The 288,358-nt window shown below is 47.9% G+C and overlaps 2 protein-coding genes and 1 long non-coding RNA gene across 9 annotated transcripts; all 3 read right to left on the reverse strand.

Annotated features, from left to right (window-relative positions):
• Positions 1 to 789: 789 nt before the first annotated feature.
• LOC130679447 (uncharacterized) lies at positions 790 to 4,939 on the reverse strand. The gene is made up of 3 exons (XR_008992388.1): positions 4,515 to 4,939; positions 2,408 to 3,876; positions 790 to 1,454 (listed from the first exon to the last, which is right to left on the reverse strand). It is a non-coding gene; the product is annotated as an uncharacterized LOC130679447 (long non-coding RNA).
• A 639-nt stretch (positions 4,940 to 5,578) lies between these two features.
• On the reverse strand, positions 5,579 to 128,998 carry PPP2R5C (protein phosphatase 2 regulatory subunit B'gamma). 7 transcript variants are annotated; one of them, XM_036882446.2, is made up of 16 exons: positions 128,844 to 128,998; positions 127,936 to 127,998; positions 114,984 to 115,146; positions 60,769 to 60,968; positions 43,738 to 43,848; positions 42,629 to 42,721; positions 42,413 to 42,543; positions 39,745 to 39,804; positions 37,822 to 37,930; positions 36,515 to 36,568; positions 29,719 to 29,889; positions 28,316 to 28,443; positions 26,419 to 26,520; positions 24,731 to 24,803; positions 13,452 to 13,568; positions 5,579 to 8,289 (listed from the first exon to the last, which is right to left on the reverse strand). In XM_036882446.2, exons 1-16 carry the CDS (start codon positions 128,868 to 128,870, stop codon positions 8,158 to 8,160), a joined length of 1,734 nt encoding a protein of 577 aa, XP_036738341.2. In that variant the 5' UTR covers positions 128,871 to 128,998; the 3' UTR covers positions 5,579 to 8,157. The 7 variants fall into 7 exon arrangements, with proteins under 7 accessions (XP_036738341.2, XP_036738338.1, XP_036738342.2 ...); XM_036882443.2 differs by lacking the exon at positions 13,452 to 13,568 and having other exon boundaries at positions 5,809 to 8,289; positions 128,844 to 128,997; XM_036882447.2 differs by lacking the exons at positions 114,984 to 115,146; positions 127,936 to 127,998; positions 128,844 to 128,998 and adding exons at positions 10,396 to 10,453; positions 101,136 to 101,990 and having other exon boundaries at positions 5,809 to 8,289; positions 13,444 to 13,568.
• A 139,844-nt stretch (positions 128,999 to 268,842) lies between these two features.
• DIO3 (iodothyronine deiodinase 3) lies at positions 268,843 to 271,240 on the reverse strand. The gene has a single exon (XM_036882435.2). The coding sequence runs from the start codon at positions 270,817 to 270,819 to the stop codon at positions 269,905 to 269,907; it is 915 nt and encodes a 304-aa protein (XP_036738330.2). The 5' UTR covers positions 270,820 to 271,240; the 3' UTR covers positions 268,843 to 269,904.
• Between the last annotated feature and the right edge of the window lie 17,118 nt (positions 271,241 to 288,358).

A 288,358-nucleotide genomic window follows, 5' to 3' on the forward strand; every position in this document is an offset into this window, starting at 1 on the left:
TTTCACTTAGAACGAAGAAGTTTTTGAGATTCATGCACATTGAATGTATCAGTTCATTTTTTTTAACTACTGAGAATTGTATGGATTTAACCAATTAGTTTATCCATTCACAGGTGATGGATATTTGGGTTCAGTTTTTGGCAATTAAAGCTGTTATAAACATTCTGATAAGACTTAAAAAAAACCCAAATACTTTCATTTCTGTTGGATAATGATTCATTTCTAATGGGACTAGGAGGTGGCAAGCGGTGTGGCCACCCTGCTAGCACTGGGCCCTCCATGAACCAGGTCTAACAGTGTCCCAGGCATTCTGAGGTCCCGGATGCCCACACACACAGAGATGTCTGTTGGTTGGAGTTCTTTTCACTCTAGGGGGTGGATTTGATTTTGATTTTTTATACTCAAGTTTTGGAAGGTCAACTGGCGAAAAATGCAGGCATTAAAAAAAAAAAAAAGGAAAATGTGTAGCTATAAATGACAGCATTTCTGGTATATCCTGTACAATGTCCATCACAAAGATGATTCTAAAAGGCTGTTTCTAAATGTTATAAGCTTAGATTTTAATATGAATATAATTCATATTAAAAATTAAAAATTTTATTTTTGAACTAAATGTTAAAAATTCCTGAATAAAAACTTTTTCTATTCAGGAAATAGCTACATTTTTATGTGGTAAACTAAAGACATTTCCATATGAGGCTCATTACCTATCTCAAATAAGTCTTTCTAGCATGCATTTCCTAAAGACATAAAAAAAAATTCACTTGTATCCTAGGATACAAGTGGCAGGCAACATAAAGGCCTACCCACAAATACATAACTCCTGAGGTTAAACACGCGCAGCCTGCTGGGGCCCAGCGTTCCCGAGCGACGGGCTTTCCTTTCTCTGAGCCTATCTGATTTTCTGTAAAACAAGGGATTTGAACTAGACCACAGGTCCCTAGATTTCCTGATCTCACAGGTCAGGAGGCAGATCAATTTTATTATCTTAGTATTAAAATTTCTGGGAGGTGGGGCACAGTATCAGCAACTATTTTTAAGTAGGAAATTGTAAAAAAAAAATACTATTTGTTCTTCATTTCATGAAGGTATATTTCAGTACCGAAAGTGGAGGAAAAGCATGGCTGTTAAAGGATAGCGCTTTAACTGCATCAGTTTTCTGAGGAAGCAGCTCCGTTGCCCTTTTCTGTTGCCTGATGAAGATGTGGAGGCACTTTGTCGCGCAGGCTGGCGGTAGGGATGCGCGCACCGTCACTGGAGACCCGCCGCTGGCCCTGGTGTCTGTTCAGGTGGAGACTCGGTCTCACCGTGGTACCACGTGGATGTAGGCATGGGGCCAGGGCTTGGGCGATATGGTTCTGCCTGGGCACTGCTGTTTGCTGAGCCTCCGTGGTCCAGAGGCTCCTCACCAACCAAGCAACTTGCTATGACATGAAGTTGTGCCAGTCTACAGGCTGCAGGAAACATGCAAGGGGTGGGTAGCTGTGAGTTACGGCTCCTCGCCTACCTCTGGTGCGGACAGTGGGCCCACGGTGTCATGGATGAATGAATGAAGTAAGTCACGGAGTTTCTTTTGCCTGAGATTCCTGCCCTCTAGGCTCCTTGCCTCCTTGCCTGCCCTCTCCAGCTGCTGGATAATGTAGGAAGAGTCTGCTAACCTAAACCTCCTATTCCACTACTCAGTACCAACACCTCCTTTGCCAGCCAGACCACACTGGACACCAGTGGAGCAATGAGCACATTTACTCCACAATTGGACCCGAGTTGAAGGGGAAAATGTACAGCAAGATATATTTTCTGCACTTATTTACTGCTGATGTGAAATTCAGCCACCTCTTGGCTATTTCCAGGTGGTGAGCTCTTTCCTCTCAGTTACCGAGAATGGCCCACATTCTGCAGGTTCTGTTGTTTCTTACAGCTGTTTTTTGTGGTCTCTGGAAGCCGCTGCTTTCTCAGATGGATTGACTGGAAAGCAGGCCTCCCATCTAGCTGGAAGTCCCGTGCTCTCACTGCTCACACATGGCCACGCGGTGGGAAGAGCTCCTGGTCAGAGACCCCATGTGGACTGCCAGCCTCCGGCTCTTCGCCAGGTAACAGGCCTCTCTGCACGAATGGCTGTGCTGGGGCTTCACCCTGCCCACAGAGGGTTCTGGCTGGTGACCTCTAAGCCCGAGGAATGTTCTGCCTGGTAAGAGCCTGTCTGATAAGGGGTGGGGGTCTTGGTCCACACCGTGTTAGCTCTACCTTTGGAGGGGCGGGACCAACCCCTAGTAAAACACCGACTCTCGTCTCCCATGCCGTCTTCCCCTGTACTGATTTTCTTCTGTTCCCCTTCACTGTCACTAACTGTGACCGTGAGTACAGCAGCTTTGCTCACGTCTCAGAGTCCTTCCTGGGAGTTACCGACCTGAGGTGGTCTCGGGGGCATCCGGAACCTGGCAAGAGCCCTTCCATCAAGTCAGGAAGCCATCAGGCCCAGCGTGGGCTCCGCGTAATCCTCCTTCTCTTCTCTGCCCATCATGCTGGTTTACACCGACCTGCTCTAGTGTTTGGGCTTCATTCCCTATTTCATTCTAAGTAGCAGGCTTTCCCTCCAGTTTTGTTGAAGCTCATGAAGAAACAATTCTGGAAGAAGCAGCCTCAAGGTTTCCCAGCAGAAATCATCACTGCAGAATCAATGACAACATTGACAAACAGAAAACAATTCATTCAATAGTGGCACTTGCTATATGCATTTGCTTTCAGCTCAAGAGCAGCAGACATGTGGCCCTGGGGGTCAGCCTAGATTTCATGGGCTCCTGGCAAAGCTCACAATGGTGCCCAACATTCGGGTCTGCAAGAGGCTCCAGCCACAGGACCGGCTCCTGTTCAGGTGACCCTGCTCTGGTGTCAGCCTTAGGCAGAGTGCTCACTGTGGGTGACCTCTCGGTTGAGGAACCCACTTTCAGCAAGGTCTGCACACCCTTCACACCCTGTGTGTGTGTGAACAGGCCCCTCTCTGCCCTGTGGTCGTGGAGGAGGCCTGGGCTCACACGAAGCCACTCGGGGAACATGTGGCTTCAGGAGGAAACCCTGTGAAGGGATCCGAAGACCTACCCGGTGCTCTCACAGCCGGAAGGTGCCTTCAGTTTACAGTTAATTTGAGACCAATTTCTATAAGACGCGTTCTGGACACAGCAATGAGGATTCTAAGGAGGTCACACCTGAGAGAGAAGCTTCTCAATGTTACCTTTCAGCGCCAGGATCCACCTGATCTGCCCCTTCCCCAAAGCCGTCATCCATATCCTGACTCTGTGTTGTGTGTGTGTGTGTGTGTGTGTGTGTGTGTGAGAGAGAGAGACAGAGAGGGAGAGAGGCAGAGAAGAGAGAAAATTCTGGGATGCAGACCCATTTGATGAAAGCAATTTCCTTCAGGGAAACGGTACGTAATTCCAGGGGGTGTTGAAGCCCTACCCAGTCCTGGGGTCAAGAACCTCACTCCTTACCTGCTGCTCTTTCTCCACCACAGTTGTGCTGAGTGTCCGCCCAAAGGTCTGTTACTGGCTGCATTTACTATCGGTATTAAAGACATTTTTTTTGGCAACTAACCAAGGAGATGGATGTTAACTAAACTTACTGTGGTAACCCCTTCACAGCACATGTATGCCACGTCAGTATGCCGTAGCCCCTAAACTCATGCAGGACTGTCATGTTGATTATATCTCAATAAAAGTGGGAAAAAAAGATGGGTCAAAACACTCCTGCCACTGGCCCATAATCAGTCACACATCACCCGATAAACAAACCATAAAGCCTCGTTCTCGAGCTGACACTTATTTCACTGAATGTATCTAAAAGCCCCACAGGCGCCACCTGAGCTGGATACATCAGCACAACCTGGGGAGAGAGAGAGCTGAGTTAGTTTCTTCCCCCTCTCCTGCCAAGTTCTGTGCCATCTGCAGAGTGGTTTTGTAAAGAGCAGAAAGCTGTTAAGAGAACCGGTGTGGGGAGACGCTTAGCCATGAAAGAGGCTGGGCACACCCTTCAGCCCTGGGCATGGGAGTAAATCCTAGCGGGTCCTTCTCTACAAAGGAGTGAATCCTAGCGGATTTCCAACTGTTTGATAGTTCAATCTGTTCTTTTCCCTCAAACAAAGCTTTATGTAAAATCACATTTATTAAAGAGCTGAATTTTGGATGAACTTTTAGGTCCATGCAGCAGAGCGGAAGTGTTGAAATCTGGCACGTCATGGTTGAGTGTTTTTCAAGTAGTTCTAGTTCAGGAATGCTGCGCTCGGGCCGGCCCTCCTGCGCGCACGGCCACCCTCAGCCGTGGGTCCCGCGGGTTTGCCAGGGATCCTGGGCCCCCATCAGTGTCCCCGCCTCCCGCTAGGCGATCTGGGCATCCCGTGGGGTGAGGCAGCGGCGGGGTCTCGGGCTGGAACCCGGCTCCGCTCAGTGCTGGCGACCTTGGGCAAGTGGCGGCCTGTGTGCCTCGCTTTCCTCATCTGTCAGTGAGGATGCCAGGGCGGATACCTCGGTGGGTGCCGAGAGCCAAGGAAACCCAGGTGAGCGGTGCACCGCAGCCTCCGCGAGCGCCGTGACTGGTCGTTCATTGCCCACTTCTCACAGGGAGACAAAGCCGCTTCGGTTTTGCTCCTGGGCCTCTTGCTACCCTGAGACAGGAGCAGAACGAATGGACTCAAGTCTCAGAGGGCATCTGTTCTGGAAGTTCCCTCAAGCGCTCTGGCGCGGCGGGAGGTTACCCAGCCCCGGAGCTTCCCCGGGCCCCCAGCTGGGGGACGAGGGGCAGCTAGTTAGAGGAGTCAGTTTCAGGTGCTGCGCCAGATCCAGTGTCTTCTGACCAGCACGTCTGCTCCTGGGTGGAAGTGGGGGGTGTGTGGTTCTCCCAACACTCCACGGAGTTACCCGATGCTCAGGTCATAGACGCTGGAGGCCACAAGGCCGCACGGTGCGGGGGGCTTGGCCTCTCCAGGGCACTGCTGCTCCAAGAGTGAGGTCTGCACCCCGTCCGCGGGCAGGGCACTGGGAACCCTGGAGGGATAAGGAAGTGAAGGGGCAGGGTGGCAACCAGCCCAGCCCCCAAGGAGAGGCGAGGCCTGTCGCAGTGCCTCAGGGGAGTAGCTTTATCCCAGGCCTACTCTCCTGGACTTTTCAGGACAGCATCATGAGGGGCATGCGCTCCCCATGAGGGCAGAGTTGGGAAGATGCCAAGTTCACGTATGCTCATTGATTCTACTGTTCTCAGGCGTTAATTTCCTCTCAGGCATCATTGTGAACATCCTGCTTAGGGCTCCACTAGCTACGTTTCTGTAAACTGTATTCTGATTCACATTTGCCTACTCAGAAAATGAGCGGTGTCAATAAAGTCGCCTCCACTAGGGCAGCAAACATGGAGTTTACAAAATGCTTGGAAAAGCCTGGGCTGGAGCAAGTAGCAGAGGTGCCCACAGACTCCTGGTCCCCGCCTCGCACAGCGTCCCTGGCGTGGCTGTGCTCAACCTAACGGGTAACTGGATAACAATGATCAGAGCCAGCTTGCCCAGCAACGTGGCTAAATTTAGTTTCATGATGAGCGATAAAATTCACATGTTCTTTATTTAGTCCATATAATACACCATTTTTAGAGTTTTTAAAACTAGATAAAAGAGCATATTAAATGGTAAGTGTATGAAGTTTCTCTTCATAAACAATGTCAAAACCAAAAGGTTTGAATTACAAAATGTTAAAAAATATGTAGGTACTTAACATTTCACTAAAGCATAAAGTTACAGATATTTTCTAAAGAAAAATAATTGTGCCACTTACCTATTCTTGATGTTTCTATGAACTTTTTTAATTCTGTACATAGGACATTTTGTACAAAATATGAAGTCTACATTTTTATTACTTATTACCATAAAACAAAGATACAATGTATGTACAATATTAAAAGGAAGCCATACTAAAGCCACACTAAAAAGACACTCAGAATAGTGACATTTCTGATGCACAGTTACGTTTTGGAAAGAGTGAAGATGCCAAACTCAGAACTTTATGAAGAAAAACAGTCACCAGTTTATTTTTAATGTAGTACTTTTGAAATCGGTTTGGTACAGAATAAGCAGTGTATCTATATAATAATATATAAGTGAACGATTAGCACAGGGAATCTGAGTACTAACTAGGAAAACTTTAATAGGCCAAAATATTAAATAATACTCATGTCAAAGAAAATTAGTTTCTCTCAAAAGTTTTTTTTTTCCCCTTTTTGGTGAATGTTTGTCTTCAATAAAGAGCAGAAATAAAACCTAGACAAAAAAGATGTTCTTATACATTGAGCTTTACACAATCACCCGAACACTGGTATTTTGCTTTTTCCCTAGGGCGAAAGAGAGCCTTCCCAGAAATCTCTCACAAACATACTGAACATCCAAAAAATCAAGGATATTTGAGAATCTATCAGCTAAAGATGGAAGTTCAAACAATGGTATATCAAAATACATAAGACACTGCTTTATACAATAAAAAGCACCCTTTTTCCCTCAGAAGGAGAAGGCATCTAAACTTGTTTAAATTATAAATTTCATAATGGTAAAATGGATACTTGTCAAGTTTCTCAGGAAGCGTTTCTTCTCGCAAAATAGGCCTTTCCACTTTCCGTGGGGGCAGCCTTTCAATTTAGAACTTGCTCTAACCCAAGAAACCCCCTCCCCACCGGGACGCAGGAAGCACACACTGTCAGCGGGTCTCCGTGAAGCCCGCGGGCAGCGGGTGCCCAGCGCCCCATCGGAGTGACGTCTGCTTTTCACAGCGTTCTGACGGATGGATGCCCAAGACCTCGACTGAAAATCAGATCCTAAAAGAAGCCACGTTGTAACTTTTATGCATCAAGACATTTAACATCAAGTTATCTAATCTTCTGCCTGAGACAAGAGAAACTAGAATCGCTTGTCTAGAATAGCTGTGCACATCTCAGATAGCTCTCAGCAGGACAAATCAGTCAAAATACTGGCCACCCTGAGAGAAATGAAGACCAGAGAAAGCACTAAGTTTAAGGACTTCCCTCCTCGTGCTGTTCCATCGAAAACAAAGAGCTCAGTACGTGCAAGAAGTCCGAAACACATAGCAGCATTCGAAGGCCGGCAAAAACCCAGACACCGTACTTTCCTGAAGAGGTGTTTGTAACGTGCGCTCTTTTCACCAGAAACGGATTCATTGGAGGTCACCCCCGCTGTTGCTTCCTCTAGGCTCTCAGAACCACGTGACAGCTCTGGGCCAGGGGCCCGGCGGCGCGCACACAGGGCTGTTCTGTTACCGATGCCTAAAGGCATTGATTGCACCGGCCGCGAACTGGCCTATCTCAAAACGATCTCGTTCTAACTTTCTACAAAATGTGGAATTCTTGGAGACTATGATTTTATTAACACAAGAGCCTTGTTAAAGGGCAACAATGTGAAAGTAGAGAAAAAAAATCGGCAAACAAAAAAATTCACACGTACATCACTTTAAAATTCCAATTCCAGTCAAGGCAGACAGAGGAAGCTCTTTTCAAAATAAATTTCTCCTTTGAGCTTTCTCCTGGAACCCTGGGGCTGGACCACAGACTGGGAAATATGGCTTTAGCTACACACGAGGGAAGCGACATGGGGCCAAAGAAAAGAGACAACTTGGGGAGAAACGGTGGCTGAGGATTGTCGTGTCACTATTCCCAGAAAGCTGTTAGAACAATGGCGGCAAAGAACCATTTCAATGAGATAAACTAACAAACAAACAAACCCCCCCACCCCCCGAAACTGCTGGCATAACGATCACATGGAAACAATTCCAAAGGTTGTAAAGTCTTAAAAAATAGGTAATACTTGGTTAAGGTGTTCCTTTGATTTGGAAAACATTGATATTCTCAGAGAACCACCTGTTTCAAATTTAAATGGGCATGGGTCCACCTGGGGAGAACGCGAGGACGGTGCCCGGGCGCGTTCCTCGGCTGGTCCGGGCAGCGGCGGGGTCTGCGAAGTCACCATTGTTTGAACTCCGGGTCTCGAGCTGAGGCCGGGGCGTTATTGCCTACAGACGGGGTACAAGAGAGCTTTGACTTGAGTGTAACTGATCGGTATGGCACAAAAGTATGCATTTCCTACAGAGTCCAGGGAGGGGCCGGCGGCCGGCCCGCGGGGGGCTAGCGCCCGTCCTGGGGGCCCAGCTCGTCGGCCCGGCAGCGGGCCTCCAAGGCGCTCCTGGTGTGGGGGTCCTGCGGGGGCTCCGCCCGGCGGCGCGCGGGGGTCCGGTCCTTCTTCACGTCCTTCTGCGCCTGCAAGCAGAGAGGCCGGGCGTTGGCTGCGGGCGAGCTGGCCGGCCCTCGCCGCTGCCCCACAAGGCCGGAGGGCGGCCGCGAGCCGGGCATGCAGTGCGCAACCGCGGCTGCCCGCAGGGCCCCACCGCAGGGGGCCTGGCATCTACCACCTCCGTCATTAGCCCGGAACGTCACCTCTGTTAAAAATCGCCCGGTGACCAGCGTGCAGCGCTGTGTGTATGGCACTGGCACGCTGGGCCTCCAAAATGTACAGCTTTGTACCGAGTACTCAGCCCCTCTGTTTTGCAAATCCACCAGTTTTAGTAAATCTAAATAGCAACTCCCGCCCTCCAATTTCATAAAATGTTACCAAAGCTATTTTATGGCCATTTCAGAAAGTTGAAATTTTCTTTGGAGGAATGCATGAAAAACATTGAGGCCAACACAAAGTCTAAACTTCTATTGAATTTGAGAAAAGATACTTAAAATAATAAGTATTAGATGGGTCATTTGTGGGGAAAAAGTTCCCTAGAACTTAGAAAAACTGTAATTATTTACATAACGTTTCTTAATATTAAGAAATAAAATACCCCCTTCTCCACCCCACCCTCTTCCTGAAGTTCAGGACATTTGGGTTTTACTTAAAAAAAAAAAAAAATTAAATGAATCCCACTTTTGTATGAAGATTTGGAGAAGTGTGTCTGCAAAGAAAGGGGGGCTTGATATGGGGAGTTTATACACCCAAAGCACCCATTTCCATTCAGTTTTGAAGTAGGGCCATTGTGTTAATACCAGTACTTTTGAGACAAAACAACAAAGCCTCTTCAATCATCTAGAGACTGTTACTGAAAATGTTAACCAGAGCCAAGGATTCCTTTCTGTTCAGGGTCTCCATCAAAAAAGAGACCTTATTTACAGAGTAAGGTTACTTCTGTGGTGGTGACCTATTGTCCAGCGGAGAAAATGTAAGTCAAACACTTAATAGCAGAAAGAACAAAACTGCAACAACTGCTCACAGTTTCCAGGTGTCTGACTTGGGTAGGATAAAGTTCACGTTACTTTGCTTTGAAATGAAAAAGTCAAGGACCCACAGAAGTCATACATGAAAAGTTCTCATTTTTTGCAGAGCTACTATTTCTTAAGAGTTCTTTGCAAATTTATCTGTGGAAACAGCAGTAAGGGCAGGTTTTAGAAAGAATTTTGCATGACATCATTTTAAGATCACGTCTAGAAATGTTGAGATGTTATATTCATCCATGGTAAGGGCAGGAACTGTTTTAGTGTGAGATGCCTTGGGAGACTGAAGGGGGATGTGCTGCCACAGTCACCACACACGAGAGTGCTCTCAGGCGGGCAGTGTGTTTGCCTGAGAGCCATGAGAAACTTGGGGAAATTCGACCCTGGATTCTATGTCCCTTCCATATTGAGCTATAAAGCAAAGCAAAGCACAGCTAAGTTTTTTACATTATTGAAGTATTTAATCACTGTTCACATAGGCATGAGACCTAAATGACTGGACACCCTGGGGCTGGACCCAACGACTGCAAACTGAGGAAACAAACATGACCCCGGAGCTTCAGGAAGGGCCAAAAGCTGGAGGGCACACCTGAGTGTTGGAACTTGGTGTGTAAAGAAGACAATAATTTCACTAACCATGAAGGGAAAAAAATCAGAAAAACAGGAGGCAGGAAAGGATGAGAAAATCACGTACACGGTCACCCTGAATGGACAGCACTTGGAGGGATGTGCTGCGAACATGCTGGCACTGGGGGTGCCGAAGGGACCGACGGAAAGCAAAGCCCTGAGACATCCCTGCTGGGGAGGTGTAAGCTGGGAAGAAACGGCCTCTGCTGGCAGAATGACAGACCTTAAATTTGTACAGTAAAGAGTCAAAGAACATCACGGGTTGGACATGCATAATTGTGTGTGTTTTTACTACTTAATTTAGGACATGGCCAATCAGAGTTTCTTTAGGGACCAAATCTGTCTCCACCACCACATGCTGGGAAGACCGGGAGAAAAGGCAAATACTTCATGAACACAATGCTAATGTCAAGTCTTTTCCTAAATATAAAAGCCATAAGCACACTCTACACTTGAGTAATGAATACCTTCCCTTCCCACCTTTTGTCTTTCTACACCTTCCTTATCTGCGTGGTTGACACGGCTTTTCTCCCGACCATTAAAAATGAGAATTGTAAACATTTTAAATGTCTCTGATATAAACATCATTCACATGAAATTTGCTAGTTTTCTTTGGGTGTTCTACATAGGGTTATGGGTGTTTCTCAAAAGAAATGCAAATTATGGTTCTGACCAGTCAGTAGAGTTGAATTTCCGCACACAATTCCCATCACCTACATACACTACCATTAGGATTTCCTGTCCCCTCTTCTACTGCCATGTTACCGTTTACCTCTCACATGCCTACCATCCCGAGCCAACATTCCAATCAGTTTAAAGAAATGTGGAATTATTTTGGAAAAATAAAATGAGCCAAAAATAGAAAGGGCACTGGAAATAGTCCATGTTTAGTTGCTAGCTCTAACTTACGTTGATGTGGTCTCTACAGCACGCACATAAATGTTCCTGCATCTCGGCTGGTATATTCTCTTTGCTTTAACAACACTGTTTTTGAGAATTCCAGGAATAAAACCCCAAACATTTTCAAATTAAGAAATCTATTGTCCCAGATATTATAGCTAAGAGATTGCACTTTAAATATCTCTACCTAGACAGGTTGAGATTTAGGGGGAAGTCCAACTGATCCATAGAAACCTCTACGTCTCGAAATTGGTAGTGTTAGCCTTCCAATTTTATTCTTTTTCAGAGTTGTTTTGGACCCATTCTAGGTCTTTTGCTTTCCATATGAGTTTTAGAATCAACTCGTTATTTACAAAAAATAGCCTGACGGGATTTTGCAATTATGTTAATTTGGGGAGAACTCATATAGCGGCATTGATTCTTCCTACCCAGGAATGGGAGCTATGGTAACCTATAGGAAGGGCAGGGAAAGAATTTTTGTAAGAGTATCAATTACACCGAAAGCTCAGTTACATGACCTGATTTCAAGAGTCATGAACACATGCTGTGAGTCGGCCAAGAACTACCCTAAGTGTCTATCACTCAGGACCAAACGAGTAGACGGCTCCGTGCCCGCTTTTCGGGCGCTCCTCCCAGGACGGAGGCTGCCCTTTTCTAGGGCGGGGGAAAGGCAACCCGTTGGAAGGCCCTAAATACTAAATATGACCATGTTTTACACGTTCCTTACATTTTGGGCATAGTTTACTCTTTTCCTAGCTTTCACGATGGCATAAGACAAAGGATGTACCAAAAAGAAAAAAAACTTCCTACCCTAAAATATTTATTGCATAAGAAACGGCTTGTAAATCATTAATTTCCTTCCAATTTTGCATGGCCCAAGTGACTTAAAAACTAACGTGTGGTCACCAATTCACAGGCAGGTCTCCTGGCGGGAGGAACACTGATCTTGATTTCCCGTTTGCAGTTAACAAGGTCGCTCCTGTGTCTTTGGCACACTGTAAGCTGTAATATCAACATGGTAATCAAAGAGGTGACCTCGAATTTCTTTCCAAGTTAAAAGAAATCAAGAAGTAGGAAAATTAATATCCCCACAGAGAAAAATAAAATGTCCTGTTTTTTATTAAATCAGGATTGCTAAGAATATTGACTGAAAGGAAATTATGGAATCCAATTGAATTAAGTATAAAATGAGTTACTGCTGGTCACCAGGAGTATACCAAATATTTCCACTGTTTAGTATTTTCAAGTTTGGATGGGCTGAAAGACGCATGCCTTCACCTGCTTATTGTAACCTAAGGCTAGGAACTGGCTGGGCATGCATGTGGATGGCACTGGTGCCTTCCTTCTGCAGGGCTATGAAGAACAAGCCCAGACCAGAGCTGTTCAGCTGGAAAAATAATGCCAGCTGTGTTACATAATTGCAAATTTTCTAGTTGCCACATTAAAAAAGTCAAAAGCAATAGGTGAAATTAATTTTAGTATTTTTAATTTAACCCAGTATATCCAAAATATTATCATTTCAATGTATAGTTAATAACAAAAAATCATGAACGAATTGTTTTTACATTCTTTTCTCTAGATAAAGCCTGGGCATCCCTGTGTTTTAGACAGACTACGGCTCTGTGCAGGTGGCCCCATTTCCAGTGCTCAGCAGCCGTGTGAGGCTTGTGGCTGCCGTGCGTGGGCTCCTGGTAACACCTGATCCTGTCTGATCAGCTGGGGAATACAATTTACTTGAATTAAAAACAAGTAGATTAAAAAAAACCCCAAACTCTATTTAATTGAGCTCTGAATGACACTAGTATCTGTACACAGTATACAGAATAATTTTAGCCACTCTTTTTACATTTCAGAGTTTTAGCACTAGATGTCTTTAGGAATTCTTAAACTGGCTGAAGGAAACTATAGTTTCGAAGACAGAAAAGCCCCTGTCCCCAGATCCAGTTAGGATCATGTCCATTTACATGGACTGAAAACGGAGGCATGTTTGGAGACACACAGCAATAGAAAGACACTCACACACAGGCAGGGACTCAGCACAGCACCCTCTTTAAAGCCTAAATTCCCTATTTCATAGTGAACTGTCTTTGGATCCACGGTGATCTAGGTATGTACTTCCGCCACCAGGGAAGCAAAGCCACCTGAGCAGGAGTACTGCATGAGGCGGTCCTGACAGAGCCCCGAGCCCAGGACGTCCCCAGCAGAGCCCTGGGCCTACAGGCGGTGAGTCCGTGGCTGGACGGGAAACAAGGGCTCCACCTGGTGTCCAGGGCCGAGGGGGTCGACAGCAAACGCTTCGCAGAACTGGGGGGGCCAAAGCACAAGTCGGAGGGATACGGAGGGAAGAGTGGTAAGACATTACTGCGAAGCTTCTGACTTTTCACTCAGGCCGACATATAAAGATTAGTTAAGCTTTGAGATTATTACTGGTAAGTGAAGAAACAAATCTCAGGCCTGTGGTTAAATCTTAGAGAACGGTTCTAGTAACCTGACCACCAAGACACCGTAAAATGTGTATTCCCTCCACCTAATTTTTAACTCCAGTGCACACAGGATGGTGCACCACATCACCTACTCGTTGCACATCTCTAAGCAAATCTACCACGAGCGTCCGGCTTAGCTCTGTGCACGTTTACCTGGCGGGCCTCTTCATTCACTGTCTTTCTCAGCATCTGCACATCTTCAAACAAAGGCCCCTCTGTCTCCACTGCAAGCGGAACGCTCACGGCGCTCGCTGGACTACACACCGTGTACTGCAATCAATGCAAGGCGCGGAATCACTCCGTTAGCGCGGTTCTAGCTCCGGGGGCTCATCCTGGCCAGGGCCACAACTTACACCGACGCCTCCCCATGGCCGGAGCCCGTCAAGAGGGCACACAGGCCCTCGCTTGCCGTGTCCCGATGCCAGGGGCTGGCCCTTCTCCCACGATCAGGTGGGGCCTGGCAGAGACAGCGAAGCAGGCCCCACGGATCACTTCCAGAGGCTCCGGGCCCTCGGTGCGTCCCGGCCGTCGGTGTGGACTCCGCAAGAGCAACACGGTGGGTACACCCTGGATCCGGCCACCAGGGGCGGTCTGAGCCGAAACCTCCCCTTCTTCCCCGCACCCTGCTAGTGGGACGGCTCCTTTGGCCCATTTTCTCAGCACTTCCCTGACTTGCTCAAGCCCCACTGCTGACCGCACCCTTGGGAGCCACCCCTCGGTGCCTCTGGTCTCTCCCCAAACTATGCCACCAGCTTAGGCCACAGCGCTTGCCCCTCTTGGGCTGGGCACCGTGACCTGTGGGTCCGGGTCTCCTGTGTCAGCCTGGGTGCCCCCGCCTTCCCTACGGGGTGACCCTGGGCCTCCCCACCCCTCAGGCTCCGGGGTGGGGAGGAGCTGCATCCGGGCCTCGTCCCTGGCTGTGTCTGCGTGACGTGGGCTCACTTCAGGGGTTTGCCCTGATGGTCAGAGCTGTGTGTGCGAGGGCCTGCTTAGTATTAGGGCTTCGTGTCTACTTCCTCTGCCAGGCGGAGGACAAGGGGAAGGAAGACCCCTGTGTGTGCCTGCGGGGGGCTAGGCCAAGTATTCATAAGTCTGGCAACAAACCTATGGTGTGCGCTATGACCTCATCAGGCTGTTGGGGGCACAGAGGCAAGGGTGGGGGTAACTTGCCTGACGCCCCAGGGACTGTAAGGGGGGCGTCGGGACCCACGCGCTGTCTTCCAGCGCGCTCTCCACTCTGCCCACCACAGGCGCCACCCACACTGCCCGCCCTCCTGCCGCCCTCGCCACCTCCCTCCAGCCCAGGCAGCTGTGGTGCCTCCTCCCAACCCCCCAGCTGCCTCCAGCTCGCTTCACTGGCGGGACCACAGGTCCCGGAGCGTCGGCGACTTCTCAACTGCAGAGCCGGTTTTTGGTTTTTATCCTCCCAGGTCTTCCCATACATGATGATGGAACACAGCCACCCCCGGTACGTGACCCTCCCTGGCCTTTCCTGGTTCCGCTCCACCGCTGGCCCTCCTCAGGTCCCGTCCCCTGCCCATCCCTCGGAGGACAATCTGCCCGTGCGCACACGCCCCGTGGGATCTCACTGACCAACGCCCACAGCCACTTCTGCTCCCCCGCGGCTCCCACGCCTCAGCTCTGGGCCCAGCCGGTGCCCCGGGTACAGTCCCTGCAAACAGGCTGCAGGAGCCACATCCTCCGCCCCATGGGGCACCCATTCCCTCCGCACCCTCTGCCTGCCATTCTGTGCACTGCACCACCCCTCCCATACGCGCCCCCAGGGCTCAGACCCTCTGGTCGCCATCCCTGCCGTTGCCCAGAAGAGCTTCTGAAATGCAAGTCTGACAAGGCTATTTGCTCTGGGACACTTTTAACACCTGGACACATTTTGGAGGATAAAGCCCACCCTTCTCCCTCCCCAGCTTCGCCCCCAAACAGATCACAGCCCTCCTCTGTACCTGTGCGTCCCACTGTCCCCTCTCTCTGCCTTGAGCCCCTTGCCCTGAATTCAGACTGGTTAAGTTCCCCTAGTTGAGACTTCACCTTGAAGGGTGAAGCCCTTTGCTGGGCTGAGGTCCCTGGTGCCGAGGACACCTTGACTGTGGCCTTCCCGTAACTGCAGTGTTTCTTTGCGTACTTCTCTAGAGGCATGGACCCGTCAGTCCTGTTATCTGCAGCACACCGTTCCAATGTCTGTTATAATCTGACCACCTGAACTGCACTCTCTCTGCTTCAGTCAGCCTCCCCTCATGGATCGTAAGCTCCATGAAGCCAGGGCTGCATCTTGTTCTCATCTCTGTATCCCAGGGAAGTCCCAGGATTCAGGACACACAGCTGGTACCCACCTGCCAGGTGAGGTGGCTCCCTGCTCGATGCAGGCAGATGGGGAGAAGGGGGCATGGCACAGGGCTTCGTGCTCGTGGGGCTCACAGCCATGTGGGACAGACGGAGCAGAAGTACTGCAACGGCACAGGCACTGTTTTAACCATCATTTTGGCCTTTGGCTACTCCGAGAGGAAAACAGAGTCCTTTCCATGGGACCTGCCAATGGCCCCTGCTTAGAGCAGTGTGGGCCTCTTAGTCTTGGGGATCAAAGCAAACGGGAGTGCTACAAAATGTTCACAGGAAAATAAATGTCACGTGGCAGGCCCTGGCAAGAGAGGACTATTACCAGCAATAAAACCCTTTGCAGAGGCTGGGGTCCCAAGTGGGGGAAAGGCATGCACACCTCCCCCCCGACCCCGAAGCTCATCTCTCAAAACAAAGGCATCTGGCAGAGCAGGGCCCTGGCCTCCCAGGCATCTCTTCGGTTGCTGTGGAGGAACCTCCCAAATTGCCTGACTTTATCTCACACGATTTTCACGAACGTCGGGAGGAAGTAAGTCATAAAATGTTATGTAGCCTCTTTTGGTGGATTAGAAAAAGCACATTTATGTTAGAAATCTTCAATATTTCCTGATTCTAAAAAATTCATCCATGTATGACATTAACAAACCCCAATGAAGCTGCCACTGCTCTAAAGCAAACATGCCTGAAAATTGGTTTTCCCAAATCCCAGTGGACTTTCTGGGGACGTGCTTTCATGTCTTTGAGGAGGAGAAACACTTGGTTTGTACAAAAGCAAGGGTGGCACCAGGAAGCCATCCAGACACACGTCGGTGAGCAGCTGGTGAATCCCTGGGACTCGGCCCTAGAAAAGGAAGCGATTCATTCCCAAAAAGGCAGATTTGAGATAGAAAACCAAGCCTCCAAAACCCAGCTATTTTTGATACAGAAATAAGAAACAAATCACAGTGATAAACAGAGTTAATTACTTTTTGTTGTCCAATGGCAAGCAGTGATTAGAACTCAGAGCAGCTCTCGAGAGAACGATAAGCGAGCGCGGGGGCCCGTTTCCAGCCCCGGGACGCTGGCCGAGGGGCGCCCTCCACCTCACAGACGCTGCACCAGGGCCGCGGCACGTGCACAGGGCACCCATTCCCCTCCACGCCTTCTGCGGGGGCACACACAGCTCCACACGGGGGCCAACCAGGACGGTGCTCGGACCGCAGCATCGTCACAGCCCACCCCACACCTTTGTGCTCTTACCGGAGTCACTGGGAAAGAGCAGCCAAATGAATAAAAACATAACTGAAGAAAACTCAGGGAAGTACAGAAAAAGGGAAACGAGAGCAGGAAACGTCTCAGCTGGAACAGTGTCACAGCACCAGGGTGACCGGGTCGTGTTTGTTCTGTCAATAGCTCTTCTGCATTTTATTTATTTTTCTATCTATCTGTCTATCTGTCTGTCTATCTATCTATCTATCTATTTATCCAACTTTAATGTCCAATTACTTGAACATTATGGTTACTAGACTCCCCCCATCACCAAGTCCCCCCCACATACCCCATTACAGTCACTGTCCATCAGCGTAGTAAGATGCCTTAGAATCACTAGTTGTCTTCGCTGGTATATTGCCTTCCCTGTGTGCCCCCCTACATTATGTGTGCTAATCGAAATGCCCCTTTTCCCCCCTTATCCCTTCCTTCCCACCCATCCTCCCCAGTCCCTTTCCCTTTGGTAACTGTTAGTCCATTCTTGGGTTCTGTGATTCTGCTGCTGCTTTGTTCCTTCAGTCTTTCTTTGTTCTTATACTCCACAGATGAGTGAAATCATTTGGTACTTGTTTCTCTCCGCCTGGCTTATTTCACTGAGCATAATACCCTCTAGCTCCATCCATGTTGTTGCAAATGGTAGGATTTGTTTTCTTCTTATGGCTGAATAATATTCCATTGTGTATATGTACCACCTCTTCTTTATCCATTCATCTACTCTTGGACACTCAGGTTGCTTTCATTTCTTGGCTATTGTAAATAGTGCTGCGATAAACATAGGGGTGCATATGTCTTTTTCAAACTAGGCTCTTGCATTCTTAGGGTAAATTCCTAGGAGTGGAATTCCTGGGTCAAATGGTATTTCTATTTTGAGTTTTTTGAGGAACCTCCATACTGCTTTCCACAGTGGTTGAACTAGTTTACATTCCTACCAGCAGTGTAGGAGGGTTCCCCTTTCTCCACAACCTCGCCAACATTTGCTGTTGTTTGTCTTTTGGATGGTGGTGATCCTTACTGGTGTGAGGTGATATCTCATTGTGGTTTTAATTTGCATTTCTCTGATGACAAGCGATGTGGAGCATCTTTTCATGTGCCTGTTGGTCATCTGATTTTCTTCTTTGGAGAAGTGTCTGTTCAGCTCCTCTGCCCATTTTTTAATCGGCTTATTTGCTTTTTGTTTGTTGAGGTGCATGAGCTCTTTATAAAATTTGGATGTCAACCCCTTATCAGATGTCATTTATGAATATGTTCTCCCATACTGTAGGATGTCTTTTTGGTCTACTGATGGTGTCCTTTACTGTACAGAAGATTTTTAGTTTGATATAGTCTAACTTGCTCATTTTTGCATTTGTTTCCCTTGCCCGGGGAGAAATGTTCATGAAGAAGTTGCTCATGTTTATGTCCAAGAGATTTTTGCCTATATTTTTTTCTAAGACTTTTATGGTTTCATAACTTACATTCAGGTCTTTGATCCATTTTAAGTTTACTTTTGTGTATGGGGTTAGACAATAATCCAGTTTCATTCTCTTACATGTAGCTGTCCAGTTTTGCTAACACCACCTGTTGAAGAGGCTGTTATTTCCCCATTGTACATCTATGGTTCCTTTATTGTATATTAATTGACCATATATGCTTGGGTTTATATCTGGGCTCTCTATTCTGTTCCACTGGTCTATGGGTCTGTTCTTGTGCCAGTACCAAATTGTCTTGATTACTGTGGCTTTGTAGTAGGGCTTGAAGTCAGGGACCATAATTCCCCCATGCTTTATTCTTCCTTCTCAGATTGCTTTGGCTATTCGGGGTCTTTTGTGGTTCCATATGAATTTTAGAACTATTTGTTACAGTTCATTGAAGAATGCTGTAGGTATTTTGATAGGGATTGCTTGAATCTGTGATTGCTTTAGACAGGATGGCCATTTTGACAATATTAATTCTTCCTAGCCAAGAGCATGGGATGAATTTCCATTTATTAGTGTCCTCTTTCATTTCTGTTAAGAGTGTCTTGTAGTTTTTAGGGTATAGGTCTTTCACTTCCTTGGTTAGGTTTATTCCTTGTTATTTTATTCTTTTTGATGCAATTGTGAATGGAATTGTTTTCCTGATGTCTCTTTCTGCTAGTTCCTCGTTAGTGTATAGGAATGAAACAGATTTCTGTGCATTAATTTTGTATTCCACAACTTTGCTGAATTCAGATATTAGATCTTGGAGTAGTTTTGGAGTGGATTCTTCATGGTTTTTTATGTACAATATCATGTCATCTGCAAACAGTGACAGTTTAACTTCTTCCTTGCCAATCTAGATGCCTTTTATTTCTTTGTGTTGTCTGATTGCCGTGGCTAGGACCTCCAGTACATGTTGAATAAAAGTGGGGAGAGTGGGCATCCTTGTCTTGTTCCCGATCTTAAAGGACAAGCTTTCAGCTTCTCGCTGTTAAGTTTAATGTTGGTTGTGGGTTTGTCATATATGGCCTTTATTATGTTGAGGTACTTGCCCTCTATACCCATTTTGTTGAGAGTTTTTATCATGAATGGATGTTGAATTTTGTCGAATGCTTTTTCAGCATCTATGGAGATGATCATGTGGTTTTTGTCCTTTTTGTTGATGTGGTGGATGATGTTGATGGATTTTCAAATGTTGTACCATCCTTGCATCCCTGGGATGAATCCCACTTGGTCATGATGGATGATCTTTTTGATGTATTTTTGAATTTGGTTTGCTAATATTTTGTTGAGGATTTTTGCATCTATGTTCATCAGAGATATTGGTCTGTAATTTTCTTTTTTGTGGTGTTTTTGCCTGGTTTTGGTGTTAGAGTGATGTTGGCCTTGTAGAATGAATTTGGGAGTATTTCCTCCTCTTCTACTTTTTGGAAAACTTTAAGGAGGATGGGTATTAGGTCTTCACTAAATGTCTGATAAAATTCAGCAGTGAAACCATCTGGTTCAGGCATTTTTTTCTTAGGTAGTTTTTTGATTACCAATTCAATTTCTTTGCTGGTAATTGGTCTATTCAGATTTTCTGTTTCTTCCTGGGTCAGCCTTGGAAGGTTGTATTTTTCTATAAAGTTGTCCATTTCTTCTAGGTTATCCATTTTCCTAGCATATAATTTTTCATAGTATTCTCTCATAATTCTTTGTATTCTGTGGTGTCTGTAGTGATTTTTCCTTTCTCATTTCTGATTCTGCTTATGTGTGAAGACTCTCTTTTTTTCTTGATAAGTCTGGCTAGGGGTTTATCTATTTTGTTTATTTTCTTGAATAACCAGCTCCTGCTTTCATTGATTCTTTCTATTGTTTTATTCTTCTCAATTTTATTTACTTCTGCTCTAATCTTTATTATGTCCCTCCTCCTACTGACTTTGGGCCTCATTTGTTCTTCCTTTTCTAGTTTCATTAATTGTGAGTTTAGACTGTTCATTTGGGATTGTTCTTTCCTGAGGTAGGCCTGTATTGCAATATATTTCCCCCTTAGCACGGCCTTTGCTGCATCTCACAGATTTTGTGTTGTTGAATTATTGTTATTTGTCTCTTTATATTGCTTGATCTGTTTTTATTTGGTCATTGATCCATTGATTATTTAGGAGCATGTTATTAAGCCTCCATGTGTTTGTGGGCTTTTTCATTTTTTTTTTCTTGGCAGTTTATTTCTAGTTTCATACCTTTTGATCTGAGAAGCTGGTTGGTACAATTTCAATATTTTTGAATTTACTGAGGTTCTTTTTGTTGCCTAGTATGATTTATTCTTGAAAATGTTCCATGTGCACTTGAGAAGAATGTGTACCCTGTTTCTCTTGGATGGAGTGTTCTGTAGATGTCTGTTAGGTCCATCTGTTCTAATATGTTGTTCAGTGCCTCTCTTTACTAATTTTCTGTCTGGTTGATCTGTCGTTTGGAGTGATTGGTGTGTTAATGCCTCCTAAAATGAATGCATTGCATTCTATTTCCCCCTTTAATTCTGTTAGTATTTGTTTCACATATGTAGATGATCCTGTCTTGGGTGCATAGATATTTATAATAGTTATATCCTCTTGTTGGACTGATCCCTTTATCATTATGTAATGTCCTTTGTCTCTTGTTACTTTCTTTGTTTTGAAGTCTATTTTGTCTGACACAAGTACTGCAACTCCTGCTTTTTCCTCACTATTAGTTGCATGAAATATCTTTTTCCATCCATTTACTTTCAGTCTATGTATATCTTTGGGTTTGAAGTGAGTCTCTTGTAGGCAGCAAATAGATGGGTCTTGTTTTTTTATCCATTCAGTGACTCTATGTCTTTTGATTGGTGCATTCAGTCTTTACATTTAGGGTGGTTATCGATAGGTATGTACTTAGTGACATTGCAGGCTTTAGATTCGTGGTTACCAAAGGTTCAAGGGTAATTCCCTTACTATCTAACACTCTAATTTAACTCACTTAGTATGCCATTACAAACACTACCTTAAAGGTTCTTTTTTTTCTTCTTCTTCCTTTTTCTTCCTCCTCCATTCTATGTTATGAATTATATTCTGTACTCTTTGTCTATCCCTTGAGTGACATCTATTTAGCCTTAGGAACACTTCCATCTATAGGAGTATCTCTGAAATGCACTGTACAGGTGGTTTGTGGGAAGTAAATTATCTCAGCTTTTGCTTATCTGAAAATTGCTTAATCTCTCCTTCAAATTTAAATGATAATCTTGCCAGGTAGAGTATTCTTGGTTCCAGGCCCTTCTGCTTCATTGCATTAAATACATCATGCCACTCCCTTCTGGCCTGTGAGGTTTCTGTTGAGAAGTCTTAACAATAGCCTGATGGGTTTTCCTTTGTATGTGATCTTTTTTCTCTCTCTAGCTGCTTTAAAAAGTCTGTCTTTATCCTTGATCTTTGCCACTTTAATTATTACATGTCTTGATCTTGTCTTCCTTGGGCACCTTCTGTTGGGGGATCTGTGCACCTCCACGGCTTGAGAGACCATCTCCTTCCCCAGATTGGGGAAGTTTTCAGCAATTACCTCCTCAATGACACTTTCTATCCATTTTTCTCTGTCTTCTTCTTCTGGTGCACCTATAATGCAAATATTGTTCTGTTTGGATTGGTCACACAGTTCTCTCAATATTCTTTCATTCTTGGAGATTCTCTTTTCTCTCTGTGCTTCAGCTTCTTTGTATTCCTCTTCTCTCATTTCTATTCCATGTACCATCTCTTGTACTACCATCTAATCTGCTTTTAAATCCCTCTATTGTATGTTTGATTTCATATATGGAATTTCTTAATGATTGAATCTCCGACTTAAATTCATTCCTGAGTTCTTGAATATTTTTCTGTACCTCCATAGCATGCTTATAATTTTTATTTTGAACTCTCTTTCAGGAAGATTGGTGAGTTCAGTTTCATTTGGTCCTTTTTCTGGGCTTTGTGAGATTTTGGCCTGAACCATGTTCTTTTGATGTTTCATATTTCTGTGTGGTGCCCTCTAGTGCCCAGAAGCTCCAGTCTCTGGAGCTGCTCAGCCCCTAGAGTGAGGTTGGGGGTTGTAGGGGAGCGGAGCTGGTGCCTGGGGGGAGGAAAGATCTGTTTCCTAATTCCCATCTGCGGTGCCTGACTCCAGTGTCAGAGCCAGTGGGCCGAGCACACAGGTGTAAGCCTCTGCGCTGTGCGTCTCTAGCTGTTGTAGGCAGGGCCTCCCTGTGGCTGGCCTGACACCAGTACAGTGACTGCCGATTTGCAAACTGGTGCTGTCAGGCCAGGAGGGAGGTGCAGCAGGCTGAGTGTCACGGTGGGGGGCCTCGGAGCTGAGTAGGCAGCCAGGGGGATGGAGCACTTGAAGCTCCTCAAAGTTCCCAACCAGCTGGGCAGAGCCCGCCCAGACAACCTTGTTCTGCTCTCCCTTCCCCCACAGAGCAAGCCCCGTGCAAACCCTGCCCCTTGCTGCTAGGAAGCCTCTCAGACTGCCTGCCTTTCCTCTGACACAGTGTGGATCCCCTCGTCCACAAACAGCCAGAGTCCCAGTCTCTCAAGCACTCCACCTGTCCGAGCTCCCCAGTGTCCAGAGCACCACACAGTGTAGGTTTCTGCTCCCAAAGCAGACCTCCAGGGCTGGGTGTTCAGCAGTTCTAGGCTTCCCCCCACTCCCTGCTCCGTTTCTCTTCCTCCCGCCGGTGAGCTGGGGCGGGGGAAGGGCCTGGGTCCCGCCGGATCAAGGCTTTCTATGTTACCCTGTTTCGTGAGGTCTGCTCTGTTCATGAAGTCCGTATGCAGTCTGGTTCAGCCTTCTTTCTTGTTGCTGTTTTAGGATTAGTTGTATTAATTAACTATATGTTTGTACTATTTGTGGTTTTGGGAGGAGTTCTGTGTCTCACCTCTCAGACCGACATCTTGAATCCTCTCAGCTCTTCTGCATTTTTAAGTAAAGCTTTATGCACCTTTTCATGAAGTTATTTCTATATTCCAGGTAACATAAAACCAGACCCTTTGATTTGGATGAATTTTCTGTGTTTTTCTCAGGTGTTGATTCTGGGTGCATGTGTGACAGGGTCCCTGGACATCCTAAAGGGGAACCTGCCTGCCCTTTGCGTGGGGCCAACACGCAGGCCCCGGCACCAAAACTTCCCCAGATTTATGGTTTTACAGTGTTTTAAAACAAATGTCAGTATTTAACTTCACTTTCAACACAAATTCTATTCTTTAGAGACCTGTGGTTGTCCACCTAAATTAAGGGCTGCACAGTTTCACAGTAATCTTAAAAAGCATTCCTATGTACAAACATGGAATAAATACTGTCAGAAAAATGCTGGTTACTTATTTTAGGTGGAGTCAAGGACAGTCACTTAAGAACATCAGTTTTTCTATGGTTTATATTTTTGACTGGTTTGATCAAAGGGAACACAAATCATTATGTGATTATACAGGAAAAATATATACTTTCAACTTCATACTCATGTATCTTTTTTAAAATTACATGCCAGAGATGTGAAAACCTACATATAAACTTAGATAATAATTATTTATCTATACTTCTTACAAAAGGAGATAGACTGCTTATAATCTAGTCTACTTTATTGAACCTTCTAGGATTTCGGGGGTAGCTAAGTAGTTCTCATAGAGTAAAATCTTCTCTTTTCTGTGGAGTTGAGGGCAGCCTGCAGGTTTGTGTGGCAAAGATTCACACAGGCGACTCTTGGTGAGCAGCTGGCAGACAGGCACACAGACCAGAGGGAAGGTCCGCAAGACGGCGCACGGGCCACCTATAGCAACAAACGGCCCCAACGCAAACCCCCCTGCAGCCTGGGAATCAGCCAGGTAACGCCTCGCGGGACGCGGCAGCTCCAGAGGACGAGGCGGTGTTCGTGCCACCGGCCAGGGCACTGGGTCCGCCTCGTTAGGACAGGAGGGGGGACAAGCTGCTAACACGGCAGAATTTTTTTCAGTCAGTTTTTCATGATAAAAGGCTCAGCTTATAGAAACCTAATTTAGGATGAGGACATCAACTTCACACATAATAGATTTTAAATCTAATTTCTTTTCTTTTAGAATTACTTGATATTGGAAGGAAGGGAAATATCCTTTGAGTTACAGCATCTACCACATTGGCCCAAAACAGAGACGGTACCTTGGTTTTCTTTTTACTACAGTATGTTTGTAAGGTTCATATCTTAAAAAGCAGAGGAAAGAAAGGTCAATTCTGTGGTAAAAACTTTGTGGGGCAAAATAAGTCCTTGTACAAAAGCTGAAAAGTAGTTGTATTGCAGGTATTTCATATGCCATGTTAGTGGGTTCGGGCCCCCCTCCCACACTCCTGTCTTATAAAAACATTCAAACAACACCATTGACATTCTCACGCGACTCTCCTTTTGAGTACCTGGGGGTTTGCTTTGGCTAGATTTTCTATTTTAACCCACGCTTCTTCTCGTTCTTTCATTTTTAGCTTCTCTCTGAAAAACAGTAAAATGTCATTGGTATTAGCGAGACAAATCAATTTTCTAGGCCTGAGAAAAATAAAAAGTTTTCCTAAGAAAAAGTGAAAGGGGAGAGCCCTGATATGGCCTGCAGCATGGCCACCCACTCTTCTGTTACTTTCTGGTCTCATTCCACATGCTTCACAGTGGTGATCACGATGCGCACAACATGAAAAACGAAATGGAAAAAACAACCAAAACTTAGAAGAAAAGAAAAAGAAAAAGCTAAAATTTTAACATGTCTAAGAATTTATGTTCATAAAAACACTTAAAGAAGTGCATCTTATGTCTCCGTCCTTCCCTGTTTAGCGGCTTCTTCACAGGACCTACACAATTTTTTTGACGAGACGCTTATGTACCCACGAACAGTGAGATTACACGTGGTGTGAAGGAGCCAGGCAGGGAGCACCTACACCGGCGACACGGGGAGAAAGAGTCTTCAGAGCCGGGGGGCTCAGGTCCCAGCTGATGCCACCGCTGAGTCACATGACCTTCAGCAGGTCACTTCTTCTGGGCTTGGCTTTTAAAAAAAAAATCCAGAAAACGTGCCACACCTCCCTCGAGGTCCAGTCAGAAAACTGAGGTACGCTATGAGCGGAGGACTTGCATCGGAGGCCCGGTGGTCACATACCTCACATTGGACACCACGTTCAGCTCTGAGGTTAGAATGGCTGGGGAGCTTGCAGATCTGGTTTAAAGAAACCATCTGCCTGTCCCCCTGACCCATCCTGCTATTTACCACCACACTACAACTTACTCGTCTGCATTGTGCTTTCTTTTTCCACACCGCCCAGGCTATAAATGCCACGAGGCGAGGGCTTTTGTCTGTTTTATTCACTGCCTCGTTGCCAGAACTTGGAACTGGCTTGGCACACAGGGAAACACTTACACATTGACTGAAGAATGGGCATGACAGCAGGTTACATATATTCTCTAATTTGAATTACATTCATTCAAAGTTTATCCACTTCAACTGGCTTTAAGACACAAGCAAAGAATAAAATCTGCCCAAGCTTGACTCTGAAAATACATTTCCTTTTCCTAACTAATCACATTATTACTAGCGCTGCCTGGGGACAGAGTGCCTTGTCACCGAGACCATCCCTGGACAGATGTGGGCTCTGAAGTCCTCCGAGCATGGCAGTGGGGCCCTGTTTGTGAAGCTCACGGGTGGGCTCCAGAGAGTGCCCACGTTCAATTAGAACAGTAAGACTACATTGAGATGAAGATTCTTGCTCTCTCGTCTATCTTACTGGACACAATTCAAACTCCTGCCTATAAATATGAAAAATTATGACATTTCACAGCCTCTAACTGTCCCCTGAGAAAAGCAAAAATTCTGAGAATTAAATTCCTGACTACACACACTTTTTGCAGACATGATTAAATTAGTAGCAATACAGAACAGCTAACTTCAAACACATGTTCTTTAAACATAAGTTGTCAGAACAAGGTTTTAATTTGTTTTCAAGCATGAAAGTGACTTTGCTTCTAAGTGAAGAGGAGTGTTTTAGGACAAACCAATGGGAGAGGTTTATTCAGGAGTAAGAAGAAAACCCCTGACAGAGTAACTTCTGGAAGAGGCACTTACTTCAGCTTCTCTGCTTTGAACTGTTGGGTGCAATCATCAAACAGCTTCTGGTTCATCTCCATGAAGAGTTTCAGCGCATTGTAGATCAAGCCATGTATTGTCCTGTAAAGAAAACTTCGTGATCAGACCCAGAATGCTTACTTTTTTATCTGTCTCCCTCCCCTCCTCGGCCACTCTGTTTCCTCTCCAAACTTAGGCTGTTTCAACAGTCCTCTATCTTATAAATCTAAACTTTAAAATTAAAAGCCTGTATTTTTGATTCATTCATTTGTTTCCTTCGAGTCAGCCACAGACTGCGGAGTTTCACTTAGCACCCGAGGCCTCGCAGTTTATAGTCCTGGACAGCAGCAACTAAAAGCCACCTTACATAACTGAATGGAAAATGTTGAAACATGAACAAATTAAGACAAACTTCATTATATGGAAGGCAGTAACAAACATTTTATTTCCTGTAAGTATCAGTTTCCTTCCAATCCTATTGAGGACAGAAAAATTAATTTTAACAATGCCAAAGAAGAGCTTTGGAAGGTAGAAAATAAAATTACCACAGAACAGCTCAATCCAACTTGGCTCCTAGGCTCTGACATGTGTGGGAGGGAGGGAGGGAGGCCTGGCAGCCCCACGTCCCTGTGGAGCCCAAGAGCCTGGTCCTGCCGGCTCCCCAGCTGCAGCCATGACAGGGTCCCCAGGGAGACGGCAGAGAAGCTGCCTAGCAGAGCCTGGTTGAACCGCAGAGCTGTGAACAACAGAAAACCTGACTCCTAAATCACAGCTACTTTTTAAGTCACTCTGTAATAAAACCCCAATCACATTTAATATGTTTACTGAAAGGAACATTTCTTTTCTGTGGCCGTCAGGAGTTCTCAGTCAGCCATCACTGCTGATGTCCGTGTCGTCCTAAACTACCCGCAGAACCATGGCGAAGCCCCGGGGCCTTCACTTCACCTGCTGAGCTCAGTAAAAGAACGGGTGCTACACACGGAAGGCAGGCCTGAGCCTGTGTACCAGCCACAGCCGCTGCTCCTACTGTCAGCCCCACTGTGCGCCCTGCTGTGGTGGCACTGGCCCCAACGCTTCCTGAAGCCTGTTGGGTGCCAGGGACCTTGTATTACCTCCATGTTAACATTCACAACACAGTCAAGGCAACTGCAAAGCAAGATGCTTTATGTACATCGACATTCTCTCCTGGATGGGTCATCACAAAACACTAAGGTGGGTGCCAACATTTTCTCTATCAGATGAGAAAACCGCGGCTGAGAGTGAGGGGTGGCCTGGAGCAAGACGGTGGAGCCGGGACAGCAGGGGGTACGGGGGCCTGAGCCAGGGCCGCTCCCGCCTGCGAACCCGAGCCAGCACCATGCGTCACCTCCCGTTTGAGGGCCTTACCAAGGGAAGAAGTGGGCGAGGGCGGGGTGCATGGGCCTCTGACACCCACACCCTGTGAACAGCACGTGTTCTGCGGCTCTCTGGCCCGGAGTACCTGGAGCCCCGCGCCCCTGTGAAGGGAGCGGAGCAGGCGGGGTGCCGCCTCTCGGCCCTGCGCTCCAGGGAGCTCGGCAGGGCAGCCTGTGGTCACAGAGGGTCTCACCAGGGAGTGGGACTCGAGCCCCCAGGGGCGAGTGGCCCCCGAGCCCAGCGGCCACCTTGGGCTCCTCTGGCCGCTGCTGAGGCAAGGGCAGCAGTGTGAGCCCCCAGGCCCCGACTTCCTCTGGAATGGTGAGGTGGCAAATAGGGGGCCCCAGACACACCCACACTGCTGCTTAAGTCCACAAAGAAACCATTTCTTTTTTTAACTGATATTTCAGACTTGGATTTCCATCCTATTTCACTCTAAGTATCACCAAAAAATTCAAAATTTAGAAACGCCTGGACCCAGGGCTGCTCGGCGCTTTCTTACTTGTTCCAGTGGGTCTTGGAGTTTCGGTACAAAGATGGAAACATGATGGGCAGAATCTTGGCCGCATTGTCGCTGATCAGACTCATGATGTACTCATTATTCCAGTAATACAGGGCCCGCTCTGCTACCTGCAAGACAGGGATGCGCAGCGTCGTTGGATCGCCATCAAAAATACTCGGCGAATATCCTTCCTTCTACACCGTGAAAAGGATAATGAAGTACACTGATTAGAAAAGCATCTCACAGATTCAGAATACTTCAGACTGTGACCCTGAACAGCCTTCAGCAAAAGAGGCCAATGACTTCCGGCCCATCAGGAACATTGCCCCTCGTTTCTCCATTTACTCAATGAACATCTACACCAGGCTCTGCGCCAAACGCTGAGGACACACAAGCCACAGGAGCCCACCCACCGCCTGCCACCCACGTGGCCAGTTGGCCTCAGCACCTGGGCAGTGCCGCGTGGCGCTGAGAAGCCAGCAGTGGAGAAGGTGAGCGGAGACCCTTGCATTCCTGGAGCTTCCCTAACAGTGGGGAGGAGATACATTCATTTCAAGTGGTGAGTCATGTGATGAGCAGCGGCAGGAATGGGGGGTGCTGGCGTGTGTGTGTGGGACATGTGGCTTCAGTTTTAAACTGGGTGGTGGTGCACCTCGGGAGGAGGGCATGCGAGGACAGCAGGTGGCGGGCTGAGGACTGACAGCGAGGGAGCAGGGAGAGCAGCCGGGCTGGGAAGGGGGTCTGAGGCCCTGGCCTGGAGCAGGCCCGGCAGCCACGCGGGCCCAGTGGGCCAGGTCTGAAATCGTTGGCAACATGTGCATGGGTCATGGGGGCTGTGCCCATATATCATCCGCCTTTGCTGGGTCACCAACTCCCTCAAGACAGAGGTTTTGCTCATACTGTGCCTAGATTTTTGCCTTGCTTGTGAGTTCACAATAAATACCCCTCATGACATAGAAGGATGGGGTCCCCAAGGAGTGAAATGGAGGCCGGATAGAGCCCGTGGGACACTCGGAGAGAGGCTTAAAGGGCTTAAGGAGGAAACTGGTTAGAGCAAGCAGGAGGCAGCCTGACCGAGGTGCCCGGTCAGACAGGAACGTGGCGGTGACAGAACCAGGATGGTAAGAATGGGAGACGGATTTGTGTACGTCAGAAACAAGAGCTATGGAAGGAGAATTCCAGAGCCAAAGGTTTATTCTCACTGAGAAATGTTTTCAGTGACGGGGACAAGATGCTGTGGTCTATTTTGTAGAATTAAAGTCTCAGCATCTTATTTTGAAGTACATTTAAACTAAAACCTTGAAGTTTACCCTCAAGTCACACGACAAGCTAACCATGACCAGCCCCCGCTGAATCCTGGTGCTCCCCGGGCGCAGGAGGCACTCCCCACCCGGCCCGCGCACCTGGAAGTGGGGGCTGGAGACACACTTGGCCAACTGCCGGAAGAGGGGCTCCATGATCTTCACGAATTCTGACGGTTCAATTACATCTAGAATTTCTTCTAGTTCATTTAAGAACATTACTTCTTTTGGACTGTGAGTCTTTGGCCAGTATTTGAGAAGTGCCATCACCACCTAAAAGAAGAAGACACGCAGTGTGAAGCCCACAGGCCCCGACATCTGTGACTGAAGAGGTTTTCACACGAAGGTGTCCCTGTTGTAAAGCAATAAACTAAGGTGCCTTTTTCCTTGCAGAAGGAACAGTGAGTCAGTAAATTAGTACATGGATTTTTTATGGTTAGAGAAATAGAAAATAAATTTATATACTTAAGAATCACACTTTTAATTTATGGGACCCACTCTCTGATTAACCACCATTTCAGTAAAAGTTGGTTCCTTAAAAAAAAAAAAAAGAAAAAAATAGGCAGTTAGGAAAGTTTGGAGAGAAAAAGACCAATGGAGAAACACAGAGCAAATGAATTCACATACACGTTTTAGGGAAGAAGTGGTCAGTCCTGACCCTGGTGGCAACATATACACATATGGACAATCATTTCTTTCTCAAATTAATTGACCATTCCTATATATTTATACACAAACATACACGTTATGTGTGCATACACAGTGCTTTCAGTTGTGCTAAAACATATCAAAAAGGGAGACATGAAATAAGCTGAGGTCATCAGCCCATGCCACAGGGGGCTGTGGCGGCACCTGGGCTCAGCCTGTTCTGCCGCTCTGGGTGTGTGAGCTTGGGTGGGTCACTACCCCTTTGTGCCTCGACCTCTCACTGGAGACCAGGGGCAGAACAGTCCCCACTTCCTGGGGCTGCCATGAGAACTTTACTAAATCCACAAACTGCCTGCATGCGTGCAGGAAGCCTGGTCGTGTGGCCTTAGCCAGGACCCTCCTGAGAGCGTTTGTGTGGCCTGCCCCGGCCCACTCCCCGCAAGGCCCATCCAGTGGGATGGCAACAGCTTTCTGATTTTTGGGTGATGGCTGTTACATCCAAGTCAGGTAGAAAGAGTTTCTGTGGGTAACTTTTATCATATTCCTGTAGTTTCCAGATTTATTAATACCATAAAGATTATCCACCCAAAATAACAGATTTGACTCAGTGCAGATTAATAGTATTTCTAGAGTGTAGCTATCTCGAGTCTAAAATAGTACAGTGGTCCAAATACGCATATGTAAGTCCAGGTGAAGACATGCGCACATGCGGCTGTACACCTGAGCCTGCTACGTTAAAGCAGCTGCTCAGCATTGTCACAGCCGTTTCTGTGACTGCTGCTGGTGTCAGTTCTCCCAGGCTGACTGGTGGCTTCCGCTCCCTGTCATCTCCCGCTCTGCAGGCCACACCAGCTCAGCACTTAGCAGGCCAGCCTGTTTGTTACTGTGGCTAAAAATAAGGTGAGCTTTGATGGCATCTATTAGAATGATCAGTTTTGATGCTTCTGGCAGTCAGGTTCCCAGATAATCTTTTATGATGTTATAGTTTATATAAAACTCCAAAAATACAAAAAAGAAAGTCCTCCTAGCTTTGAAGTCTGACATAAAAATTTATAACACAACTGTCTTTAAAAGGAACTATTTTAGAAATTGCATCATTTAATGACCTTCCCTCCTTTTTGCTCAAAATCACTTAGACATTTATCAAGTACCTGCTAAATATTCTGTATTAGAACAACTATTAAGAAGACAGCAGATGCAACCACTTCACAAATCCACTATTTGTTGTTGTCATTTGGAATGGAATTTTATTAGGAAAAATATAAAACACAACTCATTTAGCTATTCAGTGCCTCTGTAAAAGTTATTATTTTTAGAGTCTGATCACACATCGCACTCACTCTTCACACTATTTGGAACGGCCTACGATCAATAGCCAACTGGTTCTGAGTGGCGAGTACTCGGCCAGCAGGGCTCCTGCTCTGGGAAGGCTAACCTGGGGCGGCCACGACTGCCTGCTGCCGGGCGCGCGTCAGGACTGAGCTCTCCTCTGGAGGCCCGGGGGGCTGCCCGCTCTCTGGAGAGGGCTGGGAAGGGCGGGCAAGCCCCGTGTCCTGGGGAGCCACCTCTCCTGTCCTGGCATAACGGCGAAGGAGAGTCCCCATCAGGCCCACCAGGCCTCGTAGTAAAACCTGATTAGCTTAAAGACAGCAGGCCAGAGGGAAAGTGATCTTCCTTCTGTGTGCAGTCTGGGGGCTTCTGTTCTCCTCACAGCAGTACTGTGTGCGTTCTGTGTGCCCACACAGCTTTTGAGCACTGTATGGAGTTTGCAAATGAAAAGTATTAATTACAGATTATAAATGAGAGCAGTAACTGTCATTTAACAGATGGTGCTTTGAAATCCTGGCCTCGGCCATGCACGGACTTCAGGGTGCCTCAGGTGCAGGCTGCGTGCTGCCCAGGGCATGGGGACCCTCACTGGAGCCTATGCTTTCACCGCATCGTCGACAATCTTGCAGTGCTGAGGACAAATGGCCTTTGTATTCTTGTAATATGTGAATTTCACAGGAAGCAATTACTGAGGTAAGGGTCTGAACATTTTTTTTTTTTTTTTTGAGAGGGCATCTCTCATATTTATTGACCAAATGGTTGTTAACAACAATAAAATTCTGTATAGGGGACTCAATGCACAGTCATTAATCAACCCCAAGCCTATATCTCAACAGTGTCCAATCTTCTGAAGCATAACAAACAAGTTCTTACATGGAGAACAAGGTCTTACATAGTGAATAAGTTCTTACATGGTGAACAGTGCAAGGGCAGTCATCACAGAAACTTTCGGTTTTGATCACGCATCATGAACTATAAACAATCAAGTCAGATATGATTATTCGTTTGATTTTTATACATGATTTATATGTGAATCCCACATTTCTCCCTTATTATTATTATTATTATTTTTAAATAAAATGCTTAAGTGGTAGGTGGATGCAAGGTAAAGGTAGAAAACATAATTTAGTGCAGTAAGAGGGCAAATGTAGATGATCAGGTCTGTGCCTATAGAGTAAGTATTAATCCAAGCTAGACAAGGGCAACAAAACATCCACAGATGCAGAAGATTTCTCTCAAAACAGGGGGGGTGAGGTTCTAAGCCTCACCTCTGTTGGTCCCCAATTCCTCACCTGATGGCCCCCCTGCGACTGTGCCTGTCTTAGGTTGTTCCTCCCTTGAGGAATCTTACCCGTCTCTGGCTAACCAGTCATCTTCCGGGGCCATACAGGGAGATATAAAGTTGGTAAGTGAGAGAGAAGCCTTATTGTTTGAAAAGGTTAGCTTTTTACTTCTTTGCAGATTTATGCCCTGTGGCTTCTATGCCCAGCATTTGTCTTGAGGTATCTTTAGCACTTGGAGGAATTATGATACTCGGTAAATTCGATTTGAGGCACGAATTCTACTTAAGGGTTGTAATTAGGAAGGAAGAAGAAAAGCTATAGAAGTAGCAGGCGGAAGAAAACATGGGAAGATTGATTATTTCTTTGACATATCTTCTTGTAGAGTAACATAAGCATGTATAGGTTTTAAACTACTAATTAGATTGCGCACACACATTAACATAATAGGAATACAGCTACATAACCAAAGCAGACCTACAATTACCAGCCATCTCCAGTGAAACCAAGAAAACCAGTTAGGCACCCTAGGCATTTGTGAAAACTTATCTATGATATGGTGGATATTGTCCAACTGAACTTGAACAGTCTGAGAGAAATCAGACAAATTAAAACAACACATTCCTGGGAACTGTTCACAGCCCATGTGTTCTTTTAACAGTAGATAGTCTATAGTCGCACGATTTTGGAGCACTGCAACTTGCACTTCTCCTAATTCTTGGTTGAGTTCCGACAGTATAGATCCAGTCAAATTTGTTGTTTTACTGTATGCACAGGAAGGGTCTGAACATTTTTGATGTGCAGAAAATTATATCTTTCTATAGTTGAAGAATACTATTATCTGGGCTGCAGGAAACTAAGAAATGAAGAGATCCTAGGTGGAGACACTGGGGACTGGGCATGTGAATGTCTCTGTGCCCCTGCGAGTCGGGGTTTTCTGCCTGCGGCGCCCATGGGAGCCAGCCCATCCCGCCTTCCCTCACTCAGCTGACACTGAGGGCCCTCACCCCGCGGAGTTAGCCTTATCAGTGGGGATCAAAGACATTTACAAGACCTCCAAATGCAGACAGAGGAATTTAGGATGTGCCACCAGCAGAGAAATTATACCAAAGAAGGATTTTTTACTCTCAATGCTGCCTTAGTTTTCTTTCCCTGCCTGAACATGCCTTCGGTTTAGTTAAGAATAAAAGTAACACGTCCTCTTTTTAAATTGGAGTAAACACTTTGTATGTGATAAGATTTGGCACATTTTCTTGGGGGCTTCCAGAGCCTCAGGCAGAGCTGAGGCAGAGGCATGAGGGGACCCCAGGGAGGCAGGCACAGGTTTGGGCCACCCTGAAGCAGGGGCACCCCAGTGCCTGAGGTGGCAGCTGGGGGACGTGGTCAAGGGCTTTGCTGATTTTGTGGGTTAGATAGGGAGACCACACACAGAATTTAGAAGCTTAAAATACAGCAGAGATCAGAAGTCAGTTAACTGAGGGACACAGTATGAAGAATTCTCATGCGTTTACATGGTGGGAACTGTCATTGCTCAAGAAAACTGTGGTTGACTAAGGCATGGACAAGACTCAGGGGTACCATGTTTACCCTTCCTACTCCAATATAGTTTTTTTTTAATTATTATTTTGGGATCATTAATCTACAATTACATGTAAGACATTATGTTTACTAGGTTCCCCCCTTCACCAAGTCCCCCCCCCCACACCCCTTCACAGTCACTGTCCATCAGCGTAGTAAGATGCTGTAAAATCACTACTTGTCTTCTCTGTGTTGTACAGCCCTCCCCGTGCCCCCCATGCACTATACATGCTAACCGTAAGGCCCTTATCCCTCCCCTTTCTTTTTCCCGCCCTTATCCCTTCCTTCCCTCCCACCCTCCGCAATCCCTTTCCCTTTGGTAACTGTTAGTCCCTTCTTGGGTTCTGTGATTCTGCTGCTGTTTTGTTCCTTCAGTTTTCCTTTTTTCTTATACTCCACATATGAGTGAAATCATTTGGTACTTGTCTTTCTCCTCCTGGCTTATTTCACTGTCCAATAGTAGTTTTTAACAGGAAATTAAAGCATTTAAACTGGCACCTAATAGTTCTTACTTTGTTACTCAACAGTAAAAAAACAACCCAATTAAAAACTAGACAATGGATTTAAGGACCTTCGTCCAAAGAAGATACACGAATGGCCGGCAGGCACACGAAAAGCCCAACGTCTTTAGTCATTATGGAAATGCAAGTCAAAAAGCTGCAGGAGATCCCACTCACACTTACTAGGTTAGCAGCTACAATCAGGAAAATGGAAGATGGCAAGTGTTGCCGAGGACGTGGACACCTGGAAGCCTTGTGCCTTGGTGGTGGGAATGTGCAAAGGTACAGCTGCTGTGGAAAACACTGTGGAGGATCCTCAAAAAGCTAAACATAAGAGTTACTGTGTGATCCAGCAATTCCAGTTCTAGGCCTATACCCAAATACATTGAGAGTACGGTGGCAGAGAGGTATTTTGCACACCTGTGTCCTCAGCTGCACCATTTACAACAGCCAAAAGGTGGGAACAAGTCAAGTGTCACTGACAGGAGGATAGACAAAAGGTGGTATATTCATCAAATGGATTATATTCAGCCACAGTAAGGAATGAAGTTCTGACTCATGCTACCGTGGATGAACCCCGAGGACATGATTCCACATGAAGCCAGCCAGACACAGAAGGACAAACACTGTAAGATTCCACTTATGTGGGGTCCTAGAGGAGTTCAATTAGTGGAGACAGGCAGTAGATGGTGGGTGGGGGTGGGAATCACCGTGATGCGGGCAGTCTCTGTTTGGGATGCTAACAAAGTTTTAGAAACAATGTTGACAGCTGCACAAGTCTATGATGAAATTAAAGCCACTGAATTGTACATTTAAAATGGCAAATTTCATGTTATCTGCATTTTACCACAATCAACAAATTAATAGCATAATATACCAAAAACAATTGAACTGTACATTTCAGTGGGTGAATTGTGTGGTATGAGAATTATAGCTCAATACAGCTGTTAAAAAAATGCATTCAAATGCTTAAACCAACACCCGACAGGCCCAACTTTGTTAGTCTAGGGGCTACAATAGCTCCTTTTCTTTTTAATAAAGGTAAAATGCCAAGAAATCTAGAAATCTAAAAGCCGAATGGTAGCAACTTGACGTTCAGTCATGATGTAATAAAATAGTCACAACCTGACCTGGAAAGAATTTCCCAGGCATCAAACCTCATCAGCACGACAGACATTGTCTTTACCAAGGTTCCTCAGATGAAGTCAGTAATGTATGTTGTCAAACCAAGGATGGAACACGTTAAACTGCATACGACCCAGCAGCCACTAGCACTCAATGCCCTGTGTTTAAAGGGGCCGCGTGGGTGAGGCACAGGTTGGCAATGTTATCACATAAACGCACCGCAGTACGGGAACTTGTCATTAAAAGTGCTACACTCTGAAAACCCTAACACAGGGATGAAATCAGTCAGTTGATGAGTACTGTAACTTGAGGTGAAAAAGCTGTCTGCACAGCTATTGGCAAAGTCGACGTTTTGCAATACTCATGTTGTGACTACACGCATCCCATGACAAGGCGTGCAGTTAACGGGATTGAGGCCTGAGCAGAGAGCTCACTTACTGGTTCAGTGAGGGTGCTGTCCTTTTCTAAAAACTGCACGACACAGTATGCCAGCTAAAAAGCAAAAGGAGAAAAAGGATTAACATCCCATTTCGATGGAAATGCTCTGTGCTTCTTCTAGTATCACTGTTAAGCACCATCCTCCGGGGATACAGGGCCTGATATGATCAGGTGCTGCCCCTTGGGTGTGCCCCCCAGCTGGGCGGGTGTGGACTCCCCTCAACAGGCCCTGCGGGAGGCTGTGAGTGGGACTTGCAGGGAGGGACACCTGGACTGATACACAAAAGGTCATTCGCCCTGATCTACATTGGAGGGCACATCAGAAAGCTCAAAAAAATCGGGAAACAGTCTTTCAGACCAACATCAACAAGTCAGTTCAGTTTTGATGGTGATTTTTCTTATGATCTTTTTGGATTTGTGTAATGAACAAGTAATCTAATAGCTGGGGGAAACTAAATTAAACTCTGGTTCTGTCTTAAATCTCTGAACTATTAATCGCTTCTCTAGAACAACTGACAGGGTAAAACAACTTTCCACCCAGATGGAAGGAAATATATCACCAGGTAACAGAATTAGAGAAAAACTCTAAGCAAACTATTTCCCTGGAAGTCGATGTCATTAAATTCATCCGGAGACAGTTTTCTGTAATTTATCCCATGCTGCAAACTCACACGGTGAGGCCCTGTGGAAGGGGGTGGCTGCATCTTTCAATTCATACAGGCCTCCGCGGTGCCAGGCCCTGTGACCAGCTCTGCCTGTGAGCCTGCAGTGCCTGCAGCTGACACCGAACCTCCCCCAAATCTTCAGGTGTCATAATCAGCGCAGCTTAAGCTCTGGCTACACAGAACTTAGAATAAGAGTGAAGGAAAAACTGAATCTCCCGGTAAATGGAGACAACTAAGCAGTTAGTAACCTCTAGTTGTCATAACCCATAGCTTTTTAAAAAAAAAACCAACTTTCTCATAGGTCATTTCATTGACCACACTAGGCTTTTTCTTTAAAGTATGAGAGATTCAAATTGTGCTGTAGAAAACCTTCCTTGGGGGAGGCGTCCTTGACTCTGTCCCTCGAGTTGGCTGCTCCCTTTTCTATGCTTAGAGTGGATTTTGAATTCTCCATTCCTGCGACTTTTTTGACTTCCTTAAAAAACAATCCCTTTACCCCCTTGACCTTTCAGTGGTCACTAGAATCTAAATCAATAATGTGATAAAGGGATGAAAACACTCCCTTCTAAGGCTGGGATTCAGTATCTCGACTTCAACAACGTTCAAGGGGAGACCACTGTGCTAAAGGGGCCCCCCCCTTACCTGTGGATGGTAGACGCTCAGAGACTTCACTTTGTGCAAAGGTAGTAACACCTTCAGTAAGAAAATCTTGTGCTCTTCTTTCAGTGGTAAGGCAAATCCATTAATTATACTGTGAAACACAATTTACCCAAAATTTGAATGTATACAAATTCTTGATTTAAATAAATCTTTCTGCTTTTCTCCTTAGTTTTGTTTTCAGCATGAAAACCAGCAAGCAGAATATATGATTCAGAAAAGAAGAGGACATCAGAGGAAATTAAAAAGAAAATTAAACACCTACAAGGAAGCATAGTCATTTTCATCTGTGCAACTACAGCATAATTTTAAAGTTCTGGGTTTACAGGCCATTACCCAGAACAGCGGGCATCCCTACAGCTAAAACTTCCTTCCTTGGGCAGGCCGGGAAGATGGGGCAGCTCAGGGGGTTCCTGTGCTCCAAGTGTCGCCCACACCCAGCACATTCCCTCAGCCTTCACCTTTCTCTAAGAATTCACTCTTTCCTGTGGAAACCTGGGCTCTTTAGTGTAATGGAGGCAAAACAGAGTCCGAGTGCGTGGCACGGGTACCAGTTAACATCAGCAAGAAGGCTATTCCCTTCTTCAAAGAAAGGGGTCCTACTGTTGACCTGCAAACCAAAGTTTTTGTCTCTGATATCAAATAGTTTATCTACTTGGTTTTATAAATCAGGCAAGACCAGATTAATGTTACTGAGAGCAACAGCAGCAGTTAAAATGATTTCAAAAGTGGTCCTCCATCATTCATGCAGCTCGGGGCCTGTGAGAGAGCTGAGGGGTTAGTCTTAAACATTGCTGCTGTGCTCACTCATGTGTGGGGAGGACCCTCAGGATCACACATCTCTTTGGGAAGGACAGACTCTCACTCCTAGGACAGGGAGGGCACAGAGGCCCTGTGTGTGATGCGGCAGGCAGTGCGGAATGCTTCACATGGACCCCCAGCCCTGTAAACCCAGGGGGTGAATATGACTATCTTCCCATTTCATGGATTAGGAAACAGAGGCAAAGAGTGGTTAAGTAAGGTGGCACAACTAGGAAGGCCACCCACTTGACCGCTCACTACGCTCTACTCAGAGAGGGACACCTGCTGAGTGTGGCAAAACTAGTTTAAGTAGAATTCTCCATCAGGACTAACACTTTTTTCAAATTATACCTAAAACAGCAAGGATAGTTTTTCTCAGAACTACTGGATCACAGATGGACCAGATGACAGTATTCCTTGAGAAAAGCTTCCTGTGCTCATAGATTTGGGAATCACTAGATGAAACAGGAATACACCAGACTCTTCCTGCAGGGTCCCTCAGACCCCTTCACGCCCTGAATCCCAAGGGAGGTGCTGGAGAAAACGCACCTCCGAGCTTTTTCTGCTTCGGGATGCTGAGGGACACTGCTTGGGAAACAGTGGGTGAGGAAGTCGGACAGAACATCTGCAGGTCATCGGATTTTAAAAAATATTGGTAAGCAAGACTTGGATTAAGATGAAATTTTTGAAACATTTATTGTAAGTATACATGTGAATAATTTATAAAATCAAAGCAACTTGAAATAGTAGCATTTACTCACTACCCCAAAGTATAATAAATGATTTATTCTTCTGAGGGTCAAATATAAATCTTCTTAATGTGACTATTTTTAACGTTGCTCTTGAGGAAATAAAATTGAAATAGTGTTTCCACAGTAATGCTACTGAGGTGTATGAACAAGTACGTGAGCACCCATGCTAATGGGAGGTCTGCCATTTGGTGACTTACAATCCAAGAGCATTTTCAATTAAGTGAGATCTTACTTTTTTGGAGAACGGTTTAAGTTGCTTGCTTTGGCTGAGGGTGTGGGTGGCCTCCACAAACAGGCTCATCCTGCTATGAATTCCATCTATGGACATTATCTCCCCATAATGCAGACGACTTACCTCCCCAATATTTCCAGTAATTCTGCTATGCCATTGTGATGCTCTGTTTCATAAATAAACCTAGAAAAGGCAATTGTCATTTAGAATTAGTTAGACACTGAAATAATGTTTGGAAAGACTAAAATCCTCTGAAGAAAAAACAATGTTTTTAGGAGGAAAGCCATGCGGCCACATGACAAGCATTATCTACTTGTGAAAGCCATCCCGGGGCTCCGCTCACTGCCACCAGAGACTCCTTGAAGTGCGGACGTGTGGAAGTGTGGAGGGCAGAAAGCATGGGTCTGCTCACAATTTTCCTCAACATTTTATCTTTACACTTTTCAAACACAGAGAGAAGTCGGAGGACTTCCACCGTGAGCACCTGTACTTCATTCAGCCCCCTCCATCCCACAAGCACCAACCCGCGTCTGCCTCCCACACTCACATCCCACTGTCCGTCCCTAACCTGCCTTAGGTTTTGGCCGAGTTTCAGCACGGGTTGGCGTCTTCGAACTCTAAAATCCCCAGGGTTTCGCCCAGTCTCCGCGAAGGCAGAGGCTGCTTCCTCACCACTGGGGCCGCCCTGCCTGCTTCCTCCCCGACACCCCAGTGCATCCCCTAGGGCTTCATGCACCCCACCGGGTCCCCAGCAGCCAGCTCGCTCCCCCCGCGGGTGCACCCCAGGCCCACGCCGCCTGCGTCCTAGGCCCGAGCCTGGTATCGGCCCGGGGTGGGAAACTCGAGTGCTGAACACACTGGGGATGACAAGGGACAGGGACACCAAGCAGGAAACGCCTCTGCCCTCGGAAGCTGGGCGCCACTCCCGCGCCACGGCCCCGCTGCCGGCGTCCGTCCGAACCCGGGGTGCAGCGCTCTGCTGGAGGGGGCGTCTGCGAAGGGTCCGACCACAGCCCCGGCAGCTGCACACCAGACGCGGGGGTCTGCGCCCACTAAAGGGTCCGACTGAAGGGTCATTGGAACAAATGGGAGGGTTCCAGCCGCAGGAAGCGGCGTCCCGGTGATGCGCCTGGGCCTCCCGCGGGCACGGCTCAGGGTCCCGAGGGCTGGCACAGCGGCGGACAGACCTTCAGGGCGCAGGGGGTGGGCCGGGGACGAGCTGGGTGCAAAGGAAGGGCGACACTGCACCTAGGAAACACGGCGTCCTGTTCTGACTGCAGCCGCGTGCCCAGCCGGGACCCCCATTATGTAAACGGCCTGTGGGGAACTTGTTAGTTCAAAGGGAAGCCACGCACACTGCGGGGCTGCGCTGCGGGTGAGGACGGGCCGGGGCGGCCCCGGGGTGCTTCACACCAGCGCAGGCCGGCGGGGGCAGGACAGGGCCGGGTTTCGGGATTCCCAGCGGTCTCGGCTGTGGGGTCCGGCGCCCATCGGCCTCTGCCCCTCTCTCTCCTTCCTGGTCTGGCGACTAAGGAGGGATCCTCTGGCCTCTGTGGGGCGTGGGGGCACTTCCGGTCTCCATCTCCAGGCGATGGCCCGCACGCTGCCCTCACCCCGGAATTGCGGCTTGACCACTTGATCCGCCTGCCCGCTTATCCCAGAGGGACCGGCACACTGTGCCCGTCACTACTAGGATTCATCACTACCTCTGCCCATCCTGGGGCCCGAGGCGGTAAGAGGTAGGCTGTCCCGAGAAGCCAAAATCCACGGGATAAACCGCTCCTTTAGGGTATCTTCCAGGGTTGGTAAGAAACTACAGTTAACTGTTGCATCTCTAACATCCATTTGGTGCCACTATGGGCCAGGCACTGGGGGTGTGTGCTAAAGCCCCACAGCAGACTGACCTGTCCACCAAGCCAGGGAGGCTTCCTGGTGCAGGGATGTTTCTGGAAGCTGGCGGGTGGCGGGTGGCGGGGTTGAGAAGGGCTGGCAGAAAAGAACATTCTGGAGGATCAAAAGAGGTTGCCAGGGGCTGGTATGAGGGCCTGGAGTGTGCGCAGAGGCAGACACAAGGCCGCTGGGACCTGTGGCGCCCCAGGGCCTTACCCAGGGCCGACACATATGCACCCAAAGAGCATCAATGCTGGGCGACTTGGCGGCAGCAGAGATGAAGAGATGCAGTTAGTTCAGAGGGTGGTGTGAGGGGTCCGGGGCTCAAGGTGATCACGGGCCTTGGAATGTGACGGAAGGTTCTTCCTGAGCCATGGGGCTGTGCCCTCCTCCATGTGAACCCAAACTGGACAGCTTCTGCGACCAGATGACCAGCCCCGTGGTCCTGCAGGCCTACGGGAGGCCATGGCTGCTAAGAAGCCACGGGCCTCCACCTGCTGCTCCCAGCGGGGTCTGCAAGCCTCTGAGTGAGCTCCCAGACCTTCCGAGATTCGGTAAAGACGCTGCTTGGCTCCTCACGCCTCCCTTCCTTCACTGAGTTCATCAGAGAGGCCGAGGGAGCGGGAGGCGGGAGGCAGCAGCTGGCTCTGGACAGGTCGATCTGTCCGCGTTCCGGAGGGAACCACACCCGTGGGAGACGCAGGGGAGTGGGCGGCGGCAGCGGCGGCGGCGGGGCAGGCCCAGTGTGCGGCCTGGGGCCCCCTGTGCCCGGCGGCGGGCTGCTCAGAAACAGCCGCACACCCGCCAGTCACGTGTCAAAGGAAATGCTGAGGACAGTGGGAGCGTGGAAACCGACATCATCCAGAAAGGGAAGAAAGGTCACTCGCACACACGGACTTACCTATAAAATATATTATTTATCTGTTTTCTGATGTACGCTCTTAAGCCTAGGAATTTTCCATAGATTCTGTGGAGGGTAGTTTTAAGGAAATCTCTCTCCCGAGGATCTTCACTGTCAAAGAGCTCTAAAAGCTTCACGGAGAAAAAGATACTGAGTGAGCCAGTGTTCTCTCCTGCGCGTTAGGGGTTTTGTAGTTTCAGCTAATTTGTGCCTTACCTGCAATACAAACTTCTGATCAATATATTTCTTCGCTATATTAGGTTGGAAATCTGGAGACTCTAAAAACCTTAAGAAAAATTCATAAACAAGCTAGGAGAAAAGAAAAACAGTGAGTCAAATAACATGGTATTTTATTAGATGGAGATTAAAAATATACCATGAGCTCAATCTTTGTCTGCAAATATTAGCCTTTTAGGAAAAAGCCATTTATCTGTAGAACTATTGCCAAATTACATGGTGCAATTACAAATGATGAGGGTAATTGTTTTATTTAGCTAAGAACCACAGGCTATTCCCTTAAATGGCATTTAAACAAAATGATTTTCATGGCTGATGTCACCAGTGCTTAAATTATCCTGCTCGGAGACCACAGTGCACAGGAGCCACACGCTGGCTTTGACCAAGTCCTGGGTGGATTTGCAGCCTGTCACCTACAAGTGTTTTGGCAGAGAGCAGGTCACAGACGCAGTCGTGGAGGCTGGGATGTTCCTCCCCTTCCTGAGTGGGAGGCACGCCGCCATGGTCACACAGCAACCCAGACGCCCAGGGAGGGGTGGGGCGCTCTGTGGCTGCTTTTCCCTTTGCTCCCCACCTAGCTCCTCCCATGTTCTTCTCCTCTCCGTTTCCCTCCTACGGATGGCCCAGACCCCCGACCTAGCATGTGGGCACACACTCTGCTCGCACTAGGCCCTGCCTTCTCCTGGGTGTCCTGCCCAGTCAACCTTTCACCTTACAAAAAATGTGTGAGAAAAAGGTGTCAGTCAGCAGGTGGGCTTTGGGGCACACAGCGGGCACACATAAGTCTAAGTACCAAAACGGGGAAATGTCTGCATGCGTCCTCCAGACCTCCATTCAGTGGCTGTCATTTCCATTAAAAATGTATCGACAACTCCCTGTCTTTGTAGTTTGTGTAAAGTATTCAAACAAACTAAACACCATTATGTCTTCTCTCTTCTGCTAAAACACTTCTGACCTACGCACAGGCTTGTGGGTCTGTGGCCCACTTGTACACAGCCGGAGTGAGGCCCTGGGCCAGTGCATTTGCTTTGCAGAAAAACCCCACATGTAACCCACACCCGTTACTGGGCACTCCCAGAGCTCAGTACCTGTAGATGAGGCCAGGCTGCTTCTAACGTTGGCTCGTCTTCCTCTGGGTCAAATTCTGCTCCCGTAGGATTGGAGGAAGGTGGTAATGTTCGAAACATATTAACTGCAAACTAAAACCCACATATTCTAGAATTATAACCAGGACATTAAAAATATTTGCAGAGAACATTAAAAAAAATCTTATGTAATTCCAGTAATAGCTGCTTTGGGGTTATCTGGCTTGCCTTTATTCTAAAACCCAGAAGCCCAATAAGAACCTGGTCACTATGGTATTAGGAGGCACGGCCATGGACAGGTGGCCACAGAAGACTCCCGCTTGGCTCTGAGCTGCCAACCAGTGCTGACGGGCAGTGGTGGCTTCTAAGGTCTGTGTCACGTCTCGTAAGTAGAAAGCAAGGGGCATGTTCAAGGTGCTGGTAAGAAAAGGCTGAGATTGGGAAGGAAAAGCAGGGCTCCAGGAACTGAGAACGGGGGAGGCAGAAGAGGCTGCACTGCGCCGGGCCTCCTGGCCCTCGGCCACTGCGGCCCCCTGTGGCCACCGGACAGGACGGGAACAGTTGAGACAGAGCGACTTCTGAGCGGGCAGCTAGGGGATCGTGCCCAGAGAAAGAGCTGCACGTCAGCAGACAGCCTGGCTGTGTGTCCAGGATGGATGGCAAGGGTTTCTCTCTGGACTTAAAAACAAGTGACTCAGGAAGAAGAAATTTCTCAGGAGTTTGAATGATCCCCTTACATGCTCACTACCTTTTCTCTGATTTGCACCTTTCTGCTGCCCTTCACCACTGCCCCCAACCCCAGGCTCATTTATTTTCAACTGCAAAAAAATCAGTGCGTTTTACAACAGATATTTTCTACATAAAACTTAGAATCCTTTGATGCAAGGTACATTTTAATGCCCGTATGGTTAACATGAAAACTGAGATCTCTAATTAAAGCCCAACATACATTGAGAGATTTGTCTATAAATACAAAAGTAGTTTTCTTATATATCAATTTATGATCTATTTTTCTTTCACATAGTGACTTAACTACCACTTACCTGACCGAATCTTTGAACCCACCATGTGACACTTACAGAGCTGGGCTCCGGGCACGGCTCTGACGGACGACCGAAAGCCCCACCTCTGCTCCCAAAGCACAAAATCAAAACACCTGACCTATAAGATGAAGTCCGACTGCGATACGCAGAAGTTAAGTGCGGAAGGTCCAGGGGACAGACATGGTCTGGTAAAGACCAAGCTAAAGCTCAGAGACGCCCATTGTGTTTCTTCCTGCCTGCGTGGTTACAACTCCAAACCTCACCACCATCTTTCACGAAGAAAAAGACTCTCTCTTCAAAACTCTGCTGTTAGAGCCTGGACGTCCAGCGCCTGCTGTCTGCACGCATCTTCTGGGACAAGGAGCAATGGAACGGGACAGAGGCAGCACAGACGGAAGGGGCCTTCAGAAACCAGTGATTAAAAACATCTTCTAGTAGAAATATGAGTAATGCTCCTAAGACTTAAGTAGAAAAAAACTTTGGGACCTGTGAGTGGGCATGCGTCCTCCCAAACAGGTGACTGAGGACAGAGGCCGTGACGGGTGCTGCCAGGCAGACAGGGCAGCGAGGGGACTCCTCCCGGCGCCCTCTTCCCCAAGGAGACGCTAAGGGCCTGCCCACCAAGGAAAGGCCATGCCCGGGCTTGCGAGGGGCAGCAGAACCGGCCTGCCACCGCCAGCCACTGCCCTGTCCTTCCCTGAATAGGCTGTGGCGTTCCCGAGCTGGGGATTTCTACCCTCTCCCTCAAAGCCAAATGCTGGCAGGCTCCAAGAGGCACCCAGAGATGGAGGTGGGAGGTGCCTTAAAGAGGGAGGGGGCACCCTGCTCCAGGCAGGAGGCAGAGCCACAGTGCTCCTGGGTGGGGACATGTCCGAGCACTGTGCTCGCCTCTTCCGGGGACCTGTTGGAGCAGCTGTGACACTGGTGTGCAGTGCAGCTCCAGGGGAACGTGGGCCACCTCCTGCAAGGCTCCTGTGCCTTCACGTGAGGGACACAGAGGTCAGAGGGGACGGCAGCAGGGGCTGCCCAGGAACTGCCACGGGAGTGCTCGGCTTTCGGGGTGACGGTGGTGCGGCGGGGGGTCTCGTGGCGCTGTTGGCAATGCTGGAAGCCACACCCCCAGGCAGCTGCTCTCCCCTCTACCCAGGGCCAGCCCTTGCCTCCACACCCCAATTGCGGGAACCCCTGAGCCTGGCTGTCCCGGAGGAGGGGCAAAGACGAGGTTCTGGGTCTGGGATTCCAGCGTGAGCCTAGAGGGAAAAGCCACACCCAGAGGGGACTGCGAAGGGGCAGCAAAGTAAGCCTTAATAGATCACAGCTAAGCAATCACTGAAAAAAATAAAATGCCCCCAGCGTGGTGGCTAGCCTTAGAGTCATCCAGTCAGACAGTCATCTGAGTGTCCCTGCAAGGTGTTTAGGGGGTGTGGTTCACATCTCTAACAGCTGACTTTAAGTAAACGAGATCACCCTCCAGAACGTGGGTGGGCCACCCCACTCAGCCGAACGTCTTAAGAGCACAACTTGGTTTCCTTGAAGAAAAAATCCCGCTGTGGCCAGCAAGGCAGCCCCTGCCCATTTCCAGCCATGCCTGCCCACGGAGCTCGGGCTGCCCAGTCGGACCCCAGAAGCATGAGACAGTTGTGCCCGCTGGAATCTCTCTCTGGCTCTGTTTCTCTCTCTCCTGCTGGCCCCCCTCTCTGGCAGAACTCTGACTGACACACAAAGCAAGCGGGGACAGTCCAGTAACTTGGTCGTGTTCTACCGGCAGTAGAGCTAATGGTTCCAGCTTCCAGCTGAAGGCCCACCGCGCGGTGTCTGGTCCACTAGGGACGGTCCCTGTGCTGTGCACATTTACTGAATCCCAGATACTGAGTTAGGAGTCTGCAAGGGGATGCAGACTGACCTACTTTTAACCCAAATTCCTCTTTCCAGTGTCCTTGAGGGACCTACATCCTAGATCGAGGAAGTTTTATTACTGGCAGCGCTAATTAAAGAAGTTATTTCTTTCATGCAACAACAAAATTTCACTGTAATTTCTATTCACCTTTCCTTCTATATTACATTGAGTTAATTTAATGTCATCCCTAGAAAAGATTAAACACACTAAAAATAATATTTGGAAAAAAGAGCAGAAGGCAAATAGCATGCCATCTCAAATTATTCTTGGGCTTCCAACCTAGCAATGTTTCTCAGCACAAAAGCTTCGGGGGTTAAACCAGTCAAGTGCTGTGGTGCTGATATCCTTGGGTGCAGTGGGAGTGCCTGCTGACCAGACGCGTGGAATTCAGGCTGAGAACCACAGAAGGCGACCTCTGTCAGTACCATGCGATGGGCACAAAGGGAACCTTGCTTCCCTGTAGGTCTGGAGTCCCAGGTCTGATGTGGATCAGAAGGATTCGTCATCACCTCTCAGTAGAACCACACTGACTCAGAGGTTACACAGAGCACACAATTGAGTGGGGCAGCCTCTCAGCTCTCTTCTTAACCAGGAACAAGACCTCAGACCAAAAACCTGCACAAGCCTTGGTTTTCCCTTCAGTTGAAAGAGGGTAAATCCTTTCTTTGCATTGGGCATGTGTGAAACAGAAGAGTGGTATATATAAACAGCCACCATGCACATGGGCATGCGTGCATTGGTTCCACACAGCTACTGCATGTGGCATGGACTGACTCTGTAATATTGGGAAGCACCTGCTTTTATAGCTTTCCTGATTTTCCTACTTTCAGTATTAAAAACAGCCCTGCAGATGCTCTCCTCCCAAGTGCTCAATATACTCAGTTAGATGCAAACCCAGACGACTGGGACCAGTACCTTATGGAAAATTCTTACAATTCAGTGATATCTATCGCGAAGCCTTTCTGTACCTGGACTCCTCACACCAATGGGTGAGGTAATCAAACACTCATGCCGTGACACAGCTGCAGCACAGCAGAGCACATACAGGTGTAGGGGGTGAAGGCATGTGCTCCAAACCAGAAAACGGATGTCTAATTTCAGCGACAAAGAATAAAGAAAGATGAAGGTGAGCCAAGATGGCAGCGTGAGTAGGACAGTGGGAATCTCCTCCCAGAAACATATATATTTTTGAAAATACAACAAATACAACTATCCCTAAAAGAGAGACCAGAAGACATAGGACAACAGCCAGACCACGTCTATACCTGCAAGAACCCAGAGGCTGGCGAAGGGGGTAAGAAACAAGCCCTGGCCTGGCGGGACCCGGCGGGAGGAGAGGAGTCAGAGCGGGAGGGAGAGGGAGCCCAGGACTGCTGAACACCCAGCCCCAGCCATCCGCACCCAGAGCGCAGACATACAGTGCATGCGTGGGGTGCTGGATACAAGGGAAACAGGGCAGCAAGACCTGTGAGTGGGTCCCCGCAGCCGGTGCTCCTGGGACAAAGAAAGGTGAGAAAGTCTTAAAGGGACAGGGACCCCACAGCTGGACGGAAGCGTCCCGGGACACTCAGCCCAGCAGCTGGGGATCCTGGGGAACTCCGGGCACCCTAACCCCCTGGGCGGCAGATCTGAGACCTCTCATGGCGATAAACAGCCCCGGGCCCATTCCCCCTCCGGTGCAGCCCCGCCATAGCAGAGCAGCGGCCTGAGGCTGGCCACGCCCACAGCAAGGGAGCTTCATCCACAGCGGCCGGGTGAGAAACAGAGACCCAGTCTACATGCAACTGCCCAACACAAGCCACTAGGGGTCGCCGTTGTCCCAGTAAAGAAAGGCCAGGAGCAAGTGGGAAGGGTCTTAGCTCTCCCAGCTGACAGACGAGTCAACAGCATACCACTGCATCAATCAACATGAAAAGGCAAAAAAATTTGATCCAGACCAGACCAACTCAGACATCTTCCACATCCTCCCCTGAGAAGGAATCTGGGGAGATAGATTTAACCAATCTTCCTGAAAAAGAATTCAAAACAAAAGTCATAACCATGCAGAAGGGCTTGCAGAGAAATATGCAAGAACTAAGGAGGAAGAATACAGAAATAAAACAATCTCTGGAAGGACTTCAAAGCAGAATGGACGAGATGCAAGAGACCATTAATGGACTAGAAATCAGAGAACAGGAACGCAGAGAAGCTGATGCAGAGAGAGATACAAGGATCTTCAGGAATGAAACAATATTAAGAGAACTGTGTAACCAATCGAAATGGAACAATATTCGCATCATAGGAGTACCAGAAGAAGAAGAAGAGAGAAAAAGGGATAGAAAGTGTCTTTGAAGAAATAATTCCTGAAAACTTCCCCAAACTAGGGGAGGAAATGGCCTCTCAGACCACAGAAGCACACAGAACTCCCATGACAAGGGACCCAAGGAGGGCAACACCAAGACACATAATAATTAAAATGGCAAAGATCAAAGACGAGGACAGAGTATTAAAGGCAGCCAGAGAGAAAAAAAAGGTCACTTACAAAGGAAAACCCATCAGGCTATCATCAGACTTCTCAACAGAAATCTTACAGGCCAGAAGAGAATGGCATGATATATTTAATGCAATGAAACAGAAGGGCCTTGAACCAAGAATACTGTATCCAGCACGATTATCATTTAAATATGAAGGAGGGATTAAATAATTCCCAGACAAGCAAAAGTTGAGGGAATTTGCCTCGCACAAACCACCTCTACAGGGTATCTTAGAGGGACTGCTCTAGATGGGAGCACTCCTAAAAAGAGCACAGAACAAAACACCCAACATATGAAGAATGGAGGAGGAGGAATAAGAAGGGAGAGAAATAAAGAATCATCAAATAGTGTTTATAATAGCTCAATAAGCAAGTTAAGTTAGACAGTAAGATAGTAAAGAAGCTAACCTTGAACCTTTGGTAACCACAAACTTAAAGCCTGCAATGGCAATAAGTACATATCTTTCAATAATCACCCTAAATGTAAATGGACTGAATGCACCAATCAAAAGACACAGAGGAACAGAATGGATAAAAAAGCAAGACCCATCTATATGCTGCTTACAAGAGACTCAACTCAAACCCAAAGACATGCACAGATTAAAAGTCAAGGGATGGAAAAAGATATGTCAGGCAAACAACAGGGAGAAAAAAGCAGGTGTTGCAATACTAGCATCAGACAAAATAGACTTCAAAACAAAGAAAGTCACAAGAGATAAAGAAGGACATTACATAATGATAAAGGGGTCAGTCCAACAAGAGGATATAACCATTATAAATATATATGCACCCAATACAGGAGCACCAACATATGTGAAACAAATACTAATAGAATTAAAGGAGGAAATAGAATGCAATGCATTCATTTTGGGAGACTTCAACACACTACTCACTCCAAAGGACAGATCCACCAGACAGAAAATAAGTAAGGACACAGAGGCACTGAACAACACACTAGAACAGATGGACCTAATAGACATCTATAGAACTCTACATCCAAAAGCAACAGGATATACATTCTTCTCAAGTGCACATGGAACATTCTCCAGAATAGACCACATACTAGGCCACAAAAAGAGCCTCAGTAAATTCAAAAAGATTGAAATCCTACCAACCAACTTTTCATACCACAAAAGTATAAAACTAGAAATAAATTGTACAAAGAAAGCAAAAAGGCTCACAAACACATGGAGGCTTAACAACATGCTCCTAAATAATCAATGGATCAATGACCAAATCAAAATGGAGATCCAGCAATATATGGAAACAAATGACAACAACAACACTAAGCCCCAACTACTGTGGGACGCAGCGAAAGCAGTCTTAAGAGAAAAGTATATAGCAATCCAGGCATATTTAAAGAAGGAAGAACAATCCCAAATGAAGTCTAATGTCACAATTATCGAAATTGGAAAAGAAGAACAAATGAGGCCTAAGGTCAGCAGATGGAGGGACATAATAAAGATCAGAGAAGAAATATATAAAATTGAGAAGAATAAAACAACAGAAAAAAATCAATGAAACCAAGAGCTGGTTCTTTGAGAGAATAAACAAAATAGATAAGCCTCTAGCCAGACTTATTAAGAGAAAAAGAGAGTCAACACACATAACAGAATCAGAAACGAGAAAGGAAAAATCATGACGGACCCCACAGAAATACAAAGAATTATTAGAGACTACTATGAAAACCTATATGGTAACAAGCTGGGAAACCTAGGAGAAATGGACAACTTCCTAGAAAAATACAACCTTCCAAGACTGACCCAGAAAGAAAGAGAAAATCTAAACAGACCAATTACCAGCAAAGAAATTGAAGTGGTAATCAAAAAAGTACCCAAGAACAAAACCCCCGGGCCAGATGGATTTACCTCGGAATTTTATCAGACATACAGAGAAGACATAATACCCATTCTCCTTAAAATTTTCCAAAAAATAGAAGAAGAGGGAATACTTCCAACCTCACTATAGGAAGCCAGCGTCACTCTAATACCAAAACCAGGCAAAGACCTCACCAAAAAAGAAAATTACACACCAATATCCCTGATGAACATAGATGCAAATATACTCAACAAAATACTAGCAAACCAATTCAAAAATACATCTAGAAGATCATACACCATGATCAAGTGGGATTCATCTCAGGGATGCAAGGATGGAACATTCGAAAATCCATCAACATCATCCATCACATCAACAAAAAGAACAAAAACTACATGATCATCTCCATAGATGCTGAAAAAGCATTCGACAAAATTCAACATCCATTCATGATAAAACTCTCCACAAAATGGGTATAGAGGGAAAGTACCTCAACATAATAAAGGCCATCTAGGATAAACCCACAGCCAACATCATACTGAACAGCGAGAAGCTGAAAGCTTTTCACCTAAGATTGGAAACAAGACAGGGATGCCCACTCTCCCCACTGTTATTTAACATAGTACTGGAGGTCCTAGCCACGGCAATCAGACAACACAAAGATATACAAGGAATCCAGATCGGTAAAGAAGAAGTCAAACTGTCACTATTTGCAGATGACATGATATTGTACATAAAAAACCCTAAAGACTCCACTTCAAAACTACTAGAACTAATATCTGAATTCAGCAAAGTTGCAGGATACAAAATTAATATACAGAAATCTGTTGCTTTCCTATACACTGATGATAAACTAGCAGAAAGAGAAATCAGGAAAACAATTCCATTCACAATTGCATCAAAAAGAAAAAAATACCAAGGAATAAACCTAACCAAGGAAGTGAAAGACCTATACCCTGAAAACTACAAGACACTCTTAAGAAAAATTAAAGAGGACACTAGTAAATGGAAACTCATCCCATGCTCTTGGCTAGGAAGAACTAATATTGTCAAAATGGCCATCCTGCCTAAAACAATCTACAGATTCAAGGCAATCCTTATTAAAATACAAACAGCATTCTTCAACGAACTTGAACAAATAGTTCTAAAATTCATATGGAACAACAAAAGACCCCGAATAGCCAAAGCAAGCCTGAGGAGGAAGAATAAAGTGGGGGGATCTTGCTTCCCAACTTCAAGCTCTACTACAAAGCCACAGTAATCAAGACAATTTGGTACTGGTACAAGAACAGTGCCACAGACCAGTGGAACAGAATAGAGACCCCACATATTAACCCAAACATATATGGTCAATTAAATATACGATAAAGGAGCCATGGACATACAATGGGGAAATTACAGCCTCTTCAACAGCTGGTGTTGGCAAAACTGGACAGCTACATGTATGATAATGAAACTGGATTATTGTCTAACCCCATACACAAAAGTAAATTCAAAATGGATCAAAGACCTGAATGTAAGTTATGAAACCATAAAACTCTTAAGAAAAAAACATAGGCAAAAATCTGTTGGACATAAACATGAGCAACTTCTTCATAAGCATATCTCCCCGGGCAAGGGAATCAAAAGCAAAAACGAACAAGTGGGACTATATCAAGCTGAAAAGCTTCTGCACAGCAAAGGACACCATCAGTAGAACAAAAAGGCATCCTACAGTACGGGAGAATATATTCATAAATGACAGATCTGATAAAGGGTTGACATCCAAAATATACAAAGAGCTCACGTACCTCAACAAACAAAAAGCAAATAATCCAATTAAAAAATGGGCACAGGATCTGAAGAGACAGTTCTCCAAAGAAGAAATTCAGATGGCCAACAGGCACATGAAATGATGCTCCACATCGCTAATCATCAGAGAAATGCAAATTAAAACCACAATGAGGTATCACCTCACACCAGTAAGTATGGCCACCATCCAAAAGACAAACCACAACAAATGTTGGTGAGGTTGTTGAGAAAGGGGAACCCTCCTACACTGCTGGTGGGAATGTAAATTAGTTCAACCATTGTGGAAAGCAGTATGGAGGTTCCTCAAAAAACTCAAAATAGAAATACCATTTGACCCAGGAATTCCACTCCTAGGAATTTACCCTAAGAATGCAGGAGCCCAGTTTCAAAAAGACATATGCACCCTTATATTTATTGCAGCACTATTTACAATAGCTAAGAAATGGAAGCAACCTACATGTCCATCAGTAGATGAATGGATAAAGAAGATGTGGTACATATACACAATGGAATATTATTCAGCCATAGGAAGAAAACAAATCCTACCATTTGCAACAACATGGATGGAGCTAGAGGGTATTATGCTCAGTGAAATAAGCCAGGCAGAGAAAGACAAGTACCAAATGATTTCACTCATCTGTGGAGTATAAGAACAAAGAAAAAAACTGAAGGAACAAAACAGCAGCAGACTCACAGAACCCAAGTGTGGACTACCAGTTACCAAAGGGAAAGGGACTGGGGAGGATGGGTGGGAAGAGAGGGATAAGGGGGAAAAAAAGGGGCATTACTACTAGCAGACATAATGTAGGGTGGGGCATGGGGAGGGCTGTACAACTTAGAGAAGACAAGTAGTGATTCTATAGCAGCTTACTATGCTGAAGGACAGTGACTGTAATGGGGTATGTGGGGGGGACTTGACGATGGGGGAGTCTAGTAAACATAATGTTGCTCATGTACTTGTAGATTAGTGATACCAAAAAAACAAAACAAAAGAAAACAGAAATACCATACAACCCAGCAATTACGCTTTAAGAATTTACTCGAAGAAAACAAAATCACTAATTTGAAGGGCTATATGCACCCCTATGATCATTACAGCATTATTTACAACAGCCAAGATATGGAATAACCTAGTATCCAGTGACAGATGAATTGATACAGAAGACGTGGTGCACATACACAATGGAATATTACTTAGCCATAAAAAGGAATGAAGTCTTGCCATTTGCAACAACATGGGTGGACCTAGAGGCTATTATGCTAAGTGAAGTAAGCCAGAGAAAGACAAATACCATATGGTTTCACTTATCTGTGGAATCTAAAAAACAAATAAACAAAACAGAAATAGACTCATAAACACAGAACAGACTGGTGGGCGCTCTAGGGCAGGGGAGAGTGGTAGGTGGGGGAAATAAGGGTGGTGGAAAAAGATTAGTGAGAATGGTTGGTACATGAGTGTCTGGGTGATGGTTACATGAATATATATATATATAAATGCATTGATATATATATATCAAAATGCATTGAACTGTACACCAAGATTTGTGCATTTTATTGTATGTACCTCAAGAAAAAACTACACCTGAAAAAAAGAAAATCTTAGCTTTACTGCAGGATAGTTGATATAACTGTACATGCTTAAAGTGTAAAAGTTGATGTTTAATATGCATATGTCTGCAAAACCATCATACAATCAAGGTAACAAACATATCCCTCATCGTGAAAATTAAAAAAAAAGTAACATACACAAATTGTTTGGCTGGAGATGGTGTGGGCATATGTAGAATTGGGCAGGGGTGGAGTAAGGAAAAAGGTTAAGTTTTGCTTGCTGTTTTTCTGTTTATTTCACTTATTATAAAATGAACATGCATTTCTAATTTAAGAACAGCAAACCATATAAAGGGAAATTCAAAATAATAAGAGTCAATCTCCAAGAAATGGCTCACTGCTATTTAAAGTAGAAAAATCATTCTCTGATTTCAAAAAAGCACTTCATGTTTTAATCTCCCTTGAGCTCATCGCTGATGTCAGCGCATCTTTAACCACGTTACTGTGACTTGGAGAAATGACAGCTAAGCACAAAGGGGAATGTATGACTGAAATCATCACTGGAAAGAATCATCTATTTGAAGCTTTACAGATTAATATTCTACCTTCCTTAACTCAAAACATTCTTTCCTCTCCCATTTCCAAACTGCCTTCACCCTTACAACAAGCAATACTTTCCAGAACATACTGTAAATATCAGGTATAAAAATAGAAGGACAGTGTTCCATGTCAGTCCTTAAGTGGAACACAAGACAGTTACCCTGGGGATGTGGGCATGAAACCTCCCGCAAGGACCAAGGAAGACTCCTGTGCCCCTGGCAGAAAATGCTGAGGTGAACTCCAAGCATGAAAGAAAGAAAAATGTGTTAAGGCCCCATCTACAAGGTGGTACTGGCTAAAATACTGCGATGAGCTTGTTCTTGCAGGAAAAGCAGCATGGGGCCTGATAAGAACATTCTACTATATGTTGAGAGTTTGTTTCTCCTTCTTCTTTCCCTTTTTTGAAAAGAAAAACATATTTATTGATTTTTGATGATGACAATGTGGTACACAATTATTATTTAAACAATTTTAAATTACAAACATACAGTAAAAGGGAAAATTCAACTTAAATACACCACCCAAAGGCAGCTTTTGGTAAGAGTTTGCACTATATTCCTCTAGAATGAAGTCTCCCAGAAAAGTAAGGCTGGGCTGTGTAGGGGTGAACACTGTATCTCCCTGTCTTTTGCATTGCAATCCAGGCCAGCAGATGTTAGTAATTCCAGAGACGTCTGTTGTGACCTTTAGTACCTTTGAGCCATCCAACTCATTCAACCATCCATCTACCACTTCCTTCTCTGGTTTACAGGTTATATGCGTCTGTAACTACTAAGACTACACACCCTTGTCTATGCAGAAAGTTCTGTCCTGAGTAAACACTTACTGAGTTAAAAAAGGCACCATACTAAACTCAGCGGAGGAAGTGAGAGAGTATGCCAAGCCTTCCTCTTAGGCAACTGGGTCTAGGGAAGTTAGGGTTGTCACAGACACTAATCTCAGCACAGGAAGGTTATTCAGAAGTCATTCTTAAGCTCTTGGTAGCTTAAGCACACCTGGAAGAACATGTGAGCACAGAAGATGGCGCTGCAGAAAAGCCATTTCCCCCACTGGCTCCTGCTGCCTCTGACGAGCATTCTTACAGGAGTGGTGCATGAGCTCCTTGGTCTCGGGGCCCCGCTGAGCCTCCACAGATTACTAAAGATCCCAGAGAATTTTTGTTTATATCTATTGACCATATTAGAAATTAAACCAGAAAAAACTTAAAAATATTAATTCATTAAAAAACAATAAACCCATTATGTCTTAATATAAATAACATACACTTCTGAAAATAAACTGATTTTTCATAATACTAGTAAGCCCATAAAATAACTCATTAAGTAAAAGTATTTCTCCAAACAAAAATAAGTTCAGTGAGAGGAGTGGCATTTTTACATTTTTTCAAATCTCTTTGCTGTCTGGCTTAACAGAGAACAGCTGGATTTCTCTACTTACTTCTATGCTCAGAATGTTGGTCAGTGGAAATATGGAAAGAATACCCGTCTCCTACAGGTATGTAGTTGGAAACAGCAGTGGTAATTAATAGCCCTTGCAAGGAACTGTGGGTTTCTTTGATACTACACCAAAACTTGACAAGTGGTAGTTTATGTTAAAGGTCAGTTATTATGTGGAATCTGACATCTTATCAGTGATGGTTCTCTACTCTATTAAAATCCAGTGGTGTGTCTTGAACTTTGAAGAGCTCTGTGGTCCATGAATGATTCTGTAATACCATTTACTGGGCATTTGGAAAATACTGGTTCACTGAATCATGTAGACCTTCCAGTGGGGACTCATTTCACCTTTTTTGTTCAGTCCCACTGATCTGGGCAGGAGAGCCTGTGGCTACAGGAAGCTAAAACTCCTGCTGATGGATACAAATTTTTCAAAATTCTGATTTCACCTGAAGCTCAAATTTTATCATTAACAACAAATTTTGTCAGTTATTTTCCTTAAAGTGACATTCTCATTTTTTAATTTTTTGAGAAAATGCTTGCTAAATATTCAAGTTTGAGTAACCAGTTTGTCCAGTTATTCTTCAAGTAAAAATGGAATTCCATGAAAAATAAAAGTGTTTACACTATTACTTGGTTTTACTATCAGTGTTTTGACTATAAGAAAAATTCCAATGCCAAAAAGATAACTAGATAATTTTATTGAAAAGACAGATGGCTACTTATATTTAAAATATGACTGAAATTAAGAGATAATGGAGTCTATGTAATTTAGGCCTGGGTCTAGATTCCAGGAGTATTTTCCCTGGGCATTGCTCCTTTTTATCCTCATTGCCCAGAATCTAAATCTTTTTAAATCTGAAAAATAAAATGGTCAGGCAGGATGACCTGTAAGATTCTGTTAAGTTCTAGGACTAAGTCTATGGTGTATTAAAATACAGAGCACACATGAGAGGATGCTCACCATCATTAGTCGCTAGGGGAATGCAAGCCGAAACCACAGTGAGACCCCACCTCAGTGCAGCAGGACGGCTGCCCGTCAGAAGTGAGGGGCGGTGAAGACGAAGGGACCAGGGCGTGTGCACCAGGGTGGGACTGTGAAATGGTGCAGCCGCTTGGGAAGGCAGCCTGGTGGTTCTCTAAAACGCTGAACACACACAGTTCACCTGTGACCTAGCAGTATCTCTCCTAGGTAAATACCCAGGAGAAATGGAAACTATACGCATACCAAAGCTTGTACATGAGTGTTCTTGACAGCATTATTCATGGCTGAAGAAATAGGAGCAGAAATAACCCAAATGAATAGATAAATGAAATGTGGTACAGACCACCTAATGGAATACTATTTAGCAATACAAAGTAGCACCCACATAAGCTACAACATGGATGAACCCTGAAAACATGATGCTGAGCGACCGAAGGCCACACATTGAATAATTCCATTGTCCAGGTTTGGCAAATATATAGACAGAAAGTTGGCAAGTGTGACCTGGGGCTGGCGGTGAGGGGCTAGGGAAGAAAGGCAGTGACTGCTAATGGGCACAGGACTTCTTTTAGGGGGATGTTTGTAAAAGGGGGAACTTTGTAAAATATTACAAAGTTAGGTGTGATGACGATGTACAATCCTGTGAACAATAAAAGCCACTGACTGTATATTTCAAATGGGTGAATTTGTGACATGCGAATTATCTCTTAATAAATCTGTTGAAAGCCAAAGGGCAGTCTAGCCTAACAGGCCATATATTTAAAAGAAGTAGTGTACAGCACAGGCATAGAATGTCTGTAGAGCTCTGCATGCTTCAAAATGCAAATTAATGTCTTTAAAAATGCTATGACAAAGCCAAAGTGCACACAAACAAACTGATACTTCAAGCAAGCCGGCTCTGAGCTGCTCTGTGATCAGCACGGCAGGGGGTACTGGAGGGAGGCACCCAGAAGGCGGCATCTTCCCACCTGCCAGGCGGGGTGAGGGCACTGCTCCAGTTCTGCATCCCGCTCTGCCTGAGATGCCAGGAAGCACTGCCACGTGCCATCCCCGCCACTCTTTCTTCCTGCACTGTAATTGTCATCACATAAACCCGAAAATCCTACCTGCCCCCCGCCCCTCATTTCACCCCAGAGCTCCAGACAAATGCACAGGAAGGGGGCGCCATGCCCTCCCCAGCATGCGTTCCCGGCAGAGGAAAGACCGGCTGCCCCTGCTCTCAGTGACGCAGAACAGCACCTTGCGGTCGCAGATCTCCAGGCACCACTGAACCCCTCACGTACAAGGCTCCTCTGTACACCTTCCTGCATGTGGCAGTCTTGCAGCACCACCCACTCCCCCGCCGTACTGTCCTTGGGAGCAGCCCCATAAGCTACATGCCACATCACTGGTGTGCTTCCTTTATGCCTGTTCCCCATGGACAGGGAAGCTCTGGGAGGGCAGAAATCTCGTTCGTGACTCTATTTCCTCACCTAAAAAAGGGCCCAGTCCAAAGTGGACGCTCGGTAAGTGTGTGCAAAGTCTTCAGAGGGCAAGCTGCCCATGACTCTGAACACCGGCTTGAATTCCGGGGTGGGGAATCAAACCCAGGCAGCAGGAAGAACATCTGGTTAGGACGTGACTATCACAGGGAGAGGAGAAGTAATGATTACTTAATCTAAAAATACTCTCAAGGGCTTTAAGTATCCTAAGTGGCTCTTGGAAAGCACACTGCTACTGGGAAATGCAGGCAGGTCCACACGTGGTTCAGGGGCGGGCATCTGACCCAAACCAAGCTGACTCGGCCTTGCTCTCTGCACACTCTTTTCTTTTAGTTTAGGAGCAGGGCTCAGGCACTGCTGGCAGCCCAGGCTCCACAAATAGAGAAAACCTTCCTTCTACGTGATATAATACATACCAGACTGTGTATTTACAAATTCAATATATAATATATTAATACATTTAATTTTAAAATACATTTAATATATAATAAAGATGCATTTAAAATCAATGGGGAAAATGGAATACTTAATACATGATATAAGGACACATGATTTTTTCAATCATTTTAGAAGAAAATAAAGTTACATCCCTACCCTGCACCATAAAAAAAATTGACTGTTATAAATTATAAAATGTATTGTTAACAACAAAATTATGAAAGCATTAGAAGAAAATACTAGAGATTTTTCTTTGTGATTCTGGAGCCTGGGAGGTCTTCTAAAGTAATTGAGAGCTAAAATTAAGGAGAGAAAAAAAGGTATTCTCACACTTTCCTTAGTCTGAATGGGTAAGGTTTTAGGGTACTTCCTGCTCAGTATATGCACTGATTATTCCTTACATGTCAGTCTGGGGAAGGACCCCAAATGGCCCTCACAGTGCCAGGCTAACTACACACTGGTAAATTCTGAGCTTTAAGAGTCAACAATAAATCAAAATAATCAAGTTGATCTCAACTTCTGACATAACTGGTTGTGAACTACAGAAAAGAGCATTACTTTCATCTTTTTCCAATGCAAACTACTAAAGTAAGAAATAAACAAATTTTAGGTCAAGAAGGTTAGTCAGCTCTGAAATATATAGCTTTGGGGGGAAAAATAAGTAACTCTGAAGGAATTCAATGAAAATCAAGATTTAAAATTTTATATTAAGAAACAAGGACACCTTAATAACTGGGGAGTACTAATTTCAAAGGTGGATAAAATATCAACAATTCAAAAAAAAAACTCAACAGAAAACTGGAATTCAGTGTCAAACACTAAGAGTTTTAAAAGAAAATGGCATTACATGAAATGTTTCCAGGCAGTAGTGACTGAGGTGACAATGTGACCCGGCAGAGGACCTGCAAACAGGCTGTCGAGTATGAGACTAGAGAGAGGCTGAACCAGCCGTGAGCTGCAGGATGACAGAGGCCATCTCAGCCAATCACTGTGGACTGTCTTGACAGTGGAGGCTGTCAGCCAATCAAGGTGGACTGTCCTTACACCAGCTTCGCTCCATCACTATTTGAACTGTCCCATCATTAGAATTCTCTTGCACATGTATGGACAACATGCTTATTTCTATATTATATATGAGCACTATTACATTAATGTATATATGCTAAATAAATAAAACAAATTTAAAGAAGATAATAAATACAAATAAAAGTTCTACCAGATCAGCCCCTTAGGCAGTTGTAAGAATTATATGAGTGCAGGACACTGATCCCCAGCAGGCACCGAATTCCATCCCTGTTGCTATTACTGCAGTCCAAGACACATTACAAAGATTTTCATTCTTCAAGGTACAAGTACAAATTTAGAAGAGGTGGATTTTTTTGTGAGAGGTGTTATGTTAGGCTCAGACATCTTAGCTTATTCTAAGAATATGAGAGTCCTGTTTGTAACTCAGAGTTGGGACGTGGTCAATCTGTAATCACTTACCATATGGACTACTTCTGGGTAAATAGGCTCTGTGATCACATTCCGGTTATGGGTGATATATTCTACCATTTCACTTAGAGCAGCTCGTTTTACTTCCTTCCACTTTAGGTCACTTAGTGGATCAGAAACAAAGTCAAAGAGGACACAACACTGACGTAACTTCTGGATAAAAAGCTTCTCTTGATCAGCAGGAGGAGCATCTGAAAAGCAGAAAGCAAAGGATATTGATCACAAAGATGCTTAACTCAAAATTATTGTGGAACACTTGTAAGCCTTCTCCTATTTTTATTTCAAATTAATAGAGATTCAAGAAAAAAGAGATGGCGCAGGGGTGAACAGAGGTTAAACATTCCGAAAAGAAAAAAACAGCAGCTAGCCACTGCTCAGATCATGTCCTGCATACAAAGAAGTTTCTATACTTTTTAACTCTCCAAAACCATGTCAAAACTATGTTCAAAATAAATTCCCTCTAAATGCATTCATTCAACAAATATTATCCGAGTACCAATCATCACACACTGGCACCGTGCTGGGCAACGGAACCAGAGGCAAACCACAGACCCCCGGACTGGGGGGAGGGGCAAGGACACTGCTACGGCTGACAACTGCAAAGGCAGGCTGGGCAAGGTGAGAAAATGTCACAGGGGCAGGGTGCCCTCCCAGGTCTGCTGTGCTCTGAACTCATGAAAGGGGAAGCACTGGACTGTGGTCCACGGCTGGCAAACACAGAGCAAGCAGCATTAGCTGAAGCCTGTCAAAATGAGCTGCTACAAACACACAGCAAGTCACCACCCAGGCGCTCACAAAGCACATTTCATTCCTCATTCTGGGCTACGGTCAGTCAACACGCATCACACACCATGACTGATGTTCGTCCTGATGACAGCAATGTGGAAACAGGGCAAACAGCAGTAGCCACTAGGACTTGGCGCTTACCTGGCCAGGCACAGTTACACATATTTACACACATTTCTTTCCGTGTAATCTTTACACTGACACAGAAATAGAGAAACAGGTCTAGAGGGTCACTACAGGCTGGAGAGTGATGAGCTCTGTATGCCTTTCTAGTATTTCAGGAAGTGTGAAAAGGTTCTATCTGCCAGTGTGTGCTTGACAGCTTTCCTGGGGTGAAAAGATCAGTGGTGACACTCATGAATGGGACTTATCCACTGCAACGTGCCCCAGACTTGCAAACTGTCTCACGGTTTGCGTAACTCAGGGAACTGCTGTTTTCTAGGTGACCAAGAAATGGTGTCACGATATCATTCAAAGGCAAAGAGCCATTCAAAGTGCAAGCCAGCCCGCTGGACCCCAATGCAGTAAAGTGCATAGAGAAGCCCACTGATACGGTCTCAGATTCCACACTGCAGATTCCTTCAAGAAACTACCCATTTGTTAACTTTTGGTGTAATATCAAATAAAATGTCCCTAAATGTCTGAAAAGTGTATAAAATACCCCTCCTTTTCCCAAATACGTCTTCCCACATTTCAGCTAAAACATGTGGCTACAGCCTGAAAACCGCCGCAGACAGGGGGAGCTGGCTGTCTCCTATTAAGCCAAACATAAAAGTGATTTGCAAAAACAAAACAATGCCACTCTCTCACTAAATTTGTTGTTTTATAAAATATGGTTATTTTCATAAAAATATGTTTTCTGCTAACAGGGAACAGGTTTATTATTTTTTAAATTAATTAAATACATAAATTCTTTTTCTGGTTTACTTTCAAACACGGTTAAGATTGGTAGCTACCCCACATAAATAAGAGTTCTTTAGGGCCGTCCATCATTTTTCAGAGTGTGAAGGGGGCCCCTCTGCCATGGGCCATCCTGTGTTCCTCTACTCTTGCCATCTGCCCCTCTTCACAGTCCACTCCACTCTCTCTTTCCAACCCCTAACTGCCTGCTTCCTGTTGGGGTTTCTCCTCCTAGGACTTCCCTTACTTCCTAGTTAGATAAGACGCATCACACTGAGCCACTCGGTCAGCGCTTCCTATTGCTTTGGACAGTTAGCTCTCTGGCTGAGTATTTATTACTGCCCCAACTGAGGCCCTGGAGGGCAGGGGCCGGGTGCTTATGTTTTCTAGCTCCCTGTCTCCCTAATGCCCAATATCAGCATTGCAGACAGCAGGCACTTGGGTATTGCCCCCTGAATGGACCCATCTCGGAAACAGCACCGTGCCCAGCAGCTGTTCTGCACGCAGACATACACAGCACACAGCAGGGCGAGGGGTTAGGGGACACTGCCTGATGACATCTGGCAGACATGGACGCCAAAGCTGGATCCATAGACATTTTGAGTATTCAGCAACCACTTAATGGCTTTGCAGGAGCAAGGGGCATGACAAGTCAGTGCCTATTAACATTCAAATATCCAGCTTTTCTCAGTGAAAAGGTTCATTTTCTGATTTATCTGCTTGCTTGACTTCAATCCTCACTCAGTTCTACAGCTTTGTTCATCCTCCAGTTTGCCAGGATCACTGTGAGTTCGTCCCGTAGTCACAGCTTGTATATTTGGAACCCGTCGGCATCGTCACCTTCTCGGCCCTGATGAGAACTAAGAAGCCCACATTTACTTCTGAGAGCCACCTGACACCCCCATTCGGGGTCTGCTCACTTCTGAGAGCCACCTGACACCCCCACTCGGGGTCTGCTCACCCGTGGCCTTTGAGAGGTGGCCAGGCAAGCCCTCTGAGAACACCTCCCTCAGAACCCTTCCAAGGACAGGCAGGCCACACTGCTCTGCTCTGCCCATGTGGAGGGGGACACACACACCATGGCCCAAATGGCTTGCCTGAGGCCACAACTCCAGTGATGCAGCAGAATACAGGTAGGACAGTATAACGCACTCTGAAACAAGGGCATCGCACAGCAGGATGCTCGGACCATTCGGGCAGGCACCACTCACTCTTTAAACACCATACAGTAGCCGACTCTCAGAATAAAGACTAAGTTGTCCCCGAGACTGAAACAAAGCTGTTATGATTAAGAAGAGCAGAGTAAAATCTGAGCAAATAAAATTTCTATCTTCAATTCTTCTAAAAGGCAAGAAAATCTTAACATTATAGAAGTTATGTCAATTCTCCCAGGGTCACAGAGAGCCAGCTAAGGTGTTACTGTACTATTTTCATTTATAGTTTATAAAAAAGTTTGCGATTAAAATCTCATAAGCTCTTTAAAAATTTTTTAAAAAATTTCATTTGGCTATTTTTACAACTGTTTACAAAGTCTTTAAAAACTACTAAGCAAGCATTGTGATCTTGGAAGAAGAAAAAGGGTATCACAGAATATAGCTTGAACCTGATTTTGTCTTCTGACATCCATGTAATGTGAACCCAATGTTATAAAACCAGGTGTGACACTGCTGGTGCATCACACTGTAGTACTTGGTTTTCAAGACTGCCTGGCTCTCAAGTAATAAAACATGACCTGGATCTGACCCAAATCTTACAATTACTTCTGTGAAGCAGAATAAAAAGATTAATGGACTCTGAATTTTACCCATGAATGACAGTGGCTTACTTAAATTGTATACAGACTAGTAACGTTGACAAACTTGTTTCAGAGCATATTAATGAGCAGCCTTGAAGTCAACAGAGAATAGTAACTAACTAGCACAACATGGGACAAAACTCTGTTGCAGCCTGTGGGTGTCGCAGGACCCCAGTGACAAGGTTCCTTAACTATAAGAAAGGGTGTTACAGAGGATACCTGTGCAGGAAAATGTCCATGACACCACTGGGAAGTCCAGCACTAATCCTGAAATCGCTGCCCTCGGAGAAAGAGGAAAATCAAAGAGGCCATCACAGTTTTGCCTGGAGAACATTAATATTAATCAATGTTTCCTTTGATTTTTTTTTTTAAAGTTAAGAGCTATAACATTCTCCTACACAAATAGTATCACCTACACTTTATGTCCGTGTCACTCTCTCCGCCGCCCCACCCTGTCAAGTGTCCGCATTAGGTTGTTACTGTGAGCCTGGGATCCTTCCCGAGTACCTCAAGGCACATGCTAAGTGATGCCCAGAAGCAAAGGGCACAGGTGCACTCATGCAAACCTGCAGGGACAGAAGAGCGCAGCAAAACTGGCCCTTGGCATGTGACATAACCTAAAGAAGGTGGAGATAGGAATGTGCTATTCTTTGAAAAATGTATTTACTAAAGGGAAGGCTGTAATTTATAACTGATAGAGATGTTAACGAAGGTCACCATAGAGTGGGGTGGGAGTACCCCGTTTCCAGCTTCACAAACATTCCTGGTCCCCACAGTGAGGAGGGGAGGATTTCTCACATCAGCTGCCCTGGAGCGGCTATCAGGACTGGGTGATCCTGCTCGTCCCCAACCTCACTGAGCGACAACCACAGGGGCTCCCCAAGCCGGTAACAGTACAACTTCTAGTACTGGTATTTTCTTCTTTGGCAAAGAATAAAAAGCAAGATGTGCTAAAATTGAACATATAACTGACACACGCTGGAGGTATGTCCAAGGCTCCTCCACGGCCAGGCAGGCCGCTCGAGGGGCTGGATTCCACTGCCGGCAGCGAGGAGCTGCCGAGGGTTCGGAAGGGACCTCAAGCGGCTGATAACGGCGCAGCCACCTTCGCGGGGGGCCAGCGTGTTCCCCGGCTACGGAAGGGACTGACAGACACGCGCAGTACGTGAGGCCACCAAAAGGTAGGCTGGATATAAGGCTGATCGCTGAACGTAGGCACATGTGAAGAGGCATCATGGGGGCTGTTTGTGAATAGAAAAAGGATGAAAAAAAAGCCAAGTCCACCTCTACATAACAAGTCTTGGCGGTGAAAAAAAAAGAAACACTCGAGACACAATAAAGGACCAGCTGCACTGAGACAAGCAGAACCAGGCGCTTCTGGCGTGCAGACTACTGATGGCTTTTCCCGAAGAACGGGACCCCAGTGAAGCAAGCAAAGCTGCAAAACCACAAGCCTAGAGTCGTCAACTCAAGAGATGCCTCGGAAGGTACGTGCTCACGAGGTGCCAACTGCTTCCTGGCCACTCACATGCTATTTGCTAGGCAGCTGCAACAGCTCGACCCTCAAGGGAAGACCCCGCAGTGTAAGCACACGCCTCTCCGCTCTCACACTCCCTCCTGAGGCCTGTGCACAGGTCCCACGAGGGTCTATGAAGACACGCAAGTCGTGAGCCCGCGGCCAGCGAACATCCACGTACAGCAGAGGCAAACGAGCGCCTCCCGCAGAGCAAAGGGCCAGACCTGTCGGCTTTGGTGTCATCTTCCCTGATATATTTATTCTTAGTACACAGTGAGTATTGAAGCCAATTACTAAAAATTGGGAGTAAATTTGGGATTCTTTATTAATATGTACTGAATTCCACTTAGCTCTATTTCCCATATGAGGAAACTTAGCAGATGGCACATTTACCCCAAGAAAAAAAAAATTCAGCAATATGTTTTGTTTTCGAAAGAAAAAAACTCATGCACCATTTTCTGAAACGACCCCCTCCCCACCACTTCCTGTGTCCCCTCCGCCCAGGAGCATGTGTCCGAGGATGCGGAGGGCGCACCTGCTGTGTGTCCACTGTGCCGCACTGCCACCGCGGAGCCTGCGTGCCCGGGGCCTGCGGCGACACCCAGTACCTGTGAGATGGCGTTCCTTCACCGTGCCCTGCTTCACGTTTTGACTATTAATGGCCCTTTAAATTTTCTTTATTGATCTGGGGAGAATGAAAGTCTTCGCAATACTGAGTCTTCCAATCCGTGAATACAGGAGTATTTCTCCAATTACTCACATTTTCCTTAAAATGTCTTTCAATAAAGTTCTATAAATTCTCCTAAGATGTGCTAACACATAATTTTTAAGATATATTCTTAGGTATTTGTTGTTTTGATGATTCTGTAAACAATATTTTTAATGACTTAATTCTCTAACTGCGAATGTGATTATGGGATATCATTTTTGTAGTCAGCCACCTTGCTCGACTCTTCCTAATCTGCAGCGCATCTGTGGCCTCTCGTGTTTTTTGTGCACGCCATCCTTCCACCTACACATCACGGTGCTGCTCCTTTTCTTGCCTGAGCGATGCTGCACGAAGTGGTGGGCGCGGCCCCCTGCATCCCTCCCCATCTCAGAGTGGGTACAGTTCACCCATGGGCCTGCTGTTTGCACTAGGACTCTTGCAGATCACATTTGCCATATTAAGAAATTGATCCATAGATTCAGTGCTATCCAGTCCACACCCCAACAGACATTTATGGAACTGAATAAGTGGATTCCAGAACATATGTGGAAATGCAAAGGGTCAACACTCAGACCTCTGGAGAAGGAGGACAAGGTTGGGGTACTTGCTATTCCACAAATCTAGACTTGGTGTGAAGCTTCATTAATGAAAACAGCCAAGCCCTGTACACTAGCCAAGCCACAGAGAATAAAGCCCAGCAAGAAGCCTGTACACGTATGGCTCCTTGATGTATGACGGAACGGTACTGCAGAACAGCGATGCAAAGTCCATCCACAAACACATGGTGCTGGAGTAACCAGGTGCCCAGGGACAGAAGGGAAGGAGGGAGGGAAGGAAGGGGAAAGACAGGAAGAAATTGGATCACATTATATATAAAAATAAAAAATATGCTGCTGCTGGATTATGACTTAAATCTTAAAGACAAAAGTGTAACGCTTTTAGAAAGTAATACAGAAGACTATCTTAGGTCTAGAAAGAAGCAGAGAAGGACTTAGGACAAAAAGTAGTAAACATTAAAAGGTTGATAAATTGGACTACGCAAAATCAAACATTTTTTTCCATCAAGACACCACCAAGAATGAAAAGGCAAGCCACAGCGTAGGAGACTGTGAGGACCCAGAGCCAAGGGAGCGGCGCCCTGTGAGCCGGGAAGGGCACACCTGCCGCACAACCCGGGAGCCTCCTGCCCAGGGCCCCGCGGTGTACGTGAGGGGATGTTCACGCAGCATGGCCCGTCCGCAGGCAGCCCACGTCCGTCAGCAGTGGGAATCATGTAATATTCCCGAACTGTGGAGAGGAATGAAATGCAGCTCTGCACAATACAGATAAATCTTACAAAATGGAGTTGAGTGCAGAGATAAAAAGGATTTAATCATCATGATTTCACTTACATCAAACATAGAAACAGGCACCCCTAAAACCTACACAGGGTCCACAGGGGCTTTTGGGATACTTGGTCTGGGTGGTAGTTACACGAGTATTTGCTTATATTTATTCATTATACTTTATATGTTTCATATGCTTCTGTATGTGAGCTTATTTCAAATTTAAAAGACTACAAAGTATGTGCACGTGGCACAAAAGCCCCTCACAAGCACCTAAACCACACAGTGGGACGTGAGTTCCTTCCTCCACACCACCTCGACCTCCCTCTCCCCCTCCCCAAGGCAGCCGCGGTCCTCAGGCTGCGTGTCCCCCCAGAGCCCCTCGCTCCAGCTGTGTGGACACATGTAAGTCCCTACACGCCGGCTTGAGGTGAATCCCTGCTGACAACCTCTATACCTCCGTCTCTGTGGGACTGGAACACACACGGACACACTCCCAACACATTTTCTAGTGTTCCTCTACAGGGTGTCACATGTTGAAGAATTTAAGCTCTGGATATCTTTTTACAAAATTTCATGTATTTATTTATTTAGCCTATTCTTTTCCTTTTTTTAAAGTAAAAAAAAATAAAATTTTTTATTTAAAAAGTAGAAAAATAAAATTTTTAATTGAAGTTGACATTTTATTGGCTTCAGGTGTACGACACCGTGATTTGACATTTATATACCTTACAAAATGCTAACCTTGGTAAGTGTAGTTTGTCTGTCCTCACACAAAGACACTGCGATATTGACTGTATTCCCTGTGCTATACTTCTGTCCTCATGGCTTACTCTGCACTTGGGGATTTCTCTCTCTTTATCCGCTCCACCTGTCTCACCCACCCACCTCTCTCTGGCAACCACCAGTCTGTTCTCTGTATTTATGAGTCTGTTTCTGCTTCATTTGTTTTTTAGATTTCACATATAAGTGAAATCATATGGTATTTCTCTTTTTCTGGCTTATTTCACTTGGCAGAATACTCTACATGCACCATGTTGTCACAAATGGTAAGACTTAATTACTTTTTATGGCTGAGTGATATTCTATTGTGTATATGTACCACTTCTTCAGTATCCATTCATCTGTTGCTGGGTATGATTGCTCCTGTATCTTGGCTGTTGTAAATAATGCTGCAGTGAACACAGGAGTGCACACAGCTCTGTGAATTATGTTTTCTTTGAGTAAATTCCCAGAAGTGGAATTACTGGTTTGTTTGGTATTTCTATTTTTAATTTTTTGAGGAACCTCCATCCTGTTTTCCATAGTGGCTGCACCAATTTGCAATCCCACAAGCAGTGAGAAAGGGTTTCTTTTTCTCCACATCCTCACCAGCACTTGCTATTTCTTCTCCTGTTGATTTGAGTCATTCTTATTGGTGTGAGGAGGAATCTCATTGTGGTTTTGATTTGCATTTCCCTGATGATTAGTGTTGAGCATCTTTTCATGTGTCTGTTTGCCATCTGTATGTCTTCTTTAGAAAAATGTCTATTCCGATCCTATGCCCATTTTTAAATCAAATTATTTATGCTTTTGGTGTTGAGTTGCATGAGTTCATTATGTATTTTGGACATAAGCCCCTTGTCAGATATACCAGTTGCAAGTGAGTATCTTCTCCCATTCAGCAGGTTTCCTTTTTGTTTTATTGATGACTTCCTTTGCTGTGCAGAAGCTTTTCAGTTTGATATAGTCCTACTTGTTTATTTTTGCTTTTGTTCCCTTGCCTGACATTCAAGAGCATACCGCCTATATTATCTTTTGGGAGCTTTATGGTTTCAGGTCTTATACTTAGGCCTTTAATCCACTTTGAGTTATTTTTGTGTATGATACAAAAAGTGGTCCAGTTTTCCCAATATCATCTATTGGAGAGACTTGTCTTTTCCCCACTGTACATTGTTGCCTCCTTTGTCACAGATTAATTGACCATGTAAGTGTGGGTTTATTTCTGGGCTCTTTGTTATGTTCCATTGATCTATGTGTTTGTTTTTGTGCCAGTACCACACTGTTTTGATTACTATAGCTTTGTAGCATAATTTGAAATCAAAGAGTGTGATACCACCAGTTTTGTTTCTCGTTTCTCAGGATTGCTTTATTTGGTGTCTTTTGTGGTTCCATACAAATTTTAGGATTATTTTTCTAGTTGTGAAAAATGCCATTGGTATTTTGAGAGGGATTGCACTGAATTTGTAGATTGCTTTGGGCAGGACGGCCATTTTGCAACATTAATTCTTCCTATCCATGAGCACAGTATTTCTTTCCTTTATTTCTGTCATTTTCAGTTTCTTTCATCAATATCTTTGTTCTCAGAGTAAGGATATCTTTTTTTGATTGAGAAAACTTCTCAATCAAGATGCACTTCTAAGTGATCTCTAATTTTTTTCTAGTTATATAAACTTTCTCTCTCTCACTCTCCTGAAGAAAAGATCAGCAATTATGATCCCCAATGTGCAGTATAAAAATGGTGGCATGACTTGTTTATCAGATCTAAAGCATCTGATATGGGGGAACTGAGACATAGAAACTAATATCTCAGAGTAGCCCTGACCTTGACTATATTGCCTGTATAATAAGGAATTAATTAAAAAATTTATCTAACACATACAAGTCAGGCAGTCTACTAGGCACTGACAACACTGAGATCAATTAAAACATGACACTTGATTTACAATAAAAACAACCACTAAAACGGGAGAAGTGCTATGACAGGGACCTGTGAGGTACTATGGGGACCCGGGGTGGGGGGAATACAGGTTCAGGGAAGTGCTTCCTGGGGGTACCTGAGCTTGGCCTTGGAGGGAGAGGAGGAGCCATGTCAGTACGGGGAGGCCGAGGCCCACTGTCCCACTGTGCAGGGGCTGAGGCCACACCCAGCAGGGAAGACGATCCACAGGTACCCAAGTCTCAAATCAGAGGGCCCTGAAGTTACAGGATGAATTAAAAAGGGTGTATTTTCCTGGAAAATAAATTTTCCTCCAGAAGATATCCCCTAAAATGAGGATAATACTGACTACATTTCAAACCCTCAGTTAATCACACTGGATCCTTAATCATATATTTTCACAGAAGAGGGACTTTGCCTCATTTATTACTTTCTCCTCAGTGCCTGAAGCTGGCAGAACACACAGTGGGACCTCAGTTATTTGCTGAATGAACAGATAAACCTGAGGGAAACATACTCAGGTGATTTAATTGAGAGGTACTGTAATCTAAAACATGTACATAAAAATAATGCCACGTGCATCAGAGTAGAACACGAAGGGTACCTAAGTTTTTAAGATAAAACGAAGGCCTTCAAAGACACCATCTGCTTATAATAGGCATTTCAGTGCTGTGGGATCTCAGAGGTACTTGGACAAAAATGTGCAAAGCACTAAGTGGTAGATTAGAATCAGAGTGAGTTTTTAAGCAGAGGAACGAAACAACTTAATCTGGAAATAAGGGCAATGTCTTCAGAAGGGACATGGAAGGCCTGAGATCCAGCTTCTAGAGCAGGAGATCTGCTTTTCCAGGGACAGGCTGGGTCTGTGTCTGGGGGCCAATCTCTGTCTTCTCACGAGGCAGCCTGACTCGCAGGGTCTGGTTCCCTGGGGTGCTGGTCTGGGCAGCATCATTTTTGGTAACAATTATCTGTTACTCTAAGAATTCAAAATGAAGTTTTTCCTACAACTTGAAACCATGAGAAACAGGCTTAAGTGTATGGAATACTCGCTTCTATGTGGATGAAGTGATGGGTCTGACTTCTGTCCAGCCTTAGCACCCACATCATTTCAGAATCAAGTTAATCCTCTCAATCTGTTCTAACTCGATGATTTTCAAAAGCACAATCTTTCTCAATGTCAAAATGCAAGCACCATGGTTTACCCATTCTGATACATGCATCTTACAGGTGAACGCCCCCAAAGCAAGTTTCATCTTTCACTTGATGGCTGTTTCCTCTTCTTGGTGATCCTTAAGACATGGTTTGACCTACAATCAACAGGTTGTGTCTTAGATTTGACGAGATGGTGGTTTAATTCACCGTCTGTGCTGTGCCTCTGTGCACGTTCTCAGAGGTACTACTCCATCCAAACACAGCCAAGGTGCCTGCTCACTTTCTGTCACACAACTGAGTACAAAGGAGCAAAGCTGCGCGGGTACACGAAGCAGGCAGGACTGTGACAGCCGATGCCACCACCCCACATGTTGGTGTCTAATAATGCCCAACGTGTGTTTGGTGGTGCTCCAAGGTCAATGATTGAAAAGTAGGGAGCATTCTTCCCCGTTACCACACTGAAGCCATCCTTCCAGCCCTTCCGGAGGCATTCCAGAGCTTAGGTAAAACAAAACCACTGCTCTGAATATGAATTTGGTGACATCAGTCCGGCTAGCAGCTTCTGCATGGACACTTTAGCTTAAACTTGCTTTGTGAGAGACAGCCTGTAGCTCAAAACCCACTATGCATGTTCCCTTTTCAAACCCCAATTCTGTAGTTTATTCAGCTTTATTATACACAGTCAACAAGTTTATATCCTCCCTCCCAAAAGAAAAGGTCTGCTAAACCCAGCCCGTCTGGGGTAGAAATCCTCAGGACCAGCAGATCTCACACAAATCCCACAGCCACCAAATTCCACAGCCACGGGTTTACAAGTATGTGGCGCTCCTCCCTGCCTTTCGGTTTCTGCATTTGCATACAAAGAAAGGGGTATTGATCACTTTCCTTCATCTTTTCTCCTGCAACTCCCAACCTACCATGCCTTTCTCATGAAATTACAGCGTGATTTTACAAGGCAGATTATTTTCATTTTGAAATGCAGCGGCTGGAGCAAGGTTTGGTCCACTCACATTCCTTCCCTGAGAACTGGTGGCCTCTACAGGGAACCAGTGGGGGAGGCGAGGCCAGCCCGCAGGAAGGGTGCCACCAGCGCGCTCAGATGTCGGTAAGATAAAGGCCAGGAAAGACTGGTTTTCTCAGAAAAGCCCTTGTTTAAGGCAAGTGAGTATTTCAGTGAAGGAAGTCACACAAGAGAAACAAATTGACTTGTAGTCTAGACTCTACCAAAATAGGGACATGGTGAAGTCATGACACTATCCTAAGCCTCAGGTTCCTTAAGCTATAAAACCTCTGAGGACACACATGTACATTTAGGAATGTGTCCCTACTGCCTAGTACAGGTGACACGCAAGAGGAACTCAAGAAATGTTAGCTGATTAAGCCTTGGCTTTTTTTATAGGGAAAGATTAAGACAAGTCAAACTCCTAGGAATAAAGATGTAAATCCAAACAGTGTGATCTCTTGACACAAAGCCAAATTTCCTGCTTAACTTGGTTCTAGAATGCCTTGTATGGAACAAAGTTAGATACTTGCCATTTGTACAGATCAGTAAATGTTCAGCACCTCCAGTTGTATCATTAGCTTCCTCTGGTTTTATGACTTCATCTTACACTCGGACCAGCATTTTGATGAAATTTTAAACAATACTGCAGCACCTGGTGGCTGACAGCTCTAGCAATGTAGTAGCTCGTTTATCTGAAGCATAAAAGCAGTTTCATTCCAGAAAAAGGAACTGCTTTTACATTTGACAAATAAGAGACTGCCAAAGATTCCAGAATGCTCCATATGTTTACCAGCAGACAGAAGTGCAGAGTTGTGAGAAGGATATAGTGAAATACATGTCTATTTTTTTTTCACTTTTAATGTTCTCAACTTCCTTTCCCTGTGTCTCCAATAGATGTGCCTGGCTCTTCCTGGACTTCAGCTCTCTTACAATGAATTTTGGGCTCTTCACACATGAGGTCTGGCCCAGAGCGGCAGTAGGAGGCATCCGTGAAGGACACCATCAGCTAGGCCTGAGGGCTGTGTCCAGAGTCTGCACGGAGCACCCTGGGAATCAGGGCCCCCCAGAAATGCCAGCACCAGGACATGTATGGAGAGCCACAAGGCCGGGGCCGGATCACCTGCGTGCGTGTCTACCTCTGGGGAGGTGAAGCAGATAAAAATTGGGGCTCCACCCCTCTTGTTTCCCCTCCCCAGAGCTGCTGACCTCACCTCTGCACAAGCCCCTCCCCCCATTAGTGTTAATTGATTAGTGTAAATATGTACCTATGCTGGCATCGGGTCTTCACCTCACCTGGCCACCTGAAGCTCTGCTAAGAGGCCAATAGCATTAAAGATCTCAGCCAATAGAGGGATGACAGGGCCCAGTGGCACTCTGATGGCAGAGCGGCCTACACCCTCTGGGGACTGGACACTCCCTGGAGGCTTTCTGATGTGCCCCCAACACAAAATTGGCTTATCACTGAAACTGGGCTGTTCGGAGAGGAACGTGTAGGAGAGAAGGAGGCGCGGTATCCCCCACCTGCATCCCAGCAAACAACAGCGACTCTGCAACGTGTCCCCCAAACTGATGACCTGCCAAGGACAAAACCCCAGGTGCTCACAACCAATGACCCCCACGCTCCTGCGCGGGGCCACGCCGGGGGCGGGCGTTCCTCTGACACACGGTGCCCCTGGGCCGGATGGGTTACTCCGTGTGCAGGCACAAGAAAGAATTCTGAGGCACAAACTACACGGAAAACTTCTGCACGCTTACACCTGTCACTTTACCATCCTGAGGAACATCAGTTATTAAGAGAAGGATTAAGACTCAGGCTTGGACACAGGGAGACAGAAAAGCCGGAAGGCTGCTGATAGGAAGACAGGCCTGTGGCAGGCCTGTGCTTGCTGGCGCAGCCGGTGTGGCCTGGCCCCAGATCTGTGGGTTGGGAAGGCAATCCTGGTGACACGCAGCCCCGTGCGCATGCTCCCCTGCTCCCAGATGCTGGCCCCTTTACGGTGAGGTGGCAGGGGTAATTAGGGGTGACACTCGGCCCCACAGCACATCCACCATCACTCACAGCTGAGGCAGCAAGTCTAGGTGGGCACCTGGATGTAAGCCAGGTTCGTGGCCCGCTCCCATCTCTCCAGGACACTTTCCAGGGGCAGCTCACCACCTGTGCAAGGTAAGCAATCTAGAGCCTTGGCACCCCCACCCCTCTCCTTAGGGAGGCTGCATGCTCAGGGAACTCTGGCTGGATGACAAACACCACTCAATTCCTATTTTCTTGACATGGCAGGGTTTGGCAAGGGGGAAATTCTGTCGGTCCGGTGAGGGCTCTTCAGGGGCCCCTGGGGGCCCAGCAAAGGGGCGTTGCCAGCAAGAAGCACACACAGGAAGCGAATGGGGGAGCTGAGGCTTGCTGTCTCTGAGGCAAGACAGGCAGAGCCTGACCAGGTACAGGGAGCGTGCACCTCCTGCAGGGCTAAGCCTGAGCAGGCTGTGGGGACATCGGGGCCCTGCCCCCGGCCTGGCCTGTGGTCTCAGCCTCCAAGGACACTCGCCTCGCAGGCTCTTCCCACCCCTGCCTCCCAGGAACCTTTGCCCTGCTCTGTTTGCAACCAGAAGGGTTTTATTATCAAAGGAACACCACATTAATGGACCAGCGGAAGGGCCTGTCTGGCCACTAGGTGCAGTCGAGGGGGCTGCCAGGCTGTAGCCCCAAGATGAGCTCTCCAGCGTCTGATGATCTGAGCTGGTACCATTTGGGGAGACCTTGCTATGCAGTCCTTCCAGTTCTGTTTCTGTACAAAGTACCTCCAAAAACTTGCCGTTCAGTCAAAATAACTTATGCTCATGGCATTGTGAGCTCATCACTGAGTGCAGCTGCCCCTTGCTCCTAACTCTGAATCTTTTACTTAAGCCCCGGAGACACAGGACAGCACAGCAGAGGCGGGAAGAGCTTGGTGGGAAGCGGGAATACCTGGGTTGGAACATCTGTTAACCTGCCTTAGTGACCGTGAGCAGGATAGTGTATTCCTTTGGGCCTCAATTTTCTCAGCTGGCAAATGGGGAGCACTGTACCTAGCAAAGGGGCTGCTGTGATTTAAGAGTTGTGACAATGTTTAGAGTAATGCCCGAAATAAATTATATCCTTGATGAATGTTACGTGTTTGTATTTTTGGTAATGAGATGCGCTAACTTGTTAGCTCCTGTCACTCAATCTTGTTTATGCTCCTATCCTTCAAATACGTCTGTTTCGGAAGCAACATTTTTCATCCTTTCCAGACATTTGCAAGCAGGCCACTAATGCAGTGCACTCAGCAACTAGATTTGTACTTAACAAAAGGCAGAATCTCAATCTGCTGTTGTCTGGTTGTGCATAATACGATTACACGGAGGTCCTGGCGAACAGAGCCAGTGACAGCACTCCGCTCTTCTGGTTCTAAAAGCAGAGCAGGGCAAGAGCAGCTACCTGAATGTTGGCTGCAGGAGGCTGAATGAACTCCAAATCCAGCTGTCGCACAGGTGCCTGCAGGTCACAGAGGAACCAATCTCTCTGCCAAGTTCATGGACGTTTAATACTATCAATTTGTGGCATAACTAGATCTGAATGGAAAAATATGCTTAACATTTGATAGGTTTACAAAGGATTATGGTGGTGCTAGTTCTTTTTGGAGGTGCTGCAAGCTCACACGGGTAAGATGATAAACAAAACTGGGAAGTAGCAAGCAGACTAGGGTGGCAGGAGGACGTCGCTGTGAGCCGCCTGCGACCAGTTGCTTGTTATTTCTGGGCCTCAGTTTCCACATCTGAAAAGTAAGGTTCTTTCTGGCTCTACGAGGGTGTGAAAGAATGTTTCTCCGAGAGACACAAGGGCCAGCAGCAGTTCCTACAGGGGAAAAGGTGAAAATACAGCAGGGTCTCCAGATAGGGATGGGGAGACAGTAATTTTTTTTAATCCAGGAAGAGTAACTTGTACGTGGGTGCCATGAGGAGGAACACCAGAAACTCATACTTAGTATTTAGTTACTAACATGCAATGTATTGTGTATGACATATTAAAAAAAAATTTTTTTTTTTCAGAAAAATACGGGCTCATGTGACATAAAAGAACCCGAGCACGAGAATGGAAGACAGAGATAAGCAGAGCCAGCATCTGACGCGCGACCAAGGCCGGCTGCACCCACGTGTGCTGAAGTGCACGAGTGTGCAGCTGAGAACCACGCTCCGCGTGCTCCTGTGTTTGCCTCACCCCACCCTATGTCAAGAGTGCCTTACGGATCAATAAATAGTCACGCAGGTCAATAAGTAAGCCACTGTCATTTTAAACCACAATTTCACTGTCCGAGTGTGCCATAATTTAGTAACTTAAGCCAGTCTCTTCATGGAGTTCTTTAAAAAAAAAATTATAAATAATGCTTTATGATCGTAGATGGAAGATGGAAGACGTTTATCTCGCGACTCCCTTCTAAAACCTCACTAAAAAAACAGTGAGTTTCGTGAAGGACTTACACCTTGAAGGCAACAGGCTGGGCTGGGGAGCAGGAGGAGGAGGCAGCCGGCTGGCTGGCTGCCCCAGGAGAGAGGATGGTAGCACCCCAATGTGGCGGCGAAGTAACCTGGGATGCACAGGGGAGGCCCCAAAGGCCACGTGTGCCAAGGATGGCGCTGGCCCCGTGAAGCCAGGGACGGGAGGACAGGGGAAGGGGCTTCCTGCCAACCCCCGGAGGGCCCTGTGCGGCCCGATGACAGGGGCTGCAGAGCGCAGGCCTCTCCTCTGAAGGCTGGGCGCCGGCTCCTGTGACCCCTGGGACTGCGCTCTAGACACGCAGAGTTGGTCACAGCCAGCCTCCCATCGAGGCAGCAAGGAAAGCTTGAGAAAATGTCAAAGATGACATAGATGAGCTCAAAAACAGTGGGGATTTATAGGACCAAGAAGAACAGACAGGAGAAACCCAGAAATGAGCCCTCACCTGGGGTCTCTGCTCCCTTCCTGAAGTGGGGTGCAGCCTCCTGCGGGAAGCGAGGCGAAAAGGAGCCCAGGGCCCTGACGGTGGGGGGGGGGGGTGCTGCTGCCCCACACGAATGTAAAAGTGAGAGAAACGACAGTGCGAGTGTGGCAAGATGTTGGGAAATGGGTGAAACTTCATAAAGAAGATTCTTTATACCATTCTTCAACTTTCTGTAATTGTTTCAAATAGTTAAAAATGAATAACCACCATATTATGATTAGTACACATGATGTAGGGGGGTCACGGGAAGGCAGTGCAGCACAGAGAAGACAAGTAGTGACTCTGTGGCATCTTACTACGCTGACGGACAGTGACTGCAATGGAGTATGGGGGGGACTCAATAACATGGGTGAATGCAGATACCACAATGTTGCTCATGTGAAACCCTCATCAGAGTGTATATCAATGATACCTTAATAATAATAAAAAAAAGAATAACCACCAATCAGGAGTCGAGGTTGAATTTCACTAGATGCCACGTTCAGATCCTCAGATGTTCCGGTTGGTGGCCCTGTGGCCTGCGAACAGCTGCCGCGCTCTGGCTGCGCGCCCCTCAGCCCAGGACGGCTGGCTTCAGCCCCCCCTTCCTCTCCCTCTCCTTCCTTCCCTGCCCGCCCCTTCCCAAGCCCGCTCTCAGGTATCATCCTTTTTCTTTTCTCCCCCGTTTCCTGATCCATTCATTTCTGCTTTTGTCTTTACAGAATACAGTGATTCTTTATTTTGGTTCTTTTCTATCTCTAAGTATCTCCTCCCTCTTACTCAGTCAGCACGTCGCACGGCCGTCCTAAGCCTCCCCTGACCTCACTCACTCACAGGTGGCATCTGAGGGCGCAGCTCTCCTCCTCACCAGCTGTCAACTCCTGGGCAGCTCTGGAGCCCACACTTCGTCCCCCTGATCGTACACCGGGGCCATGACAGGTCCCCCTTCAAGGGGGAATGCCCAGAGTGCCGGAGCTGGCAGAGGGAGACGCCTGCGACAGCCCTACTGCGCAGCAGCTGTTTGCTTGGTAACCTCGCACCAAACCTACGAGCGCGGCGCAGCACCGCGGACGCTGAGGCCAGCTTCCAACGAGGCAGGGAGGTCCCTGCTTGTACAGAAGCTTCGCTCAACCCAGGGAGACGAGCAAGTACATCCCCACGCCAAACAGCCAATACACAAGATGATTTTAGGGAAGAAGAAACACTAGTGACAGGTTAGATGGGGCCAGGCGGCACATCCAGAGACAACCGTGGGCTGCAGTCACAGGGCCGTGCAGGCAGGCAGCCGCCCGGAGGCCGCCCCGAGGGGCTTCCGCCTCTGTGTTTATTCCAGTTTCTACTGCATCACGATGACAGAGCATGGCTTCTACTTATTTCAGGGCTTTGGACATTGCACAGGTTTTCTCTTCGGGCTATTTTATATTAAATTTAAAATAGGCACAGGCAGTTTCCTGGGTCCCGGCCTGCCGTCATAAGCTTGTCACCGTCAGGCCTGTGCAGGCCAGCGCTGCTCTGTGAAGGTGTGGCTCCCACCACCACTGGCCCATCAGTTCTGGTCCCCGAGCTCCTCCCACCGGATCGCCACCCCCGGGGTTGTGGCAGTTCCGCCACCTGACGGGCTGTGCCGCAGTCTGGCCACCGAACCTTTTGTGCCTGGAATTCAGCTTGCCCACTGCTGACGTCATGACCCCTGCTTCTCTTCTGCATCTGCCTAACCCTTATTCTCTCCGTTCTTGCCCTAATGCTCCCCTACATGTAACCATCTCGTTTTAGGATTTACAGCTGAAGTTACAAGAACTACATTTAAAAATGTGTTATATACTGTAATGCATGTACAAGGGTAAGTTAGCTTTTAAGATTATGTTAATAATCCCTAAATTTTGCTATCTTAGAATGACTTATGCAACACCCCAGCCAGACGGTTAACCCTGAGGTATTATATTTAAATAAATGTATTCACTTTACATAGCATCTTGACAAAGAACTATCTTCTGATCCAAAATAACAAAATGACTCCTTGACAATAATAACTGAACATCACAAAACTAGCTCTCCATGTGGATATGCCCCCAGAAGCTGTGATCCGGACTCCGGGGCTGGTGGGGCAGGAGTGGAGAAGGCAGGGGGTCAGGGAAGGTGTGGCCTTCCCCATGGCTGCCTTGGAGGTGGGGCCCCCCACTGCAGGTCAGGGAACTTCAGCCCCACAGCCCCACCCGTAGTTCAGCTGAAATCCCGCCTGGCTCCACTGTGGCACCAACTACATAGTGCATTTTAGCTGCTGTTTGCTGGAAATCTAAGGTTCTTATTTTGACTTGGGGATCAAAGAATTTCCTTAAAGAATTTTGAAAAACTAATTTTCTGTACAATTTTTACTTTTAGTTCCTTTAAGGAATACTAAGAGCTCACTATTACCGAGTACTTACTATGTACAAGTTTTATTGTGACTCCCCAAAGCCCACAAATCTTCACAAGAGTCACACCGAACGGCTACTATTCTCCTGTTAAACAGACGAGGCAAGGGATCCATCCATACGGAGGCCAAGGTGACAGGGCCAGGGTCTGAGGCCAGGCAGCATGAGAGCAAGAAGCACCCTGGTGAGGGGACAGCTCTGGCCCCACGATGGCACTGTTTGGCAGAGGCCCTCTCATAGCGGCCAGGGTGGCCACCATGTGCTACCTGCGTCTCCCAGGGAGAAGCCTGGCCTCGTAATTCCTGCTCAAGATAAAGGCTGTGTCTGTCCCCCAGGAGACCTCAGAGCCTTAATAAAAATACTACCTCTAGACCTTAAAAGACCTCAGTGAGGCAATCTGTGAATTACACTCCGTGGTGCCTAACATACATGACTTGGGTATAGGCCGAGTTCCCCACTGCGCACATAGATAAGCAGGTGGGGCTCACAAAGGAACCCTTAAACCACCCAATGTCTGGGGTTTTGCCCTAACCCCAAGTCTGATTTAATGACATCACCACAGACCAAATACTGGAATCATCTTGCAGGTACTAACTCTTGAGTACTCGGCTAACTGCAAGATGTGTGCCGAGCTGGAAGTCACTGGGATCCACCGGGTGTCAGTCCCTTGGCGAAACTGACCTATAGGGCCACTGCCTACTCCTCAAACCCGCCCTCTCCCCAGGCCACACTTCACCTGCGATCCTGCACCTGTCACACCGGCTTCCTTAGATGTCCCCGCCTTGCCCACAGAGCAGCGTGCTCTCGGCCCTGTAAGGGGCCATTCCGGGGCCAGGAGGCCATCAGCCAGGTTGGACCCAGAGACCCCAGGCCCAAAAGACAGAGGCTGCATTTCTTCCTTACTGTGCCTGTGCTCTGAGCACTTTCTTAAAATCAAATGCTTCTCCAGGAACCTGGCAAGGAAGGAAAGCAAAACAGAAGGTCCTGCCAGACCTTCTAACCTTACTCTGAGGTTTTTTAAAATCACGTGCTTAGAAGCATGCTGAATTTAAGAAAGTGACTCTCCAAGACTTGAGGACTTTTTCTCACAGCTTTTTGGCAGTCATGTTTGGAGAGGAAAGGATAGTGATAGTTAATTAGAGGGTTAACTTCTGATTTTCCCAGCATGTAATAAAGATTCACTCCTCTAATCCAGATTCCTGATAAGACCAAACTGGTAGCTTAATGCATAAGTTCTTGGTACAAAGCACCCTTGAGCATTAAGTATGTATACGTAAGTGAGTATAAGTATGTATGCGACCTGGTAATTTTAAGAGACTTGGATGCCAGGACTGGCCATGAGCCTCTCAAGTTTCACAGAGTCTGGGAAGAGAATTCTCCTCGAGCCACTTGTCCTGGAACAGCGCCAGAAGCAGAGAGGAAAATCCCTACTCAATTCAATGACCGGCCTGTGGACAGGAGCAGCCACACTCAGGGTCATTTAATGTCACGACCTTTCTTCACCTCCCTTCTTTGAGAAGACTGTTCTTTGTTTACATTGAAAACACCATTTCCTCTTGAAGCTGGCTGGGTGTCACTGTCACCGCTTCTACCCTCACAGACGACCTTGGGGGCAAGAGGCGTAGACCAGGGCGCCCGGGCACTGCTCGGACTCTCAAGGTGACCGGCGCGTGAGCCACCACAGTCAGATTGGACCGTGTGTGGTCAGAGGAACAGACCATTTTTAAACTTTGGATTCGGTGGGGACAGGAAGTCAAAACCAAAGCACTCCCAGCCACATGAGAGAAAGTTTAAAACAAAAGCATATTTACTGTGCTTTGATGTTTTATTTAGACGCTGTATTCACAAACATCATGCTGCAGACCCTTAGAACAGCGCCATGAGAAAACTCCACTTCGGACTGGTTGACCGACCCGACGGCCAGCTGGGAGGGGCGGGACTCGCAGGCAGGGCCTCTTACCCGCGAACACACTGGCCTCTCGGGAGGAAACTGAGAGAAGGGAGGGCTAGATGGGCAGAGCAAGAACTGGCACCGAACCAACACGAGCCTCCTCACCCCCGGAGGGCTGAGGTGTCTTGGAGCCGCACTCACGTCCTGGTTCACGCTAAAGGAAACCCCGCCCTCAGGCGGCTGGGGCCGGGGGTAAACAACCTGATCGCAGGGCAGTTCTGGCCCGGACAAAGTTTTCTCCTGAACACGGAAGCTGCCGACGGCCCCGTTTCACTAGCTGGACTCTGAATTTGGGGACGTGGGAAGAAGCAGGGGTCCAATCATCACGCTAACACGACTGAGTGTAGTATGTTCCATGCTCTGTGCCGAGGGCTCACAAATTCTCCACAGGGGAAAACATCATCTCCATTTTGCAAAGGAAGAAATAGCTTCTCAGCAGGTGGTGACTTTCTGGAGCTGTGCCACTGAGCAAAGGTGCACACGGGGGCGGTGGCCACGGAGGCGGCAGGCGAGGAATAACGACAGAGGAGTGGGCAGGGCTGCGGGGCCAGGGCTGCTGGGATCTGAGCCCTGCCCCCAGGGTCCAGCCCCGCTGCAGCTGCTCTGCTCTGGACCAGATGGAACAGTCTTCCTGGAATGGCCTCAGGGGGCCTCCCGGGGTCTCCCACCCTGCAGACACTCACCAACACCTTGATTTTGCCACATCTGTGCATAGTTATTATTTACTTGTTGTTTTCTTTAAATGGACACTTTTTAATAAGCCCTGCCCCAAGCAATATCCCAAGAAACCATGGATTTGCCATGCTAATTATATATTTTTATGTTCATCAATATATAATTATTAAAATAATTTTCAACTCTGAGTCACTTAAAATGATCTCCTATGCACCGATGGTGCCCTTCACACTCAGAGTCCAGGCTTCTCCACAGTATAAAGGGGAGAACCAGACAAGAAATCCCATTTCGCCTGATTTAACGATTTCTGCATGTAAAGTCTACCGACCGCCCTGAATGGGGAGCAGTCAGGGCATCTGCCCTTGTCGTATGTGCTGCCTCTTCCACTGACACAACACAGACACACAATTCCCCTTAGCTGTGCTGACCTCCTGCCATCCTTTGGTTCTATAAATGAAATGCTATTCGTGAAAATATTCGAGAACCCAGAGTTAGAATCTCTCCATCGATCCTGGGCTGTCCATTAGTTCTTTTAAGTTTTGCATTCAAGTTTACACCATAATATTAAGAATGCTCCTGGACAAATTAAATTCAAATTGAACCAGTGTAAATAACACACTAATTCTACTTAAGGAACAGACTATGATAAAGTGGCAGTCCCGTCGCACAAGTCAGCAGGGAGGGGGGCACCTCCCTGGGTGCCCCTGCAGGGCCTCGGCACCACGCACTGGACAGCACCGTTACGCTGGCCCGCTGTAACATAAATGCTTTTCCGAAATGACGCTGAGTCACTCTATTTGAAAGTTGAACTGACCCTCCAAACTGGCTTCTCATCAGTTTTTCCCTTTACATACATTGTTGTGCATATTTTCTAATATTTTAGGTGATATCAAATTCTTTAATGTAAGTAGCCAAAATAGAAATAATATACTGTCCAGTGTAAGTATGTGAGCTTTACACACATCACAGATACCAGCCAGAAGGACTGCATTTCATCGGTGGTCACACAAAGCAAGTGGCCACATCTCTTTCCCTGGAGCTGAGCCAGGCGCCCTGCCTCCGCCTCTGCTGCCATCCACATGCTGGTCCAATCCTGCACACACACATGGCACGGCTGACACAGGCACGTTGCTGCTGGGTGGGTGCATATGCAAGAAAGCCCCCAACACAGCCATGCACTCAGCCCCACCCACATCATTGGCACCCCTGCCACTCTCAGCATCTGTGCAGTCACCTCCGCCACTCACCCACCCCACCTTGGAGAGCTACTGCTGTCACACTCAGTGTCTCTCCACCCGGTGCCCCATGGCACCAGGCAGCTCGGTGCCCTTTCAGTTGACCTCCCAGCGTAGGTATTTCTATTCTCTAGGAACCATGCTCAGATGCAAGCTCCCTCGGGCAAGGCTCTCTTATCTCTGTACTCCTTGCCTAACAGATGTGAGTTTCCCATTCACACCTTTAAATCAAGTATCTGATGGCTATAATTTGACCCAACTTAATAGAAACTGTGATTTTTAAAGTAGGATAACACAGCTACGTTACATTTTAACTGAATGCCTTTGCTAGAAATGAGACGTTTCACAGGACGTTACTGGAGCAGACCTGTCTGCATGAGGAGCCTTGGCTCAGGGTGGATTCCTGCTGCTCTGGACCAGCCCGGCTGCCCCAGCCTCAAGGCGGCCTGAATCAGGGCAGGACTTTCCAAGCCACCACTGAGAATCTGTTCACGGCTTTGAGGTAACTCACCCATTGTTGCGTGAAGTGAAACCCTGGTCTCATTTCAAGAGAGTAGCATATAGTTCACAAACCCTACCTAATTCTACATGCCATGAAGATTTCATTGGAACAAAACGTGATGGGTTGTAAATGCGAATTCAGAGCAGGAATCTGAATGGAGGGGTTTTGAACCCTCAGCTTTTGCGGACTACAGCATACTGAGTCTTGAAGAAGGAGCGGAGAACAATTCAGCATTTTTAGGAATCACTCCCTGGTTCTTTGAGTCATAAAGCTAACTGACTAACAGCTGCCTTGGCGACAGGCCTGAATAATGCACACATTTTCTTTACAAAACGACACTCACAGAACCTGAGGTCCAGATACCACCACACATGTCCTGACTTCAGTTCTGGCTCTTACAAGGCAAGATCGCCGGGCAGTTGGCAGGGTCAGCCGAAGAATGAACAGAAACAGCTTCTGAAAACTTTCCTTTTTTTTCCCACTATGACCACTAACCCAGCATTCAGCATCCAGGAGTGTAATTTCAATACTACAAAAAGCTCCCAACAATGACAGGAACAACACAACAAAGTGAGGCGGAGTTGCTCTCTCCTGAAGAAAGGCAGTTTGCCAGCGCCACTCAGGGCTGGCGGGGTGTGGGGACTGGGGGTCAGGGCTGCCGCCTCCCGGAGCCACCTGGAGCTCGGGGTCTGGACTCCTCCCCGCACGAGCTGTGGGCTTGGACGGTCCCTCCGTGATCAGGGCCGATACAATACATGAGAAACCTCCTAAACACCGATGAAACACAACATGTTTATGAAGTTAAGAGGAAAAATCATCTTCCTTGAAAAAAACCCAAGCTCACGGGCTATTAGATCTTAATGTTCTACTGAAAGCAAAGCACTATCGTATTTCAGTATTTCACCTCACTGAAGTGAAGCACTTCAGTATTTCAACTGAAGTTAAGGCGACAAAGTCAGTTATCCCAGGGAACCAAGAGACCTGAAGAGGCGCGAGCGTCCAGGCGAGCGTCCAGGTTGCCCCAGCCCCCAGGCCAGGTGGGGCCCTAACCCGGTATTTATTTCCCGCTGTGGGTTTCCTTCTGGAAGCAGCAAAGAGACAAAGTCTAAAAAATGCTGTACTCAGAATTCATAATGACAGTTCTCCCTGAACAGTAACGTAGGGCTTCCTTTTCCCATCCTTTCTTCTTTGGGGAGAGGGGACAAATCTTATGCTTCCCTTTCCAGGGTTGCAGTGCAGAAGCCAGCCGGTGTCCTCCAGCCTGGTGTCCTGCATCCTGGTAAACTCCAAGGACAGAGCCACGAGACGGGGCACTAAGGGACACTTCATTCAGACTGCGCCTGAAGTGATTTCAAAATGTCAATTTTCCAGCTTCATGAACAGTTACAAAAAGTGGGTGAATGTGCATTGTTTCTGAGGTGAGAATAAAGAATATCTTTGAGTCTCTGGTGTTTAGAAAAAAACCTTTCTGCTGCCCCAAAGCAGAAAGCCTGTCTCCCTAATGAACTTAGAGTCATCACACTTAGAGATACAAACTAATAATATGTACTCAAGTGGGATGAGCATATATCCCATGCTCACCTGGATTCATATAACCTGATAGGACACCCCCACCCACCCACCTTCTGGCATTATAATTACACCACTGAATAAAATGGGCTTAAAAAAATGTAGGTGAAATTCAGATAACACACAGCTAACCTCGGTACAGCGCAGGCTCAGCAGCGTCTGGAACATTCACACTGCTGTGCAGCCCCCAAACCTCTCCACCACCCAGAACACTTGCACCCCTTTAGGCAGCCACTCCCCGAAGCCTTCAGCGGCCTTGAATCTGCTTTTGGTGTCTATGGGTTTGCCTATTCTGGGCATTTCCTATAGAAGAAATAAAAAATAGGCTTTTCAGTCATTTAAATTGTCTGAATATTATGTGGTAATTACAAATGTAAACAAGGTAAAAACCTGGGATTTGTGGCTTACAATGACATTCTGAGTTAGGATTTTACAGACTGGTAAAATTTCACAAAGAATCTTGAAGATTGAAAAGCTTCAGATTTTATTTTTTCCCTGACAAATAAGAACATGAAAAATAATCATAACATACTGCACTGACGGACAGTGACTGCAATGGGGTATGGGGGGGACTCGATAATAAGGGTGAATGTAATGACCACATAGTTTTTCTTGTGAAACCTTCATAAGAGTGTATATCAATGATATCTTAATAAAGAAATCATAACAGAAAAGATATTTTAATACCAAAAAGGACAACCTTAGAAAAAAGGATAGTTCTGTAAGTTGAATAAATTTAGCTTTATGAAAACCCATACTACTTCACCTTTATTTTTGCCTTGGACAGGTAAAAGCCTTGTCACACAGCAGCGCAGGCCTTTGGAAATGGCTATTAGGACCGCCACCTTTGGAAAATTGGGACCTAGAAAACTACGTTTGTTCCCTAAGAACTTCCAAAAAAAGGTAACTTAGGGACGAAATGGATTTCATCCTGTAAGAATTAAATCTTTTTGATGGCCGAGACTAACAAAAGCTAAATCTACCTAAAAAATGAACAGAAATGGGTCGCAGCTTTGCAAGAGCCACCAACACACTGCCCACCGGGCAGCATGCCTCCCCTGGCCCTGGCCTGGAGGGGTCAGATGGCAGGAGGACAAGCGCTTCTCCCCAGCACGGCCTTTTTAGCCGGGCCATGCTTCCTTGGGGGTGTGCAGAACCACAGGGCAAACTTGACATGCTCCTGGATTCAGTCAGGTACTGTTAACACTTTTACGTTAAACTGTGACTATTGTGGAGTTTAATACAAAATTCAAATAGCTTTTTATGACAAAACCGGAGACTTCAGAGACATTTTGGAGGTTCTCAGTAGCCCAGACCCCCAACAGGAGCGGGCCCTCCCCTCAGAGTCACAGGGGCTGCCCAGGAGGGTCGGGACCGCACTGTCCTGCTCTGATTCCAGCCCAGACAGGGCTGCCTGCACACACAGGCTGGGGCGCTGACAAGGGGTCCTGAAACTTAATGGAAACACATGGGAATACAAAACAATTCTGAAAAGGAACAAAGCTGGAGGACTCATGCTTCCTGATTTTAAAACTTCCTACGAAGCAATAGTAATCAAGGCTGTGGACAGACATACAGACCAATGGACCAGAACAGAGTCCAGAAATAAATCTTCAAATTTATGGTCCATTGATTTTCAACAAGTATGCCAACTCCATTCAATGGGGTAAGAACAGTCTTTTCGGCAAATGGTGCTGGGAAAACTGGATATCCACATGCAAAAGAATCAAGCTGGACCCTTACTCAACACCATAAACACCATAAAAAATTAATGCAAAATGGATCAAAGACCAAATGTAAGAGCTAAGATATAAAACTTGAAAGAAAACATAGGGGCAAATATTTAGATTAGGCAACGATTTCTTAGCTATGACACCAAAACATAAGCAACAAAAGACAGACAAACTGAACTTCATCCAAGTTAAAAACTCTTGTGCTGCAAATGATACCATCAAGAATGGGAAAAGACAACCCACGGACTGGGAAAAAATATTTGCAAAGCCTACCTGTGATGAGGGGCTGGCATCAGAGATGTGAAGTCTCTGCCCCGACAGTCATGCCCGCCACCCGCGGCCACACCTCCATCTGCCACCCATCTTCTATCAGCTCCCTCCTCATTCTGCACACTTCCCATCCCACTGCCCGCGCCAACCCCATTTCCTGCAGAGGCCTCCCCTCTTGTGCCACCAGGAAAACCAAAGCCATTAGGCCCTACCTTCCCCAACTCCCTTCTTAAATTCCCCTTCCTGCTCCAGAAATTTCTGAAAACCTTTTCTGTTGAAGAGGCCACTGAAGATTTTGGTTTTCAGCACACATCTGGTTCTGACAGCTTTACCACTTCCTAAGACAGGAACAGGGCTGACTGTTCAGTGACCATGTCAGAACGACAGCAGGGCGGGTTCATTTATCTCAGTGAAACGCAGCAAGGAAAGGTCTGTTCAACCAGAATGACACAGTCTGAGTAGGTCCTGGTTAGAGGGGCAAGGGGGGGCTGACCTGCACCCCGTGCTCTGGCCCTCACCAGTGAGGGTGTGCCCTAGAGCGGGCTGGGCAGGAGCTGGGAGTATGCGCCAGGGTAAGGCCCAGCAAAGGTAGTTTCTGGCTATGTCTTCAGTCTAAACCCATGATCTTGGCCTTTCAATACTGTGTCCCAGCCAGTCAACCGACTAAAAGCATAGCTGTCACTGCAGAGGTGCAGAAAGACCACACCCCAATTCTGACTAGGATGGGCGACTGGCATATGCCCCCCAGTTTTAATGTCACACCTGCCTTTCATTCTTTGAGTAGGTAACACACTCACACGGTGCAGACACACGGGCTCGCTGAGAACCCACACAGTCCCTCATCAAAGGCATCGCGTTAGCCTCCAGTCTGTCCCCTGAGGTTCGCTGCGGCCCCAGCACAAATGTGTTTTTCGTCCCGCTTGCAAAGGCGGCAGGCTGCGCCACTGCTCCGAGTCTTGCCTTTCCAATAATCACCCTCTGATGCTCTCCATTTCTCAGTCCGCAAAGAGATACAACTTGTTAGAAACCTTTCTCCATGATTTCTCTTGCCATCGCCACACCCCATCCCCACACGATCTTGAGGGCGGGTCGCCCTGGGTCCCTGACAGCATTTTGGGACCACCGAAGAGCTTATCAGCTATTGCTGTTCCTGTGCAGCCTCGCCCCACTCGCAGGGCCCGCCTCTCCTCCCGTGTCTGTCTGAAGCAGGTACAGACAGACGGGCACCCTCAGCGCTGAGCACAGCACCAACCACCGTGGGTGATGCCTAAGTATTTGTCAAAATGAAACAAAGCTTTAGGTGGTTTTAAGGCAGCAAGTCAAAACCAAATTTTGTTCTCCTTTCTGTGTTAGGTATATTCCATTAAGTTTTCCTTCCTTTTGAAATGAACTGTTAACTAAAATATTTTAGTCTTAATTTTAATCATATTTGATATAACAAAGTATGTAGGTTGCTATACCACCACCACTTTAATCAACAAGAGCACACGTACAGTACTTAAGAGCAAAGAATGAGGAAGGAAATGTACAGAGCTTTATGAAAGTCAGGGACATGAGTTCACAGACTTTTTTTGCTATAATGTAAACATTCCCTCAATTGTATACATCATCAAGAAATAGCTGTTTTTACTGCTGTTGTCCTTGGACAACTGCCTATACTAAAACAGTCAGTTTTCAGATAAAGAATGCCTTTCCCACCCTCCAAGAGCTCCACACCATATTACTGCCAACAGAACATCTGGTTTAGTACCAAATTCTAAGAACTATTCATGAAGAATCTTTACTAGTGGTAAATTTTTGCTTTGTAGCCAAAATACTTGTTCAGCTAGGTTGAAAAGGCAACTTCAGTGTGAATCTCTCAGGATGTACAAGGTCCTTAAACCAAGTGGAAAACAGAGTTTATGTTTCTTTAACAGGAGCTTCGGGCTCTGCTAAGGGGCAAGTGGGTGCAGCTTAAGGCTCTGCTGAATTAATTTCATCCATACCCACAAACCCCAGGGTACAGTCTTACCTTCGTGACCCAGAATCTGCATCTCTTATTTTTCTAGATGACACCATAAGATCAGCTAAGCTGGTTTCAGCAGCACTGCACTCTTCACCCCTGTACAAACCTGACAGCGGGCACTATGTAGACGGACCCCTGCGATAAAGGAGCCCACGGGGGCAGCTGTGGTGCTCGCTCAGAACTGTGCGCCACAAAACCCAAGTGCGCGTCCAGCCTCTCCCACCAGTTCCTTCTGGGACCTCAGGCAAGTCGGGAGACCTTTCTGCTTTGGTTTCCACAACTGTAAAAATGAACTAATAATACCTGTCTGCTACCTCGTAGGAAAGAGGATGGCTAATGAACACCTGCTTTGAAGATGAAAAAGGTTCCATGATACTAATGACAAGCAATCTCCTCAGGGACCTACCACCCTGTGGATGGGGAGTACCAGACTGCTCCAAGTAAACTGGTCTTTTGAAACTATTTGCTTAAGCCTGTATGATCTTGAGGAGCTCTGGAAGAAATGAGTGACAGTAATGCCCGGTGTACCAGGTGTTGTGCAAGGAAGCACCCACTGATGGCAGCCGCTGGAACCGCACAGCTCGTGGGCAGTCCCGCCTCAGTTCTGCACCCTCCGAACCCTTATAAATGTTTACACGGGCAGCATGTTTCAGTTGCTATGGAAGCCAGAGTCAAGGCTATCAACGGGCTGTCAGTCCTGTTTCCTGCCAAAGAACACTGTACTGACATGCTTCCTAAACTTCCCTTTATTATCATTAAAATAAAATTAAACACAAAGTACAGTATTAAAAATTTATTTTGGGGGCTCCAAGTTTAGCTTACACTTAAAGGCTCTCTGCTTTTTTGAAAACAGAGAAAAGGCTCAAATCAATAAATGATTAAGCCCATGTACTAAATAACAAGACTACAGGCTGAAATGGTTCTTAATTTTAAATTGACATTTGGCTTTACATAAACACATGTATCCATGCATGCAAACACACACACCCCAAAAGATATTTTTCCAGACCATGTAGGCAGGACAATCTATGTTCATTTAATTGGATACTAATAATTGCAACTCATGTCATAACTAAATGCAAACATTTGAGATTAGTATTTTGAATGTTTACATTTAACTGATGCACAAAACTTAAAAGTAAAAATGCAGGATTCATAGCCATTGATATCGTACTATTTGAGCAAGACAAGTCAATCCGAAGCAAGTTTACATCCCTAGAAAAGGTCAGTTTCAATGCCTGGAGGCCTCATCTGGAAAATACACGAGATAAAACAAGAAAGTTTAAGGCGGGGAAGTAGGGAGAGGGGAAGAAAAGGAGAAAATTCAGGACATCATAAGCTGAACTCGGCTTAAAGTGTAAATTTAAGTTAACCTTCGTTTAAGATTAATAATAACTTTGCAATATCATGTCATTTCTGACTTTATTGCAAAGAAAAAAAGCTTCTGGATTTATCACAGTCTGAAAAACCCTTTCTCACTGGACACTCACCCAGGTTTTCTACAGCATGGCACTCCTCTTAACTGAGGTTTTAGACAAGGAGAAATTTGCTCCTTCTCACTATGCGTTTCTTTGTTCTTGGGGATAATAGACTGGAATGTGGATCTAGGCTCCTTTCTTTCAATTCCCTTGAAAGTAACTTAATTAAACATATTTTTAAGCATAACGCATTCACAGGTTCAGGAAGGAATGGGTGCTTAATCAAGTAAGTGACACAGTTAGGCCTTAACCCTGGACCTGACAGCTCTGGATTTTGCTGTGACTGGATCTGATTCAGGAAGGGGTGTGTGGGAAGCCACCTCCTTATCCAAGAGTTTAAACCAAAATAACAGAAAGAGGCAGAGGCCCACACTTAGTTTCTGCAGTGTATGTATATCTAAGACAATACCAGATAATATCATGTAACAGCGTTAGCTCAGAGCATCACAGATCATTTTAGAGATCTATCAAGATACTAAATGTCTGTGAAAGGCTTAGGTTTCTAACTGTATTATTGTCAATTTTTTTTTCTTAAGAAATAAACAAAAAATCATATACTTTCTGTGACTAAATAAATGCACATTTATATTATTTATGTGAACACACACACACTGGAATGACACGCAGCAAATTCCAAACAATTCACTTGGGTTTAGGGGATAAGGCCGGGCAGAATTCTAGTTTTACTTATAATAAAAAAAAACACAAAAAAACCTAAACTTGAAGTGGCTACATTCACATCTGGACTTTTAAAGTAAATGAGGAAAAGCTAAGAGGAGGCCGGCCTAGGCAGCAAGGGAGGCTCTGGGTTCCAGGGTGATTACTGTCCACCGCACAGAAGCCTGGTGCCGTTTCCACCGCACACTGTGATCAGAGAGGCCTGTTTACATCATTGGCTAAGTAGCTGATTTGAGAATTTTTTTTGAGAGGGGAAGAGAAAATAGAGGCTTAATAAAAAACAGGGACAGGGTCAGACCCAGCCCACACTAGACAGATTCCCTAGGCCAAGGGCTTTCCACTCTTTCGGCGTCAGGACCCACGCACACCCTAAGGACTAGAGGGCCCGAACCATTTTGGACCATGTGAGTTACAGCCACTGATATTTGCCACATCAGAGAATGTTAAAATATTTACTTTTTAATTCATTCAAAATGACAAGAATAGGTCGATTTTGTGTTAAATATTATTATGAAAATAAATTTACCTCCCCTCGGCCCTGCAAAAAAAATGAGCAAGAAGAATAGCAGTGTTTTACACTTTTGCACAGCTCTTTAAAGTCTGACTTAACAGAGGACAGGGAAGTGTGTGCTTCTGCTTCTGTGTTCGATTCGTTCCATGTGTTTTGGCTGAAACGAATGAGAAAAAGCCCAGCCTCGTGCAGATATGTTTAGTTGAAAAGGGGAGGTATTTCAATGGCTTTAAAAAAAACTGTGGACATTCTTTGATTCTACACTAACATTCAACAAGTGATAGTTTCTTAAAGATTAGCTGCAATGTTGAATCTGAAACCATATATGGATGGATGTTTCTATTATACAAAATCCCACGGTGTGGTGTGTCCCACTGTCTTCTGCCCATGTTTTAAATACCATTTATTGTTCATTTGGGAGGTGGTGTCACTTGGGGTTATGCAGACCTTCTACTGTACACATAAAGAAGCCCTGTTTGTTAATATCACCAGGAGTCTTCAGCACTGGGAACTGTCAAGCTCATGCTAGCAGATTCAAGTTTTCCAAAATTCAGATTTTTGCTTGCAAGCTCAAATTTTATCTTTGGGCAACAAGTGGTACCAGTGTTGTTTGTTTCACTTGAATTGATAGGCTTGCTTCATTCCTTTTTGAGAAAATTGCCAAATATTTAAGTCTTCATAACCACAGTTTGTCTGCCTTTTGTTCTTTCAAGTAAAAGTGATGTTCTTGAAAAAGTGGCTAGTTTAGCTTGCAACTCAAACAATTACACAGTTTTTCTTGAGACAGCCACCATACTCTAGCATGCCAGAGAGATTTATGTGAACTTTGCGTTTCATCACAGGGATATTACAAGGTGTGTACACAAGGGGTGAAACTTAATAAAACTCATCATTTCATTCTTCATCAAGGACATTCATCAGGTCAGACTGGTGTGCATGTGGTAGAGCACACAGTGGCCTCTACTTTGACACCACTGCCTGTTCTATGGAAGGAGCTGTTTTGCCCATCACTGCCTTTGTACCATCAGGGCAGATGGCCACACAGGGCAAGGGGCAGACAGGCCTTGGTATTCTTATGAAGACGGATTTGACTTTGCAGACTCCCTGAAAGTATCTCTGGGCCTCCAGGGGTCCATGGACACTGCCTTATGCAAAACTGAGGACCCCTTCACAGGTGTCAAAGCCCTGAAAACATGGCTGGCACATGCCACCCCCTGAAAAGCTTGGCCTACTACATAAAGGTGAAAAAACAATTCCTAGTTGTATACGTTTTTGCCTATAAATGAAAATACACATGCATGCACACACCCTTTCCACCTCTTCCTTCTTGAAGCCTGCCAGGAATAAAGGGCCAAAAGTTTAGGAAGAATTGGACTTTCTTCCTACAGGAAACATCACTATTCTCAAAACTTCAGAAGTCAAAATACTGTAATTAGAATACACTGTTCATGAATAGTACAACCAGCTGACAAAAATCCAAATGTAATATAAAAAGTTCATATGTATCAGTGACAGAGACTGGAAAACCTAATCAGTGTTAGCTCAAGTTCTATTAAAAACACCACAATATTAAAACCTCAAACAATAAGATATATAGTTGAGATTTGCCGAGTTCAAACATTATCTCAATTAAAATATCCCTACATAAAAAAGAAATTCAGGTAAGTTTATTGGAATGGGTTTGGACAATAAGTAAACTTTTGGAAGTCAAAAGCTAAAGCATGAGAAAGCAACATCTGCATTTAAAACAAGTACAGGGAAGTGACAAGTGAAGTCACCCTATTTGGGATGAATTACAGATAGTGTATCTCTGACTGCTAAAAACAGAATTCCTTATGAATATTATGCTAAACTCTAATCTTCAAAAGAGTGAAAAATGTTGGGAGAAGAGTAATGCATATAAATGCTGATTTCTTCTTTTACTTAGCAAATGGGACCCATGAGAACTGAAGGACTGAGTGGGTCAGTAAGGATGCCAGCAGGGGAGCCTGGAGGTCGTGCCTGGGGGCTCTTAGGTAATTTCACACACCATCTACAGGTAGAGCAAGGAGCATGTGCCTGGATGACTGATGACGCGTTTCCTCCAGGCAGTGAAGTGACAAGTAAACTGCAAGAGGAGAGACGGTGTGGTAAGTGGGGGAGGGAGGAGAGATGAGCTTCAAGGTGAGCAGATACAGGTAATGCAGCGGTAGGAAAAGAAAACAGGCTGTGGCTAAGATTCGGGGCTCTGAAGTAGCACATATGACCCAGAACGGAAGTGAGGACACTTCTGGAGCCTTCTGCCCCCTGGGCACCCTCAGCACTTGTGTATTCACATCTTTAACCTCCCGAGATCCAGGCAGGCGGGCCATCTTGTTCCCATTTAATTCCCATTTCCCGGCATAGAGAATGAGTCAGCTTGCCCAGGATGGCTCAGTCCTGTTGCCTCAGACCCCTGTCCTGAATCACTAAGGAGGCAGCCTCTCAAGTTCAGAGGGAACCTGGGTCTTATTTTAGAGTGTGCCTTAAGGGTTCTTACACTTTAAAAGACCAGTAAAAGAGCCAATAAACACCAAAATAGGTGAACACCCCCAAAATATCATTTGGTAAGGTGGTGCAGCTGTGCATGCAGCCATATGAGCTAGCAATGAGGGAACCCAGCCAACTGGCAGGGGCACCCTGCTTTGGGGCTGGCAGCACTGAGGGAACACCAGCACCAAGGCGCTGGGCTGCAGGGTCTCAACCTGCCCAGCCCTGAATGGCCAAGCCCTCACTGGATTATTTCCATCAAGGCCACTATTTTAACAATGGAATAAAAGGGAAAAATATAGGAAAAGCCAAAACGCAGACATGAAAGGAATGTTCACCATTTAGGAAACAATTTCTAGGTAATTACATTTTCTCTGCACATTTTTTCTAAAGCAGAGTGTTTTAAAGATATTTCAAACATTATGAGAAAGTTTAAACCTACCTGGAAGTCCAGTGAGCACCTGCATACCCACTTCCCTAGATCCAGCAAACTATCCTATTTTAGCGTATTTTCTTTACAGTTACTTTTCTCTTTACTATTGGAAATAGCTGCAGAGATCATGACCCTCACTTCAGTCTGCAATCCCCGAGCCAAGGGCCATCCCGACAGCGCCCCGGCGCCCACGAGACCCCCGGAAGTTCCACATCATCCCTACTGTTCTGTGCACAGCTGCTCTGCGTGCCCCGCAGGGTCCTCCACAGGTTTCTGTGCTTTAGAACAAAGATCTGATAGAGAGTCACTCAGTGTGTTCGACTGTTACAGCTCTAGTTTTTTTGTTTTGTTTTTTGACTCGAAGGGTTTTGCTGTATGAACAATCCCAGGCCTAAACCAAAGCCATACTGCACTTGCTCTGGTGCTGGTCTGTCCTCACGCACTTCAGCCAATGTCTTTCCAAGATCAGAAAGAGACTTTTCTTTAAATACATTAGTTAGAGAAATGATCTACCCCATCTTTAAGAGTTCTCCATGACTCCATATCCTCGGTAGTACTATTTCCATCACAGGGGAGAGGAGATTTAGTCTGAAGCAAGGCCCTGAGCTGAGTGGTTAGCTGTGCCCACTTTCTCAACCACTTACTGTGTCCAGCTTCTCATGAGCCTGACAAGTACTTTTTGACTGATCGAGTAATTAGCTAAGGGGAACCGTTATATTAGCTGAGGGTTAACTGTTACTGACCGGCATTCAGAGAAAAACCTTTTATTTTCAATCCACTGACACGGACTGAGTGCCTGCGTTCCAGGAATGATGCTAGAAGATCATGAGAAATAACGTGCGCAGACCACCACCTTCCCTGGGATGCTTATCATGTGTGCAAGAGGTAAGAACAGTAAGCCAACAACTAACACCTGGCAGAGGTGGTAAGTGGAATAGGACAGGTGGGAAGGAGATGACCAACTCCACCTCTCTCCCTCCACACACACCGAGAACGTATGCATGGAGATGAACAAACACTCATTTAAACCTGAGATGAGCCTCGAACTTCAGACACTCAGATGCACTGTTACAAGAGAACAGTGACAATCAGAAGGGCCATGCGATGTGGACGCCGTTGCCCCAGCCCGCAGCACTCCGGGGTGGTGCAGAGGAGAGCCCGAGCTCAGGCTCTGGCTTCATCTGGCCTCTGTGGCCCTGAGCAGGGGGTTCCTTTCTCTTCTAGACCAAAACGGAAACATAATGCCTTCCAGCACCAGGTGGATTTGTTAGACGATACGGCCCTGCCTGCACACTTACTGTGCTCCATGAACATCACCTCTCCTGGACAGCCACCTGCAGGGCTTGGGGACATGCAGCTGGCAAAGGGGGCAGGAGGCCTGGATTCAGCCTTATAGGGCTGTGACCTTGGGGAGGAGAGACACTAGGCTATGTTAACATAGACAGTACGGTTAACAGAGACACTTTGCCATTAAACCTGACACATGGCACCTGAGGTAGGATGTCCCTGAACCACTCTGCCTGTGAGGAGCCTGCTCTCTGCCTAGGTTTAAAAACATATCCTTTTCTTGACTACCAACTGTACCTCTTAATTTTTTCCTCATTCTTCTACACAATTAATATAGTTGAATGAAAAAATTGGAGGAGCCTAGTTTTTGTTGCAAGGTGGGAGTCAGGGTCAGAAACCCCTGAGAATACATTACACCCAAGTTCAAGAGAAGACTAATTAACAAAAGGTGTGCAGGCTTCACACAAACATGCATCTCCCAGAGAGCTACCTGTTGCTTTGGTTACTTTCTACACCTCAGGAATACATAAGAAACCACCTTACATATGAGTGACAGGTATACAGCATTTAGATGCTTGTTAATTAAACATCTTGAGAGGAGCTGATGCACTATTCAGAAAGAAGGAATCACTGGTTTGATATTCTGAGGGGTCTTTTATGTATGGCCATCACCGAAACATTGTGGGGAGCAAGGATAACACCAGGTCCCCATGCTCCCCAAGTTGATGGCTTTCACCGGTGCCAGCGGGGTCTGCGCCGCTAGCCCCTGCATTGTGCGTGGGCAGCAGTATTACGGAGGCGGGACCACGTGATTGACCTCCACGTTGCCTTGTGCACGGTTTCCTCTAAGTGTTTAATGGGAAGATGAAGACAGACTTGCATTACACTGGTGCCTCACGGAACACTTGGGAGGAAACAGACTTTTCTACAGTCAGACCCCCACTTCTCAGGAAAAATGGGTTTACACGAAAAAAATAATTTGCTCTGCAGCTCCCACGGCCACGGCCACTTCTCAGTCTTTCAAAGATAGACTCACCAACCGAGTTTCCTAACAACCAGAACAAGATTAGAGCAGATTAAAAACTTTCTTGAGGCAGGAAGAGAAGCAGCTTGGAAAATGATGGAGATTGGTGTCCTCTCTGGCCATCAACACCTCTCTGGCTGGACTGTTCATTCCTGCCTTAAACCTGGCTCTGCAGTGACACGTACTTTACTACACTGCCAGGCAATTAAAAAATTTAGGGAATGGTCTAAAATAGGGGTCGGCAAACTATATCGCATGGGCCAAATCTGGTGTGCCACCAGGTTTTGTAAATAAAGCTTTATTGGAACATGGTCATACCTATTCATTTACTTACTATCTGTGGCTGCTTTCACAGCCAAAAATGTTTATTATCCATCCCTTTTCTGAAAGTTTGTCACTCCCAGCCTAGAACTGTGCTGTCCAAAAAAAAAAAAATCCAGAGTCTGAGTTGCACTAGCCACATTTTAAGTGCTGAACAGTCTCGTGTGGCTGGGGCCACTGCAGTGGCCAGCCCAGAGAACACTGCCACCACCACAGACAGCTCTCTTGGACAGCACTGGAGGTACAGGATTTAAGTCACCAAGCTAAATTTACAGCCTTCAAGTTCCAGGTGACCCTCTCTTCCTACAGAGAAGTTCTCACTGTTTCAACAATATGAATAACTCTGAACAAACTTCAAAGTCCCTTTCACACTTGAGTTCTTGGATATGCTAATTCACTAAGTTCATTGCAAACTATAGATCATTTAATAGAAGATAACTATCAACCCAATTGAGACTATTAATCGGTTTGATGATTGCATTGGTTTATTCATTTACTCGGCTGCCCCACCCCTCAGGGGACCCGTAAACCCCGGAACTGGGCAGAGTGCTTGCTTCATAGTCTCAGTTAGGAACCTGCTTGGCACATGGCAGCAGGGACTTGACAAATATTTGTAAAATGAATGAAGAAATTAACCCTGGGCACAAAACTGTCACACAAGAGGCCGCTGAAACAGATGGCTGCTGATAAGGCACTGGGAAAAACTGCTAGTATAACCCTGCGGCAAAAGGTTCTACAAATAGCCAAAATTTTTATTTTAAGATGAGTTAATTTTTTTAAAAAGATTCCAAACAAAACAAAACAACTGCCTGGGTTTGGATTCTGACCCCAATGCTTACGGGCTGGGTGACCTTGGCAGGGAGACTGCCCCTCCCCAGATGGGATCCCTCGTGCGGCCTCCTCCCGGCGTCACTGCATCACACCTGCTCCCCCAGCACCTGCCCAGTTAGCTCCTCCTGTGTCCCTCCTGCACAGGGCCCCGGAGTGGTCCTCGTCTGGGCGGGGCTGTGTCTCAGGCCTGTTTAATGACCCTGGACATACACAGAGCTGCTAGTTGATCAAGAATCTATAAGTCAATATAAATAAAACAAATTTTGCTAATCCACACATAAATATGCTTGTTCTAAAAAGTCCTTATGAGTAAATCAAGTGCTCTTCAAAGTTTTGAAATTAGAAATTAACCACACTGTTTGAATCAGAAGCTAGTCTTAGGCTCCTAAAGGGCACCCCTTCTTAAACACTCAGGTCTCTTTCAGGTTAACACACTTCCCTACTTTCTCCCTCCATAATTAGCAATCAACCAACCACTCAGCCGACAGCAATGAACTGGCCATAAGGTCTTGGAACAAAAATTAAAAAAAAATCAACGTGGTATAAAATACAAAATCAAGTTCTCCATTTCAGAATAAATCCACAGTTCAAAAAATGACTGTTCCACTTAAGTGTCTAATAAAATCAGGAAATTCACAAACCAAAAAAAATCTATGGTATTTATAAGAAGATACCTCAGCAGTATAAAAAATATTTTATATGTAATAAAATTACCTTTTTGCTAACTAGTTAGTCAGTACTTAAGAATTTATATTTGAACACAAACACATTTTGTTTTTGCCCAGTTAGTTCCTGCAATTAAAATAGCTAAGTGCTGTCTATGGACAACCCTTCCCTCGCTCTTTCCTGGGTGCACCACAGATGATAAATCCGGAGCCTGACCTACAAGTTGGTCACTGTGGACAGTAACTTCCGCCAGCTTCAATAACGAGGACTTGGAGAGAAAAGCAACACCCATTTTATTCCGACAGATTGGGGATTCATGCAGTTTTACCTTCCCTGGGTACACCCTAGGATCTGAAAAATCCTGTCCGGCATTTTAGTCATTCGGACTATTAGTCACCTGGAAATCCTGCCCCCACCCTTCCTTAACGTGGGCCCTTGAGGGAGACTCTGACAGGTATGACTGTTTTGTCAGGGCCTGGCTGTGCTACTGTAAATTTCAATGTGAGCTGATGAGGCTTCACATCCATTTTCTATTTCACCTGAATATGAACAAAAAATTTATATGACAAATTTTAAAGTACAAACTAAGAATAAAGTGTACCAGTACCCTGATGTCCATATTTGAATACTGTTGTTTATTACTATGTTAATTGTTTTTAAGCTAAATTTTGAACCCAAATTTTTATCAACTGTGAGGCAAACTGTAATTATTAAAAGTGATCTCTATGCACATTGAAAACTTGTTGCCATTTAAAAAGCTTAAGAGTCAAATGTCAACACAGAGGCTATTTAAATATAAAACGTTTCCTACTATTCCATGGAAATGCTAACATCTCAGGTATCATGACCCACAATGGATTTCAGTATTTCAAAGCACGAGCATATTTCTCTTAGGTTCCATGGCAAGATGAAAACAATCCTTTTAAAGGAAGTTCTTCTTTAATAATTTCTGCATACTTTTAATTGCAATACATTTTTAATTCGGAGATGAGTCCCTGATGAAACCTTTGCAGTGTCAAGCAACACAGATGTAACAGAAACTGCATACGGACAACTTGGCCAGGCGCTGCCGCCCGCCTCTCCTTCCTACCTCCACCCAATACCTTCCCCGGGCAGTGACTTCACATCCTTTGACATCAGCACAGCTCTGAAAGGGGGATGGGAGAGCGAGCAGAAAGCAGAAAAACCAGCTTTGAACTATGCATGCAAGGCCTCTCTCAAGACTCAAATTCTGTAAGTAGTTTCTAAAATGCCAAATTGCACTGACATAACCAGCCTCTTCTTGTTAAGGCTGCAGCAAAACAGAATGAATTCGGCTGGAGAGGACTTCCTGCTTTTCTTATCTGAAGCACAATAGCCATTTATTAACTAACCACAGAAGGTTCCGATTCAGTGAAACACACAATAACTTACCTCGAATATGGAGAAGGGCCACGGGCTGGAAAGGCCCATTGGAGTTGGCCGCATCCACCACCATCCTGCTGCCCGCTTTATTACATGTCAACATCTAGACTTCAGCGGGAAAGGCAATGTACTCCTTAAGGCAAGAAACCAGCCTCCATTTTAGTTAAAAAAAAAAGACAAACTGAAGCTCTGCAGCTGGAGGGAACTGGCTGCTTCGTGATGTCAGCAGGCATGGAGCTTGCTGATTGGCTGGAAGCTGCAACTTAAAATGACACTAAAAAAACTGCAAATGGAAAAGAGTGTTCGGTCTGGCTGTCAGTGTGCAGGAAACGCTTGGGCATTTTTCAGCTGTCTGCAGGCTCCGTTTCTTGATAACTTTTAGGCAGAGATCCCATCTCTTGGGGGGCCAGGCTGAGGCCACAACCCCGGGCAGAGGGGGAGAAGATGATTCTGAGAGCTACGGAAACAGCGCGTGCGTGGGCTCCGGGAAGTTTCCATCAGAGACTTTCCCTAGCCGGCACCCCAAATTCAGAGGGGCTTAATACCCACCCGGCCACCTTCTGTCTCCTGCTTCGAAGTACTTTACTATCTGCACCGTAGTTAGCAGGTGGGCAACAGGGGTTTTTTGGTTAAAGCAAATGGCTATTCGAATATTTTGGAATTTCAAGTCATTACTATGGACTCTTCCTCAGCCTCTCCTACTGCCAAGTTATGAGCTGATCCTTAAACACTGGTTTTTCTTCAGATTTTTTTTTACTGGAAAAATTAAGCTACAAATTACGTGGAAAATGAAAGCCTCAAATTTAATAGCTAGAATGTGCTACAAATGAAAGGTATTTATACCACCTGGCTGTGGGAATAAAAAAAAGCTATAAAATGAAAAATGCAGTGTTTATTTTTGTATCTTAAAGGTGTGAACACATTAGATATTTTTAAGTTTTAGATATTTTATATTAAAAATTTTTAAACTAAAAATGATATTTTACTTATTTTTATGGGGCTAGTATTAAAGGCTATCATTTAGATCTTAGTATACTATCTTCAAAAAAAGTTTAATGCAAAAAGTTTTTGCAAGCTAAAAGACACTATTTCTGATTTGAAATATGGGGAAGTTGGAGAGGTGCTCCCTACAAGAAATATTATTACTTGCTCCAAATGAAAATCAATAAACCATAAAAAAAAATCTCTGGCAGGTAGACCTGAAAAGAACTCCTCACTTCACACACACAACCAAGTCTGATCAAAACATGTCTTCTCTTTTTAAACTTTCTCACACAACTCCCTCACCCACTTACCCACTTGTGAACAAGAAAGAAAAGACTTCTGGTTCCTAAATACAACTCCCAACAGTCAGAAACACCTGACAGCCCTCTGGGGCTTGCTACTAGGGCTGTGGGCTGTCACTCAGTGAATGCATGCTCTGCTGCGTCCTTCAGGGGTTCAGGGAGTCCCTCTCCCTAGTAAGGATGTTGTTTTTACTATGTGTATCAAAAGCCATTAAAAAACAAACATGTATAAGCAAACCAAATCCCACCCATGCGCTGCTCTTTCCGCAGAGCTGAAGACTGGATCCCACAGCAAGCCTCGAAGGTATTTTGGACAGGAGGGCACTGTGTGCACGGGCCCTCCCCGTCTGACCACACCTGGCCTCACACCTGCCCAGCTCTTCTGCTATCTGAAGAGCAGACATGGTGTAACTAAAATAGCCTGTGCTTTGGGTCAGGTAAATGGATTTAAATTCTGGCTCCTGGTGCTCAGGGCTGTCAGATGCAGCCAGGATGGCTCTCCTGGGATTCACCAGCACCTTCTCACCCAAGAAGGGATGCCAGATGAACCCAGACCTGAGTGTAATTAGGAACATGGCATGCAGGGGGCTTGGGGAGGGGTCCAGGAGCATGATTACTGCAGATCTGTAGTTTAAAAAGAGAGAGACTTGCCCTCAAAAATTTTGGTATTTAATGTAAGATGAAATGGAGAAATGTGTCTGTCCCAAGACTGTGCCGATGAGTTGGAATGCAGAAATAAGGGGGAAAGACTCCTAGAATTTTTGTATAAAACATAAGATTAGATGTCAAGACAAAGTAAGACACTTCTTGGTATATTTTTCCCAAAGACCTCAAAGGATCTCAACTTTATTAGTGATTTTCCCCCATGCTCTTTTGAAGACTTAAGCATATAAAGCAGTTCTTAGAACAACTCAAAGACTGTGGTCTGGAAATCATTAATGAAACAAACTCTAAAATATAAATAAGCAAGCCAACAAATAATATGGAAAAAGGAAAAAAGACTTGAACAAATAAAGACAAGGTATGTTTCTGGACTGGAAGCATAAATACTATAAATATGCTGATGCTAATTTTTCCCCATAGTGATTTATAGTCTTAAAGCACTTCCAGTCACACTTTGGTTGGGGGTTTCTTTTTCTGGGTATTAGACAAAATAACTCTAAAATTCTGGAAAAATAAAGATGAATGAGAACACTTATTATAATAAAAGGCTAGTCCTACCCACTGTAAAGCGTATGAATTAATGACAGTGTGATATGGGCTTCAGAGGCAGGTCTGCGGGACAGAAGCAAGAGCCCCTAAACTGGGAAGTGTATTTATAATGGTGGAATATTACAACAAAGGTGGAACTCAAATCAATGGAAAGGGGAAGATTAAACAATTCGTTGGCTGTTGCTGGGGAACAGTCAATTTCAGTCTTCACACCAAACTAAAATCTGAGATGGGTTAAATAAAAACAGTTAAATCAATCAACTCCCCGTCCCCCAATCCCCACAGCTTTTGGAAGAAAAGGGAAGTGAATATCAATTCTTAAGCTAGAAAAGGACATATAAAAACACTGGACAAACCCCTAAGGAGATTACCCACATTAAAAAATTCACAAATTCCATATGTTCTCTCCAAAACACCAAAGGAAATATAAATGCTAAGAGTACAAGGACTTAAAAATATACTCTAACCGATTAGGAAAAAACTGAGACCTTAATATTGAAATGACTCAGCTCAACTGGAATTGATCGATAATTGTATGAAAAAGTATTTCTTCACCTATCAAATCAGCAATAATTTTAAATAACGGTAATTACTCAGTACTGGTAAAGGTGTGTTATAACCTTGCCAACAAATCTATGCTGTTCTGATCCTTTTGGAAAATAATTTGGCAATATGCAGTAAGGTTCTTTGCTTATACGGTTTTACTTCTGGGAATTGTTCTAGAAATGTAGTAGTCATACGTGAACATCACGTTTTAAAAATATTTATTTAAAAAATTGTGCTAAAATACAAATATAAAATTTGCCATCTTAACCATTTTGAAGCGTACAGTTCAGTGGCATTAAGCGCATTCACACTGTTGTACAATCATCACTACTGTCCAGCCACAGGCCTCTTTTCATCTTACAAAACTGGAACTCTGCCTCCATTAAACACTAGCTCCCCTTTGCCCTCCCCCCCAGCCCCTGGCACCCACCACTCTACTTTCTGTCTCCATGAATTTGACTCCTCTAGCGACCCCACATAAATGGAGTCATGCAGTATTTGTTTTTCTGTGACTGGCTTATCTTATTTAGTATAATGTCCTGAAGGTTCATCCACACTAGAGCCTGTATCAGAATTTCCGTCCTTTTTAAGGCTGAATAATATTCCATTTGTGGATATACCACTTTTGTTCCATTTGTCCCTCAATGGTCATTTGGGTTGCTTCTGCCTTTGGCTACTGTGAATAATGCTTCCATAACATGAGTGTACAAATATCTATTTTAAGTCCCTGCTTTTTGGGTACATACCCAGAAGCAGAATTGCTAGAACATACGGTAATTCTATTTTTAATTTTCTGAGGATTATGCTGTTTTTCAAAGTGGCAGCATCATTTTATATTCCCATCAGCGGTGTACAAGGGTTCCAGTTTATCTACATCCTCACTGACACTTGTTATTTCTGTTTTGTTTCGTTTTGTTTGATAGTAGCCATCCTGATGGGTGTGAGGTAGTATCTCACTGTAGTTTTGATTGGCCTTTTCCTAATGGTTAGTGATGTTGATCACATTTTCATGTGCTTGTTGGCCATTTGTGAATCTATAAATATCTATTCAAGTCCTTTGGAAATTTTAAAATCGGTTTGTTTCTTGTTGTGCAGTTGCAGTTCTTTATAAATTCTGGATATTAAGCCCTTATCAGATCAATCATATCCAAATATTTTTTCCCATTTAGTGGGCTGCCTTTCATCTTGTTGATTGTATCCTGTGATACACAGAAGTTTTAAATTTTGATGATGTCCAATTTACCTATTTTTACTTCTGTTGCCTGTGCTTTTGGTGTCATATCTAAGAAATTAATGGCAAATCCAATGTCATGAAGTTTTTCCTCTATGTTTTCCTCTAAGAGTTTATAGTCTTGGCTCTTATGTTTAGGTCTTTGCTCCACTTTGAGTCCATTTTTGTATGTGGTATAAGGTAAAGGGTTCAATTTCATTCCTTTGCAGGTGGATGTGCAGTTTTTCCAGCACCATTTGTTGGAGAGACTGTCCTTTCCCCATTGAGTGGGCGGCATCCTTGTTGAAAATCATTTGACCACGTAGGTGACGGCCTGTCCGGGGCTCTGTCTCACTCCAGCATGTGCGGTGTCTGTGTCCACCTGCATACCAGGGTCAAGCTGTTTTGATGACTATAGCTTTGCAGTGGGTTTTGAAATCAGGAGATATAAGACATCCAATTTTGTTCTTCTTTTTCAAAACTGCTTTGGCTGTCTGGGGTCCCTTGAGAGTCCATGTGCATTTTAGGATATGTTTTCCTATTTCTGGAGAAAACCACTGTTAGGATATTGATAAGGATTGTGGTGAATCTCTAGATCCCTTTTGGGCCACACTAACACCTTAACATTCTGTCTTTCAATCCATGAGCACAGACGTCTTTCCATTTATTGGTGGCTCCTTTAATTTTTTTCAGCAACATTTTATAGTTTTCAGTGTACAAGTCTTTCACCTTCTTGGTTAATTCCTAAGTATTTTTTCCTTTTTAAGAGCATCACATTTTTATTTATGATTCTAAAACACTGCAAACTACCTTAATGTCAAAGGGATTACCTTGCACACTGAAATATTATACACTCATCAAGAATATTTATAGGTTTGTAAAATGAAAGTATAAGGGAAAAGGGAAGTGTATAATTTCTCAGAAATAGTATGGTCATAAAGAAACACTCCCAAAATTTCAATGGCAGTCACTGGTGGGTGCTCTGGGTGGTTTATATTTCTGAAATGTCTCTATATTTGTCAGATTGCTAAAATAAGCACGTAATACTGTCATGAAAATTAAAAGTAACAATTTTTAAAGAGGCATACAGATCACGTTATAGCAGGAGAATCCCTTAGTGAATGATGCCTCTCAGGGGCAGGCTAAGAACAAAGAGAGGGCTGTGAGGGGACCGAGGTAATAAGGCACAAAAGGTTTACCTTTTGTGATGCATAAACAGATCATGTTTATAAAGACACACAAACAAAAATTAATGTAAATTAGGCAATATGAAATGAACCAACAAATTAGCGGATGCTGACTCCCTGTCTCAGTCTGTCCCTTGCCTGGAGTCCGCACACGGGCCTGGGCCATCAGGGCTCGGCTAGTCCAGTCTCTGGAGCACCTTTCCCGAGGACCAGACAGCACTTGGCAAACCCATCCCAGGGGCTCAGGGAGCAGCCGGGTCACCAGCCCACTGCCAGCCTGGGGAGAGCTGCCCTGAATGACTCTGGGCTGGTGCTTCTCTTCTTATATGAGAAAGGGGGTTTATGTGACCCCCCACCTCTCTGGTGGTTAGGAGGTGCAGACGTCATGCTGGACAGAATACACCGCCCTGCTGGGCACCAGGGCAGAGCTGGGGAGGGGCACCACGACTGAGGCAGGGTTTAGCCACGACAGGCAGATGCAGGAGGCAGTGGATGCTGCAGCCCTTGGAACCTCCACCGATGGCGTTCCACAAGGGTCCCGGGGCTCCAGGGTCAGGGTGAGGCAGGGTCACACGATGCATCTCTGCCTAGACCAAGCCGTCACTCCTGGGCCCTGGACAGGGCCTGGCATGGACAGGGGCTCCATCAAATGTACCCAATGAGTGGACCAATCACACAGTAAAACCCAATTCTCCTCCTACAAACCCTGCTTACTACTCTTTAAACCTCTTCCCTGTAGAACATAACTAAGGGTGATATGCCATCAAATCACCTGGAATCACACTTCCCACCCTGGAATGCAGGACCCTATCCAGTCTCCCACCACATCCTCCAATGTCGTCTGATTGGCCCGGCCTGCCTTCCACAGCGGCCTCTCAGCCAGGCTTCTAGACTCTCCTAAGACAACCCGCTCCTCTTTCCCTGCCTGCTGCCTCGGCTGCCCTGTGACGGGCTGGGCTCAGCGCAGTGCGCCTTCCAAACTCAAGGTGGGCAGACAGACCCACAGTTCTAGTGCATTCTCCCACCAAATACTGTAAATACAGGCATCTTTGTACCATATAAACATGAAGGTTTAAAAAAGAATTCTTCTTTGTTCCCTGGTCCCTCTGTCACTTTGTTTTGGTCTTTATTTAAAAACAATATGCCTGTAAGTGCGTCCCACTGATTTTATTTGTAGGCAGCATTTCTGAATAAAACTTCCAAATTTTCATTTCTAAATTCACCTGAAGGTTTTATTTTTCATCCCCTCAGGCAATTTTGCAGGCAAATTAAACAGGCTCCTATTTTAGTGAAGGAGTTTATAGTTTGTTTCATTACAAGAAAGTTATTTTTCTGAACTTAAAGAATTGCAGAATTGTAATTCCAAGGTGCCGACATCCTGCTGGCCAGTGTGATTTTTTAAAACTGGAAACTATATGAGCATGGGTGGTATAGGTTTTGTTGGGTAATAGATCTAACCTAAAAATTTTGGCTTCACTTACAGTTTAAAATAGAGCTTTCCTTCAGCAGATCAAAGGTAGCTGGCACCCAGCTGTGCTCAAAGGCTGCCAGGGAGCTTCTGCTGCCAACAGCAAGGACAAAGGGACAGGCGCTTGTTGCCCTGATCTGAGTGAGTCGTGCGAGTGATTCGGAGGGCGCTGAGCTTACGCCCGGGACGGGCCAGTGGAGGTGCACGGAGGGCGGAGCAGCTCCATGCTGAGCAGCCTTAGGTCTCCCCACAGCTGTGCCGGCAGCCTTTGCAGCCAAGCAGGTCCTTACACCTCTCCCTTGTCTGAGGAGGCCGGACACCCACACAAAGCATGCAGAGCCCACGGGATGTACTGAAGGGCGTCCCCGGGCCAATTCTAACAGCTCTTGTTCACAAGGAAGAGCCTGGCCTCACGAGAGGCGCCGCCACACAGTCCAGGGGGACGGAAGGGGCAGGGGTGAGGGAGAGCAGGCAGGGGCCTGACAGCTCTGCACTCCTTCGGCAAGTGTGTGTTCTGGATCCTTGGCAGACGCTGGCCTGGGCGCCACAAACAGACAGGCAAACCGCCTCTGCCTGCAGGGCCACCACACAAGAGCGACACAGGCGGTGAATGAAGTAACGTGTCCAGCACCTGCAACCTGAGGGTCAAGGACAGACGAATGAACAACAAACTGGGGTGTTCTCCATACAATGGAATACTATTCAGCCTTAAAAAGGAAGACATCGTGCCACAGGCTACCACATGGAGGGACCACGAGGCCATCATGCTAAGTGAGATAAGCCAGTCACAGAAGGGCAAATTCTGTATGAATCCACTTATCTGAGGTCCCTGGAGGAGCTGAAATCAGGGTCAGGAGGTGGAATGGTGGCAGCTGGTGATGGGGGCGGTGAGAGGGGGGCAGAGTTTAACTGGGGCAGGGTTTTGTTGATGAACAGGTGGTGGTGACAGGAACACAGCACCGTGAATATTTAATGCCACCCAACGGTACACTTACGAGCAGTTAAATTGATAAATTTTATGCTATGTATATTTTATCAGAACTAAAAAAGGAAAGATAAGGCTTGCTTGATCTAGGTGGCTCAGGCAGCACCGGAGGAGAACCGGCAGGATATGGTGGCCGCCTCCAGGAAGGCAGCACGTGGAGGAGGAAACCCAGGCCTCCAGGGCCAGGAGGGACTGGACAGAGATGGGAACATCCACGGAATGGCCTGTGCGTGCGTGTGCACGTTCCACGTGCGTGAGAGATAATGAGCTGAAAGTAAGGCTCTGGGAGAGGTCCAGTGAGGTTTGGGGATGGCCCAAGCTAAACATTAAATGTGAGGTCACAGCTGTCAGAGGAAATCAAACCCCCAGGTTCTGCCCAGAGGGGGCCTGCAGAGTATGACTGACAGGTGGGCCAGAGGTGGCCCCGGAGTGAGTGCCCTGGAGGCTGGCTGACCTGGGGTCAGGTCTCAGTTCAACACGGCGATGGCACTCGGGCCCGCTGCTGGCAGAACTCAGCCCAGAGGGGCGGGAGTCAGAACACCCGGGTGGTTCTAGGTCTGTTGGCTCCCTGAGGGCAAGAGCCACCGTTGGTCACTGTCACGTCTTGACCCCCTCCCTGCGCTCCAGATAAGCCAGATGGTCAGTAAGTATTTGCTGGGATGGACACCTCACCAAGCCTGGAGCTGTTCCCTCTATTATTGTGGGCAATCAGGACATCAAAGCGTGCAATGGAAGACAAGACTGACGAGAGCAGAGCCTCCCATCCCAGGGGAACTAGAGCGGGCACTCCCGAAGCTCCTCACGTTCCACTTGCTATTCTTCCACTATCGGGGAAGAGGCGAAGCTCCTTTAAATAGATGCAAAATTCACCTGTAAGTAGTAAAAAGGATCTGCTTGTATGGCAAAACTTTCAATTGTCAGAAATAAATTTCTCTGAATGAGGTTGAAATATTTTCACAAAAGGAGGCAAGAAATGTAAAATTTTAACTGCCATTCAAAAGCCAATTTTTAAAAATTCATATAAATTCTCCGAACAATGAAACAACTTCTCTTGCAAAAGGACAACTACTTAGCAACTCTAAATTTCTACCCCAAGGTCTCCAGTTGTTATTTACTAGTTGTTTCATTATAACTTTGACTTCTCCCACGCCTGCCTTTTCTAAATTAGGGAGAAAGGCCTCAAGAAACAAAGTCCATGATTAATTTATTCTTCTTGTAAGTCACTTAAAAATATTGGTCTTTTCACTTAACATTGAACACTTCTACCTTCCAGACCAAAAATATTAAATGAAGGCACTAATTCAGAAAAATCTTTGATGAACTGGGCCTGAAGACTACATTCAACCTCACTGCTAAATAAATAAAGATAGGAAATAGTATTTTCCACTTAACAAATGACGAAAGCTTGTATGTGATCCCAGTGTTGGGAAGGTGCAAGGGGACGGGAGCCTCCTAAGCTCTGGGCAGAAATGTACACGGAGCCCCTCTGCAGAGTATCTATAAAGGGCTTTTGAAAACACGTGGACTTCAATCCGGTACTTCCTTTCCTCGAATCCAGCTTAAGAAAAGGTTCAAAGATGTGAACAAAAGATTTACATTACAGAACAGTTTTAACACCTGAAAACCTGGGGTCAGCACAGAGTAGAATAGTAAATGGTTGTGAAAAATTATGCTTCTGTCTCCAGTAGGGTCAGGAACAAGACAAATATGTCCACTCACACCACCACATGCAACAACTTCCTGGAATTTTCAGCCAACTCAAGAGGAAGACACTGGAGGCAAAAGAATTAGGGACAAAGAGATGAGATTATCCTTATGTGCAGATCCAATTAAATACCTGGAACAGCCCAAAGTGCCAACTAGAAAGCTACTACAAACAGTAAGATAATCCCGGGGTGGGGGAAGCAGGATGGGAAAGCGAGGCCCAGAAACCCACAGCCTTCAGGTAAATAACGAGCAGCTATCTAGAAGATGTAGTAGAAGAGAAGATCCCAATTACAAGAGCAATAATAGAATAGATGGGCATAAACGTGATCAGAAATGTGTAAAACTCACATGAGAGAGACTTCAAAGCCCTCTGGAGGAAACAAAAGCGGGCTTGCCATAGCACACACTCAGATGAGATACATTCTAAGGATGCCAATCCTTCCTGGATATTTAAAAAATGGGATCCAGGTAAAAACACTGAAAGCTGTTTTTTGCAATTAAATGAGCCAATTCAAAGTTCCTGCTGTTTGTAATAACATCCATATTGTTGTTGTCAATTGTCAATGTGATGCTAGAAATCAAGATTTTCAATGTAAAATAGATAAAACTATAAAAATTCAAGACAACTGAAAACACTATAATGGTAAAGTTGAACTGAAAATACCAATACGATTTATATTCCAGCTTCTTCCAGTGAAAGCACTTACAAGCAAAATCAGTTCGGTAGTAATGATCACCCCCAGTTCCCAGGTTTTGCTCTCTAATATCATTTTTCACTGAAAGGAATCTGGGTTCTTTGAAAAAAATAGCTGATTCCAAGTCTGGGGCAAGGAAGGTACAAAACAAGCCAGGGGACACCTTACTGTGTTAGAAATCAAGGAATCAAAAATAAATGGGGCCATCTCAGAAAATACACAGGCACTGGCCCAAAGGGCATCCAATGGTTAAAATGATTAATCTGTAGACCAGAAAGAATGACTTTTGTAGATCAAAACACACTGAAATCAATAAAATACATGAGTCCATAATGATGAAAAAGCCAGGAAAAAATTTTTTAGTTTTCACCATTTGAGGGAAAGTGGTAACTAAAAGGCAGAGAATTAAGCTTACCCTGACTTTCCAGTAGGAGTTATATGTCAAGATAACCAAATATCTCCAGTTGGTAAAAAACAGCTCTGCTTTTGAGAAGAATGTCAGACTTAATGTTGATATCTCTAGGGAAACTACTGAGTCGGCAAGGACTATCAGGTGGTATGTAAAGTATTAGCATATGGTTGGTGGGAAACAGACAATGGCAGGATGCCAAAATGCACCTCGCAGATCACCACTACTTTTTGAGTTGCAAAGGGCGACGTCATCATATAATGGAGAAATCAACCTGTCTGCACCCTTGTACAGTGGTAAAATTTAGCATCCCTTCTGACAGTCACCAGATAGTAAGCATCTGCCACAATAATGACACAATCTCCTGAGTTACACAGCATTACCTCTGATGTATTCCATCCAAAAAAGGTTTCTAATTACAGGAACTGCAGGGATTAAGGGGCATAGTTTGTAGACAACCGGCTTGGCTAATTTAACAAGTCACAAATCAGAGTTGTGGCTTATGAAACTCCTAGACTGGTAGTGACCCCAGGTGTCTGGCAGAAGCGAAAACAAATCCCTACTGTGACTTTCATTTTAGGTTTCAATTTATTTCAAACATTTGACTACAATGAGCAGCATACACTAAAAAATAGTCAGGTTCACAAGGAAATCAGACATCATCAGCAACATGTGACAAGACTTCAGTTCGTTATTCTTGGACACAGACTATACAGCAGTGCTTACTACACTTAGAGAAATGACAAGTTTGAGCATATCTGCAAAAGAACAGGAAAATACTAAAAAATCATACTGTAGATTAAAAATAGAACTTCCATAAATGAAAAAGTATATCTGAAATTCAAAGCACACAGATGGTTTAATACACATTAGACAAACCTGAAAATTCTCAAAGAAATTAACAGAAATTGAGCATAGTGTTTAGAAAATTTGACAGTTATTTAAAAAGGCAATTTTTTGTCTACTGGTACAATAAAAGTTTATGACTTTATTTTATATTTCATTTTTGCAGTAATTTATTTTTACTGTATTTTAATGAAAGTATTAGTCCATGATGGGTTGAAATTAAGAAAAAGAAAACTGGTCCTTTGCTATGAATAACCTGGGACTCTCTGATGGGAATGTGGCATGGTGCAAGTCACAAAAAGGTTGAAAATTACAGGTGAGGATTAAAAAAGACAGGCAGTAAATGAAAACGTCCAATACATGTCTGATTAGGGCTGAAGAAAGAAAAGAAACAAATGGAACAACTGAAGAAATCCAGGCCAGGAACTTTCCAAAATGGAGGAAATACAGCAATCCACACATGCAAGACGAAGCCCAAACAGACTGACAGAAAGGAAACCCACACACTGAAAAATCAATGTCAGACAAAAATCAGGGAAGTGGTGAGAAATCGCAAACAGTACCTTCAAAGAAAGACTGTGGCTCCTCAATGCAAATGGGAGTCAAAGGCAGTAAAATGCTGATCCTCAAGGTACTGAAGGAAAACAGCCTACAGGTTTATGCTCAGAGGCTGTCTTTCAAGGGCCAGGGCAAAAATAAAGACATTTTCCAGATAGATAAACAATTTGCCACCAGTAGACGCTCATTAAAGAAAATTCTAAATAATGTATTCAAACAGACGATGATGATCCCAGACAGAAAGTCTGAGATGCCAAAAGGAAGGAAGGCAACGTGATAAATAAGTGGGTGAATCTACATGACCACCGGCAGAACACAGCAGTAACACGGCTGTGAGGATTTGGAAAGATTGGCACTCGGACGCCCGCAGGTGGAGGCACCTGAGCACAGCCGCAGCAGCACTGCCTACTGTTACTATTTCTTTAAATCAATGACTTTAATTTTTAGACTAACAAAAACATTGAATGCAAAGCACAGAGAATTCCCATATTACAACCCCCCCTCCCCTTCCTCCACTGCTAACATCTTGCAATAGCGAAGTACACCCGTTACAGCTGATGAACCAATACTGATACAGGGACTTAAAGAGCACAGTTCATGTCAGGGGTCACTCTTTGTGTTGTACCTTCTATGGCATTTGACAAGGGCAAGGTGCCGTATAGTCACTATCAGGGTGTCAAACAGAATAGTTCCGCTTTCCCAAAAATCTCCTGTGCTCCATCTATTTTTCCCTCCCCAAATGACTTAGTATGCATATTATCTGCTACAAAACTAAACCAAATATACGCCAGATGGATACAAGCTCTGTAAACTGCAGTGGGCAGAGGGCTGGCTTCTCAGCAAGCACAGGGCAGGAAGTGCACCCACGAATCTGCAACTGTTTCCCGGTACCCACTCCTCCATCTCCTGCACACACGCCTGCCCCACCTGCATGAGCTCTGGCACAAGAACACCCCTCGGAAGATGATAAGCTTTCTGCTCTTGGATCACATGCAATGAGAATTAACTGTAAAGACCCACTGTTAGGAATTTAAGGTATAAAACATGTCTGATACTTTATTTATTATACTAGTCTTATAGTTTAGTAAATATTGATTCATATTTGACTTTGGCGTCCTTGCCCTATTTTTCTTGATCAGGTTTTATGTACCTCAACTCAGGATTTCCTAGAGAAGCGCTCTTAGGGGTTGAACACCCTCAGATGGAAAGGGGCGACGGCGCCATTCCTGAGGAAATTCAAAGCAAAGAGCACTGCTTCCCAGCTACTCTCAGACAGGACCCCCCTGGGCAGACGCCGCCATTCCCACGTGCCGCCAAAGAGGTCCACAAAGGGCCGTGGCTGCAGTCCACCCTTCCCGACACCCGCAAATGGCAAGGTTCTGCTGTGGATTTCACACTTACTCTCCCGTGAATTGCTGGAGCTCCACCACAGATGACAGAAGCAGAGGAAAACTGGTTTAATTACAATTAACATGAAAAGACAAAGCCTTTCCTCTCTTCCTCTGTTTTTGTTTTTTTTAAAAATGTATTACACCTATAATATATCCATGATTACATTTTCATCTTAAAAAGCTCCAGAATTTGAAATACTAGTTGGGTAAGTTAGTTAGTGGCATTCAATTTCAAAAAACTCAGTTGTAAGAGAGGTGAGCCCAGGGAAGGTATCAAGAGCTAACACACCATCAAAACATTACTTCTGCCCCCAGCAGGCAAACTTTAACTTGTAAGACACAAGTAACAAAAGTTACCTTTTAAGGATGGCAGTTTTTGCAGCTCTCTGTTACTGCTGGCGTTGAGCCTGGAGGAGTTTGGCCGTTTGTCTTTCTTCACTATGGGCTGAAGGACGGGCACTTTTATTTTAGCAGGTACTGCAGATGGAGCAGCAGTCAGGCTGTTTTTCCTGCTGGAAAGCTGTTTAAAACATAAAAACAAAAACATGCGACTGACATCATGGTTGCGTTTTAGAGCACACTTAGAGTATGGGTGAGGCAGACGTGAGAGTTGCACTCGGGGACAGTCTCCTCCACTCCGCTGTACACAACACACTCCTTACGGAGGCTGGAGTCTGAGGCACGTCCCACCTGCCGTGATGCTAGATGTCAGGACATCCACAGATACACCTCATTTCTTGGGTCTCCCTTCCAACTTCTGACTTCTAAATACTCACCATACAGGCTGCTACATAAGTAGGTGATGATAATGACCCTCCAAAGACGTTCACATCCCATCCCTGGAACCTGTGAATATGCTTCCTTACTTGACAAAACGCAGATGCGATGAGGTTAAGGCTGCCGTGGTGGCAGCTGATTCTGGGCTGTCAGGCTGGGTGCCGTGTGATCACATGGGTCTTTACAAGAGAAGGTAATGAGACGACAAGGCACAGTCAGAAAGCAGGAGAAAGACTGGAGGATGCCACGCTGCTGGCTCTGCAGGCGGAGGAGAGGCCGCGAGCCGAGGAGCGCAGGCAGCCTCTAGAAGCTGGAAAGGCCAGGAAACCGATTCTCCTCCGAGCCTCCAGAAGGAACCTTAGCTTCAGCTCACTTCAGACTTCTGACTTCCACAACTGTAAGACAATGAGTTTGTCTCCTTTTAAGCCACTGACTGTGGCCGTTTGCACAGCAGCAGTAGTTGAGCTGGACACCTCGTGGAGTGGCAGCTTTCCCTGCCAGCTCGCCACGTCAGTGCGGGCTACATTAATGCGCTTTTTCTGAGCCTCTTCAGGCTTCTATCCTGGCATTCATGTCCAGACTGCACAAAACAACTGGGCTGATGCAGGGTGGGAAGGCGCAGCACAACACTCGGCGGTAGACGAGAGCTGTGGGCACATTCAGCAGTGTCCCTGTCACCTGTTCAGGCCTAAGGGGATGAGCTGGCCAGGGAGCCTCAGGGGACCTCCGTTGTGCTTCCCCAGTGGTGGCCGGCAGCTCAAGTGCGGACCCTCCAGATCTCTGGGCATTGTACTCACTCTTGCACACTCTCCAGTCTACCCAAAGAAATGAGGCCGTTTCAGCACACGTGCTTTAAAAAAGTCTATCACACTTGCCCTAGAAACACAAACCTGCCAAGCTTCTTGCAGTCACAGGGGACCAATGAGAGCAGACACATCACCTCGAGCCTCCAACTACTGGCTCTCATCCTGGAATGGAATTTTTACTAAGAGGTAAGAGTGACTTTATATTTTTCAATAAGGTGCTTAAGAACTCTCAGGAGGACTTTTCCAAGGTGCTAGACAGCCCGTGCAGAGATCTGAGCTGGGGATGAGGGCCTGCATTCCCTTCCCTCCCATGGTGTGCAGTTTTCTTGGTCTTTGCGCTTGACATTTGTCACCATTTCCACCTGCTCACGGGTCTTTCTTCCTTAAAAAACCCCATCCATAACTCCTCCACAGAATTCCCTAAGTTAGGTTTCTGCTCGGCTTTCTCCAGATATCCCCAGGAAAGGCTGGCATTGACATCTCAGTCACAAACAGCTCCTCCCAGGAATATACTTGTTTGAAATGTTAAGTGTATGCATGTGTCCGTAGATTGAAGTTGACATCATTTTATCTTTCTACACTGCCAAAATCCAATGCTACGCACATAATGACCTCGATGAGCAGCTAGGCACATACACAAAACAGCCCCTCTGCTGCTCCTACTGACAGGTGGGGCTGCACATCTCACGCCATAAAGCTCCTGACAGCAGGACCGGGTGATCTGGTGACTCACCAAACAATTAGACCCATGGGTACTGGTGCGCCTGGCAGGTGGACACTGAGGTAGGGCTTCTAGTGTCTGAGAAGACAGGAAGTTATTCTGAAGACCTGCTGCCTCCACGCCGCTGCCTCCTCTCCTGCTGGCTCTGCTGGCCGGGCCTCCCTCCAGAGTACCCTCCGAGGGCAGGCAGAGGGAGCTTCCATAGAAGGCCCGGCCCCAGCACACCAGGCTGGCCCACCCCAGTGACCTCCTAGGATTCTCAGCCCTTAGCTTAATGGTGGTCTACAAAGCCCCCCCACGCTCTGGTCACAAGCTCCCTCTGCTGGGCCTGGCATCCTCTCCCTTCCTCCTGGCCTCTGCACCTGCTCTGCTCCCCTGCCCCCAGTTTCAGCTCCTAGTGAGGCCTTCACAGCAGCCCCCCATCAGCTCCGTGTCCTGATGCGTGCTTTCAGCCCTGTGCCTCTCCTGTAACCAACATGGCTGTAACTTTGCAGTCACTTGTCCGTTACAAGATGGATGTCTTTCCTGACAAGGATATCGGCTCCAGGAAGGCAGGGCCCGTCTGGCTTGGAGACCACACTGTCCAGTTCCATAAAGAATGCTGGGCTCCCCAGTCCCTGCAGGAGCCCCAGGAGCCAGCAAGGTGGGTCGGGCAGGCTCCTCTGAGGACACGTGGAGACCCACGGGAGAGGAGCGGTGTGGGTGTGGGGCGGGGGAGGCCTGGGGTTGGCATACCTCAGGCCACAGCACAGAGACGGAGGCAGGCACCGGATGGGGGTGCAGCGGCTGCAGGTGCCCTCAGAGTGGCCAGCGTGGGTGAAAGAGTCCGACCTCTACCTGAAGGGCAACTGGAAATCACGTGGAAGGGCTTGGGCAGCGCCACCGGGAGGTGTCCCTTTTAAAGGGCCCCTTGGCTCTGGTGTGGATCAACGACTGAAGAGGATGGAAGCCCAGGGGGCCACAGGGCGGTTTTAGTTGACTAGTCAGAGATGGAATGTTGGCCTGGACCAGGGCAGGGGCAGTAAACGAGAGGCTGCCCAGAGCGGACGTGTCTGGGGTGAAACCGAGCATGCCGGCTGACAGAGCGGGCGTGTGGGATGAGGGAGATGGGGAATCCGCGAGAGCTCCGGGGCTTTGCATGCAGCCAGGCGGATTGTAGCACGCGTCACCAAGGTGGGGAGGAGAGACAGGGGAAACACTCCGCTGTGCAACGCCGAGTCCGACCTGGCCATGCCAGTGCATCGTGATGAGGGGCTCGAGTTCTCCATCGCGGCGCTTTTTACTCTGCCAGTCAGCAGCCAGAATTCTGTCTCCACTCCCCTGGCTACTGTCTGATCCATCAGCCCTGCAGACGTGAGTGGCACATGGCCTACCCTCATCTGCCTCTTCCACCAAGGGTCCCAGAGCCTGGCACGGCTGGCAGCCGCCTGGTGGTGCTGAGACTTGAGCTGGACGTCGGCGTGTCCAAATGGTCACTGTGGTCCCAGTGAGGGAGACCCCGGAGAGAGGGTAACCTGAGGGGAGGTGAAGGGGCCGAGGCCGGGGAGGATGGGGCGGGGAACTGCTGGGTCTAAGGGAGGAGAGAGGGCCTTCTGGAAGGAAGGACGCCTCCAAAGGCCAGATTCTGCTGGATTCGGCATCACGGAGGCGGGGAGGCTGTGGTGCGGGAGAAACCACCAGACTGAGGGTGAGGCGAGAAGACCCAGACTACCAGCATCTGGAGTCCAGGCTCTGGGGCGAGGCAGGGCCCCGCCAGGGGCCTGAGCAACTGGGGCACAGGCAGAGGTGGCGGCCCGATGGAGGAGACGCTGCCGACCTGCTGGCTCAAACGCACGAGGGCTCTGATGGCCTCCCACATGGGGAGGGCCTGGCAAGTGGCACTCAGGCTGGGCCTGAAAAGGAGAGCCAGGCCTGGGGTCACTGAGCAGGGAGAACCCCTCGGGACGCTTCTTTCTCCTCAGCTCCAGCCGAACGTGGACACGTGAGGGTTAGCGCCCAAAGCGGGTGCTGCCCACCCAGAATTCTCCCCGCAGCCTCTCAGGTCCCTGGGCACCCCAGCTTATCTGGCTCAGGCACTGGGAGCAACAGCCAGGGCCCCGAGCCTCTGGAGGGCAAGGTCAGCCCCCAGGTGCTCCCACCGCACAGAGCCCACCCTCTGTGGCGGAGGCAGAGGCTGCCTACTGGGATCACAGACCTGACCCTGCTCCTTCCCCGACTTCGGATACCACCTCGCACCACACACCCTGGAATTCTACTCTCCAGTGTCCTCTAATATCGTCCCTGTCTGCAGTTCTATAATGCACAGACCGAGTGACCACCGCTATGTACCAGAGACTTAACAAGTCCCATATGCACATGCCTCCTAAGGTCTTTTGAAAGAGCATTTCCATCAGAGCGGTGGGGTCCCGACACAGAGGCAGACAGGAAGATCAGCGGGACAGAATTCAGAGCGCAGGCAACTCAAGGGGATGAGAACAGTGTCTTCGCCAGGTGGCGGCAGGAGAGCCCTGCTGGCCGCTGACAGCCTCAGGGGTGTGTGGGGAGGAAGAAAGAAACGAGCCTGTTTAGGAAAAACTAAGGCTGTGAGTGGGGAAGCCAGCCCCTCAGAGCACCGCTCTTTGCATTCTGGCCTTCTGGGGTCAGAAGCCACAGAGGCAGCCCTCGGCTCAGGCCTGTAACGCAAGTGGTCAGCTGACAAACCATGGCCCACTGTGCAAGGGCCCCACGTCTGCCTGTACAAGGAAACCAGGAGGACCTGGTCCCAGCAGTGTCCCCGTTTCAGTTCTTGCCCCTCTATCTCCTTTACAGCAGCTGCAGAGACCTTTTTAAATACTTATGTCACGTCACTCACTTCCCTCATCAAACACTTCAGTGGCTCCCATAGTCTTTAGAATAAAAACACAAAACCCTGCCAGGGGCTGCGCCCACCTCTGACTCCATCCCTCCCGCTCGATCAGTCCTCACTTCTCTTCAGCCAAACTGGCCTTTCCAGGGGACACTTTTGCCTCAGGGCCTTTGCACCAGCCACCACTTCCTCTGAACGGAATGGCCTTTCCCGGATCTTTGCACTGCCGGATCCTTCACATTCAGGCCTCACCTTTACTACATCTCCTTGGTTAACCATCCTCAATCACCTGGAACAGCTCCCAGGTCTCTAGTTCAGGGGCTGCCAGATGTGGTTCTGCCCCACCAGGGGGTCTGGAAATGTGAGTACAATTTCAGTATCACAATGACCAGAGGGTGCTCTGGTGTCAAAAGCCTCAGAACCATGGCTCTGCAAAGTGTGAGACACTCTTCAGTGTCCCTTAGAAACATTAGTGTGCCCAGCACTGATAGCAGACTGTGTGTGTGCAGAGGCAAATCCTCAGCACCAGTGATGGCACTCAGCACACAGTAGGACCTCCGAATGCACCTGCTGGGTGATCGTGAATGACCGAATCAGCTGGAAAGAAGCCTGCAGCAAATGGGCTAAGGTAAAGGGAGGAAATGGCTCAGAAAGAGAGACAGAGAGGCGCAGAGATGGAGAGAGAGAAAGACGGAGGTTGGGGGGCACGGGGTGGGGAGAGGGAGAGAACGAGAATGTCTCCGTGAGCAAAGGAGGCGTCTTGCTCCAGAGCTGGCTGCGCACGCACCCTGTTTCCTGAGTCTGGACAAGGAGCTACTCAGTAGCATAGTTGAAAGAGGTCTGTGCTGTGACACACGGCTGAGAGCAGATTAGGTGAAACAGTATAGATTTCTGTACTAGTTTATTTTTTAACCATGTGTGTTTTGATCCCAAAACAAGTAAGTAAAGATAAAATGCCTACAGAAGAAGACAAGGAAACTGCTCCCCTTGAGTCTGCAGCCCACGGCTGTAGGAGCTGGTGTGGCCCGTCTGAGGGGCAGTGAGGGCTTCAGGCGCGGACACGGTGAACGGGCCTCCTTCCTGCCTCACGCCAGGTTCCGTTTTCTTCTCTCCTTTTTCCTTCCCTTTTCATCCACTTCCTTCTCTTTTGCCAATTTATGTCTTCCTTTCCTTTATAGTTGATCTTGAATTTGGTATCTCTCATTAAGCAGAATGATAGCTAACAAAGTCAAATACACTCACATTACGATTACTCTGGAAGAGCCAGCTAGCGCTGAAGGCAGCGCTATCCACTAGGGCTTTCTGTGAAGTGGGAAGTGTTCCGTATCTGCTGTCCAGTAGGGTAGCCACTACCTACATGTGGCCCCTGAGCACTTGAAATGCAGCTAGTATGACTGAGGAACTGAATTTTAAAATTTAATTGTCATAAAAAGCCACATGTGGCTAACGGCTAACATCTTGGATGGCGCAGTTCTAATGCCTCAGAGCTACCAGGTACTTTGACATTCCCTATGGGCAAAAACAGCGTCAGGTCAGAGCTAACATCCCTTTAGAGCCATGCAAAATCTTACCTTTAAAAAAGATACTAAGATGAAGGAAAATCCAGCGTCCTCCAAGTACTAAAGCATTCTCCCTGTGGAGAGTTGAATTCCTAGGCTTGTTCTCTCACTCCCCCAGGTGGGGAAAACTAAGATGACAGTATTGTTTGGATTTGGGAAGCAGCACTTGCCTGCAGCAGCTGTTCTCAAACCAAGAAGCTGGGCCCCGGGAAGTCTTTGCTTACCACAACATACTGACCAGGACATGCAAGATAATTACCTATAACACTGCACCAAACCAGACACCACCGGGCCCAGACCTTGGAAGGTTCCCAGTGTCTTACAGAAACACTGGAGACTTTTTATAGCTGAAATCTTTCAGACGGATTTTTCCTGTGACTTAGGAAAATGTCGCCATGATTCATGTTGGTGGCAGACTGACTCAGCCAGCTCCTCTCCACCATTACACACAGGCCTAGGGGTCTGCAATCACCCCGCAGGTGCTCTGACATAGGAACTCCATGCCTCTTTCATGAACTGGGAACCTTCAGGTCATTTCATATCATTTCCTTGATGAATTCTTCCTAGAATTATACATCATGTAACGGAGCTTTTATTGAAGAGGGAGAGGAATGCATACTCATTTTATCTGCTGGCTTTACAACACGTACCCCAGGTCCAACATGCTTTCTGCAACTCCATAATAATAACGGTGACCCTGTGTTTGCTTAGATGCTTTAAAGCATCTGCTTTCCTCCTCTGGGCTCTTTATAAGAAACACGCTTCATCTTGTCCCATTGATTCAGTGGCTGCAGGGTGTGAGTGAATGGGGGGCCAAGTCACTCCAAGCCTACTGACTGTCCCCAAGCAACAGGTGTGACACTTCACAAATCATAGGAACAGACAATACTTAAGTTCTTAACATGTGAAGACAACATCATTTTTTGTATCTTCCCCACTGCTTGCACAGAACAAGAGATACTCAAAACTTCTCTTTCTATATATATAAACCTTATAAATAAAATGTTTTTATGTATGTTCTAATGTTCTACTGAGATATATTTTGAAAATAAATTTAAAATAAGAAATAAAAAGCACTGAAGGTATTAAAAACCTTGTATTTGAATGGAAATCCTATTTTGAAATGCTTTAGTTACGATCTTATGAGACTGTGCTTTTTACCACTGACTTCTGGGGGTATGTAAAAGCAAACAAACAAAAACCCCCAAATACTCTTTTTTAAAAAACTTTCACAGAACATTAGAAAAAGACCTAAGCACCATAATCTTCTGCTTTGGTATAATGCCATTTATTTAAAACAAATTATACTGAATGAAAACCCTGGTGTTAAAATTTACTGAAAGGATCAAAAAGTGATAAAGAAATAAGCCTTTAACATGGGATTTTTTTCTAATTTACAGTATCAGAAAAATCAGCAAGCTAAGTTCTCTCTTTCCTGAGCACTTTTAAAATCCGCCAGCAAATAATTCTCAACTCCAGATTCTAATATATAATGGCAAGTGCAAAGAAGAATCAAGTCACATCACTGTCCTCAAGGACATCTAGTTAGGGAGGCAAATCAGGGAAACAAAGGTTGTCCGGACAGTATGAATGACAAATAATCGACAGAGCAAATAACTGCTATTCAAATTTACACGATGGAAAAAATATGGTCCAGGATGATGAGAAAAAGCTTCCCTTAAATTTCAGAATGAATGAACCTAAGTTGGAGCTAAAAAGATAAAAGGATTCAGATAGGCAGTAAAGAGGATTAGAAGAGCATTCTACAACAGCTCTTAAAGTGCAGCCTGGGGACCCCCATATGGTACGCCTTCCTGGGTCTGCTGCGTTTCTGATAATACTAAGATATGACTTGCCTTTATAGTCATTATTATGTCAATTTTTCACAGGCTACAAGACATGTGGTATCAAAACAGACTGAATGCAGGAGCAGACTGGAGAAGCCAGCTCTCCTCCATGAGGCCAGACCTTGAAGAGATTTGCAAAAACACGGAGCAATACTTTTTTTCTCAGTGAATTTTTGTAAAGTTATTTCTCATAAAAACATGCTATTTGTGTTTATATGTGTTACTGCTATTAGGTGAATTAATGAGCATGTAAAAATTTTCAGTTTTACTTCTAATACGAAAAACACCAGACAGCTACAACTGTAAAGAGTGTGAAGGGGTGCGGATGCCCCCTTTGTTGGAGCACTGCTATCCTAAAGGAAGGAAATATGCCCAGACAGACGTGTGCCAGGCATGATTTGCAAGCACATGTACATACTTTGTGGAGCAGTCTTCCTAGAGCGTGTTCCCACAGGGGCCTTTTTGGCAATGTCTGGAGGACACTTTTGGTTGTCACAGTTGGAAGGGGTGGACACTGGACTCCCTACAGTGCACAGGACCAGGACAGCCCCATGGGGACGTGGTGGGCCCTCCCATGCACGATGCCCGTGCTGAGGGTGCAGTGCCTGCCGAGAGCAGCCAATCTCATATGAGGTGCTCAGGGGCCACTGAGCATCCAGCTGCTCGCACTGGACAGGAATGGGCCCTGGAAAGGGAACAGATCAGGGATGAACAAATGCTTCCTCATGACCCTCAGGGTAGGACGCTCAAGGCACCTCCTCCTAACTCAACTGCCCTCCAACCCGCAGCTGAGGAGCGCCTTTGCAGGGCGCCAACTTTCCTAAACACCTGGGCTCTGGGCAAAGATGACGCAGAGTGACATGGGAAGAGTGTGCCAAGATGTGGCAATTAAAAGCAGGGAATTCCATTTCCTATGTCATAACTGCACATGAATTAAAAAAAATTTAAGCATGATTCCTTTGGGCCCTCTCTTAGTTTCATGGGAGTCTACTTTAGGGCTATTATTGAACAAAGTTGGGAAGAGAATGATGGAAAACGAGGCCCCCAGTGAATTCAGCCAGTGGACAGTGGCTGTTGGTGTTTGAGAGATGAGTTGGGGACTCTCCGCTCAGGAGGTAGGTATCGTGGCCACCTCCCCAGAAGATACATCCCAGCAAAATGAGGTTCACCGTCTTCCTCCAACTCATGCAGGTTTTAACTTCTGCTACCAAGACAAGTGACTAGGAAGTCAAAACAATTTTCTTGGGAAGATATTTTTCACAAAATGTTACTTACTTTAACATGTGGTAGGTGTTATTATTAGAAGTATTTATAAATATTTTTAAAATTTCAGTTTTAATACCTAAAACATGAGTCCACCACCTACACCTATTGGCCTCAGCCAGCTGCCTGGCTCCGCAGCACCAGGGCGGGTGGCAGGGAAATGTCAAGGGACTATAAAGAGGAAGAAGTTAGTACTAAAGGTAGAAGTTATCCAAATAAGCTAACAAGTTGGAGAGGATTGTTCAGTTTTCTTTCCAGCAACAGATATTATCTAAGAGTTGCTGTAGAGACTTTCAAACAAAACTAAGCTGAGCAAGATACATAAAATACACGACTGGAAAACACCGTGCAAATGACCTTTAATGTGCTTGAAACAAATCATTTTACGGAAAGCATTAACCCTTCTTAAAACATGACTCTGCACCTAGTACACAAGTTAAAACAACAACTACTACAAAAAATACCACTGCATGGTCTGATCCTCCAAAAATGGACTTTAGGAATCTCTGAGCAATTTATTAAGAGTCTAAATATTCATCAAACGTGCCTTGGTAGGTGTCCACAGATCCGAATGTTACAGCTCAGAGGTGTGTCCTTCCTGTCAGCTGCCAGAGTTCTCCAGCTCTGAGTTACCCGGGAGACCATCTGCGGCCTTACTCCTTTAACGTGTGCTATGACATAAACCAGCAGTAGGTACTGGGCAGAAACTTTAAATTCCAGGACACACGTGCATAAGCAAATCAAACCTAAACATTCTAATTTTGAAAGAAGAGAAAAAAAAAAACCAATACACATCATTCAAGGAGCAGAAATTTCTAGATAAAGGCAAAAGTTATGCAGTAGCAGTTATGAACTTTAGTGGTATTGTGTTACACTGAAAGATATATTTTGCCATATATCTTCCAGGGACTACTCCTTTCAAGAGGGGTTGCCCATAATCTAGCCCATAAAGTTAAAAACGGCCAAATCTGACACTCACCAAGTCATTTCAGAGATGAGGAAACAGGGCCCTGAAGTTAGGTGATGCTGTTTAAGTCAGCGTTTTTATTATCTAAGCCCTGGCTGAAATACTTTCCCCTGTGCCACTCTATCCTTTACCACAGGACCTCATCTTCCTTACTAAAAACCCATGCCATGAAATGTTCCCTCTTCTAAAACCAAAAAGCATTCTGCAATGGAAGCCACTTGCTCTGTTTTTGGTGGCACTAGGTTATAGCCAGCTGGGATTTTAGTGTAAGGACTTTCCCACACTTGAGCTGGTGTATTAAGTCAACTAACTGTAGGCCAAGTGCTTTGCCCTTTTCCCTGTTGGTATTATTCGCCAAATCTGGCTACTCTGCCCTGTTGGGCACCTGCTCTGCATGCCCCTTGGGCTATGCAGCCCCGAATGTGGTAACTGTCCTGACAGAGATGAGTTCACAGGGGAACCTGAGCCAGGGCTGGAGGCGAAGGTGACGTGACGCTAAAAAGGGTTGAAAAGCAGCATGGGAATAGCAAACCGATTTAAATTGTTCAGGTTCAGATACTCAAGTTCAGAGTAACGCTGAGAGACAGGAGAGAAAAGGGTGTGCAATAATGGTTTAATTCACCTGCATGAGTCAATCATATTTGGTAAGTGGGTGGAAAGAGCAGTGCTGAGCGAGATGAAGACGGAGGAGAGAACAGCAGCAATAAAAAAGGAAGGGTCAGCCCAAAGTTCAGGTGAACCAAAGTGCCTCAGCGTGTATTCCTGTAAGCAAATGACACAGTGATCTGCCAACTGTCAGGCTTTATCTGCCATGTTGCCTCTGGTATCCTTATGAGGAAGAGTGAAGGGCCCAACATTTCAGTACTTTGCAGTGGCAATTTCAAGCTCTGTAGCTCCAGCTCTTAGTAGCACTAGAAAAAAAATACAAAAAAGACAAGGAGGGGCATCACGCTCAGACACTGCAGGCCACTCCGCAGAGTCTTAAGCAACTGACAGTCTCTCCAGGAACCCAATGCACCTTAAAAGCATTTCTTTTACATATTAGTGGTTTCAGCATCTTTGAATTAACATTTCTCAGGTTAACATTATCCATCCTTACAGCCTGGCTCTTTCCGCTAAAATGGGAGTAAGTGAACCATACACACTGACGGTCGTTTGAAACACTAACAGTGAGAAGAAACAGGTTATGTGAGTGAGAAAGATTTGTGGAAGCACCAGGAAGTCTTAGCAGTTTTAGTGAAATATCAATAAAAAGAAAGAAAAAGCACACACCTTGCCCAGCTGCTACATTTCATCTTGGCCAATTTAGTCTAAAGACTGACAGAAGAGAGAAGTCAAATGCCAGCATGCCACGGTAAAACTTGATCGCAGAAACGACAGGGCAGGGAGAGACTGGCACAAATCATCCCTAGCTACTGATGCCTAGGAGCCTTTGGATTTCTGCTTTTTACTTTGCGAAGGGCAACAGATTTGTTGGAATAAACCACCTGCTGAGGAGGGAGGCTTAGGATACGCCAAATGACAAGGGAAAGATAACCTGGGACCAAGAAAAAAGGCTTCTGCGGAGAATCGCAGTTAACTGTGTTTCCCTGACAGAACTGAACTCTTAATGCGGTTTACAGGAAGGGGCCTGACACTTGTGAATTAATGTCATCTGTGATAAGAGCAGGGAACTCAAAGATCCAGCCCTGGAGGACTTGACACTAAATGAAGCAGCTTCTCTGCTAATAACAATTCACCAGGGCCTATCAGCTCTACCTGGGTCCACCCGGCCCCCGACCCCTGGCCCAAGGGGCTCTAATTCAACAACTTCCACAGAATGACAAGGTGAAGTGAAGTGCTGGCTCGGCAGATGCACTCAAAGCTCAGACGCACTGCAGACCATCCTCGACCCCACCAGGTAGCAGCCTCACTGAGCATCCGCCTGTTCCTCAAGGGGCACAAGGTCAAGCAACAAAAGAAGTCAGAATTGGCCAACACAGAGAGAGGGACAAACATGATGGAAGATGGTATAAAAATACCAACACCGGATAGACTTAACTATCCCACCATTACTGGGGAAAGAGGTTAAGGGAATCAGACATTAACAGAGAAAAGGGGCTACTAGTGCAGGATGCCAGCAGTGAAGGCTGCAGATAGGAAAGCCAGCCTGGTGGAAGGCGAATGAGCCCCTGAGGGAGGGACCCCGCTGCTTGCAAAGAAAGCAAGGGGAAGGACCAGGAGCCAGAGGACCCGGGCAGCTACAGCCAAGGGAGCCCATGAAACCAGTCTCTGCAGGGCGCTGCTCGGTTTGAGGTGGGGCAGATGACATTAAAAATACAGACATGCACAACTTTCATAAAAACATTCTTACTTCCCCAAGCCCAAATAAGAAGAGCCTAAATAACTAAAACTGAGGGTTATAAAAGACACTAGAAAAAAACCTCATCCGTTTTAGGAGACCCTGGGTTTTACCACCCTCAGTTTTTCAATCCTAAATTATAAGATATTCAGGAGAAAAAGTAAAGTATTTGAGAACAGTTACCTCTGATTCTATATCTTGTCCTTCTTTGGAACTTTTCCCACTTTTCCCTGCTTTTGGTGATTCCTGGGAAATAAAAAACAATCGATTAAGCTTCTCAATTTTTAGACTCTAGACATCAGATAAACCAAAAAGCGGTTTGAAGATTGACTTAAATAACTGGACTAGGGCTGCTGATAGTTTCAATCAACACCATCAACACACTCATCATATTGTTTAAAGGTACAACATTGCGAGGCGACCCTCCCACACCCCAAATTCAGATTCTCCCTGTTTTCGTTATATGTACCTGGCGTTGAAAACTTTCAGCGGAAGCAGATACACCCAAATTTACATAGTGCCCTCGGCATTTTGAAAGACCCACATCCCTATTTTCCTTCCCACCCTAGACCCTGCGAGCAGGATTTCTGGGGGTGATCCCGGCCGCTACAGAGCTCCACCTGAAGCCAACACGTACCAGCCCCCAGATGCGAGCGCAGCGCACTCACAGCCGTCAACGCGCCACCCAGGATAATAATAGTGTTTCCGAGGCCCGGCGCGTCCCTCCGGAGAGCAGCCTGTCCCCCCTCAGCACTGAGCGGGCTCCATCGGCCCCTCTCTCCCGGGCGGCCCCTCCAGGCTCCGGCACGGCCCCCGGGCCCCCCTCCGGGCGGCTGCGAAGCTGGGTCAACCACCTCCGCAGCCGCACCTGCCCCCTCAGGCCCGCGCGCAGCCCGGGCGGGCGCCCCCGCCGCCCCCGCTCCCCATGCCCGCCGCGCAGGGACCCCAGCCCGGACCCTGCCCGCCCCGTCCCGCCCCCGCCTCCGCCCCCGCTCCGGGACCTGCGCCCCCCGGAGGCGCGCCGCGTGCAACCCCGGGGCACTTCCCCGCGCGGCCGCCCCTCCCGTCCGGCGGCCCGAGCCCAGACTCACTTTCTCCTTCTTGTTTTTATTCGGCATGGCTGGTGCGGGCCGCCGCCGCCGCCTGCCCCCCGCAGCAACAGCGCCCCCGCCCCGGCCGTGGTGCCCCCTACCGGCCACCGCCGCCGCTGCCGCCACGGCCGCCGCCGCCGCCGCCGCCCGGGGAATGAGTCGTCCGCTCGCTCGCGCTTCCCCTTCTTCAGGTTCTCAGAGGCTGCGGCGGCAGCCGCGGCGGCAGCAGCGTCTCTCCGCCCCGCCCCGCCCCGGTCCCTGCCCCCGCCCCCGCCCCCGTCCTCCCGGTCCCCGCCACTCCCGCAGTCCCCGCGCCCCAGTCCCCGCCCCGCCTGTCGCCCGCTCACCCCGGGCCCGCCCCTTTATCGGCCCCGCCCCACCGCCCCTGTCGCCTCGCCATTGGCCGAGACGCCCTCAAGTGCCCTAACGCTCCCTTACCCCCCACGCATCCCCGCCATCTGGGCAAGGCCGCGCTCACACCGCGGGTGCCCCGCAGCGTCCCGGCTCGCAGAACCCTTCGGCCTGGCGGCGGGGAGCGGCCGGAAGAGCCGAGCCGAGTTTAGGCATGAACTGCCCTTGCGGCGACAAGGCCGGTGTCCGCGGTGGAGTGCGGGACGCAGAGAGCAGGGGGCAACTGAAACGTGCAAAGGTGCGTTTGAAACGGATGGCAACAACTTCTGCAGGCGGCCCGGCGCGGACGGCGGTCTCCAGGCCTCGGCCCCTTGCCGCCGCGGCTCTCGCGGAGTTCGAAGACGCCGGCGCACGGGAACAGCTGAGGAGGCCTGGGAGCTAGGCGAGCAGCGGTTTCGCTGGGTCCTCCAGGCTCCGCCTACCAGGGGGCTGCCCCCCTCGTTAGGCTCCGCCCACGGACCCGGACCGCCTCCTCGTGTTAGGCTCCGCCCACCGAGGTCGCCCCAGACCAGGCTCCAGCTGCACCAATGGGATTTTATTTTATTCTTTAATTTGTCTTGATCATAAACCTCTGCAAGCTGATCGGGAGTCACGTGATTTCAGCCTGACTAGTTCTGGGAGAGGCATTCTCCAAGGGAAGGTGGTTAACTCTGATACAGTAACTCCGCATTCCGTGCAGTGGCAAGAACAATCGGAGACCCTAACGACAGGCATCGAGACTGCAGAAGCGCTTTGGGTAGTAAAACTCTAGGGGTGAAGGGATTTCACTTGTGAGAAGCGCTGGTGCCTCACCGCGGTTATTAAGGAGCTGGATCATAACTGGGTACTCAGAAATTGTGGTGTTCTCTTAGGCCCCAGCTTTCGCTCTTGAAAATTGCCAGGTAAAGCATTTTCAGTTATACGTTGCATCTGCGAAGGGAAAACTAAAAGGTAGAGGAAGATAAAAAAGACCTAAAGTGAGTGTCGTGGGAGGTCCTGAAAGTTAAGTTCTACCCACAGGTGTCTGAGTGCCTTTAGATGAGTATCTTTAGGTAAACCACACAGCTTCAAACAACTATTTGTGCAGAAGAAATGACTTTTGATTGGTCTGTTAACTGGGTTAATAGTTTCTCCAGAACATAGTTAAAAAGCACGAGGAGTAGACCAATGCCCCTAGTTAATTTAATAACATTTAAAATTTAAGATTATGCTATCAATAAACCCAGTATAAAGCCTTATCAAAAAAGAGTAATTCTGAAACTGCATTATGACCATGGACCACGAAGAGGGCTGAGGGGCCTCACCAAGCAAGACAAGTCTATGCTGCCAGTAGCCCTGTATCATAGCCCCCGATGCAGTGTTGCACATCATTTATTCATTCAACAGACATTTGTTGGATACCTGCTATGTGTAAAGTAAGGTGCAAGGGATTCCGTGGTGAACAAGTCACTGCCTTTGTCCTCAAGCACTCCATGTTCTCTGGGTGGAAATAGAAGGAAACCAGTCAGGACACTACATGTGACACATTTGCAAGGACTGGGGTGAGAGTGGTCTGGCTTGGAAGCGTGAAAGAGAATGCACCGCACAGGAGCATTTTGTCATGGCCAGATTGAAGAGTGCAGGAGCATCCTTACCACTTGCTCTTCTTACTCGGGGGGAGGCCCGTAGGCAGCAGCCATGGCCCCCAGTGGAATGGCATGATCCTGAAGTTGCACTTCCACAGGACTGGCTGCAGTGTGTGGCCACATGTTTTGTCCAGCCTGTGCTGAAGATCCTCAAACACAAGGCCTGGCAAGCCAAGGCATGCACAGGGCCTCGTGCCCTATGTTGGACCATCCGGGCCATCATGAGGGGCCCCATGGTGCAGTGCCACACCACAGTGCAAGTGGGCAGGCGCTTCAGCTTGGAGGAGCACCCACAAGAAGGTGGCGTGGACCACTGGGATCTCAGTGGATCTCAGGAGGCGGAACAAGTCCGCTGAGTTCCTGCAGGCTGACATGCAGTGGCTGAAGGATTACTGCTCCAAGCTCATCTTCTTTCTCAGGAAGCCCTCAGTCCCCAAGAAGGGAGACGGCTCTGCTGAAGAACTCAAGTTGGCCACCCAGCTGACAGGATCAGGCATGCCCACAGGGAACATGTGCAAGAAGGCGAAGGCAGAGTCATCACAGAGGAGGAGAGGACCTTCAAGGCCTTCACCAGCCTTCACGCGGCCCATGCCAAACCTCTGGGCAAAAAGGGCTGCCCCTGGCAACTTGTGATTAAAAAGAAAAAAGTGCAAGAGCAAAGTCTTCTTGCTGAGATGCCAGCAGGCCTTGGCAAGGAAAGGGACTTCTTTCTGAATGCAATTCAGGGTCACTGAAGGATATGAAGCTGGAGAGTGACGTTCTCACATTTGCACTTTAGAAGATATTCGTGACAGGAACACTGGGATGGGGGTCAAAGTAGGAGGCCAGAAGAGCAACCAGGATCTAGTTATGGTCCAGGTGCATGCCAATGAGGCATCTTTCTGGCTAACAGGGGAAAGGATCACACACACCCAGGAGGTAGAGTTGCTCAGGCAGGAGAGAGCCAGAACCGAGGGTAAAAGGCTGATGCCTATATGTAGTTTGGGCAGCGCAGTAATGAGGAAGGGATGCAAGTGGACAGCAAGCTCTTGAGGGAACATGATTTCAGTTTTGAGACATGCTGAGTTTTGGCTGCATATGCAGCATGCTGGGAGAGCTGTCTTAGTTGGCAAGTGGAAATACAGATCTGCCACTCAGGATAGTGTCACGTCAGGTATATATCAAGTCAATTTGAGTTTGAGGGAACGTATAGAGGCATTATACCAGAAAAGCTGGCTAGTTACTGTCCATTGACCTTGAAATCATAGTGGCTAGAGAACCGGGCATCACCACCATCCCCAGGCACATATATTCCTCACTGGCCATTGAATTAATGGGCATTTGCCTGCATTAGAGTTGGCCATCCCATAGTGCACAGTCTCACTGGGTATGGTGCAGTGTCCTGTCTGCTGTGGCATTTATGGGAACACTAAAGGCACATGTGGCTTCTGCTCTCAAAAGAAGGGATTCAAAATAATCCATCAGTGAGATATGGAGAATGCGTGTCTGTGTTCATACCCGTGTGTGTGTGAGCATGTGTCCATGTGACTGAGAGTTACCTCTTCTGAGATGCCCCATCTTCCATATTCATAAAGGCACCGCCCCTATCACGCCAAACCCCTTTTCTTCAGACCCTCATCCTTCGGAGACACTCTTCTGAGATGGCCCTTGCCCTCAGTAACTAGAAATGCTCTTTCCACGTCTCCCTCCCGTCTGTGCAGTGGACTGCTTCATTTATGTCCCTGAGGCCTCTCTGGAGGATCAGAGAGGACCTGGGTCTTTGGTCGCACTGCAGCCACAGACCCGCGGAGTCCTGCAGCCTCACTCTGGGGAGCGGAAGTGGTGCTTAAAGCAGGGCAGAGAGAAGACGGCCCTTGATCCAGAGTTAGCCGTGGCTCCCCTTCCTGCATCTGCTCTCAGGAGCTCTTCCCCTGGCCTGTCTCTAAAGATGCCTAGGATACAGCAGCCCTGCCCTCCCAGTCTCCTCTGAGGTTAGTCCCAGCCCAGCCTGACGTGCTGCCGCTTTGGTCTCCATGAGCCAGAAAGCTCCTCCCTTGGCCCTCTGGACTCCAGCCTGTGGGCTTGGGCTTCTTCATGTCCTTCTGCCCAGCTGGGCTCTCTGGGCACCAAGGCAATCCTGCATACTTGGACTTTTGGCTCAGCTTTCTGGGGTAGTCATCACGTCTTAGGCGTTCAGTTTCCCAGTGCCTAGTGTTTGTTGAAGAGACCGATTCCATTGCGTCTGTGGTTGGCCAGACATCTCAGACTGTTCTCTGACCCCCTGCTGCCTCTCTTTGGCTGTTGTCTCCCTCTCAGCCTGGGGAGTGCTTACAAGTCCCCACGTTGCCCCAGCTCTGTCCACGTCAGTAGCCCCACCAGGTGCCAGCCCCTACACCTCACCTCTCCTGGCGAGTGGCTGTTCATGGGCTGGACAGTTCGGGAACTTCTTCAGGGGTGCACCTGAGGCCTTCTCCACGCTAGAAATTAACTCCTTTATTCCCCCCTTTCCTCACTTCATTTCCACTGAAATGTCATTAAACACTTGTTGAATTCAGATTTGTTTATTCACACACTGCAAATTTGCCTGCAGGTTTGGGGTGGAGGAGTGGGGAATAAGTTCACATCAGATTACATCAAAATGAAATATCTGTGTAAAACGTGCAGAGCCCAGTGTCTAGCATATAACAAGCACTCAGCAAGGTTAGTTGTCTCCAAGTGGACAATGATTTGATGTGAGGTGCTCTTCAGTTCTGAGCCTCCGAGGAAACATCCAAAGACACCGCCTCAAGGAAGGGCACCTGGAAAGCTCTGAGTGACTGAGAAAAGGCTCTTCCTTGGACCCTGAAGAACTTTGATCAATGCCATGAGCCAGTCAGTCCCACCAACTGGGAAAACACACTCCCCAGTCATGCAGAACATGCCTGGAGTAATTTCCCTGTAAAACCCAGGAGGTGAGAAATCTATGAAGGGTCTCAAACTTAAAGTTTCATAGATGGTTCTGAAACAATCTATGAAAGTTCTAAAAATTATTTTAATAAATTATGTATCCCAGTATTGATAAAAATGGGAGACTACACAAAATATAGTTAGGGTGAAATACAATCCCCCTTTTCTCCTTCCCAAATGCCTAAGTCCAGCGGAGGAGACCAGACAGGATAGAAATAACACGAGGTGGAGAAAGCAGACAACCCTGAGAGCATTAGACCCCCAGGATCCAAGGTGTCCAAGAGAGGGGGGCACGTTCAAAGGGAGGGGTTAGCAGAACACCTGCTGGAAGGCAAGGCGTCGGTGAGTAACTGCAACATGCTCATGGGTTCAATTTGAGTTCTTGTCCTAAGTTTGGGGTTATTGGTTTTAACAGGCAGGAAATGACGGCTCAGTCAAGAAGTTCTAACTGTAAATAAATTAATTTTCCATTCCTATGCCAACTGGGTGGAGGAAGGCAGCGCTGCTCCCAGAGGCTGGCAGAGTCACCGTCAGAGCATGGTGGGCAGGGAGGGAGGTGGGGGAGGGGAGTAAACACTCCAGCCACCCGCTTCCCCCAGTGCCTCCCAGAGGGCGAGGGAGCCAGTGAGGTGCTCCCTGGACGTCCTGCTCCAGGGCACGGAGGGCGGCAGAGAAGGGGGGTGGCTCTCCAGGGGCCTTCTGTGGAGAATCACTGGTATTGCGGAGGAATTGAAGGTTTGGAATTAGAGGGCTCAGATTTATGTGCAGACTCACTGTGACCTTGGCTCATACCCTCCAAACCAATGATTCTCAAACTGGGGCGATTTTGCTCCCCAGGAGGCATCTGGTAATGTCTGCAGATATTCTTGGTTGTCACAGCTGGGTGGGAGGGTGCTACTGGCATCTCGTGGTAGAAGCCAAGGATGCTGCTTAATGTCCTACAGTGTACAAAGCAGGCCCCACAGCACGGGATCCTCCCACCCAAGTGTCAGCAGTGCCGAGGTGGGGAAATCCTGGCCGAAACCCACGTAAAACTGATTTGATACAACTTCTCCTGCCCTCCATGGTTACTGTGGGTGCCACAGAAGGCAATGGGCATGAAAGCCAGACTTTCTTTTCAGAAGAAATGTGTCTACAGACTTTATTTCAGAAGAAAATTCTCCATCCAGACAGAACTCTACATTCGCTGAATGTACCACACACACACACACACACACACACACACACACACACACACACACACACACACAGGCACACGTTGTCTTTGTCTTTCTGCCCTTCACGTGGAGAAAGAGAAAACCTCAGCTGCAGCCTAGGAGGATGAGAGCAACACCTGCCCTAGTGAGAGAATTCCCTTCAAGGTAACTCCATCCTGGGAGACCCAAGAAGACTGCCTTTCTGCACGGCCGCCATCCCAGTTACATCTGGGAGGTAATGAGACTGCCTTTCCAAAAAATTTTTTTACTTGTGGTAAAATATGCATAATATAAAGCAGCATGTTAGCCATCTTTAAATGTATAGCTCAGTACTGTTAAGTATATTCACACATTCACATCCAGAATTTTGCATTTCACAAAACGGAAACAACTTCCCATTATCCCTCCCCCAGGGCCTGGGAAGCACCATTCTACTTTCTGTCTCTGAATTTGACTACTGCGGGTCCTCGTACAAGTGGGATCATAGAGCACGTGATTAGTGAGCAGCTTATCTCGCTTAACATAATGTGCTCAAGGTTCCCTCCCTATCGTAACATGTGTCAGACTTCCCTTCCCTTTTAAAGCTGAATAATAGCCCATCATACGGATATAGCACATTGTGTTTATTCATTCATTGCTTGATGGACCCTTGAGTTGCTTCCACCTCTGGCTTACTGTGAATAAAGCTGTTATGAACGTGGGAGTGTAAATATTTCTTTGAGACCCTGCTTTCAGTTCTTTCTGGGTGCATACCCAGAAGCGGAATTGCTGGATCATACGGTAACTTTATTTTTAATTTTTTTGAGCAACCGCCGTACTGTTCACTGTAGAGGCTACACCACTTTATGTTCCCAGCAGTGCACAAGGGCTCCAATTTCTTCACATCCTTACCAACACTTATTTTTTTCTCTTTTGGTAGTAGCCAGCCTATCTGGTATAAGGTGATATCGCACTGTGGTTCTGATTTGCATTTCCCTAATTATTGGTGATGTTGAGCTTCTTTTCATACACTTGTTCACTCTTTGTATATCCTCTTTGGAAAAGTATCTAGTCAAGTCCTTTGCCTATGTTTTAATTGGGATGTTTGTTCTTTTGTTGTTCTTAAGTTGTAGGAGTTCCTTATATACTCTGGTTATCAGATAGGTGATTTGAAAATATTTTCTGTCATTCTGAAGATTGCCTTTTCATTCTGTTTATTGTGTCCCTTGATGCACAGAAGTTTAAAATTTTGATGTCCAATTTATCCGTTTTTTTGTTCTCTGTGCTTTTGTCTCATATCTAAGAAATCATTGACAATGTCATGAGGTATTTCCTCTGTTTTCTTCTAAGAGTTTTATAGTTTTAGCTCTTATGTTTAGATCTTTCATCCATTTTGAGTTAGCTTTGTATATAATGTAAAGATAAGGGTCATTCATTCTTTTGCACATGGATCCAGATTTCCCAAAACCATTTCTTAAAGAGACTGTCCTTTCCCCATTGAGTGGGTGGCACCCTGGTTGCAAATAATTTGACCATATACATGAGGGTTTATTTCTGGGCTCTGTCCAATCCCATTTTCTATATGTTTGTCTTTATGCCAGTATCATGCTGTTCTGTTTACTATAGCTTTGTATGATGTTTTGAAATAAGGTGATATGAGGTCTACAACTTTGTTCTTTACAAGATTGCTTTGGCTGTTCAGGATCCCTTGAGATTCCATATGAATTTTAAGATGAATTTTCCTATTTCTTAAAAAAATTTTATTGGGATTTTGATAGGGATTGCATTAAATCTATAATTTGCTTTGGGTAGTTTTAACATAATTAACAATGCTAAGCCTTTCAATCCACGAACACAGGGTGTCTGTAATTTTTTTCAGCAATGTTTTGTGGCTTCTAGTGTACAAGTCTTTTACCTCCTTGGTTAAGTTTATTCTAAAGTATTTTATTCTTTTGATGCTATTCTGAATGCAATTGTTTTCTTCATTCCTTTTTTGATTGTTCGTTGTTAGTCTTTAGAAACACAACTGAGTTTTGTATTTTGATTTTTGTATCCTGCAACTTTGCTGATAAATTGGTTAGTTGAAACAGTTTTGGGGTTTAAATGGGATTGTTAGGCTTTTCTATATATAAGATCATGTTGTCTGCAAACAGATAATTTTACTTCTTTCCAATTTGGATGCTCTTTCTCCCCTAATTGCTCTGGTTAGATCTTCAAGTATTATGTTGAATAGAAGTGGTGAAAGCAGTTATCCTTGTCTTGTTCCTGATGTTGGAGGAAAAATTTTGTCTTTCACCATTAAGTATAATTTTAGCTGTTGGCTTTATGTATGTATATAGTCATTATCATCATGAAGTAGTTTATGCTACTTAAGAGTTATTCTACTCAAGTTTGTTGAGTGTTTTCATCATGAAGAGGTGTTAAATTTTGTCAAATGCCTTTTCTGTATCAATTGATATATCACGTGTTCTTTTCCTCTATATTCTGCTAAGTGGTTTATTATGTTGACTGATTTTCATATGTTGAACCATCTTTGCATTCCAGGAAGAAATCCCAATTGGTCATGGTGTATAATCTTTTAAATGTGCTGTTGAGTTCTTTTTGGTACTATTTTGGTGAGGACTGTTACACTAGTATTCATCAGGGATTTTGGTCTAAGTTTTCTTTTGTTACACTGTATTTGTCTGGCTTTGGTGTCATGCTAGTTCCATAGAGTGAATTTTGAAATGTTCCTTCCTCTTCAATTTTTTGGAAGTGTTTGAGCAAGACTGGTGTTCTTCTTTAAATGTTTGGTAGAATTCCCCAGGGAAGCCATCCAACTTGTTGAGAGGTTTTGACTACTGATTAAAGGAGACTGTCTTTTTAGAAAGAATGCCATGTTATAACTATTATATCCAAACAAATTTTCCCTTCAGAGGAATAATTCTTCACTTTGGAAGAGTATGTGCCTTTTATAACCATGGGCTTTTCTCAGAAGAGTTTTAGAGCAACTTTTTTGGAATAGTAAGTTCTAAAGTCATTTATCACCATAGTTTGTTTTCTTCTTAAACAAGAAAAAACAAACTCAGACATTAGTCTCACCTTTACCCCACTTGGCACACAGTGACTTTTGGCTTTTCCATATATGAATTTCACACTCAAAATTCACACTCAAAAAATACATTTCAGGGATTTAATAGAATGTGATGCAGGCTTATAGAACCGTGAGGTCTAACTCACAGTAATGGATTTAGGGCTAATGACAAAAGGGTCCCTCATATGGTAAGCTCTTTGGTAAGGGTGTCCACAGGCCCTGGCAGCTTGAATCCATGGGAAGGATTGAGGATTGGTACAGGAGGTCCTGCTTGAGTCCAAGTTCTGCCATTTGCTGTTGGTGTATCTTGAGCAAGTTTTCAGGGTTGAGTTTCTGTGGTTTCTCAGAGGGTGATAACCTGTGTATAAAGCAAGGTCAGAAGAAGGAGTCAGACCCAGGATTCCACTAGCTCTGGCCCCACCAGCTTGTAAAGCCCTCAGGGGTGTCCCTCACATGAACTTGTGGTGTAGTGAGACAATGCTGGCTTTGAAGTCAGAGCCATCTGCCACTTTCATCCATTTATCAATTCATTCATTCACCCATTCATTTTTTTATGGAGCTCCCACTAGCTAGGCCTTGTTCACTTAAGTATCTTGGGGCTCAACTTCCTCATCAGCTCAGTGGATATCAAAAGAGCCTCCCTCAAAGACTTTTGTAAGATAAGAAATAGTTTACACAGTTGGCAGCCCAGGGGCTGGTTAGGGCTGGCTTCATGGGTTTGTGTCCTGGGATTATACCAGGCCCATATATTGATAAATGGCCCCACATTTTGATAAATGCTCAGACATTATCACCTTGAAGTTATTAATATTTTTGAGCAAGGGGTCCCACATGTTCATTTTGCACCAGGCTCCCCAAGTCATGTGTGGGGTCCAGTAAAAGCTGCAGTGGTGGTGGGGGAGGTCTTTGTTCCTGCCCTCTCTGCACCCCCTGGTACCTGCCCATTCTTTCCTTGCCTTCCCCACCCGGACCTCTGAGTCCTGAGAGGCTTCCTGGGAGGCGCAGAGGGGAGGGCGTCGCCAGGCTGCCGCTGCCAGCAGCTGGGCTGTGAGCTGCACTGCGTGCACACCCAGGTGTGATGTGAGTGGGGTTCTGGAGCCTCTGCACCCTCCCTGGAGGGGTGAGGACCCTGTCCCCCTTCTTGCATTGTTCTGCTTCCTGTTTCTGAGCAAGGCTGCCTCCTGCTTGGGGTTCCTGGGGCTCACCGAGATTTTAGGGGCAAAGTGTTTCTATTGCTGCTTCCTCAGGCCATGGGCGTGGGTCTGTGGGAGCACACCGACCCATGGGTGACCGCGGAGGGTGCTGAGGCTGGGCCTCCTGCTCACGTGCAGACAGGAAAAGCATAGCCCCTGATCCAGACTGTTGTAAGGCTTAAATGGTATATGAACACGCTGGGCATGCGGTTAGTAGATGCTTAAAGATCACTGTCACCAGTACCCCTAAAATCAGCTGCTGTTGATTGAATCAATAGTTTGTGTGTATCAGTGACTTACATTGAAAACAAGATAGAAATATTAAAAGCTAGTTACAGTCTGATCCATCAAAGCCATTCTGTAACATCTCATCAACTTTTTACCTTTAAATATCTATTGGGAAATATTTTCCAAATTATAGAAATTTGCAAAAATAAAATAAGGAACACCCTGTACCCTTTGCTCAGATTTGCTTGTTGTTAACATTTTACCCCATTTACATTCTCTCTCTCTCTTTCTCCATCCATCCATCTATCCATCCATCCATCCATCCACACATAATTCTTTGAGCCACTTGAGAGTAAGTCACTTATATTATGGTCCTTTCTCCCTAAATACTTGAGTTTGTCCTAAGAATAGGAATCCTCTCTTATATAAGCACAGTGCATAAATTTACATTGATCCAGTCCTTGAAACTGCTTCTCATATTCCCATCTTGCCAGCTGACCTAATCAGACCTTCTAGAGCCCCGTCCCCTCCCGTCGGGTCCAGCCTGAGGCCTGGTATGGCCTGAGCTTGGCATATCTCTTCAGTCTCCTTCAAGCTGGAAAATTTTACCGCCTTTGTCTTTTTTTGAGATTGACATTTTTAAAGAATACAGCTCCCTGTCCCTTTTTAAAAATAGAACCTCCCTCATTTTTGTTGTCTGATGTTTGATTTGCTTGAGGTCATGCATTCTTGTGTCTTTTTTGGGGCAACACATCTGGAGCCAGCAATGTCCTCTGCTTTTCCAAGATAACTCCAGATGCTGGCTTGAGTCAAAATTATGAAGCAAGAGAAAGTTTTCTTTAGTTCTCCCAATTTCCCTTTGCATCTTTTTTTCCTACCTAGGTAGCGCTGATGCACAGCTGATGTAGGAGGAGACCGTGTGACCCATTCCCGCTGAGACAGAAGCTGGACGGTCTGAAACTGGGTCTCCGCGCTCTACCAGTTTGTTGTAAAGGAGCTTTGCCCCAAGCGTGCACCCAGTGTTGCTTCAGGTTCTCTGGTTCCAGCATCAGGAGCCCCTCCAAGCTGACTGATGTAGAAAGTGGAGGTGTGCTGGCAGGGTCCCGAGGTTGAAGGAAGGTACCGAGGCTGAAGGGTAGGGATCCAGTGGTAGAGGGGCTGGAAAGGGCAGACGTGCTGGGACAGTCACAGTTGCCGAGGCCCCAGCGCTGGCTGAGCTACACGTGTGCCTGCTCCCCGGATGCCAGGGGCCAGGCTTCTGTCCTTGGCTTCCCCTGCAATCCCATCCTTTGTGTGTGTCCATACTGTGGACCCTCCATTGGGCTAGGCTGTGGACCAAAGGTATGTATCCCCCAAGCTCCTAAGCTGAAACTCTGATCCCCAACATAATGGTATCTGGAGGTGGGGCCTTGGAGAGGGAAATAGGTCATCAGGGTGGCACCCTCACGATGGGATCAGTGCCTTAGAGAGACAAGAGCTTGCTTCCTTTCTCTCTCTCTTCCTCTCTCTGCCATGTGAGGACACAACAGACCAGGAAGTGGGTTCTCATCAGCCGGTACCTTGATCTTGGACTTTGTGGTTTCCAGAACTGTGAGAAATAAGTCTGTTGATTAAGCCTCCCCAGCCAAAGGTATTCTGCCACAGCAGATCACATTGCTGCAGCACGTGCACAGGTGGATTGCATTCATGGCCCCAGCCCTTCCCTCCTCCCTGTATCCCCAGCCTTTGCCATGTGATTTTGCAGGCCCTTCACTGCAGGCAGAGTGTGTGTCCCTGCCTTGTGACTCTGGGGTCAGCCATGGATTTGTGTTGGCCAGTAGGATGCGGCAGAAATGAAGGTGTTTCAGTCCTAAGCCTAAGTTTTGAAGACCTTGAGTGCTTTCCTTTGTCCCCTGTGCTTCCGCCATCGTCTTGGCAAGAATGTGCCCAAGCCAGGCGCTGGTCCCCAGAGGAGGATGGTCCTTGGTGCATAGGCACTCCCAACAGCTCTGTGTGGTCAGCACCCCCAGGCAGCCACACCTGTGGGCGTGATCTGCACCAAGCCCAGCCTGGGTCAGGTGACAGTCCTGTGACCCTCAAGGAACCTGCAAAGCTATGAGATGAAAAGATGCTTAAGTCACTGAGTTGTGGGGTATTTTTTGTTACACAGCACATTTGGCAATAGCTATATGATACAGGATCTAACCAAACATCAGAGTAAAGGTGATAACCTAAGAAGTCTGCTTTTTTTCCTGTTACTTGTTCATCATTTATTGTACTACTGTGTGTATCTGGAGCTGGGATTGTAGCAGTGAAAAAAACAGACAGATCCCTCCCCTATGGAACCTACATGGTAATGGGGAAAGACTGAATGAATTTGCAAGCAAACAGGTGAGTGAAATCCTTTCAGATACTGAAGTGTTATAAACAAAAACAAAACAAAGTGGATCATGGTTTAGCCTATGCTGCCCATTACAGTAGCCACTTGCCCCATGGACATTTCAATTTAAATTAATTAAAATGGAATAAAACTTAAAAGTCAGTTATTCAGTCACACCAGTCACATTTCAAGGGCTCAGCAACCAGTTTCTAGTGGCTACCTCATTGGGCCGTATCCATACAGAACATTCCCATCAACACAGGAAGTTCTATGGGCAGTGCTGGCTTGTACTACAGAGTGTCTGTGGGGACATGGTGGCTACTTTACCATCAGTGGTCAGGGAAGGCTATTCTGAGAAGGTAGAATTGGAACTGAAACCTGAAGAGGGAGTCAGCCATGTAAGTCTTCAGGAAAGAGCTTTGCAGCCAGACGACCAGCTGGTGCAAAGGCCCCGAGGCATAAATTGACAGGGGCCATTCAGTCTGACTTAGCCCATGAAAGGCTCACTGGCTGGTGGATGAGGGAAGTGTGTGCAAAGATGGGGAAGCCAGAATGCTAGTTGGCAGCTTTCACAGTAGCCCTGGCCAGTGGGATGCAAAGTTGACTTGGGCTATTTTTTCCATCATAAATTGCCTCTGGTATTGATCTGGATAATTTCATATTCTCATTACTTTTGGGCTGATTCTGCCACTGAGATGATGCTAAACAGCATGAAGCTACTCTAAGTGTTTCACAGACCACTGTTGGAACCAGCTTTTGCATGGTGGTGGGGAGCCTGCTTACAGCACGTGCCTTTTCTCCTTTAACCAAAATTTAACTCACTCCAACAGTAAAATTTTCATTGCACAGACTGTGGCAAGCCAGGTTAAACAAGAGAAAGAAAAGTTCAAAAACTTCATAATCCCACCTTTAAAGATGATCGTTGTCCATGTTTTGTGTATATATATTTTTCTATACATGTATATTTTTTTCATCGACACAACGTGATCAACCCAAACCTGCAGTTTCATAGCTGAATTTCATTTGATGTTATACTGTAACGTGAATATATATAACATGTATTTATATATACTCATGTAATGTTGTACTACGTGTGAACGTACATGATATGTGTTTGTGTGTACTCGTTTAGCGTCATACTGCGAGCAGCTCATGGCTCCCTTAGCCTGCTTCCGTGGGTTCTCCATGCACGCTCCCACCCAGGAAACTGGTTCTCCTGTTTGATCTTGCGGCCTGCGTCACAGTCACCGGCACCCCCGTCACTCCCCTCCCTGAGACTGAGGCGCCTCTCACACCACCCCAGGCTGCTGCTGAGGACCTGTGGGCCATGTGGGCTCTTGTCCAAGGTCATGTTCCAGCTCTGCCGTCCTCTGCCTCTGCCATCGTCTCCCCTTTCCATCTTTGGACTGGTGGATGTGGGTTCCCTAACTCCTGGTGGCCACTGAGATCCTGGCCGCATGCTCTGCCTCGGGATCCTCCCACCCTGGCTGCTTTGGGTGGAACGTCTGCCCTTGTTCTGTCCAGGGGCCCCCGCAGTCTCCTGGGTCAGTGTTCCGGTTCGGCCGTCTGCTCCCCAGAGGAAGGAGCTGGACATCAGTAGCCTTTTAAGCGGCCCCTGGATATCTAACGGTTTCTAACCTGATCAGTTCTGCCCACCATTGTCAGCGACTTCCTCAGACAGGCTGGGTCACGTCAAACCCTGCCTCCAAGAACTTCCGCAGCACCAGTAGGACAAGCCTGCCTCCCCACCGTGCGTGCGGCGGGGCCCTCTGCGCTCCGTGGGCTGCGCTCCGCCGGCACACCTCTCCTTGTCCCCACAGCCCTGCCCCTGGGCCCACCTCTGCTCCTGCCTCCACCGGCTTGTGCTGCCCTGCCTCACGGAGACCGAATGGCTGCGCCTGAGTGGCCACATCTGTAAAATGGGCCAGTAATGGCGCCTTCTTTGTAGATTGCTACGATGATGAAAAAGAAAATAGGTGATGATGACTGTCTCCCCCGCATGCACCTAGAATCCCCTCGGGCAGGAACCACGGTGCCCTCCTTCTGGTGTCCCCCCCCCCCACTGAGCACAGTGCCTGGTGCACAGCGGTCACTCAGTCAGTGATCGTGGAAACGGGCTGTTAGGCAAGGCTGTACGCTCCTTGTGTGAAGGACCCTGTTTTCTGGTGGGACCTGGCATCCTTTGGCCCCTCAGTAAGTGTGCTTTGGATTGAACATGGGGGAGACAATTCCTCTGGAACCTGGGGCCGTGTCTTCATTCATTGCTCCTGGGTCAGCTGCTCATTCATGCCCGTTTCTTTGGACCCTGAAGGAGCCAGAAAAAGCGGCATGAAGGCAGAAAAGGGCCATATGCCCGGCACATTTCCCGAGACACTTGCTGTCTATGATCATTCATTGTTGCAGGGAATAGACGGCCTTCTAATGGATGCTCCTGGCGCGCTGGTTCGTGCAGTGACCCAACCCTCCCACCTGCGGTCACCCAGTGTCCGCCTGCTGCAGGGACTGCTTTTGCCCCAAATACGTTGCTCTTTCCCTCCTCCCTCCCTCCTTCCTTCCTTCCTCTCTTATTAAAGAATAAAGCAGAGCTTTTGAAAGGCCAGCTTAAAATGTCTTCCAGTGTTATTAGAATTATTAAGAGTTGCTGTGGGTCGTAGTGTGAACTGCCTTTTATCCGCAGCGGGCTACACCTCCAGCACGTAACCTCTCCTCCGAACAGCCTCCAGAGCCACGATCTGCACCCATGCCCAGGGGGATGAGGCCGTGAGAGCAAACGAGATGCCGTCACTCCAGTGCCAGTACCCTACACCCCACAGAACAAGGCAGGCCCATTGTGGTGCAAAGTAAACGAGGCTATTTTGGACCTTAACTATGATTAGTTTTTCTGGATGTTGCTGGAGATTGTACAATATTCATTCACGCCCACATACAGACTTGTATACTGAATAATTTGCAGCTATTACAAATCTATGTTAGATCAATTCTATAGGCATTTACTAAGTACCCACTATGTGCTTAATGATTAACTAGGAGTTGAGGACTGTAAGTCTGAGCTGGATTCCACTTGCAAGGTGGCTGAAAGAATCAGACACACGTAAAAGAAGCAAATAAAAGGCTTTGTGAAGTTGGTCGCACAGCGCCAGCCCTCGGGCATGGCCCCTGGCACACTGGAGGGGCTCAGTGATGGATCATGGCACTTGCCCTGTACACAGTACGTATATGTGGTTCTCTTTTTGGGAAGTCAGCAGGGTAGGTGCACCGTTGTCCCAGGGCTGCAGTAACAGAGCACCAGACCGTGTGCCTTGAATGACACGAAGTTACTGCCTCACGGTTCTGGAGCCCAGACGCTGAGGTCAGGGTGTGGGGTGGGAGGTGGGGGCTGTTCCTTCTGAGGCAGGTGAGGGAAGAGTCTGCTCTTGTCAGCTCCTCTCCCTCTGTCTGCACGCGGTCTGCCCTCTGTGTGTGTCTGTGGCCCAGTATCTCTTTCTACAAGGACATTAATCAGATTGGATCACGACCCACCCTCATAACCTCACTTTAACTCCATCACCTCTGCAGAGACCCTGTCTCCAAATAAGCACTTCCTGAGGCACGGGGGGATTAGGACTCCATGATATCTTTTCTGGGGGGACACAACTCAATACGTGACGACAGGATTGGCACCCTTGTAGGGCTGTTCTAGCCAATAACCAGACTGTCAGAGAGGTGACAGCTTGTCTCGGCCCCACGAGTAGGATGCATCTACATCAGTCTTTAGCTTCAGGACCCTGGGCCTCACCGCCCCACGAGGCTCTTCAGCACCGGCTGGGCAGCAGGGCAGAAAGTGTTGCAGAAATGCAGGGCAGAGAGAGGGCTGGCCTGGAGGGGGTGCAAAATTCCACATGGGGTCTACACGACATTCCCAGTTGCTTTGAGGCAACTGAGACTGTTGGAGTGGTTTCTTTCAGGTATGAAAGCCTCTGCAATCAGGCTCTAAAATGTGCCATGTAGGGATCGGAGGAGAAGAGCCACCCAGTCAAAATGAGGGGAGACAAGGTGGGGAGGGGTTGACTGGGAGTCCAAAGGTAGAGAAGGATAGTTCATGAAAAAGGAGGTCACTCCCTGAATCTTAAGAGCTTCAAGTCTTGGAAAAGTTCAAAGGCACGAATCTGGGATGCTGAGAGGCTCTGGAGGCGATGAACAGGAGGCAGAAATGATGCCTGCATGGTGGGAGCGCCAGAGAGGAAGGGATTGTGGGCATCCTCTAGAAGGGCAGTCTGCGCTAGGAGGGCCAGGTGTGCCCAGGCCCAGGAGCACCCTGGCCTCTTAGGAGTGGCCTTCTGCCCGCTGCTGCCCAGGAGCCCTGCCTCCCAGCCTCTCTGCCCGCCCACAGGTAGGGCCCTGCAAGTAGAAGGGGAGGATGCATTGCACCTTCTCCTGCTAAATGCTTGTGACCTGTTCAGAAAGCCGACAGACTTTAGAGGCAGGCAGTGTTCTGGCACCATTTGGTGAGGCCCTAGTACCGCTGGCTCGGCCCCTGCCCCTGCCCCACACCCCTCACCAGGATCACTGCACCAGCCTCCCAGCAGGGGTCCCAGCCAGGCCCCCACATCATTAAATACAGGGACTGAGTGACTCAGGAGTCCCCACGAAGTGCTGGGAAGGCTTAAGACCTCCAGGCTATGTTGGTATTATATCAATTTCATTAATTGGTTACACTGAGTATCAACAGAAAACTGTCTTGAAACCAGTTGCTGGGTTAGCTTTTCCTACTTTGCAAGGATCCCCCCTAGGGGATCCGAGGCCCTGTGCTTTTGAGGGCCCCTCACTGGCTTGATGCCAGCAGAGCCACCTGGCTGGGAGGGCCACGGGCAGGAGCCCACCCGGATTTCACACCCCTCCCCTTCTAGACCACACTCTGGGTATCTGCGATCCTGGAATTCCTTGCCACACCCCCTACGTCTCTTGCCAGGGTTCCTCCAAGGGCCGATCACACTGCTGGGTGTTTCCCCCTAGGCCCAGGGGGAGCTGTTTAAGGGCCAGGGAGGATGGAGTGTGGATGTGAGGTCCAGGATGTCCATGCCATGCACGTGAGGCCCTTACAGATGCAGGCTGGCGTCCAGCCGGACTCTTGCCCCAGCTCACACACAGGAGTGGTCCCGTAGGCGTGGGCAATAATCAAGTCACCACCACGAGCTAATGAAATGTATCACTGCAAAGAATTTCAAAATCGAAATTTAAAAATCTTCCAAATACGTCTTATAGCATGGCAGAATTACATTTCTAGCGTAGCTTGTGGGTATATTTTAACATACGGTACCTGATGCACACCGGGGCTTCTCAGACCGAGTCCCGGGGCTTCTCAGTGCCCATCTCGAGCCTGGAATCCACTCCTTTCTCTTCCGATTCCACTGCGCCCAGCAGCCAGAACCTCCCGTTCTAACCCAAACCTGATCGTGTCACTTCCCTGGTAAAACCCACACAGCAGCTGCTGCCGCCTTCAGGGTGAGGTTCAGGCCCCTGCTCGGCATCTAAGGCTCTTGGCCGTCTGGCTTCTGCTGGTTTCTTCAGCCTCAGCTCTCACCCCCGCCCCCATTTAGTCCCCCACCCTTCTCCTCACTCCAGTCTTAATAAAACGACTGGCAGTTTTTCCCCCTGGGTTTCTGTAAGCTCCTGCCTGTGCTGGGAGAGTGTGCTCTGCCCACCTCTTCTGGAAAACTCTCTTTGGACTTCATCTCCATCACCCAGGGGGGAACCTTTCTTGGGCTCCCTTAGCCCCTGCTCTTCCCCTCGCCCCACTTGCCTCCTGTCACAGTGTGCAGGGACCCCTGTTCTCCACTGACCCATGACCTGAGGGGGGGAAAGCGATGTCTGAATCCTCTCCCTGCTCTAGGCCCAGCTCAGACCTGCCCAGAGTGGCCCCTCAGCGTGAGGGTCTGAGTTAAAGAAATGCGTGAATTCCAACATAGCCCATTTGTTGAAAGACAAGAAACTAGCCTTTAAAAAAAGGAGCTCAGGTGTGTTCCCTTTAGGAATGAAAGGCCTTGGCGCAGAGGCTGGAGCTGGCTTAGGGTACTGCTCGCTGTCACTGTGGGCCTGCTGTGCGGCACCTGTCAGGCACACAGAGCCTTTCCTGCCCACATCTGCTGCTCACACAGAGGGGCCTGGAGCTCCAGGGACATGCTGTCAGCACCCCCACTTTCTTTAATCCCACATCTCTGCTGATTTGACTCTTAGATGGGCAAAGCCTAGGGCTGTGGTCTGTTCCAGGCTTACGGAGAGATACCCAAACTGGCGTTAGGCTCCGTGTTTGGGGAAACGCCTCTCATGTGGGGCAAATCTACCAGCCTCAGGAGCAGCAAGAATTATTTGAGGGACAAATCTATTCTCAAATATGGCAAAACCACTCTTACTGGTAAAAGCAGGAAGAAGATGAATTTGAACAGTGAAAGTCAGAGTTATAGATTATTATAAAACATGCATGCTCAATCAGTTCGTAAAATAGACGCTGATGACAACTGTATTCATAAAGAATCGCGTTGCAGGCTTCCCTAGAGACTACACTGAAGGAAGAGGTAGTGATTTACTACTTGTGCTTGGAAGGTGTGTGTGGCAAATTGGACTTTCCAAGGTGGCCCGGGGGTCTCCCATCCCACACGTGACAAAGACATTGCTCCTGTTGAGAGGTGGGACTTAATCTTCCTTTCCCTTGAAACAGGACTGGTGGAAGTAATGCTATGTGACTCTGAGGCTGGGTCATAAAAGGCTTTCTGAGGACACTGGTGCTAGAACCCAGCTGCCATGCCAGAAGGAAGCCCCATCCACACGAGGAGACCGTGTGGGGATGTTCTGGCAGCGCTGCCAGCCGTTGTCTCAGCTGATAGGAAACACCAAAACCAGCTTTGCTGGTGAGGAAACCTTCGGAGACCGCTAAGACTGCACCCTTGTGAGAGACCTGGGGCAGGGCCCACCTACCTGAGCCCAGTCAGCCGCCCGGATACAGGGAGATGATGACATAGGCTTATTGTTGTGTCCAGCCTCTAAGTTTGGGGATGATTAGTTATTAATTAGGCAGCCAGTAATTGGATGATGTGAGCATCCAATATGGAGTTGCTTCTTTCAGGCTTGCCTGCTTTCCTGCTGACTGCCTATGTGAACATACCCCACCCTAACAGGCGTGCCGGTGAACGCCCAAACCAGATAACTCCATATATCAGGTGTGCCGGTGAATGCCCGAACTGGATAACACATATGGACTGTCCCCTTTTATCTCTGATCCCTGGGTGGATGGACTGGACTATATGAGGGGCTGGACACAGAGCCCCCATGGCAAGCTCACCCCAGAGGGCCTTGACACCAGACCACAGACGTGTGCTCCGAGACTTGCTCTTCTGCCTGAGCTCCTGCCTCATCACGGATGCATCACTCCACTGGAACTGTCTCTGCTGCGTGCTTGGGACAGACAAGAGGCTGATGGGGACTGCCCGGACCCAAACCATCCATCGTGATCGGTATGAGATGCATTGATCTGTGACATGTATCATGTATGATTTTTAGATATGCTTGATCCCTCCCTTTGAGTGTTGTGTGAAAGGAAATTGCAAAATGAACCATGTGATTGGTGCAACCTGAAGGGTGTTAAGTTCATTACTCCATCACCCTGCAGATCCATCCTTCCTGACCTGCTCATGTCACTGGGGTAGACGGGGATAGTGGTACAGGATGCAAGCCACCAACTGAACACAGCTGATCTTGTACAGTTGCTCACACTGCACACACAGTGCTTACACTTAAACACATAGACACAATGCTGCATATTAGATGCATAGTCACACCTGCCCCACTTAACTGTCAGCTGTGCTCTCTGAGATGAGCAGGTGTGGGGGGCTAATAGAAATGCAGAACATCGGGGAGCTGAGATCCCAAAGACAATGTAGTTAAGCAGATATTATTAGGCAGTTTACCTGAGAGGAACAATCTGTGAAATAATAAACCTGCTGATTTCTTTTCTCCCTTTGCAGACTGAGTTTTTGTTATTTTGATCCCAGTGCCCATCAGAAAACTGCAGTGTCTAAATATTGAAATGCCTGCTTCACAAGGCTGCTGAGATATACAGGTAACCCTGCAACGAGATTTTCTCTCCAGAGCCCCACGTTTTAGAGAGAAATCCAAATGGCGCAGGTCCTCATGAAGGAGGTTCTGCAGCGCGCTCCGGTGAGGACACGAGGCCCCCGGGGCTCAGGGTTGGAGGGTGACCCTCCAAGAGATGGCAACTCTTCTCCCCGTGCCGTAGGGGCACCTCTTAGGCTGGGTCCAATTTGATGAGTTATGTTAGGGAGGCTCTTTGAAAGGAAAGAGCCCATTTCAGATAAAAAGTGGGGCCCGGGGCTTGGAGAAGGCTCGTGTTAGCCGGGGACCCCGCAGACGTAAGCTTGTCTGGCTTCCCAGTAAATGCACCTTGAGCCTTGAAGTGATAACGCTGGAATTTGAGGCCGTGTCTGTCGGATGCAAAGTCCAAGGACTCGCTGTGACACAGCATTCTTCCCGGGTGATGGTGACAGCAGGCTGCTGAGTCCAGACTGTAGACGCATTACTTTCCAAGCGGGCGGGTCTGCAGGGTGGACAGTGGGAAGGGCCCTCTGCTCTTAGGCTGCCCGCTGCATGGTGGCCACTGCTGCCAGTGTCATGGCACCTCGGGGATGTGCGCCCTATCCCTCTACCAGGGGCTGCCACCCGGGGACTGCTCCATCCTACAGCCCTCATGTCCCTCCCAACCGCGCCTCCTCTGCTTCCCCAGGTGCACAAAGGGTCTTCATTCCAGCCTCTAGTGCCCTCCTCCCACCTCTCAAAAGCATTTAAGTGAGGAAGGCAGGGAAAACGTGATGTTCCTGCTATTGACAGGTGGCTTTCTCTTCCTCTGAAAATGAAAACAGGCCCCAGTGTGGCCTGGCCAAGGCTGTCTGTTCCCTGCTGGGTACTGAGGGCGCCAGGAAGCCTGTCTTCCTCTCGCACCTTCCCTGACCCCGCTGGTCGTGGCTCGTGCCCCAAGCACCTCCACTGAACCGATCCTTCCTGTTACTGCTGAGCATCGCCCTCCTCCAGCCCCCCACTGAGCCAGCACTCAGGCCAGAATTCGGGGGGCTTCCAGAATTCAGGGGACGACCAGAATTCGGGTCTTTCCACACTGTACCAAGGGACAACGTTGTGACCACTGGTTTGGTCACCCAGATCCTGAGCGAGGGGTTTGTAAACATTTGTGGGTATTAGAATTTCTTCGGGGAGCTTGTTAAAACCCAAATTCCCGAGTTTACTCCAGGGCCTTTATTCAGCAGCTCCCCCTCCCCTCATACCTTCGATGCAGACGTGCCCCCCGATGCGAGAAGCCCGGGTCTGGGCCGCAGCCGAGAGCATCGGGAACCAGGCTCGGGCTCAGGCCTTTCGGGGAGTCCTGACACCCCATGTCCGTGTGGCGTCTTCCCTCCTGTTTCTCCCGGTTCCCGGCCCCCCAGGCCACCATTGATCTACTTTCTGTTACTGTATATTATAGAATTTCCCAGAATTTTATATAAACAAAATCATACAGCGTGTGTACTCTTTCTTTTTCACTTCTTTTCACTCGGCTCCATGACTCTGAGAGTCACCCACACCGCAGCGCGCGTCGGCGATTGCACCCCGTGTCCTGGAGCGCAAGCCCGCGGCCGGGGCTGCGCCGTCTGGTCTGTGCGCGCTTGGGTTTCATTTGCGACAGTTTTCTTGGACTTGTATCGTCTTTCATGAAGAATATTGGTCTGTAGTTTTCTTTCTTCTTCTCGCCCTCCCTCCCTCCTTTCTTTACTTTGACAACATCTCTTTTTTTCTGGTCTCATATAGCTGGGAAATACTGTTTCACTCAGTTTCAATTGTCTGGAAGAGTTTCTGTACAGTGAATATTACTTCTTCCTTAAATGCTTGGTAGAAATCACCAGTGAAGATATCTGGCTGTGGAATTTTCTCTGAGGGAAGATTTTTCGTTATTAAATGCTATCTCCTTAATAGAGAAAGGTAATGAATAGATAAAAGGTAAATAGATGAATCTACTCAGATTATCTATTTCTTCTTTTTTTTATACATTAAAAAAATTTTGGTATCATTAATGTACAATTACATGAGCAACATTGTCATTACGAGACTCCCCCTATCATCAAGTCCCCCCGACATACCCCATTACAGTCACTGTCCATCAGCGTAGTAAATGGTGTAGAATCACTACTTGTCTTCTCTGTATATACTACCTTCCCCATGCCCCACCCCTCCTACTTTATGTCCGTTAATCGTAATGCCCCTTTTTCCCCGGTTATCCCTCCCTTCCCACCCATCCTCCCCAGTCCCTTTCCCTTTGGTAGCTGTTAGTCCTTTCTTGGGTTCTGTGAGTCTGCTGCTGTTTTGTTCCTTCAGTTTTTCTTTGTTCTTATACTCCACAGATGAGTGAAATCATTTGGTACTTGTCTTTCTCCACCTGGCTTATTTCACTGAGCATAATACCCTCTAGCTCCATCCATGGTGTTGCAAATGGTAGGATTTGTTTTCTTCTTATGGCTGAATAATATTCCATTGTGTATATGTACCACCTCTTCTTTATCCATTCATCTACTGATGGACACTCAGGTTGCTTCCATTTCTTGGCTATTGTAAATAGTGCTGCAATACACATAGGGGTGCATATGTCTTTTTCAAACTGGGCTGCTGCATTCTTAGGGTAAATTCCTAGGAGTAGAATTCCTGGGTCAAATAGTATTTCTATTTTGAGTTTTTTGAGGAACCTCCATACTGCTTTCCACAATGGTTGAACTAGCTTACATTCCCACCAGCAGTGTAGGAGGGTTCCCCTTTCTCCACAACCTCGCCGACATTTGTTGTCGTTTGTCTTTTGGATGGTAGCCATCCTTACTGGTGTGAGGTGATATCTCATTGTGGTTTTAATTTGCATTTCTCTGATGACAAGCGATGTGGAGCATCTTTTCATGTGTCTGTTGGCCATCTGAATTTCTTCTTTGGAGAAGTGTCTGTTCAGCTCCTCTGCCCATTTTTTAATTGGCTTATTTGCTTTTTGTTTGTTGAGGTGCATGAGCTCTTTATATATTTTAGATGTCAACCCCTTATCAGATATGTTATTTATGAATATATTCTCCCATACTGTAGGATGTCTTTTTGTTCTACTGATGATGTCCTTTGCTGTACAGAAGCCTTTTAGTTTGATACAGTCCCATTTGTTCATTTTTGCTTTTGTTTCCCTTGCCTGGGGAGATATGTTCATGAAGAAGTCGCTCATGTTTATGTCCAAGAGATTTTTGCCTATGTTTTTATCTAAGAGTTTTATGGTTTCATGACTTATACTCAGGTCTTTGATCCATTTTGAGTTTACTTTTGTGTATGGGATTAGACAATAATCCAGTTTCATTCTCTTACATGTAGCTGTCCAGTTTTGCCAACACCATCTGTTGAAGAGGCTGTCATTTTCCCATTGTTTATCCATGGCTCTTTTATGTATATTAATTGACCATATATGCTTGGGTTAATATCTGGACTCCATTCTGGTCCACTGGTCTGTGCATCTGTTCTTGTGCCAGTACCAAATTGTCTTGATTACTGTGGCTTTGTAGTAGAGCTTGAAGTTGGGAAGCAAGATTCCCCCCACTTTATCCCCTCTTCCTTCTCAGGATTGCTTTGGCTTTTCGTGGTCTTTTGTGGTTCCATATGAATTTTAGAACTATTTGTTCCCATTCGTTGAAGAATGCTGTTGGTATTTTGATAGGGATTGCACCGAATCTGTAGATTGCTTTAGGCAGGATGGCCTTTTTGCCAATATTAATTCTTCCTACCCAAGACCATGGGATGAATTTCCATTTATTAGTGTCCTCTTTAATTTCTCTTAAGAGTGTTTTATAGTTTTCAGGGTATAGGTCTTTCATTTCTTTCCGGGTTAGGTTTATTCCTAGGTATTTTATTCTTTTTGATGCAATTGTGAATGGAATTGTTTTCCTGATTTCTCTTTCTGCTAGTTCATCATTAGTGTATAGGAAAGCAACAGACTTCTGTGTATTAATTTTGTATCCTGCAACTTTGCTGAATTCAGATATTAGTTCTAGTAGTTTTGGAGTGGATTCTTTAGGGTTTATGTACAATATCATGTCATCTGCAAACAGTGACAGTTTGACTTCTTCCTTACCAATCTGGATTCCTTGTATTTCTTTGTTTTGTCTGATTGCCATGGCTAGGACCTCCAGTACTATGTTGAATAACAGTGGGGAGAGTGGGCATCCCTGTCTTGTTCCCAATTTTAGAGGAAAAGCTATCAGCCTCTCACTGTTCAGTATGATGTTGGCTGTGGATTTATCATACATGGCCTTTATTATGTTGAGGTACTTGCCCTCTATACCCATTTTGTTGAGAGTTTTTATCATGAATGGATGTTGAATTTTGTCAAATTCTTTTTCAGAATCTATGGAGATGATCATGTGGTTTTAGTCCTTCTTTTTGTTGATGTGGTGGATGATGTTGGATTTTCGAATGTTGTACCATCCTTGCATCCCTCGGATGAATCCCACTTGGTCATGGTGTATGATCCTCTTGATGTATTTTTGAATTTGGTTTGCTAAAATTTTGTTGAGTATTTTTCCATCTATATTCATCAGGGATATTGGTCTGCAATTTTCTTTTTTGGTGGCGTCTTTGCCTGGTTTTGGTATTAGAGTGATGCTGGCTTCATAGAATGAGTTTGGGAGTATTCCTTCCTCTTCTATTTTTTGGAAAACTTTAAGGAGAATGGGTATTATGTCTTCTCCAAATGTCTGATAGAATTTAGCAGTGAATCCATCTGGTCCAGGGATTTGTTCATGGTAGTTTTTTGATTACCTATTCAATTTTGTTGCTGGTAATTGTTCTGTTTGGATTTTCTGTTTCTTCCTGGGTCAGTCTTGGAAGGTTGTGTTTTTCTAGAAAGTTGTCCATGTCTTCTAGGTTATCCAGTTTGTTAGCATATAGACTTTCATAGTATTCTCTAACAATTCTTTGTATTTCTGTGGTATCTGTAGTGATTTTTCCTTTCTCATTTCTGATTCTGTTTATGTGTATAGATTCTCTTTTTTTCTTAATAAGTCTGGCTAGGGGTTTATCTATTTTGTTTATTTTCCCAAAGAACTAGCTCTTGGTTTCATTAATTTTTCCTATTGTTTTATTCTTCTCAATTTAATTTATTTCTTCTCTGATCTTTATTATGTCCCTTCTTCTGCTGACTTTGGGCCTCATTTGATCTTCTTTTTACAGTTTCAATAAGTATGAATTTAGACTGTTCATTTGGGATTGATCTTCCTTCTATAAATAGGCCTGGATTGCTGTATACTTTCCTCTTACAACTGCATTTGTTGTGCCCCACAGAAGTTGGGGCATTGTGCTGTTGTTTTCATTTGTCTCTATATATTGCTTGATCTGTGTTTTAATTTGGACATTCATCCATTGATTATTTAGGAGAATGTTGTTAAGCCTCCTTGTGTTTGTGAACCTTTTTGTGTTCTTTGTACAATTTGATTCTAGTTTTATACCTTTTTGATCTGAGAAGTTGGTTGGTAAAATTTCAATCTTTTTGAACTTACTGAGCCTCTTTTTGTGACCTAGTATGTGGTCTATTCTGGAAAATGTTCCATGTGCACTTGAGAAGAATGTGTAAACTGCTGCTTTTGGTTGTAGAGTTCTGTAGATGTCTGTTAGGTCCATCTGTTCGAGTGTGCTGTTCAGTGCCTCTTGTGTCCTTACTTATTTTCTGTCTGGTGGATCTGTCCTTTGGAGTGAGTGGTGTGTTGAAGTCTCCTAGAATGAATGCATTGCTTTCTATTTCCTCCTTTAATTCTGCCAGTATTTGTTTCACACATGTAGGTGATCCTGTGTTGGGTGCATAGATATTTATAATGGTTATATCCTCTTGTTGGATTGACCACTTTATCATTGTGTAGTGTCCTTCTTTATCTCTCATTACTTTCTTTGTTTGGAAGTCTTTTTTTATCTGATACAAGTATTGCAACACCTGCTTTTTTCTCCCTATTGTTTGCATGAAATATCTTTTTCCATCCCTTCACTTTTAGTCTGTGCATGTCTTTGGGTTTGAGGTAAGTCTCTTGTAAGCAGCATATAGATGGGTCTTGCTTTTTTATCCATTCTGTTACTCTGTGTCTTTTGATTGGTGCATTCAGTCCATTTATATTTAGGGTGATTATCGATAGATATGTACTTATTGCCATTGCAGGCTTTGGATTCGTGGTTACCAAAGGTTCAAGGGTAGCTTCTTTACTATCTAACCATCTAACTTAACTCATTTACTATGCTTTTATAAACACAGTGTGTTGATTCTTTATTTATCTCCCTTCTTTTCTTCCTCCTGTGCTCTTTATATGTTAGGTGTTTTATTCTGTACTCTTTAGTGTTTCCCTTGACTGATTTTGTGAATAGCTGATTTCATTTTGCATTTAATTAGTATTTGCTTGATCTACTTTCTTTGCTGTGGTTTTATTTTCTCTGGTGACATCTATTTAGCCTTAGGAGCAGTTCCATCTAGAGCAGTCCCTTTAAAGTACACTGTAGAGATGGTTGTGAGAGGTAAATTCCCTCAACCTTTGCTTATCTGGAAATTGTTTAATCCCTCCTTCAAATTTAAATGATAATTGTGCTGGATACAGTTTTCTTGGTTCGAGGCCTTTCTGTTTCATTGCATTAAATATATCATGGCATTCTCTTCTGGCCTGTAAGGTTTCTGCTGAGAAGTCTAATGATAGCCTAATGGGTTTTCCCTTATAGGTGATCTTTTTTCTCTCTCTGGCTGCTTTTAATACTCTGTCCTTTCTTGTCTTTGATCTTTGCCATTTTAATTATTATATGCCTTGGTGCTGTCCTCCTTGGGTCCCTTGTGTTGGGAGATCTGTGGACTTCCATGGTCTGAGAGACTATTTCCTTCCCCAGCTTGGGGAAGTTTTCAGCAATTATTTCTTCAAAGACACTTTCTATCCCTTTTACTCTCTCCTCTTCTTCTAGTACCCCTATTGTTCGAGTATTGTTCCATTTATATTGGTCACACAGTTCTCTTAATATTCTTTCATTCCTAGAGATCCTTTTATCTCTCTCTGCCTCAGTGTCTCTGTGTTCCTGTTCTCTGTTTTCTATTCCATTAACGGCCTCTTGCACCCCATCCAGTCTGCTCTTAAATTCTTCCATTGTTTGTTTCATTTATGTTATCTCCCTCTGGACTTCATCCCTTAGCTCTTGCATATTTCTCTGTAGCTTCATCACCATGCTTATGACTTTTATTTTGAATTCTTTTTCAGGAAGATCAGTCATTTTGGTCTCACCAGGCCCTCTCTCTGGTGTTTGAGGGATTTTGGACTGAACAAGGTTATTCTGGCTTTTCATGGCAATTGAAGTGATTGCTGGTGAGTGGTGCATGTGTTAGCTGAGAGAACAAAGTCCCTTCCTGCTTGCTGGTTGCCTTGTCCATCTCCGCTGCCTGTGCTGGTCAACCACACACAGCTAGCAGCCTTTGGGTTAATCCCCTGAGCTGCTGTGGGTGGGGCTGCCCTCAGGTGTAGGGCACTGGCAGGGGCTGCAGGCAAGTGGCGTGTGTTGTCCTGCGAGAACAGCGCCCCTCTGTGCTTTCCAGAGTCTGCGCTGGTCTCCGTTGCCTGTGCCAGGCGACCTCTGGGTTTATCTCCTGAGCTGCTGTGGGTGGTGCAGTCCTTGGGATGGCCTAGGACACTGGCAGTGGTTGCAGGTGAGCAGCATATGTTTGCCATGAGAACAGAGCCCCTACATGCTTCATAGACTCTGTGCCAGTTTCCTCTGCCTGTGCCAGTCAGGCAGGTGCAGGGAGCAGCCTCTAGATTAATCCCCTGAGTTTCCATGGGCAGGGCGGCCCTCGGGATGGCCATAGGCACTGGTGGTAGTTGCAGGTGAGCAGCGCATGTTTGCCATGAGAACAGAGCCCCTATGTGCTTTGTAGACTGCGTGCCGGTTTCCTCTGTCTGTGCTGGTGAGGCAGGTGCGGTGCAGGGGGCAGCCTGTGAGTCTGGCCTGGTTAGCTACATGCTGGGTGAAGCCTTTCTGTGGTTGCTGTGGGTGGAACTGCTCCCCGGTTGCTCCACACCAATGGCAGGTCAGCCGGTTTGCTTGCAGTGCTGGCAGGGGGGTAATGAATGAATGGCAGGCTGCTTATTGCCATGATGGGCTTTGGAGCTGCATTGCCACCCAGGGGGTTAGGGTGCCTGAAGTTCCTTAAATTCCCAGCCTGCTGGGCTGAGTGTGCCAGGACAATTTTGTCCACCTGTTAAACCCTTGTCCCTTTAAGACTTTTAAAGCACCTGCTTTTCTTTTTTCCCAGGGTAGCCAGCTGTGGGAATCTGTTCGCAGTCTTAGTTTTTGATTTTGCTTTTCTGTTCCTCTAGTATCCAGTAGACCATGCAATGTGTGTCTGTGCTCCCAGTGCAGATTACTAGCACTGGTTATTTAGCAGTCCTGTGCTTCTACTCCCTCCCCACTCTGATTCTTTTCCTCCCGCCAGTGAGCTGGGGTAGGGGGAGTGCTCAGGCCCCGCCGGGTCACGGCTTTGTATCTTACCCTTTTCATGAGATGCTGAGTTCTCACAGATGTAGATGTAGCCTGGTTGTTGTACTGTATCTTCTGGCCTTTCTTTTAGGAATACTTGTATTTGCTGTATTTTCAAAATATATATGGTTTTGGGAGGAGATTTCCACCATCCTACTCATGCCACCATCTTGAGAATCCTCCTTTATCTATTTCTCCTTGAGAGAACATTGACAGTTTGTGTCAATCAAGGAATTTGTGCATTTAATCCAAACTGTCTAATTTATGTTGTTCCTAATATTCCTTTATTATCCTTCAATATTTGTTGCCTTTGGTGACATCACTTTTCTTGACCCTGCTTTGGGTAGTTATTATCTTCTTTTTTTTTACTTGATCAGTCTGTGAGAAGTTTATCCATGTTATTAATCTTCTCCAAGAATCAGCTTTTGGTTTTACTGATTTTATTTACTGTTTTTTCAGTTTTCTCTTTTGATGATTTTCATTTTAATTATTGTTATTATTTGCTTTCTTCTGGGTTACATTTGCTCTTCTTTCTGTGGTTTCTTAAAGTGGATTTCAAGGTCATTGATTTGGAATCATTCTTCTCTAGCATAGGTGTTTAATGTTAGACGTTTCCCCCAAGTACTATTTTAATGGTGTATTGGTCAGTTCAGGCTTCCATAACAAGATACCATGGACTGGGTGGCTTAAAAACAGAAATTTATTTTTTCACAGTTCTGGAGGCTAGATGCCCCAGATCAAGGTGCCATCAGAGTTGGTTTCTGTGAGAACTCTCTTCCTGGCTTGTAGGTGGGCACCTACTTGCTCACATGGCCTTTCCTCTGTATGTGTGGAGATGGATCTCTGTTGTCTCTTCATCTTCTTATAAGGACACCAGACCTATCAATTTAGGGCCCCACACTTATGACCTCATTTAATCTTAATTATCTCCCTAAAGAGCCTATGTCCAAATACAATTGCAGTGGGAGCAAGGGCTTCAACTTATGAATTTGGGAGGAACACAGTTCTGTGTATAACGAATGGCATCCTCCAAATTTCCATATGTTGTGCTTTCATTTTCCTTCATTTCAAAAATCCTAATTTCTCTTTTGATTTCTTCTTTGGTCCATGGTTATTTAGAAGTATGTTATTTAGTTTCCAAATATTTGGAGATTTTCCAGTATCTTTTTACTACTGACTTGTCATTCAATTCCACTGTAGCTGGAGAACATACTTTGATTTAGATGAATCATTTACAATTTATTGTTACTGGCCGAGAATATGATTTATCTTGATAAATGTTCCATGTGTAACTTGCAAAAAATGTGTATTTTCTGGTTGTTGGGTGAAACGTTTGTAAATGTCAATTAAGTCAAGTTGGATGATCATGTCATTCCAGTCGGATGTATTCTTGCTGATTTTCTAATTGTTGTATCAATTATTGAAAAAGGTTGCTGAAGTCTCCAGCTGTACTTGTGGATTTTTCTGTTTCCCTTGCAGTTCTAACAGTTTTTACTTTGTGTATTATGAAGCTCTGTTATTAAGTGTATCAATGTTCAGGGTTGTTACATCCTTTTGCTGAATTAGCACCTTTGTCATTATGAAATGAGCTTTGTTATCACTGGAAACATTCTTTCTCTGAAATTTAGTTTGTCTGTATTGATATAGCCACTTCAACTTTCTTTGAACCAAGGTTACATGGTATGTCTTTTTCCTTCCTTTCACTATTAGCCTGTTAATTTGTTTGTATTTAAATTGCATTTCTTGTAGGTAGCAAATTGTTGGGTGTTGCTCTGAGATCCAGTCTGACCATCTTAGTCTCTAACTTTGGATGTTTAGACTACTTACATATAATGTGCTTGCTGATATAGTTAGGTTTAAGTCTATAATCTTGCTCTGTTTTTCTATTTTTCTATTAGTCCATCTGTTCTCTGTTTATTTTCTCTTTTTCTACCTTCTGTTGCATTAACTGAGTAGTTTTTATTATTCCATTTTAATTCCTTTGTTGATTTTTTTTTGCTGTTAGTGTTTGTTTTGTTATTCTAGTGCTGCTTTAGGGCTTAATATATGTATTTAACTTATCACAGCTTACATTTATGTGCTGTCATATCATGTATATTCACATATGATATAAGAACCTTATAATAATATACTGCCTCTTGGCCTTTATGTTGTTGTCATATAATATATATTTATACATATGTTATAAGATTCCACAAAATATCATTTTGTTCTGTTTAGATAATAAATTATATTTAAATAAATTAAAAATAAGGAACAACTCTTAACTGTTAACCCATGTAGTTAACATTTCCACTGCTCTTCATTCCTTTTTGTAGGCCCATATTTTTACCTGATATCATTTCCTTCTGCTTGAATGACATTCTTTAACATGTTTTATAGTGCAGATTTGCTAGTAAATTCTTTAAGCTTGTGTATATCTGAAATTGTCTTAATTTTGCTTTCATTAAATATTATTTTTGCTGGGTATAAAACTCTAGGTTGGCAGTTTTTTCTTTCAATACTTTAAAGATGTTGCTATATTGTCTTCATGCATGCACTGTTTCTGGAAATAAGTCTTATCTTTGTTCCTCTGCACATGATATTTTTTACCCCCTGTGGTTGCTTTTGAGGCTTTCTCTTTAGTACTGGTTTTGAACAATTTGATTATGATGTGCTTTGATGGAGTTTTCATCATGTTCTTTGGACTTTGAATTTGTTGAGATACCTGGATCTGTGGGCTTATAGTTATCAAATTTGGAAGATCTTGGGTCATTATTTCTTTAAATATTTTTCTGAACCTCTGTCTTTTGGGGACTCCAACTATATGTATGTTAGGCCACTGGAAGTTTTCCCACAGCTCACTGATGCTCTTTTTATTAATTCTTTTTGATTTTTTCCCTCTATGTATTTTATTTTGGACAGTTTCTATTGCTGTGTCTCTGAATTAACTAATCTTTTCCTCTTTAATGTCAATTTACCATTAACTACATCCAATGTTCTTTTCATTTTGCACATTGTAGCTTTCATCTCTAAAGAGTTGATTTGGGTCTTTTTTGCCTTTCATGTCTCTCTATAACATTTGAATATATGGAATATAATTTTAATAACTGTTTTAATGTCTCTGTTAATTCTAAAGTTCATCCCGGTTCTGATTTGACTTGCTGAGTATTCTTATGTTTTCTGGCTTTTTTTGCATGTCTGGAAATTTTTGATTGGATGCCTGACAGTGTCCATTTTATCTTGTTGGGTGCTAGATATTTTGTATTGCTATAAATATTCTGAGCTTTGTTTCAGAATACAGTTGCTTAGACACAGTTTTGGCCTTGTTGGGCTTGATTTTATAATATATTAGGTGGGTGCATAGTAGCTTTTATTCTGGGACTGATTATTTCCCACTACTGAGGCAAGGCCTTCCTGAGTTTTTTTTTTTTTTTTACCAAAGTCTCATGAATTGTGACTTTCCTAGCCTGACTGGTTGGAACAGATACTATCTCCAGCCTTATGTGAATGCCTGGTACCATCACCACTAATTCCTTCAGAGAGTTCTTCCCAAACTTTTGGTTGTTTCCGCAGAGGCATGTGCTGATCAATTCTCTGTTGAATGCTTGAGGGGGACTCTCTGTAAATATATGGGTTCTCTCTCTGTTCAGCTCTCTCTCCTCTGGTATTCTTCCTGAGAGTTCTAGCCTTCTATCATGGGACTCTCAACTTTGTCTCAAATCAAGTAGTCTTCCAAGTTCCCCCCAGTTACCACTTTCTGTGCTGTACCTTGGAAACCTCTCAATAAAATAAGCAGGGGGTAATTGTAGGGTTCACTTCATTTGTTTCCACATTCTCAAGGGTTATTGTGTTTGTTGCCTGGTATCCAGTGAGTTGAGAACTCTTATTTCATATATTTGATCAGTTTATTTTGGTTGTTTCAGGCAGGAGGGCAAATCCAGTCTTATTACTCTATCTTGCTGGGAAGTGAAAGTTTCCAACTTCTTTTAAAATGGAATACTTTTCTTATTATAAAATTAGTTGATACTCATTAAAAAAATCAGAAAATAACCAAAATATAAAGTAGAAAAAAAACCCTTCCCTAATGTCATCACTCATCCACAATTACTGCTAATATTTGGGTCTGTATTCTGCCACTTTTTTCCCCCTGTGCATATGTGTGTATGTAGCAGGGTCACAAAATCACTTGTAATAGGTGAGAAATGCAAAGAAAACAGAGCTTCCTTATTTTCCTATTTAATTAATTTGGTTTTTCTTGAGAGGTACTATCTGCTGAGTAATAAAAAAGAGGGGGGAGTCCATTCTATAACCTTAGTCTAATACAATCATTTAAATAATTATTTGAGAGACTCAGGATTCTTATGCTGAAATGTTCAGTTAATCAAATTTCGTACTCTTCCCACCCTCTACTCCTCTACTCGAGATCGTGGTCGGTGCATGGGGGTGAGGGTGGGGGTGGGCTCTGGGATTTCTGGATCTTCCTGGTAGCCAGGAAGACGGGGTCATCTGGTTCACATGTTCTCCAACTTGTCCCTGATTTTGGCTGAAAAATAGTTGGTCTGGCTGCTCCATGGAATGTGGCTGCTGAAGGGCAAAGATAATGGGAGACCAGATCATGTAGGGTCTTGTAGGCCAGTTTAAGGACTTTAGATTTTATCCCAAGTGAAATGGAGGTGCCATTGGAGGGCTTCACCTGCAGTGCTAACAGGCAAAGCCTGATTGAAATGGATTCAAGGGAAACATAGGTTTTGAGAGGAATTGGAGACAGAAAGAATTGACCCTTTCAAAGAGTCTTACTGAAAAGAGGAGGAAAATAGAATGAGGAATCAAGAGATTTTAAAAATGGAAGACAGTGGGATTAATCCAAGACAGAGGGAAAGCGAGAGGTGACGGGAAGTTGCTGAGGTGGGGGAGCTAGTGCATAGGTGGGGTCGGCCTAAGGGCACGGCCAGGGTGTGATAGGGCAGCTGGCTGGCAGATGTGCTGGGGAGCCTGTTGATGTCCTCCTCAGGTGGCTTCCATTTCCCAGTGAAATGGAAAATAAGTCCACCAGTCGAGTGTAAAGTCTTGACAGAGGCATTGGGGTTTTGAGGTAAATAGAGTGGAAATGTGATAAGATTGTCCATCTACATTATGGGAGTGCTTGAGTTCAGCACATGAGAATTAAAGCGAGACCAGTTACCAGGTTTGCAAGTGTTCCTTCAGCATCCCTCAGCTTAACTGGTGCTGCTGCAGTGTTATAATTACCCAGGCTTGAGGTTTTCCCAGGTGAATACAGTAACAGGAGAGGTGATTACACGAGACAGGGGCTGCAATGAAGGACCATGGAAGCTCAGCTGGGAGAGAGGGCAGATGAGGATGTGAGACAATTAAAAGGTGGAAAGATTAATTAATGGCTTGTAGCTCCCAGTGGGTTTGAAAAATCATTGGTATGGGTGTACCAGTGGTGTGAACTGGAAAGATGAGAGGTGATGGTTATAGGTGGCGTGCTTGAAACCCAGGTTATAGAAGGGGTACAGTTGGGTACTGGCAAGGTCTAGAGCACTGTGGCCTGATGGAGATATGGGAGACACATATGTGAGTCATGTAGTTGAGCATTTTGTAATAGCCACATTAAAAAAAAGGAGACAAAATTAATTTAAAACATACATTTTATTTGACCCAGTACACCCCAAATATAATTATTTCAAGATGTAATTAAAATTTAAGAATTAGTAATGAGGGAACAGGGAAAAAATTTCTTGACATTGGACTGGGCAATGATTTTTTGGATATGACTCTCAAAACACAACTGACAAAAGCAGATATAGACACAGGGATTGCATCAAATTAAAAAGCTTCTGCACAGCAAAGGACACCATCAGCAGAGTAAAGACACAACTTACAGAATGGGAGGGAATATTTGCAAACCGTACATTGGATAAGGGGCTAATATCCAAAATGTATAAGGAATTCAACTCAATATCAAAATACCAAATAACCCAATTAAGAAACGGGCAAGGATCTGAATAGACATTTCTCAAAAGAAGACATGCAAATGGCCAACAGGTACAGAAGAAAAGATTCAACATCATTACCTACCAGGGAAATCAAACCCTAAAGAGATACCACTTCACACTTGTTAGAACGGCTATTACCAAAAAGACAAAAGATAACATGTGTTAGTAAGGATGTGGAGAAAGGGACCCCTTGTACACTGTTGGTGGGAATGTAAATTGGTGCAGCCATTATGGAAAACAGTATGACATTTCCTCAAGACATTAAAAATAGAACTATCATATGATCCAGCAGTCCTCCTTCTGGGTATGTAAAGTGAATGAAATCAGTACCTCAGAGAGATAACTGCGCCCTATGTTCACTGCAGCATTATTCACAACAGCCAAGATGCAGAATCAACCTAGGTATCCATCAAAGGATAAAGAAAAATGTATATAATGGACTATTATTCAGCCACAAAAGGAAGGAAACCCTGTCATTTGTGACACAGGACATGGTCATTTGAGGACATGATGTTAAGTGAAATAAGTCAGACACAGAAAGGCAAATATTCTATGACCTCACTTATGTGTGAAATCGAAAAAGTTGAACTTGTAGAACCAGAAAGCAGCAAGTAGAATGTTGCCTACCAGGGGCTGGACTTGGGGAAGGGGGAGATGCTGGTCAAAGGGGACGAAACTACCTTATGCAGGATGAGTTAAGTGCTGCAAACCTAATGAACAGCACGGTGACTGTAGTTAATAATACTGTATTGTGTACTTGAAATTTGTTAAGAGAGCAGATCATAAATGTTCTCTTCACACACACACAAAACTATGTGAGGTGATGGATATATTAATTAGCTTGATTATAGTAATCATTTCATAATGTGTACATATGTCCAAATATCACATTGTAGAATGTAAGTATATACAATTCTTATTTGTCAATTATACTTCAATAAAGCTGGAAAACTTAAAAAAAAATCTTAGACTAATTGAGGCCTCAAAAAAATGATTAATGAGATATTTCACTTTTTTTTGTGTATTAAGTCTTCGAAATGTGGTGTGTACTGATTGCATATCTGATTTTGGACCAGCAACATTTCCAGTGTCTTGTAGCCACTGTATTGGACAGCACACGTCAAGAGAACGCCTGTGCGGAGTGGTGGTCCAGGGCGGGTGTAAGACAAGGTCACTGGGGGAGCAGAGATCAAGGAAGGGAGAGATCATCTCTGTGGATACTCAGATCACCAAGAATTAGGACAGGAGTGGTTTAGAGTGAGTGACAATGAGCCAGGAGTGAAAATCTAGGAACATGTAAGAGGGTCTAGGCTTTGCGGATAGTTGCAATCCAGAGCTGGAGGGTTTAGGGAAGCGGGGAGGGCAGTAACCTGGGTGTAAACTTGAAGGAGGACACTCGCGAGACCTGGGTTCCAGACGGCGAGACGATGGAGAGAACTTGCGGGAGTGGGGTGCTTTTGCTCACAGTGCACTGTAAGTCCCAGAGGGCACAGTGAGGGGCGAGAGCTGGGTTAGGAGATGAGCAGAGGGCTGGAGTCCTTACAGGGACTAGGGTCCCAAGGGATGACCCAGGAGTCCCTGGCATTTTTGGTGATGAGAAAAGGGATGTACTGAGTTAACACACTCTCGGCTTGACTTGTAACATTCGCCCCTTGCAGTGGTGTAAATACGCCCACCATGGCTCATTTTAAGCTGCCAGTGTTTCAATACCTGGCTTGCAGAATGCGTAAAAATTGAGCAACCAGCTCTTGCAAGCTAGTACTAGCTGGCTGCAGCAGCAGACACCTGGTGCAGGGTATCAGAGGAGAGGCCCTGGTGGTCCCCAGAGCAGGCCGCATGGAGGGACGCGAGAGCAGGGGGTGAGGTTGGGGAGGGAGCCAGGGAGGCCTTACAGAATGGCTGAGAACTCTACCCGCTTTTAACTGCTGTCATGGAGTATGGAGAAATGGGCTGCTTATTTAAATAGCTTTTAATATGCACTCTAAAAAATATCTTTGTGATGAGTCACCCAGATCTCTCTTCGGGAGGACCTGTCACCCCAGCTGCTGGGAGTGCCTTCAGTTATTAGTCTCTTCGGGGACTGCTCAGCCGCAGAGAGCCACCTCTCCCAAGTCATGAACCTTCCCTGGGGCAGCTGCATTCAGTGACACATCAGCACGGGGGTAAAAGGTCGGTCAGCTCCACCCAGCTCAGGACACCCTTCCTGGGACCATTCCCGCTCAGGCGACCTGTGCCGCTGCCTCCTGGTCCTCCCCCACCCGCCCCGGTGCGTCCCCCCTCCCTTCCACAGGCACTGATCGTCAGGCCAGCCCTATAAACATCCTGTTGCTCACTAGCTGCATCTCAGACTCAGCTTCCTGAAGAACCCAGGTCGCAGTGCTCACCACTGCAGAGATGGATCCTTTTGAATCTTAGCCAGTTTGGTGTGAAGGGGTCTGGTTTGAATTTGCCTTTCTTTAGTAACTGGTTGGGTTGAATTTTTTTTTTTTATGTGGCTTTGGCTGAATCACTTCCTTTGCCTTTTTTTCTATTGAGGTGTTTGTTCTTTTTCTCATTGGTAAAAGTGCATGTATGTATTACCGTCATAAAGATAGTAATCTTTGCCTTGCGTATGTGGTCATGAACTGTTCTCAGGTTTCTCAGTCTGTGGTGTATGTCTTCTGTGGTTGAGAACACAGACTCGGTCACTCTGTCGTACCCCCTCCTGACTGTGTGACTTCGGATCCATTCTCATCTCCCGTAGCCTTTGTGTTTTCATCTATCATTGGGAGAAAGGTTCATACTTTGTAGGCTTGTTAGGAGGATTGAATACGTTAGTAAAGTGCTTATAACAGTGCCTAGAATACAGTGAATATAAGATTATTATTTGCTCTTTTTGTTAGTATCTATGTTATTTTTTCTGGTTGGCCATACAGAGATAGAGGTTACATTTAATGCAGTCAAAGCTATTTCTTGTGGGTTTTGCATTTGGAGCGATATTCAGGAAGAACTTCTTTATTTCAAGATTATATGAATATTAGCCACCTCTTTCTTTTAGAGCTTTTGTGGTTTCATTAAAAAAATCTTCTTGAATCTTACACCCACCCTGAATCCAGGATGTATTTAGATGTGAGGCTTACGATTATGTAGCACATACATAATTCTCGGGTGCCTGACATTCCTTTAAGGACCTGTGTCGGTCAGCCTTCTCCAGACAAACGGAACCAGCAGGATATTTGTGTATGTGGTAGGAGACTTCTCAGGAGGAATCGTTCACACAGTTTTGGAGGCTGAGAAAACTCCCCACCTGCCTTCTGCAGGCTGGAGACCCTGGGGAGCCAGCGGTGCCCGGGGAGCTGGCGGTGCGCATGCCCGTCGGAGGGCAGGAGAGGAGAGCTGAGGTGTCCCAGCTCAAACGACGGGTCAGGGAAAAGGGAGAAATTCCTCTTTCTACCTTTTGTTCTATTCAGGATCTCAATAGATCAGCTGATGCCCACCCACATAACGGAGGGCAGTTGACTGAGTCCACTGATTCAAATACTAACCTCATCCAGAAACACCCTCACAGACACACCCACAAATAGTGTTTAGGCTGGGCAACCCTGTGGCGTCTAACTGACATATAAAATTCACTATCACAAGCTGCCCTTTGTCAACTTGGCACCTGTACAAATCTCCTAAAACCATACTTTGTCTCCAAATAAACAATAACAAGGCCATAATTCTTCCTAACACAGAAAATTATACAATTTACAAAAGAAAACTCACTAACTCCTTCCCTGGAAGAGGAAGTAGATACTTGAGTGATGTTTACTCTTCTTGATTTCCTGTAACTTAAATACTATGATGTAAAGTCAATACATCTGATGTACTGGATAAAGGAATAAGCAAGGGAAGAAAACACAAGCGTGCGTGCACACACACACACACACACACACACACACACACACACACACACATACTCATTGCCGAGTAAGGAGGAGATATGCACGGCAGTAACAGCGCTTGCTTCTGTACCTGGTCGTGGGGTCATAGCTGGGTTTATAACGACCTGCTTCTGCCAGAGGCCTTCCCCTGCCCGTTCTGTATGCCCTTTGCCTTCAGCAAGCACCTTAGCTGGTCATGGTTGTTTACACGGTTGGGCGACCCAGTCCTTCATTTCCCAAGGGCCTGAGCTGTTAGTGGTCCTGCCTGGGTTGCATTTTTCCATTTTTCCTTCAATGCTAACTACAGGGCATGATAATACTGAGAGACGCCCTAAAGGGTCTCCTGTACCCCAGACATGCTCTTCCCTCCCTCCACTGTGGAGCAGTAGTCTAGGAGGTCAAGATCAATCACCCCAGCCCACACCGTACCTCCCTTCTTGCTTGTTGTGTCAGAGGCTTGAGGAACCCTTAGTGGCCAGGTGGCCATCTTAACTTCCAGTTCAAAGGGGGCATTATTATGTCCCCTGGAGGAAGCAGTCCTCGCTCTGGAAGTAAGACCTCTGGGCCAGCAGATCATAAAGCCAAGGGAACAGGAAGCAAGAGAGGACAGGTTGGAGCCAGGCTCTCTTCCTGTGGTGGAGCAGGAGTGCCAGGTGGACGGGCACCCCTGGGAGCAGGGTCTGCAGGATTCCAGGCCGAGCAATCCAGAGAAGGGACAGACGCTGGGAAGGTCAGGGCCTCTGGGTCCCCCTTCAAGGCAGCAGACAAAGATGAGATGGGCTGGGGTGGGGCGCTTGCCGGGGGCTGGAGTTTGCTTTCCCCCTTTGTCAGCCGGTGTCCAAGTCCAGCCCGACTGCCTCCTGGGTGGGGGGAGCCCCACTGCCTTTGAGTTGCTGGCCTCCTTTTGGTCGGCTGCATATGCATTTTATTTGTTTTATTTTACACCCATTTTGGGGGCACAGGGACAGGTCCTGATGATGGAAATCCAATGACTGGAGGAGTCATTAGGTGGCAGGTGGAGCCGAGACTAGAGTGACTGTCCCAGCTCCACTCCCGATGTTGGGCCGGAACCGCAGATACGCACAGGAAGTGGCTCCAGGTCCTTGGTGCTAAAAATAATAACAACACAATGCAATACAACAAAACACAAAACGAAATATAAAATAAAATGACAATTATCCCAAACAAGACACGAGCTTCCCAGATAGCCTGTGCCTGGGGAGGCACACCCAGGAAAATACAAGAAGAACCAGCCCAATTTTGCAGACTGGCAAGGCTGCTACTCAGGGGCCAGTACCTTGGGTGCATTAGTTGACCTCTCTGAACCTCAGTCTCTTCTTCTGTACAGCGATGGTTCTGGCCTCACAGCATGGTTTTGAGGATTGAGTGAGCTCTGAGCGCCCCACCCTTCCAGCCAGAGCAGCTTTGTGTGTCTTTTTGTGTGGGGACCCACCTGAGGTGTTTGTCGGGGAGGAGGTCCTCTTAATCCCAGCTCCTCTCTGACAGTGCTTCCCCGGGGGACAAGTGCTGACGTTTGGCCCAAGCAGGTGTCTGGGAGTGGGTGTGGCTGGTGGGCGTGGTCAGTGACAGGTCCGGGCATCTCTCTGCCTCTCACTTCCCGGGGCCCTGTGCTGACTGGTGGTAGCAGGAACAAGTTCCTGGAGCTGGCCTGGCCTTCCCCACCCGTCCGTCACTCAGCCTGGGCTGCTGTCCGTCCCGAGAGTCATCCGCAGGCCGTGGTGGCCGGGCCGTGCAGCCCCTGGTCCCAGGCGGAGTCCCTCCCTTCTCACTCGCCCCTGCCGCAGCCTCCGCTGGCCCAGCCAAGGTAGCAGAGATAGCTGGTGGTGGCCAGGTGGGGTCCACGTCCATTATGGGGTCAGGGAGCCTCGCTTCAGTAAAGGCAGCACTCAGGTGGGGCTGTGTCGCGAGTGGGCTTTTGTCCCAGCGCTTGTGTCCTTACGCCCCTTTCTCGTCAGGACTGTGGCTGCATCGCCAAGCACATGGGGTTTGGGCCTTTGGAATCCAAGTACAGGGCACTGGCAGGTGGTGCTAGCTTGGCCTCCCCAGTTAGCCATCCCTTCCTTTTGGCACACATCTCCTGCCAGGGACGGGCTGTTCTGAGGGGGCCCTCTGCCCCCACAGTGTCCCCAGCCCCTGGCCCCGCTCTGAGCTCCCCTTGCCCACCCTCAGTCCCTGGTCCCTCCTTTATCTACACCCGCCCCTGGGAGGTCTCATCCACAAGCCAACATCGTCCGCGTGCACATCTCCCACCCACCTCCAGGTGTTCACTCAGTGTGGCTGATGACGCCACAAAGGATCATCGCCCAAAACTCAGCACCGGCTTTGGTCCCTGCCCTCCCCAGTGTCCCCTGCAGCCTCCTGTCTGGCAGTGGGGGGCCAGTGGGTGACAATGCCACGCTCCCCATGCTCACCCAAACCCTGAGTCAGCCTTGCCTCCTCTCTTCTCTCATGTCCCATGGGAGGCCACCGGAAAATCCCACTGGATCCTCTTTCAAAAATCTGTGCAGTGCCTACTCACCAGCACCCTGTGCTGCCCTGCGGCCCTGCGCTGTCGCCTCATCCGGGTCCTGCAGCGGCCGCCTCACTGGGGCCCCACCTCCGTGCTTGCCCCGTCTCCCCATACTCATTCCTTGAAAATTGGCGGAGTTCTGTTAAATTGCGAGTCAGACCGTGTTCCTTTATACCTGAAACTGCGATGGCTCCTCTCCTTGTGCAAAGTAGAAGCCAAAGGAGTCCTGTAACTGTTCCGCAGATCTCTGTCACCTGGGGCTCCAGCCCCTGGCCTCTGAGTCAGACCTGGGCACCAGGAATCACTGTTCTGACATGTGGCCTAGCCTCACCTGCAGACCTGGGCACCAGGCAAGCCCCATCCTGCCATGCTGGCCCTGTGCCGCCTCCGGATCCTGCCTCCTTGTTCTCCACTATGGCGCTCACCTAACCCATTGCACAGCTTCTGGGTAATCGGGGCCACTGTCCCCTGCCTGTGTGCTCCACGCAGGTGGGGGTTCTGCTGCCTTGTTCAAAGATGCACGTCCGGCATCGAGAACTGCGCCTGGCACCTGGCATCTGTTGACTGAAGAGTCCCTAGTCTCGTGGGTGAATTTCAGGGATGCGGCTGTGGGGGCTGCCCCGGGGCTGGTGAATATTTAGTTCATGACCAGGTAAGGGGAATGACAGCCTTGTCTCCTGCTTTTCTTGGGCTGAGACGGGAGAACTTCTTGGGAAACGTTAGCCAACCGGAGGAGGAGAAGGACATTTAAAAGGCCTAGAGCTGGAACCACAGGCTGTGCCTCAGGCGCACCGCGAGGCTGGGAAAGGCCCCGCAAAAGGGAGGGTGGCCTCAGAAGGTGGTCTCCGCACAGACTGCCATCCTGGCGCTGGGGCAGGATAGGGCATTGGCCTCTCAGGGGGCACGTCTGAGTTAAGCCAGGAATTGGCCTTGTGGGCAAAACACAGACAGGAACAGACGGGTGAGCCCGTTCCCTCCGACCCCGCTTGTCCACGTGGCAGGCACAGAGGCAGAAGGAGACGGGGAGCCGTGGGCCTGGCGGCCTGGGGTGGGGGAGGACCCCGGGGAGGCCCAGGGCAGCAGGAAGAAGAGCGGAGGGAGGAGCCTTCAGCTGCTCCTGGGAAATTCAAGGGCAAGTCGGGAGCTGAGGATTAGCCAGGTGGTGGCCAACACAGGGAGGTCACTTTCCAGTGAGGCTGAGTGTGAGCAGCGGGGAGAACTCTGCCTGGGGGCAGCCTCATCCACAAAGGGCTGTCCTAGAAGAGGAGGTGGCAGCCGCTCCAGCCTCAGGGCAGAGCAGGGGCACAGCAGGCCACTGGCTCAGGACGTGAGGTCTAGAACGTGGAGGCTGCCTTGTTGCGTGTGTACGTGGCACTCTGTCCCTTGTGTATGTGTGTGCGGAGGGGTGTCAAAGAGGAAACAGACAGTTTTATCACCCAGGACTCTAAGAGGAAGAAGGCTTTAGTGGTGTGAACCACAGCAAATGTGACTCAGCCTTGCTTGAGAGAAAAGGGAATCTATTGGGTCATGAAAGTCTAGATCTGGCTCAGGCGCAGCTTGACTGGGGTTCTGGGGGACCCAGCAGGCATCGCGGCTGGGCTTCTTTAGGCCTTGTGAGTGTGGCCCCAGAGCTCCAGGCTCTTACAACCCGAAGCCCAGAGTCCTGTACCCCTTTCTGAGCTGATGGAATGTTCTGGATTGTTGTCTCTGGGCCATCACCCCCTTTTACTCTGGGGTGGCCTCACAGTGGGCTTGGCTAAAAGAGCAAGGCTCTTAAAGGGAAAACAGGGTGCAGTTTCTAGAAGGGGACACGGGGCATAAAAGCAGCAGACATCCCCCACCCCCCAGAGGACTGAGGTAAGACCGGGCGTGAGGCACCACCCCCAACAGGCAAAATCCCTCCGTCTGCAGGAAGGAGGAATGTTCTGGATCTTGCTTCTGAGAGAAGCAGTGCTCGAAGGAGGCCCCTCTTCAGGAAGCACAGGGGTTCCTGGCTTGCGTCCTGGTGGGAGGTTTCTTCTGAGTTTAAGCTCGCAAGGTGTGAATGAAGAGCAGCAGGCCGCCGGTGCCCTGAGCCCAGGAGCCCTCTCTTCCTGGCTTCCTATTTCCACCCCGGTCGCTTTGCAGCCCCCCTGCTCTGGGCAGGGCACAGGGAGACCCCGCCTCTCCTTGGGCTGGTCCTGGGGTGTGGGGGCCTGTCCTCACCGCCCCAGCCACTTTGGGAGACTGTAGGGAGTGTGTAACTCTTGAAGCAGATTAGTTCCTCCTGTGGAAGTAGGCCTGAGGGTCCACCTGGCAAGTGGAAGATAACTGAGCCCCAGACGCCACTGGCCCCCCACACGTGGCCTCACAGACGAGTCTGCGCCAGGTTTGGGGGTGCTTTTGTGCCATTGGAACTTTGATTCCTGCGGGGATATTCTGACTTTCAGCCTCTTCATGGTAACTGGCTACTGGCAGGGGTCACAGGGGTCTCTCCTGCCTTGTTTTGGGATGGGACAATTTGGGCTGGGCTGTCCCCCGACTCCCGTGACCCTGTCTGGCCCCAGTGCTGAGCATCATTCAAATGGGAAGAAGAATCAGGGGTGGTGGTGGTTAGGATTGGAGATGGGTTTTTGGTGTGGCTTCGAGTTAAGATAATGGATGTCCTATTTTGATCCATTTCAGAGGCTTTTTGGGGACAGCAGAATAGGCTCTCTCATTGGTTGCAGAGGGTGGTCAGAATGCCTTAAAAACAGGTAATGGTTCTGGTTTCTAGTTCAGTATAGAAGAGGCTGGAAATTGCCACTCTATCCTAATAACAAGTAAATTGCTGAACGATCTGCAAAAGCAACAACTGTTGGCTCTGTGAGAGAAGTGAGGGCCCAGGGCAAATGGCTGCCCACAGTTAGAGAGACTGAGGTGCGCACAGAGAACCATAACTTACTGGGGCAGAAAGCTCCATGGGAACCAGGAACCAGGGCTGGGCAGGGAAATCTGAACTGTAATGAATGCATTGCTAGGGGCTCGGTGTGGACAAGTCCAAGAGTTCAAACTCCAGGGGGACCCAGCCATAGGAGTACCCCGATACGTTTGTGAGTTTTACCTCTAGGAGCTTGACCGGGTTCTTACAGGGAATGTCAGAGAAAACGTCCCTCATGCTTGGGCAGGAGGAGGGAAAAATAAATCATCTTGAAATATACTGGAGCACTCTGTTCTTAACAAGACCTGCCTTCAGGAGAAATCTGGTCACCGGAGCCTAGCCTGCTGAGGTTTCATCAGAGCCTAAGTGACCTGGGGTGAGGGAAATAGCCACCTGCAGCCCCCTCTAGCCATCCTGTCCCACCTACCAGGCTGGGTACTGAGAATGCTTGTGACGTTCACGTCTGCACAGGCCCTTGCTAAAAGACTGACACCTACCCACGGGACTATAGAGCCTTTCTCTTCCACCCACACCTCACCACCACATTACTAGCAGCTGATCTACAGGAGTTCCTTTAAGCCCAGCACATTATGCCCTGCTATGAAGAAAACATTGCAGAGCATGTTAAAAGGCAAATCACACAGTTTGAAGAGACAGAGAATTTAAGGAAAAAATTGTACCAATTCTTTACTATATCTTTCAGAATATGGGAGCAGAGATAATGCTTCCTTATTCATTCTATGAGGCCAGTATTATCCTAATGCCAAAATCAGACAAAGCATTATAAAAAAACTATAGACCAATATTTTTCATGAATGTAGATGCAAAAATCCTAAAAAAAAATTCTCAAAGAGAACCCAGCAATGTATAAAAAGAAGTATACACCATGACCAAGTAGAATTTATCACAGTTATGCAAGGCTGGTTCAACATTTGAAAGCCAATTAAAGCAACCTATCACATCAACAGGCTAAATCATTGGACAAAATCCAACATCCATTCAGGATAAAAACTCCTATTACGTTAGGAACAGAGGGAACTTCCTCAACTTGATAAAGAGTATCTACAAAAAGAACTAGAGCCACCATCATACTTAATGGTGAGAAACTTGAAGCTTCCCCCCTAAGATCAGGAACAAGACCAGGATGTCCCTTTTCACTGCTCCTTTTCAACAAAGTACTGGAAGTCTTGGCCAAAGCAGTAAGACAAGAAAAGGAGACAACAGGCATACAGATTGGGAGGGAAGGAAGAAAACTGTCTTTGTTTGCCATGATATGATTGCCTATGTAGAACATATGAAAACGTTGACAAAAATTGGAATAATAAATGACTACAGCATGGACGTAGGGCACAAGAGTAATATACAAGAGTCAATTGTATTCCTATATACCAGTTATGAACAAGTAGAATTTGAAATTAAAAACATAATACCATTTCTATTAGCACTCTCCCCAAAATGAAATATTTAGGTTTATAACCAATAAAATATGCATAAGACCTACATGAGGAAAACCACAAAACTCTGATGAAAGAAATCAAAGAACTAATAAATGGAGAGATATTCCATGTTCATAGATAGGAAGACTCAATATTGTAAAGATGTCAGTTATCCCAACTTGATTTATAGATTCAATGCAATCCTCGTCAAAATCGCAGAAAGTTATTCTGTGGATATTGAAAAACTGATTTTGAAGTTTATATGGAGAGGCAAAGGACCCAGAACACCCAACTCAATACTGAAAGAAAAGCCAGGTTTGGAGGACTGACACTATTTGTCTTCAAGACTTTCTATAAACCCACAGGAATCAAGATGATGTGGTACTGACAAAAGAATGTACACACAGATAAGTAGAACAGAACAGAGAGCCCACAAATAGACCCACAGAAGGATATCAGCTGATCTTTGACAGAAGAGCAAAAGCAACATAATGGAGCAAAGACAGTCTTTTCAACAAATGATGCTGCAATAACTGGACATCCTCATGTAAAAAAATCTAGATACAGGCCTTACACTCTTCACAAAAATGAATTCAAAATGGATCACTGACCTAAATGTAAAATGCAAAACTATGAAACTCATAGAAGATAGCATAGGAGAAAATCCTTGGGTTTGGTGATAACTCTACATATAACACCAAGGCTTGAGCCGTGAAAGAAATCATTGATAAGCTTGACTTCATTGAAGTTAAAACTTTCTGCTCTGTGAAAGACACCAACAAGAGAATGAAAAGAAAAGCCACAATTGGGAGGCAATATTTGCCAAAGATGTATCTGATAGAGGACTCTTATACAAAATGTAAAATGGACTTTTAAAACTCAACAATAAGAAAACAAACAACCCCATTAAAAAATGGGCCAAGTATCTTAACAGAACAGACACCTTATATTATGGGAAATAGCCTTATGAAAAGATGTTCCATATTTTATGTCATCAGGGAACTACCAATTAGAACATAGAGATACCACTGCACACCTAGCAGAATGGTCCAAATCCACAACATTGACAACAGCAAATGCTGATGAGGACACGGAGCAACAGGAACTCTCATTCATGGCTGGTGGGACTGCAGAATGGTACAGTTATATTGGCAGTTTTTTAATAAAACTAAAGGTACTCTTCCCATATGATCCAGCAACTGTGTTCCTTGGCATTTACCCAAAGGAGTTGCAAACCTATGTCCACACCAAGCCTGCACACAGATATTGATAATAGCTTTATTCATGATTACCAAAATTTGGAAGCAACCAAGATGTCTTTCAGTAGGTGAGTGGATAAGCGAATTGTGGTATATCCAGACAACAGAATATTACTCAGCACTGAGAAGAAATGTGCTATGAAACTATGAAAGGACATGAAAGAAGTCTGCAACTGTATGATTCCAATCATATGACATTCTGGGAAAGGCAAAACTATGGAGAGAGTAAAGACCACTGGCTGCCACAGGATAGAGGGGAGGTGGCATGAATAGGTGGAGCACAGTGAAAGTACTCTGTGTGGTGCCATGATGATGGACACATGTCATCAAATGTTTGCTCAAGTGCGTAGAATGAGCAACACCAAGAGTGGATCCTAATGTGAACTGTGGGCTCTGCGTGACATCGATGTGTCAGTGTAGGTTCATCAGTTGTAACAAGTGCCCCAATCTGGTGGGGGATGTTGATAAAGGGGATGGCCGTGTTTGTGGGGGGGTAGGGAGTAAGGTATATCGGAAATCTCTGCACCTTCTGCTCAGTTTTGCTCTGAAGTTAAAACTGCTGCTGCTGCTGCTGCTGCAAAAAAAAGTCCAATAAAAAACTAAGATAGGTTAAAGTCAGGAGTGCTGCCTCTGTGTACATCTCTGCTCTCCCCTTACGGGGTCTGTCCGGCCTCCTGGCTGCTAGTCTCCATGAGGCAGGTGGATAAGGGACTGAGTGACTGTCCCGAGAGCCTGCCGGTACCCCAGAGGTGCTCCTGGGGGTCCTTGCCATCCCCTCGGTTCTAGTGACCGTCACCAGATTTTAGGCCAGAGGGCCCTGGGCCTGAGCTGTGCTCCCCACCAGCCCAGCTTTCCCAGTGACCAGGGCACCCTGTCCCATTTGCTCATTGTTCCCAAGGACGTCTTCTGGGAGGCGCAGGGCTGGCTGAGGGAGCAGAGCCCCGACCACATGCCGCCAAAGGCCACCCATGGTGCTCAAAGTCCCTGCTAATGTTTTCTGGCAAGAAAAACACTCCAAACCAAAAACCACAACATATGCTTCCCATTTTACAGAGGAGGAACCAGGCTGAGAGGAGAACCGCCATGGCCAGGAGGCAGCAGTGGGCCAGATGCCCACTGCGTGCGGGGTGAGCGGCCCGGACTGTGAGGGGGGCTCTGAAGGTGTCCTCGTGGGCTGAGACCTCGCCTTCCACTCGCAGCTGCTGACCAGCTGTCTCCACCTGGGACTCACTGACCTCTCAGAGACCTTTCCCCGGACATCTGCGCTGACCCTGGGGTGGGGCCCAGAGCTCCCTCCCGGGCTGCAGGTGCCCTGAGCCCAGGCAGAGCAGGCACCACCCACCCACCAGGCCCGTGCTCCCAAGTCACACCAGCGGTCTAAACCATCTTCTTGGTGGCCAGCGAGGGACCCGATCTGGGGAGGCCTTGTCTCCTGTGTCTGGGTGTCAGCCAGGGGCTCCTCATAAAGAACCTGGGACTTCAGGCGCCCCCTTGTCCCACCTGTTAAGCCCACAGTGCTCTGAGGGCTCCACTTTTTGCTTGAAGGTCTCCTCTTGGCTGCCCTGCCCTCCAGATCTTTTTAAAGCACAAAACCTTCCCACACTGCTCTCTGCAGGCACTGGTGCGCTCATGGGTGGACGATTAGCAGCGGACTCTGTGCATAAAAAGCCCCGATTTGTCGTGTTCGCCACTTTCCCTGGTGCCCGCGCGCCCGCCCGGCCCCTTTCAGGCGGCAGGCCTGGAGTCGCTGGGGGGCTGCGCTGGGGAGGAGCCGGGCCCGGGCCTTGCCAGTGCGTCCGCACTGCAGGTGAGCAGACACGGCGGAAACGGAGCAAAGTCACAAGAAAAGCGGGACGTTTTGAGTATTTGTTACCTCTCTTTTGAATGTGACTGAATTGTAAATCCATATAATGTAATTTTAAATAATGCTGCGTTTGACACGGGTCTGAATGTAAGAGTCCGAGCTGGGACTTGCCAGAGCAAGCGCCCAGCGCCGCGAGGCGGCCCAGACTCCTTCCCGTGGCCTCCCCGGGCAGCCCTTTGCTGCCCACAGACGCACCCCCCTCAGCGTGCCCTGTGCCGGCTCCTTGGAGCCACACGCGGGTCCCCCAAACAGTCTTGCTCTCTCTGCTTCTGCTGCCCTCTGAGAACTCCATTCCTTCCCCCCTTCTGGAGCCTGCAAGAGCCCCCAGGAGTCTGGAGGGGACTGTGTGCCCCAGGCACAGGGGACCTTCTTTTTTGCACCATGCTTGCCCCCGGGAGTTTCAAGTTAATGTTTGGCATCTTAAGGAGAGAATTTGCCAGAAAATGAACTGAATGAATACACGAGAAGTCATAGAGGGAAATGGGAAGCAGTACAGCAGTTGCAAAGCACAGACTCTGGACACAAGGCGGGGGTTTGGTCTGCTTCTGAGTCACTGCTTTGTGACCTCAGGCAGGTTGCTTAGGCTCTCTGAGCCTTGGATTCATTATCTGTAAAATGGCGCCAACAAATATCTCATAGGGTGGTTGTGAAGACTGAATAAAGGAATCCACTTGCAATAGTCTCTTGCACGTGCTGAATGATCAGTAAGTGTAAGGCTTGTTCTCTCGCCTGTTGCAGTAGAAATACTCAATTTTTCAGATGAAAAAGATGATCGTTGCCCGCCATCCTGTGGTAAAAATCCATCATTACACCTTACACTGTGCGGAGGTGGGTAATTTTTCACACGTGGCTGTGGGCGGCCAGTCACCGGTCCCTTACTCCCCTCAGCCCCTTGCCCCCTGTAAGAGGCAGCCTCCTCGGGAAAGAGGAGGATTTGGCGGACAGGCCTCTTCTCTCCCACCCTGTCCCTGCTCTTCAAAACTAGGGATCCTCACAGGCTGGTTAACAGCTGGTCCCTGGGCAGCCGGGCCGGCATGGCGGCGGGTGGCGGGGCCTGCCGTGAGGGTCCCGGCCCTGCGTGGGGGGCGGCGTGGGCAGGCCCCCCTCGTGTCTCTGGGTGAGGGGCAGGTACTGGGTCCAGACCTTTAAAGCCTAGGGCTGCTTCTCCCTGAGGGTTCCCCACACCATCTCCCGCCCTGGGCAGCAGTCCTACTGTGTGCCCGGCGCTGCGCTGCACGCTGGGACACGGGGACGAGGGCCCAGGCTCTGCAGGGGACACGCGCATACCTTGGGGATGGGGCTGCCCGCGCCCGGGTCCGGCTGTCCCCCCGCACTGTGGCGCCCCTGGGTCTCTGCCTGGCGGGCAGGGGCGCAGAGACCCCAGCCCTCCCGTGGCCGTTTGGGCCCCTGCCCTCCTGGGACGAGGCCTGGGCCTTCCCTGGCAGCCTGCGCGGTAACAGCTGAGGTTTTGAGCCTCCAGCCCAAGGCTTTACCTGCAGGCATTTCCCCTCAGAGTCCCAGGAGGCCCTCACACCTGCCTCCCCTCTGTGAGGAGGAAAGGGCCAAGGGGTCAAGCCCAGGGGCCAAGGGCCACGCCCCGACTGTCTCCTGCGCTGTGAAGCTCTGAAGGTCGCCCAAGAGGGTGGGGGCGGGGCTCGTTCTTGAAGCCCCCGCTGCTTGGGCCAGAGGCCCAGCGCCCTGCACTCCCCTGCCGTTGCTCGCCTCATCCTTTCTGGCTCTGTGCTGGTCCCGCACATACACGTATCCTCCTTAACAAACGGGGCCCTAACCCTGCCCCACAGGGTCACTGAGAGGACTGGCTACAGAGACACTGAGGACACCCTCACCAAGCCCGGCAAACAAGAGCAATAACAATAATAATGGCCAAATCTCTCCCATCTTGGAAGGCATGGCCAGGTACCCTCTCCTCTAGGATGACCCTCTTGATTTCCCCATGGGAAGCCCTCCTCTGGGACCTCTGACCTTAAGGAAGTTTTGAGTCCCAGCCTGTCCCTTCCTGCTGGATGACACGATCCACCCCTGTGTCTCCAGCACCCAGCACAGCTGGTTCCCAGGAGTTGTCAGGGAGCATTTGCTGACTCAGTGGGGTCATCCTTGTTGCCCCCAGACGCTTGGGCTCCCCAGGTTCCCCCTCCCCACCCCCATTCCTGCCCACTCTGGGCAGCCTGTGTCCCACATAGATCGCAGGCCCACGGGGGCCCTCTGGGTCTAGGATTCTCCAGGCTGAAGGGGGTCAAGATTCTCCATTCTTGAGCCCAGATCCTGCCTGGGGCAGGGGGCAGGCTGCAGGGTCCTGGGGCCAGCAGAGGACGTGTCAGGGTAGCTCGAGGGAGAGACCAAGTTCTGGGATGGGAGGGGGTCAGGGAGGAGCCCTGAGGGTCTCGACTGAAGCTCGGCTCAACGGGGAGCAGGGGGCAAAGGTGAGGGCAAGGGGCCTGGGGTCAGGGCTGTGAACCCATGAGGGGCCACCTTGTGCCTGGGTTGGTCTGGGTGAGGCGCCCACTCCTCAGGGGCTGGCATGTCCCCCTTCTTTCTGGGGAGGCGGCGATCAGGTGCTGAGAGAGATGCCTCACTGCTCAAGGTGGCTGGCCCCTGGGGGGCAGCTGGGGCCCTTCAGAATCCAGCCCCAGCCCCCACCCCGGTGCCATGTCAAGACCCCAGCTGCTCGCCCACTAGGTCCTGTGGCATGGGCGGGTGGCACACATGCCCTTTTTTCCCTCAGGGAGACCTGGGACCATCTTCTGGAGGTCATCCTTCCCACAAGCCATCCCCTGGCCGCAAGGGCCCCAATCCCCTGGCCTGGGACCTGACCATGGGCCCCAGACCCCCCTGGCCGCCCACTTCCCAGGGACCAGCGGCCGCCCAGAAATCCTCCCCAGCGATGCCCTGAGCTCCCTGCGTCCCCCTGGTGGGCGGGTTCTGCTTTGTCTCCCTTCCACCCAATTTGCAGAGGGCAACTGGAATGTGCGGCCACTGTCAAGGGCAGCAGAGCCAGCGACAGATTCAGAGCAGGGGAGGGGGCTCAGGGGGCCCTTCCCTTCTGCAACCTGGAGGCAGACAGTCTGGAGGGGGAAGAGGCAGAGGCCAGCGCCTGGGTCCCCACTTTGGGAGGTGGATGGACCTCCCACTCTCTTGCTCTGATTTGTGAGGACCCCCACAGCCCAGGGGTCAGGGGTCAGATGGGCAGCAGGGGGTCAGGGAAAAGAGCTTCCTGAGTTGTTGCCCCGCCCCCAGCCCTGACAGCCCCCCACCCTCAGCACACACACCTGGGCCAGCCGGGATGCGGAGCCCCTGGGGAGGACGGGGGTGGTGCCGACACCTCAGCAGAAGCCAAGGAGCTGCAGAGGGGGGCGGGAAAGGGGCTCGGCTGCTCCCCACTCCCCCCAGCAGCCCGCTCAGGTCCAGGAGAACCGTTCATTGGGAGGGTTTGTCAGGGCTTCTCAAACAATGCCGTGCGCGAGAGCCCTCGGTCCCGGGCACCGTGAGACGGTGCTGCCTCTGAGTCGGGCCCCCGCTGTGGTGACGTGTCGGAAGTCCCTGTTACCAGGCCAGGGTCTGGGCGCTGGGAGGTGTTTTCAGGCTGTGGGATGTGTCAGGATTCTCTGGGCTGCAGAGGTCAGGAAGTGGGCTGAGAGGGCCTGGGGCACAGCTGTGGGAAGGCAGGAGCCCAGTGGGGCCATGCCTGACAGCGTGTGCTGTACGCTGCTCCCCACATCACATTTCCCAGCTGCCTGTGGGCGCCCTCTTACCTACGCTTCCCTCTAGGCACCTTCCCGTGTCACCAACTTTTATCTAATACTTGCTATGTTTTAAATGCTGGGGTTCCAGGGCAACCAAGGCGACAAAGTGCTGCCCTCTTGGACTCTGTGTTTTAATGGGGGCTTATAACCACTGGCAGTCACTGTTGTGACACAAATCCAACTCAAACTGTGTAAACAATAAGAAGACTCTCCTGGCTCAGGTGTTAACTTCAGGTGTGGCTTGATCCAGCATTCAAGCACGTGTCTGGATCCTAGCTTCTCTCTCTCCTGTTGGCTCTTGTGGCAGGCAGGTTCTACCTCTCCTTCACAGATGCAGGATGGCTGCCAGCAGCAATTTCCTTATTCACCATGAGAACCCACCCTCTGGGGGGAGGTGAGACTTTATTTTCCAGGCCAAAGGGAAGATGAGTGAGAAAGAGAGCAAGATTTTCAAGCATGGAGCCAACTCTTGTGGCTGATGTGAGGGTGGAAGGTGGGTTTCGATGGGGGAAGGAGGGCAGAGGGGAAAGAGGCTGTTCCCAGGGGAGCAGCAGGGGGCCTGTGTTGGGATGGAGGCAGAGATGGGTGGGGTGACATGAGGTGGAGCTCCAGCGCCCCCCATTTCCCTAACCAAGATCCCCCAAACTTCCCCTGTCACTGTCCTCACCACCTCCATGTATGGGCTCCATCTTGCCCTTTTTGGTCCATGGTCACCAATAGCTGGGTGGGAGGAGTTCTTTAAAAAAAAATTGCTGTAAGAACACTAAGCATGAAATCTAGCCTTGCAATGAAATTTAAATGCACAGCACAGAACAGTATAGGAACAATGTTGTGGAGTAGAACATATCCATCTTGCATAGCTGAAACTTTACACGTGTTGAGCATCAAGCAACTCCCTATTTCTGTCTTCCCCCCATCCCCTGGCAACCACTATTCTAAACTGTTTCTATGAGTTTTGACTATTTTTGATACCTCATATATAAGTGGTATCATTGATCATTTGTCCGTCTGTGACTGGCTTATTTCACTTAGCATATGTTCTCCAGGTTCACCAACGTTGTCACAAATAGCAGGATTTCCTTCCTTTTATGGCTGAATAATGTTCCAGTGTAGATGTACCTCGTTTTCTTTATCCATTTATCTGTGAATGGGGCATTAGATTGTTTTCATGGCTTGGCTATTGTGAATAATGTTGCAAGAAACATGGGAATGCGGGTATGTCTTTGAGATACTGATTTTAATTCTTTTAGATATACACCAAGAAATGGGATTGCTGGATCATATGGTAGTTCTATTATTAATTTTTGAGGAAAATTCAGACTGTTTTCTATAACAGCTACACCATTTTACATCCCCACCACTTGTACAAGGGTTCTAATTTCTTCACATCCTTGCCAACATTTTTCTTTTGTTATTTTTTATAATAACCATCCTAGTGGATATTTGATGATACCTCATTATGGTTTTGATCTGCATTTCCCTGACAACTAGTGATGTTTAATCTTTTCATATATCAGTTGCCCATTTGTATGTCTTCTTTGGAAAAATGTCTATTCAAGTCCTTTGCCTGCTCTTTAATTGGGTTATTTATTTTTTGCTATTGAATTGTAGGGGTTCCTTATATAGTTTGGATATTAATCAACATTGTCTCATGGTGCCCGGGACCGAGGGCTCGCGTGCACAGCATGGTTTGAGAAGCCCCGACAAAATCTCCCAATGAACACTTCTCTTGGACCTGAGCGGGCTGCTGGGGGGAGTGGGGAGCAGCTGAGCCCCTTTCCCGCCCCCTCTGCAGCTCCTTGGCTTCTGCTGAGGTGTCGGCACCACCCCCATCCTCCCCAGGGGCTCTGCATCCCAGCTGGCCCAGGTGTGTGTGCTGAGGGTGGGAATCTGGTCAGGGTTGGTGGGGGATGGGACATCTCAGATACAGGGTTTGCAAATATTTTCTCCCATACTATAGGTGGTCTTTCACTCTGCTGATAGTTTCCTTTTATGTTCAGAAGTTTTCTAATTTAATGTTGTCCCACATGTTCATTTTTGCTTCTACTGCCTGTGCTTTTGGTATCATATCCAAGAAACCATTGCCAAACCAGTGTCATGAAGATTTTCCCCTATGTTTTCTTCTAGAAGTTCTATGGCTTCAAGTTTTACATTTAAATCTTTAATCCATTTTGAGTTGATTTGTGTATGGTATAAGATAAAGGTCCAATTTCATTCTCTTGTGTGTGGATATCAGTTTTCCCAGCCATCTGTTGAAAAGTCTATCTTTTCCCCATTGCGTATTCTTGACACCCTTACTGAAGATTGGTTGGTGTATATATCTGGGTTTATTTCTGGCCTCTCTATTCTGAAGCATTGGTCTTTATGTCTGTTTTTGTGAGTACCATGCTGTTTTAATTATTGTAATTTGCTGTATATTTTGAAACCAGGAAGTGCGATGCCTTCAGCTTTGTTCTTTCTGAAGATCGCTTTGGCTACTCGGGGTCTTTTTTGGTTCCATATGAATTTTAGGATTGTCTTCTCTATTTCTAGAAAAAATGTCATTGGGATTTTGAGAGGGTTTACATTGAATCTGTGGATTGCTTTGGGTAATATGGACATTATAACAAGTCTTCTAATCCATGAACGTGGGATGTCTGTGTCTTCTTTAGTTTTTTTCTTTAGTGTTTTATAGTGTTCAGCATTTATCTCTTACCTCCTTGGTTAGGTTTATCTCTAAATGTTTTATTCTTTTTGATGCTATTGTAAATGGAATTGTTTTCTTAACTTCCTTTTTAGATAGTTCATAGTATACAGAGACACAACTGATTTTTGTTTGTTGATTTCATTTCCTGCAACTTTACTGAGTTCATAAATTAGTTCTAACAATATTTTAGGTGGAGTATTTGGAGTTTTCTACATATAATATCTTGTCAACTGCAGCGATAATTTTACTTCTTCCTTTCTAATTTGGATGCATTTTATTTCTTCTGCTTCTCTAATTGCTCTGGTTAGGACTTTTAATGTTATGGTGAGAGTGGACATACTTGTCTTGTTTCTGATCTTAGAGGAAAAGGTTTCAATTTTTCACTGTTGAGTATGATGTTAGCTGTGGGCTTTTTCATATATGGCCTTTATTATATTAAGGCAGATTCCTTCTATACTTAGTTTATTGTAAGTTTTTATCATGAAGCAATGTTGAATTTTTTCAAATGCTTATGGTTCATTTCTTGAGATAATCATGTGATGTTTATCCTTCATTTTGCTGATGTGGTATATCACATGAATTGATTTTCATATGCATCCCAGGGATAAATCACACTTGGTCATTGTGTATGATCATTTTAATGTGTTGTTGAGCTCAGTTTACTAGGATTTTGTTAAGAAAATTTTTGCATCTATATTTGTCAAAGATATTGGTCTATAGTTTTCTTGCAGTGTCTTTATGAGGCTTTGGTATCAGTAATTATTGCCTTATAAAATGAGTTTGGTAGTGTTCTCTCTGCTTCAGTTTCTTGGAAGGGTTTAAGAAGGACTGATGATAGTTCTTTAAATGTTTGGTAGAATTCACTGGTAAGACATTCTGGTCCTGGGATTTTCTTTGTCAGGAGATTTTTTTTTTTTAAATTAATTAATTAATTTTTTTAATTGAAGGGTAGTTGACGCACAGTATTACATTACATTAGTTTCAAGTGTACAACACAGTGATAAAACATTTATATACATAATTCTAGGTTCCAGCTATCACCCTACCAAGCTGTTACAATATTTTGACTATATTCCTTATGCTATACATTACATCCCGGTTACTTATTTATTTTACCATTGGAAGTCTGTCCTTTTTTTTTTTTTTGTGAGGGCATCTCTCATATTTATTGATCACATGGTTGTTAACGACAATAAAATTCTGTATAGGGGAGTCAATGCTCAATGCACAATCATTAATCCACCCCAAGCCTAATTTTCGTCAGTTTCCGATCTTCTGAGGCATAACAAACAAGTTCTTACATGGAGAACAAATTCTTACATAGTGAATAAGTTACATAGTGAACAGTACAAGGGCAGTCATCACAGAAACTTTTGGTTTGGCTCATGCATTATGAACTATAAACAGTCAGTTCAAATATGAATACTCATTTGGTTTTTATACTTGATTTATATGTGGATACCACATTTCTCTCTTTATTATTATTATTTTTAATAAAATGCTGAAGTGGTAGGTAGATACAAGATAAAGGTAGAAAATATAGTTTAGTGTTGTAAGAGAGCAAATGTAGATGATCAGGTGTGTGCCTGTAGACTATGTGTTAATCCAAGCTAGACAAGGGCAACAAAACATCCACGTATGCAGAAGATTTCTCTCAGAACAGGGGGGGTGAGGTTCTAAGCCTCACTTCTGTTGATCCCCAATTTCTCACCTGATGGCCCCCCTGTGACTGTGCCTGTCTTAGGTTGTTCCTCCCTTGAGGAATCTTACCCGTCTCTGGCTAACCAGTCATCTTCCGGGGCCATACAGGGAAATGTAAAGTTGGTAAGTGAGAGAGAAGCCTTATTGTTTGAAATGGTTAGCTTTTTATTTCTTTGCATATTTATGCCCTGAGCTTCTATGCCCAGCATTTGTCTTGAGGTATCTTTACCACTTGGAAGAATTATGATACTCGGTAAATTTGGTATGAGGCACGAATTCTATTTAAGGGTTGTAATTAGGAAGGAAGAAGAAAAGCTATAGAAGTAGCAGGCGGAAGAAAACATGGGAAGATTGATTATTTCTTTGACATATCTTCTTGTAGAGTAACTTCAGCATGTATAGGTTTTAAGCTACTACTTAAATTGCGCACACACATTAACATAATAGGAGTATAGTTACATAACCAAAGCATATCTGTAATTACCAGCCATCTGCAGTGAAACCAAGAAAACCAGTTAGGCACCTTAGGCATTTGTGAAAACTTATCTATGATATGGTGGATATTGTCCAACTCAACTTGAACAGTCTGAGAGAAATCAGACAAATTAAAACAACCCATTCCTGGGGACTGTTCACATCCCTTATGTTCTTTTAACAGTAAATAGTTTGTAGTTGTAAGACTTTGGAGCGCTACAATTTGCACTTCTCCAAATTCTTGGTTGAGTTCCAACAGTATAGATCCAGTCCAATTTTGTTGTTTTACTGTATGCACAGGCCAGCTTAGATATCTCCTTCCTCATTCCCATGGCAAGTCCAGGAACTGGTGGGATGAGTGCATCTACAGCTGTAGCAGTGCGTGGATCTTTGTTGGGGTTTTTTGATGATCATCTTCTGGCATGAGTCTTCCAGAGAGTGCTGATGTTGGAAGTTCTCTTTCATATCGTATCTTAGTTCATTTTCGGGGTAGCCCAATTAGGCTTTGATCCTCTGTATAAACACAAACAGACGCTTTGCCTACACTTTTATATGCCCTTTATACCCTTGTGTAGAAATCATTGGAGGTTACCACACAGGAACTGCCCTTTTTTGTTTTGTTTTGTTTTGTTTTTTTAGTATCACTAATCTACACTTACATGACGAATATTATGTTTACTAGGCTCTCCCCTATACCAGGTCTCCCCTATAAACCTCTTTACAGTCACTGTCCATCAGCATAGCAAAATGTTGTAGAATCACTACTTGCCTTCTCTGTGTTGTACAGCCCTCCCTTTTCTCCTACCCCCCATGCATGCTAATCTTAATACCCCCCTACTTCTCCCCCTCCTTATCCCTCCCTACCCACCCATCCTCCCCAGTCCCTTTCCCTTTGGTACCTGTTAGTCCATTCTTGAGTTCTGTGATTCTGCTGCTGTTTTGTTCCTTCAGTTTTTCCTTTGTTCTTATATTCCACAGATAAGTGAAATCATTTGGTATTTCTCTTTCTCCGCTTGGCTTGTTTCACTGAGCATAATACCCTCCAGCTCCATCCATGTTGCTGCAAATGATTGGATTTGCCTTTTTCTTATGGCTGAGTAGTATTCCATTGTGTATATGTACCACATCTTCTTTATCCATTCATCTATCGATGGACATTTAGGTTGCTTCCAATTCTTGGCTATTGTAAATAGTGCTGCGATAAACATACGGGTGCACTGATCTTTCTCATACTTGATTGCTGCATTCTTAGGGTAAATTCCTAGGAGTGCAATTCCTGGGTCAAATGGTAGGTCTGTTTTGAGCATTTTGATGTACCTCCATACTGCTTTCCACAATGGTTGAACTAACTTACATTCCCACCAGCAGTGTAGGAGGGTTCCCCTTTCTCCACAGCCTCGCCAACATTTGTTGTTGTTTGTCTTTTGGATGGCAGCCATCCTTACTGGTGTGAGGTGATACCTCATTGTAGTTTTAATTTGCATTTCTCTGATAATTAGCGATGTGGAGCATCTTTTCTTGTGTCTGTTGGCCATCTGTATTTCTTTTTTGGAGAACTGTCTGTTCAGTTCCTCTGCCCATTTTTTAATTGGGTTATTTGTTTTTTGTTTGTTGAGGCGTGTGAGCTCTTTATATATTCTGGACGTCAAGCCTTTATCGGATGTGTCATTTTCAAATATATTCTCCCATACTGTAGGGATCCTTTTTGTTCTATTGATGGTGTCTTTTGCTGTACAGAAGCTTTTCAGCTTAATATAGTCCCACTTACTCATTTTTGCTGTTGTTTTCCTTGCCCGGGGAGATATGTTCAAGAAGAGGTCACTCATGTTTATGTCTAAGAGGTTTTTGCCTATGTTTTCTTCCAAGAGTTTAATGGTTTCATGACTTACATTCAGGTCTTTGATCCATTTTGAGTTTACTTTTGTATATGGGGTTAGACAATGGTCCAGTTTCATTCTCCTACATGTAGCTGTCCAGTTTTGCCAGCACCACCTGTTGAAGAGACTGTCATTTCGCCATTGTATGTCCATGGCTCCTTTATCAAATATTAATTGACCATATATGTCTGGGTTAATGTCTGGATTCTCTAGTCTGTTCCATTGGTCTGTGGCTCTGCTCTTGTGCCAGTACCAAATTGTCTTGATTACTATGGCTTTATAGTAGAGCTTGAAGTTGGGGAGTGAGATCCCCCCTACTTTATTCTTCTTTCTCAGGATTGGTTTGGCTATTCGGGGGTCTTTGGTGTTTCCATATGAATTTTTGAATTATTTGTTCCAGTTCATTGAAGAATGTTGCTGGTAGTTTCATAGGGATTGCATCAAATCTGTATATTGCTTTGGGCAGGATGGCCATTTTGACGATATTAATTCTTCCTAGCCATGAGCATGGGATGCGTTTCCATCTGTTAGTGTCCCCTTTAATTTCTCTTAAGAGTGACTTGTAGTTTTCAGAGTATAAGTCTTTCACTTCTTTGGTTAGGTTTATTCCTAGGTATCTTATTTTTTTTGATGCAATTGTGAATGGAGTTGTTTTCCTGATTTCTCTTTCTGTTGGTTCATTGTTAGTATATAGGAAAGCCACAGATTTCTGTGTGTTGATTTTGTATCCTGCAACTTTGCTGTATTCCGATATCAGTTCTAGTAGTTTTGGGGTGGAGTCTTTAGGGTTTTTTATGTACAGTATCATGTCATCTGCAAATAGTGACAGTTTAACTTCTTCTTTACCAATCTGGATTCCTTGTATTTCTTTGTTTTGTCTGATTGCCATGGCTAGGACCTCCAGTACTATGTTAAATAACAGTGGAGAGACTGGGCATCCCTGTCTAGTTCCAGATCTCAGAGGAAATGCTTTCAGCTTCTCGCTGTTCAATATAATGTTGGCTGTGGGTTTATCATAGATGGCCTTTATTATGTTGAGGTACTTGCCCTCTATTCCCATTTTGCTGAGAGTTTTTTATCATGAATGGATGTTGAACTTTGTCAAATGCTTTTTCAGCATCTATGGAGATGATCATGTGGTTTTTGTCTTTCTTTTTGTTGATGTGGTGGATGATGTTGATGGACTTTCGAATGTTGTACCATCCTTGCATCCCTGGGATGAATCCCACTTGGTCATGGTGTATGATCCTTTTGATGTATTTTTGAATTCGGTTTGCTAATATTTTGTTGAGTATTTTTGCATCTACGTTCATCAGGGATATTGGTCTGTAGTTTTCTTTTTTGGTGGGGTCTTTGCCTGGTTTTGGTATTAGGGTGATGTTAGCTTCATAGAGTGAGTTTGGGAGTATCCCCTCCTCCTGTATTTTTTGGAAAACTTTAAGGAGAATGGGTATTATGTCTTCCCTGTATGTCTGATATAATTCCGAGGTAAATCCATCTGGCCCGGGGGTTTTGTTCTTTGGTAGTTTTTTGATTACCATTTCAATTTCGTTGCTGGTAATTGGTCTGTTTAGATTTTCTGTTTCTTCCTGGGTCAGTCTTGGAAGGTTGTATTTTTCTAGGAAGTTGTCCATTTCTCCTAGGTTTCCCAGCTTGTTAGCATATAGTATTCTCTAATAATTCTTTGTATTTCTGTGGGGTCTGTCGTGATTTTTCCTTTCTCATTTCTGATACTGTTGATTTGTGTTGACTCTCTTTTCTTCTTAATAAGTCTGGCTAGAGGCTTATCTATTTTGTTTATTTTCTCGAAGAACCAGCTCTTGGTTTCATTGATTTTTGCTGTTGTTTTATTCTTCTCAATTTTATTTATTTCTTCTCTGATCTTTATTATGTCCCTCCTTCTGCTGACCTTAGGCCTCATCTGTTCTTCTTTTTCCAATTTCGATAATTGTGACATTAGACCATTCATTTGGGATTGCGCTTCCTTTTTTAAATATGCTTGGATTGCTATATACTTTCCTCTTATGACTGCTTTTGCTGAGTCCCACAGAAGTTGGGGCTCAGTGTTGTTGTCATTTGTTTCCATATATTGCTGGATCTCCATTTTGATTTGGTCATTGATCCATTGATTATTTAGGAGCATGTTGTTAAGCCTCCATGAGTTTGTGAGCCTCTTTGCTTTTTTTGTACAGTTTATTTCTAGTTTTATGCCTTTGTGGTCTGAAAAGTTGGTTGGTAGGATTTCAATCTTTTGGAATTTTCTGAGGCTCTTTTTGTGGTCTAGTATGTGGTCTATTCTGGAGAATGTTCCATGTGCACTTGAGAAGAATGTATATCCTGTTGCTTTTGGATGTAGAGTTCTATAGATGTCTATTAGCTCCATCTGCTCTACTGTGTTGTTCAGTGCCTCTGTGTCCTTACTTATTTTCTGCCCGGTGGATCTATCCTTTGGGGTGAGTGGTGTGTTGAAGTCTCCTAGAATGAATGCATTGCAGTCTATATCCCCCTTTAGTTCTGTTAGTATTTGTTTCACATATGCTGGTGCTCCTGTGTTGGGTGCATATATATTTAGAATGGTTATATCCTCTTGTTTGACTGAGCCCTTTATCATTATGTAGTTTCCTTCTTTATCTCTTGTTACTTTCTTTGTTTTGAAGTCTATTTTGTCTGATATTAGTACTGCAACCCCTGCTTTCTTCTCACTGTTGTTTGCTTGAAATATGTTTTTCCATCCCTTGACTTTTAGTCTGTACATGTCTTTGGGTTTGAGGTGAGTTTCTTGTAAGCAGCATATAGATGGGTCTTGCTTTTTTATCCATTCTGTTACTCTGTGTCTTTTGATTGGTGCATTCAACCCATTAACATTTAGGGTGACTATTGAAAGATATGTACTTATTGCCATTGCAGGCTTTAAATTCGTGGTTACCAAAGGTTCAAGGTTAGCCTCTTTAGTATCTTACTGCCTAACTTAGCTCACTTATTGAGCTGTTATATACACTGTCTGGAGATTCTTTTCTTCTCTCCCTTCTTGTTCCTCCTCCTCGATTCTTCATATGTTGGGTGTTTTGTGCTGTGCTCCTTCTAGGAGTGCTCCCATCTAGAGCAGTCCCTGTAAGATGTTCTGTAAAGGTGGTTTGTGGAAAGCAAATTCCCTCAGCTTTTATTTGTCTGGGAATTGTTTAATCCCACCGTCATATTTGAATGATAGTCGTGCTGGATACAGTATCCTTGGTTCAAGGCCCTTCTGTTTCATTGTATTAAATATATCATGCCATTCTCTTCTGGCCTGTAGGGTTTCTGTTGAGAAATCTGATGTTAGCCTGATGGGTTTCCCTTTATAGGTGACCTTTTTCTCTCTAGCTGCCTTTAACACCCTTTCCTTGTCCTTGATCTTTGCCATTTTAATTATTATGTGTCTTGGTGTTGTCCTTCTTTGTCCTTTCTGTTGGGGGTTCTGTGTATTTCCGTGGTCTGTTCGATTATTTCCTCCCCCAGTTTGGGGAAGTTCTCAGCAATTATTTCTTCTAAGATACTTTCCATCTCTTTTCCTCTCTCTTCTTCTTCTGGGACCCCTATAATACGGATATTTTTCCTTTTGGATTGGTCACACAGTTCTCTTAATATTGTTTCATTCCTGGAGATCCTTTTGTCTCTCTCTATGTCAGCTTCTATGCGTTCCTGTTCTCTGGTTTCAATTCCATCAATGGCCTCTTGCATTCTATCCATTCTGCTTATAAACCCTTCCAGAGTTTGTTTCATTTCTGCGATCTCCTTTCTGGCATCTGTGATCTCCCTCCGGACTTCATCCCATTTCTCTTGCGTATTTCTCTGCATCTCTGTCAGCATGTTTATGATTCTTATTTTGAATTCTTTTTCAGGGAGACTGGTTAGGTCTGTCTCCTTCTCTGGTGTTGTCTCTGTGATCTTTGTCTGCCTGTAGCTTTGCCTTTTCATGGTGATAGGAATAGTTTGCAGAACTGGGACGAGTGACGGCTGGAAGGACCTCCTTTCTTGTTGGTTTGTGGCCCTCCTCTCCTGGGAGAACAGCGGCCTCTAGTGGCTTGTGCTGCGCAGCTGCGCGCAGACAGGGTTTCTGCCTCCTGCCCGGCTGCTATGGAGTTAATCTCCGCTGTTGCTGTGGGCGTGGCCTGGCTCGGGCAGCTGCTCCAAAGTGATGGAGTTGCATTGGAGTAGTTGCTGCTGGGAGGCTATTTATCTCCGTAAGGGGCCTCCCTGCTCCCTGCAGCCCTGGGGTTAGGGTGCCCAGAGATCCCGGATTCCCTACCTCTGGATTAAGTGTCCTGCCCTGCCCCTTTAAGACTTCCAAAAAGCACCCGCCAAAACAAAACAACGCCCACAAAAAAAAAAAAAAAAAAAAAAATTTTTTTTAATTAAAAAAAAAAAAAGGTGGTCGCTCGTTTTTCTTTATTCTCTGGTGCCAGCCTCAAGCCTCTGCTCACCGGTCTTGCTGCCCTGTTTCCCTAGTATTGGGGTCCCTATCCCTTTAAGACTTCCAAAAAGCGCTCGCCAAAACAAAACAGAAAAAATGCATTAAAAAAAAAAAATGGTCGCGCGCTTTTCTTATGTCCTCTGTCGCCCAGCCTCCAGTGCCTGCTCACTGTTCTTGCTGCCCTGTTTTCCCAGTATCGAGGGCCCTGCACTGTGGCCCGGATGGCTGGGGCTGGGTGCTCGGCAGTCCTGGGCTCCGTCTCCCTCCCGCTCTGCCTATTCTTCTCCCGCCAGGAGTTGGGGGGATGGGCGCTCGGCTCCCGCGGGGCCGGGGCTTGTATCTTACCCCCTTCGCGAGGCGCTGGGTTCTCTCAGGTGCGGATGTGGTCTGGATATTGTCCTGTGTCCTCTGGTCTTTATTCTAGGAAGGGTTGTCTTTGTTCTATTTTCATAGATATATGTGGTTTTGGGAGGAGATTTCCGCTGCTCTACTCACGCCGCCATCTTCTGCCCCTCCTGTCAGGAGATTTTTGAGTACTGATTCCATATCCTCATTTTTTTATTGGTCTGTTCAGATTTTCTGTTTCTTCATGATTCAGTCTTGGTAGGTCATATGTTGCTAGGAATGTATCTGTTTCTTCTAGGTTATCCAATTTGTTGATGTATAGTTGTTTATAATAGTTTCTTATGCTTCTGTTCATTTCCATAAAATCAGTTGTAATGTCTCCTCTTTAATTTCTGATGTTATTAATTTGACTTTTCCATCTCATATTTTTTTAGTCAGTCTAGTTAAGGGTTTATAAGACTACACCACCCAAGTGATTTTGTTATCTTTTCAAAAATTTTACTCTTAGTTTCACTGATTTTTTTCTATTCTCTATTTTATTTCTGCTTCATATTTTTTCTTTCATCTGCTAACTTTGACTTAGTTTGTTCTTCTTCTTCTAGTTCCTTAAATTGTAAAGTTAGGTTGTTTATTTGGGATCTTTCTCTTTTTTTAATGGAGACATTTATCACTATAAACTTCCTCTTTAGGACGCTTTTGCTGCATCCCAGAAGTTTTGGTATGTTGTGTTTTCATTTGCCTCAAGATATTTTCTAATTTCCCAAGCAACCATTGATCTGCTTTTTGTCAGGATAGACAAGTTTCACCTTCTATCAAGGGTTCTTATAGTGTGTACTCATTTTTGTCTGTTTTTTTCCCACTCTGCTTACTCTGCATTCTCTGTTTTGAGCTTCAGCTGTATTGTTGTGTTTCCCTTGCTCCTTTTTAGTGTGAGTGGTATTCCATTGCATGATGGTTAATGTTATGTGTTAACTTGATTTGTCAGTTGGTGCCCAGATTACACATTATTTCTAGGTGTGGCTGTGAGTGTATTTCTGGGTGAGATTACATTTCATTTGGTGGTCTCAGTAAAGTAGGTCACTATCCCCAAAATGGGTGGGCAGCATCTATTGAGGGCCTGAACAGAACAAAAGGGGAAGGAAGGGGGAATTCATCCTCTTTCTGCCTCACTGATGAACTGGGTCATCTCATCTCATCTCCTGCCCTAGGACTGGGACTTACACCACTGGTTCCCCTGGTGTTCAGGCCTTTTTACTCAGATTGAATCATACCACTAGCTTTCCTGGGTCACCAGCTTGCAGATGGCAAAGTATGGAACTTCCCCACCACCATAATTGTGTGAGCCAATTCCTATAAGTCTATCTATCTATCTATCTATCTATCTATCTATCTATCTATCTATCTATCTATCTATCTAATCTATCATCTCCTATTGGTTTTGTTTTTCTGGAGTACCCTGCCTAATATTCATTGTAAGGACACACCAGTTTGCTTATTCATCTACCCATTGGGTACACTTGGAGACTATTTCTAGCTTTAGGCTATTAGAATAAGGCCGCTTTGCACACCTATGTACAAATCTTTGTGTGGATATGTGCTGTTGTTCTCTTGGTAAATGCCTAGACATGGGATGGTAGGGTTGTATGGTGTATATGTAACTTGAACCAGACCAGGAAGAGAAGAAACAGACTACACCACCCACCACTACTTTAAAGGAGGTATTTCTGGCAGTGCCCATAATATATGGCCTAGGGAAGGGGCTGGAGGGCCTGGGAGGACAGAGGGACTGAAAGTGACAGGGCAAGAGGTGGATTTTGTCCCCAAGTACAAATTAGGCCTTATGTGGAAGTGTGTAAATGGTGGACAGCCTATAGTATGTGTGTGATTAACTATGACCCTTCAAACAGAACAGGAGCTGCTCAATCCATGTGAGGGGAAGCCACTGCCCATTGTATACCCACTTGCCCATTGCTGGGGTAGCACTGGACCTCGACCCTGAGCTGGGACTCCACCCTGCAGCTGGGTCTTCCTACCCAGCCCCAAACACCCAGCCAGGGACACAGGTGTGCCCATGTGGGACCAGAGGCCAGGCTGGTTTCAGGCCACCCACAGAGGGAGATGCCTTGTGGGAACCACCAGGGTTGGGGGGCACTGACCTCTGGTGGAGGCACCCAGCTCTGTCCCTTTTCCCCCTGGGATAGGATGGCAGAAGTGGGCAAAAGGCTGTGATTTCCAGGCCCTCACCCAGCCCACCATCCCTCTGGGGCACCAGCCTCCTTAATCTTCCTTTGGCTCAATTCTTCTCAAAGTGGTCCTGGACCTGCAGTACCAGTATCACCTGGGAACTCATGAGAAATGCAGACACAGGGCCCCTCCTCATGTCTGCTGAATCGGACGCTGTGGGGGTGGGGCCCAACATCCGTTAACCCCACTCACTCTGGGGGTTCCAGTGCTCCCCAAGGCTGGGGAACCACGGAGTGGGCACTTCTTGCTTGGGTCTGAAGCCCAATCTCCCTTGGCCCATTTAATGAGCAATGGACCCGTGAGGGCTTCCTGTCCATGTGTTTCGATCCCGTGTCCTGGAGTTTTGCTCTGTGGTAGGCAGGGATGAGGGTGGTGGTGGGAGGAGGAGGAGGCATCTGAGGGCACTGAGAGAAGATGCAGAGAGAGGATGAGGAGGGGGCAGAAAGGGGAGTGCCTCAGCATTTTCCCCAGAGTCTGTCTCAACCAGCAAGTGCTTACTGAGGGCTCCATATGGAGGGCACATGGTCTGGGGGTGGCATAACAGGGAAGACCTGACACTGTCCTTGAAGAGGTCACAGTGAGATGGAGTGACACAGACTAAGTTTTTCTACGACTTGGAAGACTTTGGCTGTCATAGAAAGTATCCTTATTTGAATGTTAGCCAGGAGTAAATTGTAAAGATATCTGTGCCTCAAACTCTTTTACAGGGGTTACCATCATCTAGATGTTTTAAACATTCAAACTAATTTGGATTTTGCTTCTGATAATCCTGAAACCCAATAATTTGGAACAATTCTTTTTTTAATGGCAGCAAGAAAAGCTGGATTAAAAAAATCTACCTGGACAGAAGATGATCATCAAAACACTTCAACAAAGATCCTGGCGCTGTTGCAGTTGTAGCTGCATTCATCCCGCCGGTTCCTGGACTTGCCATGGGAATGAAGAAGGCGATATCTAAGCTGGCCTGTGCATACAGTAAAACAACAAATTTGACTGGATCTATACTGTTGGAACTCAACCAAGAATTAGGAGAAGTGCAAGTTGCAGCGCTCCAAAATCTTGCGACTACAGACTATCTACTGTTAAAAGAACACATGGGATGTGAACAGTTCCCAGGAATGGGTTGTTTTAATTTGTCTGATTTTTCTCAAACTATTCAAATTCAGTTAGACAATATCCATCATATCATTGATAAGTTTTCACAAATGCCTAAGGTGCCTAACTGGTTTTCTTGGTTTCACTGGATATGGCTGGTAATTGTAGGTCTGCTTTGGTTATGTAGCTGTATTCCTATTATGTTAATGTGTGCACGCAATTTAAGTAGTAGTTTGTTAAAACCTATACATGCTGAAGTTACTCTACAAGAAGGTATGTCAAAGAAATAATCAATCTTCCTGTGTTTTCTTCTGTCTGCTACTTCTATAGCTTTTCTTCTTCCTTCCTAATTACAACCCTTTAGTAGAATTTGTGCCTCATATTGAAATTACCGAGTATCATAATTCTTCCAAGTGGTAAAGATACCTCAAGACAAATGTTGGGCATAGAAGCCACAGGGCATAAATCTGCAAAGAAGTAAAAAGCTAACCTTTTCAAAGAATATTGCTTCTCTCTCACTTACCAACTTCACATTTCCCTGTATGGCCCCGGAAAATGACTGGTTAGCCAGAGACGGGTAAGATTCCTCAAGGGAGGAACAACCTAAGACAGGCACAGTCACAGGGGGGCCATCAGGTGAGAAATTGGGGATCAACAGAGGTGAGGCTTAGAACCTCACCCCCCCGTTTTGAGAGAAATCTTCTGCATCCGTGGATGTTTTGTTGCCCTTGTCTAGCTTGGATTACTACTTAGTCTACAGGCACACACCTGATCATCTACATTTGCCCTCTTACAGCACTAAATTATGTTTTCTACCTTTATCTTGCATCTACCTACCACTTCAGCATTTTATTAAAAAAAATAATAATAATAATAAGGGAGAAATGTGGGATTCACATATAAAACAAGTATAAAAATCAAACGAATAATCATATCTGACCTGATTGTTTATAGTTCATGATGTGTGATCAAAACCAAAAGTTTCTGTGATGACTGCCCTTGCACTGTTCACCATGTAAGAACTTGTTCACCATGTAAGGACTTGTTCGTTATGCTTCAGAAGATTGGAGACTGTTGAGAATTAGGCTTGGGGTGGATTAATGATTGTGCATTGAGACCCCTATACTGAATTTTATTGTTGTTAACAACCATTTGATCAATAAATATGAGAGAGGCCCTCTCAAAAAAAATATATATATACCTGGCAGTATTGGAGACATACCAAGATAGTGAAGAATTACTGGACCAGAATTTGGCAGGAGTGGTACACAATGGGCCATTAAAAATTTGGGTTGCTTCTTCCCTGGGGGAAATTGGCAATTTTGTTTGAGACGTGATGAGAGACCAAATGATTCTTTCTTTGAAAGTAATATGTCTTTTATAGTATGGCTCTTTTTGATATTTTCTCTCTTGTTCTTTAATTTTCTGCAGTTTTACCGTGAGGTATCCAGGAGTATATTCCTTTTACTTTCTCTGTTTGGGTTTGAAAAGTCTCTTAAATCTGTGTTTGATCTCTTTCATCAGTTTGGGTTAATTCTAGGGCACTACATGTTCAATTATTATCCTGCCCTATTAATATGTACTTTTAATTATTGTTTTGCCCCTTTGCATATTTATTTTCTTTACATATATAAAGAAGGTATACATACACTGGACCTTCTCACTCTATCTTCTATTCCTCTTAGCATCTTTTTTTTCCCCCACTTTATTGAGATATAGTTGACATACGACCTTGTGTAAGCCTGTGTGTGGTGTAATGATCTGATACGCATATAGATCACAGAATGGTCATCACGGTGGGATCAGCTGACGCCTCTGCCACCTCGCATGATCGCCAGTGTTCCCTGTGGTGAGACAGGAGGAGGGAGGGGGAATAGTGCATGTACGGTGCCCGTCCCATTCCTCAATGGTTTACCCCATGGGGTATTAACTCCTCCTTTTATATTGCACACAGCGAGTGCTGAGCGAGTCCTGGGGATTTTCACGCCTCGGTGATCACGGGGGACACCTGGGGTAGGACCTGAGGTGCGGTGCTGCCGAGTTGCCCCTGCATGGAGTCGGGTGTGGCCCACCTGGAACCAGTTTCCACTGTGTCAGCGGGAGCAAAACAAATGGCCGAAGGCTCTGGAATAGGTGAGGCCAAGAGAGTGCACTAACCTTCAGAGGCATATGATAAAATGCTTTTTCTTTTATTTTCTTTTATATACAGTTTTCTGGTCTTTGCCAAAATTCACAATCTTGTCTTTTATCTCCTCAAACTAATGATAGATATTTATTTTGAGATCTGTGCATGATAATTTATGACCGTTCCAATATCTGGGTGTCTGTGGGCTTGTTACTGTTTTCTCTTGTTATCCCATTCACTTTTTCTGGCCACCTTGCAGGCTTTCTGTGGGACAGACGTATTCGCCAAATTACAAGACATCAAGATGTAGGAGGAAGTCTTCCTCCACATGAGGTTTGTGCCAGCCAGGCACCAGGGGGCGCCAGAACCCTATGGGCGCTGTAATTCGGTTTTGGGGAGTAAACTGATTCAAAGGTGAATTTTACTTCCCCAACCCCCAAAGGCTGGAATATTTCTGGGTTACACTCACACCAAGCCAGAGGCCTCCGTCCAAAGCAGGGGGATCCCACTTTTCCTTTAGGCTTACAGCCGATTTTCAACAGAAATGTAAGATGGGCAGAGATAATAGAACGCTATCTTTAAAGTGCTACAAGAAACATAGCTGCTGAGTTAGTATTTCCTATACGAAGAAAATATATTTCAAGATTAAGGATAAAATAAAGACATTTTCAGACTACAAAAACAGTTTGGCCTAAGAAGAACCACTCTAAAGAAAATACTACAAAATGAAAGGATAAATTCAGGAGGAAGGTTAGAGGTGCAGGAAGGTATACAGGGCAACAAAATGGGAAATATATAGGTAAATCGGGGTGAATCTTGATAGTACAGAACAACAGTAACATCTTGTTGCATTAAAAAGATAGAAAAGAGGAAAATGTTGGCAACAGTGGTTTAGAATTTGTGAAAGGGTAGAGATAGTTAAAATATTCTAAGATTTTTGCTTTGTTCATAAAGGTGTCATTTACTGTTAGACTTTGATAAGTTCAGGAAGCACGTTATAATCTCTAGGGTAACCACTAAAAGAATCACAAAAGACTGTATAACTTCCAAACTCATAGAATAAAAAAATAGAATAATAAAAAATAATTCATTCAAAAGTCAATAGTAAAAGAGAGAAAAAGGAATACTGATCAAGTGTGAGAGTGTAAAGAACCTATTGAAGCCCAAATATGTCAGTAATTACCAGTCTATTTAAGCCCACATATATCAATACTTAGCATTATATATGAATGGCTGGAGACTTCAGTTTTTAGCCAGCATAGAATAATAGGGATCAGATATGGCCTAACACCCGAATCAGCCAAAGAACGGACAAAACACACAAAACAGTGGTTTTCAAGACACAGGGCATTAGGCACAGAGAGTAGTGACCCCTGAGAGATGAGAAATCCATGAGGTGAGCCCTGTTACGGCCTCAGTTTGCTGCCTTGACAGAGAGAGAAGGGGACATAAAAAATATTTGAAGAAACAATAGCTAAAGTTGTTTCCGAATTTGATGAAAACTATAAAATCCACCCATAAGAACCCAACAAACTCTCCAAACATAAGAAATCTGAATGTAACTACCTTAAAGTACATCATAACCAAATTGCTCAAAACCAGTGATAGAAAAATCTTAAAAATAAGCAGATAAAAAAGACATGTTATATATAGAGGAACAAAGCTAAAAAGGACAGCAGATTTCTCATGAGAAGCAATAAAGCAAGAATACAGTGGAGCAATATCTTCAAGGTGCTAAGAGAAAAAATCTAGAATTCCATATTCAGTGATCTCCTTCAACAATGAGGGTGAAAGAAAGACTTTCAGAAATACAAAATCTGAAAAAAATTCATGAGCAGCGCACTATACAGAAAATGTTACAGAAAATGTCAAGTAGAAGGGAAACGGTACTATGTAGAAATACAGACACACCAAAGGAACAAAGAGCATCTGAAATGGTAGCTACATGCGTAAATATGCAAGTTTAAAGAATTATTTGTCTTTTAAAAATAACAAGAATAAGAATGTATTGTTGGTTTTATACATTTATGAAAGAAAGATGTAGGACAACCATAGTACAAAGGTCATGAGCAATGGAAATATATTATGGTAAGGTTCTTACGTTATTCTCACATGTGAAATGGTGAATCATTAAAGGCAGATTGTGATAAATTAAAGATGTATATATACTATTATCTCTAAAGCAACCACAAAAATGATGGAGATGTAACAAGGCAAAAAAGGAGATAAAATGGAATCATGAAAAATACTCAAGGAATCCAAAAGAAGGCAGAAAATGAGACAAAGGAAACAGAGACCAGATGGAACAAATAGAAAACAAATAGCAAGATAAGCCTAAACCGAATCACAACTGTAATCACGTTAAGTGTAAATGATCTAAATACCCAATTAAGAATCAGAGATAGTCGGATTGGATAAAAAAGTAGGAGCCAACTATCTTTGTCCATAAGAAATTCACTTCACATATAAATACACCAGTGGATTAAACGTAGGAGGGAAAACAGCATGCCCTGCTAACACAATCAAGAGAAAGCTGGAGTCACTAAATTAAAATGAGACAAAGTACGTGTAAGAGTGAAGAATATTACTAAGGATAAGGAAGCTCATTTCATAATGAGAAAGGTTTCAATTCATCAAGAGGAATAATAATCCTAAGTATTTATGCAGCCAATAATAGAGATCTGAAGTATACGAAGCAAAATCTGATAAAAACTGCAAGGAGAAATAGACACAATAAAACTCAGAGATTTCAATATCTCTTTTTCAACAGTTTATGAGGGCGGTTAGAGGATCAGTGTGGATATGAAAACCTTGAATTCTCAACTAACTCGACCGACTGACATTTATAGGATATTCTACCCAATGACAGCAGAATACACACATTTTCTCACGCTCACACAGAATATTTACCAAGATGGATCACACTGTGAGCAATACAGCAAAAGGATTCAATACATTTAAAAGGATTCAAGTCATATTAAATATGCTCTTTGACAGCAATGGAATTAAATTAGAAATCAGTAACAGAAAAACCACTGGAAAATCCCCATATAATTGGAAACTAAATAACACACTTGTAAATAATTCATGGATCAAAGATTAAATCAAAACAGAAATTAGAAAGTATTGGGAACTGAATGCGAATGAAAACATAACATATTAGATTTGTAGGATTCTGGAAAAGCACTACTTACGGATAAATTGATAGCAATAAACATATAAATTAAAAATGAAGAAAGTTCTCAAATGAAAAATATCAGCTTCTACCTTAAACTAGAAAAATAAAGGCATATTAAGCACAGGTATACATATATTGATGAAAACATTATTTATAATAGATCTAAACTGGGAACAGGTTTAGACAAAAACTGGACAAAAATGGCATCAAAGTTGATCTAGGCACTGGAGTCAGCGGACATGGACTTTAAAGTAACCATAATCAGAATACTCAAGGGAACAGAAAAAAGATTGGCAAAACCCACGAAAACATGTACAATTCCAAGGGAGAACTGGAATCCATAAAAAGAATCAAATAGGAATTCTAGAACTGAAAAATAGGTGATCTGAAATAAAATAATTCACTGGAAAGATTTAACAAAGGATTAGACAAAGCAGAAGACAGGAATAATGAATCAGATCAATAGAATGTATCCAAATTGTGACACACAGGGAAAATAAAAAGAAAGTACAGAAAGAGCGTTAGAGGTATATGAGACAGGATTAAAGGTATAATATTTAATTGAAGTCCCAGAAGAGAGAATGGGGAAGAATTAATATTTGAAGTGACAATGTCTGAGAATTTTTCCAAAAATGATGAAACTTATAATTCATAGATTTAAGAAGCTCTGAAAATCTTAAAGAGGAGAAATTACACCTAGACACATCTTAACAAGACTGCCAGAACCAAGTATAAAGCAAAAAATACGGAAAGAAGCCAGAGAAGAAAAAACAAATTACTTTCAAAGAGCAACAATAAAACTGAGAGGTGAGTTCTCTGTAGAAATTATGGAAGCCAGAGATAATAGATAAGCCTCTTTAAATTGCTGAAACAAAAGTTGTGCTTGCCATTAATTCTATATCCAACGATTGGTTATCCTGGGCCCCTTGAGTAACCATATAAAATTCAGGATCAGCTTGTTAATTTCTAGAAGATGAGATTCCGACAGTGATTCCGTTGTATCTGCAGATCAGTTTTGGAAATATTATCGTTTTAACAGTATGAAGTCTTTTAATTCATGAATATGGATTTCTTTCCATTTATTAAAATTTTAATTTCTTTCAACTCTGTTTTGTAGTTTTCAAAGTGTAAGTTTTGCACTTTTTGTTTAAAATTTATTTTAAATATTTCACTATTTTTGATGCTATTATAAATAAATTGCTTTCTTAATTTTATTTTCAGATTGTTCATTGCCGGTATATAGAATTACAACTGATTTCTGAAAACTTGCTGAACTCGTTTATTAGTTCTAATCATTTTTAGTGGATTTCTTAGGATTTTCTACATACAAGATGATGTCATCTGTGAACTGGAACCTTTCCAATCTGAATTCCTTCTATTTATTTTCCTTGCCTTGTTGCCCTGGCTAGAATGTCCAGTAAAATGCTGAATAGAAGTGATGAGTGGATGTTCTTGTCTTGTTCCTGCCCTTAGGGGAAAGCACCCAGTTTTGGGAAAGCACCCAGTCTTCCACCCTTCGGTATGATGTTAGCCAGGGGTACAGGTGTCCTATATCAGATTGAAGACATTCTCTTCTGTTCATAGTTTGTTGAGTATTTTTTCATGAAGAGGTGTTGGGTTTTGTAAAATGCTCTTTTTTTTTTTGTCTACTGAGATGATCATGTGGCTTTTGTTTATTGTTTTTTATTATATTGATATGGTGTGTTACATTAATTGATTTCTGTACATTAAACCAACCTTTTATTCCTGGGATAAATCCCATTTGGTTATGACACATAATCCTCCTATTATGGTGAGGAGTTCAGTTTGCATACACTTTGTGGAGGATTTTGTGTCTATATATTCACAAGAGATACTGGAGTGTACTTTTCTTGTGATGTCTTTGATTTCAGTGTATTTTTAGGTACTAGCCTGATAGATGAGTTTTAAAGTGTTTCTTCTTCGGAAGAGTTTTATGAAGAATTGGTATTAATTCTTCCTCAAATGTTTGGTATAATTTACCAGTGAAACCACTTGGACCTGATTTTTTCCCCCTTTGTTAATAGTTTTTCAACTACTGATACAATCTCAACCTGTTATAGGTCTAGTGAGGTTTAAAAATGTCTCCTGCAGTCAGCTTTGTTATTTTGTGTCTTTCTAGAAAAATTTCCCTTTTATTTAACTTGTCTAATTTAATGGCATACAATCATTAACAGTATTCTTTTACAATCTTTTTACTGTGTTTTGAGTCTATATTGGTGCCCCTCTTTTCATTTCTTTTATTTATTATTTGTATTTTCCCTCTTTTGAAACTCAGCATTACTAAGGGTTTGCCAAGTGTTCAATCTTCACAAGGAACCAACTTTCGGCTTTGCTGATTTTCTCTACTATATATCTGTTTTTATAAGTCTTGATCTCAGCTCTTAGTTTTAGAATTTTCTTTTACTTTATTTAATTTGATATTGTTTTTTTTTGAAACTTACATAATTGATTTTCAACTTATTTTCTTTTCTAAAATATGCACCGAAAGCCTCTAAGCCCTGGCTTAGCTGTATTCCAAGTCTTGTGTGTTGCACTTACATTACTCAGTTCAAAGTATTTTCTAATTTTTATGGTGATTTATTCTTTGATGTTTATTTAGAAATGCATTGCTTAATTTCCAAACATTTGGTGTTTTTTTTTTATATTTCTGTCATTGATTTAGTTTTACTGTGATCAGACAGCATACTTTGTATTATTTTAATCCTTTGAAATTTATTGAGATTTCATTTATGGAACAGGATATGGTCTATTTTGGCAAATGTTCCATGTGTCCTTAAAAAGAACATCTCTGAAAATTTTTGGAAGTGGAGCTGTGTATATAATAATAGTTAATTATGTTTTCCTCTATATACTTTTTTTCTTCTGTTTGTTCTACCAATTTCCTGAGAGAGGAGAGGTAAATTTTCCATTAGGATTGCATATATGCTTATTACTCTTTTTTATTACTTGTCCACTTTTTGTTGTATATTTTGAGGCTATATTATCAGGCACATACAAATTCAGTATATATTTTTAGGTTTTCCTGTCAAATTGACTCTTTAGTCATGATGGATTATCCCTCTTTGCTTCTAGTAACACTTCTAGCCTTAAAATTTACCTTGCATTGTGATATTACAGTCACTCCAGTTTTATTTTGGTTAGTTATGGCATGGTATGTCTCCTTCCATCCTTTCAACCTTCCCACGTTCTTCAATTATAGGTAAAGTGCAGATCTGGTACATAGCATAAAGTTGGTCTTTATTTTTATCCAGTCTGACATTTTAATATTTTAACTGGAGCATTTATTTCATTACATTTGATAAAATTAACTGATGTACAAGTATAAAAATCAAACGAATATTCATATTTGACCTGATTGTTTATAGTTCATAATGTGTGATCAAAACCGAAAGTTTCTGTGGTGACTGCCCTTGCACTGTTCACCATGTAAGAACTTATTCACTATGTAAGACCTTGTTCACCATGTAAGGACTTGTTCGTTATGCTTCAGAAGATTGGAGACTGTTGAGAATTAGGCTTGGGGTGGATTAATGATTGTGCATTGAGTCCCCTATACCAAATTTTATTGTTGTTAACAACCATTTGATCAATAAATATGAGAGATGCCTTCTCAAAAAAAAAAAATTAACTGATGTAGTTGGATTTAAGTCTATCACCTTACTAGATTTTCTGTATTTCCACTTGTTTCTTGTTCCTTAATTGATCTTTCCTACTTTATTTAGAGATTATCAAGTATTAGTACATTTGACCTCTTAGGTATTGAGAGAGACATTTAAATATCATTTTAATGGTTTCCATAGACTGGAGATTTCAATATGCATTCCTGATTTATTAATTCCTATTGACTTTTCCTCATGTTCACCTATCTTTCCTTCTACTGTGCCAGGTAAAGAATTTTTAAACTCTAAATTGCCCATTCTCACTCTTTTATAGAAATTCCATTTATCTGAAATTATTTGAAATTTCCCATCTTTTAATACATGTTGGTCATTTGGTCACTTATACTCTAATCTGATTCTTTTATATCTATAATAGTTATATTAAATTTCTTGACTCCTAAATCCAACATCTGCATCATCTATCAGTCTGTTTCCTCTGGCAATTTTTAAATCTTGTATGGGGGTCATATTTTCCTGTTTCTTTGCAAGTCTTGTAAATATTGATTTATGCTGATCATTTTGTTTAAAAAAAAACTTTAAAGACTGAAATATTACTTTCCCCCAGAGAGAATATGCTCTTTTGCCTTTTAGGCAGGCGGGGTTAGGAGCTGGGTCAGGTCTGTGTTGCTAGCTTAGTTAGTTTCATTCATCTCTGCTTTTGAGTATCTTGAGGGTGTGGTCTGTTTTATGTGTAGGAGAGATTGCTTCCTCCAGCAGGACAGTGGATGCAAACACCACAAGATTTTTTCTCTCTGTGATTCAATTTGGATTTTCTCTGACTTTCTCTTTTGCTCTAATACCACCTACTGAATTTTTATCTTAATATTTTTCATTTTTAGAACTTCCATTAGCATCTTTTAAAAGTTAAATTCCAGGCCCTTAGTGAATTTAGCTTTTCCTCTATTTTCTTGAACATATTAATCAAAGTTATTTTAAAATCCCTTCATTGTTAGCTCAGATGTCTGAATCATCTGTGATTCAAAAATTCACAAAATTCATTTGTGGTTCAAAATCTATCATTTGTTTTTATCTCTTGGTTTTCAGTCATTTGCTCCTTTAAAAAAAAAAACATGCTTTGTAACTTTTGTTTGGATGCCTGACATTTACTAGATGCCAGTAAATATAAAGGTGAAGAGACTCTAGAAATGTTATTTTCCTCCAAAGAGGCCATTTCTCCGGGCATGCAGGGTACCAGGATGCCCATGTCCTTGTTGGGCATGGTCTTCAGCTCTGTTAGGGTCGGCCGATTCCAGTCGTCCCCCCACTCCTAGGATATGATCTGTGCTCCTTGAATGTGGTCCTCGCTCCTGGAGCACTGCCCTTGCTTCTAAGATGTGACCCTTTTCGGTCTCATCTGAAGGCCCAAGGGGTCTTCCAAAGCCCCTCAGTCTCACAGGGTGTGAGCTACAACTTCTGTCTCCCCAGTTCTTCACAGCTGGCTCCTCCGCACCTTAACCCACCAGGTGTTTCTTGCATGGCTTCTTAGTGCCTCAGTCTAAGCAAGCACAACCAGGGAGGGATTTGTACTGAGGATCTGATGCTTACCTCCTCATGGTCTTCTCCACCTCGTAATCCTACCCCTCAAGTCCCAGCTGATCAGGCAGCTCCGGACTCCTGCCTCTGTGTCATCAACGCACAGGGTCTTTCGCTTTCTGCTGGACTTTGCTTCCCAGCATTGGGAAATAGAAAATGCCCTGTGGAAAAAGTGGGCATGCCTGTGGGATTCCCATCATGCCCCGCTCTCCTCTCGGTGGCATGGCCGTTCAAATTCTGTCTGCCTCGGCTCTTCTCCATCTCCTTCACGTGGTGTCACATGTTTACCCACCTTTTTCAGTTGTTGTCAGCAAGAGGATTAGCTCTACACAGCATTCTATTATGACTGGAAGCTGGAATCCCTCTCCTTTTTAAAATTTATTTTTTAAATTCAATTCATTATGCTCACTGATGATACAATTTCTCCAGAAGTGTCCAGTAAGAGGTTCTTCAACCTGCTTCTTGTGAAATTTTGACATGTCTCCATCAGTTTTGAATTCTTCCTCACTGTCCGGCACAAATAATTTGGATTTTTCTTGCCCCAAACCTGTTACTAACTTCTGGGCCAATTCAGTGGAGAGAACAAAAAAAATAAATATTAAAAAAGTAGTTCATATTGATATCTCTAATTTCATCCCAGCATGTCGGAGTTCTTCCCATCCTCCCCTGTCGCATTTTTTGCATCCCCCTTCTCCTCGTAAGAACCCTGGTTTTCAGTCACACCATTGTGTTTGCTTTTTGCTTGGTCCTTACCCTACACAGAAAATACTTTAGGAATTGCAGCTCCAAATCCATTACCAGCAACTAATTTCTCAGTAAAGTTCAGGATTTCTTTCAGTCCTTCTTATCTTTATACAAACAGATTGATGTGTTCAAACAGTACTTGGATTAATTCTTGTTTTCTTCTATGTGGTTTTTATCAAATGGATACACAGTTATATCCATTTGTTTCTGTTTGTATCCATTGTTGGTTTTCTCCCAAATTTTGTTGAGTTAATTTAATTTTATGAATGTGTAATATATTAACATGGTTCGAAACTCAAAATAATTTAAAAGGTATATTCAGAGAAGTCTTAGATTTCCTCACTTTCTCTTACTATGAGTGAATCTGGGCATTTAAAAATATATTTACGGTTTCTATTCTTACAGCTAACCAATTTCACTTTCTGTTTTATTTTTTCTGTTTCTTTTTGAAGATCTTCAGAATTTTCCCTACCTTTTTTGTGAAATTGGGCTGTTTTAATTTCTTGTCTTTGCTGAGATCAATTTTGGTGAATTGTACTTTCTTAGAAAACTGTCCATTTCATTTAAGTTTTCACATTTATTTTCACAGGGTTGTGCCAAGTAGTCTTACAATTAAAAAAACCCTCCTCTTTTGCAATGTGTATTATCTTCTTACCGTCTTATTTTGTATACATGTGCTTATCCCTTTATTCTTGATAATAAAAATCTTCTCTATTTTGTTAAAATTTTCAAAGGGTCAAAAATTTGATTTATAATTCATTCTATGTCTTTTTTATTGTCCATTTCAATTTCTTTTAAAAAATTGAGGAAAAATTCACATAATATACAATTAGCCAGTTTAAAGCAAATGACTCAGTGGTATGTCGTATTTACAGGGCTGTGCAACCACCACTCTCTCTAGTTTCAGAATTTGTTTCATCATCCCATTAAAAAATCATTCTACCCACGAAGCAATTATTTCCTATTGTCCTTTCTCCCACCTTCTCGTAATCTTCTTTCTGTCTCTGTGGACTTGCTTATTTTGGGGATATTACATAAAAGGAATCAGATAATATGTGACCTTTTGTGTCTGCCTTCTTTCACCCGGCATCATGCTTTGGAGGTCAAAGAATAGTCAGATATCGGCAATTTCTGACAGCGCAAACCAATATTATTTGGTTTCCAGCGTTAAGTGGCATCCTCTGCCTCTCACCTTATTTATGTGACAGCCATGAGTTCCTTCCATTCCCCTCTCCATCTCTCTCTCCCCTCCCCCTACTTTAAACTGTATTCTTTCTATTTGGTCAGAACATATAACATTTCCATGTTATTCTTTCAGGTCTACAATTAAACATATGTTATGCCTTCTAACAGCAGGCATTCTGGAAGATTATTCTGGAAGGGCTAGAGAGAATATAATGTTTCCTGGGTTCTTGTGCATTTGAAACTGTTTTTCATAGCCTGGATAGTTGAAGGACAGTTTGGCCAGATAATACTTGCAATTTCCAGTTAAGTTCATTCATTCCCATAATGTCAGGGTAAGTACACCATTTTCTGAAGCCTAGTGAGATCTGCTAAGTGAGTCATTTGCACTTTTCCACCCCCATTTCTTCTCTTAGCTCTTAAACTCATGACAAATCTCATTCTTTGGACAGCCACTTCAGTATAGAACAGCCGAGCCTGGTATTCTGATGTCATTTTTTCCCCCCACATAACATTGAAACGCATGGTACTGTCACAACTTAGATTTTATTAGTCACCCATTTGATCATGTCATTTAAGGCAGAAATCAGATCTACGTGCAAACTTTTTATACAAGAAGCCGTGAATAATGCATGACATTACTTGGATCTCAGGGCTTTCTAGAACAAACTCTTGATGAGGAGTGGCTACACCTTTCAACATTAGAGCACATCTGTGCAGGATACAGCAGGGCCTCCAGTAATGAGCTCTGAATCTCAGAGTAGTAATTTACCAGTTCCAATATTTCATTCCCAGCAATTGTTATGGGACTACTTTGAAGGGCAGTCGCTGTCTCCCGGTTTCTTTCCTTTAGGGATTCTAATTAATGCTATTAACTGAGGTGCATTAGTATGCATTATGTACAGAATTATCAATTTGCAATGAAAACTTTTTTGGACTTCATAAACCCATGGATCAGAACTGTCTTTGTCATTTGACATATTGTCAATTCATTTACTAATAATATTATTTGAAAATGTCACCTTTTCCATTTCCTTTGTTTCATTAGTCTTAGGTACAGAGTTGACGATTTCCAATCAGGCTGTTAAAATGAGCGATTCTGTAATTATGTGTGTCATTTCAGCTTTAGCTCTTAATTGCTCGACCTTGTAACCGGCTCCTTGGGCTCCATCCCATGTGGGGGCAATCGATCTCGGCAAAGAACTTAGTTTCTTAATTCGTGCTTGTGGATGCTAATGAAGGGTCCAAGCTTTTCTTCTGCAGAGCAGGCATGGTGTGAGGTAAGGTGCTGGTGAGGTCTGCCTGCCTCCCTTCCTCGCTGGATGATTCTTCCAGCCAAATAAGACATTCAGTCTGAGAAGGGGGATAATTGTCAGGGCACATGAATCCCAACGTACCACAATTCTCATTATGTTGCCTAATTAATGACTTAGACTTTTGGTGGGGGGCGGAATTACTGCTTGTCTTGTGACTGTGATAACTTTCCAGCTCTAATTAAAAAGTTGTCAATTATGGAGGGAATATAAATATCCGTAAAAGTACATCCATTTAGATATGAAATGCTCAAGGAGACCTGAGGCCTTTGCAATTTCTGAAAATCAAATTTTCAAGGGTTTTTAAAGAAGGTGTCTGCATTATTGTGTTTAACAAATATAAATAAAAATAAAGATAAACTTAAGTACAAAATAATACAAAATGTTGATCTGTATTTATTTAGGAGTTAAATTTCTGAAAAATCCACAAAATATGGCCATTACCTACACACATGTATCATAAAATACGTTTTGAAAAGACATATTTCCTGGTGCTATAAATGCTCACGGCCCCCTTTAACGAATTGATTTGCCCAAAGCATGTTAAAGTATTGTTTTTTAAGTATGTAAGCATTGTTTCTTAATTTCTAAAACTAAATAATAATTCATTATGAAATGTTATTAAAATTCAGACTTTGGCTAATTGTCAATGTCAGCTTTTAAAAACAAATAAAAATGAAGTAGAGATCAGGAAACTAAACAAAGTCAATTATGCTTTATGTGGAAACACCTAATACCAAGATTCATCGCTATCAGGATAAAGAAGAAAGCCATCCAGACCTTTGATGAGAGAATTCAAAATCGAAAAAATAAAAGCAAATAAAACAGGAAATATTTCATACCTTTGCAAAACAAAGAATTTCCCTCTTAGACACTGGGAGACTAAAGTCAAAAGTTCCTGAACGATTGATGGAAGGCCAGGGTCCTGCGGTGGGGCGTAGCCTCTCGGGGCGCCCTCCGGAGGGCGGGGAGGTGCCTGAAGAATAACGACCGGATTGAGGACACTGGCGGAAGAGCTGTCTAGTCTCGATTCCTCCCCATGTGAAGGAGCTGTGAGGGGTTGTCAGGTCCAGTGAGGATGGCGGGGGAGGGGGCGCAGCTGGAGCATCCGGGTTCCGGTTTGCAGGCATAGTCAGGGCTGAGGCAGGGGGACGTGGGGGCGCCGAGCAGAGAGGTGGGGCTCTTGCACCACAGCACTGAGCTTTTGAATCTACCCACACTGAAACCCGCTGGACTTCTGGACTTCCCGTCGTGTGAACTGATGCACGTTCTGGTGGTTTCTCCGTGTCAGGTGTTTTGGCTTCCTTGTAACCTAAGACACCTGAACTGCGTGGTCCTTAGTGAACGTTTGCTCATTGGATAAACGGCGAGTTGAATGAGAAGGCGATTAAGAGATGATAATATATCTCTGCCTGGAAGGGGTGCTGGAGGCCCCTCCCGGGTGTGGCTGCTGCGGGCCCCAGTGGGGAAGGAGGTGCCTCAGTGTTCCCAGCAAGGCTGTGCAAGAAGCGAACAGCTTTGCAAAGTTTTATTATGACTCAGAAGAAGCGACGGTGTTTTGGGGTGGGGGTGGGAGGGAGGGAGTGATCACTCTCCTCTCAGACAGGTTCCATCTAACGAACCTTCCATCAGACCATGAGTGGTTGGTGGGTATTAAACGCTCACCTTTAAAGGTCAGTACACAGAAAGGAGGCCGGTGGCCCAGACGTGTGCCTTGGGTAACCATGGCAGAATTCATTAACTTGTCACAGCTGTCTCCCAGACTTTCAGATGTCCTTCCACAGGGTATAAGTTATCCTTGAGGACTTCCAAACTGGCCTGGCCAACATGTGAAGCCACACAAGCCCTGAGGATGGGGGAATTTGGGGAATGCGCTGGCCAGTGCTAAATCCAATTTCAGCCACTTTATTCTAAACTTTCCTGAGTGTAACAACAGCTGACATGTATTGAGTGCTTCCTGTGGGCCAGCACCATGCTGAGCGCCCAGTGCTTTATGTCCTGGCCACTCTGAAAGGTGTGGGTGCTGAGTCCCACTTAAAGAAAAGGAGGCTTGGGAAGCTGGGGGATGTCCTTAGATGCCCAGGGGCAGAGCTGGGCATCATGCCCTGACAGTGTGGACCCAGGGTCCACGCTCTCAGCTGCTAGTTTCATCACTGCTTCCCCACCAGCAGATCATCCCGGGCCCTGGGCAACCCTCACATGTCTGCAACATGCATATGTGACAGACGTATAACAACAACAAAACACATGAACAAGTCACGGGGGTTGGGGGTGTGGGCTCATACTTCTGGGGGCAGGCCAGCTGCCAGGTGGTTTGAGAACACCCACACCTTACTTGTGAACAGAACTTGGGTGCTGGGACAGCCTGGTTATTCCTCCCAGAGGCCGGGGAGGGCACACTGGACCAGAGGCCTCCAGGGCAGGCAAACACCTGCAGGCGGGGAGGAGCAGGCCCCCTCCCCCTCCCGGCCTGCAAAGTTAGAGCCGCGCCCTGTGCCCTCCCCAACGTTCCTGGTTGTTCAGTTGGTACGCAGCACATATTCAAAAACAGTGATTGAAGATCATGTTTTCTGACTCCAAAAGAAATGCCAGTTCACTGTGGAAAATTTGGGAAGTGCTAAAGTGTGTAAATTAGAACATAAACTTACTCATAATTCCCTGAGAGGAGTTCTGACAACATGTGGTCTATCTTCTTTCCAGCTTTCTTTCTTTCAAAATCTGTTTCCCTCACAGATCTACATGCATTTATTCCACAAACCTTTGCTGACCATCTACTATGCCCTGGGAACTATCCTGGCCCCAGTAACACTGCACAGGGGGGTGGGGTGGGAAAATGGGGGACTGCTCTGTGGGATGGTCGGGAAGGGCCTGGAGGAGGCTTTTTGGCAGGATCTGAATGTGGCAGGTGGGAGCCATGGGAGGCTCAGTGGGGTGAGTGTTCTGGGGGCGGGGAGCTGCCAGAGCAGTAGTTCTGAGATGTGGATGTCCTTGGTGACTGGGGGGCAGAAGTCCTTGCAGCTTGAGCAGGGGGAGAGAAGGGAGGGGAGGGGAGGTGGGCTGGGCAGGTAGAGACGTGGACTCCTGGTGCGAACTCAGAAGTGGGCAGGCAGGGGACCTGGGCTTTGGAGACAGCCTGGGGCTAGGTGGGAGGGGGACCACATGCCCACTGTAGAGCGCAGCAGCCCCCAGCAACAGGGGTCTGGACCTGTGGGAGCCCAGTGGGCTGGGCTGCCCTGTGTGTCCACAGGGCTCAGAGGCCCAGAGAGATGCACATGGAGCCCACCCCAGCCTGGCCCTGGGCGCCCCTCCACTTCCAGGGGCCCATATCTTGCCCCCCCGGCTACCCCGATGCCTGGTCCTCCTGGCTTGGGGAGTCATCGTGCCAGGCCCCAGGGTTTCTCCTCTGTGCAGTGGGGTTGCACCTGGCTTCTCACGCAACCACAGAGGGCACCACCTCCAGGACAGCCCCTGTTCCCAGACTCAGCATCCCCCAAACCTAGCACTCTGCTCCCAAGCCTGCTCCTTCCCTGCTGCCTCCTATATCTGGGGGCCATCCATGTGTTCCTAAGGCCAGAAGCCTGGGGTCTCCCCAACACCCCACTCCTGCTCCTCCAAAGACATCACTCAAGGTTTTCATACCCCTCTTCCTGCAGGGTGCTGGAGCCTCACCCACCAGCTCCGTCTGTCTTGGTCCCCAGCAGGATCCAAGGAGCATCCTCTCCCTGGGCTGCACCCACAGAGCACCTGCTCAGAAGGCACCTCCCTGGGTCCCTCTCCATCCACAGTGTAGACACAGCAAGGTTTTAATCCATGCACTTCTGATCTCACAGCCCTGCTTGAAACCCTTCACTGTCAGCCTCCCCACTGCTCCTAAGATAATGATCAAGACCCTCAACAAGATTCCCCTGGGAAGTGTTCTCCAAGTGCATGTACAGCACTGCTCTGAACTGTAATGAATTAATCACTGCCCCTAACTGCAGCGAATTAATTGTGTATGAGTGCTGGTTTAATTTCTGTTCCCTACTGGAGTTTAGCTGTCACTGCCATATTCTCAGCACCGAGCGCAATGACATGTTTACATGTAAAAAAACAAGTGAGTAATAAAAACAGTGAACATTTGGGTACTTCTTATCTTGCAGGCAGCGAGCTAAGTGTTTTGCATACGTTAGTTTTAACTCAGCAACCCCCACAGAGCAGGTGCTGTCCTCATTGCCCAGGCGAGGAAATGGAAGCTCAGAGAGGTTAAGTAACTTCCCCGAGGACACACAGGAAGGGCTAAACCCAGGCAGTTTGTCCCCCAAGCCAAGCTCAGAAATAGGCAAAAAGATACATTTATTCATCATGAGAAACATCAGGAGATGCAGGGAATTGCAGAAATGACCACCAGGAACATTTTGCTATATTTCTTCCTAGGCTTTTTCCTATGCTTATGTATAAATTAGAGATTAGGTATCCCTAATAGTCTATCGAACACGATTGGCAACATACTGCCCGAGGTGCTTGGCAGCCTGTTTTTCTCACTGGACAGTTTGCTGAGACCACCTTTTCATGACATCAGCTAAAGTGTTTTTATTCATATTCCAGGGTCTGGCTGAACGGCAATCTGCTCAACTCAGCCCCTCTGGCAAACATAGGACCATCCAAGTTACCATTTATGACACTACAGCGATAAACAAAAGAGTGGCCAAGTCCTCCTGCATCTTGCAGGTCTTTCCTCCTTTGCTGTGTCCCTTCCTGGAAGTGGAGTTCCTGGGTCCAAGGGCATGCAAGGTTTTAAGATTGGGCATCAGCAGTGCCAGAGCCTGTCTAAAGGAGGGACCCACAGGCGTCTTGCTTCCCCAAATCACACCCAGGGCAGAGTCATGTCCGCACGTGGCACCTCCACCCAGCCACGTTGGGTTCTTGGCATGGGGTTCTGTGGAGCAGACTTGGCGCCAGCCTGGGGCTAGGAGCATCTTCTCCTGCAGCTTCCCTTGAGGATCAACTGACCGCCGTCCCTGCCTGGCCCCCATTCCCTGCCCCTCTGAGGCTCCCTCCTGCTGAATCATGACCCTAGAGGGCCTAGAAGGCTGTCCTCTCAAAATTGAGGGTGGTGCGTGGGCCCGGAAGCCGGAACCTGCCTGCCCTGCTTCTGCCTTGCTCTAAACCGAGAGTCCAGCCAGGGTCATGCATGTTCCATCAGAAACCAGAGGGGATCTTTGTTTTCACCCCCTCCCTCCTCTTTTCAAGTCTGGAAAATTCCTGCAGCTGCTGAGTGAGGACTGTTACGAAAACACTGAATTCCCCTGAAAGACAGGACTTTGCCTTTTTTTAAAGAAAAGGTTTTATAAGTTTTCAAATAACTTGGAACAGCTGAATAAACTTAGAATGAAAGTGGGCCCCAGGGTGGCCCCTGCTGGCCAGGTTTGAGGGGACAGGGGCTCCGAGTGGCAGCCTGTGGGTCTCAGATCTGAGACTGGAGAAGGGGCAGCCTTGGGAATGAGAAAGGCACTCTTCCTTGAGGTCCTATATGCCAAAACTAGAAAAAGCCAGGCTGGGGTATTTGCTGGCTATGAAAAAAAGAAAACACCGTGCTCTTTGTAGGCAGGAGCTGGCAGCCCCTCCCAGGGAAGCCCTTCAGTTGGGTTGGTGGCGACCTCGGGCTGTGAGCCCCCTTCCCTAGGCTCCAGGGGGGTGTGCAGGAAGAGAGAGGGAGGTCGTGGCTCAGAGCTTGTTGGTGACTGTGCATCGACTACCATCCCGTTTCCATCTCAGTAAGCAAAACACAGCACAAAACGAAGTCCTTTTGTGCCTGTGTGGAAGGCATGTCACACACTGTACCTCATGTAATCCTCACAGGAAGCCTGCCAGGGAGACATGAGGAAACTGAGGCTAGCGAGGTTAAGGGACATGCCCAGGAACACCAGGTAAAAGCGGTTGGAATGGGGATCCGCCAAAACCTATTTCCCCACCCGGCTCCCCCACCCTGGACTTAAACGTGCAGCATCTGCTCTGCGTGGTGGCCGCTCTCCAGCACTTTCTTCTCCACCGCTGCTGAGGCGAATCGCCGAGATTCAGGCTCCCTGGGAGAGCGGTGAATGTCAAGTCCCGGGCGCTTCACTCCCAAATTTCCTTAAGTGGAGAAATGGCCTTTACGGGGAGTGGGGGAGCTCTCAATAGGCAGCTGTCATTCTCAGTTCCACCATCAGGGGGCGTGCGCCCCCCAATCCTCTCCTCGCCGAAGGACTATATTGTCTACTTTGTTGCCAACAGAGAGATGAAACGTATACCCTGGCTTAAAAAAAAAACCTGTTGTTTTTCCTTTGAAAGCAACACATCCTCATTAAACATCTTTGGGAAACTCTAGGAAGTACAGATAACTGCTGCGGTCCCAGTGTTCAAACAGGGCCAAGCCTGAAGCCCATGCTCCATGAATATCTGTTGAATAAGTGAAATAAGGAAACCCCCACCCCGGGTCCACCAAGGAACGGCGTCGGCGCTGCGGTGCGCGCGTCTCTGCGCGTTCCTCCTCGCCTAGCTTAGGCCTGCTCACATCCAGCAGGCTCTCCCCGCGGGAAAGCTTTCTACCGTATTTCCCTTCGCGTCGTTGGACACGTATGTTTTCCTCTCATAGGTGGCATTTTAAACATCTCTACAATATCCTCGCGGGTGTGTGAACCATAGTTTACTTGAATCTGCTGTTGTTGAACTTTTAGGCTGTTTTCAAATTTTCTCTATAAATGGCTTGCAGAGAAATCTTTATGCAGAGAGCCGTCTCCGTATTTCAGCATATTTCCTAAGGAGTGAGTTTTGGAAGAAAGAGGAACTTAGACAAAGGTTTTTTAAAAAATCTGCAATTTCATATTTCTTAAAGTGATGCACCTTATGAAACAACTTTATATCTGTTAAGAAACCTGGTTCAGTTCTTTTTTTTAATATTGTTGTTAAAAATGACTTGTTCTGAACAATATCCTGTGCCTTTCAGAAAACAGCCGCGGATATGAAAGATTTGTTCCCTCGGAGCTCTTAGGAGGCGATCTGGCTCAGGAAACAGACGTATCGGATCCGCGTGTGTATCTGATGGTTGCTATGGGAACAAGTCATTTAACACAACACTGGGTTAAAGCATTGATCAATAAGGGAGGGGGGCAAGATTGAAACAAATTAGTTGGCGTCTGAGCTCCCGAGAGATAAGAGCCCTAACAGGAGTGCTCCGTCCATCCCCCTGCGGCGGCGGCGCTGGGGCCGGCGGAGGCGGGAGTGGACTCTCTGGTCCGCGGTTGGGGTGCGCGGGGCAGGGGGCAGAAAGAAATCGTAGAGGACAGAGAAACCTGTTTCCCAAACCGGATATTGGGGCTAGAGGGGCCCGAGACCCGGGCTTCCGGGGCCAGGGCCACAGAAGGCCACGTGGGAAGAAGCTGGGATGGACCCCAGGGCCTGGGCGCGGCCAGCGGGGCTTTCTCCAAGCTCCTGCAACGTGTTGGGATGAGGATGGGATCCTGAGCGGGGAATCCGAGCCCAGGAGGAGCTCTGAGTCCTTTCAGGCACCCTGCAGCACCTGCTCCCAGCCTGTCTCTCTGCAGGGGTGATGCGGGTCCAAAAGCAAACCCAGCCCTGCTTGCCCCCAAGGGGGGCTCCCAGCTGGCGAGGAAAAGGGTGACAACTGAGCGCAGCCTTCATGTGCCTTCGTTTATTCATCTGCAAGTACTTCCTGGGTGTGTCCCAGGGGCTGGGCACCGCCTGGCACACAGTGGGCACCCAAGTGGCCCCAGCATGGCTTCTGGGGTCAGATCGCAGCTCTGCCATTTGGCAGGTGCCTCACCTGTGACAGGTCATGGTAATGATGGGAAGCCTTGTGGTTATGCTGTAAAGGTCATGGCCATGTAAAGCCTTAGGTGAGGGCTCACTGGCCATCACTATGGCAATGATCTGAGAGAGAGGCAGTTGGGGTGAGGAAGAAGGGCTTTCTGGGGGGAGGGCACCCACTAAGTACTTACTGTACCCTGAAGGTTGACACGGGAGGGTCAACTGGAGAAGCTGTGTTCAAGGGCCAGTGGGTGGTGTTGGGCTGGGATTACTCGGGGAGTGAAGTGAGGGGGGCCGGGGTCACCTCCAACCCCTGAGGGAGTGGTGTGGGCTGGGTAGGCCTAAGGGGTGCCTGCCTGTCCTGAAAGACCTGGGACGGACAACTGAGAGGTCGAATCATAGGCGAGCCTCATCTCCTGTGCACACCAGCCTGGATGTAGAAGGGGGGCCTCGGCAGCCATCGTAGGTCTCTCAGGGGCTGCTGGCACCGTGGGGGAGGTGGGAGGCACCCTCTTGAAAATACCTCCCCACATGAGTGTAAGTTGGTAACTCTTATTAGAAGGCAATTTAGCAACATGCATCCCAAACCTAAAACTGTCGCAACCTTGGGTTTAATAGCTTGACTTCTGGGAATCTTTCCTAGGGAAATAATCCTAAACCCAAAGATGGCAACAGCTGCCTTCATTATTCATAGTAGCTGGGAACAGGCCTGCCCTGGATCACGCATTGGTTAGGTAAATAATGATTCATCTTTTTGCTTTAACTCAGGTGTCTGGTAAAGATGCAGTCACCCTGTGCCCTGGGTTTGGGCGTGGATGGGGCATTCCCTCCTCCTTCTGGGAACAAGAAGGACCTGGTCTAGCCTTGGAGTGGTCAAGGGCTCAGGCTCTGCACTTGGCAAGGTCTGCGTCAAACTCCCATCACGGCCTCCTTGCTGTTGAGCTAGGCAAGTCAGGGAAGCCTCTGTGTACCCCAGTCTTCCCATCTGTAAGATGGGCACAGGGAACCCGGCCCACTTCCTTTGAAGTAACTATGTGCAGTATCTGACCTGGTGCCTGTCACAGTGCCAGCTGTCAGGAAACAATAACCTTACCCTATTTATGCCATATTCCTTAGCTTGGAACAGTCTCTGAGGGTGGGCGTGGGAACTCAGCTGCCCTGGAGGCCGCACAGGAGGAGGGAACAGCCTCTGGGACGTTCACAGGGGCTGGATTCCAGGCCCACCAGATTCTGGCTGTGTGACCTCAGCCAGCCACCCCGCACCTCTGAGCTCCCCTCTGCTTGGAGTCTCTGCGCTGCGCGGAGCCGGCCCGGCCTGCGGCCGCGGAGCGCATCCGTCCCTGGGGAGCCGGCTCCGGGCAAACGCCTTCTCCAGGGAGACTGCGCCGCCGAGGTCGCGCGTGGCGCGCTGCCTGCGGGCGGCACCTGCGGAGCCGCTGCTCCGGGAAGCGCAGGCCCGCGGCCGGCAGGAGGCAGGCTGTCCCCGCGCCCCCGGCCCGCGTGCGCACCAGCGGGCGGGCCGCTGAGCCCACCGCCCTCCCCGGGGAGCCCTCTCCTCCACGCCTGCCCAGTAATTTACATTTAATTTGTGAGCGGTTTAATGTTTAATTTCAAAAACGGAATGATTCATGACCATGTTAATAAATAATAACATTTATTAATTTCCTAATGAGTGTCCAAAATACAAAGGCAATTAATTACATGTCTTGTCTATTTCCTCATAAATTGAGACAGCAGAGCGTTTCTTACTGAGGCTCCCTCCCCTGCCGTGCTCTGACGGGCCGATGCCGCCTTCGCCTCTGCTTCTGAACCAGCTGCTTTCCCCTCTTCTAGAGCCCCTGGCATTTAGGGGACCCTTTGCCACAGGACCCCAGGCACCACTTCCAAGAGTTGTTGCCGCCCAGCATCCTAGGGTCCCATCAACACAGAGCCGTTCACCTCTTTCTCCCGCGCTTCCACCCTCCTGCCCCATCTCCTCCTCTCCCCTCCCCTGGGTGGGTGGGCTGGGAACCCCCCACCTTCTCCTGAGAGAGTCAGGGAGGAGGTGCCCTCTGTAGTTCATGCTTTCTCCTGAGGCTGGGGCTGTGAGCACCCTCACTGTGCCCCTGGGGAGACTGAGTCTTGGCAGAAGGCGCTCCGTGACCCTCAGCTTGTGGGCAGAGGCGGGCTCCGCACTGTCTGCTGGCTGCCAGCTGGTTCTCGCTTCTGGCCCCTCTGCAGGTGGGAGCAGGCCCGGTGCAGGCAGGCCCGAGGGCTGCGGGGGTCGGGGCGAATCCTGGCTGGCTTCACCATGGCTTTGGTTCTTGTAGATCAGGAAAGTTGTTTTTACTTATTGTAGAAAATGTGGAAGGTTACAAAAAAACAGCAAAGCAGCAAGTGAGCAAGGCTGGGGAATCCCACCCCCAGGGGGCGGCTGCCGGGTCTGCGGGGTTACCACCCCATGTTCGGGAGGGCGAGGCATCTACTAAAGGGCATCAAGGGGGCAGCCATCTCTCTCCCTACTCTGACCTCAGATCCCCCTTCTGAGAGGGCAGGTGGGGGCTTCCCTGCTTGGCCCCCAGGGAAAGGTCACAGATTGAGGCCCACCCCGGGCCACCCCTCTGGTCTGCACCCCATATAGGTGATATGGATAATTCTCAGGGGGAAAAAGGCCCCATGACTCCCCATGTAGACATAACCAGGCATTTGGGTATATATCCGTCTAGGGCTTTTTCCATGCAAATGCTCAGGAAGAGACTCTTCCCCAATAGGCATGCGATCTTCCTTCACAGGCAGTTTCCCATCTTGATTTCTTTCACGTGTGTGTTACTCCAAGCATTTCCCCATGTCGCTGAGTTGTTCCTCAAGCACCCGAGCTGGTCTGGCTGTGTGATATTCCACCACAGAGGCCCGCCTGGCATTAGAGGCCCAGCTCCCATGGCCTGGACCTCTCCCGGACAACGGCCATCCCGTGCGTGTGAGGCTGTGGGCATCCTTGGTTACCTCCATCCCTAGAGGTGGATCTACTGGGTCAGTGAGCATGAGTGTCCTGAAGGCTGCTGGCTCCCTCTGCCAGAGTGCCCGAGGGTGGGGCACACCCGTGCACACTCCCAGGGCAGGCCTGGCTGGCCCGTCTCCCTGCCGCACCCTTGGCGTCCTTGCCGAAGCTGACGTTATCTTCCGACAAGCTTCTTACAGCATTTGCCACGTTTTTCAGGCTCCTGCTGTGTGTTCACAGGGTTGGTCCGGAATCTGGAAGCACAGGCAGGGTGGTCGTGTTCTCACTATTTCATGTGTGGAGAGACTGAGGCCCACTGAGGTCAAGTACAGTTGACAAACACAATTTTAGAGTCTTTTTTTAGATCTCAGGGGCCATCTAAGACTCTTTGTATTTCAGATGATGGGGAATGGCTCAGTGAAATGTTACTGAGAGGACACAAACTCTGGGGTCCATCTATCATCCACATACCCCTCCCCACCTATCTACCCATCCACTTATTCATCCAGGAGCTCACCCATCCACCCATCTACCCACCCATTCCATCTACCTACTCATTCCATTTACCCCTAATGCATTCACCCATCCATCCATCCGCCCATCCACCCACCCACTAACCCATCCATCCATCATCCATCTATCCACCATCCACCCATCTGCCCATCCACTCACCCACCTGCCCATCAATCCCTTCACCCATGCCTATGTATGTCTGCTCATCCATTCAAGAAATATTTACTGAGAACCAGCTGACTCAGGCCCAGGAGTAGGAATTCTGCATGAGTACCTTTGACTCTTGCAGGGAGGACAGACGGCAGAGAAATGAGCGCAGGTGTGACGACTCAGCTGCAAGGCCAGGCCAAGGCTCTCCTAGGTTCACATGACAGAGCAACCAGAGCGCAGGGCAGGGCTCAGGGAGGCCGTCAGAAGGAGGTGGATCCTGGCCCCCACCTGTGCTCTGCGTGGCCATGGGTGAGTGCACCGTGTCTCCCACCCTGCTTCCTACTCCGAACCACAGAAGAGAGAAGTCCTGACCCACTGCGGGCTGGGAGGCTGGCTTGGCCAGGGCAATGAGGGTGAGGGAGTGAAAGGGAGGTACAGCCCCTGCGCTGACATCTGTGTGGCAGTTACTCCCAGGGGCCCTGAAGTAAGCAGGAGTTGGTGCCAGGTACCACCTTGCTCAGTCCACACGGGGCCAGGAGCTTTCTATTTTATCATATTACTAACATGTGCTGAGTCAGGCATTATGCTAAATAGGTTCACGTAGCCACTCAATCCTCCAGCAGGTGGAAATCACTCTGCTGTCTTCACAGATGGGAGCACCGAGGCTCAGTGATCCTGGGCACGCAGGTGGGGGGCCCGGGCAGCCTGACGCCAGATCCCATGCACTTCACCCTACAGGCAACATGCGGGCCCTTCTTATTGCAGGAACCTGCATTTTACAGATGAGGAAATGGGCGCTCAGGGTCCCAGTGAATAATTCTGGCCTGTGGGACTCCCAGCCTGGCTCTTTACAGGCCCTGCCTGCCCAGTGATCCTTGAATGCACTGATAGGGTCTCTCTGCCCCTCTGGCATCAGATGATGTGCCCCCTCGCTCCACAGGCCTTCCAAGACACCAAGCACACCATGAACCCTGTGAGGGGGGAGGAGATGCCCGACAGACTCAGGGGTAGAGTTCGAGCTGTGTGACTTTGCACAGTCTCTCACCCTCTCTAAGCCTCCCGTTCCTGAGGGCGATCGGTGGATGTGAAAGAATGCTATGGATGGGAAAGTGCCATCAACTGAAATTGCCTTTCATTTGTTCATTCATTCATTCAATGAATATATATTCTGCCCTGCTGCCTGCCAGACCCTTCTAAGTGCTGGGGTTCCAGCAGTGGGTACGGAGGTCAGGATCCCGACTTCAGGGCATGGACTGTCTAGAGGGAAGCTGTCAGTGAACAAATAAACAAATCATGATTGGATACAATGGGAAGACTAAGTGCTTTGAAGAAAATTCTACTGGGGGATGGAGAATAATGGGAAGGGAGGTTCCAGAGGAGCCACGCAGGAGCCGTTCAGACAGAGTGAACGGAGGGGCAAGTTGCATGCCTGCATCCGGAGAGAACACCCCCGGCAAGGGGCAGCGAGTGCAAAGGCCCCGAGGCAGGCGTCAGTTAGAGGGCTGGAGGCACAGTGGAGCAGGTTGGTGGAGGAGGAAGGGGTGGATGAGGTCAGGGAGGCAGGGCGGTGGTGTGGACCCGGTGAGGACTGAGTGATGTGGCTGACTTGGGGTTTCAGGGTGCTTCTGGGTGTCTGAGGGACAGGCTGTGGGGGGTGAGGGGAGAGGCAGCTGGGCAGCTGAGAGGCAGGGCTGTGGCCCAAGTGAGACACAGCGACAGCGTAGTCCAGGGTGGTGGCTGTGGAGGTGGGAAGCAGCTGGATTCGGGGTGAAACTTAGACAAAGAAGGCGCAGCCAAACTACCTGCGGGGCCGGAATTTGGGGTGAAAGAAGTCAGAGGTGACTGTCAAGCTTGGGTCTGGGCCCTGGCAGGAAGGAGGTGCCGCTTGCTGGGAGGGGAGGCGGGCTGGAACCTGCTGGGTGGCGCAGAGTTCTGGCTGAGCCGCCCACGCAGCGGCCTCGGAGGGCTGGGCGGGCGGGGGGCCCCTCCTAGTGAGGGAAGCTTCTCCCAGAGCTGCTCACCCCTCTTCTTGCCCTGAGAGCCAGGAGTGGCCCCTGGGCTCCAGGCCACTGACCCTAGGCCTGTACTGTCTCTATCTTGTCCTCACATCCCCTCCTCCCCTCTTCGGAGCTTCTGCCTTCTCACCCTGCAACTGTCAATCGAAACCACCCACCTGACCAGATTCCTCCCTGCCTACCACCATCTGTGGCTCCCTGTGCCCAGCCTGGCCCTCACAGCCCTGCCTCTTCTCCAGTCTCAGTTCTCACACTCCTGGCCTCCCACCCATGCTCAGGCCATGCCAAACTGGCTAGAATCCTCCCCAAACACCTAGCCATGTCCAGTTTTCAACACTGCTTTCCCCTCCACCTTGAACTTCCCCCTACCTTCTTTTTCTTGACTCTGAATCTACCATTTGTGTTGTGATCCAGGCAGGGGACTTCCCCTCCCCAAACCTCAGCTTCCCCATCTGTAAAATGGGTTACTAATCATTGTACCCTTTTAAAAATTGGGCTGTTTTCTTCTTTTTTTGTTGTTGAGCTTTAAGAGCTCTGTGTATATTTTGGATGCCTGTCCTTTATCAGATATGTGTTTTGTGAATATTTTCTGTGCCTGTGCCTCTGCTTATATTCTCTTAGCAGTGCCATTTGCAGAGAAGTTTTAAATGTTAATACCAACTTACCACTTTTTTCTTTTATGGATTATGCTTTTGGCATTGTATCTAAAAATTTATTGTCAAACCAAAGGTCTCCTAGATTTTTCTGCTATGGTTTCTTCCAGAAGTTTCATAGTTTTGCAGCTTACATTTAGAGTTTTGATCCATTTTTGTGTGTGAAATGTATAAAGTCTGTTTCTAGAATCTTTTTTATTGCATATGCACGTCCAGGGGTTCCAGCACCATCTGATGAAAGACTGTACTTTCTGCACTGAATCACCTGCTCCTCTGTCAAAGAACGGTGGACTAAATGTGAGTCCATTTCTGGGTTCTCTGGTCCGTTCTGTTGCTCTGTTTGTCTCTTTTTTCACATGCACCAGCTGTCTGGATCACTGTAGCTTTATGGCCCATCCTGGTGTTGGGTAGTGTCAGTCCTCCAACTTGCTTCTTTGGTGCTGCTTTGGTGATTCTGGACCTTTTGTCTTTTCACACCGTTTCAAATCACTTTGTTGATATCTACTGAACAGCTTGCTGGGATTTTGATTTTGACTGTGTTGAACCTCTAAAGTTGGGAAGAATTACCACCTCAAAATATTGAGTCTTCCAATCTTTCAACACAGACAATCCTCCATTTACTTGGTCTTTGATTCCTCTCAGTGTTTTGTAGTTTTCTGCATATAGATCCTGAACATATTTGGTTAGGTGTGTTCTTAAGTATTTCATTTCTGATGCTGTTCTGAATGATACTGTTTTAAATTTCAAATTCCAGTTGTTCAATGCTGGCTTATCATGAAGCAACGGACTTCTGTGTGTTAACGTTGCAGCCCGTGACCTTGCTGTGACTGCTCATCATTCCAGGAGTGTGTAGATATGTCTGTGAATTCTTTGGGTTTTCTTTATGGACACTTATGTCAACTGTGAACAAAGACAGCTTTAGTTCTTCCTTCAAAATGTGTGCAATGTTTTTTAACCTCTACTTAGTCAATAGCTAGAACCACCAGTATGACGTTGAGCGGGAGCGGTAAGAGGCAACACCCCTGCCTTGTCCCCGATCTTAGAGAGAAATTGCCCAGTTTCTCACCATTAAGAAGGGTGCTAACTGTAGGGCTTTAAAAAAATACATATTCTTTATCAGGCTGAAGAAGCTCCCCCTGTTCCTAGTTTGCTGAGATTTAAAGAAAAAAATCACAAATGAGTATTGGCTTTTGTCAAATGCTTTTTTGCTTTAATTGATATGGTCATATGCTTTTTCTTTAACCTGTTGATGTTGTGGGTTACATGGATTTTCAAATGTTGGGCCAGTCCTGCATGCCTGGAATAAATGCCACTTGATCATGGTATGTAAATCTTTTATGTACTAGTGGATTCAATTTGGTACTATTTTATTGCAGATTTTTACCTTTATGGTCTGAGAGATATTGGTCTGTACCATTCTTATAATATATTTATTTGTTTATGGGATTAGGATAATGCTGGCCTCATAAAGTGAAATAGGAAGTATTCCCTCTGCTTCTAGTTTCTGGAAAAGATTTAGAGATTAGTATTGTTTTTTCCTTACATGTTTGAAAGAATTCACCAGTGGAACCATGTGGGTCTGTTGCTTTCTTTCTTGGAAGGTCACTATTAATCTCTGTATCTTTTCCAGAATATTCTTCTGTTATCATTGTCCTTTTAATGTCCATGTGATCACTTCCAATGAATTCTCTTTTATTTCTGATAGTAGTAGTTTGTGTCTCCTCTCATCTCTTCTTGGTTAGCTTTGCTAGGGGTTTATCAATTCTATTGATCTTTCTAAAGAACCAGCTTGTGATTTCACTGATGTCCTCTACTGTTTTTCTGATTACATTGATTTCTGCTCTAATTTCTATTATTTCTTTTCTTGTGGTTATTTTAGGCTTAAGTTTCTCTTCTTTCTCAAGCTTCTTAAGATGGGTACTTAGGTTATTGATTTTAATTTTTTCTTTTTGAATATATGCATTTTATGCTAGATATTTCCTTCTAAGGACTGTTTTCACTACATCCCACACATTTTGAAAGTCAAATTTTCATTTTATTTTAAAAGTATTAAAAATTTATCTTGACACTTCTTACATGACCCATGTGTTATATAAATGTGTGTTGTTTAATTTCCAAATATTTTTGGATTTCCAGCTATGTTTCTATTACTGATGTCTTGTTTAATAGCACCGTGGACTGAGATAATGGTTTGTATGACAAACTATACTTTTAGATTTGTTTTATGTTCAGAATGTGGTCTGTCTTGGTGAATGTTTCATGTGAGCTTGAGAAAAGTGTGTATTCTATTGTTGTTGGGTGGAATATTCTAGAAATGTCAATTAGATCAAGTTGATAGTGTGGTTCAGGACAATTATATCTTTACTGATTTTATGTATGCTTCAACTACCAGTTACTGAAAGAGGAGTATTGAAGTCCCCAACTATAGTAGTGAGTTTGTCTGTTTCTCCACGTAGTTCTATCAGTTTCTGCTTCATATACTTTGATGCTCTATTGTTAGGCACATATGTATTAAAGATTATTAGGTCTTGAAGAATTGACCCCTTTACCATTTAGTAATGTCTTTCTTTATCCCTGATAATTTTTACTCTGAAGTCTGCTTTGTCTGAAATTAATAAAGCTATTCCAGCTTTCTTTTGATTTGTGTTAGTATGGTCTATTTCCATCCCTTTGCTTTTAATATCTATGTGCCATTATGCTTAAAGGGCTTTCTTGTTGATACCTTATAGTTGGGTCATGTTTCCTTAATATTCTCTTAATTGGTATATTTTAAATTACTCACACTTAAAGTGATTATTGATAGAGTTGGATTAACATCTACCAAGTTTGTAACTGTTTTCTGTTCATCATACTTGCTCTTTCTTTTTTCTTCTCTTCTTTTTCCGCCTTCTCTGGTTTTAATTGAGCATTTTTTGTGATTCCATTTTCTCTCTTCTCTTAGGCATATCTATTCTACTTTAAAATTTTGTAGTGGTTGTCCTAGAGTTTGCATTTATAACCAATTTAAGTCCACCTTCAAATAACAGTATACTACTTTATATGTGGCGCAAGTACCTTATTGCAGAGTATTCTCAAACTCTCCCTCCTGTATCTTTTAAAATTGCTGTTATTAATTTCACTTATCTATATTCTTTAAGTACAAAATACATTACTACCATTACTTTGAACAGTTATCTATTAGATTAATTAAGAATAATAAAAATGAAAGATTTCATTTTACCTTTAAAAAATCCTTCTTTTTTTAAAAATGTAGGTTCAAGATTCTGATTGTATACATATTTCCCTTTTTCTGAAGAGCTTATTTTAATATCTTTTTCAAGGCAGGTCTGGTGGTGATGAATTCCATAAATATTTATTTGTCTGAGAAAGTTTTTATTTCTCCTTCACTTTTGAAGGATAGTTTTACTGGGTATAGAAATACATGTGTTGTATTTTCTTCTTTAAACTCTTTAAATGTTTCTTTCCACTCTTTTCTTGCTTGCTTTCTGAAGGGAAGTCTGATTTAACTCTAGTTCTTTTCCCTCTTTATATAAGGTGTGTTTTTCCTCTTGCTTCTTTCAAAATTTTCTCTTTTTCTCTAGCTTAAATATGATATGCCCAGGTGTACGATTCTTGGTATATTTTCCTGCTTGGTGAACTTCCTATATCAGTGGTTTGCTGTCTGTCATTAATTTTGGGAAATTCTCAGACATTGTTAGTTCAAATATTTCTTCTGCTCCATTCTCTCTCACTCATGTGGTATTGCAATTATGTGTATGTTACACTTGTCAAAACTGTTCCCTACTTCTTGGATGTTTTGTTCTCCTTTTTTTCCCATTCTTTTTCCTCTTTGCATTTTAATTTGGGAAGTTTCTACTGACATATTTTCAAGCTCCATATATTCTTTCCTTGGCTGTGTCCAAACTACTAATGAATCCATCAAAGGCATTCTTCATTTCTGTTACAGTGTTTTTAGTTTCTAGTATTTCCTTTTGAGCCTTTCTTAGATTTTACATCTGTGTACATTAACCATTTATTATTGCATGTTGTCTAGTTTCTCCATTAGACTCTTAGCATATTGGTCATAGTTAAATTCTTGATCTGACAATTCTGAAGTCTGTAACAGGTAAATTCAACGGGTAGGTGACAGATGAAGAGATTACACTTGCAACATCTAAAACTGACCAAGGATTCATGTCTAGACTATACAAAGGGCTATAAGAAAAAACCTGGAAGCCAACCAGAAAAATTAGTGATCAATAACAGCTACCATTTACATAGCGATCACTGTGTTCTAAGCACTTACACAAATGTCAGAATAGAATGCAGTAAGACCTGTGAGGGTCTTGAGGGAGGTACCATGTCCGTCTTTTCATGGGTATAGGTGGAGATTGAGAAAGGCTATCTGGAGCTGATGGACGGAGTTCACTAGGGGAGGGGATGTGGTATGGGCATTGTAGGTTGTGGGAAGAGCTTGAGAGTAATGTGCACGTCAAGTTTCTCAAAAATATGTGAGAGGCAGTGGCAAGAGAGACAGCCAGAGAGGCAGGCAGAGGAGCTAGGATGTGACCCTGTAGGCAATAGGGAGCCATGGATGGTTTCTGAACAGGTGCACAGTAAGATGAAAGTGCTAATTATGAATACAAGTTGGACGGTCAGGGTAAAGAGATTTGGGAGACATGGTCAGATAGAGCTTGTCTTCAGGCCAGAGTGAAAGTTATGGTGGCCTGGAAGTGGATCGAGGAAGGAAGATTTTGTGACTTGGGGTGAGGGCTTGGGGAGAAGCCAGGAGTCAGGCCTGGGTCTCTGGCTAGGGTATTGGGCAGATGGGGCTGCTGGTCAGCAAGAGGGTGGAGAGGCAGGTGGGGGAGATGAAGAGAACAGGCTCAGATGGGTCCAACCTGCCACTGGGTGGCCAGGTGCTCAGAAGGGGGGTGGGGGCTGCTGCCCCCAAGGTGAGCGCTGGGGAGTGGGAGGGAGGCCTTTTGGAGACTGGTCCGAGGGTCGTTTGCACTTAGCAGGTGCTTGGGGGCCAAGAAGGCAGGAGGCAGAGGAGCAGGTGTGGCTGGGCCCTACATCTGGAACTTATTATTTCCAAGTTCTCTAGGGACTTGGATCTCAGAGCTGGCAGATCGGGTCCTCCCAGGAGGATCAGAGCACTGTCCCTGATCTACCAGCATCCTTCCCCTCCCCTGTTCCAAGTCCCAAGCTTCTTTCTTCACATGTTACCTACCCTCCATTTTCCTTAGAAGAAGTGTAGCTGGAAGCCCATAGTGCCGATAAGACATGGGGCTTTCTGATGGGCTGGGAGGGAGAAGAGCTTCTTACCTTGCCTTTCCCACAGGCCACCCCCTCTACAAGGCTCCTTGGTGAACCCTGTACTTCAGAGACAGCCCAGGGTAAAGGCTTTTCCCTGTCTGGGCCCAGTGGCTGAAGGCCCGTCCTGCCCCCATTCTCTGCTGTGCCCAGCCTGACCACCCAGCCTTACCAAAGCTGTCCTTCCTTATTATCCTTTATGCCTTTCCACTTCAAACATCCTGTCCCATTCTGCCTACTGAGTGAACTCCAACAGATCCTTCAAAGCCCAGCTTGGTTTCTCCCTCTCTGGTATGCCTTCTCTGGCTCCTAGGCAGTATTTTTCATTCTTCCCCTGAGATCCCCTTACACTGGCTGTGCAGCTCCCCTACAGCAGGCTGTGCCCTATGTTGTCATTATGTGCTGATGTTTCTGTTATCAGTGAAGGACCATGCTAATACTTCTCTGTGTGTCTCTGGTGCCCCAAAGCTGCTGGGCCAGGACGGTTCGGCAAAAGCAGGTACTTAAACAATATTTATTGATTCAACACATGGATGGATGGATTGGTAGATGATAGATGGATGGATGGATGGATGGATAGGTGGATAATGGAGGATGGAAGGATGATGGGTAGATGGATATATGGCCTGGCTGATCTCAGGCATTGAGCCCAGAATATTGAGTTCCTAGAGCACCGATTTATGCCCCTGCCTCCCCAGGGGCCTGGCCAGGCAAAGGACAGAGCAGCCATTGGGTAGGAACTTTCCTATCACAAGTGTGGTTTGCAACCCCACCCCAGCAACGTCTATTTGGGGGTGTGGGGATGGGAGCTGGGGAGCAGGGCACAGGGGCACTCAGCAGGCCCCAGACGACCTGCCCTGGTTAGTAGGGAACCTCCCCGCCCTCTAGGAGTGAAGAGAAGGGAAGTGGCTCGGCCTCTCCTGAGAGGGGCCAAGGGCTGAGCAGTTCAGCGGAGCTCCATCCTGGGGAGGGAGGGCTCTGGGAAGGGTGTGGTGTGAGAACAAAGTTCAGAGAGTCTTGGGGATCCCTCCAGGGCAGGCCCGTGGGAGTGGGGGGTCTGCTTCGGGCCTGGCCCTCTGGCTGCTCTCCATATGGGCTCCCCAACTCCACCCCCTCCTCTGCCTCTCCCTGTTCGCCCCGTTTCTGCCCAGTGACCCAGGCTTCAGTTCCCACCAGCACACCCCACGGACCAGGCTGAAGAACCCCGTTGGGAAGACCAGCCCTAAGGCAGGGGTTAGGGTGGGAGGGCCCTGCATGGGGTAGGCTCCTGGTGTCTGGCAGAGGCCCAGCACATCGCTGAGCCTGTGGGAGGACGTGGCAGGGGTTGGGGAGGGAAGTCAGTTTGGGTCAGGGTGGCTGTGGGGGGTGAGTCTGGGCCAGGCTACCAGGGGCCTTAAAGGTCACAGTGAGGCAGGGGGCTGCCTTTTCCCCGGGGTAAAGTGGAGCCACGGCAGGCTTAGCAGGGCAGCGATGCCCTCAGCTTGCCCTTGAAGGGCCACTCTTCCTGAGATGTGGAGGCTGCATTGCTGGGATGAGAGAGCAGGCTGTGAGATGGGAAGGGACCGAGGTGGCCAGGCCCAGGGCAGTGCCCAGGTGGCGGGGGACAGAGGGGCGGGAATGGCTTTGAGGGAGACGCAGAGGGGAGGCGCTAGGAGAGAGGGCGTCCAGCCTGATCTGTGAGCAGTGGCCCTGTTGGTTACTAGCCGTGTGACGCTGGAAGTCGAGCCTCAGCCTTGTCCAGCTGTGCCCTGGACTCGCGATGTCTTCCTGGGCTGCGAAGAAACGCAGGTGGGCGCTCAGTGTGTGCCACAGATGCCCAGACTGGGGCAGCTGCAGTTATTTTAATGGATGGGGCCTCTCACCTGGGGGATGAGGGGCCCGGTGGCCCTCAGTGTGATGGTGTGTGGCTGGGACACAGCTTGGGCTGGTGTCATATGTGCGGGTGGTGTAGGCAGCCCTATTTCCTTCCCAGGAAGCCCAGTTGGGCACCACCCCAGTGCCACATCCTCATCTGCAGGGGCTGCTCCCACTGGTTCTGCTTCCCGGGGTGGGGTGATGAGCAGAGCAGGGAGCAGACTCACCCCACTCGCCTTAATGGGCGCGACCCCCGTGCGGGGCGGGGAGCCCACTCGCACTCACATCCCATTGGCCTGAGCTCAGTCACATGGCCATACCTGGCTGCAAGGAACGCTGGGAAATGCAGTCTTTATTCTGGGTGGCCATGTGCCCAGCAAAAATTGGGTATTCTGTTACCCTGGGGGAAAAAGAGAACCAGAAATCTCTGCCAGAGCCAGAGACTATGGGAGGAGCAGCAGATTGGGGTGGCGAGGGTGGGGACCTTACGTTTATTTGGCGAGGAGATAATTCACTCCCAAGGTCTCTGGGGTTGCACCATTGTGTGCCCACTCCTGTGTTGCCCTTTCCCCTTTTCTACACATAGATATTTTCACCTCACAGGGAACACGTGAGCCCCACCCACGAGCCACTCTCCAGGTGGGAACTCAGGGCTTACTTGGTATCCGCTGGCTCTGGGTTTTTCCCGAGTAACTTCCTGGTTACTTGGTGGTGAGCCACGCTGCTGTCCTGTCCTGTGGCCAGTGATTTTTCTCTCCTTTACGGGGTAATTTCCTGGAGCAGAGTCCCCAAAGCAGGGCAGATAGTGCCAGGCTTAAGTTAACTGCCTGATGCCCCACGGAGTGAAGTGGCTGCCAAGGAACCCTGGGTCCTCTGCTGCCCATCAGCCCCAGGGGGCTTCACACCTGGAGACCCTCGGTCCACAGCAGACAGGGCTGTAGAGCTCCCTTCATTGCTGGGCACAGCTTTTTCCTTTTTCTGTTCCAACAGGGAAATGTCCACACACTTGGCACATCCAATAGTTGGGATGCTGTTCTCCAGTTGATGGGAAGGTAGCCAGGGGGTGTATAGGAGAACAAGGTGTTTTCTGACTCACTTGTAGCAGTACAGAGTCTGACACAGTGGTGTGGCTCAGCAAAGCAGCCAGCAAGTGCCTGGCTCCCTGAGATGCGGATCTCTGTCCCTTCCCCCCACACTCCGGGGCTGGGGCACCACGGGCAAGTCACAGACTCGGGCTTCTCCTGAGACTTTGACGTGGCTCCGCCCCATGGACAGCGGGAGTCCTGTTTTGCACCTGTTTTAGCTTGGCTGCAGAGAGCTCAGTGCTCAAACTGGAGCCCGGTTTTAGGAATATTCTTATTGACTTTCTACCCTTATTTCTTTATCTACATCTTTGTTCTTATTATGCCACTTCTGACTTCATAAGTGCTTGGGAACATACTAGGAGAGCCTCAGACTGGCTTGTCTTCAGGATGGGGAAATTTCACCCCCTTAGGTTTTTCTGGGGATTATAGGGAAGGAGGGTCCTGTGCAGTGGCAGCTGGCCGGTGGGTGCAGCACTGATGCTGCAGCAAGCGTGGATTTGGTAAAGCCACGCTCGGGCTGTGCCCTCTCGTCGGGCGGCCTCCGGTGTGGGCATCGGCAGCTCCTAGAGATGGAGCCGACTCTGGGATGGCTGACCCAGGTCCCGCACATAGCGGTGAGACCAGGAGCACTGTTCCTCACCCCAGATCCCCCCTTTCCCTCAGGGTACTGACCATTGGGCCCCCACCCGGGCCTCCACACAACCTCTTCCCCCAGTGGATGCCCTCGGGACCCAGGAAATGGGGGCCACCCAAATTTCTGGAAAGGCTGGGGTGTCCTGGCATCTGTAATTTCCCCCATCATGTGCATCTTGTTTTATGGAGGTGGGGCGTGGTAAGCTCTTTCCTTCCTCTACTTCTGAAAGACCTCAGGGGGTCCACAAACACAGAAAACCCCAAAGCTGTGGTTTCTTGGAGGAGGAAAGGGCTGCGTTCTGGGGTGTGGGAATCTGTGGATCCACATGGCTGAGCTCTGGCCTCTGAGAAGTGGGGCCACGAAGCTGCTTCCAGTTCTCAGGTGCAAATCACCTGGGCCGGCGGTGCTGGCGCACAGCAGGCAACTTCTCATCGCACATCGAATGGGTGATGCAGGGTTCAGCCAGTCTGAGTGTGGCTGTGCCTTACGCCCACCAGTCAGGGTCTGGTAGGAACAGAAATTCTTCCCAGACTCACGCCCCTTGAGGTTCTCTCTGACCCCCTTCTCTTCTCCCTCCTTCCCAGGATGGAAGCAGGAGGGGCCCAGCGGCCCCCTGGGAACTCTGCGCTTCCTGGACCCTCCTTCACAGAGGGCCTGGGCCCCTGTCAGAGAGCCTTCTGAGGACCAGGGCTCTTGGCGTTTATTCACTTACAGTCACAGCTGGCAAGGGGGTGCCAAGAAGTGCCCCTGGGTTCCACCTGATCCCATGTGTCCAGCAGCCCTGCCCCTTCCTCTTGATCAGAGTCACTCCTGCTGAGGCAGGTAATTCTTGCCTGGCTGCCTGTGGATCTGAGATGGTCAACCCCCAGGTGACAGCCATAACCCATAATCCAATAGGACTCTTTTTGTGTCCCCTGGTGAAATGCTGTCTTTTTGGGGAGTGAGCCCAGAGGTGTGCAAACAGGAAGCACAACGTTCCCAGTGGTCACTGGGCCCCTTCTGCTTCCGTCCCCTGGCTGCTGGCCCCATGCGTTTGCTGTGCCTGTTGAGTGGGTACAGCACACAGCCCCCATGGAGGGCAGCCCCCATCCTCACAGTCCTGCCTCCATGCTGGGGTAGCAGGGGTGCCTTTCATGGGCAGTGCCAGTGCTGTCAGGCTGCAGCCTCCAGAGGGTGTGCTGTGATGTGACCAGCAGGCCCCGTTGCTGTAAACCCTTGCCTCCAACTCTGGCTGTGAAGTGGTTCCCCTGCGCCAATCCCGTGCAGGTGGGTCAAACACTTGGCCAGCCCTTGGTCAGTGCTGCGGACTGAGGCCCCGAGGGCAGGGAAGGCAGACCCCTACCCAGAATAGGGGAAGTGGCCAGGGCAATCAGGTGCCAGTAAGTGGCTGCAGGTTTCCTCTAAGGACAGTGCCATATTGGGGGTCAACGATGGTCTCTGTTGCTGTCATGTTGGGTGTTCCATGGTGCCAATGGCTCTACCAGGTTAGACACTTGGAGACCATGCTCCCAGGTCCATGTGCACCCTGCGTTTCAGCCACCATGGCACTGGGTTCAGGTGCCCATTGTGCCAGTGCCAGGGTGGCCCATGGTGGAGGCTGGCTGGGCCATCCTGTCTACGTGGTAACTGAGGGCTGTTTCCCGGTGTCACCCTCTGTGTCCGTGCCCTGATGTATTATGTCTCTGCCTCGGAATTTCTTGCCCTTATCATCCTCTTGTTCCTTTTTTCCGTTCAGGGTCCTGATAAGCAGCCTGGCCTCTTGTGGCTCACTACCCACAAGCCCATATTTATATTGTGACCTCCGGCTGCTTCTCATTCCTCGTAAAGTAAATGGCCACCTGCTCATTTTGAGGCCAGCCTTGAGTGAGGGCTAGTGTCACTGTCATCTGTTTTGGGCTTGTGCTCACATGTGGAGTGATCTGCTCAGAAGCCGCATTCAGGTGTTTCCTCCTTCACGTGGGCTTCCTGGGCCCACAGCCTGTGCCCTCTGGCCCCGTGGCACTTGGCCCGTGAGCCCCATTCCCATGGGATGGCCCACTGGGCTTGGCCCATTCAGTCGGATGGTTTTGGGCCTGACAGAACTGATGATAGGCATTGAAGGGGCACGGCTGCTGTGTCCGTGGTCAGACATCCTGTCTCTACCGGGAACAAACAGGACTCCAGAGTTGTTTTTCGAAAGCGTAACTTTCTATTACAGACGGCGTGGCCCAGCTCCAGAAGCTCGGGGGCTGCTCTGATGGTCTCACTGCAGCTGGCCACAAACTCCAGTGACATCTTTTCCTGCCATGGACACGTCCACCCCAGTGAGTCTGCTGGACCCTACAGCCCACGATGCATGCCAGGCCGGCAGCGGAACCTGCTCCTGATCTGGGTCCTACTCAGGCCTTTTATGTCCGGGACGTGGCTGGAGTGGCAGCTCTCAGCGTGGTGTGTGCTGCCTCCGGAACCCGAGGCTCTCTGCTCCCTTCTACATGGTAGGAAGTGCAAGGTGACCCAGTTTGTCTTTTACTTTGGAGGGATGGCCTAGAATGCCCCTGATTACTACACCCTAAAAAGAGTAAGGAAATGAGAGTCCCTGAGATGTCACAGGATTTATCTCCTGCCCTCTGGGCATATGTATATTACCAAAGCCCTTAGGGGTCTGGCTCTTTCTTGCCTATCTGGTCGAATCAACATGACCCCATTGATGAAACCGATCACTATGATTGTCTGTGGGACCAGACAGTCCAGACCCTTTGGTCTACCTAATGACAAAGGGCAGGAGACGTAGCACCACCCTGGGGAAGCTGGAGGTGTATGGTCTTGTTCATTCCTTGTGAATGTGCGCTACTTCTGATCCTCCTTTCTGTCTGGGAGAGAAAAGAATGCCAAGTCAGTGGCTGCCCTATAAGCCTGCTCTAGCAGACACCATCTCCGGCACAGTGGCATGGTCTGGGCTGCTCCTTAGTGGGGCTAGGGCAGCTTACGTCACCCTTCGGGATCTTTGGAGTTTCTGCAGGGGCCAGGTTGGTGAATTAACCAAAGACAGGATGTGGACCAAAACCTACATCCTTTCTCTCCTGCAAGGCGGCACTGCTCAGTCATTCTCTTCCCTGGGATATGACATTGTTTCTGCTTTATTATGTTGGCCAAGGAGGGGTTAGTTTCAAAGGCTTCCCTTCGGTTTTCTCTATTCCAGTAGCTCTTACCCCGCAGACCAAGGACCCACTGTGGGCATGGTACCAGGTGCTAAGCATCCCTGTTCATTTGGGGATCAAGGAGATCACTTCCAGGTGGGTGTGCAGACCCCTGGCCTCACAGGAAGGCAGACCCTGGGCAGGACTCATTTAGCACCTGGCCTCACTGGTCCCTGCTGTATGACGTGATGACCCTTCATGTCCCCAGAACCAAAGTCAGCTCAGGCCCTGGGTCCCACAGCCCTCAAACGTTTGGGTGACCCCACTCCTCACTGCATTAGCTGAGTAAGTGGCTGTAGGTCCCCTTGGAGGAAAAACGGGGGGAAATATTACTGAGGATATGTGCTGTTGTACGGTGGAGACCCTCTTCCTTGGGACCCAGCCACTTCAGCGAGTTCTGCCTCTAAACATTGCTTCGGAGATGGGAGTTGGGCAAGGCAGGTGACTTTGTATTGCTGGGGCCTCCCTTGGCCCTTCTGCACCTGCGCTTAGCATCTTCTGCTGGCACAAGCCGGGGAACGCCTCGTCCAGTCATCTGCTCTGGCCCTCAGTCCCGGCTCTCTGCAGGCCAGGCTTCTGTGACTGCCCTCCAGCCTGGCTCCTGTGCATAAGTGCCACCACCTGGCCTCCACTGCTGGGGCCCTGTGGCTCGCTGCTGTCATCGGCCAGGCTCTGTGGCATCTGGTGCAGCCTTTCCTGCCACTGTCCCTGGCCTCTTTCCAGAGGAAGGCCCCATGAGCGCTTGTTGCTGCAGGTGCAATTCAACTCTCTGTGGGTGCTGTGTCCTCTGGGCCTCTTCCTGGGGCAGGAGCCCATTGCCCTGGGCCCTGGAGGCCCGTCATCACCATTTGCCATGGATCCCTGGCATTGGCTCCACCTGGAGTGGCCAGCGCTGACTCGGCTCCCAGGAGGCGCCTCTAGTGAGTCGGCACCATCTCCTGGGTCCTCCCTGGGACTTGATCCTGTGTCTCGTGAGTGCTACCAGGTCAACAAACTCCTCGCAGACAGTTCTGGGTCCACAGCTCTGAGCAGACAGCAGTTCCACGGGGACTCTGCCGGTGCCTGCTGGCAGCATCCTGTGGCCCCCTGGGAGTACACTCGCCTTCCTCCCTTACCAGGCCCAACATGTCCCTGACCCTCTCCAGAGGGGTTGGGCAATGGTGGGGCATCCCAAGGGGACCACAGGCTGCCCTGGGGGGGACAGCCCTCTGCCATGTCCTGGCCCTCAGTTCTGACTGGGAGGGCCAAGGCCCTCTCCATAGGCTCCCTGGTCCTCTTTGCAGATGGCACTGCCATGTCCCTGTCACATTCCTGTGCCCAGGTGTCCAATCCAAGCCTCAGCTTCAGACTATCTCTGATAGACTCCAAATCGACTTTGTCCCTGGACTTCCCACTTCAGAGCCTCTACACTTTGGGTTAAAAGCCTCCCATGGAGGTGTTCAGGCCTCTGTCAGGATATGAAGGTGTCTGGGGCTGCTGCCTGAATGCTGGAATATTGTCGCCTCTGGGAGCATGTGCTGGATTTTCCGAGGGGTGGAGGATTTGATGGAGGTCTAACAGCCTGTTGGGAGGGCGGGGGCTGGCCTCTGTGTCCCCTGATGTAGCCCCTGGTGGAGCCCACCTGAGGCCTGACCTTCTTTCCTGGGTCAGTCATTACCTCCCACTTGACCCCCAGTAGCCGATGGTCTCTGATGCAAAGTGCTTCGTCCCCAGGCCACTGTGTTTTGTCTAACCAGTTTGGGTTCCTAAGGGAAGGCATGCCAGCTGGTTTCAGGGACTCCCAAGCCCACTGCCAACCCTCCCACGTTCTCGGCTCCCTTCCTATGAGACCATGGGCAGACCCAGGATGAACCCTGCCCCCTTCAGTCTCTGCAGCCTCATCTGTGAACTGGGCTCATGCCACTGAGAAAATGCTTGAAAAGTGTCAAGATGATTGGCAGGACAAGGTTGGTGCCAGAGCTGTGAGCTTCCCCCTTGAATGAGGGAAAAGGATCCAGTTCTTGGCATGGGAAAGTGGTTTGCAGGGGAAGTGAGTAACTTCTTTTTGTCCTGAAGCTGGGGAGGGTGTGAACACTGGGTCCCTGCTTTGGGAGGGGGCAAACGGGAGCCTGCCACAGAGGCTGAAGCCCCACTTCAGAGCCTCTGCACTTCGGTTAAGGGCTGCCCTCTCTAGGTTGTAGAATGCCCCCTTTACCCTCCCCAGGCCTGAGTTCTTGGCCCAGAGCAGCGGTGATTGTCCCAGGGTGGGCAGGCAGGTGGCCACTGGATGCTGTCCTGGCCGTGGGGCTAGCACACTGGGGGCCTTGGGCAAGTCACTTCTCCCAGGCCCTCCTTTCCTCATCTTCTCTGACCGGCTACCTGAGGGAGTGGGAGAGAGGCGTGGAAGCACCTGAGAAGGCCCTCGAGGGGCTGTGAGATCTGCATGGACACCTGAGATCGCCTGCCTTCTAGGGCAGCAGGGCTGATAAGATGAGCCGATGCCCGGCACACAGTAAGCTGTCAGTGAGTGACCTTTGTCATAACTGCACTGGTCCCTTTTGTAGAAGGAAGGCCAGCTTTAGTGGAGACAGGCGACACAGGACTGCTCCCAGCCTCCTGGTGGGCGAGCAGATGGGCACGGCCGTTCTGCAGACACGTCGGCCAAATGACCTGTGCGGTCGCCCTGTGTCAGCAACCCACTCCTGGAATATCCCGACGGCGCTTTGAGCTGCCCTTCGAGGGTGATGTGCGGGGACATTCATCTTAGGGGTGGTGGAAGGGGTGGGAGAGGGTGGGTAAGAGGTGGGCAGGTGCCCCATGGAAACTGAGCAGCCGCTGGAACCAAACAGACACAGCAACACAGATGGGCTTAACAACAGTGAGCCGAGTGGGAAAAGTAAGAGAAAGCATGTGAGCTCCTACACACGCTGTTTATGTAAATGGAAATGACATGCAGACAAAACAGAGAAGCGGCCCGAAGGAGCATGTGTGCCCAGAGTGGCCTCATCTGCGCTGGCAGGGCTGCCCTGTGTGGGCCGCGAGAGAGGGCCCGAGACTGTGCCCGGGGCCGCGGCCGGCCCGTGACGAGCACGGCTGTGAACTGGGGCGGCGCCTGGCTGTTTGCGCTGACGGCTGTTTCCCTTTGTGTCCCCATCTCTAAGAACAGGGACTTTTATTTTGATGACTGCCCCCATTTTACAGAAGGGGAAGCCGAGGCCTGGGTGGCTGAGGTCACTCAAGGCTGCACATCAACAGGGGCAGGAGGCCATGGAGCTCTCGTGACGCAGGTGACGTGGCAGGCCCCGCACAAAACCCCTGCCATCTCCGCTGCCTCCAAGTCCTGCCTGAGCCCCTCCGAGCCGAGCGTTCACCTGAATCTAAGCAACCAGCACACCACCGAAGCCTGACAAGACACGCCGTGTTGTCCTGCGCGGTTCACTGTACGGGGACAACGGGTATTTACAGCAGCCCTGAAACGCTGTGCCCACCTCAAGGCCTCTGGCGTCTGCTAAGGACAGTTCGACAGCATGGAGAACAGGTTTAGCCACGAGAGTGGTTGTCCTATTAGCATTCTGGGGAAATGGCAAATCCCCATCACCGGAAGCAGCCACATGACGGAGCCCAGCCCCCGGCCCATCTGGATAATCTCTACGGATTCTTCCGAGCTCACGCTGCCCTGGCCGCCTGCCTCGGCTCCTCCAGGCCTGTTTCCGAGCTGCTGTTGTCTACAAGGATTCGTCCAAGGTCATCACCAGGGTAGTGAAGACCCCGCACTGGCCCAGGTCTACAGGCTGTCACTGCCTCTCCCCCAGCCCTGTGGCCCCCATGCATGCCCCAGGCCCGGGGTTCCTGGAGGGGCCGAGGCAGGCTCACACCAGCCCTCCAGCCGGCCTTCACTCTGTTTCCAGTTGCTTTTATGGCTCAGTGTAGACACTTCCCCTTGGGAGTTATTGGCAGGGCACCCCAGGGCGGCTCACTGACCTGTCCCCCCCGGGTCTGGTGTAGCACTCACCCCACAGACACAAGACGACTTCCCAGGCAGATGGGAAGGCTGCTTCTCCGCTGAACTCGTTTCAGGGACGCCTGCTGTTACAAAGGAGAAACCTGCATGGATATCCCTTCAGGGCTCGGGGGAGACTGGGGCACCGCCTGGCAGGGAAGCTTCTGGGACACCAGCACAGGATGGGTGGTGGGGTCTGTGCCCTGAGCAGAGTCCCCCAGGGCAGAGCAGGACAGAGCCTGGGAGCAGGGCCGTGTTTGGGAAGCCGTCCAGGGGCAGGAGTGGGGCTGGGGGGTGAATCAGGAGGGAGGGGAGACCCCACCGTGGGCCCAGCTGCTGAGGCCCACAGGGTCCTCTGGGAAGCTGTGGTGCGGTCCTAGGATTGTGAGCGCCAAGCAAGGTCCCCACTCTGCCCTGCACAATCAGGGGTTCCCAGCAGGGGCTCTAGCCCTGTGCTCTGGGTTGATGCTGGTGATGCCAAGCGGGCTCTCCAGGAGAAAGCCCAGGGCAGGGGCAGGAAGAGAGACTGGGGTGCCCCAGGTGACCCACCAGGTGGGCCGAGTGTGGGGCTGCGACCACAGCTGTAGCTGAATAGGAAGTGGCCCAAGAGGCTCTCCGGTGTGGCCCAACATGGCTCCATGCTGCTTTACATATGAAAAAAAATTTATTATAGAAAATTGGAACATATGAATGATATAAACAAGGAAATAAAATAACCCACAATTCCTCCCACAGGGGAGACCACAGTTAACACTTTAGTGTGTTTACTTTCAGTCTTTTTTCTCTGCATTTGCACTTCACACATACACATGTATGTACGTGTATAGGGCTGGGCCCATAGTAAGACTTCATTTTTCCTTCGATATTAATTACCATTTCTGCTTCTGCTTTCTCTTTGTCTTGGATACCCACTTCTTTGACGTCTCTCCTGCCATCCATCCACACTGTCCTGTCTGAAACTGTCCCCACGGGCTGGCCCTGCAGAGATGGTGTGATCACTGCTCATAATGAGTGAGGCGGTCCCGCTGCTGGTTTATGTGTCTGCCCCTCCACCCGACTGGACAGCGAGCTCACGGGCTAGGGGATGTCCAGCTGTGGCACTGTAACAAATAGGGGAGAAAGTGTATAAAAAGTATCACAAATAACTCTGCACAGAATAGGTGCCATAGCCCTTAGCTTCTCTTACGAAAAGTATGTAGCTGTTCACACTGGGTGAAGTGGGTTTCACTCACCTGTCTGCCTCAGTGCCCAAAGCATGGACCTTGGCTGTGGGCATTGATTAATGTCTATTGACTGAGTAAACATAGCCATAGAGTGTCAGACAGACTCTTTATTGCAAATAAACACAACTCAGACTAGATGCAGCTAAAAAACAAAAGGGCTTCCCAAACTGGGAAGCCTGTGTGCAGCTCTGACTTCAGGAAGAGCTGAATCCAGGAGCCCAGCCATGGCCCTGAGACACAGTTTCTCTCTTCCGTCTTCCTACCTGCCTCTCTCCTGTCTCTCAGCCTCCTCTGCACAGAGGGTAGGAAGGCCTCGAGGCTATATTTTATCATATGATCACAGCCAAAGTGGAGAGACCTCCCACGGGTCCATAGAGCAAATCTCCAGGAAGTTTGATAAGGTCAGCCTCGGTCTTGGGCCTTGTCCCATGGCTGGCGAGGCTCAGCCCTCTTGAACCACACTGACTGCTTCTCCCGCAGGAAAGGGGGCTCATTGTTGAAGAAGGGGAGGGGTGCTGGACACAGTGAGAGCCCTTCCTGTGGGTCGGTTAAAATGTGGCATGTAGGGCGCAGATTATTGGGATGGGGTAGCAGTTCTATGTCTTTGAGGGGTCTGTAGGAGGGCCCCCAAATCCATCCTCCCCCCACACAGTGAGTCACTGTCATCCCACCATCCCAACGTCCCAACCTGTCTGCAGGTGGCTGTGGAGAGTCACATGACCCAGTTCTGCTGGGGGCTTCTGGGAAATTTCCCCTGCCTCCCAGATTCCCGAGGGAGAGAGACTTCCTCTTCTTCCCCGGGCAGCATAGGGCCTGCATGCCACACAGGATGGCAGCTGCCATCTCCCCACTAGCTCTGAGGGGTCAGCAGGGAGAGGGAGGGAGCCGGCGCTCGCCTGGTGCCCACCCAGCTCCTGGCTAGCCATCAGGAAACCCATTTGACTCAGTCCACCGAGACTGGAGGCAGGAACTGCTCTAATTGGTAACAGCTGTTGTGTCTTCTGTGGCACTGAACAGAACCGAGACTCATGTTTCACAATTTACTAGCCGAGTTCATGAGCTTTTGACAGCTCTATCTCATTTCCGGAAGTTATAAAAGTGCTTCTCTGGGGATGGGGGCTGTCCATGCGTCCCACTCCACAGCCTGGGTAAAGGAGGGGCTTTGCTGCCCAGATGGGGTCCCCGAGATGTGTAAAATCATATTCATGTAAAAGGAATCCCATTTCCTTATGGAATTTCATAGAATTTCGCAGATGCAGAAATCAGCGGGCCTAGTGGAAATCATTTAACCATCCTCCAGGGCTCTGAAATCTTTAAGCTCAGGGGAGACCAAGAGGCTGGGTGACATCTGAGGGTTGGGCAAGGGGACTTACCACTTTGGTCTCAGTGATTTCAGGCCCCGGGCCTAGCCCAGAGCAAGGGGCCACTGAACTGTTTGTTGAGTGGATTATCTTCCCCAGTGCAGCCAAGCGGATTGTTGAATTGGATGGGTGGTGGGTGGATGGCTGGATGGTAGGTGGAAAGGTGGATTGATGGGTGGGTGGGTGGGTGGATGGGTGGCTGGCTGTCTGTCTGGGTGGGTGGCTGGGTGGCTGGCTGGCTGGCGGGTGAGTGGGCAGGTTCTGGATGGTCAGAGAGGCAGGGGACTTTGGGAGCTGAGGGGTCCGATTGGGAAGCAGGGGCTCAGACTTGGCTCAGGCTATTCCAAGGGAGTGCAGTGTTTTTGCCTCTTGTCAAGGAACACGTATCTCCTCACCCTCACCCCAACTTCTGACAACTCTCAAAAATGGGCAGGTGGGAGTCACTCTGCGTTCAGGGCACAGTCACTGCACCCAGTTACTCCCCAGGCTCCTTCCAGAGGCTGGGAGGAGGGAGAGGAGAAGGACAGGATGAGGCGCAGGGAGGCGGGGCCTGGACGCATCTGCCTCCTGGTCCCCCACCTTGGGTCCTGGGGATCCCCCATCCCCAGGGACCCCACAAACCCCACCTTATTTCCCATGGTTCTCTTGGATCCCTGGCTCCCCTGACTTAGTGGGCCCAGACTGCTGGTGGCTGGGCACATGGGTCTCCGAGCAGATGCCAGATACCTGCCACAGACTGCCATCTGCCTTCCCCAACTGCAGCAAGAATAAGCCCTCTAATGGGTCTTGCTAAAACCTTATTTTGATGTTGGGACATCTTGCTGAAAGGCCAGGGCAGGCCCTGCACTGTAGTAGGAGCTGACAATCTTTGGTGAGTGTTTGGTATGTGAACCACACTTACCATGAATACTCATAACCACCTTAGCAGCTAGCTAGGGGACACTTTCAATCCTATTTTTTCAGAGAAGAAATCAAAGAGAGGTTAAGTTGCTTGCCCAAGGCCGCAGAGCTACAAGCATGGAGCAAAGATTTTGAATTGACTCCGCAGTCTGGGGTCTCAAACACCCATATATGGGCACCCCCCACTTCCTTCCCAACTCAAAATGTGCCTCCGCATTGCCGTCCTGTTTTTTGCCCTCCCTATTCCTTCCACATCTCAGAGAAGCATTCCCTGACTGTCCCATGTGATGAAGCCATCTTGCACTGGCCCACCTGGGCCCCCAGGGAAGACCGACCTGACCGAGGCACCTCTTGTGTGTCTCCACCTAAGGGAGCCTTCCACAGTAGCTCCTCCAGCCTGACTCAGCCAGGTCAACAACCAACCCCCGGGCCAGGCACAGGCCACCGGGAGACCCGGGCACTTGGACAGATAAATACTCAAGAGCTAGAAGCTGGGCCCTCTAGGGTGGGGCTCGCATCCACCTTCACGCCCCAGACGCCATGTGCTCTGCAGCCTTCCCCAGGACTTGCTATTCGACCTGGGTGTCTAGGAGCCCCAGAAGCTCCCAGGCTTACCTGTTTATTGACGGGAGGTACATTTTTCATGAAGACACAAATTATGGATGTTAAAAAAACAGTTTATCCGTCCTGGAGGGAGGGGAGAGAAGCACCATGGGGCTGGTGACCCTCAGCTCTCAGACAAGGGGCGTCACCTGGAAGGTGAGGGGCTTGGGTAAATTGCCCTCCAAGCCCCTGTCTGCTCAGGTGCCCAGAGGCTATTTATAACTCAGGGATTATTTGTTGAAACCACTGGCAGCTTTTCTTTCTCAAGTGGCCTGTGTAATATCTGAAAAGAATGGAAGGCGATGAAAAAGCTTCGTCCTGTAAACGATTTGTTTTCTAGGCGTGCCATGACAATATCAAGTCACTTCTGATGCTCGGAGGCTTTTAGGCCTGAGCCATATTGTTCAGATTGGGTCTCACTGAAGAGGTGTGAGGTTCCTCTGGAGGGCGGTGGGATTCTGTGTGGGTGGTGTGGCAGCAGCGCTGGCCCACATCTGTCCTGCGCTCTGCGCCCAGGCGCCGCCAGGCACCCTGCGCTGTATCGGCCTCCCCAGTCCTCACAAAGGAGGCCACTGAGGCCCAGGGAGGCAGTAAGGACCTGTCCTCTGTCACACGGTCCTTACGAGGCAGGGTGAGGGTTCAGCCAGGGCAGCCTGGCCCAGGGGCTGGGGGTTGTGCTGTCTGTGTTCTTTCCCTCTGCAGGGAGAGGGCTGGGCTTCGCTGTTCCACAGCCCCTGGGTTCATGTCCCATCCCTGCTGCTTCCTGGCCGCTGAGCCCTGTTTTACTGCCATACCTAGAAATACCACTCCTGGCAACCACTCACTGGGTCCCCGTGCCCTTTGCAGGCTCGGCTCCTTCAGTTCTCCTGGAGCCAGGGAGGCGGCTGGTGCCACTCCAGAGGCACAGAGGCAGAAAACCGGGGTTGGGGGCACTGTAACACTCGGTGCCTTGCACTTTTCATCCCGAGCCTGGGCAGGGGCACTGGGGGGCTGCCCAAAGCTGAGGGTCTTATTTCATCTGTCACCCACCCCGCGGCCTGCCCCGTGCCCAGCGCCCAGCGCCCAGATGGTCTCTCCCCTCGGGTGGATCCCGGCAGCGGCATCTGCGCCTGGCAGAGGCTGAAGCAATGGGAGGACAGCGCAGCTCTCTCCGCTGCTGCCTGGACGGGGCGGCAAGCGGGCCGTGGCGCCGATGCCAGGCCCTGTAGGGAGGCAGGCCGCGCGGCCACGGGTGCCACACCCCCAGCAGGCCTACGGTGCTCCCAGCCCTGGCTCAGGAGGGCGCCTGGGACGTGCACCCCGTGTGACTGGCGGCCGCCTAAGGGCCTCCAAGACGCTGAGGACTTTTTCTCCTTTCTGGGAAGTAAAGTGGGGTGGCAGAGCATGAGCACGCTTTTTTCATGTTAAATTATGAAACATTTCCCACATGCAGATGAATGCAGAGAGGTCTCCCCAGGACCAGGACTGCCATGCAGATCAAAGCACAGCGACGTTCACTTTTGATTTCGCACATGAGATAAACGTTAATATGACTGGAGCCCCCCTGTCCTCCTTCACCCCCCCACCCCCCAGAAGACAGCTTTTTGGCGTGGCTCCATCTCTCCCGCTTGCTTTTACATGCTTTTTACATGTGTCTATGTGTACATTTCCGTAAACATATTTTACATAGTTTGTGCACTTTTCACAAGCGCGGTATGTTCTGTATACATCCTTCTGCAGCCTGCTTTCTCCATACCACGTAATTGTCTTTTATTGAAGTAAAAGTGACATAACACAAAATTAACCTTCTAAAGTGTGCCCTTGGTGACATTCAGTGCTGCCACACAGCCGTCCCCTCCGTCTAGTTCTAAAACATTTCATGGCCTCAGTGGAGACCCGGCACCCATCAGCGGCCGCTCCCTGCTGGCCCTCTGCCAGGCACCTCCCCGACCTCTGTCTCTTCTGCGCATTTCCTACCGAGTCCCACAGAACATCCGTGTCATGTTTCTGAGGTTCGGCTGGGGTGAGACGTGCAGACTCCAGCTGTGTGAGGGGTCTGTGGCTCCAAGGATCCCCCCGACGCCCCTCCTGCGTGTCATTGCCACGCCTCACCAGCTGGGGGACTTCCCTGCGCTCCTGCGGAGGGTCCTGGCCCAGGTGACCTCCTTACCTAGTGCTGGAGGACAGACCACCCAGAGCAGAGTGCTTAAAACAACTGCTTCCTTATTGTTCACTGTCTGCTTCTGGGGCTGGACTGGGCTCAGCCAGGCAGGCCTCCCCTGGTCTCGTTAAAGTCTCCTGCAGTCAACAGTGGCTCAGGGGACACTGGGATGGCCAGGTCTCTCTCCCTTTTCAGTAGGGGAGCCCACCCCTTGCATGGTGGCTCTGGACCCCAAAAAGCACAGAAGCAGAAGCTGCCAGCTCTTTTCCAGTCCTGGACCCAGATGCCCAGAGCGTCCCTTTTGCGGTCTAAAGCCAGGGCCGGCCAGCCGCGAGCCAGAGTGGGGTGGGGGGGCCCACAGCAGGAGCGGCAGTCCTTGGGGCCATCCCCGGGTGTGGGGCTCAGGGAGGCTTCCCCGAGTCATGGGTGCATGCACGCCCAGTTTCCTGGGATGCGGTCGAGTCTCCCAAGCCTCTACCCAGGGTGGAGCCGCTGTCGGGGCAGAGGGTCAGTGCCCGGGTTCTCTGTGTCCGCACCCAGCCGCGGTGCCCGTCTGGCTGAGAAGGGGTGTGGCGCCGCTGTTTCAGTCTGCATCTCCTGGATGCCTAGGGAAGGGGTAGTTGTTTCCTAGTGCTGCTGAAACAAATCACTGCAAATTAGTGGCTTAAGACCACACATATTTACTCTCTTGCGACTCTGGAGGTAGGAAGTCTGACACAGGTCTCAGTGTGCTGACTGCAAGGGGTGGCGGGGCTATGCCCTTTTAGGGGGCTCCAGGAAGAATCCTTTCCTTTGTTTCCTCTTCCAGCCTCTAGAGACACCTGCGTCCCTTGGCGTGTGGCCCTTTCTGCCTCATAAAGCCCAGCAGGGTGGCATCTTCCGGTCTCCCTCTCACAAGGACCTTGGGGTGACATGGGGCCTGCGGGGAGAATTCAGACCTGCCTCCCATCCTAAGATCCTCCATGTTGTCACATCTGCAAGGTCCCTCTTGCCATGTCAGGTGACAGACCCACAGGGTCTGGGGGTCAGGATGGAGGATGTCTTTGGGGGCCATGGTTCTGCCCAGTGGGGAGGGTGGGTGGCCCCACACCTGCTGCTGTCCGCCTTCCTGCTTTGGGAGGTCACTGGTTTGCCTGTCCAGCTCACTACTGTCTAATGCCTTGCTGTCCCCTTTTTTCCCTTGACTATCTGTGCCTCAGACACGCTTCCAGTCCCTGCTTCATCTTTCTGTAACAACCAGGGTGCTGGCAGGGAACAGCAGGCTCCCTCACATCTAGGATTTGTGGAGAGTTCAGCAAAAGGACAATTTGCTAGGGACACAGAAACAAGAGGAGAGAGTGCAGGACCCCAGGCTGGCAACGTGGGGAGCCACTGCCACCCTAGGCCCTAAGGGCCAGGAGACAGGGGCCCCCGACAGGAGCTGCGGTCTTATACCCATAGCCCACCTGAGGCCGCAGGGATCTGGGAATAACTCTTATGGCCTCAGCCCCCTCCTGCCTTGAGCTCCTGCCTCCGGCTGGTCAAGCTCACTCCACAGACGGGCTGCACGGGTGGTGATGGGGCTGGAGGGATAGGTGTGAACACTGGGACAGACTCAACCGTGTTTAGAGCACCTTTGGTTATGAGACACTTTTAATTTTGTCATATACAATTTTCCTTTGTTTGCTTTTTCTGTTTTAAGTAGGAAAATGTCCCTATCCTAAGGCCAGAGAGACATTCTTGTGTGTAGGTGTGCATGCATGTACATACATTTTAATTGTGGTGAAATACCTGAGGTATAAAATTCACCCCCTGAGCAATTTTTTTTTTTTTTTTTTTTTTTTTTAGATAATTATTTTTTATTGAAGGGTAGTTGACACACAGTATTACATTACATTAGTTTCAGGTGTACAACACAGTGATTCAACATTTATATACATGATAATTCTAAGTACCAGCTATCACCATACCAAGTTGTTACAATATTTTGACTATATTCCTTATGCTATACATTACATCCCGGTTGCTTATTTATTTTACAATTGGAAGTGTGTACTTTTTCTTGGTTGTTGTTGTTAGGGCATCTCTCATTTTTATTGATCAAATGGTTGTTAACAACAATAAAATTCTGTATAGGGGAGTCAATGCTCAATGCACAATCATTAATCCACCCCAAGCCTATTTTTCGTCAGTCTCCAATCTTCTGAAGCATAACGAACAAGTTCTTACATGGAGAACAAATTCTTACATAGTGAATAAGTTACATGGTGAACAGTACAAGGGCAGTCATCACAGAAACTTTTGGTTTTGCTCATGCATTATGAACTATAAACAGTCAGTTCAAATATGAATACACATTTGATTTTTATACTTGATTTATATGTGGATACCACATTTCTCTCTTTATTATTTTTAATAAGATGCTGAAGTGGTAGGTAGATACAACATAAAGGTAGAAAACAGTTTAGTGTTGTAAGAGAGCAAATGTAGATGATCAGGTGTGTGCCTGTAGACTATGTGTTAATCCAAGCTAGACAAGGGCAATAAAACATCCACATATGCAGAAGATTTCTCTCAGTACAGGGGGGGTGAGGTTCTAAGCCTCACCTCTGTTGATCCCCAATTTCTCACCTGATGACCCCCCAGCGACTGTGCCTGTCTTAGGTTGTTCCTCCCTTGAGGAATCTTACCCGTCTCTGGCTAACCAGTCATCTTCCGGGGCCACACAGGGAAATGTTAAGTTGGTAAGTGAGAGAGAAGCCTTATTGTTTGAAATGGTTAGCTTTTTATTTCTTTGCATATTTATGCCCTGTGGCTTCTATGCCCAGCATTTGTCTTGAGGTATCTTTACCACTTGGAGGAGTTATGATACTCGGTAAATTTGATATGAGGCACGAATTCTATTTAAGAATTCGTTGTAATTAGGAAGGAAGAAGAAAAGCTATAGAAGTAGCAGGCGGGAGAAAACATGGGAAGATTGATTATTTCTTTGACATATCTTCTTGTAGAGTAACTTCAGCATGTATATATTTTAAGCTACTACTTAAATTGCGCACACACATTAACATAATAGGAGTATAGTTACATAACCAAAGCATACCTGTAATTACCAGCCATCTCCAGTGAAACCAAGAAAACCAGTTAGGCACCCTAGGCATTTGTGAAAACTTATCAATGATATGATGGTTATTATCTAACTGAATTTGAATAGTTTGAGAAAAATCAGACAAATTAAAACAACCCATTCCTGGGCACTGTTCACATCCCATATGTTCTTTTAACAGTAAATAGTCTGTAGTTGTAAGATTTTGGAGCGCTACAATTTGCACTTCTCCTAATTCTTGGTTGAGTTCCAACAGTATAGATCCAGTCAAATTTGTTGTTTTACTGTATGCACAGGCCAGCTTAGATATCTCCTTCATTCCCATGGCAAGTCCAGGAGTTGGTGGGATGAGTGCATCTACAGCTGTAGCAGTGCGTGGATCTTTGTTGGGGTTTTTTGATGATCATCTTCTGGCATGAGTCTTCCCGAGAGTGCTGATGTTGGAAGTTCTCTTTCATATCGTTTCTTAGTTCATTTTCGGGGTAGCCAAATTAGGCTTTGATCCTCTGTATAAACACAAACAGACCCTTTGCCTACACTTTTATATGTCCTTTATATTATTGTGTAGAACTCATTAGAGGTCACCACATAGGAACTGCATTTTTTTTTTTTTTAATCATTAATCTACACTTACATGACGAATACTTACGAATACTTTGTTTACTAGGCTCTCCCCTATACCAGGTCCCCCCTATATACTCCTTTACAGTCACTGTCCATCAGCGTAGCAACCTGTTGTAGAATCACTACTTGTCTTCTCTGTGTTGTACAGCCCTCCCCTTTCTCCCACCCCGCTATGGATGCTAATCTTAATACCCCCCTACTTCTCCCCCCCTTATCCCTCCCTACCCACCCATCCTCCCCAGTCCCTTTCCCTTTGGTACCTGTTAGTCCATTCTTGAGTTCTGTGATTCTGCTGCTGTTTTGTTCCTTCAGTTTTTCCTTTGTTCTTATATTCCACAGATGAGTGAAATCATTTGGTATTTCTCTTTCTCTGCTTGGCTTGTTTCACTGAGCAAAATACCCTCCAGCTCCATCCATGTTGCTGCAAATGGTTGGATTTGCCCTTTTCTTATGGCTGAGTAGTATTCCATTGTGTATATGTACCACATCTTCTTTATCCATTCATCTATCGATGGACATTTAGGTTGCTTCCAATTCTTGGCTATTGTAAATAGTGCTGCGATAAACATAGGGGTGCACTGATCTTTCTCATACTTGATTGCTGCATTCTTAGGGTAAATTCCTAGGAGTGCAATTCCTGGGTCAAATGGTAAGTCTGTTTTGAGCATTTTGATGTACCTCCATACTGCTTTCCACAATGGTTGAACAAGTTTACATTCCCACCAGCAGTGTAGGAGGGTTCCCCTTTCTCCACAGCCTCGCCAACATTTGTTGTTGTTTGTCTTTTGGATGGCAGCCATCCTTACTGGTGTGAGGTGATACCTCATTGTAGTTTTAATTTGCATTTCTCTGATAATTAGCGATGTGGAGCATCTTTTCATGTGTCTGTTGGCCATCTGTATTTCTTTTTTGGAGAACCGTCTGTTCAGTTCCTTTGCCCATTTTTTAATTGGGTTATTTGTTTTTTGTTTGTTGAGGCGTGTGAGCTCTTTATATATTCTGGACGTCAAGCCTTTATCGGATGTGTCATTTTCAAAGATATTCTCCCATACTGTAGGGTTTCTTTTTGTTCTATTGATGGTGTCTTTTGCTGTACAGAAGCTTTTCAGCTTAATATAGTCCCACTTGTTCATTTTTGCTGTTGTTTTCCTTGCCCGGGGAGATATGTTCAAGAAGAGGTCACTCATGTTTATGTCTAAGAGGTTTGTGCCTATGTTTTCTTCCAAGAGTTTAATGGTTTCATGACTTACATTCAGGTCTTTGATCCATTTTGAGTTTACTTTTGTATATGGGGTTAGACGATGGTCCAGTTTCATTCTCCTACATGTAGCTGTCCAGTTTTGCCAGCACCATCTGTTGAAGAGACTGTCATTTCGCCATTGTATGTCCATGGCTCCTTTATCAAATATTAATTGACCATATATGTCTGAGTTAATGTCTGGATTCTCTAGTCTGTTCCATTGGTCTGTGGCTCTGTTCTTGTGCCAGTACCAAATTGTCTTGATTACTATGGCTTTATAATAGAGCTTGAAGTTGGGGAGTGAGATCCCCCCTACTTTATTCTTCTTTCTCAGGATTGCTTTGGCTATTCGGGGTCTTTGGTGGTTCCATATGAATTTTTGAATTATTTGATCCAGTTCATTGAAGAATGTTGCTGGTAGTTTCATAGGGATTGCATCAAATCTGTATATTGCTTTGGGCAGGATGGCCATTTTGACGATATTAATTCTTCCTAGCCATGAGCATGGGATGCGTTTCCATCTGTTAGTGTCCCCTTCAATTTCTTTTAAGAGTGACTTGTAGTTTTCAGAATATAAGTCTTTCACTTCTTTGGTTAGGTTTATTCCTAGGTATTTTATTTTTTTTGATGCAATTGTGAATGGAGTTGTTTTCCTGATTTCTCTTTCTGTTGGTTCATTGTTGGTATATAGGAAAGCCACAGATTTCTGTGTGTTGATTTTGTATCCTGCAACTTTGCTGTATTCCGATATCAGTTCTAGTAGTTCTGGGGTGGAGTCTTTAGGGTTTTTTATGTACAGTATCATGTCATCTGCAAATAGTGACAGTTTGACTTCTTCTTTGCCAATCTGGATTCCTTGTATTTTTTTGTTTTGTCTGATTGCCGTGGCTAGGACCTCTAGTACAATGTTAAATAACAGTGGGGAGAGTGGGCATCCCTGTCTAGTTCCCGATCTCAGCGGAAATGCTTTCAGCTTCTCGCTATTCAATATAATGTTGGCTGTGGGTTTATCATAGATGGCCTTTATTATGTTGAGGTACTTGCCCTCTATTCCCATTTTGCTGAGAGTTTTTATCATGAATGGATGTTGAACTTTGTCAAATGCTTTTTCAGCATCTATGGAGATGATCATGTGGTTTTTGTCTTTCTTTTTGTTGATGTGGTGGATGATATTGATGGACTTTCGAATGTTGTGCCATCCTTGCATCCCTGGGATGAATCCCACTTGGTCATGGTGTACGATGGTTTTGATGTATTTTTGAATTCGGTTTGCTAAAATTTTGTTGAGTATTTTTGCGTCTACGTTCATCAGGGATATTGGTCTATAGTTTTCTTTTTTGGTGGTGTCTTTGCCTGGTTTTGGTATTAGGGTGATGTTAGCTTCATAGAATGAGTTTGGGAGTATCCCCTCCTCTTCTATTTCTTGGAAAACTTTAAGGAGAATGGGTATTATGTCTTCCCTGTATGTCTGATAAAATTCCGAGGTAAATCCATCTGGCCCGGGGGTTTTGTTCTTTGGTAGTTTTTTGATTACCGCTTCAATTTCGTTGCTGGTAATTGGTCTGTTTAGATTTTCTGTTTCTTTTTGGGTCAGTCTTGGAAGGTTGTATTTTTCTAGGAAGTTGTCCATTTCTCCTAGGTTTCCCAGCTTGTTAGCATATAGGTTTTCATAGTAGTCTCTAATAATTCTTTGTATTTCTGCGGGATCTGTTGTGATTTTTCCTTTCTCATTTCTGATACTGTTGATTTGTGTTGACTCTCTTTTCCTCTTAATAAGTCTGGCTAGAGGCTTATCTATTTTGTTTATTTTCTCGAAGAACCAGCTCTTGGTTTCATTGATTTTTGCTATTGTTTTATTCTTCTCAATTTTATTTATTTCTTCTCTGATCTTTATTATGTCCCTCCTTCTGCTGACCTTAGGCCTCATTTGTTCTTCTTTTTCCAATTTTGATAGTTGTGACATTAGACCGTTCATTTGGGATTGCTCTTCCTTTTTTAAATATGCTTGGAGTGCTATATACTTTCCTCTTAAGACTGCTTTTGCTGTGTTCCACAGAAGTTGGGGCTTAGTGTTGTTGTTGTCATTTGTTTCCATATATTGCTGGATCTCCATTTTGATTTGGTCATTGATCCATTGATTATTTAGGAGCGTGTTGTTTAGCCTCCATGTGTTTGTGAGCCTTTTTGCTTTCTTTGAACAGTTTATTTCTAGTTTAATGCCTTTGTGGTCTGAAAAGTTGGTTGGTAGGATTTCAATCTTTTGGAATTTACTGAGGCTCTTTTTGTGTCCTAGTATGTGGTCTATTCTGGAGAATGTTCCATGTGCACTTGAGAAGAACGTGTATCCTGTTGCTTTTGGATGTAGAGTTCTGTAGATGTCTATTAGGTCCATCTGTTCTAGTGTGTTGTTCAGTGCCTCTGTGTCCTTACTTATTTTCTGTCTGGTGGATCTGTCCTTTGGAGTGAGTGGTGTGTTGAAGTCTCCTAGAATGAATGCATTGCATTCTATTTCCTCCTTTAGTTCTGTTAATATTTGTTTCAGGTATGTTGGTGCTCCTGTATTGGGTGCATATATATTTATAATGGTTATATCCTCTTGATGGACTGAGCCCTTTATCATTATGTAATGTCCTTCTTTGTCTTTTTTTACTTTCTTTATTTTGAAGTCTGTTTTGTCTGATACCAGAATTGCAACACCTGCTTTCTTCTCTCTGTTGTTTGCTTGAAATATCTTTTTCCATCCCTTGACTTTAAGTCTGTGCGCGTCTTTGGGTTTGAGGTGAGTCTCTTGTAAGCAGCATATGGATGGATCTTGCTTTTTTATCCATTCTATTACTCTGTGTCTTTTGATTGGTGCATTCAGTCCATTTACATTTAGGGTGATTATTGAAAGGTATGAATTTATTGCCATTGCAGGCTTTAAGTTTGTGGTTACCAAAGGTTTAGGGTTAGCTTCTTTACTGTCTTACTGTCTAACTTAACTCGCTTGTTGAGCTATTATAAACACAATCTGATGATTCTTTATTTCTCTCCCTTCTTATTCCTCCTCCTCCCTTCTTCATATGTTGGGTGTTTTGTTGTGTGCTCTTTTTAGGAGTGCTCCCATCTAGAGCAGTCCCTGTAGGATGCCCTGTAGAGGTGGTTTGTGGGAGGCAAATTCCCTCAACTTTTGCTTGTCTGGGAATTGTTTAATCCCTCCTTCATATTTAAATGATATTCGTGCTGGATACAGTAGTCTTGGTTCGAGGCCCTTCTGTTTCATTGCATTAAGTATATCATGCCATTCTCTTCTGGCCTGTAGGGTTTCTGTTGAGAAGTCTGATGATAGCCTGATGGGTTTTCCTTTGTAGGTAACCTTTTTTTTCTCTCTGGCTGCTTGTAATACTTTGTCCTTGTCTTTGATCTTTGCCATTTTAATTATTATGTGTCTTGGTGTTGCCCTCCTTGGATCCCTTGTCATGGGAGTTCTGTGTACCTCTGTGGTCTGAGAGGCCATTTCTTCCCCTAGTTTGGGGAAATTTTCAGCAATTATTTCTTCAAAGACATTTTCTATCCCCTTTTCTCTCTCTACTTCTTCTGGAATGCCTATGATTCTTAAATTATTTCTTTTATATTGATCACTCAGCTCTCTTAAAATTCTTTCATTCCTGGAGATCCTTTTATCTCTCTCTGCATCAGCTTCTCTGCGTTCCTGTTCTCTGTTTTCTAGTCCATTAATGGTCTCTTGCATCTCGTCCATTCTGTTTTGAAGTCCTTCCAGAGCTTGTTTTATTTCTGAATTCTCCTTCCTTAGTTCTTGCATATTTCTCTGCAAGTCCATCAGCATGGTTATGACTTTTGTTTTGAATTCTTTTTCAGGTAGACTGGCTAAATCTATCTCCCCAGATTCCTTCTCAGGGGAAGATGTAGCAGATGCCGAAGCTGTCTGGGTTAGTCTTGTCTGAATCATATTTTTTTGCCTTTTCATGTTGACAGGTGCTATTGACTGTCAGCTGGGAGGGCCAAAATTTTCACTTACTACTGGCCTTTCTTTACTGGGGCAACTGCGACCCCTAGTGGCTTGTGTTGGGTAATTGCGTGTAGAGTGGGTCTTTGTGTCTTGCCTGGCCGGAAGGGAGAAATTTCCCTTTCTGTGGGCGGAATTTGTCTCAGGCTGCTTCTCTGCTTTCGCAGCGCCCGGTGGGGTGATGGATGGGGGGGCTGCTTGACTGTTTGCCTCCGTGAGGGGTCTCAGAGCTGTTGCCCAGGGGGTTAGTGCACCCGGTTTTCCCTGTAATTTCCAGCTGCTGTACTGTGACCTGGGTTGTTTCCGTCAAGCTGTTAAGTCCCTGTCCCTTTAAGACTTTCAAAAAAGCCCCCGCTTTTCTTTGTCACAGGGGCATCAGCTTCAGCACCCGCTCTGAGGTCTACCCCCTGTTCTCCCAGTATCCAGGGCCCCCTGGGCATATACTGTGTCTGCGCTCTGGCCCGGATGGCTGGGGCTGGGTGTTCGGCAGTCCTGGGCTCCGTCTCCCTCCCGCTCTGCCTATTGTTCTCCCGCCGGGAGCTGGGGGGAGGGGCGCTCGGGTCCCGCCGGGCCGGGGCTTGTATCTTACCCCTTTCACCAGTCGCTGGGTTCTCGCTGGTGTAGCTGCAGTCTGGCCACTGTCCTGCGTCTTCTGGTCTCTCTTTTAGGGCTAGTTGTGTTTGTTGTATTTTCAAAAGTATATATGTTTTTGGGAGGAGATTCCCACTGTCCTACTCACGCCGCCATGTTGGCTCCGCCTCCCCCCTGAGCAATTTTTAAGTGTCCAGTTCAGTGGCATTAAGCACATTCATACTGTGCAGCCATCCCCACCATCCAGCTCCGGACTTTTTTTCCTTTTGCAAAACTGAAACTCTGTCCCCAGTGAGCACCATCTCTTCACCCCTCCCCAGCCCCTGGCATCCACCACCTGCTTTCTGTCTCTGTGCCCTGGACTCCCCCAGGGACCTGGGACAGCGGGGATCGTACAGGACGTGTCCTTGTGTGACCAGCGTACCTCACTCAGCATGATGTCCTCAAGGGTCACCCACGTGGTAGCATGTGTCGGGATCGCCTTCCTTTCTAAGGCTGGATAATCTCGCGTTGGGTGGATGCCCCACTTTTGTTTATGGGTGACCATCCGTCCCCCAGTGGACCCTTAGGTGGCCCCCACCTCTTGGCTATTGTGACTCATGCTGCCGTGAACATGGGTGCGCGAGTGTCTCTCTGATTCCCGGCTCTGTTCTTTGGGGAGGGTACCCAGGCGAGGAACCGCTGGATCAAATGGTAATTTTATGTTGAATTTTTTGAGGAATGCCATACTGTTTTCCACAGTGGCTGTACCAGTTTATATTCCCACCAACAGTGCACAAGTGTTCCAATTTCTCCACATCCTCGACAACACTTGCTATTTTCTATTTTTTTTTTTTTTTTGGATAGCAGCCACCCTGATGGGTGTGCAGTGATGTCTCCTTGTGGCACAGAGATATTCTAGAACTTCTAGAAGATGTAACAGTTGCTTTCTATATTTAAACCTTTATCCCACTGGCAATTTATTGTTGTATCTTGTGTGTGACAGGGAGACAGTGCGATTTCCTCCTCGTTGGCTCACAGCCAGCCGGTGCCCTTCATCGTCCATGGTGTCTCCCCACGGGCATGGCCTCTGTCTGGGCTCTCTGCTCTGTTCTGTGGTCTGTGTGTCCATCCGGGCTGTTCCCTTACTTTCTTACCACTTTGTAAATTGCTCTAGTCCGTGCTCCTGGCTGTGGTGGGATGTTCTTCTCTCAAAGACGGCATGCTCCCGGTGACGCTGATGTGCCTTCCACCAGCAGTGGGGGCCTGTGCCCCCTCCCCTCCAGCAGACCGCCGTCTGTGACTGACTAGACAGACTTTTTGCTGAAGTGCTGCTATGAACTTCCTGAGTCATAAAAATGCCAAGCACTTCTGCCTTTTCTGTGGGAATGCCATGCATGCTCTTGGAGCCCAGCAGACACGGTGTGATGAAGCCCTGGTCACATGGAGGGACCCCATACAGGTGTTTCCGCCGCAGGCCCAGGCAGTCTCAGCAGGCAGTGGTGACTGCCACTGGAAAGGTAAGGAGGCCTTCAAGAGGACAGCCGCCCCAGTACCCATCTGGCTGCAGCTGCCAGAGAGGCCGCAGGGGAGAGCTGCCCAGCAGAGCTCAGCCCCCCTCCGGCATCTCAAGAAGGGGTGAGAGCATTAGGTTGCTGTAGGCCACTCGGATTTGGGGTGACCCTTTACCCGGCAGTGCATAAGCGAATGCTCACCTTATTTTCTTCGTAGCGCTTTTTACTCTTCAGTGTTGCCGTGGTGGTTATGACCGTTCAAAGCGCACCTGTTCATGAATGTGCCCGAGCCTGAGTGTGGGCTCCCTTCGGGCAGGATTCCGCTGGCTCTGTTCCCGTGAAGCAGGAACCAAGGCTGGCTCAGTCCGAGCCTGAGGCACACACTCGTCAAAGGAATGAATGGATGCAGGCCGCCTCTCCCAGTTCTCCCTCCTTCAAGCATTCTGGGGCCAACCCCAGTCCCACACCTCCCCGAGAGGCCAGCAGAAACCTGGGAGCAACCCTCGGGGCGTTTCGGGTGGAATAGCACCGGTTCACAGACGAATCTGGGAAGACCCAGGGCACCCAGTCTTGCCCCCAGCAGAACATTTCTTTAGGTGGCACCTCTCCAGAGCTCGGTGTGTTCTGAGAAAGCCGGCGCTTTACGGTCTCCAGTTTTGCACTGTCTCCATCCTGCTGTCGGGGTCGGGGTGCAAACCCAGGCAGGTGGGGCTGGAGAGGGCTGTGCACCTCCTCTGGGAAGGGGGCCATGGGAGCCGGGGGCTCGGGATGCTCTCACCGCTGAGCTTGGCAGCCCCGGGTCTGCCCAGAGCAGAGTGGTGGGTCCAGCTGTCCTGGGGTGCGCAGGAGGAGGAAGCTCAGGCCAGGGGGGCAGGGGTGTGGCCAGGATGGGGCTGGAGCCCAGCATCTTCCTTCAGGTGGTCAGGCTACCGTGAGGGACAGCCACCCTGGACCAAGGTTTGTTCCCCCTAAGCCCTCTGCTCACTCCATGGTGCTTCATGGCCTCCCCCCAGGGCCTCCAAGGTCACCTCCACAAGGGACCTTCCAGCCTCACCTTTTTTCCCTACCTGCCCCCTCCTGGACCTCATGAACTTTACTGCCATTGCTCAAACTTGCCAGGATGTCGTCGCTGCCAAGGCTACACACACGTCATTCTTTCCATCCCTAAGGCCCCTCCTGCCTGAGCTCCCAAGCCTTCATGGCACACCTCCTCTGGGAAGCCTCCCTGACCTCCGGCCCTGTGTTCCCCACTTCCTGGACCTTCTGCATCGTTGGTTTCTGTCTCTGAAATCAGCTGCATTGCCCTGTGAGGCTGGGACCAGGTTCCGGTGGGCACTGTGGGCTCGGGAAGGGAGTGGAGAGTGAACTTACATGGTGCATGCTCATGCACGCTCACACTCACCACACACACACCTGTACTGCATCTGTGGCTGAATGATGAGCTGTGTTCTTGGCTTTTGCCCACATCCCTCCCTCTGCCTGGCACCTTGCCCTACCCACCCCCGGCTCTGCCTCTGGCCACAGCCTCCCCAATCCCGCTGAGTGCTAACGTGCCATGGTGGCACGAGCCCATCAGCTATTTTCCCAGTGCCCTGCCTAGCGCAGGCAAGCAGCTAGTAAAGTGTTGTCTCCAAGAGGCAGCCGAGGGCAGCAGGAAAAGCTGAGGGCGTGGCTTTGGGCCCCGAAAGTGTGTCCTGGGGATGTTAGCTAATGCTGATGAGCGTCACCCTCCTTCCCAGAGCTGGGAGCAACCATAACGTGGTGCACTGTGCTCACTGGGGAGCCGCCCCACTCTCTGCACTCGCACGTGTGTGTCAGGGCATGTGTGTGGAGAGCGTCTGAGGGCCCCTGGATTGGCGGTCTGGAGGCTCATGGGTGCGCTTCCTGGGCAGTTGGGTTGTACAGGGTGCTTGGCTGGAGGGTCCCAGGCTTGGCTTCCATTGTCACTAACCTGAACTTCTTATGTTAGGAAGGAGTTTGGTTTGGTGAAGCAGGGAAGCTGAACAGAGCGAAGCTAAAGTCAAGGAAGTTAAAGCAAGCAAGCTTATTACACTTTGTAGTAGAGTGGGCCGACCTGATGACAGGTGCAAAGTATTTCGGGAGCGTTCCTTTCTATGGGGTTTGCAAGGGGTTTTTAGGAGGGGTGGTGTTAGGCAAACAAGTGTTCATTGACGGGCTAGCAATGATGTAAGCTAGTTTTTACTATGCATGCTCTTTCCTAGAATTCTGTCTGATTGCCCACTAAGGGGGACTAAACTGCAATGCAGATTTATTTTAATGACTTTATAATGAGGACAGGTCACTCTAGGGCACCCCAGGAACACGCCCAGTTGGACTGTAGGTTGTGTAATGTCTCTGTGGTTTTACCCCTCCTGCTGGGGATTTTCTAATTTGTGGAAGCCCTCTGTAGTCTTGACCTCTCTGTGGTCAACCTGACCTCTTCTGCTTATCTCTGGCTTCCTGCCTAACAGTTATAGTCGTTGTATTGTGCTTTGTAAGTGAAATGGTTGGGACCTTGGAGCATGCCTGTGAGCAGAGGAGATAGGGTGATGGTGATGTGCCCAGCCCTGATCCTGGCCGCCCCATTTGCACATAGCATCTGCAATGCCCCATGAGCACAGGATGTCAGTGGACCCACAACATGTGCAAGTTCCACAGGACTCAGAGCGAGTCCAAGGTGAGAATGTCTGCAGGCTGTCAACCGCTTCTGCGAATGACGGCACAGGGCAAAGCAAAAGGTTGGGCATCTCATGGTTCCTTTTCTTTCAGTCCTTCCTTCCTCATGAGCAAATTGAGGCAGAGAGGGTTGGTAAAATGTGCACGTACCAAGAAGTGGAATGAGAGCAGCTGAGGCAATTTTGGGCAGCACCACTGCTATTCTGGTAAGGATGGAATGATGTTCAGGTACCAGCTACGAAATACAAATCGTGTAATTTCAGTCATTCCATATATGGATTAAATGCTCTTATACTTACCTTTAAAACTGGAATGGTGAAACTCATGCTAATAATTTGTAATGGTTAATTTTATGTGTCAACGTGACTGGACCAAAGGGAGCCTCTATATTGGGTCAAACATTTTTCTGGGTGTATCTGTGTGTCTCTGGATGGGAGTAACATTTCAATCAGTGGCCTGAGTAGAGCAGATTGCCCTCCCCAGCGTGGGCGGGCCTTCGTCAATCAGTTGAAGGCCTACATAGCGTAAAAGGTGAAGTAAGGAAGCATCCGCTCTCTCCACCTGCCTGTCTTGGAGGTGAGGCTTCTGTCTTCTCCTGCCTTCAGACTCCAACTCAGACCAGAACCTACACCTGTGCCCTCCTTGGGTCTCAGGCCTTCACACTTACACTGGAGCCCACATCAGCGGCTCTCCTTAGTCCCCGGCTTGCCATGCATGCTGCAGACCTCGGACTTCTCGGCCTCCATAACCATGTGAGTCAATTCCCTACAGAAAATCTCTCTTCATATATCCTATCGGGTCTGTTTCTCAGGAGAACCCAGACTAATACATAATTTGAAATGTTAAGTTTTCTTTATTTATAATGACATTAAATAGCAAATAAGAGCCATGCCAAGCTGGGGTACCATGGGAGAAAGGAAAAGGATTTATATTTTGTACCCTTAATGGCATCTTTTCTCCTGATTTTGAGCAAAGGGACTTGCATTTTCATTTTGTACCGGACCCTGAAAATTATGTAGCTCCAGGTCACCAAATGCTCTCTCTGGGGAGTCTGGGGGGCCTCTGTCTGGCCACAGGGGCCCAGTCTTCTCTGGGCCATGGAATTGAAGATCTGGCGACTATGGCTTCATCTTTCCCACCCACAGTGCTTTGAGCTCGGAGGCTGCCCCTAGCCAGTTCCTCAGCTTTCACTCTTGTCCGTTCCTGCTTAGGCTAGTCAAATTCAGAAAGATGAACAACCCAGGATATCCAATTATATTTGAATTTAATATAAACTATGAATAAAACAATCTTTTTTAGTGTAAGTATTTTCCGTGCAATATTTAGGACATACTTACACTAAAAAACTCTTTGTTGCTAATCTGACATTCAGGCTTCACTAGGTGCCCTGTATTTTATTCAGCAGCCCTTCCTCTTTTCTCCCTCCCAAATGTGTCTCATCTCAGTACTGCGGCCCCACCGCCCGGCCTGGTCTGGAATCCATCCTCTCCAGCAGGAGCTTCTGTGGGCTCTGGCCTATCTGCCTCCAGGCTTCTGTTTGCCAGAGCCACAGTTTTTGCTGGTTTTAGGTTTATTTTTCTGTCCTAAGAGCAATACACATTAACTACAGAAAAATCATAGGCTACAGACAAGCAACAAGAAGAAGGTAAGAAAACACTCAGAATTCTGCCCACACAGAAACAGCTACTGTGAATTCTTAATTCTTTGGGGTGGATTTTTCTAGAGCTGCATGTTTGTGTGTCTTTGCAGAGACTAAAAAAGAGCTCATGCACTCACTGCCCAGTTCAGACTTGCTGCGTTATAAGCTGTATTTTCATGTTGCTATAGAGGGGACCTGGGCTGTGCTGGGGAAAACTCAAGTGCCCTGATTCATTTTAGCCAATGAGGGGGATGCTGGAAGCCTGATGTTAAGCCCCAGCACTAGGCCACAGAGACCTGTGGTCAAATCTGCTTTCTAGCCCATGGCCTTGCGCACCTGTCTGCTAGGGCTGCCCTAACAAAGTGCTGCAGACTGGGGGGCTGTGGATAAAATGAACGTTCCTGTGGCCAGGATTCTCACCTGGCCCTGGCTGGCTAGCTCACTACACATGTGTGGGCAATATGTCGTTATAGACTCTATATAAAGAGCTCCGCCCAGTGCTCTGGGCGACACGGTGGCACGGCTGCAAGACTGCAGGAGAGCAGAGCAGAGGCTGGAGTGGTGGCAGCGCCGAGGACACTGAGTCGGCTGTGCGGGCAGAGAGGCCCAGAGGCAGAGACCAGCTTGCTGCCTGCAGACTTGCTCCGAGTGAATGGGATTTTAGTGACTGACCTGTCACCCTGGAAATAAAGTTGGGTATAACCCTTTCACCCCAAGAACGTTCTACTGTCATTTCTTTGGTCATATTGAATCCATAGCAAACTTGCCTGGGGCTGAACCCCACTGGCAAGACAATTGGCGACGTCAGCAGAATTCATTGGTGACCAAGGAAAAGAACAAGCTGCCCTCGTGGGAGGAGTGCTTCCACGGGCTGCACCTGTGGACGGGGAGACATTCGAATGTCCCCCTGTGGACATGTGGTGCTGGGAAGGGGTGGAGGGCTGGGTTCCACCCCAAGAGAAAGAAAATTTGTTGCAGACTGAGATGGCATCACTACGAAGTGCTGTGGAAATCGTAAAGGATGTCATGGTAGCCTGAGAAGCAGCAGCACGAGAAGGAGCAGCACGCAGGCCGCCAGGTGCCATGGGGCAGGCGAGGGATGCAGTGGGGCTGTCAGCCCCAGAAATGGAGGAGCGGAGGTTTGATGAACAGGTGGGGGTGGAGACCCTGCCTGTGCGGGAGGCATTGGCCCCTCCTCGGTGGAGACCCCGCCTGGTGGAAAGCTGGTGGGAAGCCAGAAGGACTCGGCCACCGCGGGTCCTTCTGGGAGAGGTGCTGCAGCCCCTCTGCAGGCTGTGGAGCGCTCCACGCTCTGCTTCTATCCTCGGGCTCAAGCACAAAAGGAAATACGGTCTGCTTCTCGGAGGAAGAATTTAAAGGGCCCCTTGAAGGTCGCGAGGACCCAGATGTGGGTTGGTTTGAAAAGGCAGGAGCAGACAGAGAGAAACTGGACTGGAGCTGTGGCAGTGACTGGGACCGTGGCAGTGGTTCCGGCTGCTGAGGACGAAGCAGAGGCAGAGATAAAGCAACAAGATCGGCCTGTGGGTCTGCAAGACTTTCTGCTAGAGAGGCTGGAGAAGGTGGGTACTGTAAGGCCCACCCACGGTCCTTTTGGTTAACTCCTTTGAGTAGAATTGGTTTGAATACAGCCGGGATGACCACTTGGTGGCAATGGATCTCCTCAGGTTTGAGGGTTATTATAATTGTAATTTTTGTTATTTGTATATTGTTGTAGCCCCTGTTGTTAGTATGGGATTTGGTTACAATGCTCCAGCTTTCTTGCACAGGGACCATTGCAGAGGACTGAGGGCACATAGATTGAGAGGAGAGAATCTTGGAGGGGCGGAGTGTGGATAAAATGGAAGTTCCTGTGGCCGGGATTCTCACCTGGTCCTGGTCGGCTAGCTCACTACGCAGGTGTGGGCAATATGACGTTATTGACTCTATATAAAGAGCTCTGCCCAGTACTCTGGTGACATGGGGGCACGGCTGCAAGGCTGCAGGAGAGCAGAGCAGCGGCTGGAGTGGTGGCAGCGCTGAGGACAGGCTGTGCAGGCAGAGAGGCCCAGAGGCAGAGCCCGGCTTACTGCGTGCAGACTGGCTCTGAGTGGATGGGATTTTAGTGACTGACCTGCCACTGTGGAAATAAAGTTGGGTATAACCCTTTCACCCCAAGAACATTCTACTGTCATTTCTTTGGTCACACTGAACCCATGGTGAACTTGCTCAGGGCTGAAACCCACTGACAAGACAGGGGCTTAAACAACAGAAAATTATTTCCTTACAGTTCTGGAGGCAAGGCTGAGATCAAGGCGTCAGCAGGGCTGGTTCTCCGGAAGCCTCTCTCTCTCTGGTTTGCTGATGGCCATCTTCCCCTGCGTCTTCTCATGGATGTCTCTGTGTGTGTCTCTCCTGATGTCCTCTTCTTATGGACACCAGTCAGATTGCGTCAGGGCCACCCTTGTGACCTCATCCTAACTTAAGCACCTCTTTAAAGATCCTATCTCCAAATAAGGTCACATTTGGATGTACCAGGAGTTAGGACAGCCATATATGAATTCTGGAGGAGGATGCAGTTCAGCCCATAACACTCATCCCAGTTTACTCTGACCATGCCAAGCCTCAGTTCCTTCATCAATGAAACGGGGTAATGATTTCCTTCATCTAGTGGCAAACAATCCCAATAAAGCCCTCTGCTCAGTGCCTGGCCCCGAGCAAACTCTCAGGTGTCATTTCTTACTGCTGCACGTGTGGGAAGTTCCCATGGATTGGAGCATTACTTCTTTGCAGCTGGAAAGTATGGACAATATGAAGGGGAGGCCATGGTCTTTTGGTATCTGCCTTTATCTTTGCCCAATAGTTTATTTCTTTCAGGTGGAAAACTAGAGGATAGTAGCTGGGTGAAAGGCAGAGATGCCTGTCTGCCCACTGAAAGCACACCCACCCCTAGGTCAGTGGCAGATGGATGCAGTGTCCACCCGCCCCTCCCCAGGCATCCGAACCCCCTCCCTCTCCCTCTGACTGCTCTGTTGTTCTGTCTGCAGCTCGCATGACAGAAGCTCAGCAGACGCCTGGGGCTTGCCCAAGGACCCCAGTGGGCCCCACTCACCTCTCTGCTTCTCCTCCTCCTCCCGCCAAGCACCTCCTGCTTTGTAGCCACGCTGGGGGCTCACTGCTTTCTGAACGCAACTTGTCCTTTCAGGCCCCCATGGCTTTGCTCTGGCTGTGTCCCCCCACGAAGGATGCCTTTCCCTCCATGACTTCCCGGAGAGGCACCTGTGTGGTCCAGCTACAAATAAGGCCTTCTCTGTAAACTCTGTTGATGCCCCTCCTCCTCTCCCTGCTTAAGGCTAAACAGTGTGCTAATGGGATGGTGGACCTTCAAAATACCAATTAATGACAAGGCTGGTGATGGTGACAGTGAGAAGGATGGCTTCCTCACCTGTCCTCCACACTGAGCCAAGCATTCCTTGAGGGCAGAAATGAGTTCCTCTGGGGCTGGGAGTGGGGACTCAGACATCCGATGTCTGCAGGCATAGACCTGCGTGGCCTGGGTGTGTGGATGGGTGAAGGGTGCTGGGATGGGGAATGGTACGAGCAAGGTCTGTGTGGTGGGTGGGGGTGACCATCAAACATGTGCAGCGCGAGCCTCACTCTGGAAGCTGCATCTGGGAATGTGTTCATATAGGAATGTCGAGAGGTGAAGTCAAGCCTGGAAGGAAACACCCACAGTTCACAGGGGCTCTCCTGGATGAGAGAAGGATGGGGACTCTTCTGTGGTAGCTTTCGAACATTCCAAACATTCTTGATCCCTCCCTGAGGAGAAATACACTTCACATCAGCCATCTGATATCCAGACATCTCCCCCGACCCCAAGCAAATGCTTCAAGAAACAATACTTACTCAAAAATGTATGCTGGTATTTACATAGTATTTGTTCTATTTCAGTCCTTCCCAATGCTTGACTTGATATGATCAGTGCATTTCATGACCCCGGTCTTGACTTGCAGTTTGAAAATTCCTGCTCTAAGCAAAGCTTGCCCTTTCTGCTCTATATTCTTCTATATTTACAATGTAGTGTCGGGAATAGATTATGTGCTATCTTCATATGTTTCACTTAGAAATAAAGACAAGAGAGGGCATTCGGAAAATACAAGGCTCAAAAAATCAAATAGACTTCTGGAAAGCAGTTTAACAAAATAGAGCAAAATAGACATGTTTATAGAGGTGCATGTGTTCTGACTCAGGAATTTCACTTTAAGAAACGTGCTGGGGGTGTGGAGGTGGGTAAGGGGGAGGGGCTCTGTGCACGGGATGCTCAGCCCGACTTTGTTTATAATAATGAGACCCCTCACACCTGGGGCACCGGTGGAGCCTTCCCCGGCCGTTTATTTGGCAATGTGGCAGGGGCGCCATTCTAGATTACTGCGTGGAAAGAGGGGGGCAGGGAAAGAGGGGTGCCAGGAAACCAAAGTTAGTGTCAGGCTGCAAAAGGATTGTCCTGCTCTTGTTTTTTAAAACATCTGTTCATGAGTGAGGGGAGGTGTTCGAAAGTGCACACACTTGGAGGTCACCTCGAGATGGTTTTATTTCCTTATCGGGACTTTTCTTGTTTATGGCTTGATGAACACCCATTATTTTAATAGAAGGAAAGAGTTTAAAGGAAAAGAGAAAGAAAAAGAAGAAAGGAAGAAAACAAGGAGGGAAAAGGAAGAGAAAGAAACAGAGATGAAGGGAGGAAGGGCGAGAGGGGCGAGAGAAGGAACCACCCGGCGCGGGGGCGCGGATCCAGGCGGCGCGCCGCGGGTCGTGTGTGGGAAGCCCGCGGAGGCCCAGGGGCGCGGACTCCGCGGGGAGGGCGGTCGCTCTGCGCGTCCCACCGGGCCTCCCGCGGCGGGCCAGCACCGGAGCGGCCGAAGCACCGCGTGGGGCTCCCCGGGGGGCTGGGCCGGCAGCTTCCTGCAGGCCACCGAGCCCGCACCGGGGTCGGTGCGGCCCCTGCTGCTCCGCGTCCTTCCCGGGGCGGGGCGGGGGCTCTCAGGGTGACAAGCGGCGCGAGGGCGGGGGGAGCAGACGCAGAAATACCATCTATGCAAATTTTCCCAGAAGTTATTTTCAATTTAAATAGTTATAGAGCAAGGAGAAAAAAAGAAAAGAATAAAATCCCAGCTCAGGGAGTCAGTCCTAAAAAGTTTTCAGAGCAGGGCGGCGAGGGGCCGGGCCGCGAGAGCGGGCGGCGCGGCAGGGGCCCCTCCGACCACCCCGCCTGCTGCTCCCCCCGCCCCCTCCCGGCCTCCCGCGGAGCCCTCGTGCGCGCGCGCACCCAGGCGCTCCCCGAAACGCACGCGAGTGCCACTCGGTGACCCGGACGGTCCCGGGTCCCCGGGCCAGGGAGGTTCGGCTGCCCCACTCCCCCGCACCCCCCACACCCCGACTTGCAGTCCGCGGACTCCCGCCTCCGCGCCCTTCCCTCTGCCTCCCGCCACCCACATTTCTGCTCGAGGTGTCACTAGCAGAGGGAGGTGGTGAGGACAGCGCTCGCCGGGTGCTCCTGGCGTCGTCCTCACCCGGGGAGCGGCAGGAGAGAGAGGGAGGGCGGGGACGCGCGGCAGCGCCGGCCGGGACTGTCGGCGGGGATCGGCACCAAACGCCAAGGCCCCCTCCCCTCCCGGCACCGGCCGGCCCCCGTTCTGGCGTCTCTCTGCTCCCCCACCTGCCTGCTCTTCTCGGCTTCCGGCCCCCGGGCGTGTGGTGGGTGTGGGTGTGGGTGGTGGCGGCGGTGGTGGCTGCGACTCGGGGAGGCAGGGGAGCGGCAGGAGGAGGGGGTGTCCGGGGCCGGGGGGGGGCGCCCTCTGCACCGACTCCGCCCGGCTATAGGACCTGCTGCTGGAGTGATGGCGCTGCGTGCCTGCCGTCCCTCCTTCGCCGCCGTGCGCTTTACCGGTCGCGCCTCCCGAGGACCCCAGCAGTCAGGCGGCGATTGGCGGGTGGAGGGGAAGACATTCCGGGTGCGGAAAGGGGGCTAGGGAGGAGCCAGGTGTGCTGGGGCGCCGCAGCGGAGAGCCCAGCCCTGCCTGGCGCAACGCCCCCTCGTGCCCCGTCCCGCCCCCTCCCCCACATGGCCGGACGCTGGGAGAAGTTAGACGCGCGGCTGCAGGGGGGCTGTCCCTGGGTTTGTATGCCTGCGCGCGCAGTTGCCTGTGAGGGCCCCCGGCTTCTCCTGCCCCCCCAGGAGTCCGCCGCGCTCGGCTTCTGCGCTCCTCTCCCGACCCCACGTTCCCTGCCCCGCGTGGGTGCCCGCATGTGTACGGCCCCCTCTTCTTTGCACTCCCGCCGTCCCTGCCAGCGTCAGCTTCTTCCAGCCACCCTTCCCCCCCGGGGTCACTATGGGGACGCGAGGGAGAGGGTTGTGTTTAATTCCTGCCTCTATTCAGAATCATGAAAAAATAGAGGGACCAAAGGCAACCCGAGAGCAGTTTACTTCCAACCTTTATTAACGCAGAGTAACTTAAGTTCATATACAGGGAGTATTTCCAGCAAAACACTCACCAAATGGCCTTTGAATCAGGGGACCCCACCTCCAGGCCCCACAAGGGGCAGCTCTGCCTAGAGGCCCCTTACTCAAGATCTCCGGGCTCTCCCCCATTTCCCTGCCCCCGGACTCCATCACTCAATATTCCGCCCCGCTCCCCACCCCCCCACCCCCCGTTTCCCAGGAGCGCCAGCCTCTTCCTTCTATCTGGGGGAGCTGCGAACCCGGCCAATGCCTCTCAAACCGTTTTCTCTGGTTAGGAAACCGTCCCCAAACCTCCCTCTCCGGCCCCAGTTACACTTGTTTCCTCACAGACACTCGGAGCCCTTTCCCCTTCTCGTTTTAGGCGCTGCTGCAAGCCCCAGCAATTCAGAACCAGCTCGTGGTCAAGACCAGTTAGAGACTGTTCGTCATCAGCAGTGGGGCTCGTGAACACCCAAAAATGCGGGGAAACAACCCTGCTCACTCTTCCCCACCCCAAGGTTCCTCCCTCAACTCAGGGACAAGAAATAGACACAAAAGCAGCAGGGCGTCCCCTCCTGGTGAGCGACAGGTGTGGGTGCCAGGCAACTAGGGGAAGTCTAGAATGCCCTTGGAGCCCAGCTGCGCTCAGGAGGGCAGGCTTGGCCAAAGTCTGCCCAGGCTGCCGTGCCTGGCTGAAAGGGTGTGTGTGTGTGTGTGTGTGTGTGTGACAGCATGGTAGGGGTTCTGTAGGGACAAGTCCAGGGGCACACAGGCAAGGGTGGTGCCCCATCCACATTCAGAAAGGGACTTGGAGCCAGCCACACAGGTACATGAGAGGGACAGTCACAGAAGCAGGGTCCTGGGAGGAAGGGGAAAGTCTTCAAGTGGTTTGGCCGAGAGGGCACAGACTCAGCCTGCCACCCGTGGCTCAGCACAGCTGTGTCATTGGGCCTTCACCAGCCTGACTTCCTTTGGGGCATTTGCACGTGGTCTTCGAAGACTCGAAGGCATGGCTGTCAAGTTCAGTCAATCGTTTGTTGGTTATTTACACTCGACGGGGCTGTGCGCTGCGCAGTTGCTCATCATAGCGCTCCAGCCAGAAACGCAGCTCGGAGACCTGATAGCCGTCGGGGCCACGGCCGCCCTGGTACATAATGGTGCCACTCTGGACAACATAGAGGCGCTCGAAGTAGGCGCCGTAGGCCGAGCTGCTGGAGTTGGCCATGGTGTCTAGGACGAGAGAGCAGCTGGGTGCACCTTGCTGCAGTACCCGTGCTGCGATGACCCGGTCCTCCAGGTTTCGGTGCTGTGGGATGCTGTAAGGGGAGTCTGTGGTCACCCAGCCATCGGAGGGGTGCGCTTCCTCAATGTAGATAATGAGGAAGTCGACGTCGTGCTGGTACTTGGTAACCAGACGCTGGAAGGCGCTCATTCGCGCCATGAACGGTGGTCAGGTGCAGCTGCCAAAATTGAGCACCAGCGGGCGGGTTCCTCGCGCGTAGTCGAGGATGTGCTGGCTCCGAAAGCCCTCGGGCAGGACCACTTCGGAGTTGGGCGCGGGACCGCCCTCATGCGCCTGCTTGAAGAAATCTAACTTCTGGCCGTGCCACACGGCCTTCAGCGACGCCAGGGTGCACAGGCGGTTGTCGTCAGACACGCAGACGGGCGGGTCGTCGGGAGGAACCTCCTCGCCATCACCAGTGAGCTCCACTTCAGGTTCGGGCTGCCCCCGGTGGCCGCGGCCCAGGAGATGCTTGCGGATGCACAAGAAGTCGAGCAGCCAGAGCATGAAGGCCGTGCCGAGGAAGCGCGGGAAGAGCACGAGGCACGAGGCGGTCTGGGCGCAGAGCCTCAGGGAGTGAAGCAGCAGGGAGCGGAGCATGGTGGCTACGGCCCCCGGAGCCCCCGGGGACCCGCTGCCTTCTCTCGCCACGCTGGGCCTGACGGCCTGGCGAGGCATCTGGGTTTCGGTCGTGCGGGAAGCTCGATTTATAGCCGAGGCTTGTATTGGCGGGAGACTCCACCTCCGGCCCCGGCACGCCCCCTTGCAACTTGAGCCCGGAGGGATCGCCCCGCGGCGCGGCCAATGCCTTAGAAATCGCAGGCTGAGGGCGGGTGCCTGCGGCCGGAGGGAGGGGCGGCCGGGCCCGGGGTCGGAGGGGCGGGGCCCGGCCGCGAGGCCAGCTCTCGGGGGCGGGGGACCGCGGCCGCTGCTGCAGCCTCGGACGCGTTGCTGGCCCCGGGACCCAGGCGCCCGCAGCGGAGATCCTGCCGCTGCGCGCGTGCAGCCCTGGGCCCGCCGCCTGGTCCCGGCCCGCGCCCCTCTCGCCGCGCACCTGAGCGGAGCTCCCCGGCGGCCGCCGCGCGGAGCTGGAGCTCCGGTTAGCTTCCCGCGCGCCGCCGCCAACGCCGCCCCCGCCGCTGCTGCTCGTGCGGGGCCGCTGCCCAGGTGCCGCGGGAGCCCGGGTCCGCGGCCGCCGCTTCACTGACCCCCGGCTCCCGCCCCGCCGGGGACGCGGGCCGGCGCGGAGGCAACTTTGGGCCCCCGCCGCCTTCCCGGTTCGCCCGCGGGCGCCGCTCTCTTCCCGGAGCCCGCCTGCCCGCTCGCCTTCCGCGCGCGCTCACACTCGCGCCTCGCACACGGCCGCCCCCCGCACCGCACCGCCACGCACACCGCGCTTTGCGCCCCCAGCCGCTGCTCGAGGCCACCGCGTACCGGCCCAGCCCGCGCCGCCCGGGCCGTGCCCGCCCCGTCCCATCTCGTCCGTGTTCGGCGCCGCGGTGCTCTGGTCAGCGGCCTCCGGGGCTCAGCGGGAGGTGCGGAGGGCAGGGCCGGCGGGCGGTTAGCGCCCGGCCCCGGAGGCTGGGAGGGCCGGGGAGAGCAGCGCCGTCTCTGGCCTCAGACAAGCCCGCGAGCGCTTCGGGTGAGGGGCGCCGCGGGCGCGGGGCGCGGGGCGCGGCGGCCCCGGGCGGCTCTCCCGCTAGGGGTAGCTGTTGCCTGAACGCCGAAGCGCTCCCCTCTCGCCGCCTGCCTCGCCCGGCTCAGCCCCGGCCGCCGGGCGCACCCGTCCCGTGCGTCCCCGGACGTTGCTCTCTGCCCGGGGAACGTCGAGACTGGAGCGCCCGAGCTGAGCTTCCTTCGCCGACCCCGAGCGCTGCAGCCGACTCACTGCGGAGGCGCCCAGGCGCATCAAGTGCGCGCTTTCAACCGGGAATGTGCGTTGAGGCTTTTAGGGGTGCGGGCCAACTCCCCAAGTCCGTGGGGCCCTGGTCAGCCCTGCCGCCGCGTCTGACACCTTCGGATTCCCAGCAGAGTGCTGCGCGGGACCGGCGGCTGGAGCTCGGGGGCGGCGGGGAGGGAAATGACTTTACCTGGGGTTCCCGAAGCCGAAGCCAGGAGCAAGTTCCGCTTCACCTCGGTCTGCGTTGCCCTCCGGGGTGGCCTGGGCCCAGTGGCGAGTGATCTGTCCCCCGTCTGCGTAGTCAAGCTGCCCGGGATGCCCTCGTGGTGGTGGGGACTTGTCCCGGGTGGCGGTTCCCGTGCGCCGCCCGCCGTGGGGGCCAGCAGCCTAACTTCTTCACGGGACGGCGCCGGCGCTCGCGCCGCGGGCCGAGGGGGCGGCTCGCTGGGTGGGTAAGGCGAGGGCAAATCGCTCTCTGCTGCCCCGGAGACGAATAAACAAGTCCGCAGGAATCAACCTTAGGGCAAGAAGCCCCCAATCAGAACCCAGTCCCCAGCGGGCGCGCGAGTAGGCGCCCGCCGTGGGTGGAGGTTCTCCTCTCCGGTTTTCGCGGCCCTGGCGGGAGCTTGCTCAGTGAACTCGCTTCTGGTCCCGTGGCTTCAGCAGGTCAAGACCCCGAGGAGAGTAGAAAATGAGAGGAGGGATTTAGGGGGCTGGGGACGCAGGAAGGTATCCTCTTTTCTCTCTCTCCCAGCCAGGCGATTGCTGTGATGCCGGGGGGGGCGGTGGCGTCGGGGGCTGCGCAGCCCAGGAACTCCCCACCCAGAGGAAAGCCAGCTGGAGCCCCGGGCTCTTAGGCTCCCACGCTGCCCCGCCCCATCCTGGGTAAGGGTATTTCCGTGGGTTCAGGAATTTTCCCTGAGCCAAACATGGCAGGGCAGGGGTCCCACAGGGCACCTCTGAGTTAGCAAATGGTTGCCTTGCCTTGCCTTGCCTCTGTTTTGGAGGCTGGGTGGTGGGGAGAGAAGCCTCCTACTTGGCACGTCTCTGAGAGGAGGCTTGGGGGCTTGTGGTCACCCTTCCTGGGCAGGGGCAACGTGGGGATCCGGCTTTTGTTGAACTTTCAAGCCCTGACTCCTTGATTTCTGCGGGATACCAGTCTATAGGACCTGTGTGCCCTGTTCCGACCCACACAGGAGCTGGGACAGGGCCATGGTGCAGGCCTTGCCCCCACCTTTATTGTTAGTCTCAGAAAATCAAAAAGCCACCTTGAGCTGGGAGCTTTGGTGCAACCTGGAATCTGGGGTGATGGTGGTGGCAGTGGAGGTGGGCTGTGTGGGAGGGGTGGTCTGGGAGGGCTGTAAGACTGGGCCCTCTGGTCCCTCCACCAGCCTGCCCAGCCGAAGCAGCTGCACCCAACCTGGCCCTGCCGAGGCCCAACAGCCACGCTTGTCCCCATCTGCCCTGGGGGACCTGCTTCTGATACTTGGGCCAACAGGTTGCACCCCACACCTCAGGATTCCAGAACATCAGACAAGGCTCTCAGGCCCCTCTGGGTCCCACAGTCCCTTGTGCAGGTAAGGACAGAGCCAAAGTCCTGGTGTCGACTGGCCTCCAGGACGCAGGCCCCAGCTTGGTGACTCTCCCGCCACCACCATCTCCCTCCTCCCCGACCTTCTCCCTCTCCTAAGCCCCTTCTCCTCCCAGCAGAGCCCAGCTCACTTAGACCGGGTGCTTCCTCCCAGCTGCCCATCCTGTCCTGACCTGTCCCAGGGGTCAGCGGTCAAAGCGCTGGTCCAAGGCCAAGACCCACCTGGGACTTGGGGGAATGCCAGACCTTGCCCAGAGGCTAGACATTGGTGGGCCTGCTGGCTCAGCCCTGGGAGGACCAGAGTGGGGCTGGGGCTGTTCCCCATGCCCCTGGGCCTGGCTATGCCTGCCCCCCTCCTGCCTGACCCCTCACAGCTCCAGCAGGGGGCGGGCAGGGGAAAGGAAAGGAAGCACAAGTTAACTGGGTCCATTCAGTGTCTGGGAGCAACTTGGGGCAGGGGGAGGGGCAGTGGCCAGGGCCCTGGCTCAGTGGGGGTTGGTTGGGGAGCCTTCCGGCTTCCTCCACCATACTCATGGGGCTGCATCCCCATGCAGGGCTTGCCCAGACTCTGGCCCCTTTCCCCACTGCCCTGTGTGGGGCTGGGTGGGTGGGTGTGCAGGGGCACAGCCTCTGTCTCCTTCCCAGTGGAGCAGCTCCCAGTGCCCGGGGAGGCGGATGCTGAGACTTCCCATGGGGGTTGGGCTGCCCTGCAGGGGTGCCTCCTGAGGCTGTGGGGAGGGGAGGGGCCAGCTGCCCCCTGGCAAACCTGGAGAGCTGTGGGCATGTGCTGTCTGTCTGTGCCCCTGCCCAGCACCACTGTGACCTGGCTGCCTGGGACCTCAGCCCTTCTTGGGCACACACACTTTGCTCTCTCCCCCTCCATCGGCCTCCTGATGCTCTGGGAATTCCTGGGCACTGTCTGGCCTCTGAGCTGTCACTCATGCCATTCCCTCTGCCCTCCGCCTGGCTACTCTCATTCCTCCTGCTCCACCACCTTCATCTCCACCAGGGCCCAGCCTGCCCCACCTTCCAGAAGGAGCTCAGCCTCGTGTGCCCTCCTGTGCTCTCAGCCGGCCGTCAGCCTCCCTCTGTTGCTACAGCCCCAGCAGGGGTGTGTTTCACCATTGGTTTCTGTGTCCCCTGCCGCTCAGGCCCTGCTTCTCCCCAGCCGGGACCCTATGCAGTGACTACCATGAACCTGGCACCTGGTACAGGCACTATAAACCTTTGTGAAAAGAGTCATTGAGTGTGGTGTGGACTTACTGAAAACTCGTTTCTGGAGGATTTCAAGGTATTTTGTTGTGTTCTTTTGCACACTGGCAGCAGTGAGCGAAGCAGGCGTGTCTGCAGTCAAGGCAGACTACGGTCTTACAGGACCTGTGGCCATGAGCACACAATCCTCGGGAAGTCTCCTTCAGGTGTGCGGTCTAAGGAATCCCTCCACTAGCCACTGGGCTGATCTGTCTCCATCCCTGGGATAAGCAGATCTGCCCATGAGTACCCGGGTCCCCTTGATGTGCTCACACTTGTCATGCTTCAAGAATAATTTCTTCTTTCCAAACTTCCTTCTCTCTCTCCTGCCTTCAGCTTGGCTAGGCTAAACAGGTGGACACCCTGCAGGGGGTGGTGGCTGAAGGTTCAGTGGTCTGTCCTTGGAGGTGTCCTCAAGACAGCAGGCCTCCATTCCTCCTCATATGACAGACCCCAGCTGGGCATCCTTCCATTCTCCTGGGAGTGGGAGAGACAGAGTGGGAGCCAGGCCAGGAAAGCCTACTGGGGCCCCAGGGCCTGGATGGAGCAGTATTCAGGCTGGGAGAAGGCCTGGGGCTCCTGGTCAAGGGGAAGAGAATGCCTGGGAAGTGATACCCTGGCTACCTGCCATGTGTGACCTGGGCACGTCCTGTCCCTCTCTTGGGCCTTGTCTACATTACATGGGGATTGGGTGGCTGCTTTCTAATGCCTTCCCGTGCTGTCCCTCTATAACTCTGAAATATTCTGTGAAGTTCTGTAGGACGTGACCTGCCTCTGCATGCTGCCCTGGGGCTGGTGAGGCCCACACCTGAGGGCACAAGGCGCCTCTGTCTGTGTCCTCATTCTGTGCTCCCACCCTCTTGCCTGCCCCGTTCCCAGCACAGCTCTGGTGCCCCCCATTTTGGCCCATTCCCACCCCATAGACCCATCTGGGCTGTGACTTACTTGTTCCTGCCCCAGGTCAGACACAACTCAGCATCCACCATGGCCCTTGGTTCAGCCAGACCCCTCTGGAAGTGGGCTGGTGCCCTGCCTGGGGCCCCTTCCAGGAGCTGCCTGTGGGTGCCTGCATTCTGCCTTGGGATGCTGGGCCACTTGGGCCAGGACAGGCCCTGCTCTGAGGCTGGCTGGGGGGCTGGGGCATTTGGCCTGTCCATCTGTTACCTTCTCTGGAAAAAGCTGGGGTACAATCAACCAGCAGGCAGGTGCTCAAAGCCCTTTTGCTTCTCCAGGACTCAGTTTCCTCAACAAAGAGGTGAGCCTGACGCAAACGTGTTGTGTTCGCCATGTCCTGCAGGGCAATGCAAGGTGCATGTGTGAGTGTGTATGCGCCCGTCCATTTACACCCAGCCTTGCTCCCAAGAGCATTTTAGGCCTCTTGAAGGAAGCTATGGAGCACCAGGGTACCCCCTGTGAGAACAGGTGAAAATCAGGTAAGGGCCCAGGGCCCACGGGGACACGGCCTCAGTGTCCTCCACACAGCAACGCACCTGTCAGATTCTGTGCTGAACATTCTGGTGGTTAAACCTTACTGCTCACAATTTCCAGTGTGTAAAAGATAAGAGGGGCTGTCCAGCTGTGCCACACACCCTGCTGTGCATGTGGCAGGGCAGTCAGAATCCCAGCAACACTGCCTCTGAGGCAGGCTTGCCCCAGCGTCTGTCTGAATCTCAGGATGACCACAGCGCCGGTGCCCTGGGGCTGTGTGCAAATCAGAGATGAGGCGAGGCTGCCGGCAGCAGTGGTGAGGAGTGCGCTCAGAGGAGGGGCCTTGCGCGGTGTTGCTGAGGTCTGGGAACGCAGGGTGCTGGTGGGTGGTGCTTGCAGGGAGGCTTAGCGCAGCCTGGGACTGTTTTATGGTGACAGCGTCCCCCTCTGCCATCTGTCCTTTTGGGAGCCTCCTGTCCCGCAAAGCCCTGGTCCATGCCAGCCTCCTGGAGGGGTCCTGGGCACAGCGGGAGTCAGGCGTGGTGGGGCAGGGCTGGTGCACGGAGGCAGGAGTGCTCTGGGCCTCCATCCTCGTGCCCTGGAGGGTCGTATTCTTCCCCAGGACCCTCTGGAGTAGGTGGACAGGCTTTGTGGATGCGGCTCTGTGTGTCACCCCAGGACACAGCACTGCCTTTACACTCTGTCTGCTGTGGGCAAGCGTGTGGTCTTGGACAAGTCACCTAACTCCCTGTGCCTTCATCTTGTCATCTGTGATCTGGGCAGAACATTCAGCCCCACCTTGCAGGGAGATAACTGTGAAGAAAAGCTTGGTCATGCGTGCACAGCCCCTGGATTGGAGTCCAGTGCGAGGCAATGCTGTGTAAATAATAGTGTCAACTGGCACTGTGAGCTAATGTTATAATCCTACTCTTGGGGCTGTCCTGGGAACACCTGCTCTTGGGCGCTTCAGGAGCATCTGTCCAGGAGCCCACCAGCTGGGTCCACTCCTTTCCCACAAAAGGTCCTGCTGAGGCTCTGACAGGTCATTAAGCAGGGGGCCTATTTCTGTGAGGCTTTTTGGGTATCAGACACCTTCCTGTCTCTAGTAATTGTGATTTGATAGGAACCTTTAGGTTTGCACATGGCAGAAACTCAATCCAAACTAAGTTGAGCTAAGAAGGAATTTATTGGTTGCAGTCAGTGAAAAGTTCTGAAGCTACGCCTTCAGGCACAGCTGCGTCCAGCTCCTCGGCAGACGCTGCCAGAGCCCTGCCTCCTCAGGCTCTCAAGGCGTGTCTCTGATGTACCAGCTTTGTTCCCAGTGGATCCCTCTCCCCATGTGGGCAAGGTGGTCCCAGGAGCTCCAACTCTTGGGGTCATTGCAGCACACGTTCTAGCCATCCAGAAAGGGGAGAGCATAATTTACCCATGCCAGGTGTCTCGTGGAGGTGGGGGGTCAGCCATCTTTGCTCATATCTGGTTCCACGCCCATCGTTCTCACGTGAACTGCGTGGATCATTTGGGGTGGGGAGGGATGGGGAGAGGTGCTGGCTGACGTGGATGCACTGACCTCCCTAACTGCAAGGCTAATGAGAACAGTATCAGCTGTTATTTCTTGAGCGGTTACAGTGTGTGCTGCATAATTCTATCTTTTAAAGAGGTAGGTATTTTTGTTACACCCATGCCAGAGATCAGAGAGGTGAAGTGATTGCCTAAAGACACATAGCTAATGTCTAACTCCAAAACTCACACACTTGCTAGTTTATGGGACATGTTTGGTCAGGCTATTCTGGGGACAGGGGGTCCCACTTAAGAGGGAGAGTGGGAATGGGGAGGCCGGGAGGAGGGGGTGTGGTTACTGGCCTTTCAACAGGGCAGGGGCCCCAGGGAAGAGGAGGTCTGTCAGGAAGGCTGCTGAGCTCCTTGGGGGTGCGCTGAGTCGGAGGTGCCTGAGGAGATGCCCAGGATCGGCGGGCAGGGGTGTGAGCCTCACCATCAGGAATGATAAGGGCCTTGCTTGCCCTCCTTGAGGAGTTTCATGGTGTCGGGTGGCCAGATGGCTGCTGACAAGCAGGAGGGCCAAACCACTGGGTGGAGAAGCCAGCTAAGCCCGTGGCCTCCACGACCTGGCCACGGGGGCTAAGCCTTTGCAGCTCCCTGGCAGTTTCAGCATTTCAGTGCAAATATTTCTCTGAGGATGGCATTCAGGACCCTTGAGTGCCAGTCGGCCGAGGCCATCCCGTAAGGACTAGGTCTTTCCTTCTAAGGGGACTCTTGACCTTGGGAATCTCACAGACTTGATTCAGATAATTGCGACTGCCTTCTACAGGTGGGTGGCCTTGGGCACGTGTCTGAACCTCTCCCAGTTGTGGCCACTCATCTGTGAAGGAGGGTGCTGGTGCCCTCTCTGTGGTGGCGTGCAGGGGCTAGGGAGCAGCAGCTGTCTGTGTCTGACTGCATTTCATTTGCCAGTGTCTGCGATCTGATGGGAGGGGGAAATTTCCCCACAGGGTGTCACCTACACCTGTGAGTGGGGGGTGTGGTAGTGGCCATGTGGCCAGAGTGGACTAAGAGAGTCCTTCCTTGAACCAACTGATTCCTCCACCAAGAAGGCCTCCCTGCTTCCTCATTCGCCAGCTGTGGAAATCAATCTCATCCTTGAGGCCTTGGCACAGCTGCCCCCACTCCTGGCATTCCCAAATGCCTGAATCAGTCAGAGTACTCTGCCTCCCTGTGGCTCGCTCATTGGCCATGGGCTCCCTGTCTGCCAGTGGTGGGGGGTTCCAGGAGAGCTTTTGGATCTGCACCCACCCTCAGGGTGACCTCAGACAAGCCCTTGGGTGTTGTGCACCTCAATTGCTCAGAGGGATGTGTGGCACTTTTCAGAGCAGGTGGTGTTACCTGCGATTTAGGGACCCCACTGCGCCTCCACCAGGTGAGAAGTCAGCTAAGCCTGTGGCCATCTACTGCCACAGTCCTGCCGAGTAACAAATAACCACGCAGCAATAAGCACGTGGTTCTCACCTGCTGTGGCGTTCAGCTGGACCGAGTCAGCTGGACCCCGACCGGCATGCCCAGGGGGTTTGCTGGTATCAGCTGACTAAGGATGGCCCCAGCCGGGATGGTGGCCGCTCCACTCTGCTCCACGTGCCCCTCATCCTCAGCCTGTTATGGTGAAGCCATTCCACATGTTAGACATACAGTTACCCCGGGTGACTGGGAAGTATGAGCTGTTTTTCTGGCGCAGAGCAATAGCTGTGTTGGTTACTCTGCCTAGTGGACGGAGGGTGAGGGGCGCTTCAGAACTTTAGTCAAGTCCCTCCTGTGCCCCAAGGACTGAGCAAAGCGTTTTCACATGTTCGTCCTGTGGTAGGAATCTCTGCCTCTTGCACAGCCCTCGAGCAGGAGATCTGTGAGAGTGTCCACACCAGGTCCAGGCACGAGGTGGTGTGGCAGGGCGTCTGTCCCTTCATCTGTGCAGCCGCTCAGCACCTGCGGTGCTTCAGCTTTCCGTCCTGGAGGGGCTCTGGGTCTCAGAGAAGCAAGTGCTGGAACGCCAGGGGTCGTGGCTGTTGGCCTGGGGCGGGCGCTGCAGAGATGACCGGTGGTCACGTCTCAGGCTGACTGCCTTACAAACCTGTGGAAGGCCTGGTTCTTCCCTACCTTGTGGCCAGCAGGACAAGATGCCAATGCTGACCGCAGAGAAAGAGACCCCAGCCTGCACGGGCATGGCCTCCTATGAGTCCTTCTACGATTCACAGTGAACAAACTGCTGAATTTCAGAGCAAATCGTTTGGGGATGTAAGAGGTACTGTGCGTTCAGGTTGAGCTGGAGTGGAGGGGGACATGCAGAGTGACCAGGCGGCTGCCCTGTGGGGAGGTTCTCACGGGGCAGGTCCCTAAACATCCTCACCCTGGTGTCCAGTGATGTCCTAGGTTGGAAACTCCTCCTGTGGGTGCCATGCGGCCTTGGAGGGAGGGCCATGGACAGCTTGGCCTTGCCAGGCCCTTCCAGGTGCAAGCTTGGGGGTTGATGTGTCCATAATTCTGAGACATGGACCCTAGGAACCCAAGACCCCCAAGCCTGCCATGGGTTCCCATAGGTGGGAGTGGCTGGAAGGTGGGGGCCCACATGAGACACAGGGCCCCCAAGGGAGGGACTGGAAGCCTAGGAGGCCGGACCCGCCACAGGAAGCTGTGGTCAGGGGCGCCTATGGACGGGTGGAGACCAGTGTGGGGAGGGAGATGCCAGATCCTCATTCTGGGGCAGATTTTGAAGGGGATGGGCTGGGATGGGTTTGGGCAGGTGTAGGTGAGTGTGTTGGGTTAGGGGGCCTGAAGGCAGAGGTGCCCCGTGGGGGGCCACTAGGCCCCTCCCTGCCCTCCCTCAGTCCTCTGCCCACCACCTCCTCCCCTCTTCCCCCAGCTCCCCTCTCACTCCTTCCCCACCTGCATCCCCGCCACACCTGCCCCTCCCTTCCTCTCACTCAGCGGGCAGTCCTGCACCCATCGCCCTGTTCCCTGGGGCTGTCCCGGGGGCTAGAACATGGGCACAGTGACGACGCCTGCACCTTTATAGCAGGACGCTTCTATGACCATCGTGGGCGCAGCTGTCCTGGAGAGGGGGACGTGGGGGAGACAGCCTGGAACTCCCTCGGGGCCGACGGGCTCCAACGTGCTGCACCCGGGAGCCCTACGTGCTGCGCCAGGGCGGGACTGCCCACCAGGGCCTTCGGAGGTCGGGCCGGAGGTCGCGGGCCCAGAAGCCCATCGTCCCAGGATGGACATGGGCACCTCCCCAAGACCCTGCACGGGCCACACCCCGCAGGTCGTGACCCCCACCGCCCGTGGGCAGCCCTGGCTCTGCCTGGTTGGTGGTGGCTTCGGAGGGATTCTCGGGGCACCTCTGTCCTCAAGGAGGGCTCTTTGGAGAGGAAAAAAGAACACATTTCAACACCTCCAGATTCTGAAAATGGATTTCTCCCAGGGAAACAGAGACTCAGGCATGTTCCCTTCCCCGAGAGAGCCAGGAAGGCGGCGGGGGAGCCGGGGGAGGGGCGGGGGGCGGAGCCAGTGGGGCGGAGGGGGGGCGGGGATCCGCGGGAACCAGAGCGACCCCGATGCCCGCCGCCGCTGGCTGTGCGAGCGGGCATCACCGCCTCTCCCTGGCCTCAGTGTGTCTCCCTGTTCAGTGGGGGACCGTCTTCCTGCTTCCGAAGGGATCCCTTGCATGTGTGGTGGCGAAGCAGCTCTTGGTCTTCACCTCGCTTGCAGGATGAAAAGCTGCCCCCAGTCCAGGGTGACGACGTCAGTGTCCCTGAAGGACATCCCAGGGCGACGGGAAGGGCCAGCAGTGTGCGGCCCTTTGGTCCTGACAATTGCTAGTTGCCCCAGACCCTTGCTATGTGGTCTCAGTGAAGTGACCGACCTTCTCTGCGCTCCTGTTTCCTGTTTGGTAAATCGGGAGCACGGATGTCCACCCTGCGAGGTCACTGGGAGCCTCAGGGGGGACGCGCGGAGGGCCAGGGGAGTGCCTGCGCCCGGGGCGCCCTGAGTGCGGGGTGGGGCATCTCTAGGTGGGGGCAGGGCCTGTCTGCCCTGGGGGTGGTCCGGCCTTGGCCTGTTCCTCCTCCTCTTGCTGGTGCTCCAGGGCAAGCCCGCCTCCTCACCCATTTGGCTGACACAGCGTCGGGCTGCCTCCCCCGGGCAGTCCTCCCAAAGCAGTCAGGGTAGAAGCTCCTGGCTTCAGCGGCCACACCGTGCTCTCTCTCCACGGGGACTCGGAGCTGCCTCCTCCTGGGTTTCTACGCTTCCACTCTCCCTGCCTCATTTCCTCCCAGAGTGACATTTGAAAAGCTGCTCCCAGCTGCCCACGGCTTCTGAGCGATGCCCAAACTGGTCGGCCTCCAGGCGGACCTCGGCTCCCCTTCTCAGTTCCGTCTCCTGCCCCTGCCTGCACCAACCCAATGCTGCACCCCAGAAACATTGTGGCAGGACCATGCTGAGGGCCAGGGTGGCATGACAGACACCCTTAGCCTTTCGACAAAGGTGTTGACCAATGCTAAGGGGAACTGATGCCACTCTGGGCTGAATCAATAACAGGGACTCAGACCCTCTGCCCCCAAGGTCACGTGGAACTTGTGATGTGGAACCACAATTTCTCCACACGTGCACCACCTGCGAGTTTCCCCTTCTTCTGGAGCTGCTTTCCATGTCGCCTTCCCAAACCTAGCAGTCCTTCACGGCTTGGCCCGATGTTGCCCGCACCCCCCACCCCCAGTCTGCCCTTGCTTTTTACCATGGTTGGGTCACCATGGTCCTGGGAGGTGCGGGAGATGGTGTTCAGTGATAGGGATTGCTAATTGCCCCCAATATTCATTCTCCTCTCTTCCTAAAGTAAAAGAAGCTCCAAATTTGAACCGAGCACATAGCTGTCCATTCACGTTCTCAGCCTCCCTGGCAGCCACATGTAGCCATTTGACCAGATTCTTGCCAATGACATGTAAGAAGTGACCTGTGAAACTGCTGGGTCCTGCCCCTGCAGGGAAGACAGGTGGCTTCCCTTTTTCCTTCTCCCTGTTCCCACTGCTCGATGACATAATGACAGCAGGTGCTGGAGCAGCCCTGTTGATTATGGGATGGAAGCTGGGTGCTGAGGGTCACAGAGCAGTAAGGTCGGGAGAACCTGGGTGGCCACCACATCAGCCCAGATGGCTGACGCTCAGGCTGTTACATGAGAAAGGGGGAAACCACCCTTCTAATGGGTTGAATCTAGTGTAGTGCTATTTGGCATTTGTTAGAGCAGCCAAAATTCATCCTAATTAGTACAGCTCCAGACAGAGAAGTCGATCAACTGCAGAATGACTAAGTCAGTGGCCGGTGAGCGAACCACAGCCTGGAGACTGCTTGTCAGAGCCGCTGGTCTCTGGGGTCATGGACGGGAGTGTCCATGGCTTTGAGTGCTGACTCTGCCACACTGTGATTGTGGCTCTCTGGGCAAGCCGCACAGTGGGTCAGCAGCTCAGATGCCTCTTTTGTGACACGTGGGCAACAGCCACCCACATGCGGCTCAGATGAGACGGTGCGTTTACAGGGCTTGATTTCAGAGGCTCGTGTGCTTTGTTCCCTCTCCAGGGCTGAACCCACGTTAGTGAGAGCTGAGGGGTCACCCCTCTTCTTGCTCCCCTTCCCCTTCCTATTTAAAGGGGCTGCCCATTCCTCCTCCCTCCTTTCCCCTGCACCCTCACCTTTCCTGGGTAGTGGGGGCTTGCGGATTTAATAAGCCCACCTGAAAACATTCAGCTTGTAACAATGATCATTTTCCATCAGGATTTTTCTTGCGTTTAAATTAATGATCTCAGAATCTCTAGAAATGTCTGCAGAAAAGAAAGGGGAATTTCTTTCCAGAAGGTGTTTTTAATCTTGAGGAATCACAAGCCCCCAAAGTTTTCCCATGTGTTCCTCCATCCCCGTGTGCCATCAGGCCTTGATCCTTTGGAGGAGGCTCGCTTTCCCCAGAGCCCTCTGCGCACATGTCCCTGGCCACCCAGTGCCCTGCAGGTCACCCCTTGTCCCTCAGGAACCTCCAGGTGAGAATAAAGGACCACTGAAGCTCTGACCAGCCCTGTTCCCACCTTTGGAGCCCCGGACTCCAAGACCTACCTACCAGCCTGAGAGGAGCCCTGAGCTGGGAATTTCAAGTTCTGGGGGCTCCCCACAGTGCTGATGCTGAGGGTGGGAGGCTGAGAAACAGGGTCTGGGGTCTCACCTCCATGTCAAACTGGGCAGTCCTGCCCTCTCTGCTTTAGGGACAGGGTTGACCTTTCGGCTTCAGTATGGCGCCAAAAGTTTCATGACTATAAAAAAGTAGTTTTGAGAGCGGAGAGTGCAGTTCCAAGATACCCCTTCTAAACACTTTTAATTGTGGTAAAACACACATAACAAAGTTTATCACCTCAACCATCTTAAAGTGCACAGTTCAGGGGCATTAAGCGCATTCACATTGTCATGCAGCCATCACCACCATCCGTCTCCAGACCTTCATCATCTTTCCAACCTGAACCTCGGTTCCCATTAAACCCTATCTCCCCTCCCCCTGCCCCCTGCCACCTGCACCCCGCCTACTCGGTGCTCCATCTCTATGGCTCTGCCCACTCTAGGAACCTGATACGGGTGGACTCACACAGCATTTGTCCTTCTGTGATGGCTTATCTCCCTCAGCATGGTGTCCTCAAGGTTCAGCCCTGGCGTAGCACGTGCCACGATTCCCTTCACCCTTACGGCTGGATGACAGTCCCTGTCAGGCTAGACCATGTTTTGCTTACCATTCATCTGCTGAGGACACTCGCATTGCTTCCGCCTTTTGATTACTGTGAATAACGCTGCAGTGAACATGGGTGTGCACATACCCCATCAAGATGTACCTTTCATTTCTTTTGGGTGTGCACCCAGACATGCAATTGCTGATCGTATGGTTGTTCTATGTTTACCTTTTCGAGCACCCTCGGCCCTTTTCTCTGCCTTGGCTACACCATTTTGCATTCTCACCAACAGTGCATGGGGGTTCCTATTTCTTCACATCCTTACCACACTCATTCTTTTCTTTTTCTTTTAAGATTTAATTTAATTTTATAGTAGCCATCCTAATTGATGTGAGGTGCTCAAATCCACCCTTTTTAAAGATGACCTGAGACGTAGAGAGGGGAGGGACTGGTTTCAAGGCTGCTTGTGGGCCTGGGGTGTTGACTCACAGGGAGTCTGGGTCCCTGGGGTCCCCTGTCTGCTCTGCAGGGCTGCGTCCTCCCGTGGGGAGGCTGCTGCCCTTCCTGAGAGCTGTCAGCCTCTGAGCACCTCGCAGACACAGGCGGCGATTCTTGGAGCACGTTCTCCTTCAGCACCCACATCTGGTGCCACCCCATCAGGCTGGCTCAGTGAGATGAGGGGCCACCTGCCCAGTGAGGGATCTAAGCAGAGAATAGGCACTTGGCTATGTGCCCTTGAGGGGCTCACGGCTGGCTAGGGAGCCCAGGGGTGCCAGAGTGAGGCATACTGTGATGAGGGGGAGTCGGCTGTAGGAGGTGGACCGGGATGGGGCAGGGACACCTGCTGATTCTGCATTCCAGCCCTTCCGGTGGCCCTCAGGTCAGAGGGGACCCTCAGGTAAGTGCCCTGCTCCACCTTGACCCCGGGTACGTTTACTGCCCAGGATAAACCAGAACTTGGGTCTTGAGGGGTAGGACCCAAGGCCAGGGAATGGTCACTGCCAAGCCACCTGGTGAGGCCCTCCAGGGACTGTCTTACATTCCTGAACTTCAGGACTTTAGAAAGCCCAGATCCTTCCCTTTCAAGATCCGGGGGTCATGGACTATTCCTCTACCTTCTGACAAATTCCTCATTTGCTCAAGGTAGAGAATCCTGAGCATCTGGAAGGCTCCATGAGGAAGGGGCACTTGGAAGAGGGCTGTGAGGGGGAGGAGCTGCTGGCGAGGCCCTGGGGAAGGGGGATCACACCGGGCAGAGGGCGCAGCCTGAGGGAAGGCCACGGGCCGTGGGGAGGGGAGGGCTTCCCGGTAGGCTGTGCCCCGGGGAACAGGGTGGGGGTCAGGTTGGGGTGGATGAGTTTCTTACTGCTGCTGTAACACAAGCCGCCACGAATGCAGTGCCTTCAGTCAGCCCAGGTTCACCACGTTACAGCTCTGGGGCCAGCAGGGCTGGGTCCTTCTGGAGGCTTCAGGGAGAACCTGTTTCCCTGCCTTTTCCAGCTTCCATAGGCTGCCTGCGCTGACTCCTGGATCCCCGACTTCCCATCACATCGTGTCCCTCTGGCTCTGCCTCCCCTGCCTCCCTCGTGCACATTTAAAGGACCCTCGTGGTGATGCTGGGCCTGCCCAGACCATGCAGGGTCATCTTCTCTGTCTCCCTGAGTCTCCCCGGCGAGCTCCCTTCTGCCAAGGAAGGTAACGTTCCCAGCATCAGGATGGAGCCATTATCTTTGGGGGTCTGACTTTTTCCAGAGGGTGATGGGGAGCCACTGAAGGTGTTAGAGGGAGGCCGCAGTCAGATGCGGGCTTGAGGAACATCCCCAGGCCGGGCCGCTGCCGCGGTGGAGACTGACGGGCTAGGTGTGAGGCTGCCGCAGAGGCTCCCCCCGGGAGGCGTCTGCTCCTTCACAGCCAAAACCAGAAAAACACTGAATGGAGCCGTAGATAAAGGACTGAGTGGGGAAGGGAGGAGGCAGGACGGGCAGGGCTGCCGGGGAGGAGTTAGGGGCTCGGGACCAGGGACTGTGCTTCTAAGGCCCAGGAACACTCTGCAACTGAGCAGAGGGATTGAAAGGTGCCCCAGAGTCTTCCCCAAGCTCCGGCCCTAACCTCTGTGGGGCATGTCACATGTTAACAATCACAGTCTATCAGTGCTGGTCCAGCTCGCCACGCCCTCCATGCCCTCACCCGTCCAGTGCCCTGCCCCGTCCCAGGTGCGAGTCTCAGGCTCAGCCAGGAGCTAGAGAAGGCCTCTGATTGGATAAGGTGGACGCCTGATCTGCAGGCTGGACAGCCATAGGCTGGGTCTCTGCCTAGGGGGGCTGGCCCACTGTGCTTTGTCCAATATGGTGTCAGACTGAGTGAAGCCAATCAGACGGCTCTGTAGGATTGGGAGCAGGGACAGGTGTGTCAGGCCCTGGAAAGGAGAGCGCACAGGAGAGTGGGGAGGAGGGCGGGTGCTGGAGCCCAGAGGGGACTAGTGCCCTCAGAGGGCAGCCGTGCGTCTGTCCTCTGTACCGGGAGCCTGTGTTCCCAGGCCTCCCTGAGGCAGCTGTGCACTTCAGGAATGTTCCACAACATGGAGCACCTCTCTAGACCCTTTCGTCTCCCTTCCCCACTGCTCCTCCTGGGAGAGTAAGGCTCCTCCTTCAAGGCCTGGCTCAGGCCTGTCTTCTGTGCCCATGGCCCTGCTGCCTGCCCTGCAGTGTGGTTTAAAGCATAGGCTGTGTCCCAGGTAGTGTGAGCCCCTCCGTGCTGGGCCTGCCTCAGGCAGCCCTGAGAAGCACTGACCATCTGGGCTTGTCAGAGTGGAGTGGGGGTTGGGAGTGAGTGGGAGGCAGCCAGCATGCCAGGAGGGCCCCAGAGGCCCCACTTGGGGGGCTAGACTTGAACCCATTAGTGAAGGGAGGCCCAGGTGGCCCCCTGCAGCCTGGGGATGGCAATTTTCCTAGGGTCACTGGTAGAGAGTACTGCCAGGCCAGGCCTGGGTGGGGCACAGGGGTCCCCCGAGGCCATCGGGGCCAAGGTGTGCCAGCTGAGAGGAAGTCGGCTCTCCTCATTCCCAGCTGTGGGGTTTGACCCTAGCTGAACCAGCCTGTGGCCCCGGAGGCCGTGGCAGCTGTGGAGAGGGAATTCTCTGGCCTCTCCTCCCACTGGGCTGATAATGGCAGATCCTTTGCCCCAGACCTGCCCTGCTGGGGGCCCTGCCCCTTCCCCTGCGATCTGTCCCTCCCTGTGCTGGCACTCACTCCCCTCAGCCTCCCACTCCTGCCCCCTGGCAGCCCTGCTCCCCATCTCTGGGGTGGAGACCCTAGTGCCTCCCTGGCCCCCACTCCTGGCTCTGCCCTCTGCCTACTGGGTGTTGGATGCAGAGGTCATAGGTCTCCAGAGCCCCTCCTTTATTTATTCAGCAACTCCCACTGAGACCTTTTCTGCTGGGTGGGGGCTGGGTACTGAGACACACGGATAACATAGAGTTTGCCTTTGGGGAGCCCCCTGCGCCTGCAGACGCAGACAGTGTCCCACAGTGGATGACTGCCTTCATGGGCCACCCCAGAGAGGGGATGGGCCAGGCTGTTGGGGTCCAGACCCTCCGCTCCAGCTGGGCTCAGTTGGGCTGCTCTGTTCCGAGGTATTCCACTCATTCTACCACAGGGAAGCATTTCTGGCAAGTGTGAAGCCCCTGAAACCCAGAGCTGGGAACCAACCTTGTTCCTATCCCAGGACCTTTGCACCTGCTAGCTTCTCCACCTTGAATGTCTTTCCTTAGCTGCATGGCTTCTGGCA

Source organism: Manis pentadactyla, chromosome 11 (genome assembly GCF_030020395.1).
Source record: "Manis pentadactyla isolate mManPen7 chromosome 11, mManPen7.hap1, whole genome shotgun sequence".
Classification (NCBI taxonomy): domain Eukaryota; kingdom Metazoa; phylum Chordata; class Mammalia; order Pholidota; family Manidae; genus Manis; species Manis pentadactyla.

Excerpts from the sequence above, each read along its gene's own strand:
- PPP2R5C (XM_036882446.2), bottom strand. The coding sequence starts at position 128,870 with ATGCCGAATAAAAACAAGAAGGAGAAA. Across the intron at positions 36,569-37,821 it reads TGAGCGTCTACCATCCACAG|CTGGCATACTGTGTCGTGCA; the intron begins GTAAGGGGGGGG and ends TTTGCTTTTTAG. Across the intron at positions 8,290-13,451 it reads TGAATGAAGAGGCCCGCCAG|GCGCAGAAGGACGTGAAGAA; the intron begins GTAAACGTGCAC and ends CTCTGCTTGCAG.